Source organism: Salvelinus alpinus, chromosome 7 (genome assembly GCF_045679555.1).
Source record: "Salvelinus alpinus chromosome 7, SLU_Salpinus.1, whole genome shotgun sequence".
NCBI lineage: Eukaryota > Metazoa > Chordata > Actinopteri > Salmoniformes > Salmonidae > Salvelinus > Salvelinus alpinus.
In genome coordinates this window covers 24090158-24330153 of record NC_092092.1, presented here as the reverse complement: position 1 = coordinate 24330153, position 239996 = coordinate 24090158, and the positions used below count along the sequence as shown (strand labels likewise).

General features: G+C 43.4%; 5 protein-coding genes, 2 long non-coding RNA genes and 1 other non-coding gene across 12 annotated transcripts; 3 read left to right on the top strand and 5 right to left on the bottom strand.

The window, feature by feature from the left end:
* The first annotated feature begins 103197 nt into the window (after nucleotides 1-103197).
* Nucleotides 103198-142031, top strand: LOC139580654 (uncharacterized). 2 transcript variants are annotated; one of them, XR_011676081.1, is made up of 5 exons: nucleotides 103257-103328; nucleotides 103697-103838; nucleotides 140101-140217; nucleotides 140406-140530; nucleotides 141933-142031. It is a non-coding gene; the product is annotated as an uncharacterized lncRNA (long non-coding RNA). The 2 variants fall into 2 exon arrangements; XR_011676082.1 differs by lacking the exons at nucleotides 140101-140217; nucleotides 140406-140530; nucleotides 141933-142031 and adding an exon at nucleotides 121128-121234 and having other exon boundaries at nucleotides 103198-103328.
* Nucleotides 130197-151604, bottom strand: fbxw10 (F-box and WD repeat domain containing 10). The gene is made up of 15 exons (XM_071409537.1): nucleotides 150856-151604; nucleotides 149560-149757; nucleotides 148157-148399; nucleotides 144247-144374; nucleotides 142626-142739; nucleotides 142301-142407; nucleotides 141882-142085; nucleotides 141484-141605; nucleotides 140738-140892; nucleotides 140364-140506; nucleotides 140081-140239; nucleotides 133310-133596; nucleotides 132650-132850; nucleotides 131805-132507; nucleotides 130197-131659 (listed from the first exon to the last, which is right to left on the bottom strand). Exons 1-15 carry the CDS (start codon nucleotides 151391-151393, stop codon nucleotides 131431-131433), a joined length of 3531 nt encoding a protein of 1176 aa, XP_071265638.1. The 5' UTR covers nucleotides 151394-151604; the 3' UTR covers nucleotides 130197-131430.
* Nucleotides 151605-152287: 683 nt separating this feature from the next.
* On the bottom strand, nucleotides 152288-152358 carry trnag-ccc (transfer RNA glycine (anticodon CCC)). Its single transcript has one exon. It is a non-coding gene; the product is annotated as a tRNA-Gly (tRNA).
* Nucleotides 152359-152548: 190 nt separating this feature from the next.
* LOC139580648 (histone-lysine N-methyltransferase PRDM9-like) lies at nucleotides 152549-157357 on the top strand. Of its 3 annotated transcripts, none has more exons than XM_071409532.1 (7): nucleotides 152549-152748; nucleotides 153050-153145; nucleotides 153267-153353; nucleotides 153562-153833; nucleotides 154292-154359; nucleotides 154448-154638; nucleotides 154834-157357. In XM_071409532.1, exons 2-7 carry the CDS (start codon nucleotides 153052-153054, stop codon nucleotides 156951-156953), a joined length of 2832 nt encoding a protein of 943 aa, XP_071265633.1. In that variant the 5' UTR covers nucleotides 152549-152748; nucleotides 153050-153051; the 3' UTR covers nucleotides 156954-157357. The 3 variants fall into 3 exon arrangements, with proteins under 3 accessions (XP_071265633.1, XP_071265632.1, XP_071265634.1); XM_071409531.1 differs by having other exon boundaries at nucleotides 153267-153365; XM_071409533.1 differs by lacking the exons at nucleotides 152549-152748; nucleotides 153050-153145; nucleotides 153267-153353 and adding an exon at nucleotides 153994-154047 and having other exon boundaries at nucleotides 153696-153833.
* On the bottom strand, nucleotides 157358-183357 carry LOC139580649 (neurabin-2-like). Its single transcript, XM_071409534.1, has 11 exons — nucleotides 182931-183357; nucleotides 181189-182795; nucleotides 167387-167519; nucleotides 166937-167057; nucleotides 166456-166560; nucleotides 163602-163734; nucleotides 162256-162408; nucleotides 162094-162147; nucleotides 161468-161697; nucleotides 161139-161232; nucleotides 157358-159081 (listed from the first exon to the last, which is right to left on the bottom strand). Exons 2-11 carry the CDS (start codon nucleotides 182656-182658, stop codon nucleotides 159031-159033), a joined length of 2544 nt encoding a protein of 847 aa, XP_071265635.1. The 5' UTR covers nucleotides 182659-182795; nucleotides 182931-183357; the 3' UTR covers nucleotides 157358-159030.
* A 1823-nt stretch (nucleotides 183358-185180) lies between these two features.
* Nucleotides 185181-196951, top strand: sgca (sarcoglycan, alpha). Of its 2 annotated transcripts, none has more exons than XM_071409536.1 (11): nucleotides 185181-185290; nucleotides 185685-185813; nucleotides 187843-187991; nucleotides 190458-190527; nucleotides 193086-193284; nucleotides 194079-194247; nucleotides 194630-194838; nucleotides 195022-195048; nucleotides 195263-195442; nucleotides 196195-196221; nucleotides 196341-196951. In XM_071409536.1, exons 1-11 carry the CDS (start codon nucleotides 185254-185256, stop codon nucleotides 196345-196347), a joined length of 1203 nt encoding a protein of 400 aa, XP_071265637.1. In that variant the 5' UTR covers nucleotides 185181-185253; the 3' UTR covers nucleotides 196348-196951. The 2 variants fall into 2 exon arrangements, with proteins under 2 accessions (XP_071265637.1, XP_071265636.1); XM_071409535.1 differs by having other exon boundaries at nucleotides 187840-187991.
* LOC139580651 (uncharacterized) lies at nucleotides 193972-197395 on the bottom strand. Its single transcript, XR_011676080.1, has 2 exons — nucleotides 197256-197395; nucleotides 193972-194262 (listed from the first exon to the last, which is right to left on the bottom strand). It is a non-coding gene; the product is annotated as an uncharacterized lncRNA (long non-coding RNA).
* Nucleotides 197396-198174: 779 nt separating this feature from the next.
* Nucleotides 198175-220595, bottom strand: col1a1b (collagen, type I, alpha 1b). Its single transcript, XM_071409530.1, has 49 exons — nucleotides 220373-220595; nucleotides 218614-218817; nucleotides 217892-217923; nucleotides 217453-217488; nucleotides 216738-216833; nucleotides 216000-216071; nucleotides 214902-214946; nucleotides 214431-214484; nucleotides 214048-214101; nucleotides 213616-213669; nucleotides 213301-213354; nucleotides 212975-213028; nucleotides 212812-212856; nucleotides 212493-212546; nucleotides 212165-212209; nucleotides 211987-212040; nucleotides 211347-211445; nucleotides 211039-211083; nucleotides 210735-210833; nucleotides 210377-210430; nucleotides 209934-210041; nucleotides 209175-209228; nucleotides 208678-208776; nucleotides 208397-208450; nucleotides 208048-208146; nucleotides 207785-207838; nucleotides 207535-207588; nucleotides 207292-207345; nucleotides 207115-207168; nucleotides 206810-206854; nucleotides 206335-206433; nucleotides 205871-206086; nucleotides 205615-205668; nucleotides 205408-205461; nucleotides 205163-205270; nucleotides 204521-204574; nucleotides 204178-204231; nucleotides 203838-203999; nucleotides 203368-203475; nucleotides 203036-203197; nucleotides 202672-202779; nucleotides 202341-202394; nucleotides 202116-202223; nucleotides 201837-201890; nucleotides 201416-201523; nucleotides 200715-201006; nucleotides 200277-200467; nucleotides 199845-200087; nucleotides 198175-199437 (listed from the first exon to the last, which is right to left on the bottom strand). Exons 1-49 carry the CDS (start codon nucleotides 220452-220454, stop codon nucleotides 199291-199293), a joined length of 4383 nt encoding a protein of 1460 aa, XP_071265631.1. The 5' UTR covers nucleotides 220455-220595; the 3' UTR covers nucleotides 198175-199290.
* Between the last annotated feature and the right edge of the window lie 19401 nt (nucleotides 220596-239996).

Below are 239996 nucleotides of genomic sequence, written 5' to 3'. Positions count from 1 at the left end.
TACCTAAATTAAAAGGAATGTACGCTCACCACGCTGCGCTTTGGTCTACTTCAGTCGACGGCCGTGACATATAGCCTACTGTTTATATTTGAATGCATTCATCTCGGTTTTCATTTGAGTCATCTTTTTTCACTAGTTTGTATCAATTGCAAAGACATTGGCAACTTTATATTTGTAATAAAAAGCATGAGCTGCTGCACACCCAGAGAAAATTATTTTGTGTAGAAAATCAAATCAAATGTTATTTGTCACATACATGTGTTTAGCAGATGTTATTGCGGGTGTAGCGAAATGCTTGTGTTTCTAGCTCCAACAGTGCAGTAATATCTAACAAGTAATATCTAACAATACACACAATCTAAAGTAAAGGAATGGAATTAAGAATATGTAAATATTTGGACGAGCAATGTCAGAACGGCATAGACTAAGATACAGTAGAATAGGATAGAATACAGTATATACATATGAGATGAGTAATGCAAAATATGTAAACATTATTAAAGTGACGAGTGTTCCAATTATTAAAGTAGCCAGGGATTTCAAGTCTATGTATAGGGCAAAGTTACGAAGTTCCAACAATGAACTTAGCCCTAAAATGCTTCTGGGAAACCGGGCTCTGAGCACAAGCATATTTTCCCTATTGTGACAGAAGAGAAGAATAAGAATAGTGGCCTGGTGTGAAAGGCATAAGAAATGTCTCTCTTTCCCTGCCAAAATAACTGTTGGTTTAGCATTTAAAGATGCATTGGTGGTTCTCATGAAACGACCAATTGTTTGAATATGATCAAAAGAGCATTTCACAAATGGTTTGCATGCAATGCCGGGGAAAAAAAGGTTTTTGTTCTTACTTTCATCTGCCACTTCTGTGCCTGTGTAGGCCTAAAAAAAGACAGCACACCAATAAACTGGGCAATTAACATCTTCTGGGGAGAAGGACAATTTCCAAACATATGCGTTTCAACTTTTGCAGTAATTTTCACGCATCCTTCCGAAGCTCTTCTTCAGAAGACGCTTTATCGTTCCTGACACTTGATAAAAGGCGTGTTTATGTTAAACTCACATTTTCCTTCCCTGGGATGAAAACCAAGGCAACAGTAATCTAAACAAGTAGGCCAGAGAAGCCTGGGGGGCAGAGGGGCCCTACTCTGCCAGCTGAAGGCTCTGTCAGGCCCTGCCTCGCCCTGCCACTCTCTCCCCGGAGCCTCTGTGGCCCTGACTGACATGACATCCCACTGGTCCTGGTGACAGCACAGTAAGGGAGTGCTTTTTCCTTTTCTCATTAATTACCTTTGACTAGACAGATTTTAAAATGGTTGAATGTCATTTTATTTGATTGCTTAGGTCCTTTTCCTATGTGTATTTCTATTAGAATGAAATTACAAAACAATACCATAGCTCAGGACAACCATAGACTGAGATTGTATGTTATTTGAATGTACACTGGTCTTGCCTGATATATTGAAAGTATAACAACAGAAAACGACGAGGTGATAGAGATCGTCATAGAGGAGACAACTATAGTTGTATTATTTTTGCTCCAAAAGGAAGCCTTGGTGGTCTGAAACAAACAGCTGTAAATTAATAATCAACACTTTTTCCTATTCAGTGAGCAGTTTCTATTTGCCTTATGAATAAAAGAGGAGACCGCTGTTTACCCCGCTAACACCCCCCCCCCCCCCCCCCCCCATTACAGACTGTGTCCCCCGCGCTCTGAGGTACACAGACACACAGACATTGTTACAGCCAACTGCCCTTAACCTACACACACACCAATTCAACAAACCACTGTGTCTTTTATCCAGTCCTTCTCTCATCCAAACACAAACACTCACTCACACTGTCCTCACATGTACACATACACCCTGACTTACCCACCCACGCACACAAACAGCAACAGACAAACGCACACCTGCAGTGTATTCACCTGTCAAACCACATTTACACATACAACCAGGTGTTTGCGCAAAAGAGTTTGTGCAAGACAGTTATATTGATTCCATGACGCCACAGTCTATTGCAGCCTTACACACCCACACTCCCACTCTGTACACAGCTAGACTCCAAACACACAGAATGTTCACAGAGGCAAAGGAAGTTATCAATATTTAATGCCATTAGAGCGCCAAAGAGCTGCACAATGGGGCAACATGCAAACAAGCCAGAAGAAAAGTCAGGACCTCTATGAGTAATTATTCATTACCTGAGCTGGCTGTAGCGGCCTTGGGGGCAGGAGGGTCGGGGTAATGTCTTAGTTTAGAAGTGGGGGCAGGTGGGTCGGGGTAATGTCTTAGTTTAGAAGTGGGGGCAGGTGGGTCGGGGTAATGTCTTAGTTTAGAAGTGGGGGCAGGTGGGTCGGGGTAATGTCTTAGTTTAGAAGTGGGGGCAGGTGGGTCGGGGTAATGTGTTAGTTTAGAAGTGGGGGCAGGTGGGTCGGGGTAATGTCTTAGTTTAGAAGTGGGGGCAGGTGGGTCAGACGTAATGTGTTAGTTTAGAAGTGGGGGCAGGTGGGTTGAGGTAATGTGTTAGTTTAGAAGTGGGGGCAGGTGGGTTGAGGTAATGTGTTAGTTTAGAAGTGGGGGCAGGTGGGTCGGGGTAATGTCTTAGTTTAGAAGTGGGGGCAGGTGGGTTGAGGTAATGTGTTAGTTTAGAAGTGGGGGCAGGTGGGTCGGGGTAATGTCTTAGTTTAGAAGTGGGGGCAGGTGGGTCGGACGTAATGTGTTAGTTTAGAAGTGGGGGCAGGTGGGTCGGGGTAATGTGTTAGTTTAGAAGTGGGGGCAGGTGGGTCGGGGTAATGTGTTAGTTTAGAAGTGGGGGCAGGTGGGTCGGGGTAATGTGTTAGTTTAGAAGTGGGGGCAGGTGGGTCGGGGTAATGTCTTAGTTTAGAAGTGGGGGCAGGTGGGTCGGGGTAATGTCTTAGTTTAGAAGTGGGGGCAGGTGGGTTGGGGTAATGTCTTAGTTTAGAAGTGGGGGCAGGTGGGTTGAGGTAATGTGTTAGTTTAGAAGTGGGGGCAGGTGGGTTGAGGTAATGTGTTAGTTTAGAAGTGGGGGAAAGTGGGTCAGAGCAACCTGGTCTCAGAGCATTAGTATTATTCTGTATTTAAATCGGAGAACTTCATTTAGTATGAGATGTTACGTTTCGTATGGTATATATTAATTTGTGGATGTCCATCACCCATTTCGTATAATATGTTACGAATTACAATTCATATCATATGTTACGAATTTGCAAAATGTAGACTATGTTATGAATTTGCAAAATGTACTATACATTTTGAATTTGCCAAACATGACATGTTACAAATTCTAGCTAGGTGTCTAGGTGGCTTGGCTAGGGGTTAGGGTTATGGGTTAGGGTTAAGGTTAGGGTTAAGTTTAGGAGTTAGGTTAAAGGGTTAAGGTTAGGGTTAAGTTTAGGAGTTAGGTTAAAGGGTTAAGGTTAGGGTTATGGGAAGGGTTAACATCCTAAGTCCTTCCAAAGTAGCTAAAAAGTAGTAAGTAGTTGAAAGTTGCTAATTAGCTAAAATGCTAAAGTTGTCCGTGATGAGATTCGAACTAGCTAGACGTTCGTGATATACGGCCGACCAACCACCCTACTTTTGTTTTTGCCTTAAGTAACCATCTGTCTCATGCAACCATAACAAACATAGCATATCAGTCTAATTTGTTAGTCTCGGATTTACATTTACTATGTTACGTCTGGTTTGAGACAAGTCTGGACAGAGAAGCATTAATGAGAATATGATGAGGTGTTTACTTCAAGGTGGGCATGACTCCCCACATGTACACCGGACATTGCTGGAGTTGGAACATAAATTAAATGAATCAATTTATTTGATAAACAGAAATACATATAAAACGGCTCCAGATGGAGACAACATTACATAAGCCTACTGTACATACATACGGAATGATGAATGCATAGATCAAAAAGACATATGGATTGATGGCTGTATGGAAGGAGAAAAGCATGAGAAATCTGAACGGAGCCCAATGGGGGGAAAAGCAGGTGTGTTTAAAGCTAGCCATGACTACTATCTTTGTGCTTTATGTAGCGGTGGTGTGTGTGTGTGTGTGTGTGTGTGTGTGTGTGTGTGTGTGTGTGTGTGTGTGTGTGTGTGTGTGTGTGTGTGTGTGTGTGTGTGTGTGTGTGTGTGTGTGTGTGTGTGTGTGTGTGTGTGTGTGTGTGTGTGTGTGTGTGTGTGTGAGCCTGTTTCTCTCTCACCTTGTCAACGTGGTGGGGTTTAACACTGAGCATGTCAGGCAACCAGATACAGCCACAACGTGCAGCTCTCTGTGTGTTTATCCAACGTCTTGTACACACATGCACGTACATGCACACACGCACACACACACACACACACACACACACACACACACACACACACACACACACACACACACACACACACACACACACACACACACACACACACACACACACACACACACACACACACACACACGTATGCACACACCCACCCAGTAATGTATGGCACCATGTTTGTTTATCCAACGTCACTTTCAGATCACCCACTACATGTTGTACTGGGCAGGTTCTCCACTCTTTCATTCTTTCGTTCCCTCACTCCGCTGTTCTATGGTAAGTTATGACTTATCGTTATGACAAATGAGGGTCCCGAGGGGGTCATTGTGAGAAGCATGCATTAGCTGTGACTGTTCTCAACTCAGGCCTCAGACTCATAAATACAACAGGTATGGCAGTTTGTTATTTCTTTCCAAAGGAGTGTGTTTCTTTAGCTCTGAGTATGTAGCCAGTGATGAAAAAGAAAAATCTGAAAATTACTGACATAGTAATCAGTAAAGTTGTATTAAGTTGCTATTCTATACCGTAGGAGTATGTGAATCCAATGGATTTATCGCATTCTTTCCCGTTTACGTTTTTCAAGACACTGCAAGACACTGTACAATGGCTGTTCAGGACATCAGCTTTGTAGTCAGGAGGGGCGGGTGCAGGTGAGTTCAGGTAAGTGATCCAGGTGGATCATAAGGGTTTCTGGTGTCAGAGAACAGGTGGTGAGTGTAGACCCTCCCCCTCCTCCCTCACCCCCCGAGTTCACCCTCCTCCCCCCTGCCCCCAGTCACAGAGCCCCCTGGCTCCATGGCTCCACTCCACCCTCGCCTGTCATCATAGTCATTTGATCTGAGCTGCCACGTAGAAGAGAGCAGCGGCTTGTCCACATGACAATGGAGCTCTTTTAATTAGCGGGCAATGGATGGAGGCCTTTCTCGCTCTAGTGATGATGAGGGAGAGATGGATGAGCGAGAGATGAATGTCCCTGTCACGGGACTTACAGTATAGACATTCAGCCTGTCAGGTACTATGATAACTGATCATGTGACAGAATGGATTATACAATGACCTGGTAGACAAAGATAGTATCTACCAACTACCTCAGGCTAAATCGCCGATGAAATGTGTAGCGTGTAAGAAATCTAGAACCTGGGCCATATAAGCCATGATCGGGCCAATATGAAGGAATGGGAGTTGTAGTTCCTTTTGGAATTCCCCACAGACAATGACCCTCTGGTTCCCTCTCATCGTCTGTGTTTACTTAGGGCTCTATTCAATCACATCCGCTTAAGCCGAAATCCGCCTAGCAGTTGTTTTGGAGGTGTCTCAGTTGGTTGTTTTGGAGGTGTCTCAGTTGGTTGTTTTGGAGGTGTCTCAGTTGGTTGTTTTGGCGGTGGTAGAGGTGGAACTATGTTAGAGCTGTCAAATCCACAAGTGGCTCCTGGTATTATACCTAAGGCGGACATTACCATTGGTTGCACGGAGTTGCATTTAAGAGAAATCCCATGCAGCCTTGTTTACAAGTTAAACAGTGGAATGTGAGATGTAATCTACACCTCCATTATGATGATAGAAACCCACATTATTTAATGATTTTTCAAGTCGAGAGTAATTATGTGTATATTGCCTACACTTTCTCCTTCTGAACTTCTAGCTTGAGTGGGGCGGGTATATCTTCTTGACAATGATCGCAAGAGCAGCTGCTCACCGATTTGACTGCTACACAGCAGTTCCACCTCCAACACCGCCAAGACATCCGCTATGCGGCTGTCTGCTATCGCCAGTTAATGCTTGATCTGATTGAATATAGGCCTTAGTCACTCTATCTGGCCCATTTTACAGGGCCAACTTGTCATAACCAACAACATGCTGAGGTCTCTTTCAACAGCGGAAGTCTGGCTAACCTGGCTGCCTGCTGCATCGCTCTCGCTCCCCCACAGTGAACCACTATACAGCTCACATACTCCCTATTACCAGGCCCCTCACTACAATGACGGATGATGCTGCAGAGCCGAGGCCAAAACAGACTTGCACAATGGGCGTCCCTAAACCAGAAGGAAACAAATGGGGCTCTCCCAGAGGTTTTGACTAAGGTTTAGGTCTAGGTCAACCCTGTGTCATTCTCACACAGTAGCTGGCTGGGGATAGGTAAGTAGCTAGCTGGGGATATGTCTGTAGCTGGCTGGGGATATGTCTGCTCAATGGATTCAGGAGCCTTGAGTGTTGTTATGCAGAGCAGAGTATGGGGCCCTGTGTGTACTTCTTTTGGACTTCCACAAACACCTGGCTGAAAGATGAGGGGCCACACTCTTTGCTTTAGGACTTTACAGTATTTAGGGAACTTGACCATCTGTAATACACACCAATAATGTTTATGGATATCTACATTTTTTTTACATGTTGCATGGATAAATTCAGTCAATCATGAAATAATATTTGGAGGGTTACACTTGACACATATTCCATTCCCTCTATTGGTTCTTCAAGAACCTTCAATCTGGTCTCACACTCCCTAAACCAGGGTGAGAGCTTCAGTAGGGATAATATAGGACAAATTAAAAGAGCTTCATGGCCTGGGTTTTAAAGTGTGGCCTCTCCAGCGCACTAAGGAAATTGAGTTTGCGACGGGAAAAAAAATCACTTTTCCTCTTAACCCCCTGACCAAGCCTTTTACAGACACACCAACTTTCTCTTTGAAGGCTAAACGGGCAGAAACGAGGGAGGATTGGCTCTTCACCAGAGTTATGGAAACCCTGATCCTATTATGCCGCACCCCTGAAAAATGTGTCTGCGGGACTCAGGAGCTTTTAACCTTTCCCCAGTCCGCTCTTTGATTCATGGAGAGGGGTAGAGGAGCTCCCGTGTGAATGTTGCTTTATGTCAATCTGTAGAGGGCTCTGGAGAGTATCAGCCATTTCAGTCTGTGTGTGTGTGTGCAGAGGGAGATAATGATGAATGTGTGTGTGTGTGTGTGTGTGTGTGTGTGTGTGTGTGTGTGTGTGTGTGTGTGTGTGTGTGTGTGTGTGTGTGTGTGTGTGTGTGTGTGTGTGTGTGTGTGTGTGTGTGTGTGTGTGTGTGTGTGTGTGTGTGTGTGTGTGTGTGTGTGTGTGTGTGTGTGTGTGTGTGTGTGTGTGTGCACTCACTCGTTTGACAGCATCACTACAACACTGGAGGGATTCCCTCTACCCAGAAATGTATTTTGGCCGAAATATGTCAACAGTAGGAAATAAGAAGCATGGGGTTGTACTGATGCGTATCGGCAGTTTCAGGGAAAAGAATAGCCTCGTCAAAACAAAGGGAGAGAATGAGACGGCATGAAAGAGTAAATCATTTAGCGCTTTGAGGCACGTCAAACTGACATGTCTGTGGAGAGAAATGCAACATGGGAGGCCTGAGGTGTATTAAAGGTTGCATCTGGTTACAAGATTTGCGGCCACTTTCCCTTGCAAATAAGCATGCATGCAAATCACAGTCAATCATCAGCGTGTGGTGTGTCGACACGTTGGGAGAGAGACAAAGAGAGAGAGAGAGACACACAGAAAGAGAGAAAGAGAGACAGAGAGTGAGAGAAAAACAGAGAGTGAGAGAGAGAAAATTGGAAAACACTAAACAAACAACAACACAAAGAGTTATCTATCCAAAACGGAGATGTATGGTTAAACCACTTCTCCAATCTTTTTGAACCAATAACAAAGAACAAACAGCAAAAAAATATACATTATCAAATACAAATCTTAGAATCAACTATTAAAGACTACCAGAACCCACTGAATTCTCCAATTACATTGAATGAACTACAGGACAAAATACAAACTCTCCAACAAAAAAGGTCTGTGGTGTTGATGGTATCCTCAATGAAATGATAAAATATACAGAGAAATTCCAATAGGCTCTACTTAAACTCTTTAACATCATCCTTAGTTCTGGCATATTTCCCAATATTTGGAACCATGGACTGATCACCCCAATCCACAAAAGTGGAGACAAATTTGACCCCAATAACTACCGTGGGATATGCGTCAACAGAAACCTTGGGGAAATTGTCTGCATTATCATTAACAGCAGACTAGTTAATTTCCTCAGTGAAAACAATGTACTGAGCAAATGCCAAATTGGCTTTTTACCAAATTACCATACGACAGACCACGTATTCACCCTGCACACCATAATTGACAAACAAACAAACCAAAACAAAGGCAAAGTCTTCTCATGGTTTGTTGATTGCAAAAAAGCCTTTGACTCAAATTGGCACGAGGGTCTGCTATACAAATTGATGGAAAGTGGTGTTGGGGGAAAAAGATACAACATTTTACATTCCATGTACACAAACAACAAGTGTGCATTTAAAATTGGCAGAAAACACACACATTTCTTTCCACAGGGCAGTGGGATAAGACAGGGATGCAGCTTAAGCCCCACCCTCTTCAACATATATATCAACAAATTGGCGAGGGCACTAGAACAGTCTGCAGCACCAGGCCTCACCCTACTAGAATCTGAAGTCAAATGTCTACTGTTTGCTGATGATCTGGTGCTTCTGTCACCAACCAAGGAGGGCCTACAGCAGCACCTAGATCTTCTGCACATATTCTGTTAGACCTGGGCCCTGACAGTAAATCTCAGTAAGACAAAAATTATGGTGTTCCAAAAAAGGTCCAGTCGCCAGGGCCACAAATACAAATTCCATCTAGACACCGTTGCCCTAGAGTACACAAAAAACGATACATACCTCGGCCTAAATATCAGCGCCACAGGTAACGTCCACAAAGCTGTGAACAATCTGAGACACAAGGCAAGAAGGGCCTTCTATGCCATCAAAAGGAACATAACATTTGACATACCAATTAGGATCTGGCTAAAAATACTTGAATCAGTTATAGAACCCATTGCCCTTTATGGTTGTGAGGTATGGGGTTCGCTCACCAACCAAGAATTCCCAAAATGGAACAAACACCATTTTTTTTTTTTTTTTTACCTTTATTTAACTTGGCAAGTGAGTTAAGAAAAAATTCTTATTTTCAATGACGACCTAGGAACTGTGGGTTAACTGCCTTGTTCAGGGGCAGAATTATAGATTTTTACCTTGTCAGCTCAGGGATTCGATCTTGCAACCTTTCGGTTACAAGTCCAATGCCCTAACCACTAGGCTACCTGCCGCCCAAATTGAGACTCTGCATGCAGAAGTCTGCAAAAATATCCTCTGTGTACAACGTAAAACATCAAATAATGCATGCAGAGCAGAATTAGGCCGATGCCCCCTAATTATCAAAATCCAGAAAAGAGCTGTAAAATTCTACAACCACCTAAAAGGAAACGATTCCCAAACCTTCCATAACAAAGCCATCACCTATAGAGCGATTAACCTGGAGAAGAGTCCCCTAAGCAAGCTGGTCCTGGGGCTCTGTTCACAAACACAAACAGACCCCACAGAGCCCCAGGACAGCAACACAATTAGACCCAACCAAATCATAAGAAAACTAAAAGATTATTACTTGGAAAAAACTAACAAAAAAACAGAGCAAACTAGAATGCAATTTGGCCCTAAACAGAGAGTACACAGTGGCAGAATACCTGACCACGGTGACTGACCCAAACTTAAGGAAAGCTTTGACTAAGTTAGAGGAAAAATAAAAATAAATGGAGGAACTTATTCAAGAAAGATACAGTGTAATACAGTGGGGCAAAAAAGTATTTAGTCAGCCACCAATTGTGCAAGTTCTCCCACTTAAAAAGATGAGAGAGGCCTGTAATTTTCATCATAGTCCAGAAAATCACATTGTAGGATTTTTTAATGAATTTATTTGCAAATTATGGTGGAAAATAAGTATTTGGTCACCTACAAACAAGCAAGATTTCTGGCTCTCACAGTCCTGTAACTTCTTCTTTAAGAGGCTCCTCTGTCCTCCACTCGTTACCTGTATTAATGGCACCTGTTTGAACTTGTTATCAGTATAAAAGACACCTGTCCACAACCTCAAACAGTCACACTCCAAACTTCACTATGGATTATAAAAAATAAAGCGAACTGGATGGAATATGGGGAAAAATGCACCAAATTATTTTTCAATCTTCAACATAGAAATGCTGCCAAAAATGTTTTATTGAAACTTGTTACAAATGATCGAGTCACGCATGATTCACCGAATGATATTTTGAAAGAGGAAGTAAAGTACTTTCAGAATGTGTTTTTGTTTCAGTCTCCTCCATCTCTACTAACTGAAGGCCAAAATACAGAGGAGGAACTTCTTGATGCAATTAAAGCCTTTAATGCTGGGAAAGCTCCAGGGCTGGATGGCATACCATGGAAAGTATACCAAACCTTTTTTGATACTCAGAGGACCATTATTAGCATGTTTTAACCACTCCTACGTATATAAACAGTAGATTTTCGGACACGCAACAAGAAGGTCTGATTTCATTATTACTGAAACAGGATCCAAGTGGTATATATAAAGATCCAGTCCATTTAAAAAATTGGAGGCCTCTTACACTTCAGTGTTGTGATGCAAAAATTCCAGCTAAATGCTTGGCACATAGAATTAAAAAGGAATTGTCAGATATTGTTCATCCTAATCAGACAGGTTTTTTACATGGACAATACATTGGACATAATATAAGACAAGTACTGGAAACAATAGAATTCTATGAAATATCGGGGAAACCAAGCGTGGTTTTCATAGCTGATTTTGAAAAGGCTTTTGATAAAGTACGACTGCAGTTTATATATAAATGCCTAGAATATTTCGATTTTGGAGAATCTCTTATAAAATGGGTTAAAGTTATGTATTGTAACCCTATGAGTAAAATAGTAAATAATGGCTACATCTCAGAAAGTTTTAAACTGTCAAGAGGAGTAAAACAAGGTTGTCCACTATCGGCATATCTATTTGTTATTGCCATTGAAATGTTAGTTGTTAAAATTAGATCAATCAATAATATTAAGGGATTAGAAATCCGTTGCTTAAAAACAAAAGTGTCATTGTACGCTGATGATTCCCTCCACAGCCTAATAGAGGATCTAGATACTTTTGTTAACCTCTCTGGATTAAAACCAACATACTCGGTATACAAATCCCGAAAGAAAGAAATTATCTCAATCCAATACAGTTTTATAGAAAGTTAGCAAAAATAGATAAGATCTTGCTACCATGGAAAGGAAAATACCTGTCTATTTGTGGAAAAATCACCCTGATTAACTTTTTAGTCATATCACAGTTTACCTATTTGGTTATTGTTTTGCCTACACCTAGTGATCTGCTTTATAAATTATATGAACAAAAAATATTCAATTATATTTGGAATGGCAAGCCAGACAAAATTGAAAGGGCCTATTTATAAAATGATTATGAAATTGGAGGGCAGAAATTATTAAATATTCTCGCTAAAGGCATCAGTCATACAAAAATTATACTTAAATCCGAAATGGTTCTCTAGTAAATTAGTAAGAATGTCTCACCCCATGTTCAAGCATGACCTTTTTTCCTTTATTCAGATTACAACCTCTCACTTTCGGTTATTTGAAGAAAAAAATGACAGCTGTGCCATATAAACTGCAAAATAGTTGAGAAAAGATTTTCGATGTACCCATTCCATGGCACATGGTTTATGAATTGACACGCCAAACAACGCCAGATTCAAAACTTCAGATTTTTCAATTAAAATGAGTATACAAAATTCTTGCAACCAATAGAATGTTATATATGGGGGATACAATCTTTCCAGCTCTGCAGATTTTGCTGCGAGGAGACAGAGTCATTAGATCATTTACTTTGGTACTGTTCATATGTAGCTCATTTTTGGTCACAGGTCCAGGAATGGCTGAAGAATTGCAACATTTACTCAGAACTAACGCGGCAGATAGCAATACTGGGTGATTTGAAAAGTCATAGTCAATCAATCAATAATATAATTATTATTCTAGCAAAAATGTTTATCTTTAATTTAGAATCTGTAGAAGCTATGAGAATAGAAAGGTTCAGTACTTTTGTGAAGCATCACAGCACAGTTGAAAATATATAGGAAATAGAAATCCAAAATGGATGGTGTTAAGAGATAGATGAGAGGGTTGAATGGAGCTGAAGGGTGGGACTAATAACAACCAATGTAAAACATACGGGGTTTGTAAAATGTATATAGGTTCAGAAATGTTGTGAAATAGCCCAGTTACAAATACAAATCAAACTGGATGGACATCAGAAATAGAGGAAGTACTAAAAACAAACAAAATATAACTATCGTAAAATAGATTGTGTCTGTAAAATGTGTTTAATATGTATAAACTGAAGGTAGAAGCCTAAGTATTATTGTTTGCCAAGAAACTGAAAATCTCATACAACGCTGTGTCCTACTACCTTCACAGAACAGTGCAAACTGGCACTAACCAGAATAGAAAGAGGAGTGGGAGGCCCCGGTGCACAACTGACCAAGAGAACAAGTACATTAGAGTGTCTAGTTTGAGAAACAGATGCCTCACAAGTCCTCAACTGGCAGCTTCATTAAATAGTACCCGCAAAACACCAGTCTCAATGTCAACATTGAAGAGGCGACTCCGGGATGATTGCCTTCTAGGCAGAGTTCCTCTGTCCAGTATCTGTATTCTTTTGCCCATCTTAATCTTATATTTTTATTAGCCAGTCTGAGATATGGCTTTTTCTTTGCAACTCTGCCTAGAAGGCTAGCATCCCGGAGTCTCCTCTTCACTGTTCATATGTATGTGTATATGTATAAATGTTTATGTATATATATATGGGTATGTATGTGTACGTATGTATGTATATTGATATATATATTTACCCCAAAAATATATGGGGGGATTGGAAATGATGCAGACAATTACATTGATGGAAGCAACAATCTTTCTGCAATATTAAAGCTGATCCACTGCAACAACAAAAATGTAAAGATAAAAGAAAGGCAAGCAGACCTGGCTCTCAAGAGAAGACAGGCTATGTTCACACTGCCCACAACATGAGATGTAAACTGAGCTGCACTTCCTAACCTCCTGCCAAAAATATGACCATATTAGAGAATCATATTTCCCTCAGATTACACAGATCCACAAAGAATTCGAAAAAACAAACCCAATTTGATAAACTCCCATATCTACTGGATGAAATACCACAATGTGCCATCACAGCAGCAAGATTTGTGACCTGTTGCCACGAGAAAAGGTTAACCAATGAAGAACAAACACCATTGTAAATACTATAAATAAATATAAATATTTATGTGTGTTGATTTTCCCCTTTGAGTGTAATGTACTGTTCATTTTTATTGTTTATTTCACTTTTGTTTATTATCTACTTCACTTTGGCAATATTAACATATTTCCCCCATGCCAATAAAGCCCTTAAAGAGAGAGAGAGAGAGAGAGAGAGAGAGAGAGAGAGAGAGAGAGAGAGAGAGAGAGAGAGAGAGAGAGAGAGAGAGAGAGAGAGAGAGCGAGAGAGAGCGAGAGAGAGATTGAAATGAAATTGAGAGAGAGAGAGAGAGAGAGAGAGAGAAAGAAAGAAAGAAAGAAAGAAAGAAAGAAAGAAAGAAAGAAAGAAAGAAAGAAAGAAAGAAAGAAAGAAAGAAAGAAAGAAAGAAAGAAAGAAAGAATGAATGAATGAATGAAATAAATAAATAAAGAGATCAAGGGCTCTATTAAATCTGTAAAGCTGAAGTGTTAAGGATTCTGCAAAATAAATGTTAAGGTAATTTCAGATTACATACACATGCCATCGTTTACCGTGAATGCAGTCTCCGCTAAAGCGGGAACATTGCCTTTAAATTTACATCACGCTGTAAAGCTGAACTTTCACGATGTGGATTGAATAGTGCCCTAAGACAGACAGAGAGTATCCACTTGCCTGACTATAAGTGTTTACCACAACACCACAGGGTAGGCTGGTATGTGGGACGAGTCTGAAAAATAAAAAACAGGTCCCAGTGCAGAGGCTTTAAATGAGACGGAGCAATGTCTCAGAACGCACACACTCATGCGAGAGTGCACACGCACGCACGCACACACATGCACTCACGCACACACATGCACTCACGCAGACACACACACACACACACACACACACACACACACACACACACACACACACACTAGCACAGACGTACACACAATGTCTCAGAACCAATACACACACATGAGAGCACACACACACACTCATTCTACCCATGTATGTTTTTTTTATGGAATTACTCAACAGTTCATTTCACTCACAACATCATGGGACTTAGAGGATTTGGAAACGTGTTCATAAACAAACTAAGGCGTCTAGCCATGCAGGCAGGGAAAAATAAGGCACACAAATGGGACAATGTTAGAAGATGGCTGGTGATTGTTTATCATCAGGGCCCCTTTGTTCTCCCATTTATTTACTTTCCATCTCATCAGACATGTAAACTGCACCAGCTTTGCTTCTTTGAAAAACACTCTAGATCAGTCCTTGGAAACACATGCGTGTGCTGTGAGTGCTAAGCAACAGATGCCCCTGGAAAAACAGAGGGAACATTTGAAAGACAGATGGAAGAGGAGAGTTAATGAAGTGCATGAAGTCTTCAAACAGGCTCTGACTAATTAACATCTGTCTACTTCTTTAAAGTGTTGTCATGTTAGGTAGTCTAGTCTGGGCTTTAAACATGGGCAGCACGGTGGGTGTAGTATAGTCAAATGCAATGTGTTTGACATTGACAATGTGTTTCACTCATCCAGGCCAAAATCCTTGTTTGAGGTACAGTTTAGTGCAGAACATGCAGGTAATGTAGCTCAAACGTACGTGTGAATTGCTGATTGAGTTCAATTAATTTCAATGGAAGACTTGTTTCACAATAGTTGGAGTTTTGGAGTTTTGCTGTATCTTACCATATGTTTCAGCCCACATACAGTAGTATTGCATTGATTTTATGTAATGTCAATGAAACATCTTGTGTGGCGCTGCATAACTCACCATCCGTCCATCTAACGTGTTGGACATAAACCCCCAGTGAAGAGCTCTGAAAACAGACATCTAAGCAGCCTAAATCCCAAAAGAACCATGTGCTTAGCATGCTCTCTGAAAGGTATCCAGACATTAATGTGAAACCTAAGCACTAGTTGATCAAAGTGCTGTTCTGGAGACGTGGGGGTGAATGAGAGGCCTTGTCAGACTCAATGCTGCTTGAGTATATTCAGGAGTTTTTTTTCATCCTCTACTCAAGCTAAGAGTGTAGGTTTGGGTTTCGTGTCTCAAAAGACGGGAATCTCTCACCAGGGTGAAGGGATTAACACATCAAATCCTCCCGATCAATAAGGGGGTAATGGAGGGTGGAAATACATTGGTCCTCTATCTGTCAGCCTATCGATAGACTGGCTAGCTAGGCCCTACATAGTTTAAATACCTCAGTCCTCTATCTGTGGACGGTGGACTAGGGAGCTCAGAGAGAATTGAATAGGCAAAAGGTAGGCCTCCACTAAATCTATTTTGCATCGCTGCACATTATCCAGATGATGATAAAGATTACTATGGGATTGATGAAGAGGAAGAGGATGAAGTCTAAGAAAGTTCCTGATAGTGGCTGAAGCATGTGCGTGGAGCCTGTGCCTCTGTGTCTGCAGACACCGGACCCTGATCCTTCTTCCTGTAGGTCACGACCTTTCCCTCTGACCCATCAACAGACTCATTTGTCGACACTGACCCCTGATGCCTAAGCCACTTACAGATTTGATTCCCTTCCTCTACTGATTGTTGTTTCCTCACTATTGATTGGTCCTGTATGGTTCAGTTGGTAGATTATGGTGCTTAAATCGCCAGGGTCGTGGATTCGATTCCGTGGCCACCCATTCATAAAAATGATGCACGCAAGACTGCAAGTTGCTTTGGTTAAAAGCGTCTGCTAAATGGCTTATATTATTAGTGCGGGGAGTTATTCCAACCAAGTACCAGTTCAAAACCTTCCTTAGGTAACCTGGAAGGGTCAGTCAAGTATATAAACAAGAAAACCATTCCTATAGTTGAAGAATGATTCATGCTTAGCTATAATATTTTTCTCTTCATAATTCCTGAACATGTTTGATGTGATTTTATGTTGAGGACCTACAGGTACAGATGTTGAGTGAAGTGAAGGATAGGGTGATTTGGATGTTTCCCAATTCAGCACGTTGTTGACACAACTAAATACATTTCCATGTGGCATATGATATTAGTCCTTATGGTCATTGCTGATTGGTTAAGTCTCTCTGAGGTAGATTGTGATGGGTGATTGTTGTGATTGGTGTTGTCCAGAAATGGCCTGTTGAGTGTCAGAATGATCCTCTGGCCTGGATCTAGTTCACTACACTTCACTCAAAGCTTGAGGCCAGCTGTGGAAACATACGCTCCTTTTCCAATGTCTCAAATGTCCGAATTATTAGTCTCTCTTTGATGACTCTGTGACACGCATTATGAGAATATATTGCTATCTTATGGAACTGATGAGCTGCAGCATGGAGTTGTCTTTCTTCTCTCCCTCTCGCTCTACCTCTCTATTTTTCCCCTCCTCTCTCTAACTCTCTCCTTTTCCCTCCCCTCTCTCAATTTCTCCCACCCCCTCTCCCCCATCTCTCTCTCTCTCTCTCTCTCACCTCTAATGGATCGACTGTCAATTCTACCATAAATAAATCAACCATATTGATTTAAATGATTTAAGTATTCCTTCACAGCCACCGTAAACACCGTAAACAACAAGTCCAGTGATGCACAGAGGTGAGAGGTCAATCAGGCATACACTAGCAGGGTCAGTGACATGTAGCACATGTAGGTTAGGAGAGATGACCTGAGGAAGAAGTGCTGATGTTCAACCACTCATTCACTTTATCCATCCATACACACACACACACGGAAACACACACAAGCGCATGCTGGTACACAGACATGCACGCACACAGGCACACACACAGATGGTGCCACCTTGGCACAGGGCAGTCTCCACAGCTTCGCTGTGTTAACGCACTGATGCTCTCTAGGTCTCTGAGGCCTCGTTCCCGTCCTCCTCCATTTTCACAGACTTAGAACAAAGCACCATTTCCAAATTGTCTGAGGGAGCAGAGGTGGGCTTGTGTGAAAGTGTGATAAGACAAAAACACAGCAGATCTCCTGGGAATTGTTGCTTCTGCAATATGGCTACCAGAGCACGGAGTGATGCTATGAGAAGAGATGACGCTATGGATGGTGAACAGAGGATAAATGAATAGTTGAAAGGTGAAAGAGAGCATGGAGGGGTTGAGAGGAGCTTCAGTGAATGCCAGATGACATATAGATAGAGGGTCCAGGTTGGGGTGAATGGTGGATCCATAGTTAGATAGACACACGTGGGCAAGCTACAGAGCAGGGGTGGTGCAGAGCCTTGGCACTGAGATACCAACCATTTGTTCGCTGCACACACACACACACACACACACACACACACATTAATGTAATAGCAGCCCTGCTTCAAGCCAAAACACATAAGGGAACATTTTAATCAAAACATGATTTACCTCTGTGGTCCAGGACAGTGGTCCAGGACAGGGTTCTGCCCAAGCCTGGAGTAGAGGGTGGAGGGACAAGGGAACATGCAGGAGGTAGGGGAAAGCCAGGTCGAGGTTGGTGGGTTAGGGGAACGTGAGCAGGGGGTGTGACTGGAAAAACAACCCCAATCCCCTGTGCGTGGAGCTGTGGACTACGTGTTGGACATGGGGAATGAGGAGCATGTGGACTACGTGTTGGACATGGGGAATGAGGAGCTGTGGACTACGTGTTGGACATGGGGAATGAGGAGCATGTGGACTACGTGTTGGACATGGGGAATGAGGAGCATGTGGACTACGTGTTGGACATGGGGAATGAGGAGCTGTGGATTACATGTTGGACATGGGGAATGAGGAGCATGTGGACTACGTGTTGGACATGGGAAATGAGGAGCATGTGGACTACGTGTTGGACATGGGGAATGAGGAGCATGTGGACTACGTGTTGGACATGGGGAATGAGGAGCATGTGGACTACGTGTTGGACATGGGGAATGAGGAGCATGTGGACTACGTGTTGGACATGGGGAATGAGGAGAATGTGGACTACGTGTTGGACATGGGGAATGAGGAGCATGTGGACTATATGTTGGACATGGGGAATGAGGAGCATGTGGACTACGTGTTGGACATGGGGAATGAGGAGCATGTGGACTACGTGTTGGACATGGGGAATGAGGAGCATGTGGACTACGTGTTGGACATGGGGAATGAGGAGCATGTGGACTACGTGTTGGACATGGGGAATGAGGAGCATGTGGACTACGTGTTGGACATGGGGAATGAGGAGCATGTGGACTACGTGTTGGACATGGGGAATGAGGAGCATGTGGACTACGTGTTGGACATGGGGAATGAGGAGCATGTGGACTACGTGTTGGACATGGGAAATGAGGAGCATGTGGACTACGTGTTGGACATGGGGAATGAGGAGCATGTGGACTACGTGTTGGACATGGGGAATGAGGAGCATGTGGACTACGTGTTGGACATGGGGAATGAGGAGCATGTGGACTACGTATTGGACATGGGGAATGAGGAGCATGTGGACTACGTATTGGACATGGGGAATGAGGAGCATGTGGACTACGTGTTGGACATGGGGAATGAGGAGCATGTGGACTACGTGTTGGACATGGGCAATGAGGAGCATGTGGACTACGTGTTGGACATGGGAAATGAGGAGCATGTGGACTACGTGTTGGACATGGGGAATGAGGAGCATGTGGACTACGTGTTGGACATGGGGAATGAGGAGCATGTGGACTATGTGTTGGACATGGGGAATGAGGAGCATGTGGACTACGTGTTGGACATGGGGAATGAGGAGCATGTGGACTACGTGTTGGACATGGGGAATGAGGAGCATGTGGACTACGTGTTGGACATGGGGAATGAGGAGCATGTGGACTACGTGTTGGACATGGGGAATGAGGAGCATGTGGACTACGTGTTGGACATGGGGAATGAGGAGCATGTGGACTACGTGTTGGACATGGGGAATGAGGAGCATGTGGACTACGTGTTGGACATGGGAAATGAGGAGCATGTGGACTACGTGTTGGACATGGGGAATGAGGAGCATGTGGACTACGTGTTGGACATGGGAAATGAGGAGCATGTGGAGGGCCATCAGAGCTGCGGTGGTGGCAGGCGATCGAGCGTGTGTGTGTGGGGTGGAGGAGTGTGCGTGCTTGTGTGTGAGCATGTGTGGTTGTCGGTGTGTGTGTGTGTGTGTGTGTGTGTGAGAGCGAGCAGGGCCGAGCAGGGCTGAACACGGAGGATGGATTAAGACAGATCCTATTAGTCCTGCCGGGGATAGAGACCAGGAAACCAGCCTCATGACACGGACACTACACACTGAGGTGCACACACTGATCGGCTGTTCTGTGTGGGCGGCCTGCTGCTTTCATCATCTGTGAGTTTCATAATGTATTTTCATGGAAGATGATGTTGTTTTCCAGTTGACACGATACACGTTTTGATCGACAAGATGAAATTAGAATCGAAAAGACTTGTATTTGTTACAATTTGTTCCAAGACTTTTATAAAGAGAAAGCTGAACAACCGTTAACTCGCAATAAGTGGAGAGAGAGAGAGAATGGAGTGGGTGAGCATGTCGCGTGCATCGTGGTGATAGCGGCCCTTCAATGGCTCAGTTGGCTGTAGTGGCTATGATGCTGAACTCACGGGAGGCAGCAGGTAGCCTAGCGGTTAGAGCCTCCAACCTCTCCGGAAGTCCAATGTCTGTTTTTGGATGAGTAAAGTGATCTTTTTTTTAATGAGAAGCAAAAAAGTTGTGGTGGACAGTGGAGACTCAAGCAAGCAGCATCCCCCCCCCCCCCCCCCCCCAAATCACATCAACGTTGCAAAATCTAAGTGATGTGAAAGAAACCTCTGTGGAGGAGTCGATTCCATTACAGTGTCTTCGTCCCAAATGGCACACCTATTCCCTATTCGCTATATAGGGATCCCATTTGGGATGCAGACAGTGTCTTCCCCTCCCACTGGGTCAGAGGAACCAGGTTATTACCGGGTCTTAATTAATTGACCATCAAACCTGCCTGTGACCATCGACCATTGACCCACCACATCTGCGTCATGTTATGCTGTTTGCTGATTCATTCGTTGTCATTCCTGTTTGGAAAGGCCTGTCCAAATAAACCAGGCAAGCTTCGTGGCTGATGACATCACAGAGGTCGGGGAGTAAGTGAAGGGGCTGATGGGACGCCTGGGGCCTCGAATGGAACAGCGGAACAACAGCCTCTTGCAGGTGATCCAGAAGCATCTCCTCTTAAGCATATCTCTGATGGTTTCATTGAATTCAAAGAGATGTCAATATCTGAGACAATCTGTGCTATCCTGTCCCTTAGGCATTTTGCCTTGGCCCAGACATTTTGATTAGCCTACATCCTTTCAAATGTAATTAAGAGGAGCATTTGAAAGACAGCTGCTGTACAATGCTCTCGAAGTTGGGTTCCAAATTTCTCTGATTTTCCAGAAATCCTGGCTGAAGGATTCTTGATTTCCTGGTTATTCTCTCCTGATTCCAGGAATCTTCCAACCATAGATATCGGGAAAATCTGGGAATATTGGGAAAGTTAACAACATTTTGCAACCTTTTCTGTAAGTCAAGATCCCATAGAAAGCCATTTGTTTCCTATCTCCCCCTGCCTCCGATACTTACATTAGAGCTCATCCAGTCAGGTCCCATCAAAGCCTATATGCGGTCAATGGGAACATGTTTTTCTTTGCGTACTTGCTGTTTGGTGAGCGACCACAATGTCTTTCCCACTTTCCCCTCTCTCTCTCCCTCCCTCTCGTCTCATTCATCGATGGCAGACTGTTCCAAGCCTCTGGCTCATGAATAAATGGAAGTCTTTCAGATAAATGGCCGCGATCCTGGTAAAACAGTTTGTGTCTGCCGGCGATGCCGGCGGCCCCATGTCAGGGAGAGGCCATCTATTAAAAAGCCGAGGATGGGGCTTAGGAGGGGACAGCAGAGGAGAGTGGGAGAGAGAAAGGGAGAGAGGGAAAGAGGGGGAGAGAGGGGGGAGGAGGAGGGGGGGGGGAGAGGTGGATAGTCTATATTAGCTTGGTCACTGAAGGATATTCCATCTTAACTTGGAGTTGTGTTTCAAAACATGCCAGAGTGAAATCTTTCAATGGAACCACTAATAAAGGGAAGGGAGAAGGACTAGGGTGAGGAGAGGTAGGAGGGATATTCTGTGATGTGAAATTTAACAAAAAACTCAACTCTTGCAGACCTTGTAGCCACCTTACAGAGCTGGTAGTCATCTGTGGATGGTATTTTGGCAGGGGGGTTTACAGGGTGTGTCATCTTCTCCGCCCTGAAATAAAACAGCACATTTTCTGGGGTCTGAGGGTTTTCTGCTCTGTGATTGACAGGTCTGGTCGTCTTGCATCCTGTGTAAACAGACCTTGCCTGTCTATCCCGTGAATGGGCTGTGGCACACCATCATTACATCACACACTGTGAGGGACAGGGTCTGCATCCCAAATTGCACCCTTTTCTCTTTATAGTGCACTATGTACTTTGACCGTGGCTCTGGTCCAAAGTAGTACACTATATAGGTAATAGGATGCCATTTGGGACACAGCCAGGTAATGTTAAATAACGTTCAAAATCACTATACAAATCCCCTGGTCCTGCTCACAGCGTCAAAAAACAGCTTGTCAATACATTCACAAATGCCATATATTTACAAAGGGCGAGTTTTTATTAAGTTGTATAAAGCAATGGAGAAAGGGGATCGGAAGAGCAGGTGCCAAAGGAAACAAATGTGTTGTGGCTGGAACAAATAGATACATGGATAGTTAGGACAGGGACAGATTGACGTAACATTTTTCTGTAGGCCAAACCATTAGGATGTTACAGACGATATTCTGAGAAGACAAATTTTCGGGATGTCTCATGGTCTGACAAACACAGCTCTAGCTCTGTCACCTGTCACCGCAGGTGTGAAAGTGCAACATCAGCAGATGTGGTGGATTAAGATGCATCCAATGCAACAACAAAAAAAGATATCGCTAGCTTAAACTGACAGATTTTTATGGGGACTTTTTTATTATGCTAACTCCCTCACTTCCCTTTCTTTACCTCCTCCCCTTACTGTCTTTCTTCTCTCCCTCTCGCTCTCTTCAGACCTCCCCCTCGCTCTCTCTCTCTCTCTCTCTCTCTCGCTACCTCTCTCCTTGTATCATAAAATGCATCATAAGGAATAAGGTTTTGAAGTCTGTCCTATATCTAGGAGATATAAGAAGCTCAGGAATGATTTGGTTATTTCTTTATACATATTTAACCCCTTTTTTGGGTGGCACAAAACTACTTCCATTCATTTCTTAAACAGGTACCGGGTTACCTTCAGACGAGTCCTGTGACACTTGTGGGGGTTGTAGAACAAAATGGAGAACCTCCCCTTTCTGTAGTGGGGTCATATTAGTTTGTAGCCAAAACGGTTCGGACGCTACAGACAGAATTGGACACATTGGTGGAACCGACTTCAGATGAATCCCATGGGGCTTGTGAGCAGTTGTGGAGTGGTCGTATTCGTTTTTGTGAGAATAACTATTTTCGGGATGTCTCATGGTCTGAGAAACACCGCTGTAGCTCGGTCACCTTCCACCGCAGATGCGGTAGGCCTGAGACGCAGCCCATGCGAAAAACAGATATCTCTAGCTTAAACTGACTGATTTTGATGGGGATTTTTTTTTAAATGTTACATACAGTACATTGACGCACCGGTACGTCAATGGACTCCAGGGGGATTTAACAGCCGTGTGTTTGACCTGCACTTGTTTTCCAGCCGACTCTTGATAAAAGTCATCACATTTTTGTGTGTGTGTGTTTCATGTGTCACACACACCCACACACACACACAACACACACACACACACACACACACACACACACACACACACACACACACACACACACACACACACACACACACACACACACACACACACACACACACACACACACACACACACACACACACACACACACAGCAGAGAGAGGACATGCTGGAATCTCTTTCACAGACAGATGGGAGCTTTCTGGACCATTAACCTGAGCACGGTCCAGTACGCTTTGTCAAGAACACTGCAAAACCTATTGATTCTTCAGCAAAGAGAAAAAGCCAAATCCTTATGTTTCGTTTACTTTACAATTCTTTGGAGCGTCTTGCGCGGTAAAGAGATATCCGGTTTTGTTTGAGTGTTTCTCGTAGAGGGCTTACCAAGTCTTTTACAGCCCCTACCCTGGCTCTCTTCCTCCCCCTACCCTGGCTCTCCTCCTACCCTGGCTCTCCTCCCCCCTCTACCCTGGCTCTCCTCCTCCCCCTACCCTGGCTCTCCTCCTCCCTCTACCCTGGCTCTCCTCCTCCCTCTACCCTGGCTCTCCTCCTCCCTCTTCCCTGGCTCTCCTCCTCCCCCTACCCTGGCTCTCCTCCTGCCTCTTCCCTGGCTCTCCTCCTCCCCTACCCTGGCTCTCCTCCTCCCTCTACCCTGGCTCTCCTCCTCCCCCTACCCTGGCTCTCCTCCTCCCCCTACCCTGGCTCTCCTCCTGCCTCTTCCCTGGCTCTCCTCCTCCCCTACCCTGGCTCTCCTCCTCCCTCTACCCTGGCTCTCTTCCTCCCCCTACCCTGGCTCTCCTCCTACCCTGGCTCTCCTCCCCCCTCTACCCTGGCTCTCCTCCTCCCCTACCCTGGCTCTCCTCCTCCCTCTACCCTGGCTCTCCTCCTCCCTCTACCCTGGCTCTCCTCCTCCCTCTTCCCTGGCTCTCCTCCTCCCCCTACCCTGGCTCTCCTCCTGCCTCTTCCCTGGCTCTCCTCCTCCCCTACCCTGGCTCTCCTCCTCCCTCTACCCTGGCTCTCCTCCTCCCCCTACCCTGGCTCTCCTCCTCCCCCTACCCTGGCTCTCCTCCTGCCTCTTCCCTGGCTCTCCTCCTCCCCTACCCTGGCTCTCCTCCTCCCTCTACCCTGGCTCTCCTCCTCCCCCTTCCCTGGCTCTCCTCCTCCCTCATCCCTGGCTCTCCTCCTCCCTCTACCCTGGCTCTCCTCCTCCCCCTACCCTGGCTCTCCTCCTCCCCCTACCCTGGCTCTCCTCCTCCCTCTTCCCTGGCTCTCCTCCTCCCTCTTCCCTGGCTCTCCTCCTCCCTTTTCCCTGGCTCTCCTCCTCCCTCTTCCCTGGCTCTCCTCCTCCCCCTTCCCTGGCTCTCCTCCTCCCTCATCCCTGGCACTCCTCCTCCCCCTACCCTGGTTCTCCTCCTCCCCCTACCCTGGCTCTCCTCCTCCCTGGCTCTCCTCCTCCCCCTACCCTGGTTCTCCTCCTCCCCCTACCCTGGCTCTCCTCCTCCCTCTTCCCTGGCTCTCCTCCTCCCTCTTCCCTGGCTCTCCTCCTCCCCCTACCCTGGCTCTCCTCCTCCCTCTTCCCTGGCTCTCCTCCTCCCTCATCCCTGGCTCTCCTCCTCCCCCTACCCTGGCTCTCCTCCTCCCTCTTCCCTGGCTCTCCTCCTCCCTCTTCCCTGGCTCTCCTCCTCCCCCTACCCTGGCTCTCCTCCTCCCCCTAACCTGGCTCTTCTTCTCCTCCTCCTCCTCCTCCTGTTGTCCAGGTTGTGTCCTCCTCCTCTCCTTCTCCTCCTGTTGTCCAGGCTGTATCACATGATGGGATACAGCCTAGGAGCGGAAACAGAAGCGAGAGAAGGAAGGGGGCCTTGAGAAGACGTGATCACTGCATAGCAATGCCGCAGCTATATTGTCCAGGTCTGTCTGTTCACTACACTTTTCTCTATTTATGTATTCATTATTTATCCAGGTAAGTCCCATTGAGAAAGGAATCTTTCTTCAAGAATTCCATTACAATATGCACCCCAAAGACCTTGACTACTACGGCAACCTTAGAGGGACAAAAAAAAACGAATAATCACCAATTGTCTACAGTGAAATAACTGCATTATTGCATTCATGGGCAAACAAACAGGAGACTGCATGGCTAGGCAATGACAAAATCAACAGTGTGCATAATAATCAGGGTCCGGACAGCAGCCTGTTTAAGACTCATATCTCTGGTGCTGTAGCTTGTACATGCTGCTGCTGCCGGGCTTCTGCTGTGAGAGAGATAATAGTCCTGTCTCTCCTCCAGGCTCCCTGGCTGCTTTTGGTAAAGCAGACTGGCTCATTTACAGGAGGGAGGGAGTGAGGGTAGAATGAGAATCTCGCTCTGGGCGCTGAGCGATGTCATGATGTGATGATTCATGTGTTGCACAGTTGGGAGACAGTATTTAATGCCTTGTTTTGTGGTTGGTAGCAGTGGTATGGAGGAGTCTGTGTACTGTGTATAATGTTTCCCTCTCTGGTCTGTCTGTGGAGAGTAGACTATAGGTACTCACTCAGTTAGCTCTGTTTGGTTGCTATGGGAGCTAGCCCAGCGATTACGCCTCATTCCTGTCACTTCACGTCCCACCTCTCATCCTGTCAGTTTCTGGTCTGTCCGGGTATTGTGGTTGGGCTTCAAGTGATGATAGGTTCCATACTGGCTTAAGAGAATATGAAGCACTGACATTCAGCGTGGGAATGGGAACACTGAGGCATTATGTAACTAGTTTTTAGTAACAATGTAACAAATGAATGATAATGTAACAATGTAGAGGTGATTAAAGTGTCCATATAGAGGAGCAGGTACCTGAGCAGCACCACGTTTTATTAGTTGTACGTACAGTGTACACATGGTATACTGCAGGGTTCCCCAATAAGCGGCCCATGGACCAAATTCGGCCGGGGAATGATTTTACTTGTCCCCCAAGTTTTCTGAGCAAAAACTATTTACACTGAGTGTACGAAACATTAAGAACACCTGCTCTTTCCATGACATATACTGACCAGGTGAATCCAGGTGAAAGCTATGATCCCTTATTGATGTCACCTGTTAAATCCAATTCAATCAGTGTAGATGAAGGGGAGGAGACAGGTTAAATAAGGATTTTTAAGCCTTGAGACAAGTGAGACATGGATTGTGTCGGTATTGCCATTCAGAGGGTGAATGGGCAAGACAAAAGATTTAAGTGCCTTTGAACGGGGTATTGTAGTAGGTGCCAGGCACACCAGTTTGTATAATTGCAATTCCGCTGGGTTTTTTATGCTCAAGAGTTTCCCGTGTGTACAAAGAATAATCCACCACCCAACGGACATCCTTCTGTTCAATGCAACAACAATAAGAAAAAGAAAGATAAGAATACGAATACGAATATAAAGTGAATGACTCAGTAGAATAGAATAAACATTAGCATAGGATAGGATAAAGTAATCCTTCTCACCCCCCCCCCCTTAAAAGATTTAGATGCACTATTGTAAAGTGGCTGTTCCACTGGATGTCATAAGGTGAATGCACCAATTTTTAAGTCGCTCTGGATAAGAGCGTCTGCTAAATGACTTAAATGTAAATGTAAATGTAAGCATAGGTGCTGTGGCTAATGGCTTTATCCAGATAGCTATCAAGTTATGCACTCATGCAGTGAAATGTATAGAAATTAACTGATGTAAGAGCAGATCAGGTGTCATCAGTTTGTAACATGCGCAACCTGGGGGGAAAAAAATCTAGACCACCTTTACTCCACACACAGAGATGCATACAAAGCTCTCCCTCGCCCTCCATTTGGCAAATCTGACCATAATTATATCCTCCTGATTCCTGCTTACAAACAAAAACTAAAGCAGGAAGTACCAGTGACTCGCTCAATATGGAAGTGGTCAGATGACGTGGATGCTACACTACAGGACTGTTTTGCTAGCACAGACTGGAACATATTGCTCGATTCACCCAATGGCATTGAGGAGTATACCATCTCAATTATCAGCTTCATCAATAAGTGCATTGACGACGTCGTCCCCACAGTGACCGTACGTACATATTCCAACCAGAAGCCATGAATTACAGGCAACATCTGAGCTAAAGACTAGAACTGCCACTTTCAAGGAGCGGGACACTAATCCGGACGCTTATAAGAAATCCCACTATGCCCTCAGATGAACATTCAAACAAGTAAAGCGTCAATACAGGATTAAGATTGAATCCTACTACACAGGCTCTGACGCTCGACGGATGTGGCAGGGCTTGAAAACTATTACGGACAACAAAGGGAAACCCAGACGCGAGCTGCCCAGTGATGAGAGCCTACAAGACGAGCTAAATGCCTTTTATGCTCACTTCGAGGCAAGCAACACTGAAGCATGCACAAGAGCACCAGCTGTTCTGGACGACTGTGTGACAACGCTCTCGGTAGCCGATGTGAGCAAGACCTTTAAACAGGTCAACATTCACAGATTAATTACCAGGACTTGTACTCAAAGCATGCACAGACTAACTGGCAAGTGTCTTCACTGACATGTCTTCACTGACATTTTCACTGTAATACCTACACGTTTCAAGCAGACCCTGTGCCCAAGGAAGTGAAGGTAACCTGCCTAAATGATTACTGCCCCGTAGCACTCACGTCGGTAGCCATGAAGTGCTTTGAAAGGCTGGTCATGGCTCATATAAACAGCATCCTCCCGGATACCCTAGACCCACTCCAATTCGCATACGGAGCTCATCACTATGTTAAGGACTTGGGACTGAACACCTCCCTTTGCAACTGGATCCTGGAATTCCTGACGGGCCGCCCCCCAGGTGGTAAGGGTAGGCAACAACACATCTGCCACTCTGATCCACAACATGGGGGCTCCTCAGGGGTGTGTACTTAGTCCCCTCCTGTACTCCCTGCTCACCCACGACTGTGTGGCCAAACACGACTCCAACACCATCATTAAGTTTGCTGACGACACAATAGTGTTAGGCCTGATCACTGACAATGATGAAACAGCCTATAGGGAGAAGGTCAGAGAACTGGCAGTGTGGTGCCAGGACAACAACCTCTCCCTCAATGTGAGCAGCACAAAGGAGCTGATCGTGGACTACAGGAAAAGGCAGGCCGAACAGGCCCCCATTAACATCAACGGGACTGTAGTGGAGCGGGTTGAGAGTTCCTTGGTGTCTACATCACCAATGAACTATCATGGTTCAAACACACCAAGACAGTCATGAAGAGAGCACGACGACATCTTTTCCCCCTCAGGAGACTTAAAAGATTTAGCATGGATCCTCAGATCCTCAAAAAGTTCTACAGCTGCACCATCGGGAGCATCTTGACCGGTTGCATCACAGCCTGGTATGGCAACTGCTCGGCATCTGACAGTAAGGCGCTACAGAGTGTAGTACGTAAGGCCCAGTACATCACTGGGGCCAAGCTTCCTGCTATCCAGGACCTATATAATAGACGGGGTCAGAGGAAAGCCCATAAAATTGTCAGAGACTTCAGTCACCCAAGTCATAGACTGTTTTCTCTGCTACCGCACGGCAAGCGGTACCGGAGCACCAAGTCTAGGACCAAAAGGCTCCTTAACAGCTTATACCCCCAAGCCATAAGACTGCTGAACAATTAATCAAATGGCCACCGGACTATCACTTCACCCTTACCTACATGTACAAATTACCTCAACTAACCTATACCCCGCACACTGACTCAGTACCAGTACCCCCTGTATAAAGCCTCGTTATTGTTATGTTATTGTGTTACTTTTATTATTTAAATTGTTTTACTTTAGTTTATTTGCTAAATGTTTTCTTAACACTTCTTGAACTGCACTGTTGGTTACGGGCTTGTAAGAAAGCATTTCACGGTAAGGTCTACACTTGTTGTATTCGGCGCATGTGACAAATACAGTTTGATTTGATTTGATCATTGGATATTCTTGTCTGCATCCCAAATGGCAACCTATTCCCTATATATTGCATTACTTTTGACTAGAGACCTATGGGCCCTGTTCAAAATGTGTATACTATATAGGGAATAGTGTGCTAGTTGAGACGAAGCCCATGTTCCACAGGAGGTTGGTAAACCTTAATTGGGGAGGACGGGCTTGTGGTAATGGCTGGAGCTGAATTGGTGAAATGGTATCAAATACACCAAGCCCATGTGGTGATGCCATTCCATTTGCTCCGTTCCGGCCATTATTATGAGCTGTCCTCCCCTCAGCAGCCTCCACCGCCATGTTCAGTAGAGCTGGTCTAAGTGTGTAATGGGTCGGGGTAGACTGGTCCGCCTACATACCTGTGGTGGTGCTGAAAAATCCAGGGTGGTGCAGCTCTTAAGCAGAGGAGTTAGAGCAGGCCTCAGTCCAAGCTCTGGGCTGGGAGGAGGAATTAACCCAGGCCATAGGTTCCTACAGCATGTGGAAGTGTTTTTGGGCTTGGGGGGGTTGGTTGTGTGTGTGAATGTGCATGCGTGTGTGTGTTGGTTGCGGAAAGAGTCTATTCACAGGACTGAGGAGCTGAGACAAAGCAAATTACTCTTCATTACTCTTCATCTTGCCAGCGACCATACGGTTGAAAAACAACAAGCCACAGAATGATGATAAATGCAGTCAAAGGGGGCGGTGGCTGCATCATGTTATGCGTATGTTTGTCATCAGCAAGGACTAGGGAGTTTTTAGGATAAAAATAAATAGAATTGAGGTAAGCACAAGCAGTATCCTAGAGAAAAACCTGGTTCAGTCTGCTTTCCAACAGACACTGGGAGACATATTCACCTTTCAGCAGCACAATAACCTAAAACACAAAGCCATATACACTGGAGATGCTGTCCAAGACGACATTGAATGTTCCTGAGTGGCCTAGTTACAGTTTTGGCTTGATAATCTATGGCAAGACTTGAAAATGACTATCTAGCAATGATCAAACATCTACTTGACAGAGCTTGAATTTTTTTTAAAGAATAATGTGCAAATACTGTACAATCCAGGTGTGGAAAGTTCTTGGAGACTTACCCAGAAAGACTCACAGCTGTAATCTCTGCCAAAGGTGATTCTAACAAGTATTGACTCAGGGGGTTGAATACTTATTAAATCAATAGATATTAGTGTTTTATTTTGTGTATACAATATATATATATTTTTAAACGTCTGAATTTTTCTTCCACTTTGACATTAGAGTATTTTGTGTAGATCATTGGCAAAAAAAATACAATCAAGTCCATTTGACCCCCACTTTGTGGAAAAACAAAATGTGGAAAAAGTATAGGGGTGTGAATACTTTCTGAAGGCACTACATGTGTGCATGACTGTAAGTTGCTTTGAATTAAGGTCTGTTAAATGGCATATTTTATTATCATTATATAAATCTGCATGACTTCAGTGACACAGCCAACACCCTGAGGGTTTTATGATAGGGTTTCCTTAAAGCTGGCTTTAGCCTAGCACTCAGGGTTATCATTAAATCCATCCTCTGCTCTCAAGGCTAATATCAATGTCTCAGGGGTGTTGGGATGATAACCATCATTTTCTCTCTCTAAACCCCCTTAGTCCCTGGTGGCCCTGGAATGTCTATAATAGAGGTTCATTCAGCTGTCTCTTTATCCTTGTTTTGCTGCGTCATCCTTTACTGTTGTCACAACGTTTTCATTACGTTGCTGGAGAAGCCCTTAAAGACCCCCTTAGAAGACTAAACATGAGGTCAAACAGGGTTTTGTCTGGACAAAGAACTGCTTGACACTTCGCTGTTAGGGCAAATGCCCATGGTAAGTCAGTCGGATGCCAACATTGAACAATTTACGTTAAAGCCCAAATTTCATTTGGTCATATTCAGAACTGGGATCGTTTCACAGGTTCAGGATCAGTTGAAAACGAACCCCCACTGTTTCTTCTACAATAAATAAAAGAAATCTCATGGCAGACCCTTCCCAGTCCCTACTCCCTATAATACCTTGGAGCCGTTCCACTTTACTGCGCTGTAAAACAATGGATATATGAGCACTAAAAAAGGAAGGCCATGAACGCCTGATGGCTCTAGAGGCACTCCAGGTACGTTCCCTGCAAGAACCACTGTCTGCTAGGAGAGAGAGTGTTTTCCCACTAGCACACAGAGCGCTGCCCAAACCCTCCACAGAAACAACAGCCAACCTTAACTATCCAGGAACCAATAGAGAAAGCCTACCTCGGCCTGCCATTCCACACCAACAGACAACAGACTAGGAGTTGAGACATGCAATGAAGAAAGGCAAAGACAAAACAGATTAGTTATGGTGACCAAAATAAAGAGACTATGACCAGCAGGTCAAATCAACCACACCACTTTTCTAGATATCGCTTCAGGCCTGTAGATACAAATGGAAAACAATATGGGTGTATAGAGTAAATCTTCCAGCCAAGTATACTACAGTACTGCCCAAATACATTACACTGTACTACTGCAGCCTGTGGATGCTGTCTCAACCACTCTCACGTACAGTAGGGGGTAGTGGGGTAAGTTGAGCCTAAGGGGTACGTTGAGCCACCCTGGATTCTAGGAAACCAGACACAAAATGTATCATTTGACAAAATAATTCTGAAGAGGTCATCATTTCTTAGAGTCTGTGAAGGAATAAACCACATGGAAAAAGTGGTAAGCAAGTTAGGTATATATTTGCTATGCTTTTACATGAATTTGGATTATTTCTAGGGATACACAAATTTCCTGAAATATATGTAGATATCTTTGTCATATGTCAGATGGTTTTCGGGTCTAGTCTGGGCCCTGGCTGGCTGCTGTAATGTTAGTGTAGCCAGCTCTGTGGTGCTGCTGAGTTCAGCAGGGAGCGTGCAGTAGAGTAGACTCAGGATGAGTCCCAAATTACACACTATCCCCTACATAGTACACTACCTTTGACCAGAGCCCTATGGAAGTACTGCACTATGTAGGGACTCAGACTTGGGCGTGATCCTGTGCGTGTGTTTGTTTGGTTTTCCCCCAGATTCCTAATGTGATGATTGATGGCTGTGAAGCCCCAGCACAGGGCCAGGTCCCAGGCAGCCACAGCCCAGGCTTCTGATTAACTTGTTTGCATACACACAATGAATGAGACTGGGTGTGGAGAGAGAGAGAGAGAGAGAAAGAGAGAGAGAGAGAGAGAGAGAGAGAGAGAGAGAGAGAGAGAGAGAGAGAGAGAGAGAGAGAGAGAGAGAGAGAGAGAGAGAGAGAGAGAGAGAGAGAGAGAGAGAGAGAGAGAGAGGCTGCTCAATAATAACAATACTGTACAGGGGTGGTTGGTTGGTTAATTAGGTAACACCATTCCTCCCTAACACACCCTGCTCAGTTTAATTCTCATTTCCATCCATCCACCCTTCCCTCCCTTCCTTCTTTTCTCTCTCCCTCACTCTGACTGCAACATCATTTCCATAACAAATCTGAAACATAAAGTGGAGAGTGAGGGAATCGTTTGCTGTGGTCCAGTGTATGTAAAATCTCCTGTTCCACAGGCAATATTTAATTTTAGTTGGGAGGTGTTTGCATACCGTCCCTGAAAAAGGAGGAGAGGTTTTCCTCTCCAGTGTTGCATTGTGGTCCAGGAGGTTTGTGCATGTCTGTATGACATTGAACAGAGCCAACCTCATACTCTAAGTCTGTCAATCACATCTTCAATCAATGTCATTTAGTTTTGGTTTATTCTCCTCAATGAGGGTAGCTAGTCTCAGTAGCTAAATCATTTAATGTCTCTGATTGCCTTTCATTTGCAAACCAAACTTGAATGTATGAAAATGAGCACCAATGCCTGTGACAGCAGGGCATTTCTCTTTGTGTTGCAGTGCCACACTACAATGACACTGTGGTGAGCTTAGGTAAACAACTCCTTATGTAACCTAGCTCCCCCTCAACATTATAAACATCAAGGGATCTATTCAATCCGCATGCATTCATGGTAAACGCTGCATATGTTGGCTCAATCAGAAATTAAATGTACATTTCTATCACGGAATCTGTAATGCTCCAGCTTTGCAGATTGAATAGAGCCCCAAGCCTTAGTAGGATCTTTTACTTGGCATCAAAAATAATATTATGTATATCATCTCGTATTGTTCTTTAGCACCATACTGCACCACAGATGTGGATCTAAAACAAGATAATTATATTTGGATTATATACGGAAAATAGTTGAACATTACTAGCTATTCCTTTTATTGTGATACAAATGATCCATGCTTATCTTTATCTGAATGTCCTAAAGCAGTTGTATTATGTAGATCAAATATACTGTTACACTGGCATGAAACTAAAGGTAAGCATTGCCTCAGAGCACCTGTTAGAAATAAGTTCACCTAAGTTATATCCTGGTATTCCTCGTGGTAGCTATATTTCTGCCTATCATACCTGTTAACATAACTCTCCTCCCCCTTCAACATACACACAATTATCAGGCTTATTATGGGAATTATCAGAGAGTCCCTGGTCTGTTAGTCTATTGGAGGAGGAATGAATACACACACAAACACAGAGGCACCAGATGCCGCAATGGACTATTCAGGCAGACAAGTCTGATCCAAGATGATTATAGTATGTAAGTTGATAGCAGGGGGAATAGATACAGTGTGTGTGTGTGTGTGTGTGTGTGTGTGTGTGTGTGTGTGTGTGTGTGTGTGTGTGTGTGTGTGTGTGTGTGTGTGTGTGTGTGTGTGTGTGTGTGTGTGTGTGTGTGTGTGTGTGTGTGTGTGTGTGTGTGTGTGTGTGTGTGTGTGTGTGTGTGTGTGTGTGTGTGTGTGTGTGTGTGTGTGTGTGTGTGTGTGTGTGTGTGTGTGTTACTATTCTTGTGTTGACCAGAAGTTAAAAAAATAAAAAAATAAAAAAGACCAACTGGGGACATTATGTTTGTCCCCGCAAGGTCAAATGCTATTTCTAGTGGGTTTAGGGTTAAGGTTAGCATTAGTGTTAGTGTTAGGGTTAGGTGTTAGGGAAATATAATTTTGAATGGGACTGAATTGTGTGTCCCAACAAGGTTAGCTGTACAAGACTGTGTGTGTGTGTGTGTGTGTGTGTGTGTGTGTGTGTGTGTGTGTGTGTGTGTGTGTGTGTGTGTGTGTGTGTGTGTGTGTGTGTGTGTGTGCGTGTGTGCGTGCGTGCGTGCGTGCGTGCGTGCGTGCGTGCGTGCGTGCGTGCGTGCGTGCGTGCGTGCGTGCGTGCGTGCGTGCGTGTTCACCAGAGTAGCAGCAGGTAGTGGGGTTGATGGGATGAGGGTCTGATGAAGGGCTGTGGTTGGGGGGTAAGAGGAACACCTGAGGTAGGCTACAGATGAGAGACACAGGGTTGGAGATAACAGTGGAGGGGCTAGTCAAATCTAGAAGAAGGGAAACATGTCCAAGCTGAACTCAAAGCCAGCGTGTGTTCTATACGTAGTGGCGAGTGACTTCAGTGACTTGGAGTGTTTGAGACCTTGAGAGGCTGGACACGTGTCACACAGAAAGAGAGAGACAGAGGACAGCAACAAAAATCTAAAAGACATTGGGAGAGAGATAGAATCTGAGAGAGAGAGGGAGGGTGAGAGATGATAGAAAGCCAGAGGAAAGGGAAGAAGAGGAGAGAGAGAGATTTATTTATATATAAATATATATATATTTTGTGTATATATATACATATATATTTTATTTAAATTTTTCGATATGTATACTTTGACAATGTAAGTAATAATAACTTGCCATGTCAATAAAGTCAATTGAATTGAATTGAATTGAATTGAGATAGAAAGAAAGAAAAGAGAGAGAAAGAAAGAAAGACAGAGAGGGAAGGAGAGGAGGCAGGAAGTGAGTGCAGCATCGTGTTGCGGAGGAGGCACCTAATTGTCTACTGCAGCATGTAATGACAAGCTTACTCCACATCAATCTTTCATTATTAAGAGCTATTTCTGTTCCTTAGGCACAGAGACTGACTACTGTAGGAGAAGCGAGACAGGCATACAGTAGACAACAACGTCTGTTTACTTAGACACAGGACGAACAAGGATGAGAAGGATGGAGCACTGTTCTGATTTGTCTGGGTTAGAGAGAGGAGGCGTAGGTTGAACGTTGAGGTTAAGCTGTTGCTGGACTGAAGAGTGTAAGCCAGTCAAAGTCTATCTTAAAAGAAGTAGAATTAACCAAGCACATGAACATCTGAGGTCAATGGTATAGGAGATAGTTTCTCTGCCTATACGGTCATATTCGACAGTCTCATTGATATCATATACCATGTGTCCAAAGCACTGTACTCTATAAGGAAATCCTCCCATCATGCATTTCAACAGAGCCTAAAGGGAAGCCAGTCCACTGATGCAAATTCACCACTATTCTGCCTTTTTGACATACTGATTTTTTTTTTTTTTTAAAGATGCAGAATGGCCTTATTAGCAGACTAAATGTGTTCAGTTCAGCCATGTGCAATATGGGTGCTGTGTAGGTAAGTGGGTGCTGTGTGAGTCGTGATATATCAGAATTTCGTCTGGCACTTTTCACTGTTATTCTTCTCAGCGTACTGCTGCAGGGAAGAAAAAGCCCAAATCTTACACTCATATAAACCAATTTCTACATATGTACACCATAATTAGGACCATAGGACCATATTAAGTAATTTCATGTAATTTACACTGAATCTTAATGTGCATTTTACTAAAGATTCCTTTGAATGTGATGAGAAAAACATGATCCATTTCATTGTGTCTAGTAAAGCAGTGGAACAGTCTTTTCCATTTCCAAGCTTTACCATGTGTGTTTTAAAGTTGCTGATACTCTCTTTAAGTTGCCACCTAACCACACTGTTGTGTTAATGGCATGGGATAAAATGCTCTTCTTGTGCTTCAAGGAATGTTTTAGCCATCTGAAGTTCTGTTCTATCAAAGCCAAGTTTTGGCTGCTATAAGATAGTGCCTTTGAGGACACTGCCCCCTATCTGTCAGATTCATTATGGCATTATCTTTTCACTCAAACAGGATCATGTGTTGTGTACGCAGGGCTCTTTGGTTTGTCTTTATGAAGTTAAAGAGTTAGAACTGCATATCTGTTTGTCCTTGTCCTCGGTCACATTCTTGGTAGTGTTGTTTGTGTCTCTGTTTTGGTTGATGATTGATGTTGAAGAGCGGATGCCAGGTTTCATGAACAAGCAAAGCTTTCAAGACAAACTCAAACACTGAGTTTACAGACTAGAGTGAGTCCCTGATAAGCAACAGACCGCTAAACTAATACTGAAAAAATGAGAGAGAGGAGAAGAGAAAGAGCAGAAGTGTGGAAGGGAGGGAAGTCAAACTTTTAATTACAAATCACATAGCTTTAGCTTGTGATTATTTAAATGAAATATTCATCAGCTAATACACTGAATCTCTCTCTCTCTCTCTCTCTCTCTCTCTCTCTCTCTCTCTCTCTCTCTCTCTCTCTCTCTCTCTCTCTCTCTCTCTCTCTCTCTACTCTCTCTCTCTCTCTCTCTCTACTCTCTCTCTCTCTGTCTCTCTCTCTCTCTCTCTCTCTCTCTACTCTCTCTCTCTCTCTCTCTCTCTCTCTCTACTCTCTCTCTCTCTCTCTCTGTCTCTCTCTCTCTATTTCTCTCTCTCTCTCTCTCTCTCTCTCTCTCTCTCTCTCTCTCTCTCTCTCTCTCTCTCTCTCTCTCTCTCTCTGTCTCTACTCTCTCTCTCTCTCTCTCTCTCTCTCTCTCTCTCTCTCTCTCTCTCTCTCTCTCTCTCTCTCTACTCTCTCTCTCTCTCTGTATCTCTCTCTCTCTCTCTCTCTCTCTCTACTCTCTCTCTCTCTCTCTGTCTTTCTCTCTCTCTCTCTCTCTCTCTCTCTCTCTCTCTCTCTCTCTCTCTCTCTCTCTCTCTCTCTCTCTCTCTCTCTCTCTCTCTCTCTCTCTCTCTCTCTCTCTCTCTCTCTCTCTCTCTCTCTCTCTCTGTGGATGTTTTTTAGTGCTAAGGAGTCCTGAGTAGATGATAACTTTCACTTCAAAGTCATCTTCTGAAGTTTCATGGCTGTAGGCTTCTCAATGGAAGACATTCAGATCACTGACTGAAAAGTACTAGAGGAAGGTATAGTGGTGTTCCCGGGCTGAAGTGGTGGGGATAACCTGATAAATCGACTGAGGTGACATCACCTATATGTTTCTTGATATCTGAGGCTCTTTTTTTGATGATAATGATGGTCAGGACATCAGTGTATGTCCTTTTGTACCCCTCCTGTCCTGCCTTGATTCCCCCAGAGTCTCCCTAGACCCTCTTCAGAGTTCATGTTATTCTTCTCAAGCACACAGACATCCCTACTGTAAAACCACTGTACAGACCAGTCACTGTTCTGTCTGGTCCCTTGCCTCAATGGCCTACCCTGTCTGAGAGATCCCCATTGTGTGCGGTGCGGGGATCGTTGGGCAGAGACTGCTTTCCCAGCTGTCGTAGGCACGCCAGGCATGAGAGAGCGAGGGAGGAGTGACGGATCAGTATCCTGGGGGATTAGCATGCAGAAGACATCCTGGTGTTGAGCACTAGAAGGATTTAAAAGCACTTTACTGATAATAACGCCACTCTGAAGCAGAGCAGGCAGACAGACAGACAGAACAGGACTGAGGAAGCCTAGCAGGACAAGACCTGATGGGGGGAAGAAAAAGAGAGCGGGAGAAAAAATAGAGCGGGAGAAAAAAGAGAGCGGGAGAAAAAAGAGAGCGGGAGAAAAAAGAGAGCCAGAAAAGAAAACAGCCTCATCCTGACAGTCTGAACTCACAGCAGCCACCTGCTCTCCTCTCCTCCTGAAGAACAACTTCTCCTTCCCTTGATTTTTATCGTTTTTCTTTTCCTCCTCACCACTAACATATGCTGCTCTTGTCGAAGGTTGTTTCATCTACAGGCTTCTAAGGGCTCTGGGGATGTTTCTACCCCAAGAGTCACATACTTAAGGGATATGTTTAGAGTCTACTTCAGAGGCTAGGATTTAAGTATTTAAAATATGTAAGAGGTGGGAGGGACAGTTTAGTCATGTTGCTAAGAACTAAAGAGAAGTTTAGACATACTGTATTGTAAGAACTACAGAACTACATTTTATTGATCATCATGACATAGAGATGGAAAACATACTCTGCTTCACAGAAACATGTCTCTCTCGAGATATATCAAATCAAATCAAGTTTATTTTATATAGCCCTTCGTACATCAGCTAATATCTCGAAGTGCTGTACAGAAACCCAGCCTAAAACCCCAAACAGCAAGCAATGCAGGTGTAGAAGCACGGTGGCTAGGAAAAATTCCCTAGAAAGGCCAAAACCTAGGAAGAAACCTAGAGAGGAACCAGGCTATGAGGGGTGGCCAGTCCTCTTCTGGCTGTGCCGGGTGGAGATTATAACAGAACTATGCCAAGATGTTCAAAATATTCATAAGTGACAAGCATGGTCAAATAATAATCATGAATCATTTTCAGTTGGCTTTTCATAGCCGATCATTAAGAGTTGAAAATAGCAGGTCTGGGACAGGTGGCGGTTCCATAACCGCAGGCAGAACAGTTGAAACTGGAATAGCAGCAAGGCCAGGTGGACTGGGGACAGCAAGGAGTCATCATGCCTGGTAGTCCTGACGTATGGTCCTAGGGCTCAGGTCCTCCGAGAGAGAGAAAGAAAGAGAGAATTAGAGAGAGCCAAGATTTTCAAAATGTTCATAAATGACAAGCATGGTCAAATAATAATCAGGAATAAATATCAGTTGGCTTTTCATAGCCGATCATTAAGAGTTGAAAACAGCAGGTCTGGGACAGGTAGGGGTTCCATAACCGCAGGCAGAACAGCTGAAACTGGAATAGCAGCAAGGCCAGGCGGACTGGGGACAGCAAGGAGTCATCATGCCCGGTTTGCCGTGACGTATGGTCCTAGGGCTCAGGTTCTCCGAGAGAGAGAAAGAAAGAGAGAACGAGAGAATTAGAGAGAGCATACTTAAATTCACACAGGACACTGGATAAGATAGGAGAAGTACTCCAGGTATAACCAACTGACCCTAGCCCCCCGACACATAAACTACTGCAGCATAAATACTGGAGGCTGAGACAGGAGGGGTCAGGAGACACTGTGGCCCCATCAGAAGAAACCCCCGGACAGGGCCAAACAGGAAGGATATAACCCCACCCACTTTGCCAAAGCACAGCCCCGACACCACTAGAGGGATATCTTCAACCACCAACTTACAATCCTGAGACAAGGCCGAGTATAGCCCACAAAGATCTCCACCACAGCACAAACCAAGGGGGGGCGCCAACCCATATGTACAGTGGGGAGAACAAGTATTTGATACACTGCCGATATTGCAGGTTTTCCTACTTACAAAGCATGTAGAGGTCTGTAATTTTTTATCATAGGTACACTTCAACTGTGAGAGACGGAATCTAAAACAAAAATCCAGAAAATCACATTGTATGATTTTTAAGTAATTAATTAGCATTTTATTGCATGACATAAGTATTTGATACATCAGAAAAGCAGAACTTAATATTTAGTACAGAAACCTTTGTTTGCAATTACAGAGATCATACGTTTCCTGTAGTTCTTGACCAGGTTTGCACACACTGCAGCAGGGATTTTGGCCCACTCCTCCATACAGACCTTCTCCAGATCCTTCAGGTTTCGGGGCTGTCGCTGGGCAATACGGACTTTCAGCTCCCTCCAAAGATTTTCTATTGGGTTCAGGTCTGGAGACTGGCTAGGCCACTCCGGGACCTTGAGATGCTTCTTACGGAGCCACTCCTTAGTTGCCCTGGCTGTGTGTTGCGGGTCGTTGTCATGCTGGAAGACCCAGCCACGACCCATCTTCAATGCTCTTACTGAGGGAAGGAGGTTGTTGGCCAAGATCTCGCGATACATGGCCCCATCCATCCTCCCCTCAATACGGTGCAGTCGTCCTGTCCCCTTTGCAGAAAAGCATCCCCAAAGAATGATGTTTCCACCTCCATGCTTCACGATTGGGATGGTGTTCTTGGGGTTGTACTCATCCTTCTTCTTCCTCCAAACACGGCGAGTGGAGTTTAGACCAAAAAGCTCTATTTTTGTCTCATCAGACCACATGACCTTCACCCATTCCTCCTCTGGATCATCCAGATGGTCATTGGCAAACTTCAGACGGGCCTGGACATGCGCTGGCTTGAGCAGGGGGACCTTGCGTGCGCTGCAGTATTTTAATCCATGACGGCGTAATGTGTTACTAATGGTTTTCTTTGAGACTGTGGTCCCAGCTCTCTTCAGGTCATTGACCAGGTCCTGCCGTGTAGTTCTGGGCTGATCCCTCACCTTCCTCATGATCATTGATGCCCCACGAGGTGAGATCTTGCATGGAGCCCCAGACCGAGGGTGATTGACCGTCATCTTGAACTTCTTCCATTTTCTAATAATTGCGCCAACAGTTGTTGCCTTCTCACCAAGCTGCTTGCCTATTGTCCTGTAGCCCATCCCAGCCTTGTGCAGGTCTACAATTTTATCCCTGATGTCCTTACACAGCTTTCTGTTCTTGGCCATTGTGGAGAGGTTGGAGTCTGTTTGATTGAGTGTGTGGACAGGTGTCTTTTATACAGGTAATGAGTTCAAACAGGTGCAGTTAATACAGGTAATGAGTGGAGAACAGGAGGGCTTCTTAAAGTAAAACTAACAGGTCTGTGAGAGCCGGAATTCTTACTGGTTGGTAGGTGATCAAATACTTATGTCATGCAATAAAATGCTAATTAATTACTTAAAAATCATACAATGTGATTTTCTGGATTTTTGTTTTAGATTCCGTCTCTCACAGTTGAAGTGTACCTATGATAAAAATGACAGACCTCTACATGCTTTGTAAGTAGGAAAACCTGCAAAATCGGCAGTGTATCAAATACTTGTTCTCCCCACTGTATATGGGTTGTACACTGTATATACATACAGTCTGACTCTGTAAAGCCAGTTGGGTTCTCAGTACATCGCGCCGACAGCAACAAACATCTCTCCGGGAAGCAGAAGGGTGGAGGTATATGTTTTATTATTAACGATTTATGGTGTAACTGTGATAACATAAAGGAACTCAAGTCCTTCTGTTCATCCGACCTAGAATATCTCACAATTAAATGCCGACCGTACTATCTCCCGAGAGCATTCTCGTCAATAATAGCCACAGCGGTCTATATTTCCACGACGGCCCTCAAGGAGCTTCACTGGACTTTATGCAAACTGGAAACCACATATACTGAGGCTGCATTTATTGTAGCTGGGGATTTTAACAATGCAAATTTGAGGAAAAGGCTCCTGAAATTCTATCAACATATTGATTGTTGTACTCGCGCTGCTAAAACCCTTGACCATTGCTATACTACCTTCCAGAATGCATACAAGGCCCTCCCCTGCCCTCCATTTGGCAAATCGGACCATGATTCCATCTTGCTCCTCCCCTTCTATAGCCAGACACTCAAACAAGAAGCACCCGTGGTGAGGGCTATTAAACGTTGCTCTGACCAATCGGAATCCACACTTCAAGATTATTTTGATCACGCGGACTGGGATATGTTCAGAGTAGCTTCAGAAAATAATACGACACATATACCAATCTGGTGAATAAGTTTATTAGGAACTGCATAGGAGATGTTGTACCCACTGTGACTATCAAAACCTACTCCAACCAGAAACCGTGCATAGATGGGAGCATTCGCGCAAAACTGAAAGTGCGAACCACACATTTAACCAGGGCAAGAAGACTGGGAATATGGAAAAACAGAAACAGTGTAGTTATTCACTCCGCAAAGCAATCAAGGTGGCTAAACGTCGGTATAGCGACAAAGTTGAGTCCCAGTTCAACGGGTCAGACACGAGACGTATGTGGCAGGGTCTGCAGACAGTCATGGATTATAAAAGGAAAACCAGCCAAGTCGCGGACACCGACGTCTTGCATCGGGACAGGCTGAACACCTTCTTCACTCACTTTGAGGATAATACAGTGCCACCGACGCGACCCGCTACCAAGGACTGTGGGCTCTCCTTCTCCGTGGCCGACGTGAGTAAGACATTTAAGTGTGTTAACCCTCGTAAGGCTGCCAGCCCAGATGGTATGCTAGGCCGCGTCGTCAGAGCATGCGCAGACCAGCTGGCTGGTGTGTTCACAGATATATTCAATAACTCTGTTGTCCCCAAATGCTTCAAGATGGCCCCCATTGTCCCTGTACCTAAGAAAGCAAAGGTCATTGAACTAAATGACTATCGCTCCGTAGCACTCACCTCTGTCGTCATGAAGTGCTTTGAGAGACTAGTCAAGGATCATATCACCTCCACCTTACCTGCCACCCTAGACCCTCTTCAATTTGCTTACCACCCCAATAGATTCACAGACGATGCAATTGCCACCACACTGCACACCGCCCTGTCCCATCTGGACAAGAGGCGTACCTATGTAAGAATGCTGTTCATTGACTATAGCTCAGCATTCAACACTCATCATCAAGCTCGAGGCCCTGGGTCTGAACCCCGCCCTGTGCAACTGGTTCCTTGACTTCCTGAAGGGTCGCCCCAGGTGGTGAAGGTAGGAGACAACACCTCCTCTTTGCTGATCCTCAAAACTGGGGCCCCACAAGGGTGCGTGCTCAGCACCCTACTGCACTCCATGTTCACCCATGACTGCGTGGCCAAGCACGCCTCCAACTCAATCATCAAGTTTGCAGACAACACAACAATAATAGGCTTGATTACCAACAATGATGAGACTCTGGGAGTGTGGTGCCAGGAAAATAACCTCTCACTCAATGTCAACAAAACAAAGGAGATGATTGTGGACTTCAGGAAACAGTAGAGGGAGCAACCCCCTATCAACATCGATGGGACCGCAGTAGAGAAGGTGGAAAACTTCAAGTTCCTTGGCGTACACATCACTGACAAACTGAAATTGTCCACCCACACAACCAGTGTGGCAAATATGGCGCACCAGCGCCTCTTCAACCTCAGGAGGCTAAAGAAATTTGTCTTAACACCTAAAACCCTCACTTTTACTGATGCACAATTAAGAGCATCATATCTGGCTGTATCACCACCTTGTACGGCAACTGCACTGCTCACAACCACAAAGCTCTCCAGAGGGTGGTGCGGTCTGCGTTGGGCAGTGGCTCGGGGGCCATAGGAATGCCATAGGAAGGCCAAAAAAATCATCAAGGACATCAACCACCCGAACCACTGCCTATTCACCCCGCTTATCATCCAGAAGGCGAGGTCAGTACAGGTGCATCAAAGCTGGGAATGAAAGACTGAAAAACAGCTTCTATCTCAAGGCCATCAGACTGCTAAACAGTCGTCACTAGCACATCAGGGGCAGCTGCCTATACACATAGATTAGGAATCACTGGCCACATTTAGAAATGGATCACTAGACACTAATGTTCCGTATCTAGCATTACTCATCTTATATGTATAAACCACACTCCACACTATTCTACGGTATCTTAGTCACTTTAAATTGTGTTTACATATTGCATCACCCATTTCATATGTACTGTATATACTGTATTGTATTCCATTCTACACCACTGACTGTTAAACAGCCATCTCCAGCACATCAGAGGCTGCTGCCTATAGACATAAACTCAGCAAAAAAAGAAACATCCTCTCACTGTCAACTGCGTTTATTTTCAGCAAACTTAACATGTGTAAATATTTGAATGAACATAACAAGATTCAACAACTGAGACATAAACTGAACAAGTCCCACAGACATTTGACTAACAGAAATTGAATAATGTGTCCCTGAACAAAGGGGGGTCTAAATCAAAAGTAACAGTCAGTATCTGGTGTGGCCACCAGCTGCATTAAGTACTGCAGTGCATCTCCTCCTCATGGACTGCACCATATTTGCAAATTCTTGCTGTGAGATGTTACCCCAGTCTTCCACCAAGGCACCTGAAAGTTCCCAGACATTTCTGGGGGGAATGGCCCTAGCCCTCACCCTACCTTCCAACAGGTCCCAGACGTGCTCAATGGGATTGAGATCCAGGCTCTTCGCTGTCCATGGCAGAACACTGTCTTGCAGGAAATCATGCACAGAACAAGCAGTATGGCTGGTGACATTGTCATGCTGGAGGGTCATGTCAGGATGAGCCTGCAGGAAGGGTACCACATGAGGGAGGAGGATGTCTTCCCTGTCTTCCAGAGTACAGGCCTCGGTGTAATGTTCATTCCTTCGATGATAAACGTGAATCCGACCATCACCCCTGGTGAGACAAAACTGCGACTCGTCAGTGAAGAGCACTATTTGCCAGTCCTGTCTGGTCCAGCAACGGTGGGTTTGTGCCCATAGGGGACGTTGTTGCCGGTGATGTCTGGTGAGGACCTGCCTTACAACAGGCCTACAAGCCTTCAGTCCAGCATCTCTCAGCCTATTGTGGACAGTCTGAGCACTGATGGAGGTATTGTGCGTTCCTGGTGTAACTCGAGCAGTTGTTGTTGCCATCCTGTACCTGCCCAGCAGGTGTGATGTTCGGATGTACCAATCCTGTGCAGGTGTTGTTACACGTGGTCTGCCACTGAGAGGACGATCTGCTGTCCGTACTATCTCCCTGTAGTGCTGTCTTAGGCGTCTCACAGTACGGACATTGCAATTTATTACCCTGGTCACATCTGCAGTCCTCATGCCTCCTTGCAGCATCCCTAAGGCACGTTCACGCAGATGAGCAGGGACCCTGGGCATCTTTCTTTTGGTGTTTTTCAGAGTCAGTAGAAAGGCCTCTTTAGTGTCCTAGGTTTTCATAACTGTGACCTTAATTGCCTATCGTCTGTAAGCTGTTAGTGTCTTAACGACCGTTCCACAGGTGCATGTTCATAAATTGTTTATGGTTCATGGAACAAGCATGGGAAACACTGTTTAAACCCTTTACAATGAAAATCTGTGAAGTTATTTGGACTTTTACACATTTCTTTTTTTGCTGAGTTTAGATTAGGAATCACTGGCCACTTTAAGAAAATTAAACACGAGCCACTTTAATAATGTCTCTGTATCTTGCATTAATCATCTCATATGTGTAAACTGTACTCTATACTATTCTACGGTATCTTAGTCACTTAATGGTTTGTAAATATTGCATCACCCATCTCATATGTATGTACTGTACTCTATACTAAGCCACTGTATCTTAGTCCAATGCTGCTCTGACATATATGTATATATATTCTTAATCCATTTCTTACTTATATTTACGTGTATTTTGGGTAGAAGTTGTGAAATTGTTAGATATTACTTGTTAGATATTACTGCACTGTCGGAGCTAGAAGCACAAGCATTTCGCTACACCCGCAATAACATCTGCTAAACACGTGTATGTGACCAATACAATTTGTTTTGATGTGTTGGTGGGCCATTCTGGTGAGACAGAACAAAGAGGTTATCATTCAAAAAGGGAGCAAAATTTGACTATAGAGTGTTGATGTCCAATTTACAAATTGTAGGCCTAATGCAATTTGCAGGAAGGAAAGAGTAATCACGCTAGCCTCTGGATGTCTTGTAAGTGGCTGAAATTGCAGACAAGAACTCTCACTTGAACACTTGATGTAAACAGAATCATATAATTATCAGCTTGGGTTACCAAACAGATTCTGGTTAAACAGTTGTATCCAGAATTACAGCCTTGCTAAAGCTATGTTAAATTGACATGCGAGTGAGTCACAATTCGAAACTGTGGCATCAAATATGGCATGGCATCACTTAAAACATGGCACTGTGTTACTTACATGTCGCATTATATCACTTGACTAAGGAACCTCTTGAAACTGTGTTTATACAGGCAACCCTATTCTAATATTTTGCCCAATATTTGATATGATTGGTCAATAGACCAATTGGTGAAAGAAATATCAGAATTGGGCTTCCTGGGTAAGCATAGCTTACATGTTATGAGGCAAATTGAGATATTTAGCCTGATCTCACTTTCTGATGTTGTCTCTGTCATTTTACCACAGGGCCCTCAAATCCTGAAAAGGTTGATTGATTGATTCTACAGCTGTACCATTGAGAACATATTGACTGGCTGCATCACTGCTTGGTATGGAAATAGCACCGCCCTCAATCGCATGGCGCTACAGAAGGTTGTGCGGACATCCTAGTACATCACTGGGGCCGAGCTCCCTGCCATCCAGGACCTCTATCAGGCGGTGTGAAAAGAAGGCCCGGAAAATTGTCAGAGACTCCAACCACCCAAGCCATAGACTATTTTCTCTGTTGCCACACGGCAAGCGGTACCAGTGCATCAAATCTGACACCAACAGGCTCTATCAGCTTCTATCCCCAAGCAATACAACTGATAAATAGGCAACAAAATAGCTACACAGACCGAGTTTACCTTGTATCTTTATTGACCTTTTATTTCAATATTTGCACTCTCTATGCACACTCACAGGGCCCTACACACTCACACACACTGTCACTCCAACACACACAAACACTCACTCCATCATTTGCTCACTCACACATAATTTGCACATACATTTACACTGACTCTACACACCCGCACACCAACTCACATGCAAGCTGCTGCTACTCTGTTTATCTTATATCCTGTTGCCTAGTCCCCTTACCCCAATACATATCTATGTACATCAGTCCAGTATCCCTGCATATGTAAAAATGGGATTGGATTTGACTTTTTAAATATTTCCTCTATATAGTATGCTTACTTACTTACTTTATTGTGTATTTCCTATTTCCTATTCTTTTTCTTGTGTTTTTTTCTAGTAATACATTGCTATTGATTATTGCATTGTTGGGTTTTGAGTTTGCAAGAAAGGCATTTCACTGTACTTGTGCATGTGACATTAAAACTTGAAACTGGTTAACTTCATCCAACAGACATAAAAAAACAGGATCTCAGTCAGTCCAATACAATAAAGATGCAGTCTGGGATCTTAAGCACTTACAAATTCGTAACATATTGTATGAATTGGAATTCGTAACATCATACGAATTGCAAAAAAAGTGTATATATTCCGAAATGGATGACGTAGTACACAATTGTATGCAATTTTCGGGAACCTGTTTTGGCTCATGAGCACTACTTTCAAAACTACTGGCTTAAATTATACAAAAGCTCTGGAGCATCATTTTAAGTAACCAAACACTAAAGGAACCCATCTGTGCTTGCAGCCAACAAAACAGTTTTACTTCAGATAGCTCATGCTAGAACACACTTAACACCTTCAAAGTTATCCAACAGACATAATTAAGATGCAGAAACAGGGCCTCAAGTCAGAAACATTAAATTGACCAAAACACTGAAAGGAACCCATCTGTGCTCACAGCCAACAAAACGTCAGACATAGTTCTTCCATTCCGCTGGCATTGTGACCATAATGGGAGTTTAAATCAGTGCTTCACCCTCTGGGTTCATAGTGAGGTGATGGCCTATTGTTCTTGCATGCGACAGAGAATACAACAACAAGTGGCACAGGAGTGTGTGTGTGTGTGTGTGTGTGCGTGTGCGTGTGCGCGTGCGCGTGCGCGTGTGCGTGTGCGTGTGTGTGTGTGTGTGTGTGTGTGTGTGTGTGTGTGTGTGTGTGTGTGTGTGTGTGTGTGTGTGTGTGTGTGTGTGTGTGTGTGTGTGCGCGTGTGTGTGTGTGTGCGTGTGTGTGTGTGTGTGTGTGTGTGTGTGTGTGTGTGTGTGTGTGTGTGTGTGTGTGTGTGTGTGTGTGTGTGTGTGTGTGTGTGTGTGTGTGTGTGTGTGTGTGTGTGTGTGTGTGTGTGTGTGCGCGAGTGAAACAGATGGCTCTGCTAGATGACAATGGTGCCATTTCACGCTGCATCCTCCACCTGTAGCGTGACGGGGAACACTTTTACACCCCTCTGAAGCCTGCAGGGAGGGAGCCAGTAGATGGATATATCTCTCACTGACAGACAGCCACACAGTGGAGTCACATATAGAGGGCTAGACACATACACATACACTTTTAATGATAATCATTTATTGGTTTTATATAGCGTTTATATAGCGCTTTTTGCCAGACGCTGAAAACTCTTTTTTATTGTATGGACTTGGAAAACAAATCTCATCTCGTCCACCAAAAATGTGTCCGTTTTAAAAGTTCAGTCAAACTTAGAGACGGAGAGAGGGTCGACTTAGTTTCAGAGATTAATAAATAGGATAGTGGACTATAGTGTGTACAGATATCATTGCTTTGTTCATTTTGCTTAGTTGTTCCACTCTCAATGTCTTTCATTCTCATCCATTGAGGAGTCCTACCACATATAATAATAAACATAACAAAACATAATAATTATTATATTAATCATGTTGTTTATAACTCTTCCTTTAACGAGATGAACCAATGATTTCAAATGCATGTCACGCTTTGGGGCCCAGAATCAGACTCTTTATAGACCCACAGCCAGAGAACACCACTTCAATACAGAGCTGTTATTATGACTTTCCTCTGCCCAAGCTGCCCTGTGTCTGCAGTCTCCCCATGACGACTGTGTCTGAAAGGGCACAAAATGTCAGGAGCCGTGTCTGACGACAGTAGCTGGTGTCACATGGTCCCTTTGATCTCCCCCACCGCCATCAGGCCAGGTCGCAGGGTTAAGGGCACCATAGCGGCAAAGCATGCTGGGAGACATGGGCTGTGATGTCACTCTCCCACCGGTGCTCCTGACCTTAGTAGGTTCGACGTTGTTAGACGCAACTTGTTGGCTAGGGTACGCTGGCAGCTGTCTTGGGTCGGCGTGGTAACGGCATAGTAACGGGCCCTCTGTGGCATTAGTTCTGGTCCATTCCGTCTAAAACATTAACAATATTGCAATGCTGGTATCGTCACAGCCCTTCTGATAATTTACTATCCCATACCTGTAAAAACATCTGGAGGATGCCATACTTTCCGTGTGATGGACATGGATATGTGGGGGGTTTTCAACCAAAACCCCAGGATTACACATCGTGAGCTTGCCGGCACATCACATAACTCTCAACCTTTAAAATGAACCAATACTTGGATCAAACACAATCTCATGTCTCCTTCTCGGCTCTCAGAGTCAACAGGAAAATGACTGGGGGACTTACTGAATCTACCAGCCAGAGGTGTTGTGTTACACCAAGAGAGTTGAAGTCTGTTTGAAGCAGAATGTCAGCGCACATTTGTCCATAACATTGATGGTTTACAATAAAAAGGTTGATGGGTATATCTAATCTTGACGGCTGGGGGTTTCTGGTTTCTTCCACCCTTCTTGTGATTAACGAGACAGCCTTCCCTCATCTCCCGTTGTGAAATTTGCCACGTCTTCCAGTTGTACACCATGTCCCAAATTACACCCAATTCCCTTGATAGTGCACTACTTTTACTCAAAAGTAGTGCATCACATAGGGAATAGAGTGCCATTGGAGACATAGACCCTGTTAACCTGACAACATTTCATCATTAGGTTTAATAGCTCTGATCTACTCAGAGCTCCATCATAAACCCCCTGACTAGACATGTTAATGCTGAGAGAACTGTCATTAAACTGATCAGACTCATCACATCACAGACAGGCAGCCTGCCAGTCATCTAGAAATGCTGACTGGAGAATAACTTCATCGGATGGCTACGAGAAAAGAGAAAATAAATAATCGTGCTAAAGCTTCAGTAGGGTTGTGTTGTTTTCTCGTTAGATAATGGTAACTATAAAAGCAGCAACAGTGCAAACGGCTGACAGTATATGGCTTACTGTATCTTTACTTGATGATAGCCTTAGCTCATCAGCCAGGAGGAGCCAGCGTGGCCCATGCAGAACCAATATCAAACACATAAACAAAATATTATATTAAGACATGATTTTAACAACCCTATCAATTTGTTTTGAGAGCCTCTGATGCTATTCACAGATGTGAGTCCGGAGAACACAATATTATATAGATATAAATACCCACTCACCCCTGCTCATAAATACCCAGACTACTCATCCCTGCCTGGTGGTTGAGAATGGGCCTCCCTAGGCCGTCAGTGGATTCCCATGAGAGAAAAAAATGAGGCAGGCCCCCCTGTAACCCAATCGCCAGATACTGCCTGCTATAGTGGCGCCGAGAGATGAAATGAAATCACAACAAGGTGATGACAATGATGGCACTTGTGTCTGAATCTGAGACTTAAGGACCTCCATTCCCCACCATCCCTTCCACCCAAGCCCCAAAACCCTCCACTACAATCCCCTTTGGCCACCCCTGACTTGACACTCATCCCAGCCTAACCCTGTCCTCTCTCAGCCTTTTAACAGCCAGTTGCCCATAGCTCGCTCCAGTCAAGTCATTTTATTTTCTGCATCCCCCCTGTAAAAAAAAGCTTGATAAATCCGAGAAATGAAATTGCCAGTGTACGTGCTGGCTGAACCTGTCTCCAGTTCCTCACATGAAAGGAAGAGGGTTGGAGGGGGGTTGGAGGATGGTTGTAGGGGTTGGAGGAGGGGTATGGGATAGCACGCAGCAGGCAGCATGGACTGCCAGCCAGGCCCGTAATCAGTCCTTAGGACAGGCCAAGAGGCTGTCATCTCTGGGGGTCTCATCCGTCCCCTAACGCCGGGATATTTCACACACCTGCCCCTGTCTTTTAGAGACCAGGGTTCAAATACTATTTAACATCCTTCAAAAGACATAATATGTGCTTGATTGAGCTTGCCTGGCTTTAATGGCCAAAAGAAAAGTCCCAATAGTGCAAACCCCGCCCACCTGGCACTTCAGGAAGGCTAGATCAAACGCTCAAAGATTTGGAGTATTTTTTGGACCCAGGAGCTACACGTTACACTGGATCCCAGCTGATGAGATGAGCTATCAGCCCCTGCTGCATCACTCCAATACAACGGCAGGATCGGGTTACAACTCAACAGCACCCTACACATCGACGGCAGAGTCGGGGACGAGGGGCAATCAAAGGCCATTCCTACTGAAGATTGTCTAGAATTTAACCCCCACTACCCTCCTCTCCCCACAACACACCACCACCCCAACGGCTTTGACGGACGGAAAAGATCTGCAAGAATTTAACCCCCACCACCCTCACCACTACCCCCTCAAAAGGTTTTGACTGACTGGAACTCACAGCGCCTCACAGCACCCCAGTGTCTGATTTCACTAGTAGTTTACCCCCTGACCTGTGAGGCCGGATGGGAGTTTAGCTCTGTCTCTTGTTATGAACCCCTGGGATGGGGAGGGATGGGTAGAGGCGCAGGACGACCCAGGCACTAGGGAGCTTCTCCTACTATTCCATTACATGCCCATTACTGTTATTGTCTGGCTTTTGTTCTATTATGACAAGGTCCCCTAATAGGATTGTCCCTGTTAGGGAATTCCATACATACAGTACATACGCACACACGAAGGCACACGCACAGAACCAAAACACAAACACCCTCCTATGCTTACACACACACACAAACACACAAACGTACACTCACACGGCCGCAGGGCCAGACTGATTACCAGGACGTGCACTCCGAGGATGCACTGACCAACTGGCAAGTGTCTTCACTGACTTTTTCAACCTGTCCCTGGCCGAGTCTGTAATACCAACATGTTTCAAGCAGACCACCATAGGCCATGTGACCAAGAACACCACGGTAACCTGCCTAAATGACAAGCAAACCGTAACACTCATGTCTGTAGCCATGAAGTGGTATGAAAGGCTGGTCATGGATCACTTCAACAGTTTGCATATCGCCCTAACAGATCCACAGATGACGCAATCTCTATTGCACTCCACACTGCCCTTTCCCACCTGGACAAAAGGAACACCTATGTGAGAATGCTATTCATTGACTACAGCTCAGCGTTCAAAACCAAATTGCCCTCAAAGCTCATCAATAAGCTAAGGACCCTGGGACTAAACTCCTCCCTCTGCAACTGGATGCTGGACTTCCTGATTGGCCGCCCCAAGGTGGAAAGGGTAGCTAACAACACATCTACCACGCTGATCCTCAACATGGGGCCCCCTCAGGGGTGCGTGCTCAGTCCCTTCCTGTACTCCCTGTCACCCATCATTGTCCATTTGGAAGACCCATTTGCGACCAAGCTTTAACTTCCTGACTGATGTCTTGAGATTTTGCTTCAATATAGCCACATAATTTTCCTGCCTCATGAAGCCATCTATTTTGTGAAGTGCACCAAGCCCTCCTGCAGTAAAGCACCCCCACAACATGATGCGGCCACCACCGTGCTTCACGGTTGGGATGGTGTTCTTCGGCTTGCAAGCCTCCCCCTTTTTCCTCCAAACGTAACGATGGTCATTATGGCACAACAGTTCTATTTTTGTTTCATCAGACCAGTGTACATCCAAAAAGTACGATCTTTGTCCCCATGTGCAGTTGTAAACCGTAGTCTGGCTTTTTTATGGCGGTTTTAGAGCAGTGGCTTCTTCCTTGCTGAGCGGCCTTTCAGGTTATGTCGAAATAGGACTCATTTTACTGTGGATATAGATACTTTTGTACCTGTTTCCTCCAGCATCTTCACAAGGTCCTTTGCTGTTGTTCTGGGATTGATTTGCACTTTTCGCAGCAAAATACGTTAATCTCTAGGAGACCGAACGTGTCTCCTTCCTGAGCGGTATGACGGCTGCATGGTCCCGTGGTGTTTATACTTGCGTACTATTGTTTGTACAGATGAATGTGGTACCTTCAGGCGCTTGTAAATTGCTTCAAAGGATGAATCAGACTTGTGGAGGTCTACAATTTTTTTCGGAGGTCTTGGCTGATTTCTTTTGATTTTCCCATTATGTCAAGCAAAGAGGACCTGAGTTTGAAGGTAGGCCTTGAAATACATTCACAGGTACACCTCCAATTGACTCAAATTATGTCAATTAGCCTATCAGCAGCTTCTAAAGTCATAACATAATTTTCTGGAATTTTCCAAGCTGTTTAAAGGCTCAGTCAACTTAGTGTATGTAAACTTCTGACCCACTGGAATTGTAATACAGTGAATTTTATGTATTTTTAAATGTTTTATTATATATATTTGTTAATTTTCTTAACACGTATTTTTCTTAAAACTGCATTGTTGGTTAAGGGCTTGTAAGTAAGCATTTCACTGTAAGGTCTACTACACCTGTTGTATTCGGCGTATGTGACAAATAAAATTTGAAACCCGACCACATGACTTGTGTTCAGTCCCCCCAGTTCCACAGTCTCTCATTATTTTATCTTTGAGCAGGAACCCCAATTAGCTCGGAGAAAATGTACAGAAACACTAAACCCCAGGAGCAGCATGTTTTGAGACAACATATGTTTTTTATAATGGCAATTAATTTTACTTTGCAGATTTAAATCTGTGGTACATTTAATTAAATTACAATCAGAGTTATTCCACCAGCATTCTTTGGCTTTTCTGTGATGCAGACAGTGCAATTTGTACAACTCAGAAGAAGTCTTTGGTGTTGGTAAAACTCTGTCTGTGGAGACAGAGAAATTATTTAAATGGGTTATTTAATGGGGGAGACCGTCAAGCCCCCCATTATCACGTCCTCTGGCCCGAGCACAGTGCTGTAGTCGATCATCAGCTCTATCTGCTGTCAAAACCTTTCTTTAGCCCATTCTACCTTTGTCTCAGCTAGGCTAACAAGTCCAATATTGTTAAGAATTACATATGCAGCTCTATTTCTCTGTGAAAAACATTACTTTCTGAGTGAATAGTGTTCATATACATTTTTTGCTCTTTCTGCAGAATAGGAGACTAGTGAAGAAACATGTAAAGTGGAGGAACTACAGACAAATGATTTTGGGTTGTCTGTCTGTACGTATGTCTCGGAATCATATTGTCTTTTTCCTCCTCCAAGACGTTTATACCCCGACACCTCAAACCCAAACCCAAGCATCAAAGTGTGACTGATGTCTGATGAGGCCAAACCACCCTGGTTATTGTTCTTGGCCTGTCCGGTCCTCTAAGTCCTGGTAAGTACAATTAGAGGTCCCGCCCCTGGTCGACCACAGACGGCCCGGTGTCCCACCCAGACATGAAACTAAACAGTAGACACTGGTCTTAAATATCTCATGCAGGCACAACGTTAGGGATTCTGAGGCCGCAGTGACAGCCAAAACAAATGTTGTCCCCAACTCTGGTACAGTAGCCTATCATCAGTCCTCCATTGTTGGGGCAACTGAATGTGAACATGGAACAACCTACAGTAAAGGGAGATTTCTACCCCTGCTGGTATTTGGCATAGTTTAGAAGATCGTTTCATGATAAGGGAAAAAATAACATTATCATAAGCAATTTTGAAAATGCTTTTTCTGTTTGCATAATCCTAGCCTTGTGTGCCAGGCTTGTACAACTGTTGAAAGAGACAAGAGTAAGATCAGAAAGATACCTACTCTACCTACTCTATCTTACATGCCTCCTGCATTTCCCAAGTGGAAGAAGTGTGATTAAGATAAATTAATGCTCTCCCTATGCAGTGGCCAATGATTCTGTACAATTAGATTATTCATCTCTCTGCTTTCTAAGTCCCTAATCCTGTTGACTTTGGGTCTATTGACCAAACCACAGTCATACTCAATTTATGTTATTCTACCATTTCCCTCTGCTGAAAGGGGAACGTGTTCACAAATTATGAAAATATTTATTTTCTCTGATTCCTCTGATTTGGCTTCATGCTCCGTTTGGCAGGAGTGTATCTACAAGAGTAGTTGTATGTGTGTGTGTGTGTGTGTGTGTGTGTGTGTGTGTGTGTGTGTGTGTGTGTGTGTGTGTGTGTGTGTGTGTGTGTGTGTGTGTGTGTGTGTGTGTGTGTGTGTGTGTGTGTGTGTGTGTGTGTGTGTGTGTGTGTGTGTGTGTGTGTGTGTGTGTGTGTGTGTGTGTGTGTGTGTGTGTGCACGTGTGTGTGTGTGTGTGTGTGTGTGTGCACGTGTGTGACATGTGTGTTTGACATGCATATTTCTTTAACCTCTGATAACTCTGTCTTTTCACAGTCCTACTTAGACTCATCTACAAGTCCAGTATTAAGAAACTTAGTGGCTTCATCCCAGAACTTTCTCTCTGGGCGGGTGTGGTTGTCTGGCCAAGTGAGAGTGCCACAGGGATAAAAACAGTGGACATAATTCATAACTCATTTACAGCCTGTCTCGTAAGATCAGTGAGGCTTTGGATTTATGACCATGCATTATTCTTACAAGACTTGTGAAATAACACATTACCTCCCGTCAAGCATTCAGAATCTAATGTCAAAATCACTTCATTTAACAAGAGGTGGGGACATAAAAAAGTGTGAGCTACATTCAGGCTATGTCCTAAATTGCAACCTATTCCCTACATGGTACACTACTTTTGACCAGAGCGATAGGGTGAATAAGGAATATGGTGCCATTTGGGATACAAGCCCAATCTGGCCAGTACACTATCAGAAAAAAAGGTGCAATTTAGGGTTCTTCGGCTGGAGAACCCTTTTTGGTTCCTGGGAAAAACCCTTTTGGTTCCAGGTAGAAGCTTTTGGGTTCCACGTAAAACCCTTTCCAAAAGGGTTCAACCTGGAACCAAAAAAGGTTCACCATGGAACCAAAAAGGGTTCTCCTATGGGGACAACCGAAGAATCCTTTTGGAACCCTTTTTTCTAAGAGTGTAGGAGATACGGGGCAAACTGCCCAGTTCTGTCACCGCCATTGTACACAGCTACTGGATGTGAGGTAAGAGGCAACTTAGAGGGCAAACCATCTTCCAGAGGAGTACATGTCCATCCAGAGGAAAACGGTTGTTTGGTTTCGAAGGGAAACGACCGCCGGAGCCCCATAGGCAGAGAATAGACAGCTGATAGTGTGTGTGTGAGAACAGACAGGGGCAACTCATCACTGCACATCAAATTAAAGTCAAGCCCCCCCATCCCCAGAATAATGATGTGACAAAATAAAACAAACACAGCTAACGCCTGGGCACTGGGTTCAGATCCTCTCTCTCTCTCTCGCTCTCTCTCGCTCTCTCTCAATCCTCCATTCAGCCACGCAAGCTTAAGGAAATCCTTCCGTCCCAGAGGGTGCTTGAATCCCACACGGAGAATCTAGGGAGTGCGTTCCAAATGGCACCCTGTTCCCTATATAGTGCACTACTTTTAACCAAAGCCCAATGGGTTGGGACATTTGGGACGCACTCCAGGAGGAGCAAAACAGACCTCACACCCCAGATCTTTCTTTTCATAAGACATGCTTCTCACATGACCAGATAACGTTCCCTCCTGCCATCCCATCCGCCTCGCTCACTGTCAGACAGCTGGAAGCTGGAGTAGAGAAGCCCATCCAGGGCGGGGCCTCTGGAAACAGGTGGGAGCGAGCCCTCCCATTGGCCGAGGCTGAGAGCCAAAAGCCAATGATTATCTGCGGGGCTCCGCACTGTAAAAAGTAACTGCCCTTCTCATTAAATCTGAGTAGTGGCAACTCAAACATCTCCAACGGTCAGTAGAACTCAAATCATAAAAGCGGTACTAACTCATATGTCAATAAAATTTCATATTGTTTAATGTTTTTGAGTATTGTTAACAAATATTAGGTTATTGAGTAAATATAACTTAAGTTATTTACGGTATGTTCTGCTATGTTACAAGTTGTTATGATTTAATATTTATTAAATAGGTTGTTCTTACATTATGTCTTTACTTTAAATAATAAGTAGTAGTCAGACATTAGTGGCACGTGCTGCTGTTATAGAACCAACCTGAGAGAAATGCTTCAGAGCCTTCTGCACTATAGGCCCTGCCTCTGGGTTAGCCTAGAGGACTGACTGGGGAGACTGAAGCGGTGGGAGGGATTGTTGTCCCTGGCATATTATGTTGCTCAAATTCAGACATGTTTTGTAAGCTGTGCAACATTCAGAGGAAGACTCAAGGGGACCCAATGTACAGCGGACCCATTGGACATTGAACATCAGCTTTATGCTATAGGCATTAATTAGCATGTATGGTCTCCTATAGGCCTACAGCTGTCGAAGCTTCCCACCAGCAGAGACAAAAAATTTGATGGAAGTGAGCTACAGTATCGATTGCCTTCAGAGGAATGCTGAAGTCCTATGGGCACTACTGTTGACAACATATTTTTATAGAAGTCCCAAGAGGACAAACATCATTATGTGTTTTTCTCTCACCAGCACAGTCACTTCAGCCCCTAAGAATAACAAATGACACAACAGCTGTTAATCATCTTTTGAGTGTTCATGCAAATTATTACCAAATGTTGATTGTGTTATTCTTGCATTTACATTTCATAGATAACAAAAGTCTATTAAAACCCCCGAAGGTCGATGTACGCGCCCATGCGGAAATATAATTAGCACAATAAAACATCCACATAACAATCTGTTAGTTTAACCTACAGATATATGTTTATATGCATTGATGGCGTCGCAATCCAACGCATTTGCCTATATCGCACTTCCGCATCTGCAGTTAAAGGTGACAGAGCTAGAGCAATGTTTGTCAGACCATGACACATCCCGAGAATCGGTCTTCTCATACAATCGTGTTTCGCGTCCAGTTTGGCCTAAAGAATGATTATGATCTCTATGGACAGATTAGACTCTCACAAACACATTCATGTAGGTTGTTTTGCTGTAGGATGCCAACAAGTGTCTTGTGACTCGTCTGAAATCAGCCAATCTGCCAACTTCTGTCTGTAGCGTCCAAACAGTTTGGGCTACCCACTTATATGAACCCTCTGTTGAAAGGTGAAACCCTCATGCATTTTTACATTTTACATTTTAGTCATTTAGCAGACGCTCTTATCCAGAGCGACTTACAGTAGAGTGCATACATTTTATTACATTTTTTTTTACATACTGAGACAAGGATATCCCTACCGGCCAAGAGCAGACGCTCTTATCCAGAGCGACTTACAGTAGAGTGCATACATTTTATAACATTTTTTTTTACATACTGAGACAAGGATATCCCTACCGGCCAAACCCTCCCTACCGGCCAAACCCTCCCTAACCCGGACGACGCTATGCCAATTGTGCGTCGCCCCACGGATCTCCCGGTTGCGGCCGGCTGCGACAGAGCCTGGGCGCGAACCCAGCCCAGCCTGGGCGCGAACCCAGAGACTCTGGTGGCGCAGCTAGCACTGCGATGCAGTGCCCTAGACCACTGCGCCACCCGGGAGATGAACACATACATGTCAGTTCTTCTGCTCTAGGATGCCCACAGACCTCACAAAACACGTCTGAAGGTCCCTGGGACCAGTAGAAGAAATGAATGGAAGTATACAATATATAAAGACTGTTAAGTTCCAAAAGTAGAAATAAAAATCGAATCAAATCAAATTTGATTTGTCACATGAGCCGAATACAACAAGTGCAGACCTTACCGTGAATTGCTTACTTACAAGCCCTAAAACAACAATGCAGTTCAATAAATAGAGTTAAGAAAATATTTACAAAATAAACTAAAGTTAAAAAAAATATAAGTAACAGATTAAAATGACATAACAATAAGGTGGCTATATACAGGGGGTACCGGTACCGAGTCAATGTGTTGGGGACAGGTTAGTCGAGGCAGTTTGTACATGTAGGTTGGGGTAAAGTGACTATGCATAGATAATAAACAGGTAGTAGCAGCAGTGTAAAATCAAAGGGGGTGGGGGGAGCTTGGCCCAGGTAATGTATTGAGCGTACGCAGTACCCTCTGTAGCGGCTTATGGCCGGATGCCGAGCAGTTGCTCGGCATCTGACCGATGATGTAACCGGTCAGGATGCTCTCGATGGTGCAGCTGTATAACTTTTTGAGGATCTGGGGACCCATGCCAAATCTTTTTCGTCTCCTGAGGGGGAAAAGGTGTTGTTGTGACCTCTTCACGACTGTCTTGGTGTGTTTGGACCATGATAGTTTGTTGGTGATGTTGACACAAAGGAACTTGAAACTCTCGGCATGCTCCACTACAGCCCCGTCGATGTTAATGGGGGCCTGTTCGGCTCTCCTTTTCCTGTAGTCCACGATCATCTCTTTTTTCTTGCTCACATTGAGGGAGAAGTAGTTGTCCTGGCACCACACTGCCAGATCTCTGACCTCCTCCCTATAGGCTGTCTCATCATTGTCGGTGATCTGTTGTGTCGTCAGCAAACGTAATGATGGTGTTGGAGTCATGCTTGGCCACGCAGTCGTGGGTGAACATGGAGTACAGGATGGGACTAAGCACGCACACCTGAGGGGCCCCCGTGTTGAGAATCAGCGTGCAGATGTGTTGTTGCCTACCCTTACCACCAAGAGGGCAGCCCGTCAGGAAGTCCAGGATCCAGTTGCAGAGGGAGGTATTCAGTCCCAGGGTCCTTAGCTTAGTGATGAGCTTTTTGGGCACTATGGTGTTGAACTCTGAGCTGTAGTCAATGAGCAGGTGTTCCTTTTGTCCAGGTGGAAAAGGGCAGTGTGGAGTGTGATTGAGATTGCGTCATCTGTGGATCTGTTCGGGCGGTATGCGAATTGGAGTGGGTCTAGGGTGTCCGGGATGATGGTGTTGAGGTGAGCCATGACCAGCCTTTCAAAGCACCTCATGGCTACCGACATGAGTGCTACGGGCCAGTAGTCATTTAGGCTGCTTGAAACGTGATCATTACAGACTCGGTCAGTGAGAGGTTAAAAATGTCAGTGAAGACACACGCACATGCTTTGAGTATGACCTTTTCAAAAAAATTCCATATAGCTTAGTATATTTTGTTGCGTTACAGCCTTGATTGATTAAATATATTTTTTATCATCAGACTATACACAATACCCAATAATGACAAAGCAAAAACTGTTGTTGAGACAGAAATACCTTATTTACTTAAGTGTTAAGACCCTTTGCTATGAGACTCTAAATTTACCTCAGGTGCATCCTGTTTCCATTGATCATCCTTGAGATGTTTCTACGACTTCATTGGAGTCCATCTAAAGGACTCTTATGGTCTGAGAGCACCTAACGGACTCTCAGACTATGAGAAACAATATTCTCTGGTCTGATGAAACCAAGATTGAACTCTTTGGCCTGAATGCCATATGTCACGTTTGGAGGAAACCTTGCACCATCCCTACGGTGAAGCATGGTGGTGGCAGCATCATGCTGTGGGGATGTTTTTCAGTGGCAGGGACTGGGAGACTAGTCAAGATCGAGGGAAAGATGAACGAAGCAAAGTACAGAGAGATCCAGAGATCCCCTCTGGAGAAACCTGACCATAGCTGTGCAATGCCGCTCCCCATCCAACCTGACAGAGGATCTGCAGAGAAGAATGGGAGAAACTCCCCAAATACAAGTGTGCCACGCTTGTAGCATCATACCCAAGAAGACTCGAGGCTGTAATCGCTGCCAAAGGTGCTTCAACAAAGTACTGAGTAAATGGTCTGAATACTTATGTAAATGTGATGTTTCAGTTTCTATTTCAAATGCATTTGTCAACATTTCTAAATTTTGGGGTATTGTGTGTAGAATGATGAGGGGGAAAACTATTTCATCCATTTTAGAATAAGGCTGTAACCTAATAAAATGTGGGAAAAGTCAAATGGTCTGAATCCTTTCTGAATGTAATGTATTGAGAGATGGAGAAGAGAGAGAGAGAGCCAGAGAGAGACATGCAGAAAGAAAAGCAACCATACACTATGCTGTTGAATTCTATCAATCTGTTCTAGTGTTATGATGCTAGTAAATGCAGACTTCGCACTCCCTGACTCTCCAAGCTTATCAGACGTTATTTAATGAAGGAGCCAAACTTTGATTAATAACCTCCAATTCAAACTTTATCATTCAAAAAAAGACTACGTTTTACTAATCAGTTACCTCTGGGGGCATTCGGGGTAATTGGGTGAGAATTATCAATGAGAGACTGAAACCCACAAAGAGAAAATAAACACAATCCTTGTGGAGTTGTGCACTTGTGAAGGTGGTAAATTACCTTTAATGGCGTCAGACCGAGGCTCTCCATCTGTTCTCGTGCTCCTAGACCTTAGTGCTGCCTTTGATACCATCGATCACCACATTCTTTTGGAGAGATTGGAAACCAAAATTGGTCTACACGGACAAGTTCTGGCCTGGTTTAGATCTTATCTGTCGGAAATATATCAGTTCGTCTCTGTGAATGGTTTGTCCTCTGATAAATCAACTGTAAATTTGGGTGTTCCTCAAGGTTCCGTTTTGGGACCATTATTGTTTTCACTATATATTTTACCTCTTGGGGATGTCATTCGATAACATAATGTTAACTTTCACTGCTATGCGGATGACACACAGCTGTACATTTCAATGAAACATGGTGAAGCACCAAAATTGCCCTCGCTAGAAGCCTGTGTTTCAGACATAAGGAAGTGGATGGCTGCAAACTTTCTACTTTTAAACTCGGACAAAACAGAGATGCTTGTTCTAGGTCCCAAGAAACAGAGAGATCTTCTGTTGAATCTGACAATTCATCTTGATGGTTGTAAAGTCGTCTCAAATAAAACTGTGAAGGACCTCGGCGTTACTGTTGACCCTGATCTCTCTTTTGACGAACATATCAAGACTGTTTCAAGGACAGCTTTTTTCCATCTACGTAACATTGCAAAAATCAGAAACTTTCCGTCCAAAAATGATGCAGAAAAATGTATCCATGCTTTTGTTACTTCTAGGTTAGACTACTGCAATGCTCTACTTTCCGGCTACCCGGATAAAGCACTAAATAAACTTCAGTTAGTGCTAAATACGGCTGCTAGAATCCTGACTAGAACCAAAATATTTGATCATATTACTCCAGTGCTAGCCTCCCTACACTGGCTTCCTGTTAAGGCAAGGGCTGATTTCAAGGTTTTACTGCTAACCTACAAAGCATTACATGGGCTTGCTCCTACCTATCTTTCCGATTTGGTCCTGCCGTACATACCTACACGTACGCTACGGTCACAAGACGCAGGCCTCCTAATTGTCCCTAGAATTTCTAAGCAAACAGCTGGAGGCAGGGCTTTCTCCTATAGAGCTCAATTTTTATGGAATGGTCTACCTACCCATGTGAGAGACGCAGACTCGGTCTCAACCTTTAAGTCTTTACTGAAGACACATCTCTTCAGTGGGTCATATGATTGAGTGTAGTCTGGCCCAGGAGTGTGAAGGTGAACGGAAAGGCTCTGGAGCAACAAACCGCCCTTGCTGTCTCTGCCTGGCCGGTTCCCTTCTCTCCACTGGGATTCTCTGCCTCTAACCCTATTACAGGGGCTGAGTCACTGGCTTACTGGTGCTCTTCCATGCCGTCCCTAGGAGGGGTGCGTCACTTGAGTGGGTTGAGTCACTGACGTGACTGACGTTCCTGTCAGTCACTGACGTTCCTGTCTGGGTTGGCGCTCCCCCTTGGGTTGTGCCGTGGCGGAGATCTTTGTGGGCTATACTCGGCCTTGTCTCAGGATGGTAAGTTGGTGGTTGAAGATATCCCTCTAGTGGTGTGGGGGCTGTGCTTTGGCAAAGTGGGTGGGGTTATATCCTTCCTGTTTGGCCCTGTCCGGGGGTATCATCGGATGGGGCCACAGTGTCTCCTGACCCCTCCTGTCTCAGCCTCCAGTATTTATGCTGCAGTAGTTTATGTGTCGGGGGGCTAGGGTCAGTTTGTTATATCTGGAGTACTTCTCCTGTCTTATCCAGTGTCCTGTGCGAATTTAAGTATGCTCTCTCTAATTCTCTCTTTCTCTCTTTCTTTCTCTCTCTCGGAGGACCTGAGCCCTAGGACCATGCCTCGGGACTACCTGGCATGATGACTCCTTGCTGTCCCCAGTCCACCTGGCCGTGCTACTGCTCCAGTTTCAACTGTTCTGCCTGCGGCTATGGAACCCTGACCTGTTCACCGGACGTGTTACCTGTCCTAGACCTGCTGTTTTCAACTCTCTAGAGACCGCAGGAGCGGTAGAGATGCTCTTAATGATCTGCTATGAAAAGCCAACTGACATTTACTCCTGAGGTGCTGACTTGCTGCACCCTCGACAACTACTGTGATTATTATTATTTGACCATGCTGGTCATTTATGAACATTTGAACATCTTGGCCATGTTCTGTTATAATCTCCACCCGGCACAGCCAGAAGAGGACTGGTCACCCCTCATAGCCTGGTTCCTCTCTAGGTTTCTTCCTAGGTTTTGGCCTTTCTAGGGAGTTTTTCTTAGCCAGCGTGCTTCTACACCTGCATTGCTTGCTGTTTGGGGTTTTAGGCTGGGTTTCTGTACAGCACTTTGAGATATCAGCTGATGTAAGAATGGCTATATAAATAAATCTGATTTGATTTGACTTGATATTGCTGATGTGGAATGTGCATAAAGTCGAATTTACAAAATAGTTGTAGTAAATGGAAAACAGTAGCAGCAACAGCAGTAGCAGAAACAATATCAGCAACAGCAGTGGCAGAAACAATATCAGCAACAGCAGTAGCAGAAACAATATCAGCAACAGCAGTGGCAGAAACAGCAGTGGCAGAAACAGTAGCAGCAACAGTACAGAAACAGAAGTAGCAGAAACAGCAACAGCAGTAGCAGAAACAGTAGCAGCAACAGCAGTAGCAAAAACAGTAGCAGCAACAGCAGTAGCAGAAACAGTAGCAGCAACAGCAGTAGCAGAAACAGTAGCCGCATTAGCAGAAACAGTAGCAGCAACAGCAGTAGCAGAAACAGTAGCAGCAACAGCAGTAGCAGAAACAGTAGCAGCAGTAGCAGAAACAGTAGCAGCAACAGCAGTAGCAGAAACAGTAGCAGCAGTAGCATAAACAGTAGCAGCAGTAGCCACCATTCCGTTTAGGAGAAGTCGGTAGGTCTTCAGTAAGGCAAACAGCAGCAGAGTGGTGAATGAGTCTCAACAGAGCCTCGTTCTCTCTCCCTTTCTCTCTATGGCTATAACTCTGAGGGCAGTGTCTGCCTGCTTTTCAATTACAACATACTTCCTGCTCTTGTTTAATCCTTAAGAGTCTATTGACTCAACCGTGCGACAATCTAAGTAACATAATTTAAAAATCCATCAGTTTAAGCTAGAGATATCCATGTTTTTTTGGGGTAGGCTGCGTCTCAATCTACCATATCCTCTCTCTGTTGGCCTTCCACATCTACGGTGGAAGGTGGCCGAGCCACAGCAGAGACATCCCTAAAATCGGTATTCTCACTAAAACGTCTGTATTACTTATTATTTATTTTCTATGGGCTATAGCAGTAAAGTAGTAAATTTAATATTTTATCAAATAATTATTCAAATAATTCAATATGTTAGCCCCCCCACGGCTTAGACTTTTAGAGATTAACAAAGGTAGACATGACTCATTCTGTGGATAACCATCATCCAATCATCCTCTTCCAATCAATCAGAGGTGAGCTGACTCCATCCGGTTTGAGGCCACTGCTCTGGCAAACTTGCTGTAGGCCTGTTCCAAACGGCACCCTATTCTCTGTATAGTGCACTAATTTTAACCATAGGGCTCTGGTCGAAAATAATGCACTGTACTCTCTTAGGACAAACAAATAGGTATCTAGAACCTTAAACGGTTCTTCGGTTGTCCCCATAAGAGAACACATTGAATAAACCTTTTTGGTTGCATGTGGAACCCTTTTGGTTGCAGGTAGAACAGAAACCTTTTGGTTCTAGGTAGAACCCTCTTGAGTTCCATGTAGACCCCTTTCTATTGAGGATCCTACATACAGAAGGTTCTACATGGAACCCAAAAGGGTTCTCCTATGGAGACAGCCGAAGAAACCTTTTGGAACCCTTTTTCTAAGAGTGTATAGGGAATAGTGTGCCATTTGAGATACACCATGTGTGTCAGGGCCAGTCACTGTCAAAGTCCCCATCAGGTATCAGTGGCTTATAGAGGTCAGGGGTCAACTCAGAATGTGTCCCGGGGGTAAATACACTTATTAGTCCACTGCAGCTCATCTGAGGCCCAAATCATGTCCAGCTGTATAGAGGTTCATGCTGGCCAGGGAGTGTGAGTGCATGTGTGCGTGTACAGTACCAGTCAAAAGATTGGACACACCTACTCATTCAATGGTTTTCTTTATTTGTACTGTTTTCTACATTGTAGAAAAAAATATGAAAAAAAACATATTGAATCATGTAGTAACCAAAAAAGTGTTAAACAAATCAAAACATATTTTAAATTTGAGATTTTTCAAAGTAGCCACCCTTTGCCTTGATGGCAGCTTTGCACACTCTTGGCATTCTCTCAACCAGCTCCACCTGGAATGCTTTTCCAACAGCTTTGAAGGAGTTCCCACATATGCTGAGCACGTGTTGGCTGCTTTTCCTTCACTCTGCGGTCCAACCCATCTCAATTGGGTTGAGATCAGGTGATTGTGGAGGCCAAGTCATCTGATGCAGCATTCCATCACTCTTACACAGTCTGGAGGTGCTGTTCTGTTGAAAAACAAATGATAGTCCCACTAAGTACAAACCAGATGGGAAGGTGTATTGGTGAATTGCTGCAGAATGCTGTGGTAGCCATGCTGGTAAAGTGTGCCTTGAATTCTAAATAAATCACTGACAGTGTCACCAGCAAAGCACACCCACACCATCACATCTCCTCCTCCATGCTTCATGGTGGGAACCACACATCTGTTCACCTACTCTGCCTCTCACAAAGACACAGAGGTTGGAACCAAAAATCTCAAACTTGGACTCAACAGACCAAAGGACAGATTTCCACCGGTCTAATGTCCATTGCTTGTGTTTCTTGGCCCAAGCAAGTCTCTTCTTATTATTGGTGTCCTTTAGTAGAGGTTTCTTTGCAGCAATTCGACCATGGCCTGATTCACGCAGTCTCCTCTGAACAGTTGATGTTGAGATGTGTCTGTTACTTGAACTCTGTGAAGCATTTATTTGGGCTGCAATTTCTGAGGCTCGTAACTCTAATGAACTTATCCTCTGCAGCAAAGGTAACTCTGGGACTTCCTTTCCTGTGGTAGTCCTCATGAGAGCTAGTTTCATCATAGCGCTTGAAGGTTTTTGCGACTGCACTTGAAGAAACTTTCAAAGTTCTTGGAATTTCCGCATTGACTGACCTTCATGTCTTATAGTAATGATGGACTGTCATTTATCTTTTCTTATTTGAGCTGCTCTTGCCATAATATGGACTTTCTCTTTTACCAAATAGGGCTATCTTCTGTATACCACCCCTACCTTGTCACAACACAACTGATTGGCTCAAACGCATTAAGAAGGAAATAAATTCCACAAAGTAACTTTTAACAAGTGACACATGTTAATTGAAATGCATTCCAGGTCACTACCTCATGAAGCTGTTTGAGAGAATGCCAAGAGTGTACAAAGCTGTCATCAAGGCAAAGGGTGGCTACTTTGAAGAATCTCAAATCTCAAATATATTTTGATTTGTTTAACACATTTTAAAAACCCTGGAATGAGTAGGTGTGTCCAAACCTTTGACTGGAACTGTACATGTGTGTGCAGTGCTTGACTTGGGCGGGGTCTGAAGCACTGTACCAGCACCTCCAATGTTTGATGAACTGTTGTCACCTACAATTTTTGGGGGAACTGTGTATAAAACAAAGTGGGATATCACTGGCCTGAGTACACATACATTGGTTGATCAAAGCGAAATGAAGGCGGGATCTGCATTAAATAGCAATGAAGAGTGGGAATTCATATCCTGATTCCGCTTTATTCAAATATATTTGCTGCTAGTCTGTGAACCCGGTGCATGCAAGTAGACTGTGCCAGTAGAACGTTCGAGTTTTAGAATGTGCAGATTGAGATTGCGCCAGCCGGAATGCGCAGGATGCACTGTTCTAAACTGTCAAATTAGGGGTTTTAATGGTCATGAAAATCCTGGAAAAGTATTTAATTGTAATAGAGTGTTTTCCTCTTTAAATAAATGATCAAATCACTTAAACATCTACATATCAACCTTGATCAGAATTAGGCCTACCCTTCAGCGCGTCTCTGTGTGCTGTGCATAATCTGTTTGTGTGCCAGGTTGCAACACTAATGCGAGTTGACCGTTGCCGGAGGAGAGAGAGAGAGGGACATTTCAGCAGCAGGTAGCCTATAAAATAATTATAGACTAAATATGTAGCCAATTCAAAACATAGCTTGTAGAATGGCTGGTTAACTATTTAGCTATAAGCATGAATGTTGTTGACTTGCTGTTGCCTTTCTACCGGCATTGTTGAGAAATAAATCTGACACCTTAATTTGAAAACTGGGATTTCCCTCTATTATACAGTAAACTAGCCATGTAATTCCGACAACGTTAAAAATAATCTATGAATCGACAAATTGAAAAATAACTTCCATGCTGTGCATAGATCTCCCCTGAAACATTATTTGTTTTGCCTGATAAGGTTATAGATAAACATGTCTTAGTTAGCTTCCTTGTTTTGAAGTGACCTACTGTAACTTATCCATTTAATTGAATGCCTAGAAGGCCAGCATCCCAGAGTCGCCTCTTCACTGTTGTCGTTGAGACTGGTGTTTTGCGGGTACTATTTAATGAAACTGCCAGTTGAGGACTTGCCTCAGTTGAGGAAACTGCCTGTTTCTCAAACTAGACACTCTAATGTACTTGTCCTCCTGCTCAGTTATGCACCGGGGCCTCCCACTCCTCTTTCTATTCTGGTTAGAGCCCGTTTGCGCAGTTCTATGAAGAGAGTAGTACACAGCGTTGTACGAGATCTTCAGTTTCTTGGCAATTTCTCACATGGAATAGCCTTAATTTCTCAGAACAACAATAGACTGACAAGTTTCAGAAGAAAGTACTTTGTTTCTAGCCATTTTGAGCCTGTAATCGAACCCACAAATGCTGATGCTCCAGATACTCAACTAGTCTAAAGAAGGCCAGTTTTATTGCTTCTTTAATCAAAACAACACTTTTCAGCTGTGCTAACATAATTGAAAAAGGGTTTTCAAATTATCAATTAGCCTTTTAAAATGATTAACTTGGATTAGCTAACACAACAATTCATTGGAACACAGGAGTGATGGTTGCTGATAATGGGCCTCTGTACGCCTATGTAGATATTACATTAACAATCAGCCGTTTCCAGCAACAATAGTCATTTACAACATTAACAATGTCTACACTGTATTTCTGATCAATTTGATGTTATTTTAATGGACAAAAAATGTGCTTATTTTTCAAAACAAGAACATTTCTAAGTGACCCTAAACTTTTGAACTGTAGTGTATACACACACACACACACACACACACACACACACACACACACACACACACACACACACACACACACACACACACACACACACACACACACACACACACACACACACACACACACACACACACACACACACACACACACACACACACACACACACAGTTGAAGTCGGGAAGTTTACATACACTTAGGTTGGAGTCATTAAAACTAGTTTTTCAACCACACCACACATTTCTTGTTAACAAACTATAGTTTTGGCAAGTCTGTTAGGACATCTACTTTGTGCATGACACAAGTAATTTTTCCAACAATTGTTTACAGATAGATTATTTCACTTATAATTCACTGTATCACAATTCCAGTGTGTCAGAAGTTTACATACACTAAATTGACTGTGCCATTAAACAGCTTGGAAAATTCCAGAAAATGTCATGGCTTTAGAAGCTTCTGATAGGCTAATTGACATAATTTGAGTCAATTGGAGGTGTACCTGTGGATGTATTTCAAGACCTACCTTCAAACTCAGTGCCTCTTTGCTTGACATCATGAGAAAATCAAAAGAAATCAGCCAAGACCTCCACAAGTCTGGTTCATCCTTGGGAGCAATTTCCAAACGCCTGAAGGTGCCACGTTCATCTGTACAAACAATAGTACGCAAGTATAAACACCTTGGGACCACGTAGCCATCATACCGCTCAGGAAGGAGACGCGCTCTGTCTCCTAGAGATGAGTGTACTTTTGTGCAAAAAGTGCAAATCAATCCCAGAACCACAGCAAAGGACCTTGTGAAGATGTTGGAGGAAACAGGTACACAAGTATCTATATCCACAGTAAAATGAGTCCTATATCGACATAACCTGAAAGGCCGCTCAGCAAGGAAGAAGCCACTGCTCCAAAACCACCATAATGTTTACTATGATTAAATGTCAGGACTTGTGAAAACCTGAGTTTAAATGTATTTGGATAAGGTGTATGTAAACCTCTACATTTTGCTGCCTTCTTTTTAAATGGAATAAATCGTTTTTTCCCCATCATCAATGTACACACAATACCCCATAATGATAAAACAAAAAAATTGTTTTTGGAAATGTTTGAAAATGTATTAAAAATAAAAAACTGAAATATCACACGTAAGTATTCAGTCCCCTTCCTCAGTACTTTGTTGAAACACCTTTGGCAGTGCTTACAGCCTCGAGTCTTCTTGGGTATGACGCTACAAGATTGGCACATCTGTATTTGGGGAGTTTCTCCCATTGTTCTCTGCAGATCCTCTCAAGCTCCGTCACATTGAATGGGGAGCGTCGCTGCACAGCTATTTCCAGGTCTCTCCGGAGATGTTCGATCGGGTTCAAGTCCGGGCTCTGGCTGGGCCACTCAAGGACATTCAGAGACTTGTCCTGAACCCACTCCTGCGTTGTCTTGGCTGTGTGCTTAGGGTCGTTGTCCTATTGGAAGATGAACCTTCGCCCCAGTCTGAGGTCCTGAGCGCTCTGGTTTTCATCAAGAATCTCTCTGTACTTAGCTCCGTTTATCTTTCCCTCGATCCTGACTCGTCTCCCAGTCCCTGCCGCTGAAAAACATCCCCGCAGCATGATGCTGCCACCAACATGCTTCACTGTAGAGATGGTATTGGTCAGGTGATGAGCGATGCCTGGTTTCCTCCAGGTGTGACGCTTGGCATTCAGGCCAAAGATAATCTTGTTTCTCATGGTCTGAGAGTCCATTAGGTGCCTTTTGACATACTCCAAGCCGGCTGTCATGTACCTTTTACTGAGGAATGGCTTCTGTCTGGCCACTCTACCATAAAGGCCTGATTGGTGGAGTGCTGCAGAGATGCTTGTCTTTCTGGAAGGTTCTCCCATCTCCACAGAGGAATTCTGGACCTCTGTCAGAGTGACCATCGGGTTCTTCGTCACCTCCCTGACCAAGGCCATTCTCCCCTGATTGCTCAGAAGAGTCTTGGTGGTTCCATTTAAGAATGATGGAAGCCACTGTGTTCTTGGGAACCTTCAATCCTGCAAACATTTTTTGCTACCCTTCCCCAGATCTGTGCCTCGACACAATCCTGTCTCTGAGATCTACGGACAATTCCTTTGACCTCATGGCTTGGTTTTTGCTCTGACATGCACTGTCAACTGTAGGACCTGATATAGACAGGTGTGTGCCTTTCCAAATCATGTCCAATCAATTGAATTTACCACAGGTGGACTCCAATCTCAAGGATGATCAATGGAAACAGGATGTACCTGAGCTCAATTTTGAATCTCATAGCAAATGGTCTGAATTCTTATGTAAATAAGGTATTTCAGTTTCTTTTATGAATTTGCAAACATTTCAAAAAACCTGTTTGTCATTATGGGGTATTGTGTGTAGATTGATGAGGAAAATGTTTTATTTAATCAATTTTAGAATAAGGCTGTAATGGAACAAAAAGTGGAAAAAGTGAAGGGGTCTGAATACTTTCCCGAATGCACTGTATATGTATATTTTATATATATATTTTTGTACTATAATAACCTTGCTTTATACCAACTTTTACACACCTAATATTTAAGACCTAATATTACACCCCTAATATAAAACCACTCTCACAGCAGAGATCCCTTTCAGAAAGGGTTAGGTTTAGTATGCCATTTATATTTAATGTAGTGGGACCAGGGTGTGAAGTGAATGTATGTTCCTCATTCCTTGGCAGTGTCCTGCTGATGACAGGTCCAGACTAAGCATCTTCTGTTTTGATGTGGGGAGGAAGAGCCTGTGATTTGCTGCGTCTGTTAACAGAGCTGGCCGATGTGCAGTGGCGGTGTGTTTGATGCTGAGTCGGGGTGTGGCATGGTTGGACACAGGGTGTGTATGTGTCGTCTGGACTGGAGGATCCTCGTCCCCTAGGTGACCTTGGTTTCCTAACCACGTCCAAAGTAGACCTGGGTTCAAATACTTTTTCAAATACATTAGCTGGAAATGATTGAGCAACCAATAGAGAAGTTGTAGAAGTGCAAAGACGTGTCCACTTGGCACTCTAGGCAGGGTAAAGCAAATGCTCATAGTATTTGAATGATTTCAAATAGCATTTGAACCCAAGAGTGGTCCAAAGTCACTAAATCTACCCCTGGGTCATTCAGTCTATCCCTTCTTCATCCTTTTGCTCTCTCAATCGTGTTTCTCATAAATGGAAATCTGATTGGATGTTATTTTTACCATTTGTCCTAAGGTCCTTGGCATATTGAGAAGAAAAGAGATGAGAAGGAAGAAAGATGAGCCGTCATCAAAACACATTTGTGTCAGTGCCGTGTCCAACGTGTTGCAGTAATCTATGGGAGCACTTATGGCTGAGACGTGGGAGAGACATTCATCACATGCCTGCTACAGTTTATGGCATCAAAAGACCAGGCAGAAGAATTTCAATTCGACAGTCTTGGGCCATACATCATAGTGGACATTCCATCATGGCGTTCCTACGTGGCCAGAGATGTTGCAAATGACATCATATCAAAGTTTATTTGTCACGTGCGCCGAATACAACAGGTTTACAGTGAAATAACCAACAGTGCAATTTTAAGTAAAAAATAGCTATTAGGGTAAACAATAGATAAGTAAAGAAATAAATAAATAAATAAATAAAAACAGTAAAATGACAGTGAAAATAACAGTAGCGAGGCTATATACAGGTGGTACCGGTGCAGAGTCAATGTACGGGGGAACCGGTTAGTTCGGCTAATTGAGGTAATATGTACATGTAGGTATAGTTAAAGTGACAATGCATAGATGATAAACAGAGAGTAGCAGCAGCGTAAAAGAGGGGTTGGGGAGGGGAACACACAATGCACATAGTCCGGGTAGCCATTTGATTACCTGTTCAGGAGTCTTATGGCTTGAGGGTAAAAGCTGTTGAGAAGCTTTTTGGTCTTAGACTTGGTGCTCCTGTACCGCTTGCAGAGAGAACAGTCTATGACTGGGGTGGCTGGGGTGACAATTTTTAGGTCCTGGATGGCAGGCAGCTAAGCCTCAATGATGTACTGGGCCGTACGCACTACCCTCTGTAGTGCCTTGCGGTCGGAGGCTGAGCAGTTGCCGTACCAAGCAGTTATGCAACAGTCAGGATGCTCTTGGTGTTGCAGCTGTAGAACCTTTTGAGGATCTGTGCGAGATCCCATGCCAAATCTTTTCAGTCTCCTGAGGTGGAATAGTTTTTGTTGTGCCCTTTCGTGCCCTTTGGTGTGTTTGGACCATCCTAGTTTGTTGGTGATGTGGACCCCAAGGAACTTGAAGCTCTCAACCTGCTCCACTACAGCCCCATCGATGAGAATGGTCCTCCTATTCCTGTAGTCCACAATCATCTCCTTTGTCTTGATTACGTTGAGGGATAGATTGTTATTCTGGCACCACACTGCCAGGTCTCTGACCTCCTCCCTATAGGCTGTCTCGTCGTTGTCGGTGTTGTGTCATCTGCAAACTTAATGATGGTGTTGGAGTCGTGCCTGGCCATGCAGTCATGGGTGAACAGGGAGTACAGGAGGGGACTGAGCACGCACCCCCAAGGGCCTCCAGTGTTGAGGATCAGCGTTGCAGATGTGTTGTTGCCAACCCTCACCACCTGGGAGGGGCCCGTAAGGAAGTCCAGGATCCAGTTGCAGAGGGAGGTGTGTAGTCCCAGGATCCTTAGCTTAGTGTTGAGCTTTGATGGCACTATGGTGTTGAACGTTGAGCTGTTGTCAATGAATAGCATTCTCACATAGGTGTTCCTTTTGTCCAGGTGGGAAAGGGCAGTGTGGAGTGCAATAGAGATTGCATCATCTGTGGATCTGTTTGGGCTGTATGCAAATTGGAGTGGGTCTAGGGTTTCTGGGATAATGGTGTTGATGTGAGCCATGACCAGCCTTTCAAAGCATTTCATGGCTACAGACATGAGTGCTACGGGTCTGAGGTCATTTAGGCAGGTTACCTTCGTGTTCTTGGGCACAAGGACTATGGTGGTCTCCTTGAAGCATGTTGGTATTACAGACTCAATCAGGGACATATTGAAAATGTCAGTGAAGACACCTGCCAGTTGGTCAGTACATGCCCGAAACACACGTCCTGGTAATCTGTCTGGCCCAGCGGCCTTATGAATGTTGACCTGTTTTAAGGTCTTACTCATGTCAGCTACGGAGAGCGTGATTACACAGTCGTCCGGAACAGCTGATGCTCTCATGCATGCCTCAGTGTTGCTTGCTTTGAAGAGAGCATAGAAGTGATTTAGCTCACCTGGTAGGCTCGTGTCACTGGGCAGCTCGCGGCTGTGCTTCCCTTTGTAGTCTGTAATGGTTTGCAGGCCCTGCCACATCTGACGAGCGTCGGAGCCGGTGTAGTACGATTCAATCTTAGTCCTGTATTCGCCCTTTGCCTGTTTGATGGTTCGTCAGAGAGCATAGCGTGATTTCTTATAAGCTTCCGGGTTAGAGTCCAGCACCTTGAAAGCGGCAGCTCTGCTCTTTAGCTCAGTGCGAATGTTGCCTGAAATCCATGGCTTCTGGTTGGGGTATGTACAGTCACTGTGGGGACGACGTCCTCAATGCACTTATTGATAAAGCCATTGACTGATGTGGTGTACTCCTCAATGCCATCGGAAGAATCCCGGAACATATTCCAGTCTGTGCTAGCAAAACAGTCCTGTAGTTTAGCATCTGCTTCATCTGACCACTTTTTTATAGACCGAGTCACTGGTGCTTCCTGCTTAAATCTTTGCTTGTAAGCAGGAATTAGGAGGATAGAATTATGGTCAGATTTGCCAAATGGCGGGCGAGGGAGAGCTTTGTACGCGTCTCTGTGTGTGGAGTACAGGGGATCTAGAATGTTTTCACTCTGGTTGCGCATTTAACATGGTGATAGAAATTAGGTGTAACTGATTTAAGTTTCCCTGCATTAAAGTCCGCGGCCACTAGGAGCGCCGCCTCTGGGTAAGCGTTTGCTGTTTCCTGTTTGCTTATTACCTTATACAGCAGACTGAGTGCAGTCTTAGTGCCAACATCTGTCTGTGGTGGTAAATAAACAGCCACGAAAAAAATGGATGAAAACTCTCTATGGTAAATAGTGTGGTCTTCAGCTTATCATGAGATACTCTACATCAGGCAAGCAAAATCTAGTCACTTCCTTACATTTTGTGCACCAGCTGTTGTTTGCAAATATACACAAATATATACACATGGCTCTATCTAGCCGGTGCAGCGTATATCCCACCAGCTGAATGTTATCCATGTCGTCGTTCAGCCACGATTTGGTGAAACATAAGATATTACAGTTTTTGAAGTCCCGTTGGTAGAATATTCGTGATCGTACCTCGTCTAATTGATTGTCCAATGATTGTACTTTGGCAAGTGATGTTGATGGTAAAGGCAGATTTCCCTCTTGCCGTAGGCGGATCTTTACGAGGCACCCCGCCCTGTGTCCTCTATACCTGCGTCTCTTTCTCTTGCCAATGATGGGCATTTCGGCCTTGTCGGGTGTCTGAAGTACATCCTCTGAGTCCTGCTTGTTGAAGAAAAAATCTTTGTCTAGTCCGAGGTGAGTGATCGCTGTTCTGCTATCCAGAAGTTATTTTTTGCCGTAAGATACGGTGGCAGAAACATTATGTACAAAATAAGTTACAAATAACGCGAAAAACCCCCACATAATAGCGCAATTGGTTAGGCGCCCATAAAACGGCTGCCATTTCTTCCAACTGAACAGATTCCCCCTTTCGTTACTTCTGAGAATCTTCTGGGTAGAAGACTTCTAAGTGGATCAACACTGCCCTCCCCCTCTCCAGACTTAGATGTTGTGGATGTCTTCAGGTTTAAGAAAATACAAGGAGGCAAGGAGGGATAAGTTCTCCAAAACGATGATGTCCCCACAGATTGACCCCACAAATCGAGAAGGAGTCAAATACTATATGGATCCATGTTCCAATGCACAGCTGTCTAGACAAGTTGACAACACATAATATTAAGGCAGTGGATGTGGCCCAGATAGGCATTAGAGTTAGAACTCCAACAGAACTACACAACCTATTTTCATTCAGCCAGGCAAAGACTGGAAAAGCACTTATCTCTGTAAACGTTACAATATCGTTTTCCACTATCCCCGGGAGATTTTTACTGCAGCGCACTGACTCAATGGTGCTAATTAAAATCAAGTTGTGTCCCTTTAACTTTCTTTTAAAACCCTGGGTCTCTGCTGTTTCTGTCTTTCTGGTGGTGACTATGTTTTCTCCATTAGTCAACATAAAGCTGTCAATAGCTTCTCGCTGACTGAAGGAGCTATGCATCCCAAATGTCACCCAATTCCCTACAAAGTGCACTACTTTCGACCAGAGCCTTATGTGACCTGGTCAAAAGTAGTGCACTATATAGGGAAACGGGTGCTATTTTGGACTCAGACTTAGAAAGCATCAATTGTGGCTGGGTCGCTGGGTTCCTTGTAGGCTCCTCTGTGTTACAGCAGCAGGACGCGTGGTGATATACTGCCCTGGTAGGGGTAATGTTTGTGTAGTCGTGCTGCAAGGTGAGATGGCGTGGAAAGGTGTTGAGGATGGATTCTTGACTGATACCCACCGGGTTCCAATAATGGAAGTATTCATTCTAGAATGAATAACGACAGGCACCAGTGTTCTAGAGTCTGTGAGTTCTATGTTTGAATATGAGGAAATAACTAATAGCAAGTCTTTAATTGGTCTGGAAATCATTAAGGGATAAGACCTATTGAGCTATGTTCAAAAGTAGATCACTATATAGGGAATAGGGTAGCATTTGGGACACACTCCCAGTAATATCTGTTAATAAACCTGTAATGTGTGTCTATTAAACACCAGGCCTTTATGGAGTATCATGTTTACTACAACCTATACAAAGACCATGCTTGTATATCGGAGCAGTATAAGAAGTGCTTGTGTCGGTCTCTTCTAGAGTACAATGATTATTTGTCAAATTCACTCTGATGGTGTGAATCAGTCTGAATGAAAATATATGAATATTATATTTGTTTTACCACAATATATCAAACATACATGTACAGTACCAGTCAAAAGTTTGGACACACCTACTCATTCAAGGGTTTTTCTTTCTACATTGTAAAATAATAGTGAAGACATCAGAACTATGAAATAACACATAGGGAATCATGTAGTAACCAAAAAAGTGTTAAACAAATCAAAATATATTTTTGATTTAAGATTCTTCAAAGTGGCCACCCTTTGCCTTGATGACAGCTTTGCACACTCTTGGTATTCTCTCAACCAGCTTCACCTGAAATGCTTTTCCAATAATCTTGAAGGACTTCCCACATCTGCTGAACACTTAGTTGGCTGCTTTTCCTTCACTCTCGGTCCAACTCATCCCAAACCATCTCAATTTCGTTGAGGTTGGGTGATTGTGGAGGCCAGGTCATCAGCACTACATCACTCTCCTTCTTGGTCAAATAGCCCTTACACAGCCTGTAGGTGTTTGGGGTCATTGTCCTGTTGAAAAACAAATGATATTCCCACTAAGTGCAAACCAGATGGGATGGTGTATCGCTGCATAATGCTGTGGTAGCTATGCTGGTAAAGTGTGCCTTGAATTCAAAATAAATCACTGACAGTGTCACAAGCAAAGCACCCCCACACCATCACACCTCCTCCTCCATGCTTCACGGTGGGAACCACACATACGGAGATCATCCGTTCACCTACTCTGCGTCTCACAAAGACACGGCGGTTGGAACCAAAAATCTCAAATTTGGACTCAGACCAAAGGACAGATTTCCACCAGTCTAATGTCTATTGCTCCTGTTTATTGGCTCAAGCAAGTCTCTTCTTATTATTGGTGTCCTTTAGTAGTGGTTTCTTTGCAGAAATTTGACCATGAAGGCCTGATTCACGCAGTCTCCTCTGAACAGTTGATGTTGAGATGTGTCTGTTACTTGAACTCTGTGAAGCATTTATTTGGGCTACAATTTCAACTAAGAAATGATGTGAAGTATGTTATACACTTTTTAAAATGTAGGCCTTGCAGACGCTCACTGTAAATAAGACAAATAAAACCCAATATTTTACCCCCCTAATGAACTTATCCTCTGCAGCAGATGCAAGTCTGGGTCTTCCTTTCCTGTGGCAGTCCTTATGAGAGCCAGTTTCATCATAGCGCTTGATGGTTTTTGCGACTGCACTGAAATGTTCCGGATTGACTGACCTTTATGTCCCTCACCCTTTTTTTTTTCACCTAAAATGACATACCCAAATCTAACTGCCTGTAGCTCAAGACCTGAAGCAAGGGTATGCACATTCTTGATACCATTTGAAAGGAAACACTTTGAAGTTTGTGGAAATGTGAAATTGATGTAGGAGAATATAATACATTAGATCTAGTAAAAGATAATACAAAAACAATATGTGTTTTTTTGTTCGTTTTTTGTACCATCATCTTTGAAATGCAAGAGAAAGGCCATAATGTATTATTCCAGCCCAGGCGCAATTTAGATTTTGGCCACTAGATGACAGCAGGAATTGTGTACAGATTCTTGCGACAAGGGGCCATGCATTATCATGCTGAAACACGAGGTGATGGCAGCGGATTAATGGCACGACAATGTATTTGATACCATTCCACTCATTTTGCTCCAGCCATTACCACAAGCCCGTTATCCCCAATTAAGGTGCCACCAACCTCCTGTGGGTTGGAAGTACTCCCAAATTCTCTGAAATGACGTTGGAGGCGGCTTATGGTCGAGAAATGAACATTAAATTCTCTGACAACAGCTCTGGTGGACATTGCTGCAGTCAGCATTTCAATTGCGCACTCCCTCAAAACTTGAGACATCTGTGGCTTTGTATTGTGTCACAAAACGGCACATTTTTAGAGTGGCCTTTTATTGTCCCTGTTAAACCAACACTTTACATGTTGCGTTTATATTTTTGTTCAGTGTACATAGGAAGCAATACAAAACAATCAATCAAGTGTATACAAGCACAGGAATGAAAAGTAGCCTAAACAATAATTATTACATCTTTCAGTCCACCCACGTTTTTTTGCGTATCTTTGATGAAGATTGTGATTGGCACCACCTGTGTTTGTTTACAGCACAAAAGCAGTGATGGAGTCAATGAAAACACCCTCCCAGGGGAGGAAGAGTAGTGGAGCATAGCCAATCAGCTTCAAACAGAATACACACACACACTCAAACACGCACGGACTCACAACACACACACCACACATATGCACGTGCAAGCACGCATGTGCGCACAGCCAAACGCACGTCGTACACACTGTCACACACCAGTCTGTTAGATTTGTGAGAAGGATTAAGGAACAATTCTGCTCTGTATCCTACCCATCCAACTTGTTTACTTGTCATTGATATATTGATGTGATGACTGCATGTGTCACAGCAGCCTGACAGCCCTATGTGAGAAACTCGACTAGGCAGTAATTTAGTGTGCTGGGTTAGGTCAATCAAGAAGGAACAGTGTGTGTGTGTGTGTGTGTGTGTGTGTGTGTGTGTGTGTGTGTGTGTGTGTGTGTGTGTGTGTGTGTGTGTGTGTGTGTGTGTGTGTGTGTGTGTGTGTGTGTGTGTGTGTGTGTGTGTGTGTGTGTGTGTGTGTGTGTGTGTGTGTGTGTGTGTGTGTGTTCCTTGGTGTCCACATCCCTAAGGACTTAACATGGTCCACACACATCCGCACAGTCGTGAAGAGGGCACGCCAGGGGCTGAAAAGATTTGGCCTGGGCCCTAGGATCCTCAAAAAGTTCTACAGCTGCACCATCGAGAACAGCTTGACTGGCTGCATCATCGCTTGGTATACACCACCCTCGACTGCAAAGCCTTACAGAGGATGGTGCAAACAGCCCAGTACATCACTGGGGCTGAGCTCCCTGCCATCCAGAACCTCTATATCAGTCGGTGTCAGAAGAAGGCCGGAAAATTGCCAAAGACTCCAGTGACCTAAACCATAAACAGTTCACTCTGCTACCGTCTGGCAAATGGTACCAGAGCATCAGCTCTCGGACCAATAGACTCTGAGACAGCTTCTACCACCAAGCCAAATGACTGCTAGATAGCCATAAGACTGTTAAATAGTTAATTCATGGTTACCCGGACTATCTGCACTGACCCTATCCTGCACTGACTCTATTCACACTCACAAGACTATATTGTATACACTCACACATTACGCTAACACTCACACAAACCTCCACACACACACACACACACACACACACACACACACACACACACAAACACACACACACACACACACGCACACGTACTCACAACACTAACACACACACAACTTTTAATGTAAATCCAATGACATGGTGACATTTGTTGTTGATTTCACATTGAATTCATGTCAGTTGACGACTCAACCAAATATAAATCAGAACTAGACGTTGAACTGATGTCTGTACCCAGTGGGTATTCACTTTATTTACCTCGAATACCTCATACCCCTTCACATTGATCTTGTACTGGTACTCCTGTATATAGCACCATTCTTGAGTATTTTATTATTCTTGTGTTACAGTGTTTTATTTGATTAACAATTGTTTAACTCTGCATCATTGGGAAAGGCTTGTAAGCAAGTATTTCACGGGTTAAGTCTACATCTGTTGTATTCGGCACGTGACAAATACAATTTTATTTGCTTGCGTGTGTGTGTGTGTGTGTGTGTGTGTGTGTGTGTGTGTGTGTGTGTGTGTGTGTGTGTGTGTGTGTGTGTGTGTGTGTGTGTGTGTGTGTGTGTGTGTGTGTGTGTGTGTGTGTGTGTGTGTGTGTGTGTGTGTTGAATATATTATTCATTATAGATGTCTGGATTATTTGCATGATGGCATAATAGGTGTTTGTGTGACTCACAGTGAACTCTTGGCCTGTTATATTAGCTTAGAATACATTTGTTTTGTATCTTTGATCGATCAGAATATAGTGAGATTATTTATTTTGTTTCCACTGCACCTAGGATATGTCTGAAATGATAGAGATTGAAAAGGCTGACAGATATAAAACATCAGTGGGTGGGGTGGTCTTGATGTCTCCACAGTCATATCCAGATACAGACATCATGATTTCAAGCTAGGTGAGCTTGTTTTAAAGTACCCATGCTCAATGAATCTGTTACATTTACAGGATCCACATCAGCAATCCCGAGAGATGATTGTAATGGAAAAATACATAAATGTCTCCTAACCGTTTCCTAGCGCTGGTATGGTGATACACTCTGGTAGTTGAGCTGACATCACAGCCTAGTTTAAAGACAACCCCAAAGACAGGCAAAAATCTACATACTTTTCTTGTCACCCCTACATCAGCTCCCTGTGACGTCCAATCTCCAACACAGAAAGGCATTGTTCCCTAACAATACCACCCTGACTCCCTGACTACCAAATCTGCGGACAACCCAGGGAAATACTCTCTCTCATCCATCATCCCCCTGTCCTCCACTCTAGCTGGGTTGTAGTAGGAGCCACGTAACCCACTCATACCTGAAATTGGTTGGGAGAGAAAGCAGGAAATGCTAGCCATTGCAGGATAGCAGGGCTGCTTTGTACTCTGTGGGGGATCATGGAAGGAATCATAGGACTCGTGCAGAGAGAGAGTGAGACAGGGATATGCCTAGGGCCTTGTTCCACATCACAGGCATCACCACACCAGGCCTCCCGTCCCCACTGTCTGGGCAGGAAGCTCAGCTCAGTTCTGCTCTGCTCCCTCACCATGCATCCCTCCCTCCTGCTCACTGAAACCTTGCATTTCTATAACTTAAAAAAAACATTTTAGTCATTTAGCAGATGCTCTTATCCAGAGTGACTTATAGAAGCAATTAGGGTTAAGTGCCTTACTCAAGGTCACATTGACAGATTTTTCACCTAATCGGCTCGGGGATCCGAACCAGTAACCTAACGCTCTTGACTGAAAAGCTACCTGCCGCCCTATATAATTTCAAACATACAGTGTATTTGTAAAGTATTCATACCCCTTTACTTTTTCTACATTTTGTTACGTTACAGCCTTATTCTAAAATGGATAAAATACCCCATAATGACAATGCGAAAACAGGTTTTAAGAAATGTTTGCAAATTCATTCAAAATAAAAATACCTTATTTACATAAGTATTCAGACCCTTTGCTATGAGACTCTAAATGGAGCTCAGGTGCCTCCTGTTTCCATTGATCATCCTTGTAATGTTTCTACAACTTGATTGGAGTCCACCTGTGGTAAATTCAATTGATTGGATATGATTTTGAAGGGACACACCTGTCTATATAAGGTCCCACAGTTGACAGTGCATGTCAGAGCTAAAAGCAAGCCATGAGGTCAAAGGAATTGTCTGTAGAGCTCCGAGACAGGATGGTGTTGAGGCACAGACCTGGGAATGGTACCATGCAGTTTCTGCAACGTTGAAGGTCCCCAAGAACACAGTGGCCTCCATCATTCTTAAATGGTAGACGTTTGGGACCACCAAGACTTTTCCTGGAGCTGGTCGCCCGGCCAAACTAAGCAATCGGGGGAGAAGGGCCTTGGTCAGAGAGATGACCAAGAACCCAATGGTCACTCTGACAGAGCTCCAGAGTTTCTCTGTGGAGATAGGAGAACCTTCCAGAAGAACAACCATCTCTGCATTATTCCACCAGTCAGGCCTTTATGGTAGAGTGGCCAGACGGAAGCCACTCCTCAGTAAAAGGCACCTGATAGCCTGCTTGGAATTTGCCAAAAGGCACCTAAAGACTCTCAGACCATGAGAAACAAGATTCTTTGGTCTGATGAAACCAAGATTGAACTCTTTAGCCTGAATGCCAAGCATCATGTCTGGAGGAAACCTGGCGTCATCCCTACAGTGAAGCATGGTGGTGGCAACATCATGCTTTGGGGAATGTTTTTCAGTGGCAGGGACTGGAAGACTGGTCAGGATCAATGGAAAGATGAACGGAGAAAAGTACAGAGAGATCCTTGATGAAGTCTTGAGTGCTCTGGAGCAGGTTCTCAGACTGGGGCGAAGGTTCACCTTCCATCAGGACAACGACCCTAGGCACACAGCCAAGACAACGCAAGAGTGGCTTCGGGACAAGTCTCTGAATGTCCTTGAGTGACCCAGCCAGAGCCCAGACTTGAACCCGATTGAACATCTCTGGAGAGACCTGGAAAAGCTGTGCAGCGATGCTCCCCATCCAACCTGATAGAGCTTGAGAGGATCAACAGAGAATGGGAGAAGCTCCCCAAATACAGCTGTGCTTGTAGCGTCATACCCAAGCGTGTAGCGTCATAACCAAGAAGACTCGAGTCTGTAATCGCTGTCAAAATACTGAGTAAAGGGTCTGAATTCTTATGTAAATGTTTATTTCAGTTTTTTTTTTTTTATACATTTGCAAATATTAAAAAAAAAACTGTTTTTGCTTTGTCCTTATGGGGTATTGTGTGTAGATTGATTAGGGGGGAAACTATTTAATCAATTTTAGAATAAAGGCTGTAACGTAACAAAATGTGAAAAAAGTAAAGTGGTCTGAATACTTTCCGAATGCACTGTATATCACTAAGCCTGTTTTGGTGGTTTTAAAACCGTCTTTATAATTGGTGTTCTGACTAATGGAGGACAAGTACAGATAATGATGAGCAAAAATGTTTACTAAGAATAGTAAAGAGCTAATTGTGAATTCTGTTGAACTGCTTTGTATATTAGCACTGCCCTAACAACTCTTCCTGAAGCCCAAAGAAAACATCTCTCTTCTGCCTGACTGACTGAGCAGTCTGTGTGTCTGATGCTTGGCTCGTCTGTCTGAATTTGATGTGTCTCTTTCATAAAGCACCTGCATCTCTCTGCTGGATGACTTGCAAGCGCTGCCAAGGAGAGCCGTCCAGATGTGCTGCCTGGATAATACTCCAGACATCTTCATCACTCTCTTTTCTTATCCTCCTTCCAACTGAAGACCTCTCTCTCTGTCGCTCTCTTTTTCTCTGTCAATGTTTGATGCAGTTGTCTACTGTGTCTCATTACTTGTGTTTATGGGTGGATGAGGGAGTCTGGGTGAGATAGGGAGTGTGAAGTCAGCTAGCATAGTTATTAGACAACAGTTTTTACTGGAACTTGAAGAGGATGTTTACCACATTGTGGGTCTGTATGGAATACGCATGTGTGGTCCATGAAGTCCCATCCTTCCTCTTCATCCTATGTGGTGATGGGGATCCATCCCATGACCCAGATTATTGGATAGAGTATGCTACAACATAATGGCCTTTCATTCAGTAGACTCACCAAAGACAAACAATGAGGACAGACCATCCCTGCCCAGTGCCCACCATTGGCCCTGACCACATTCTGCTTCATCTCTAAACGTGGCACTAGTACACGCTATGGATGGAACACCAAGTTCAGGGATGTAAGCCAACTATGCGGATCACAGCCCCTTCCAGACCCCACATGCACGCACAAGCACACACAAACACATACACACACACACACCTTCCCCTAGCAGGTTTAGCTAATGCAAAGAGGAGATCCACATAAAACCATATGGTTCTGGGCCTGATGTTGGAAAAGCTCTAGAGATTTCGGTCTTCACAACTTTTCTTCACTTTACTCTTTCTTCCTTTCTTTCTCCCTTCATTCCCCTCACTCTCTCTTTCTGTCTGTCCAGGTTAGTTTCTCCCAACACAGGTTGAGTCATCAACATGCTCTCAGGCCTCATAAAACCTACATATGTAGTCCAACCTCCTCCGAGCTAACGCTTGGAACAAAGCTTTTGGCTGGGCCACCACTTTACTTTTTCCCTTCTTTTGGAAACTGTAGAGTTGCTTGCCTGTGTTTGATGATTTATGTCCCAAATGGCACCATATTCCCTGCAGAGTGCACTACTATCCTTATGGGCCCTGGTCAGAAGTAATGCACTACATAGGGAATAGGGGGCCATTTGGGACACAGACATGGTCGGAACCAGATGTGGTAGATGGCAGAGCTCGTCTGTTAGCACTAACCCATAGAGCTCTATAGAAGTTGTGGCCATGATGTGTGATATGTTACATTGATTTTCACAGTCTATTTGTGAACCAGTCGGTAGGTTTAACTCTCTGACTTCACCCTACTAATGGGGTACCATGAAACCAACATGGCCCTCTTGGGACAGTTCCCTGGACATGGGCTTTCTATTACAGTGCTGTAAATTACACAATTACATTCTTCAGATTATAATAAACGTAGGATTACCCTGGAGTGGTATAGGGTTGAATCTTGGAACGTGGAATAGTGGAGGAGCCACTGACACGTATATTAGTTCTAAAGGGCCAATAACAAGAGTGTAACATTCTTGGCTACTTCCTTGGCTTGTCACTTGGCACATATTAAATATTGAACATGGAAGGGTGAAAGAGGGGGGTAGGGGTTGGTTTGGGAAATGGCGGACTACAAAGGAATTATTCATTGACGGATGGAGACAGCAGGGAGGATCAAATCAAATCCAGATTGGACAGGAGAGCCCAGGGATGAGTCCAAAATGGCACCCTATTCCCTATTCAGTGCACTATGGAGCCCTATGGGCACTGGTAAAAAATGATGCAGTATAAAGGGAATAGAGTGCCATTTGAGACACAACCAAGGAGAAGATTAATTAGGGATTGAGATGGAGATGAAAGACCCATTCCATTGTCTCAATTGTCTCCATCAAGAAAGACAAGCCTCTTGGATTGTTCTTCAGACAGTATATACACAACAAATTCTCCAGTGTTAAAAAATAATAATAATTCAAACTGAGAGTGATAAATCAACCCTAAAAGGGTCAGTGGACCCATATAGACTCAGGAACAGTGTTAAATTAACACACTGCTTAGTGTAAAGCCTTCACATATTTCCCAGAGTGCCTTGTCTTTCGAGTAAATTGTAGAGTTACCACCCATGACTCTATTTGTTAGTGACAGAGACATGGTTGTTGCATTCATCCATTTCTGGTCCTATGGAGTTCATCAAGTGAGATCCTATGTGAATATGTTAACGTAAAGAAACAAAATTATTTAAATAAAATACTATACGTATTTCATAAGGCCTTATTTTACCCTGATAAAGGGGCCTGAAACTCATACACGTCACTCATTTTTAGTGCCGCTCGGACTCAGCTCTCTGACTCGTCTGTCTTCTATTCGAGCGTAACAATCAAATCAACACGACTCCTTTGACATCAATGTGGTACTAATTTGGATCATAAGAGGCAGCCGACGAACAGAGAAGGGCTCGTGTACTTGATTTACTGTCGATGCATGACAGGTAATCTGATTTTGTCAAATCCTATTTACCATCCAGTAAGTCTAAAATCGTTCCCTTTTTTCTTGTCCGAAAGAAGTGCTTGACTGACAATAAAAGTTTAGGTTATATCAGGGGCACAACCCCCCCCCCCCCCATCCCAGTTTTATAATTGGAATGTGATACAAAACGAGGCAACGGTGTGCTTCAGGACCATGTGGACGTCTCCGAGCTGTCCGGTAGGTTGTTTGGAGTGTTTATCCGACTAGATAAAAAATGCCCCCCCCACTTCTAAAACCAAAGTTGTGCTGCTGGGTTATATGAACACTTCATGCCAGGCAGATCTTGAACACATTTTCTGTCCAGTTAAAAGGTTGCAAAACAGGGTGTGAATAAAGAGATGATTTATGGAGTGGCTGTATAATAGAATGAGATACAGATGGGGTGTACATGTTGTAAAAGATACTTGTCAGAATCCAAGAAAATCTGACACCGACTGTATGTTTATAGTCTACATTTCTATGTGATTACCCTGTACAGTGTCACTTTCCTGACGTTGGAATGTTCAAACATTGAAGTGGAAGGTCAATTCTCAGGAAATAGATTGATGGAAAAGGGTGGAGAGGGAAAGAGTTCAAGATCAGGGGGACAAACTCTCTTTTTTCCCAATTCCCTATATGTCCTTGGGGGCCACACCCTGTTATGGAGGGGGATGGATGATGAAGACAGCCAGTTGTTGTCTGCATCCCAAATGTCACCCTGTTCCCTATATAATGCACTACTTTTGACCAGAGCCCTATGGTGCACTCTAGTTCACTAAATAGGGAATAGGGTGAGATGTTGTCAATACCTCAGTGCAGAGGGGGTGTACACTGGACATTGATCAGAAGGAGCAGATACAGGTCAAGGTTAATCGATTCAGCCTGACCAAGTTAAGCCAATGTTACATTAGGGGTCTGGAATGAGTACAAAGAAGCAGTGGCATTGGGGATTTTGTATGGTATGGAGTCACTTTTTGAAATAGGGAAATATAGAGAGAGAGAGAAGAGGAGGGGTGTATTTGATTCTAAATCTTTGAGAGTCAAGGATTGGCCAAAGACTGAACCTAAAATCACTCTGTCACACCCTGATCTGTTTCACCTGTCCTTGTGCATGTCTCCACCCCCGTCCAGGTGTCGCCCAACTTCCACATTATCCCCTGTGTATTTATACCTGTGTTTTCTGTTTTTCTGTGTCAGTTCGTCTTGTTTGTCAAGTCAACCAGCGGTTTTATCCTAGTGCCTGTTTTTCTCGTCCTCCTGGTTCTGACCCTTGCCTGTCCTGACTCTGAGCCCGGCTGCCTGACCACTCTGCCTGCCCCTGACCTCGAGCCTGCCTGCCGCCCTGTACCGTTTTGGACTCTGACCTGGTTATGAATTCTTGCCTGTCCCCGACCTGCCTTTTGCCTACTCCTTGGACGATAATAAATATCAGAGCTCAAACCATCTGCCTTCCGTGTCTGCATCTGGGTCTCGCCTTGTGCCGTTATATCTGTCTATCACCATGTTACAGTAAATATGCTCTCCAGGAAAAGCAAAACTGACAATTAAGAAGTCCTGGGGCTTGAATGCAAGACGGCCTGCTCTGGACACTCTTCAGTCAGTCCCACTCGACCTCCTGCTGACGTGAAGGTAGTCAACACAGATTACATACAGGTGGAGACTCCTCAGAGGTGTAAGGGGAGGACCATCCTCCTCTGTGAATTTCATAGAGTTTAAATTGTAAGACATTATAAAAAAGTTATCCTTTTTAGATAAAACAATACTAAATATAATCACGTCACCGAATAACTAATTGAAACATTGACGTCAGGGCTTTGTGATGGCCACTCCAATACCTTGACTTTGTTGTCCTTAAGCCATTTTGCCACAACTTTGGAAGTATGCTTGGGGTCATTGTCCATTTGGAAGACCCATTTGCAACCAAACTTTAACTTCCTGACTGATGTCTTGAGATGTTGCTTCAATATATGCACATAATTTTCCTTCCTCATGAAGCAATCTATTTTGTGAAGTGCACCAGTCCCTCCTGCAGCAAGGCACCCCCACAACATGATGCTGCAACTCCCGTGCTTCACGGTTGGGATGGTGTTCTTCAGCTTGCAAGCCTCCCCCTTTTTCCTCCAAACATAACGATGGTCATTATGGCCAAGCAGTTCTATTTTTGTTTCGTCAGACCAGAGGACATTTCTCCAAAAAGTATGATCTTTGTCCCCCTGTGCAGTTGCAAACCGTAGTCTGGCTTTTTTTATGGCGGTTTTGGAGCAGTGGCTTCTTCCTTGCTGAGCGGCCTTTCAGGTTATGTAGATATAGGACTCGTTTTTACTGTGGATATAGATACTTTTGTACCTGTTTCCTCCAGCGTCTTCACAGGGTATTTTGCTGTTGATCTGGGATTGATTTGCACTTTTCGCACCAAAGTACGTTAATCTCTAGGAGACCGAACGTGTCTCCTTCCTGAGCGGTATGACGGCTGCGTGGTCACAGGATGTTTATACTTGCGTACTATTGTTTGTACAGATGAACGTGTTACCTTCAGGCATTTGGAAATTGCTCCCAATGATGAACCAGACTTGTGGAGGTCTTGGCTGATTTCTTTTGATTTTCCCATGATGTCAAGCAAAGAGGAACTGAGTTTGAAGGTAGGCCTTGAAATACATCCACAGGTACACCTCCAATTGACTCAAATTATGTCAATTAGCCTATCAGAAGCTTCTAAAGCCATGATGTAATTTTCTGGAATTTTCCAAGCTATTTAAAGGCACAGTCAACTTAGTGTATGTAATTGTCATACATTGTGGAATTGTCATACAGTGAATTATACGTGAAATAATCTGTCTGTAAACAATTGTTGGAACAATTACTTGTGTCATGCACAAAGTAGATGTCCTAACCGACTTGCCAACACTATAGTTTTTTAACAAGAAATTTGTGGAGTGGTTGAAAAACGAGTTTTAAATGACTCCAACCTAAGTATATGTAAACTTCCGACTTCAACTGTACTTAGCTAGCAAATGTAGCTAGCTAGTTTAGCCTACTGAGCCTACCGAAACGTCTAGCTGGTTATGACTTTCCAGCACAACACTGGAACTCTTCCAAGTCAAGGTAAGATTTTGGTATTACTAGTATATTTTCACCGGGGCCCGCCGTTGTAACTGCTTACTGACTGTACACTAACGTTACTGTTACTGCGTTGCTGATTGTAGCGTGTTTACTAACACATTAGTTCTATTAGCTATGCTGACTATTACTTTAGCTAATATGGTGACAACAATGTAGGCTGTGTGTAGCGGTTTGGCTTGGAAAGATTTTTTCACCTGGTCACATACAGCTTATGTGTTGTGCATTGAAGTCCAGAAGCAAAGGGAAGAGAAGGAATACAACATGGCTGTTATGAGAGTAAACTCTGTTCTCGCGTGATCAGGGGTGTATTCATTTAGCTGATTCTGTTAAACGTTTCTTAAACGGAAGCAAACAGGACAAAACGGGGATTAACATACCTGAATTTGTCTAGTAGAAACTCTCGTTTGCAACTGTTTGACTAATGATTACACCCTATATCAGCTAGATGCAGGCAAGTTGGTATTGAATGTCACTGTCTGTCACCTTAAATTTGTCTCTCAATCTGTGTGCACCTACATTGTAAACTTTCATTCATAGCCTAGATTGTAGCAACCTCGTGATGGGAAAATAGAGAAAATTTGAGTATCATGTAGTAGCCTAAACCTATTGCTGTTACATTGAACTGGGTGATTGGAATATGAATGCGAGTCATCCAATATGCTGTAATAGAAATAAGGCCAAGCTCATTAAAATAAAATTGTCCTCCCTCATCTTAAACGGCACTGCCTGCCACACACACACACACACACCATGCTCCCTGTATTATCCCTGAGGAGGGTTAAGTTTAGCCTCGTATGATTCATCCTGATCTCGCAATCTCACATTCTGTTTTGCCACACGGATAGTGAAACAGAATGTGAGCTGACGAGATCAGGATGGTTCGTACGAGGCTAGGTTAAGTTACCATGCTTGATAAGTCAACATTTGTTTCCAAGTCCCACTGCTGCAGCTCAATTAGGAATGGCAGAATCAACCGCTAATCGGATTAGTTTAAATTGCTGGCATTTTCTTTCTCTCTAATTACTTTTGTTTGTCTCCTCTTTTCTTTCCTCTACCAGGATTTTAGATGGGTGTCTCTTCTTTCTTGTTATCACAGGCACAGATATTTTATCTCATAAGCCATCTGGAAAAGAGAATGAAAGAGAAACAGCAAGACTGTTTTTGAAATGTCTGCCCTTTGGATGGAGTTTTGAAGCAGTAGACTGGGAAAATCACACTTCATTTATCATCCATGGGTTTTTTCTCTCTCTCGAAATGTAGCAAAGCGATAACAGAGGGTTGAAGTGGTTCAGCAAGATGCTAGTTACTTTAATTCTGTGAAAATTGAGAATATAAAATGGAAATATTTATATCTAAAATCTTCATATAACCATTACAAAAACATTCTTGAGTTATGGAGCACTCCACTTCGGCACAATACTCAGTATATTTACAGCAGACTGAGACCCGGGTCCAAAGAGTAAATCTCATTAGCTGTATATCCAAGTGTCCAAGAGCTGCAATTACTGAATTATGAATGTGAAATTAATCAGAAAAAGGGCTGGGTGTTGGTGAGAGGGGATTCATCTTGTCCTAGTTACACCAGAGGCAAGAGGCATTATTCATGAACCCCCATTTCTCCCTTTCTGTTATACATGCACACGCACGCGCACACACACTCTCTCACAGGGACACACACAGACACGGACATACACACTCGCACAGACAGACAGACAGACACACACACACACACACTGGAATGAGAAATATTACCATGAGCCGAAGAGCCAGCATTTTCTCTCTAACTCTATGGAGCCTGACAAAACACAACTGTAATTATCTAGAATTATCGATATACATATACAAACTGATGAATGACTATTGAATCACGCCTGTGTGTGTGCACCCGTGTGTCTGTGCATGGCGTGCTTGAGGATATATGCATGTTAGCTACGGAGATTGAGTGAATGAGAAATATTTTTAGCAAAAGGTCACCAATGAAGCTATTGTTCTGTATGGTGTGTGTTTGTGTATCTGACATTAATATATTCACTCGTAGCAATACTAGAAGTAACACAAATGTTCCACACCTCACAGCGTCAGCCATGAATTCATCTCGGAACCCAGAACCAAGCCATGAGTATGCTTCCGTGGTTCCAATGGAATGCAGCCTGAATAATACAAAAGGATATTATTTGGCACTGTCAAGAAAGCTGTGTGTCAGTCGCAAATGAATGATAAAATGTTAGTTGGAGGGGTTGGGGGATTTAAAAACTGGTCAAACACATGCACGCACACACACTTAATTGAAACAATACAGAGCTCTCATGAGGAGAAATATGTGCCACACACCGACCGATGTGCTTGGCTGTGAAAAGGAAGAGTTAGGAGAGGAACTGTTAGGAGCCCTTAAAGGGCTACAATCCATTACACAATCTCATAAACGTCCCCCGGAATATAAACATCACTGAAGGATGGTCTCTCTCTCTCTCTCAGCTTTATTGGCATGGGAAATGTGTTTATATTGCCAAAGCAAGTGAAATAAACAAAGAAAGAGAGAAGACACAAAACAACATCAACAAAAAAAGATTCGAAATTAACAGTAAACATTGCCGTCACAAAGGTTTCAAAAGGATAAATACATTTCATCATCTATGTGCAGTGCTTTAGCAATGTGTAAATGGTAGTACGAATAGTAGGGGAAGGTACATAAACAGATAAATATTGGTGGTATTTACAGTGTTGTTTGTGCTCCGCTGGTGCCCTTTTCTCATGGCAACGGGCCACAAATCTTGCTGCTGTGATTGAACGATGCGTTATTTCGCCTAACAGATATTGGAGTTCATCAACGTTGGATTTGTTTTCAAATTCTTTGTGTCTGTGTGATCTATAGGAAATATGTATCTCTAACGTGGTCAAACATTTGGCAGGAGGTTAGAAAGTGCAGCTCAGTTTCTACCTCATTTTATGTGCACAGCCCATCTCTCAAGAGCCAGGTCTGCCTTTGGCGGCCTCTCTCAATAGCAAGGCTATGTTAACTGAGTCTGTACATAGTAACGGATTTTCTCAATTTTGGGTCAGTCACAGTGTTCAGGTATTCTTCCACTGTGTACACTCTGTTAAGGGCCAGATAGCATTCCAATTTGCTCTGTGTTTAGGTTGATTCTTTCCAGTGTGTCAAATAGATATATTTTTGATTTCTCATAATTTGGTTGGGTCTAATGTGCTGCTGTAGGCACTCCTTGGTTGTGGACAGAAGCACCAGATCATCTGCAAACAGTAGACATTTGATTTCCGAGTCCAGTAGGGTGAGGCCGGGGGCTGTTGACTGTTCTAGTGCCCTCGCCAATTCATTGATATACTGTATATGTTGAAGAGGGTGGGGCTCAAGCTGCATCCCTGTTCTCACCCCACGGCCCTGAGGAAAGAAATCTGTGTGTTTATTGCCAATTTTAACTGCACACTTGTTGTTTGTGTACATTGATTTTATAATGTCATATCTTTTTCCCCCAACACTGCTTTCCATTCAGACCCTAATGCCAAATTGAGTCCAAAGCTTTTTTTAAATCAACAAAGCATGAGAAGACTTTTCTTTCGTTTTGCTTTGTTTCTTTGTCAATAAGGGTGTGCAGGGTGTATACGTGGTCTATTGTATGGTATTTTGGTAAGAAGCCTATTTGACATTTGCTCAGGATATTGTTTTCACTGAAGAAATGTTGGAGTCTGCTGTTGATGATAATGCAGAGGATTTTTCAGTGATTGCTATTGATACATATTCCAATGTAATTATTAGGGCCAAATTTGTCTCCACTTTTGCGGATTGGGGTGATTAGACCTTGGTTCTAAATATCGGGGAGATGCCAGAGCTGAGGATAATGTTGAAGAGTTTAAGAATACCCCACTTGAATACCCCATTTAAGTACCCCATTTGTGGTCTGGCATCTTCTGGCAACTTCATTAAATAGTGCCCGCAAAACACCAGTCTCAACAACAACAGTGAGGAGGCGACTCTGGGATGCTGACCTTCTAGGCAGAGTTCCTCTGTCCAGTGTCTGTGTTCTTTTGCCCATCTTAATCTTTTATTTTTATTGGCCAGTCTGGGATATGGTTTTTTCTTTGCAACTCTGCCTAGAAGGCCAGCATCCCGGGGTCGCCTCTTCACTGTTGACGTTGAGACTGGTGTTTTGCGGGTACTATTTAATGAAGCTGCCAGTTGAGGACTTGCGAGGCGTCTATTTCTCAAACTAGACACTCTAATGTACTTGTCCTCTTGCTCAGTTGTGCACCGGGGCCTCTCACTCCTCTTTCTATTCTGGTTAGAGCCAGTTTGCACTGTTCTGTGAAGGGAGTAGTACACAGCATTGTACGAGATCTTCAGTTTCTTGGCAATTTCTCGCATGGAATAGCCTTCATTTCTCAGAACAAGGATAGACTGACGAGTTTCACAAGAACGGACTTTGTTTCTGGCCATTTTGAGACTGTAATCGAACCCACAAATGCTGATGCTCCAGATACTCAACTAGTCTAAAGAAGGTCAGTTGTATTACTTCTTTAATCAGAACAACAGTTTTCAGCTGTGCTAACATATTGCAAAAGGGTTTTCTAATGATCAATTAAGCCTTTTAAAATGATAAACTTGGATTAGCTAACACAACGTGCCATTGGAACACAGGACTAATGGTTGCTGATAATCGGCCTCTGTACGCCTATGTAGATATTCCATTAAAATAAATCTGCCATTTCCAGCTACAATAGTCATTTACAACATCAACAATGTCTACACTGTATTTCTGATCAATTTGATGTTATTTTAATGGAGAATTTTTTTTGCTTTGTTTTCAAAAACAAGGACATTTCTAAGTGACCTCAAACTTTTGAACTGTAGTGTACATACACACACACATCACTGGATGGGCTGAGACTACAGCTTTCTCAGTAAGACATGTCAAAGTTTATGTGGCCATAAGAAGGAAAGGGGCTTTCAGGCTGTGTTTATGAAGGATTGGACATGAGCTGACTCACTGTGAGAACATGTGGTGTCTGCTAATCTTCATGTAGGTTAGTAATGTCATCGTGAATGTCTGATTACATGTGAGTGGATAAGCTGTTCACAAGTCGTGCTTATTGAAGAATAAACCAATTTCTACGTTCACCAACTTTAAAAATGCTTCACATGCATTAAATACAAGGTGACCAGCTTTATTCTCAATGCTTAAATTCACTTCAGAACTCCCCAGAAATCAAACAAAGGTATGATTTCTCTTCTTTGTTCCCAGTATCTTTAAAATGTCAAATTATCTTACCACCAGACTCCCTGGGTTTCCATCTCGGCTCTTTGACTCCACTTACATGCACGTCAATCACAGTGATATATTTCATCTCAAAACAAATTATTCACTCCCTCCCCAGCTAACTGGATGCCTTGTCCGCCGCCCTCCAACTCTCTGATAGGTGGGCTGCTCCCTCATTTGTCTTTGACACCCAGAGCTAGTCAGCCAGCTCCACCATTCATCTCCCGTGTCACAGTTATGGCAGAGTGGGGGAAGTCCCACAGTGAAGAACTGGGTTGTATTAGAGACTACTCAGTGCCAGCTATGTATGTTCTCTGTTAGAAAGCCCTTGTCAGGACATCACAGAACAAGGCCTGTACCATCAGACCTGGATTCAAGTAATATTTGTTTTCTTTGCCTGTCTGAAGTGTCAGATGTTTGGGATTTGCACTTTAGGGACTATTCCATTGCACCATGCAGGCAAGCTAGAGTATTTAAAAATATATATATAATATTATTTGAACCCTAGGTCCAGTTTTGTAAATGGGATGATCAGGGCCTCACACACTGTGAGAGGACAGCGTGCTCTGTCCTCTGTGCCAGAGGCTGCAACCTGCATCAGCCTTAATGAGGCCTCTACTCCCTGCACAACGGGCATCACTGTTTTAGTCATAGGTCATACAATATTGGCCTACTGTATACTGTAGTTATGTGGCAGGTTGGAATAGACATAGGTCATGTGTTAGGCTTGACTAGTCATGTACTGTAGGTGCCTATACTGTCTGTAGTAATGCGTTAGGCTTAACTAGTCATAGAGGGGCCTATACTCTCTGTAGTAATGTGTTAGGCTTGTCTAGTCATAGAGGGGCCTATTGTGTAGCTATATGGAGTTAGCTAAATGCTAGTGAGTGGTCATTCTGGCCTTTCACACTGAAAACCAGTCACCAAAGAAGGATCTGTACACAGTAAGCGTTTGAACCCGTGCCCCACCCCCTCTCTATTGAGCCCAACACGGACGCCCCTAAGCCGCTATGACTTGAAATAATGAAAACAGGCCAAACAAATATCTGACAGAGTGATGAAGAGTGGTTTGCATGATTTTTATATAAGAGGAAGAGAGAGCGAGAGAGAGAGAGAGAGAGAGAAACAGAGAGAGAGAGAGAGAGAGACAGAGAGAGAGAGAGAGAGAGAGAGAGAGAGAGCTACCAAGCGACTCCTCTGGCGCTCATTAAGTTTTCCTAATGAAAAATGTTTTTTTAATGATGACCTTTTGAGAAAGAAAAAAATGAAAATAAGAAAGTGAAACCTCAGCATGTCCTTTGTTCCAGACTTTATCATTCGATCACTCTAACTGTGCTGCTCCCTCTGCTCTGCCAATATCGTGTGTAGGGTATAAGCATGCCAACCCCCTACTTTCTGATGAAGCATCATCCCACAAGAGTACATGGTGCACACACACACACAATAAGAGTGCAGGACCCGGTGCCCTACGAAACGTCATCATGAGATCCATCTGCATCTGACTACGATATGCTGCCTGGTGCTTCATGAGGTGGCATGAGTTCTTATGAAACTGATCCTCTACTTTCAATATAAAATGTATATAAAACAAATAGAAAAAAATTGAATCTCCTCTCTGACGTTCATATGATCGGCTTTGACGTCTGTTACATTCCTTGATTCCTTTAGAGATGTAACGAACGTCGTCGGGAGAAGGAGAAGAGGACCAAGGTGCAGCGTGGTACGTGTCCATATTACTTTTAATAAATACGAACACATGAACAAAACAACAAAGCGACAAACGAACAGTTCTGCAAGGTGCAATACACAAAACAGAAAACAACTACCCACAAACACAGGTGGGAACAGGATACCTAAGTATGGTTCTCAATCAGAGACAACGATTGACAGCTGCCTCTGATTGGGAACCATACCAGGCCAAACACATAGAAAAGGACAACATAGAACAAAACATAGAATGCCCACCCCAACTCACGCCCTGACCAAACCAAAATAGAGACATAAAAAGGATCTCTAAGGTCAGGTCGTGACAAGAGATGCCAACATCCACAGAAGCAAGCTTTGTATTTTTTACTCGCGCTACACATACAGTTTATCTGGACATTGTCCCATGTGGATAAAGATTGAACCATGTCACCTTTTGGTTACAAATCGTACAGTTAGGAAAATATCTACTGTTCCCTGATGGAGGGAACGAGGTATAACATATTATGGGGAGTCAATGACCAATCACATTCAGCTGAAGAAAACTAAACACACGCCCAACAGGCCAATGAATGCAGAGCCTGCCCTTGGATGCCCCGCCTTCCTTGCTATAATACCGGGGCTCGCATTAATTTCCTCAATACAGTACCGCTCTTCAGTGAGCCCACACCCCCTGATGGCGCCTTGGCCAAAATATGTTATACCTCGTTCCAGCCTTCAGGAAACAGTAGCATAACTGTACGTTCCCTTTCAGTCGGTCACTCTGTATAACATACTATGGGGACATACAATCACGCCCCAAGTCTGCTCAGAGGATACCAAACTGAGGCCCACTGCAGCCCAAACACACACAAGTTATACCTGCTCCAAAAAGGGGTTACAGAAACCACCAGTCATTATGTTTTTTATCTGATTGTCAAACAATCACTTCAAAGGGCTCCTTTACAATGCTACCCATGCACATTCAGCCACTCAAAATATTTCCAGCCTCCAAACAGTGGTGAATGGAAAGGGACATCTGCACACAACACCAAAGAAATGTAATGACATTTGGCATTGTCATTAGGTCAGAATTTATGCATTCACTGCGGTCCGCGTGCGTCTCGGTGTCGGCCTCTCATCTCTGCCTTGGCAAAATTTCTGTGTTGTCAAACCACATCACATTTTGGAGCATAGTCTATACCACCAGTTTGCTAGTTTTTCATGCCTCACATGCGGTAATGATAAATGATGGTGAAATAATGCCTACAGTTTTCTTTACATTTTGTTTGAGTTATTGTGGTAGGCTCATGTTTTACCGGTACGACTTACCCCCACTATTTATTTTGACGGGACACCGTGCCGTACCGGACCCTACCGCCTTAATTTCAACCCTGCCTATAGCCCGACTGATGCAGCATAGTGGCTATAAATAATTAGCCAGAAGCATGGGCTTAATTTATTTGTACTAATCATTAGCTTCTCAAACTCTTTCAGTCATGGCCCCCTTTCATCATGGGTGAACATCCTATGCCCATGCCCCCTCACTTACCCCAACGGAATGAACTGCTACTGTCGGTACACAAAAATATGGTATAAGAATACCTTATACTCATGACAAAAACAATTAACACCAGCACCTGGTTTCCCTGCCATACTGAAATCAAGAAGAAGAAATAGTAAAGGAGAAATAAATCAGCTGACTGCTATGCAATCTCTATCAATAAAGACAAAGGGTGGGCCAATTTCTTTAGATTTTCTCAATTGAATTCAAATATAAATGTGGTCCTGGAAGCATTCTTAGGGTGATTGTTAGGTTGCGTAAACATGATGAGGGCTTTCCCCCTACAGTTATGGCCTTCAAATGTGTTTTCTAAACATAAGGATAGATTGCTGCTGCTGGTCAGAGTCTGTGAAACAGTCAGGTTGCCTCTGACTGGGGAGAGAAACAGGCTTGCTTGAGCTTCCTGCCTGAAGTTCAGAGAAACAGCCCTTCTCTAATTCTGTAGCCTTCTAGAAACCAGTTGTTTCAACATTTGTAATAATACCCAGGTTGTCTTTGAACACACAACATTGAGCCCGATATAACCGTTATCAATGACTATTCATGTTGAGAAATAGCACTCACACACGAGATGCACATCTCATCACTATGCAATAGAAACTTTGTTTATTTGAAAAATATAATTTTCAATATCAATCTTATTTGTGCTTATAAATTGACCATGTTAAATCTGTTACAAGTTAGCTCACAGAATGAAGGGTTTGTTAAGAAGATAAAGGAGAGAGAGAAAGAGAGGAGCTATTTCTCTGTTCTCCTTATAAGCCTTGCACAATATTTTTGCCCCAAAACCTCTGAAGACCGGGCCAAACCAAAAGCATAATTGGCAGCAAGGGGGATCCAATCATAAAATGAAGAATTGAGTAATACTGTATAGTGTAAAGCCACAGAAAGCCAGTAGCTACGGTGGGAAAATAATTTCCAATCAATCATGATATATTATTTATGGGGTCAAATTGGCCTGTCTCTAATTTTGGGAGGGGGGGGGGGGGGGGGGGGGTCATGACCCCCTGCCCCTCACTGATTTCCACTGTCCCCTTAGTCACTTTATCCTGGCGCCATGTCTGGGGAAACAATAAAATTGGCCATGCTTTTTTTGACCTACCAGATCCACGATGAGAAGGTTCTAGTTAGTGTATCCCTCTGTCCAGTGACTCTTGTTGAATGTAGTTGTAGATTTTCGCTTTAGCTGCATCTCTACCTGATCAGTCTCACGTCTGAAGATAAACTGTCTGGCGCGAGATACTTGGGAGGGATACTAAAGCAGATGCAGAAGTTTTGACTGAACGGACCGACATTTACTTTGTGCTGTTATAATTTATGCAATGAAATAATTTATGCTATGAAATCCTGCGATTACATTGGCGCAGTTCCCCCTCATAGCAAATAGCTGTCAAAACAATCCAAGCAATGTTCGCACGGCCTACAGTATGTGCCCACGGAGGCGGAGCTGCTGCTGGCAGTCGCTGAGGGGCAGAGTAGTAACTGGACAGCTTGTTTTGAACAATATAGTTTTAAACATGAAAATGTACACATTTACTGTACTTTTATAATCCCTAAAATACCTGGAAAAATATTGTTACTTTTTTAAATGAACCAATCACAAGTTGGGCGCTGCCCCTACCAACCTAATGGGTGGGCCGCTGCTGCCACGCAGTCAGCTCTAAGTCACATTCAGTAAGACAGCTTCATGCTATTAAAAGGCAAGGTTATCTACCCTTCTAGTGTAGCCAAGCCAGACTGGGGCAGAGGCTGGTTTATGTTCACAGCAGCACTCCTTCTGGATTACTGCCAGAGGGACAGTAATTCCCTAGTTTTGACCAGAGCCCTATTAGAGCCAGAGAGAGCCTCAGAGGCTCCACACTCAGACCAGTTCCAGAAAAAAGAACGAAGAGGAAAATTGTGTTGTTTTTGTTATCTGTTTTAAACCAGTTGCAGGCTGGTGGCTTCTTTTAGCACTGTGCTCTCCACACACAAGCACAAGACCGAGATGAATGTTTCCCTTGGTGAGGTAATGGGGAGATGTCCAGGAATGGATGAAAGGGACTGTGTACGTGCGTGTGTGCATGCATGTGTGCATGTCCCTCGGATAAGGCCCTCTGCCACAGCTAACACTGCTGTATTATACGATTTAGAGAGCATTTAAGAGAAGGAGGACTCTGTTACGTGAGCATAAGGACCAGAGACATTAACTCACAAATTCACAGCTGAAAACCAGTTGAATATATCCCATATCTCGTATGGCTGGACCGTTTCAACAGCGATAAGATATCCGCCTTATCCCACAACATAATGGTCTGTTGTCCAGTGATCTCCCAGGTCTTTATGCTATTCATCTGTGGTTGGTGTCATCGCCAAATGTGTATATTGTATTAAGACTGGGTCTGGTGTCTCTGTCCCCCACTGCTGGCCTGCTGATAGCTCAGGAATGATAAGTGGTGGGATCAGTCATTGTGTGGATATATTGATGGAGGGAAAGGAGGACAGACAGCATTATGAGCCCCACAACCACCGCTGAGCATCCAGTTTCATGACTTCAGAGAGAGCGGGTCCATTTCAAACCCCTTTTCTGGCATAATAAAGCCTGTTTCCATCTGTGTTACTCTTCCTAGGCCCAGGTGGCTGTAAGAGACACTCACAACACATATCTGATGTATTTTCACTAAAACAATGGAGGACATAGATGTGATAAAAATAGAACAATGCTCTTTGTCTATCTGTAGAAATGAAGACGTCATCGCCTCTGTCACTCTTGATCATAAAGCTTGGACAAAAACAGATTCCTTGAGATGTCCTAGTCAGCTGTAGGTTGCAGATAAGCCAGTGATATTTCACAGCCGACACATCACATTACACCATATTAAGCCCTGACTCACTTCATGCTCTTCTCTCAGCAGTCATATGTGCAGACAGTTCAAAACCACAACTTCATACTTCTCCAAAAAATCTTAGGTAGCCCCCTCCCCCTAACATTATGAACGAGGTGAGAGAATAGTATGATAGAGGACATTGGTTAAAAGAAGAAGAAAAACCTTTGAAAGACTAAGGTCCTGATGGATCAGTGTGGCTCCAGTAAGTGTGTGTCGTGTGACTGATCTGGGGGTTTAGCTGTTATCTTTGATGTGATGTGGTTGGGTTTGATGTTGTGTACCTGTTGGACCAAAGAGGCTAGATGTGCCAGATCTCTCTCCTCATCACTTACACTACTCCCAGCACTATTCCCAGATGCTCCTGAGCACAGCTGGAAAAAAGGATCTCACACCTCTTTCTCTCTCTTTCTGGCTGATACTCTTCCTCCTCCCTTCTTCACATCCCCCGCTTCGAGTTCGTTTCAAAGTGGTGACTGTACTTCAACCACCTCTCCTCCCCAACCCCTCTCCACTCCTCTCCTCTTCTTCTCACAACAAGGGAGGGAATCAAAGTTTAAAAGGTCAAAGGACCATCTTCTTGTGTCTTTGTTATTATAACGACAAGCACGAGAGAAGGACTTAATTGGTATTTTCTTTCATGCCATCATCCTCCTCCCCCACTGTTTGTTTGTGTGGCTTTGAGGGCCGTGTTGCCATGGCACCTATCTGTATTTTTCAATTGGGGCCTAATATTTTGTAACCGTTTCCCTCTCTGTGTGTCTGGAGATATCATTTCCTTTTTTCCACTCCATTTTATGGTTGGCTCTACTGCTGCCTTCATTATATCACCCTCAGGGCTTTTACTCTTCCAATGTGACGGTGGACGTTATGATGAATGCCAGCTAGCTATCACTAAACCGACAGAACAGACGGTAGAAACACTTAAGAGGACCATTTGTTCATTCCCATATTCTATCTGGTGTCTGTTGTGTCTACTGGCATGCCTGGATCAGTCTCAAAGAAATGTCACAGAAGTGTCATTTTTCACAAAATGTTCTCTTGAATCACTGAGATTAGGATGTCAACGGTGGGTGTAGCTGGTGCATAGAAGTTAGGTGCAGGAGAGCAGAGATGAGTGAACACAAAGTACTTTACTGAGGCAAGTAGTAAGACCAGAACGCAACAGTGTCACCAATACCAAATGCCCAAAACAAGTAAGGCAGCACACAGTACCACAAAACAAAGTACAAAGTACCGGCTGCCACAAAACACAGGTATACATAAAACCTGCCGCTAACCAGCCAGAAGCGTGCCAACCTCGACAATAAACAATACCCCACACAGACATGGAGGGAACAGAGGGCTGTGTGTGCAAGAAAACCAGGTGTGCAGGAAAACAAGACAAAACAAATGGAAAATGAAAGGTGGAGCGGCGATGGCTAGAAGACCGGTGACGTCGTCCACCGAACGCCACCCGAACAAGGAGAGGGACCGACTTCGACGGAAGTCATGACATAGGATCTGTACTTATCTATTTCATAATTATAATTATGTTTTATGATCAGATATTATGCATTTTTCCAACATTTTAGCAAAATTCTCATTACCGTAACAGTTTTTGAATCCCAAAAAAGTTAGAAACAAATCAATATTTTAAACTTTTCTCCCCGAATGAAAAGGCCTGAGTTCAACATGACACACACACAAAAAATTCTAATGAAATTATACAATTATTATAAAATGAAATCTGACTTTTTCTAAATTTGAGCTTTCAGCCGTTTCGGAAATGAGGGGGTGTTTGAGAATAAGAACCTCATTCTGAAGGCATATAAGTGAATAAATTAACTTAACTTGTGCTCATTTTAGGACTACTCCACTAGATGTTTTATTTTATTTATTTAGCCTTTATTTAACTAGGCAAGTCAGTTAAGAATAAATTATTATTTACAATGAGATGATGCATCATGGTTGAGTTTTTACAGGAACTTGAAAAAGTGTTACGGTAATGAAACATGTCCACAGACAATGTGTTTATACGTAATAAACAGCTTAATGTAAACTTCAACTAGTATACACTTTTTATGATTTATTTACAAACTACAGCAACATATTTTTTATTCAAATAAGTTACATTTTTCTAAAGAAAAAAAAAGTATAAAATTACCTGAGAATTTAATCCAGACCTATTTAGGTAATAAGAATTTGGGGTGAAAATGTACAAAATTCAGGCGAAAATGTAAAATGAATTTCAAATAAGACACTTTCCCAAAAACTAGACATAATTTTTGCAGATGCATCATGGTTTTGTAGCTCAATTCGCTAGACATTTTAAAACTGCTTTCATGAAAATCACCCATATAGGTATTTTTATGTCACACAATAGTAGATTATATTAGATTTTGGCTGTAGTTGTTTCCCTTGCAACTCAAATTATATCATTCCTAAAGTCCATAGGTCATATTCATAGGTGTGTAAACCACTGTAAACCCCAATGTGCTGTCATTACTCAAAACTTTTGAGGAAACATGTTGCACTTAATGTCTATCTGGGTATAGTTACTTAAAGTGATTTTGTAGCCAATACTCAATCCAATAGATTCACTCACTCAATCAATTCAATCAACTTTATTTATAAATCCCTTTATACATCAGCAGATGTCACAAAGTGCTTATACAGAACCCAGACGAAAAAAACCCAAAGAGCAAGCAATGCAGATGTAGAAGCACGGTGGCTAGGAAAAACTCTTCTGGCTGTGCCGAGTGGGGTCACTGAGCAAACACATTACGTAACCATGACCAACCCCAACGTAATGGATTGGTAATTATTGGTGATGTCATGACATTACCTTCCCACAACATTGCGGTAACGTAATCTGAAGGTAATATCATAACCACCGCAATTTGGTCATCTTCCTTACCTCCTCAACACCACGTCGCAGCAACGTGATTTCATAACGTTACATATTGGGCCCGATTATAAATCACAGTGTGACTGGTATGGGTTTTTCAAGGCTGCATACACATTTGCATTGCTGTGTTTATTAAATCATTTGGTTTTCCAATTGCTGTATGGCTGACACAATTTGAGCTGTGAGCATGCACGCTCAAATTTGTTTTGAATGCAAAGATATACCGTCTCGATCAATTCAATGTTTAGATTGGTTTTTAAATAACACAAGTTCTCCCTCTGTTTTAAAAAAATCATAGAAAATAAATTCCATATTTTCAGCTGGAGTGACAATATTTAGTGGTACCACTAGAGGGAGATGTTCCGAATGTTGCTACTGCCTGCGTGTGCTGCACTTCACAATGAGAAGAAGCAACAAGAAGCAAGCTAACTCTCCCGTCTCGTTAATTTATCCTGTTTTTACAGGTTTGTAATATGTTTAAGCATATTTTCATGTTTGAAATCTTCAGATAACATGTTCAACATAACTGATGAGTTTTGGTGTCATTTAGACGTGTTGTTCAAGTGTTATGAATGAGTGAAAATAAGAATAGAAATCCATTAAAAGAGAATGAAACCAGGCTAGCTGGATAGTTTTGTGTGCAAGTCTGAGAAAAAATGGCAGCCACAATGATTTTTATTTAAAATATGAATGTTTTTAGCTTCAAATGGTTTTTGTTTGGTCAATACGTTGTTTAAAAACGGAAAAATAACAGAACATTGGTTAAATCGCTTAGTACTACCCATACTTCTCCTCTAACTCCCAGCTAACCCCCCTTCCCCAACTTGGACAGGTCCGTCCCTAATCGCTGGTAACCGGGCTGGTCGTAGGACAGCTCCATTGCATTAAATGAGGATCGCCCTGGCAGTGAAGATGAATGGTCTCATTAGGGAGAGATCGCTCATGCCTGAGCATGACATCCTGTTTCCACTCAGGTAAGCATCCTCCCTAGAGGCCCTTTCACTATTACAACTGCTTGAAAAATGTCACTGGTGTTACTGCTGACTGTTTGTGTCTCTGTCAGTTACCCCTACAGTGAGGACTACACTAAACCAACCCAGTAAATGACCAATCGCTGCCCCTCCTGGTGCGACTGTATCCTCACATCTCACACTGCCCATACGTTTTGTTGATATAATGTAACATGTTTTGTCTTGAAAATGGAACTCGACAATAGTGGTTGATGCTTGGATTTAAGCAAAACATTTGTAGACTTCCTAAATATTCCAAATGCATAGACACAGTAATTATATTAATCTCTTCATGTATCCCCAGGTCGCTCTATTCTCCAATAATAATACACTGAACCAAAATATAAATGCAACATGGAACAATTTAAACGATTTTAATGAGTTACAGTTCATATAAGGAAATCAGTCAATTGAAACAAAGGTCTCGCTTTAAATGACATTCAGCTTATAAAGGCTTCATAAATCCTTCATAATGCCCTCATAAGCACTACATAAATGTGTTACAATGCATATATAACCCTATGTCATGCCTTAAAGGGTTTATAAATGTGTCATATCTGTGTGACATAATCACCAATGTCAAATGTGACATAGCCCACTATGTCAAATATGATATAAATGTGTGCTTTATAAAGGGTGACATGTTTTGCACATGCACAACAGGGTGGCATATGCTCTAAAGTTAAGTCATGTTAGTCACATTACACCTAATCTCGTTTCCAGACACTCCCGCCAAAATGTGCGGAAGGTCTGGTGAACCAACACATCAAACTTGGCCTTCATTAGATAGGGTTAGGTTTAAAATCTAATTTTAAGAAGATAAATTGTGGAAATGGGCAGGGTTTAGCCATAATTATGACTTTGTGGCTATGTTAACTAGTGACGACCAAAGGGAATGATGACAAATACATGGAATTCTAAGGCCAACTTCGAATGGTTGATATCCCAGGCTTATACAGTGCATTCGGAAAGTATTCAGACCCCTTGACTTTTTACACATTTTGTTATGTTACAGCATTGTTCCTAATTGATTAAATCATTTTTTCCCCTCATCAATCTACACACAATACCCCATAATGACAAAGCAAAAAGTTTTTTTTTAAATGTTTGCAAGTGTATAAAAAAAAAACTGGAAATATCACATTTACATAAGTATTCAGACCCTTTACTCAGTACTTTGTTGAAACACCTTTGGCAGCGAATAACACCAACAAGTATTTTTGCGTATGACACTACAAACTTGTTACATCTGTATTTGGGGAGTTTCTCACATTCTTCTCTGCAAATTCTCTCAAACTCTGTCAGGTAAGATGGGGAGCGTCGCTGCACAGCTATTTTCAGGTCTCTCCAGAGATGTTCAATCATGTTCAAGTCCGGGCTCTGCCAGGGCCACTCAAGGACATTCAAAGACTTTCCCCAAAGCCACTCCTGCATTGTCTTGGCTTTGTGCTTAGGGTCGTTGTCCTTTTGGAAGGTGAATCTTCGCCCCAGTGTGAGGTCTTGAGCGCTCTGGAGCAGGTTTTCACCAATGATTTCTCTGTACTTTGACCGTTCATCTTTCCCTCAATCCTGACTATTCTACCAGTCCCTGGCGCTGAAAAACATCCCCACAGCATGAGGCTGCCACCATCATGCTTCACTGTAGGGATGGTGCCAAGTTTCCTCAAGACAGGCCAAAGAGTTCAATCTTGGCTTCATCAGACCAGAGAATCTTGTTTCTTATGGTCTGAGAGTCCTTTAGGTGCCTTTGTGCAAACTCCAAGCGGGCTGTCATGTGCCTTTTACTGAGGAGTGGCTTCTGTCTGGCCACTCTACCATAAAGGCCTGATTGGTGGAGTGCTGCAGAGATGGTTGTCCTTCTGGAAAGTTCTCCCATCTCCATAGAGGAACTCTGGAGCTCTTTCAGAGTGTATATCGCCAGCTCTAGGAAGAGTCTTGGTGGTTCCAAACTTCTTCCATTTAAGAATGATGTGTTCTTGGAGACCTGTGTGTTCTTGGGGACCATCAATATTGCAGAAATATTTTGGTACCCTTCCAAAGATCAGTGCCTCGACACAGTCCTGTCTCGGAGCACTACGGACAATTCCTTCGACCTCATGGGTTGGTTTTTGCTTTGACATGCACTGTCAACTGTGGGACCTTATATAGACAGGTACATGCCTTTCCAAATCATGTCCAATTAATTGAATTTAACACAGGTGGACTCCAATCAAGTTGTAGAAACATCTCAAAGATGATCAATGCTGCACGTTAACAATTATTATATATATTTTTTTTTAACAGATTTTACCAGTCTAATGGACAGATTTTACCAGTCTACTGTCCATTGCTCATGTTTCTTGGCCCAGGCAAGTCTTTTCTTCTTATTGGAGTCCTAGTAGTGGTTTCTTTGAAGCAATTCGGACACGAAGGCCTGATTCACACAGTCTCCTCTGAAACGTTCACATCACACAGATGTAGATCAGAAAACACACACACACACAGTCCTAATGAGAAGTGTGTGGCTGGTTGAAGCTTCAACAAGCATGTCTATTCTGGGCTCAGTTTTTGACAGTGCAGCCCCGAGGTCATGCTCAGCATGGAGTCTGTTTCTTTACTTGTTTTTTAAGTATGCTAGAGTTGTGAACCCTGACTCACATAGGTATGTGGTGCCAAACTGGATCAGAACATCTACTGCTTTCTCGGCCAGGCAGGACATCACTTCTAAGGCAGCCCCCCGCAACTCTCTGATTCAGAGGTTGGGTTAAATGCGGAAGACACATTTCAGTTGAATGCATTCAGTTGTACAATTGACTAGGTATCCCCCTTTCCCTTTCCTTTCCTGCTGTAGATGAGCAACCCCGAACTGTGTGAGTGGGTTTGCCTCAAAAAGCATCTTGCTTCAATAATTTTATTCCAGTTCAGAATAAAAAGTATTATTAGGATTTTAACAGCAACAGTTCCAACCTAGATTTGTTTTCACCAATCATTTCTACAGTAAGATGTACAGTAGGCCTGATCATTTTTCATCTTCATATGTACTGTTGCTAGGGTTGCACTATCAGTAGTTAGCTAGATTTGGCTAACATTAGCTATCTAGCTATTAGCTGTGTACAAGGGAATTGTTTGAAAAAGAAACAGCTACTACTATGAGAGATAGTACGACCTTATTTCTGCTTATCACCACTTATAAAATGACAACAATGTCTTGCTAGCTGACTTACTTTTCCACTGTCGAAGCACTGTTTTCTGAATCATTCTGCCCTGTTCAGAACTCCTTGGGTTTACCGTCATGGTGTGGATGTTTGGTAAGGATATGTAAACTTCTGACCCACTGGAATTGTGATACAGTGAATTATAAGTGAAATAATCTGTCGGTAAACAATTGTTGGAAAAATTACTTGTTTCATGCATGAAGTAGATGACAAGAAATTTGTGGAGTGGTATATGTACAGTTGAAGTCAGAAGTTTACATACACTTAGGTTGGAGTAATTAAAACCACTCCACAAATTTCTTGTTAACAAACTATAGTTTTGGAAAGTCGGTTAGGACATCTACTTTGTGCATGACACAAGTAATTTTTCCAGCAATTGTTTACAGACAGATTATTTCACTGATAATTCACTGTATCACAATTCCAGTGGGGCAGAAGTTTACATACACTAAGTTGACTGTGCCTTTAAACAGCTTGGAAAATTCCAGAAAATGATGTCATGGCTTTAGAAGCTTCTGATAGGCTAATTAACATCATTTGAGTCAATTGGAGGTGTACCTGTGGATGTATTTCAAGGCCTACCTTCAAACTCAGTGCCTCTGCTTGACATCATGGGAAAATCAAAAGAAATCAGCCAAGACCACAGAAAAAAATGGTAGACCTCCACAAGTCTGGTGTATCCTTGGGAGCAATTTCCAAAAGCCTGAAGGTACCACGTTCATCTGTACAAACAATAGTACGCAAGTATAAACACCATGGGACCACACAGCCGTCATACCGCTCAGGAAGGAGACGCGTTCTGTCTCCTAGATAAACAGACTTTGGTGAGTAAATCCCAGGATAACAGCAAAGGACCTTGTGAAGATGATGGAGGAAACCGGTACAAAAGTATCTATATCTACAGTAAAATGAGTACTATATCTACATAACCTGAAAGGCCGCTCAGCAAGGAAGAAACCACTGCTCCAAAACCGCCATAAAAAAGCCAGACTACGGTTTGCAACTGCACAGGGGGACAAAGATCGTACTTTTTGGAGAAATGTCCTCTGGTCTGATGAAACAAAAATAGAAATGTTGGGCCATAATGACCATCGTTACGTTTGGAGGAAAAAGCAGGATGCTTGCAAGCCGAAGAACACCATCCCAACTGTGAAGCATGGGGGTGGCAGCATCATGTTGTGGGGGTGCTTTCCTGCAGGAGGGCTTGGTGCACTTCACAAAATAGATAGCATCATGAGGAATGAAAACTATGTGGATATGTTGAAGCAACATCTCAAGACATCAGTCAGGAAGTTAAAACTTGGTCGCAAATGGGTTTTCCAAATGGACAATGACCCCAAGCATACTTCCAAAATGGCTTATGGACAGCAAAGTCAAGGTATTGGAGTGGCCATCACAAAGCTCTGACCTCATCCTATAGAAAATTTGTGGGCAGTACTGAAAAAGCGTGTGCGAGCAAGGAGGCCTACAAACCTGTCTGTCTGGAGGAATGGGCCAAAATTCACCCAATGTCACGGCCGTTGAAAGAACTGGACCAAGGTGCAGTGTGGTGAGCGTACATGTTCTTTTATTTAAGTGAATACGCCGACAAAACAATAAACACTACAAAACAAACCGTGAAGCTAAAGGCTAAGTGCCATAAACAAAGTCAACTTCCCACAAAGACAGGTGGGAAAAAGGGCTACCTAAGTATGGTTCTCAATCAGAGACAACGATAGACAGCTGTCCCTGATTGAGAACCCTACCCGGCCAAAACATAGAAATACAAATAATAGAACATAGAATACCCACCCCAACTCACACCCTGACCAAACCAAAATAGAGACATAAAAAGGATCTCTAAGGTCAGGGCGTGACACCCAACTTATTGTGGGAAGCTTGTGGAAGGCTACCTGAAACGTTTGACCTAAGTTAAACAATTTAAAGGCAATGTTACCAAATGCTAATTGAGTGTATGTAAACTTCTGACTCACTGGAAATGTGATGAAAGAAATAAAAGCTGAAATAAATCATTCTCCCTACTATTTTTCTGACATTTCACATTCTTAAAATAAAGTGGTGATCCTAACTGACCTAAAACAGGGAAGTTTTACTAGGATTAAATGTCAGGACTTGTGAAAACTGAGTTTAAATGTATTTGGCTAAGGTGTATGTAAACTTCCGACTTCAACTGTATCTACCTCAATTACCTTGTACCCCTGCATATCAACTTGGTACTGGTACCCCGTGTATATAGCCAAGTTATCGTTACTCATTGGGTATTTATTCCTTGTGTTATAATTGTTCTATTATTTATCTTTCTGCATTGTTGGGAAAGGCCCGTAAGTAAGCGTTTCACTGTTAGTCTACACCTGTTGTTTTACGAAGCATGTGACAAATAAAATGTTATCTGATTTATTCAGCATTTGGGTCAGCAGCTTCTACCCCCAACCCAGAAGACTGCCAGAGTAAATCAAATGGCTACCTGGACTGTTTGCATTGACCCCTTTTTATTCTTATTTATTATTTTTTGCACTGACTCGCTTGCACATGCAGGATCAATGTATACTCACTGGACTCACACATACTCCACTGACACACACACACACACACACACACACACACACACACACACACACCTTCACTCTTCACATACGCTGCTGCTACTCTCTGTTCTATGCATAGTCACTTTACCCCTACCTACTGTACATGTACATATTACCCTAATTACCTCAACTAACCCGTACCCCTGCACCTTGCCTCGGTACCAGTACCCCTTGTATATTGCCTCATTATAGTAATTGCGTTATTATTATTTCTTTAGTTTACTTAGCAAATATTTCATACTTTTTTAAAACTCTGCATTGTTGGTTAAGGGCTCGTAAGTAAGCATTTCATGGTGCCTATTGTATTTGCGTATGTGACAAATACAATTTTATTTTAATGTTGTCCCTTTCCAGGTTTAGAAAAAAGTGACTGCTAAATGCTAACTCCCATTCGTATAAGCTGGTAGCATAGCTAGCGTTCAGAAATCGGTGGTGGTTGTCAAAGTCGTTTTTAACTACAGTGCAGTTGATTGATGACAATAACATTAACATGTATTGGGGTTGACATCCACACAAGCATTATCCTCTGATTTCTACCTCAACATAGTGTGAAATACACATAAACAATAGCTTAAATGTAGGCTAATTTTGCTTGGGGGCAATGGGAAGATTTGGGATGGAGAACAATGACAGGCCCACTAAACGCAAAGAAACCAATACCAAAGAACACCAATAAGAAGAAGAGACTTGCTTGGGCCAAGAAACACGAGCAATGGACATTAGACCGGTGGAAATCTGTCCTTTGGTCTGATGTGTCCAAATTTGTGAGTTTTGGTTCCAACTGCCGTGTCTTTGTGAGACGCAGAGTAGGTGAACGGATGATCTCCACATGTGTGGTTCCTACCGTGAAGTATGAAGGAGGTGGTGGTGTGGGGGTGCTTTGCTGGTGACACTGTCAATGACTGATTTATTTAGAATTAAAGGCACACTTAACCAGCATGGCTACCACATCATTCTGCAGCGATAGACCATCCCATCTGGTTTGCGCTTAGCGGGACTATAATTTGTTTTTCAATAGGACAATGACCCAACACACATCCAGGCTGTGTAAGGGCTATATAACCAAGAAGGAGAGTGATGGAGTGCTGCATCAGATGACCTGGCCTCCACAGTCACCCGACCTCAACCCAATTGAGATGGTTTGAGATGAGTTGGACCACAGAGTGATGGAAAAGCAGCCAACAAGTGCTCAGCGTATGTGGGAACTCCTTCAAGACTGTTGGAAAAGTATTCCAGGTGAAGCTGGTTGAGAGAATGCCAAGAGTGTGCATAGCTGTCATCAGGGCAAAGGGTGGCTACTTTGAAGAATCTCAAATATAAAATCTATTTAGATTTGTTTAATACTTTTTTGGTTACTACAATATTCCACATGGGGGCTCCCGAGTGGCACCGTCTAAGGCACTGCATATCAGGTCTTGAAGCGTCACTACAGACACCCTTGTTCGATTCCAGGCTGTATCACAACCGTCTGTGATTGGAAGTCCCATAGGGCAGCACACAATTGGCCCAGCGTCGTCCGGATTTGGCCGGGTGTAGACCTTCAATGTAAATAAGAATTTGTTCTTAACTGACTTGCCTGGTTAAATAAATACATAAAAATTTGTAGCAACGTTTCGGGGAAGGCCCTTTCCTGTTTCAGCATGACAATGCCCCAGTGCACAAAGCGAGATCCATACAGAAATTATTTGTCAAGATCGGTGTGGAAGAATTTGACTGGCCTGCACAGAGCCCTGACCTCAACCCCATCGAACACCTGTGGGATGAATTGGAACTCAGACTGCGAGCCAGGCCTAATTGCCCAACATCAGTGCCCGAGCTCACAAATGCTCTTGTGGCTGAATGCAAGCAAGTTCCCCAGCAATGTTCCAAAATCTAGTGGAAAGCCATCCCAGAAGAGTGGAGGCTGTTATAGCAGCAAAGGGGTAACCAACTCCATATTAATGCCAATGATTTTGGAATGAGATGTTTGACAAGCAGGTGTCCAAATACTTTTGGTCATGTAGATTGATAAAGTCGCCTGTGTCTCTTAGACAAAGGCTCGGTTAGAGAGTCATTACTTGCCACAATCAGACGTCCAAGGGAAACTCCTGGTAATCCTTGTGCGTTTTTGGGAAAACGTACTGTACATAACGGCCGTGGTGGGCCGCTTGTTGATGAGGTAGCCCCACTCGTTGTCAGAAACAGAGAGAAATAAACGTAAAGAGCAAAAAACGTAGTGTGAAAAACAGAGAGCGAAAAACAGAGAGCGAAACAGAGAGAGAGACAAAAGCTGAGAGATAAAGAGAGACATAGAAGCAGAAAGAGACAGAGGGGATAGATAAAGAGAGAGAGAGACAGAGAGAGACAGAAAGAGAGAGAGAAATGAGGGTGTGAGCCAGGTATGCAGCAGAGTTATGTCGCTGTGTTTGACCAAAAATAACAAACCAAGCAGGGAGGAGGTCAATACTACAGTGTATCTGTGTATCTCAAATTCTCAAAAATGTTCAACAGAAAACCTATTGTTCTAGTCTGTGTGTGTGTGTGTGTGTGTGTGTGTGTGTGTGTGTGTGTGTGTGTGTGTGTGTGTGTGTGTGTGTGTGTGTGTGTGTGTGTGTGTGTGTGTGTGTGTGCGCGTCTGCGTGCGTGCATTTTAGAATGTTTGTGTTGTGTGTTCGCATCAGAGTAGCCTAACTGTCAACAGGCCATGTAAGAGCAAAGTAATGTATTTCAGCAATATCATTTCCATAAAAGCCAGACAATAGAATATGAATACGGCACATTGAAAAGACACATAAGCCAATAGTTAAACTGATATTGGGAGCAGTATATCTAAGCCTGGAATCTCCGGTTCGATTGTTTAACACGAGCCAGGAGTTTTAGGAACGTGCTCGCTCTCACATGTGGAAAGGCTTAGTTTTATCTGAAGATTTGGGAATCATTTTCACCCAGCATCTTTGGAGAGCCCCTAGCACCCTGTAACAGGTTCGAAGCCATATGTCACTTGAGACAAAGTCATTTACACATTATTGATTCATATAGAGATTCATACAGACAGGGAAAGAAACAGTCAGGCTGCTCTTTAATGGATGGATATCTGTCTCTGCATCTCTGGAGTGTTTCTCGTGACACAGATCCTAGATGTTGTGTACAGTATAGTCTCTCCCAGCCCAGTCCGATGCACTGGCGTCTGGGGAAGTGTCCCAACTGACACCCTATTCCCTATATAGTGCACTACTTTGACCAGGGTGCACTATATAGGTAATAGGGTGAGATTCAGGATGGAGTCTAGGACACATGCCACTGTTTTAGTCATAGGAACCAAGGTCTGCCCGCCAGTCCATTTTAAGGCAGCTACTGTTTTCATTATGGTCAATGCCAACAGGAAAGCCACTGGTTTATGTTGATTAGCCATGGAGACTATTCCCAATTGGGTTTGAATTGACTCACCCCTTTTTAAAAACATTAGTTTCCACCACGAAGTCCCACTGTAGCAGTCTGAGGTTAGATTTCCCCTAGATTAGAGAAAGGGTGTGTGCATGCGTGTGTCTGGACAGTAGGCCTATGTGGGGAAGGTGGTGCGACTTCAACCCATTGAGGTAAAGGACAGCACAGAGTAGTGATTTAGCGATGAAAACCCAATTAGTATCTTTGGAATGGATGAGAGTCGAGTTTCTCTTTTTAAGGTCTTAATCACACAGAACATTGGGGTTTCTCCGTTCTCGTAGAAAGAGCAGTGGACCCTGTCTCTGCTTTTATTGGACGACCACAGGCTTCCAAAGGCGGCAGTACATTTTTATGCAAACATCTCCTTTTTTCCCAGAATGAAATGGTTCACAAGGTATTCTCTGTCATTCCCTATGTTGGCTCGAATATTTTACAATTTGAATAAATAAACTTTGTTTCAGTAACACATTTTGATTTGGAGATGAAACAAAATTGGGACAAGGGTGATAAAACGTATCCTCCTCAGTGATATTATTACATAGTGTTAGTCATTGTATAAACTCTTGAAGGCACCACAGAACATCATGGTTGATTTGGAGAGGGAGTTACTTCGTCCTGTTATAGATGGCGTGGTTAATTCTACTGACTAGTCAGTCAGAGACAAGTCTTAATAAGAACTGAGACATTATAGTTACAGTACAGTAGTTGGACAGCATCTTATACTTCATCTTATGTGTCACAACAAGAAACACTACAGCAGAGCCACCACTATCTCCTAATAACAATCTGCACTGAGATTCTTCCTATCTAGGCCAATGTTCTGGTAATAAGGCATGCCATGGGAGGTTTTGTGTTGTCATCAAACAGAATGTACGTCTGTATTATTGCATTTTCTTAATCTTAACTTTATCTCCATGTGAGGAAACTTTTGGATAGTTTTAAAGCAATCATCAAGTGTTGCCATAGCTGTGATAGTGGATATCCAATACAACATGACTCAACTGCAACAGAAAGGATTTCAGCAGATTATCTTCAGATAAAAAGAAGACCTAATATAGTCCCAACCCTTTATGCTCCACTTTCGCATTTTAATAATCAGCAAATAAGCATTAAGGAATAAATCTCTCAAAACTTCTTTCCATTTGTGATGTTCTGTTCCCTATTTAGTCCACTACTTTTTACCAGGGCCATTTCGGATGCAGGCTTTGGTCTTTAAAACAGGAAACTTATTCCCTTGGCTTATCCTACTCTTTTCCAGTCCTTTCACTGAATCCTGCTGATGTGAAACATATGAGCTGCCTCAAAGTGGCAAAGCCACTGCTTCAACCTCGCTAAGAAGATCACTTCTGATGTCTCCATGTCAAATATATCAGTGTGCTAACCTAGACAGTTGCAGAATGAGAAGTGGAGGCCAGACGTTTCCAACTTATCAAATCATATCAGGTTACCCTTGTGTACATACGCAGTGGCTCGTCGTTCGGAAAGCTCTTAGTGGAATTGTCATGTATTCAGTGCCCAGGCTTTCACTCTCGCCCTTCACCTCCTCAGCCAGCAGATTGCAACTGATATCTTTCAACCCCTGTCACTTTCATTTTTCCTCTCCTCCAGGTTTACTCCAGCAACAGTCCCCCCTGCAATTTGCATAGCCTATCTGTAAAATGGAGCCGGATAATGAATTGGATGGACAGGCAAGCTTTTCCACTGTAGCTAGTCAGGCCAGAGACAGAGAAAGCAATCAGTGCTTTCTCAACCCTGTACAGTACAGAACTATTAGTCTTTATACAGTCTATTTCTGACCACCAAGGTGCACGTTTTCATCAAGAGGTTGAGGAACAGACTCTATAGAGGGGCAATCAACAAAGTGAAGGAGTCCAGGTGAGTCCAATGAGCGCCGATGCGCGTAATGATGGTGACAGGTGTGCGTAATGATGGGCAGCATGGCGCCAGAGAGGGGGAGCGGGAGCAGGCGTGACACTCTTGAAGGCACAACAGAACATCACAAATGGAAAGAGGTTTTGAGAGATGTATTCCTTAATGCTTATTGGCTGATTAATTAAAATCGGAAAGTGGAGCATAAAGGGTTGGGACTATATTAGGTCTTCTTTTTATCTGAAGATAATCTGCTGAAATCCTTTCTATTGGAGTTGAGTCATGTTGTATTGGATATCCACTATCACAGCTATGGCAACACTTGATGATTGCTTTAAAACTATCCAAAAGTTTTCTCACATGGAGATAAAGTTAAGATTAAGAAAACACAGAACACTGGCCTAGATAGGAAAAATGGTTATTATACCAAATGTTTAAAAACTGAACCAAGGCTTGAAGTGTCATGTTTATTTAATTGTATTGGTGAAACATAACAAAGCACTGACACAGAGCCCCAGAGGTTTTAACTCTTCGCTGGAACTGCAGCTGCATAGGGATCAATTCATATTTTATCTCGCCCAATAGCTTCAGACTCAGTGAACACCATAAATTCTCACAGATTCATGCCGGGCAATGGTGACCATTCATGTATTTTTTCCTCAACATCAACTTGTTTTTTTCCCCGTCTCTCTCTCGCTCTCTCTCTCTCTCTCTCTTTGGCCTTTAATTAGTTTCCTTGCAGCTGTTAACAGATGTTCGGAGAAGAAGAAAGGGCGTGAAATTGGTTTCATTAAAAGTCTAACGAGTGACAAGGGAAGACCCAATAAAACTGAGACTCAAAGTGAGAAAACAGCCAAGACGACAGTGTTGGAAACGTTAACACTGAGAGAGAGAGTGTGTGAGAGTGAGAGAGTGAGAGAGAAAAAATGTCCAGAAAGATTTGTGAGAAATTAGCATGATTTTGCTTGTTAAGTCGTTCTACCAAGACAAATAACGATAAAAAGATGGGAATCCATGAACAAGCCTTTAAAATCATCAAGAACAGAACTTGCACGTTCATACAGTGCATTTGGAAAGTATTCAGACCCCTTGACTTTTTCCACATTTTGTTATGTTACAGCCTTATTCTAAAATGTATTAAATTGCTTTTTCCCCCCTCATCAATCTACACACAATACCCCATAAGGACAAAGCAAAAACACGTTTTTTATACATTTTTGCAAATGTATAAAAAGAAGGGAAATAATACATTTACATAAGGATTCAGACCCTTTACTCAGTACTTTGTTGAAGCACCTTTGACAGCAATTACAGCCTTGAGTCTTCTTGTGTATGAAGCTACAAGCTTGGCAAACCTGTATTTGGGGAATTTCTCCCATTCTTCTCTGCAGATCCTATCAAGCTCTGTCAGGTTGGATGTGGAGTGTCGCTGCACAGCTATTTTCAGGTCTCTCCAGAGATGTTTGATCGGGTTCAAGTCCGGGCTCTGGCTGGGCCACTCAAGGACATTCAGAGACTTGTCCTGAAACCACTGCTGTGTTGTCTTGGCTGTGTGCTTAGGGTCGTTTTAAAGTCCTGTTGGAAGGTGAACCTTCGCCCCAGTCTGAGGTCCAGAGTGCTCTGGAGCAGGTTATCATCAAGGATCTCTCTGTACTTTGCTCCGTTCATCTTTCTCTCAACCCTGACTAGTCTCCCAGTCCCTGCTGCTGAAAACATCCCCACAGCATGATGCTGCCACCACCATGCTTCACAATAAGGATGTTGCCATGTTTCCCCCAGATGTGCCACTTGGCATTCAGGCCAAAGAGGTCAATCTTGGTTTCATTAGACCAGCAAATCTTGTTTCTCATGGTCTGAGCGTCTTTAGGTGCCTTTTGACAAACTTCAAGCGGGCTGTCATGTCCATTTTACTGAGGAGTGGCTTCCGTCTGGCCAGTCTACCATAAAAGCCTGATTGGTTGAGTGCTGCAGAGATGGTTGTCCTTCTAGAAAGTTCTCCCATCTCCACAAATGAACTCTGGAGATCTTTCAGAGTGACCATCGGATTGTTGGTCACCTCCTTAACCAAGGTTCTTCTCTGTCGATTGCTCAGTTTGGCCGGGCAGCCAGCTCTATGAAGTGTCTTGATGGTTCCAAACTTCTTCCATTTAAGAATGATGGAGGTCACTGTGTTCTTGGGTGCCTTCAATGCTGCAGACATTTTTTTGTACCCTTCCCCAGATCTGTGTCTCGAGACAATCCTGTTTGGAGCTCTACAGAGAATTCTTTAGACCTCATGGGTTGGTTTTTTCTCTGACATTCATTGTCAACTGTGGGACCTTATGTAGACAGGTGTGTGCCTTTCCAAATCATGTCCAATCAATTTAATTGACCACAGGTGGACTCCAATCAAGTTGTAGAAACATCTCAAAGATGATCAATGGAAACAGGATTCACCTGAGTTCAATTTCTCATAGCAAAGAGTCTGATTACTTATGTAAATAAGGATATAATGTTGCTCCCGGACAAGACCCAAATTCCCGTCATTCAAATGAAGAAAATAAGGAAATACAGGGGGCACAGATCAGGGTGCCTTGTGAGAATTCAGTCGGTGAGTGGGTAACCCAGCTCCACCATTCATTCTATTTGCCAACGTGCAATCACTGGAGAATAAATTGGATGAGCTCCGTTCGAGACCATCCTACCAACGGGACATTAAAAACTGTAATAGCTTATGTTTCAGTGAGTCGTGGCTGAACGACAACACGGATAATATACAGTTGACTGGGTTTTCCGTGAGTCGGCAGGACAGAACAGCTACATCCGGTAAGACGAGGGGTGGGTGTGTGTGTCTATTTGTCAACAGCTGGTGCGCGATGTCTAATATTAAGGTAGTCTCGAGGTTTTGCTTGCCTGAGGTAGAGTACCTCATGATAAGCTGTAGACCACACTATCTACAAGAGAGTTTTCATCTATTTTATTCGGAGCCATCTATTTACCACCACAAACCGACGCTGGCACTAAGACTGTACTCTACGAGCTGTATAAGGCCATAAGCAAACAAGAAAAAGCTCATCCAGAAGCGTTGTTCCTAATGGCCGGGGACTTTAATGCAGGCAAACTTAAATCGGTGCAACCAGAGGAAAAAAAACTCTTGACCACATTTACTCCACACACAGAGACGTGTACAAAGCTCTTCCTCGCCCTCCATTTGGTAAATCTGATCTTAATTCTATCCTCCTGATTCCTGCTTGCAAGCAAAACTAAAGTAGGAAGTACCAGTGACTCGCTCAATACGGAAGTGGTCAGGTGATGCGGATGCTACACTACAACTCTGTGTTCACCCACAACTGCGTGGCCAAGCACGACTCCAGCACCATCATTAAGTTTGCTAACGATACAACGGGGGTAGGCCTGATCACCGACAACGATGAGACAGCCTGTAGATAGGCGGTCAGAGAACTGGCAGTGTGGTGCCAGGACAACAACCTGTCCATCAACGTGAGCAAGACAAACCAGATTAACATGGACTACAGGAAAAGGAGGGCCGAACACGCCCCCATTCACATCGACATGGCTATAGTAGAGAGGGTTGAGAGTTTCAAGTTCCTTTGTGTCCACATCATCAACAAACTATCATGGTCCAAACACACCAAGACAGTCGTGAAGAGGGCATGACAATGCCTTTTCCCCCTCAGGAGACAGAAAAGATTTGGCATTGGTCCCCAGATCCTCAAAAAGTTCTACAGCTGCACCATCAAGAGCGTGATGACCGGTTGCATCACCGCCTGGTATGGCAACTGCTCGGCATTTGACCGTAAGGCGCTACAAAGGGTAGTGCGTATGACCCAGTACATCACTGGGGCCAAGCTTCCTGCCATCCTGGACCTATATACTAGGCTGTGTCAGAGGAAGGCCCAAAAAATTGCCAAGGGCTCCAGTCCCCTAAGTCATAGACGGTGCTGCGGTACTGCTTGCTGTACGGTAGCAGAGAGAACAAACTCTAGATCAAAAAGGCTTCAAAACAGCTTCTACCCCCAAGCCATAAGATTGCTGAACAATTAATCAAAATAATGGCCACCCAGACTATTTGCATTGACACCCCCCTGTTTGTTTTTACCCTGCTGCGACTCACTGTTTATTATCTAGGCATAGTCACTTTACCCCTACCTACATGTACAAATTACCTCGACTAACCTGTACCCCCGCACATTGACTCGGTACCGGAGCCCCCTGTATATAGCGTTATTATTGTTATTTTATTGTGTTACTTTTTTCCCCTTTAGTTTATGTCGTAAATATGTTCTTATCTCTATTTTCTTAAAACTGTATGGTTGGTTAAGGGCTTGTAAGTAAGCATTTCACGGTAAGGTCTACACCTGTTGTATTCGGCGCATGTGACAAATTTGATTTGATTTGATATAGCCAAAAAGTTGGACCTGTTCCGAAATGGATCCGTGGCTTTCCCACCCGACCCGGTATGCATTTAATTATCAAAAAGCGGATACCCTTTCCGAATGGACCCAAGGACAGTCAGACCCATTCCGAAAAGGACCGTGGGAAACAAACCCAAAGAGACCGATGCTGGTTTGGATCCGAGAGATCCGTTCAAATCCGAGAGTAGAAGAGAGGGAGAAATAAACCTCCAACTGGGCGCTACCAGCGCCATCAACAAACAAGTGGTATTAGCCAAATGATCCAGTTACGTGTCCTTAAAAACTGCCTGTAACAAATTACAAAAAAATATTCATTGTGTTTCGATGTGTAGCGTCTTCAAAACTTTATAGTCTATTGTTTTTTACTTTCCTAAAATAATAATTTTCTACCTCACTGTTCAGCTGATTTGAGCACTAAATGCATCCAGGCATTGCATGCATATAGGCCTAAAATCTTACAAAGGCTTGTAAAGGTGTCCATAAGTTTAGGCCTAGCCCTAGACAGACAGAGAAAGATAGAGATATGCCGGCACCATGTTCCCAACATCGACATGGATTTATACATGTCAGATAGGCTACTACTGCTATACAGATATAGGCATACAGAAGGAGTCTAATTCTTACATTTTCTATCAGAATATGTTTTTATAAAGATAAGCATTATATTGTTAGATTAAAGGAGTAACTAGTAGGCCTAACACTGGTTACTAAAATTCAATTTGGATATATTGGGGTTGACATCCATACAAGCATTTTTACCTCAACATAGTGTCAAATACACATACAAGCAATAGCCTAAATATAGGCTAATTTTGCTGGGGGGAAAACAAGAAGTATGAATGCTCTGACTTCTGCAGAGGCCACATTGCTGTAAATGCTGTACGGCCACGGCAGATGTCAGATTTACCCTAAATCGGCTTTTAGACTGTCCTAATATGGACACCATAACTATAACTATGTTCTCCTTGTCCCCTGTTGGTTAACTGTTACCTCAGCCATCCTCACAATAGCTAAACAGATGCTCCTCAGCATGGGCTCATTACACAATAAGAGGATGTTAAGAAAAAGAAAAAGCATAGAGGAGCCAAATCCATCTAGCCCTAGGCTTTCTGTAAACTCTGTCCAGATAGTTGCCAGTCAGTCATGGTGAAAAGACAACCATGCCCTGTCTCTCTGTCTCCTTCTAGGTGGTGGTATCCATTTCATATCACTGTGTAGAAATTGGAAACACCTGATAATTAGTCAAACTATTCCAAAAAGTAAGCCTACGTGTGCCAAAACGTTAAGATTGTCAGTAGTCAGAAAATACTTGCCATTTACTGCAATAGTTTTTTACATTTTATTCCTGACTCATCCAGTTTGGCACATTAAAATAACCGGCTACACACTGAAACAATTACAGCCATCATTTCTGCTGTTTTAACAGCTGAAGATGGGGGGTGGGGGGGTGGATGAATCAGGGAATGACGAGAGCAACGAGACCTATCATGCTGTATGTGACTGTCTCAGCGGTCTTAGACCACTCACTGATGAGAGAGATCGTGGACTGTTTCTCAGAATCCAAAATGGATCCAGGGGCTCTAAGAGCGGTTATTGTGTCATTGTTGGCTATCATGGATTTTGTTTTAAATATATGCAGCTGTTTTATCCCCAGTGACTGACAGTGCTATAAACCTACAGCAGCTAGGAAACATGGCCATGTATACTGTATGTGGATTTTCTTTCTTTTTTTATAGTAAAATGTATTTACCCTCCATCCAATTTCAGAAACCCTACCAACGATGGTGACCTCAAACATCTGCTGCTGAAATGGGTCATCATTGTTTCCCGACAATACTCCCTATGACAACTACATAAAAACACAACTGGTGTAATGTTTGCTTTGTTTTTTTTATACAACACTTGTGTCAACATGATAGGAATCACAGACAGAGAGATGTGAAATATCTGAGCCTGGCTACCCATTGGCCCTCCAAAAACGGGCTGCATCTCAAACGGCACCATATTCCCTATATAGTACTGAACTACTTTTGACCAAAGACCTTTGGGCTAACTACTGCTGGTCACATCTTAAAACTCCCTATCCACCAGACCTTGTCCCAAACAACAAACCAGGTTGTAGCTGTAGTTTCACTTCTAAATTATCACTAACCTCGAGCCTCAGACATGCCATCCTCTTACACACACTCAGATTGGGACGGGACTAATGGACGTTTTTATCAGCCCACTCCTCAGAGCCTGACTCAGGCACTTAATCCTCGTTTAACAAGCAATTAGCGGTGAGCTCATGTCAACTACAGATGTTTGCTCTCCTGTAGCCCCTGATAACACCAGGGTCTTTCTCTGGCGGGTCGGGGCAGGGGCTGGAGAGGAGCGGCAGAGCCTGATAAGGCAGAGGAGAGCACAGCCTAACCTTGTGTCCTACACACATACACACGTCACACACTAATCTCTACGGTTGTGCCCCAAATGGCACCCTATTCCCTATGCAGTATACTACTTTTAACCCGGGGCCCATTAAAACTAGTACACTACATAGGCAATAGGGTTCCATTTGGGATGTAGACTAAGTTTCTAGAGTGGGCATTCCACAGCAGACTCTGTAATAAATAAAAAAGCACCATTGTTGCTTTTCTAAACATATGGGAGTAAACAGTGTTGCTTCACTCTGTCTTTAGGGTAAGTGGATGAATCCTTGAGTCTGGGTCAGACAGGGCACCAGATGACAGGGAAGCCTTATGTAGATGATTGTCGAAGACTTGGCAAAAAGACTCAGAGATCAAACCCCTCTGAACCCCTTACTTTAAACTGAATGATGATGTGTGTGATTGATGTGGCACCTCCACTTGGCACCCCAGGAGGTTATCTGCTACACACACTGTCTCACAGCGAAGGAATTTTACCTCAATTGTCTCTCTAACCCAATCATCTACCCTTATTTATTCATTCGGACGACAACTGTCTGTCTTGCAGCAGCCTATTCAAAAAAGATCGAAGAGGTGCATAGCATTTGCAGCCTAATGCATAGCAGGGCTTGTGAATGTCTTGACACACCAGTACATAGAATATACAGTGCTAAAAAGGTATGCATAGTTAGCAGACTGATTCAGTTGACTTTCTTCTGCTATCGCCTACATAAACTACATTTTTTCCTGGCAATTACTCACTTCCTCTAATTCGAGTTAGCTACCATGGTGCGATTTTGTTCAACATTGAAAACATTGAACTTCTAATCCTTTGTCAGGTGCCCAGGCTGCAGCTCTGGGCCACTTGGTTAGTTTTGTTCTGCTTCCCTGGTGCATGAAGAACCTCCGTAGTGTTGTGTTACAATTAATGTCTTGTTTCTGTTAGGGGGCAGGAAACCGAGTCAAAGTTTGCTTACCCAAAACCTTTCCTGTGTGAATTGGCCACTTGTTTCAGGTTGCTGGTTGCTTACCCCCCAGCCACTGAATGTCCAACTGGCCCCAAATAGGGAAGTTTTATGCAGGTGACCTTTAACCTTCACCATTGTGTCCCAAATTGCATCCTATTCCCTATATTTAGGGCGCAATAATCCCTATGTAATCCACTGTAAAAGGCAATAGGGTGCCATTTGTGATGTGGACTCCCTATTTACGTCTCGGAAAATAGTGGAATTATGACACTTAACACTGTCTGTCTCCTGCAGATGTCTGGGGTAGTTTGGCTATAACTGGGAGCTATTGAGACCACAGGTCAATCCCTGGGCTGGCAGCCCTTTTCTATGGTTTAATAGTAGTAGTGGCACACATTGGAACACATTCACATTGACATCTCATGAAAATGTAATAACTGGATTTTAAATAGCTTGTAAAACATATGTTACTTAACCATTATCAGCATCTTGACAGCATGAATAATGCTATTGTAATTCCCTTGCATTGCTTTTGTTACTTCATGTTTTGGTTACACTGGGATTGGAAATAATGTTTTTGTTGTTACAGTCTATCGACAGCCCTCAATAGATTACAACTCGGACTAAAGCAGAATATATAGCCTGGTCCCAGATATGTTTGTGCTGTTTGGCATAACAATGACCATAAGAGTTGACTATTCAGCACAAACAGATCTGGGACCAGGCTAAGCAGGGTCCGTAGTGGATGAAGAGTCATGCTGTTCTGTCCTGTTCCTCCATTTCAGTACAAAACTCACAGATAGACAGTAACTCTGATAGTAACTGGACGTACAAGGAGACAGTGGGTTGACACTGAAAACACAGGGTTTTATTTGGAACTAATGACACGGTGCAGTGTAGGGCTGCTCCTGGTAAATCATTTATAACTGGCATGTGCATTATTAAAACTGCTTTCATATAAATTCTACACACATGGTGGTGATATGTGAAGCAAGGGCGACCTCTAGAGACAAACAGTTCAAATGGTCCCCAAATGGCACATAGGGCTGAGAGGGAGATGCGTTAGCTGTGTTTGTTTTATTTTGGAGATGAGAGTCATGCCTTTCATTTGATGTACAGTGATAAGTAAGAGAGTATGAGAGAGAGCTCGGTGGAGAACAACTCTGCCCTATCACCTCTGACTGATGGGAGGCTGAGCCACTCTCGCTACTAATATATACAACCAATCAAATGGAGCCACACTTATACACAACCAATCACCGGCTCCCAGCACCCTTTCTGATCACCCTCCCCCTGATGTGTGGTCATTGGTTTCTCTTTCACCTCCCACTCTTCTAGGCTAAATCAAGAGCCCTGGCCTGGGATGGAAAATAGTTATACCACAAAAACACAATCAGTCCATTTTATTTATTTTACTAGGCAAGTCGGTTAAGAACAAATTCTTAATTCCAATGACTGCTTTGGAACAGTGGGTTAACTGCCTTGTTCAGGGGCAGACCGGCAGATTTTTACCTTGTCAGCTTGTGGATTTGATCTAGCAACCTTTTGGTTATTAGTCCAATGCTCTAACCACTAGGCTACCTGCCACCCCCATCACTGACTGGTTAGCCAATCAATGATCAACCAGCCAATCAGATCTGCCTCTTATCCATTTGGCTTGGCTGGTTCTTAATCCGTTCCGTATCGTGGTGGTGGTGTTACCGTTAATTGCTTCCTCCTCGTTGTAGTCGGATCCCCTTACACCTGTGATCTTTATCTGAGAATGAGGTCAGTAGCCAAGGCAAAGCAGGCCGATCTGATTTCCACACACTGGGCGTACACTGAGCTTTGCACTCACACACAAGCACAAGCACAAGCATGCACAAGCACACTCACACACAAACATACAAACACACTCACTCCTAAGGAATGGGGAAGGATGGAAACATTGCTCTGTTCCAACGAGGCTTGGCTGTTTGGGTTATTCTATTCGGGGATTAGAGTGCTTGACTGATTGGCATAGCCTTATATTGAGCTCAAATGCTCCAAATAGATCCAAATGTAAAGCTCTGATCCCATCCATGTGATGATGTCATTGCTGTTGTCAGTCCCTGGTGGTTTTGATTCTGAATAGATATCTCTGTGTCTCAGAGCCTACCTTTCAAGTTTACTAAGTTTCCTTTATTAGCCATATCCATTACCTTAACGCTAACCTTGGCCAATGGGTCCCTGGGATATGATACACATGCTACTTCTTTAGAACAATCTGTCACTAGTCCATAGCTTGTAATCAATAACGTCATAAAAGGCCCAAACCGCAGACATTTCTTTTACCTACTTTGCAGCAGTGTTTAATCAATGGCTATTCTTGTCAGAAGTTTGATATGGTTGTCAATTCAATTTTTTGTTAGTATCAGTGGTAGTATGTGTGATGTCTGTCTGCACAGCCTCGGGGCAGGTTAGCCTACAGTCTGAGTGTCATGCAAATAGCCTACAACTTCAGATCTTGATCGTGTCAACCATGTCCTGAACCATGACAGACAGGCACTCGCTAAGTGCCCTTAGTCCTAGAGTTCAAGTCTGCCACCGAAACAGCATGAAAAATAAGAAAATTGATTTGACAAATTAACTATAGGGAATGCAAATATCTGCCTATATCGCTGAGTCTATGCAGATGCAAAACCATGCAGATTATGTCATGGGGTCAACAAGGTCCTATTCCAAAAAGTCTCTTTGTATCCTCTGGCCCAACCTCCACCCCCATAACCTCCAATAGATCTATGGGTAACTGTCCTTTCTTTAAAGCTTTTACCCCCCTGTCCTCCTCTACCCCAACCTCCAACATCCCCTCCCCCTTACGTCACCCCACCCCTAGGCCAACTCTAGGGAGCAGAAGGTCTCTGGGCATTCCACCATCCATGAAGACTTTCTCTTTTCTACCTTTACTTTGATTTCACGCTCGTTATTTCCCCGTGGCTCTGGTGACCCCAGACAAGGGCTTCCATACCTGGGGGAACAATGGAGGTTTGAACTGCCTGATCGGGCTAAGCTGGAGAGGGGAACAGGGGGTGTTTTGTCCTCTTGCTACCTCACACAGCCGGTGCCCGGGGAGAAAAGGGAAAGGGGGAAGACGCATTGCCGTAAAACCCCAATTTTCTGCAGATTAAATCAAATTAGCAGCAGGGCTGCCTCTGAATGAGGATCATCTCTGAAGGGGGTGTCTTCTCTTCTCCTGCCGCTATCCTCTCTACCTCTTTCTCCTCTCCTCGCTATAGTTTCCAGCTGTTCTGCTGCTGTAGTCAAAGGAAGAGTCCAACCTTCCCTCCCCAAATCTCCTCCTCCTCTACCCTTTAATGATGCCCCAAAGGCACCGGGGCCAGAGGGCAGGTGGCAGATTGAATGGCTTTGGTTTGTTGGAAAGGACAATTCAACCAACTGGTCTCGTTCTAATGACCTCATAGCTCCTCACTCAGGCATCAGAAAGAGAGGGCCGTGATTGAACTTTGAGAGCAGTGAAGTGCACAGTAAACTTGTACCAGGTATCTGCTTACAATCTCTGGAGGCAGAATTTTCTTAGACAATAAAGGGGTTTTGAAGAGGGGGATTTCTGTAGGCTACTAACATAATGCTAAAGTCATAGCTTAATACCCGAACAGTGGGTTTTGTCCAGAGGGGGGCGCCTCCTCTTGACAACTCTTCACTCCAACGTTTCGCTTGAAATTTGCATCAAGTAGAGTAGAGCTCAACCTTTTCTACCGCTACGCTATCAGAGGTTTGCGCTGCTCACTTTCCCAAATAAGCTTGTTGACCAATCAGGACCTGAATATGACTGCACGTCACATAATAATTTAACGCGTTCATAATTTTTTTACGTAGTTATTACACATTGATTAGCTAGCTAACTATATAGCTAGGTGTTATCTTCTAAAATAACCCTCATTTATAAGACAGTTCTTATTTGATTAATGGTGTTCGGACCCATCAATGTGAAGCTAGCCACAATAAGGATTAGCCACAATAGTGGACTTTGCGGTTAGCCTTTAATATAAAAGTATGTCATTGACAGTGACGCAAATTAATACAAATAGTAAAATTATGCCATAATTGAATAGATCATGCTAAACGAGGTTGGAATGTTGTTATATAAAATCAACAAAAGACAATAATTTGTCAATTTGACAAAAATCTGTTGAAATCACATTGTATGTATTATACTTTAATATTGCATTGGAGGCATACTTATTTCACTGTACAGCCTTACCTATGGATTGTGGATCAATGACATGGGGTATCAGTCTACTCAGTGACACCCAGAGAACATTAGCACCGTAGCTCTAATTGCGGGACTCTGAAACAGCTGTGAATTGAGCCACATTTATTGTCAACCTATGTGTATTGAACACTATTCCTGATGGAAAACAATACTGCGTGGATGTTTTGGAGTCTGATAACTCTGAGGAAGACTTTGGGAAAAAATATCTTGGGTATTGAGTAGACTGATACCCCATTTCATTGATCCCCAATCCTTAGGTAAAGCTGTGCAGTGCAATGTGAATGCCAATACACACATTAGACTGGGGGGGGGGGGGGGAATGATTTCACACAGTCACAGTCCCGCAATAAGAGCTACAATGCTAATATTAGCGTAAACTCTTCACAGTTGTGTTCTGTGGGTGTCACCGAGAGAGTGATACCCCATTTCAGTGCTTCACATTCCAACCTTGTTTAACATTATCTAGTCTAAATATAGCATGATTCCACCATTTGTAACCTTCTGCATCACTTTCAAATAGGTACCTACATTTTGAAGGCAAACCGCAAATTCCACTATTGTGCCTAATCCTTATTGTGGCTAGCTTCACAACACATAACCGGTCAGGTCGAGCCTCCCTAGCTACAGGAAGCTAGCTGGCTGCTTATAACATTAGCTTTGGGCAACAGGGTTATATAGCTGGCTAGCTATTTATTTTCATGAACTAAGGTTCAATTTCAATAGGCGAACAACAAGTGAATACCTAGCTAATAGTTACTCACGGGGATTCCTAAATCATTGCTAAGAATAATGAAAATGACTGCAGTTTCTACTGGTCAATGTTTTCAGGCGGGTTGTCTCGGTGCTAGCTAGGTACCAACCTAAAGCTAGCTAGCTACCCCAGAAGTTGCGGTCGAACAAATAATGCTTTATTACCAAAGCGGTATTGTAAACACATCGTTCGTGGCCAGTGTTTGCTTGTTTGCATACTTTTTTGTACAGCTTTGACAGTGCTACTGGTAGTGGTGGCGCTTGCTTGCGCGTGAAAATTCAGAACACACAACATTATATAATAGAACTGTGTTATTTGACTTGTCAAATTAAAAGCTTATTTAACGAGTCAAATAGTGTTATTTGACGTGTATCTTTTTTGACACGCAAAAACCCAAACGGCATTCCATAGTGTGTCGTGAAGCTAATAGCAGTGATGCTATTACTGTGTAACTCTAGTAGGGCAACATCTGAAAAATAGTGCACTTGGTAGTGTGTACCGGTGCTCGATCACTCGCGAAAGCCAACAACACCCACGACAGAGAACGGTTGATTGCCAAGGGCAATGAATGTCATTATCTTGGCGTTAATGGATTTCACATTTGAGTTGTCTTGCCCCCCTCCAGCCAAGGTCCATGAATTAATTAAATCTCTTCGAGAGACAAATTCTTAGTTTTTATAGTGTAATTGTTTCTTGCCTAACGTTAGAACCATTAGCTGCCTTCTTATTCTGTTTTTTAAATGGCTATTGGCAACCTACTGATGCATTACCGCCACCAACTAAACAGTCATGAAATTCAATGGCAGTCGGTGCCGTTTAAGATTAGGGAGGATTAATATTTTTTTAATGAGCATGGCCTTATTTCTATTACACCATTTTGTATACTTCTGGCCCTTTGGACACTGTGTTAAGTGTTAGCTTCAATGCCATACAACACTCCTTCCGTGGCCTCCAACTGCTCTTAAACGCTAGTCAAACTAAATGCATGCTCTTCAACCGATCGCTGCCCGCACCCGCCCGCCCGACTAGCATCACTACTCTGGACAGTTCTGACTACAAATACCTAGATGTCTGGCTAGACTGTAAACTCCTTCCAGACTCATATTAAGCATCTCCAATCCAAAATTAAATCTAGAATCGGCTTCCTATTTCGCAACAAAGCCTCCTTCACTCACGCTGCCGAACATACCCTCGTAAAACTGACTATCCTACCGATCCTCGACTTCGGCGATGTCATTTACAAAATAGCCTCCAACACTACTCAGCAAACTGGATGCAGTCTATCACAGTGCTATCCGTTTCGTAACCAAAGCCACATATACCACCCACCACTGCGACCTGTATGCTCTCGTCGGCTGGCCCTCGCTACATACTCGTCGCCAAACCCACTGGCTCCAGGTCATCTATAAGTCTTTGCTAGGTAAAGCTCCAGCAGGTATATCTCACTGGTCATCCCCAAAGCTAACACCCACTTTGGCTGCCTTTCCTTCCAGTTCTTTGCTGCCAATGACTGGAACAAATTGCAAAAATCGCTGAAGTTGGAGACTTATATCTCCCTCACTAACTTTAAGCATCAGCTATCTGAGCAGCTTACCGATCGCTGCAGCTGTACATAGCCCACCCAACTACCTACCTCATCCCCATATTGTTTTTATTTACTTTTTTCTCATTTGCACACCAGTATTTCTACTTGCACATCATCATCTGCACATCTATCACTTGTGTTAATTTGATCAATTGTAATTACTTCGCTACTATGGCCTATTTATTGCCTTACCTCCTTACTCCATTTGCACACACTGTATATATATTTTTCTATTGTGTTATTGACTGTACTTTTGTTTATCCTATGTGTAACTCTGTGTTGTTTTTTGTCGCACTGCTTTGCTTTATCTTGGCCAGGTCGCAGTTGTAAATGAGAACTTGTTCTCAACTGGCCTACCTGGTTAAATAAAGGTAAAATAAAAAAATTGGATGACTCATTCATATTCCATTCAATGTAACATTGATAGGTTTAGGCTACTACATGATACTCAAATGTTCCCTATGTCCATCATGAGGTTGATATAACCTAGCCTATGAATAAAAGTTTATAACAGGTCGAGAGACAAATTGTAGTAATCAAGGTAACAGACAGTGACACATTCAATACCAGCCTTGCACACTGATCTAGGGTGTAACCATTAGTCCAAACAGTTTCTATTTGACAAATTCAGGTAGGTTTAACCCCGTTTCGTTCCATTTGCTTCTGTTTAAGAAACGTTGGTAACACTTGACACCCAGTGTCACAACACGTTATATCATAATATGTCATAACAGCTGACATAACCTGTCATAATATGGTCATAACCCATATATTTACACCTGTTGTGACATATTGGGTTATTTAATGGGTGGTTATGACACCTACATTAGTGTCAAAACCCACAGTTATTAAATTATTTATTTCCCTGGCAAGAAGTTTCCTTTCGTTTGAAAGTTTGTTTCTTAATTCCTTTGTTGTTGTTGTAATGAATTCTTAACAGTTATATTTTTTGGAACATGCATTATGACCATCCTGTGTCATTTTACTTGGACTAAGAAAATGCACTTTATAACACCATCATAATCATATAAGCCAGATAGGCCTATCACTTACATGCCCTTATGTCAGTCATCAGTCAAAAAGAGGGTGTCTTGTCCTGCTCCTGAAATCTGCTCATGCGTGCATCCCAGTAATCAGCAACAGAGTATTGTGGTAGGTGCATGTATGACATCAATATGTGCGCAGTTACAATGATAATTTAATATGTTACATTTCTGAAAATACTGTTGCATACTGTTACATACAATACACACTGTTGACAAGTAGGCTATGGTGTAATGTTATGTTTTGCCTTGTGTGGTAGGTTGCGTGTTATGACATTATGTCAGCTGTTATGACATATTATGACATGGTCATGTCATAACGTGTTATGACGCTGGGTGTCAAGTAAAGTGTTGCCAGCATTTTTTCAACAGAATCAACGATATGAGTACACCCCTGATCACCCGCACAGTTCACTTTCATTGCAGCCACATACAAACAGCATCATCACTTTGCTCGTTGTATAATTCCTTCTCTCATCTAAGTGCTCTCCTCCTCTCACCTTTTCCCATCGCTTGTGGACTTCAGTGGGGAGTAGTGATTGAGTGCCTAGTTCTGGAGGAAGGAGAGATTATTGGGATGGAAACCCCTATGACCTCTCTGAGCTGACTGACCAACACAGATGGTATTATACTGACCCCTACTGGACACTGGGGCAATATTCAGGTTGAGTTTGGAACATATCAACATATGCTCACTTTGAAAAAATTAAAATTTCTGACACAAAACAGGTGAGGTAAAAATCATTCATTAGACCAGATAAAGAAAATAATCTGCTATCTCCTCATCAGATTACAAAAATAATATATGGATTGGTGGGAGTAGAGAAATGCATCTATATATTTACATGATACACAAGTAGTGGGGCACATAGTCTCTTTAAAAATAACTCTTGCATAGAAAGTTCAGGATCAGCAAACCAAGAGACAAGCCACCAGGGGGGAGAATCATACATGCAAAAGCCCTGGGCTCTATTCTTGCCCTGGCATGGTCACACAGTTCAAAAAGCTCCATGTGTGTATTGGGTTTAGCCAGCCAAACACCTGTCCAGCTGAGTCTCAGACAATCTCAGATGTAGATCTCATGGCCCAGCTCAGGGGCATACACCTGGTCCTGCTTGGGGAAGTCTAAGGCAGGGACACCTTTGACCTTCATCTTCCAGACCCCCTTCCTCTGTCTGTCCTGGTCATCCCTGGTCCTATAGCATCCCTCCCCCTGCTGATTCAGTTGGTGGTTCTGGACCCTGAAGTACTCCTCCAACTGGGTGTCTGTGTGGAGCCTGAAGGCCCCACGCTCCCTGAGTGAATTAATGAATAAATTAATTAATAGATGGATAGGAAGAAATCAAGAAATACTTAAAATTAGTTTGGCAACATAAAGGCATACCATCATAGAGATCTTATAATGTATTTGTTCTCTGTGTAATTCTATGCATATCATACCTGAATGGGTCTAGAGGGTTGTACTGGCTAATGGTCTTATTGGGCATCTCAAAGTCCACGTGGCGTCCTGGCCGCTTGCTGCTCACCTTCATGAACATGCGCTGCGGGGCCTGGACATTCGACTGGGCAGTGGTAGTGAATGCCCCCACCTTACGCACCGCCAGACCCGCTATACCACAGGAGGTCTGGGGCCTCTTCTTCTCTGGCTCGGGGCATGGCGTGCGCTGGGTGGAAGCTGCGTGGCTGGTGTGAGGCCGCATCACAGCTGGGGAGGGACTGCTGGAACAGACTTCACGGCTGTCGAGGGATTGCCTCAGTTTGAGATCCAGAGTGCGGGTCATAAGGGGGACGTAGGTCTTGGTCATGCCATGTTGCAAGACCTGGTGGCTGGGTCCTGCTGGGGCCTTCTGTGACTGACTCTGGGGGCTCTGTTTTGGGGTTGTAGGTGGGAATGGTGAGGCGTGGGGCTCTGGATCCACCCCCTGGACAGGTGGAGGGGAGCCCCAGGCATCTCGTACCTGGGCGTTGAGTTTCATGTTGGCCCCGGCTTGGTCGCTTCTCTGCGGCTGGTGGGTGGAGTTGACCTTGAGGAGGACATGCTGAGGTGTGACGGGCCGATGGGGCCCCCTCTTCTTCACTCGGTCTTTCACTGCTTTCTCGCTGCGCGTCAGCACCCACTTAGTCATCACAGACAGCTCCCTGGCTGTGAGAGGGTGCATATACGGTTGATTACAAGGAACAATAGTAAACACGCACTTTGTTATACAGCCATAAGGACTATAGTCTGTCTCGATTCTGTCTCTCTCAATTACGTTCAACTTCTATTGCATTCCATTCTATCTCACCTGAGCCAGTGGTTTCGCTCCTGAGCGTGTGACTGGCCCTGCTTTGGGAGTCCTGGCTGTGTCCGCTGACTGGTCTTCCAGGAGAGATGGCCGAGGGGGGCTTGGTGATGAACTCTGGCTGCAGGTCAATGTAGGCCCGGCTCCTACGGTGGCCCTGAAGCTCACTCCACGTGGCCGGCCTCATAGACTCCTGCTGCGCAGCTTTGGAGAGCAGAGAGACCACAGAAATATAATTAGTAGAACGAGGAAAAAGGGTCTCAGATCATGGCAATTTGACTGCATCCTCATGGAAATTATATTTCTATGTCAGAGACCTTGATAAAGTATAGTCACAGCAGGATGATATTAGCCTATCCTGGTGGTTCAGTCTGTTTGTGCTTTATCCCATGTTCTATGTTCTGTAGACCACTATTATATGGTTGTTATGCCATACATACATGTAACAATCAATGAATACAGAGGTGTCTGCAAACTGAAATAACACACTATTTCAGAGCAATATTCAGGGTTTTGTCTGGACATAGATGAGAGACAGGAGATAAATCATGAGGGTAGAGGAAGGTGTCTGGAAAGACATGGGGTTAATAAAAGCGAGCGATATTCAGGTTGAATTTAAGGCTAGCAGTAGGCTAATCGGCTACCAGACCCAAAGACACTTACCCTGTGCTCGGCGCATGCTGGGGGCTGACAGAGAGCGTGCGTGGTGGGACAGCTCGGGCCTCTCCGGCTTCTTGCCCTCACGGTCGTAGATCTTACGATTGGACGAGCCCACCTGTGTCATGCGCTCAGCCCGCACGTTGGAGTAGGGGTACTTGTCTTTATTGAGCATGCTTTTAAGAGTACCCCTGAACTCGTTAAAGAACTCCCTCTCGGCCAGCACGGAGTAGTCCCAGCGCACCCTGGTGAACTGGTAGATCAGAACACTGGTCCCCGTGTTCACCACCATACTGGGAGGGAGAGACGGAGGGTGGAAAAGAAAGAGAGGAAGAATAACAAAGTTATGACTATAACTACTGTTCCCTGAAGGAGGGAAATGAGAGGTACAACATACTATGGGGAGTTGCACTCCCGCGACTTCGGTTGAAGGATCTCAAATCACGCCTGACAAGGCCAATGTAATCCGCGCCTCGCTGGAAGCCCCACCTTCCAAAGGTGATAAGTGTGAAACTCGGATTCATTCCTTCAATTTAACACCGCTTTTCACCGAGCCCAGGAACGGGTGGCGTGTTTCCAAACAGATTTTGGACCTCATTTCCCTCCTTCAGGGAACAGTAGTTATAGTCATAACGTTCCCTTTCAGTCAGTCAACTTCGGTACAACACACTGTGGGGAAATAGAACCACGCCCCATGACGACTCCAACAGATACTAAATGAAACGGCCCATGGCAGACCACTCAGACATGCCCCCACAAGATGTGGCACACTGTGAGCAGTGACATCCAAGCGATAAAACCTCACAAAAGTCTGTGGTGATGCCCAACTCGCCGCAGCACAAATATCTCCTATAGTCAACCCTTTAAACAACAGCCAAAACGCTGGCAGGGCCCTGGTGGAGTGCGCACGTACACCGCTAGGTAACCCTTGCTGCTATTTGCAAGGGAGCCTCCACAATCCAGCTGGATAAAGAGTGCCTTGCCACGAACTGGATTAGCAAAACAGACAAAAAGCTGGTCACATAACCGAACATTCCTGGTCCGTAAAATGTATGTGCATAACGCTAGCACAGCACATAGAGCATGTAACCTCTGTTGCTCTTCAGAACCAAAAGGAGGAGGCAAAAAGGAAAATGTCTCAAAAGCTAAGGACCTATAGGACATAGCCATGAGGTTCAGGGCAAAGGCCTCATTTGGACGCAACGTCACCTTAAGAGTCGTCTTGGGCGAACTGAGTACAGAAACGATGTACGAATAACGCGTGAAGGAACCTTTAGCTGAGGCCAAAGCCTCGGGCAAGGTTTTACAGGAGAGGATCTTCAGATCCACAGACTCCAGTGGTTCAAAAGGAGGCCACACACAGAGCATCCCAACCCAAATCCCAAGTCGGCGGAATAGGTTGAGAAACCGGCCTGAGATGGCGCCCATCCTTTAAGAACCCTCCAGGACACAAGCCCTGCTGTGGCGCCATTCATTTCCACATGACACGCTCAAATAGACGCCATGTACACTTTCAAAGTGGAGAATGAATGACTCTGCTCTGAAAAGGAACACTTCCTTTATTTTGGGACCAAAGTAGAGGTCTGTGCAGGACAGATTTCTTCCTCCCGCATCTTTTCATACTGCACCCGCTGGCTTTCTGTCTGACTACCACGCACACATACAGCCCTCCCGTGGAAAAAAGGAGCCCTTGCGGACGAATAGTAGCATGTTCGGTGGTAAACCTCTAGCCGCGAGATTGGACATCTGAGGGGCCAAGTCCACAGACCCCATATTTCTGTCCGAGGGTGCCAAACCTGCCTGTGCGCCTGGAATAGTTGATCCCTGCACAGCGAGAGTTGCCACGGGACCCTGCCCAATAGGCGGCCGATCTCCGCGAACCATGGTTGCTTGGACTACGAGTAGCACAAAATTAAACTACAAGCCCTCCAGGAGCACCCTCCCCAACGCTCGGCTTCCTCATCGAGAAAAACTGACGACAATGCGCGTTTCGTAAATATCTACGTCGGCCCTGCCGAAAACCTCCATTCCTGAGAGAGGGTGATATCTGGATAAAAGATCTGGACCCAAGCTAGAGGCAATCGAGGACATGCATCCCCAAAGGGAGAGTATGTGTGCACTGCTCCCCAGCAATAGGGAGCGATCCAAAGTTAGGAGGGAGAGAGACAGAGTCTCTTCGGGATCGTTGATGCACTGACATATTGCACCAACATATTGTCGGCTCTGACCAGCACAAGCTGGCCCGACAAAAGCAGGGAGAAGCGCCAGATAGACTGTTAGGACTTCCAGGTAATTGATATGCAGTGCACTCAGCACCAGGGTCCATACCCCCCGAATAGAGTTGCCTTCGTACAGCTTACCCCACACTCAGCCCATGGGAGACCCCTGACAATAGCAGAGGGTCCCAGCACTGGGCCATGGCCCATGGGCATGACAGGGACACCTGAAGCAACCGGCTTAGGCTGCAAGATGCATCCAGGTGAGTGGCTAGCACACAGCGCTGGAAGGGCCCCATCAACAACAGCCCCACGGGAACAACTTCCATCACAGAAGCCATCATCCCCAGTAGGCGTAGGCACTGGCAAAAACGCACTGTGTGCCTCAGATGAAATATGGCTAAGCAGAGTTGGAATCTGGACACCCTCCGTGGGGATAGAAAAGTGCAATAAGCTAATTAGTCTAGCTCGAGACCCAAAAACGGAATGTGCTGAGATGGGGTCAGACAGCTCTTTTTCAGGTTTCTTATGAAGCCTAGAGACTGAATACAGGAAAGTAGCATGGATGTGTATAACACTGCTTGCCCCCTCGACTCCGCTGCCACCAGCCAATTGACTATAATAGCCAGCAGCTCATGAGCATTCAGAGTTTGTAGACTCTGAGGTGCTTTTTGAGGGCACGTACTGTAGGTCTAAAATGGGAGGTAAAGTCCCATTCCTTTTCCGAACCAGGAAGTACTGGCTGTACCAGCCAACCTGGATCTTCGACATAGGAACCACTCAGATTGCCTGCTTCTAGAGACGGGAGGATATCTCCTCCCTCAAAACGGGCGTTGAGGCCTCGGTAACAGTTGACGTGATGCCACTGCAGAAGCGTGGGGGACGCACAACAAATTGTAGCCAGTACCCTGACGTCACTTTTCGCTTGATCCAGGGCAACACTGCGCATGCACGCCATTGGTCGGAGCAGACAGTGAGCCTCCTGTGAAGTGCCATCTGAAGGGGCGGAACACCACATTGTGGACTGGGAGAGATTGATTATTTTTCCATTTCCATCACTCTTGACAACCGTGTGTCTGAACGTGGAGAAGGGACACTTTCCATCAAACTCTCATGTGCGAGAAACAAAACATTTGATATGCATGAACACTGTGAAACTTGGGGTTGAAAAAACTGTGTGTATGTGCCAAGGTTTGCCTAAAGCCCGGTCCACCCTGGGTACAAGGGGTCGTGTCCAACCCTGCTTGTTCCCTCGACTCTGCTACCAACCACCAATCGCCTACAGGGCCCATAACCTGCATCACTAGACACCTCATAGGGACTAATGAGCTACAGGCAGGAATCAGCAATGTTCCCGGGGCCACCCATATGTGACCCGGGAGCACGCATGACAGTAAGTCGCTTTGGATAAAAGCGTCTGCTAAATGACATACAGTGCATTCGGAAAGTATTCAGAGACCTTTACTTTCCCCACATTTTATTACTTTAAGGCCTTACTCTGAAATTGATTAAATTGTTGTTTTACCCATCAGTCTACACACCATACCCCATAATGACAAAGCAAAAACAGGCATTAGAATTTTTTGCAAATTTATAAAAAATGTATAAACTGAAATATCACATTTACATAAGTATTCCGACACTTTACTCAGTACTTTGTTGAAGCACCTTTGGCAGCGATTACAGCCTTGAGTCTTCTTGGGTATGACACTACAAGCTTGGCACACCTGTATTTGGGGAGTTTCTCCCATTCTTCTCTGCAGATCCTCTCAAACTGTCAGGTTGGATGGGGAGCGTCGCTGCACAGTTATTTTCAGGTCTCCAGAGATTTTTGATTGGGTTCAAGTCCGGGTTCTGGCTGGGCCACTCAAGGACATTCAGAAACCACTCCTGCGTTGTCTTGGCTGTGTGCTTAGGGTCGTTGTCCTGTTGGAAGGTAAACCTTTCGCCCCAGTCTGAAATCCTAAGTGCTCTGGAGCAGGTTTTCATCAAGGATCTCGCTGTACTTTGTTCCGTTTATTTTTTCCTCAATTCTGACTAGTCTCCCAGTCCCTGCCGCTGAAAAACATCCCCACAGCATGATGCTGCCACCACCATCCTTCACCTTAGGGATGGTGCCAGGTTTCCTCCAGAGGTGACGCTTGGCATTCAGCCAAATAGTTCAATCTTGGGTTCATCAGACCAGAGAATCTTGTTTCTCATGGTCTGAGAGTCCTTTAGCTGCCTTTTGGCAAACTCCAAGTGGGCTGTCATGTGCCGTTTACTGAGGACTGGCTTCCGTCTGGCAACTCTACCATAAAGGCCTGATTGGTGGAGTGCTGCAGAGATGATTGTCCTTCCTCCACAGAGGAACTCTGGAGCTCTGTCAGAGTGACCATCGGGTTCTTGGTCACCTCCCTGACCAAGGCCCTTCTCCCCTGATTTTTCAGTTTGGCCGTGCAGCCAGCTCTAGGAAGAGTCTTGGTGGTTCCAAACTTCTTCCATTAAGAATGATGGAGGCCATTGTGTTCTTGGGGACCTTCAATGCTGCAGAAATGTTTTGGTACCCTTCCCCAGATCTGTGCCTCGACACAATCCTGTTTCGGAGCTCTACGTACAATTCCTTCTACCTCATGGCTTGGTTTTTGCTCTGACATGCACTGTCAACTGTGAAACCTAATATACACAAGTGTGTGCCTTTCCAAATCAATTTACCACAGGTGGACTCCAATCAAGTTGTAGAAACATCTAAAGGATTATCAATGGAAACAGAATGCACCTGAGCTCAATTTTGAGTCGCATAGCAAAGGGTCTGAATCCTTATGTAAATAAGGTATCTGTTTTTAAATGTTCATACATTTTAAAAATATTCTACAAATCAGTTTTTGCTTGTCCTTATGGGTTATTGTGTGTAGATTGATGAGGAAAATAAATAATTTAATACATTTTCGAATAAGGCTGTAACGTAACAAAATGTGGAAAAAAGGAAGGGGTCTGAATACTTTCCGATTGCACTGTATATTATTATATTATATATTATGAGCCACCTATGGGGAGGAGTGCCCCTTGTGGACAGAAAGGTAATTGCCCAACTTATTTCTCCCATCCTGGTAAGATTGATATGCCCCCTGAACACCATGAACAGAATGGAATGTGGGGTACCAATGGGGCATTAAACATGTACAAGCTTCCAATACATGAGACTGAATAGCCTGCATTAAGCCCGGACCCTTATGGGCACAGAGGGCTCTGGAAATGGCTGATGTAGCACCCCGTTTACCATAACAAAACGTGGGGGCACTGCCATCACAGTAATGTTTTTGCAGAGTGGCGCACTGGTTGCTCAGACCTGTGCTAAGGCCCCTCATTCCAGGGTTACCCGAGCCAGTGATTTGGGGGCTGCTTCCTAATTGGAGGAGCACGCAAGCCCCGCTTTCTCCGGCCTAATGCCGGGGGAACACTAGTAAGCTTCATTCACTGGAAGTGAAAAAAAATTGTAACCAATGTTAGCCAGGATGTTCTTTAGTCTAAGCTAGGCTAGCTAGCATCTTTGACCGCAGCACCATCCATTTTGAATAACCAAACGACTTAACGCTACGTATACTAAACAACAGAGCTACCCAAGCAACTCCATCGGATGCAGGAATAGCTAGTATTAGCTAGCTCTCCTCGATGAGTTAGCTAACCTGGCTAGCACGCTATGCAGCGCTTTAGCTAGCATGGTCTCAAAAGTCTATGTAGGACTGGATTACCGAGGTGGGACCGGACCCTTCATTGACAAGTCTGGGAAGAAAGGGCAAGCAGTGCTTGACCGAGGCAGACACAGGCGGTGGCGGGGTACCCACCGAAACTGGCCACCCTCTCTCTTCGAGTAGCCTCCCATAACTGGTGACAGAGCATACTGGAGTCAGGTTGAGAGCGGGCAGCAAACGACACACACCCAGGCAGACAAAACATTTGCTCTGACCAAAGAGCCAATCCATCTCCGCATCCCAAAACTCGGACAGCCGAGGTACGGGCACTCGGAAGAGGAAGTCACTATCAGAAACACCAAGCCCCCTTAAGAATGCTACACAATTGTTAAGAGTACCTGCTCGTGGACTAGTAGGGGAACAGTGCCAGCTATCCCCTAGTCCTTCACACAAACTGATTTGAGCAAGGGCATGCCAGAGCATGCACCGAGCCGAGACATACAAGACAACAATCGTGAGTATCTATTTATTTATTTGGGCATGGTCGCGAACACTAACCCGGCTTAGCCTTCGTCGTCTAGGTTGCATTTTTTGCCATCTTATTAATTGGTATAGCCAGGCCAAGCAATCCGTCAGGCGTGATTTTACATCCTTCAACCGAAGTCTCAAGAGTGTGACTCCCCATAGTATGTTGTACCGAAGTTGACTGATTTAAATGGAACCAGGAGGGGCAGAGAAGAGAGGGAGATGTCTTAAAGACATACGCTTCTGGGTAAAATCATGGTTGTCAAAGTAAAAATTTAATGAATGATTACTCACTTGTTGATTTAAGTGAAATTAATGATCACTAACTTGTTGTTGTGTGGGTGCAGGGACAGTACAGTACTTACTTGTTGTTGTGTGTGTGCAGGGACCGGATAGGGCTGTGTTGACCCCCAGCCTTGATGACTCTCAGGCAGTCCCCTGTCAGGAAGTTGAAGATGCGGATCTTCCCGTCTCCACAGCCGGTAATGACACGCAGGAAAAGGTAGATCAGCGCCAGGACCTCCCTAGAGGATGACAAACATATACACACACTCACAGCATTTAACGAACCTCAAGATAAACCAGTCAAAAACAATACCAAAAACAAAAGTACTTGTTCTTTTTTGTATGACATTTTTTTATGCTCACTTTGGATGGCGATAGGTCATCAGGTTCTTCTTTATGTCACAGTTGGTGCTCCAGGCCATGACCTGTCCATCAGAACCACCTGACAGGATGTGCCACTGGTCGAAGAACAGACACTTTACAGAGCTCTGGTGGGCATCGATTACCTGGAAGACAAGACAGGGACTTTGGTGAGGACAGTGTCAATTTCACTCAAAAAACATTTAAATCGAAACCTATTGAAATGGGAGACCCAATTCCATGTGCCCTTGTTTGAGTTTACTGTACATCTTTTCTTCTGACCACTAGATAAGACTCCTGAAAATAAAAGATATGGATGCCTTTTGTGTAAAAAGGTCAATGAAGACATAGACCTGACAGAGTACAGACCATCTTACCTTGAGGAGTGAGGCGGTCTCCATACCCCACATTTTGACCAGCCCTTTGTCACAGCTGCTCATCACTAGAGCCTTGTCTATCTTCACACACAGGATGGGGTTGTGGTGCCTAAACTTCAGCTTCTCATAGCAATGCCCTGTCTGCAGGTTCCACACTGCCGTGGAGGTGAAAGCACACAAAGTTACTAACACACAAAACAAGGTTGATACATTTTCAATCAAACTGCCTGACATGCTGACTACACCAGCCACCAACTATATTAATTAGGGGTCGAAACACACATCAAATATTCATAGACATTTAGCTAGCTAGCTGTTGCTTGTAGTTTGTCATGGGACATGAACATTGGGTTGTTATTTTACCTGACATACATATAGTCTTCTTTTTATCTGGTTCTTTGTAGAATTTTGACACGGAGTCATACAAAATCGTGTGTTTTTCTACTCCAACGATTAATCCACAGATAAAAAGGGAAACCTAGCTAGTTTTTAGTTAGTTATTCCTTATCATTCCTCGTTTGTCTTTCAAGCATCCACGTGGGTTTGTATCTTCCTGATATCCAATAAGGAGGGAACTTGCAGCATGTGGAGCGCCTCACATAGAACCAACTTCTATTTTAGTGCCTGGCTATGCAGATGCTCGTTCACACATATTGAATGGTGTGGGTGAAATTATTAAATAACATGTATGTGTAAACGCTCACACGCAACGTGGCCGGTGAGGTTTACGTGTGACACTTACTTACCTTTGACTTTGCAATCATTGGCCCCTGAGACTAGACAATTCCCATGCAGGTCCAGGCAGTTGATGGTACCCAAGTGGCCACGGAAGAGCATAAGGCATACGCCTGTTTTCAGATTCCAACACCTATAGTGAATGTACAGTATATATCAAACCAGTCATTCATAAAGACTCAATAAGTATCAACACCTAAATTAGCAAGGTCAACTACAATTGACAGTAAATCACAAGTTTAGCATTAAAAACACAGTCATTCTTCATCACAGTCATTGCTATGTTTTCAAACCAAATTCAAAAACCCATAGAATTGAGTAAAACGGGTCCAAACTACCCATGATGGTCTCATTGACTAGAGATGCCCATTCTAGTAATTATATTTCTATTTCTTTACCCTCCTCCTACCTGATGCTGAGGTCGTAGCTGGCGCTAATGACCAGTCCTCTCTCCTCACAGAGCAGCAGGGCCCTGATGGAGCCGGCGTGGCCCTGGATCACCGGGTACACCTCCTTCAGTGTCAGCACGTCCAGCAGACGCACCACGCGGTCCTTGGACCCCACGGCCACCAGCTGACCTCCACTGTAGTGCACCACCCTGGAGGGGTCTTCCCTGTTGACCACAACAAAGATACATCAGTTACGTCTCAAATGGCCCCAATGCACTACTTTTTCATACGGCTCTGGTCAAAAGTAGTTCACTATATAGGGAATAGGGTGTCATTTCAGACGCACTCCCAGACTTTGAAATATAGGCCTTGTTACTGTATTATTTGCATGCAGCAGGTGCTATAATGTTACAAAGACACTGTGGTTACCGTTACCGACCTGTCCAGCAGCACCAGAACGTTGTACACTCCACAGTAGACATTCCGCTCTTCCATCTGTATGGCTCGGGTTCTAACGCCAGCATAGATGGCCTCAAAGCCCTTCTCCTGTAGGACAGACAACCACAGATAGCCAGTACAAACGTCAGAGGATCATATCCTAGTCATCAGAATATAGAATAGAATCGTCATCTGCTTTTCACAAGCCCCAAGAGACACACACACACACATACGATGAAAGCAGCATCCCCTAGAGCAGTTTTGTCATTTGGGATAAGTGGTGACGTTGATTGATATGATAATAAGGTAGATAGTGATGTGTTTACCTGTCTGATTTTGGAGAAGATTTCTCCGTGGTGCATGTGCTTCTCATCCTCCCTGATGGGCACTAGGACCTTGCGGACTTTGGCATATGTAGAGCTGACACCTGTAGTGTTGCTCTGAGAGAGGGAGAAAAGTCACACAGGTTTATATTAACATGTACTTAGCATGCCATGATGATAATGGACAACCTGTCATCTGTGTGATCTCTAGATTATCTTGAGCTACTTTTAAAATCAATCAATCAATATATTTGCTAAGTGGCATAAAAAATCTAAATCCAAGCACTTGTGTGGGTTTGCAAGCTAAAAAGCCTTTAAAGAGCAATGAATCCCTTTGAAATTGGCCTATGTGGCATCGATATGAGTCAGAAACAGTTATTCTAGTGTCAAAATTTACTACAAAGTGTGAATAGGATAATCTTGGTCATAAAGTCAGTCTGGTCTAAAACGGCGTTTGGAACATCCGTGTGTCACAACGGGTAAATGTAGGTTGGGTTTTAATTTGATGATGTCCATTTACCTACTAAAATGGGGTGAACAGCTACAGTGATTGCTCTCTATCCAATATCATAGACAGTGAGGCAGACCTGCCCAGCACAAAACAACACGTTGCGCATTTAAAAAAAAAAAATATATATATATACATACACTGCACTAAATACCTTAGATGTAATATTACACAACTTAAACATCCTTGCCAAAAATGTCAAAATTAATTTAATATTTATTCAGTTATCTTCGATTTTTTATGAAATAGGCTTATGCATGGCATCTACAGTGTGTGACGGGGACAAACATTAACCAAATGTAGAATTGGTCAGAAAACACACCTCCAAGACTGAAATCTTTGTTTCCTAATGAGAAACAGAAAAACACAAGTGCCAATTGGCATGTTCAGTCACTCTTTAATGTATGGGCTAGATCATTATTGAAATACACCAACACGTTTCATCAAGGTGAAGCCGTTAGCTGAAACGTGTTGGTGTATTTTAATAATGAACTAGCCCACCCATGAAAAGCTTTTTAACTTGCAAACCCACACAAGTGCCTTGACTTTGATTTTTTTATGCCACTTGGCAAAGATATTGAGTGTTTGATTGATTTTAAAAGTGGCTCAAGATACTCTGGGGATTATAACGACGCACACATTAAATCTAAATCAGGTGGTTACAAAATTTGGCACTATGTAGGGAATAGAGTGCCATTTGGGATTTATTGAGATGACTGCATAGTGGTCACTAGTTAGCACAGCCATAAAGTCCTAAAATCTGATTGGAAACCTAATCATAACCTTAATCACACTGCTAACCTTACTAAACCTTACCTTAAATGCAGACCAAAAAGCACCCAAAAAACACACTTTTTTTTTTACAATATAGACAATTTTGACTTTGCAGCTGTCCCATCTAGCGGAAACCGATCAGTTCTGCCTTAAGAGCAAGACTCACTTAGCACTTATTTGTAGTTATTCTTTTTCCATTCGCTTTTTTAGTACTATTCCCCTTCAAGAGCAGCTCCCGCTACTTATTTTTCTTCAATAATCAATATCTTTATTGTCCTGAAAAAAATCTATGTGTCATTGGTGGATTTAGAGTGTGGTATTTTAATAGTTACCATACAGTACCTGCATCAACATAGCTTGTTTCTCCACCATCTTCTTGGCATTAAGGTCCTCCTGAGTGTCTTCCGTCAGGTATCGCCAGTGTTGGGAGACATCCCTGCAGCTGTTCAGAGAGGTCTTGTCTAGAAGACCTGAAACAAACAGCTTCTGCACTTAAATATTTGAGGGTATGGTGACAGGCAGCCATCCCTCAAAGGTTACAGCAATCCATACTGTAGATCTAATCGATATGTGGTCCATTGAAGGACGACTACTTGTGATAATTCATAACAGAATGAGAGAATTCAGATTGAAATACTATTCCGTCTGCACCAAGGAAACCTAGGTGATGTCACAAGGCGTTTTGTGTTTAAAAGCATGGAATGAGAAAATTATTCAGAGATAGTGACTCAAATATTGAACAGTTGTTGAAAAGGTAAATGTCTTTTGTTTAAAAAATAGAAAACTATTATGGTATTTTAAATTATTCCTTTTTTTTTTTATATAAGAATTGGACCATCATTATGCAAACACAGATATCTTTCAAATGTAAATGAAGGCTTCATAACAACATTTTAACAACACCTCCAAGAGAATTGTTGTACCGATTGCTAAGCAAAGGTTTGTTGTTCTTCCGTCTCATCAATATCCAGGGAGAACAGCTCAAGGTATGAAGCAGGAGAGGCATAGAGCTTTAAAAGGGTAGCCTTGCTGTCACGTTCCTGACCTTATTTCCTTTGTTCAGTATTGTTTAGTTGGTCAGGACGTGAGCTGGGTGGGCATTCTATGTTATGTGTTTCTATGTTGGGTTCATTGTCAACTAGCCTGATATGGTTCTCAATCAGGGGCAGGTGTTTTACGTTTCCTCTGATTGAGAACCATATTAAGGTAGGCTGTTCTCACTGTTTGTTTGTGGGTGATTGTTGCCGTGTCTGTGTTTGTTCGCCACACGGTACTGTTTCGTTCAGTCGTTTGTTCCTGTTCATGTTTTATGTTCTCAAGTTCAGGTCTGTTCACGTCATTTTGTATTTTGTCAGTGTTCTGTTTAGTTGGATAAATCATTCAAATTCAACATCATGAACATTCACCACGCTGCGCCTTGGTCCTCCTCTCTTCCACATATCGACGAGCGTTACACTTGCAAAACAAAGTCATCACCATGGCATAGCTATTTAGCCCTGATATGTTTCTCTATGGGGCTGATTCAAGGAAATGTCAACAGGTACTTCAATCTAGACAAAAGAAGACAGTGCAGAGTATACCGCTGTCCCTGAACAGAGCCAGATAAACACTGTGCATATCAGGTGGCATATCAGGTGGCCCATCTGCACACACTGAATCTGCAATATGATCGACCATATAAACTAGCAGCTAGGGAAGGTATGGAGTAATATTAAGATAGTCTCAAGGTATTGCTCACCTGAGGTAGAGTACCTCATGATAAGCTGTAGACCACACTATCTACCAAGAGAGTTTTCATCTACATTTTTCGGAGCCGTCTATTTACCACCACAAACCGACGCTGGCACTAAGACCGCACTCTACAAGCTGTATAAGGCCATAAGCAAACAAGAAAATGCTCATCCAGAAGTGGCGCACCTAGTGGCCGGGGACTTTAATGCAGGCAAACTTAAATCTGTTTTACCTCATGTCACATGTGCAACCAGAGGAAAAAAACTCTAGACCACCTTTACTCCATACACAGAAAAAAGCTCTCCCTCGCCCTCCATTTGGCAAGTCTGACCATAATTCTATCTTCCTGATTCCTGCTTACAAGCAAAAACTAAAATAGGAATTACCTATGACTCGCTCAATACGGAAGTGGTACGATGACGCGGATGCTACACTACAGGACTGTTTTGCTAGCACAGACTGGAAAATGTTCCGGTTATTCATCCAATGGCATTGAGGAGTATACCACCTCAGTCACCGGCTTCATCAATAAGTGCATCGACGACGTCCCCCCCACAGTGACTGTACGTACATATTCCAACCAGAAGCCATGGATTACAGGCAACATCCGCACCGAGCTAAAGGCTAGAGCTACCACTTTCAAGGAGCAGGACACTAATCCGGACGCTTAGAAATCCCGCTATGCCCTCAGACAAACCATCAAACAGGCAAAGCGTCAATATTGAGATTGAAACCTACAACACCGGCTCTGACACTTGTTGGATGTTGTTTTATTATATTATTTATTTAACCTTTATTTAACTAGGCAAGGCTTACAAACTATTACGGACTACAAAGGGAAACACAGCCGCGAGCTGTCCAGTGACACAAGCCTACCAGATGAGCTAAATGCCTTTTATGCTCGCTTCGAGGCAAGCAACACTGAAGCATGCATGAAGCTGTTCCGGACGACTGTGTGATCATGCTTTCCGTAGCCAATGTGAGCAAGACCTTTAAACAGGTCAACATTCACAAGGCCGCGGGGCAAGACGGATTACCAGGTCGTGTACTCAGAGCATGTGCGTACCAACTGGCAAGTGTCTTCACTGACATTTTCAACCTCTCCCCGACCGAGTCTGTAATACCTACATGTTTCAAGCAGACCACCATATTCCCTTTGCTCAAGAAAGCTACGGTAACGAGCCTAAATGACTAACGCCCCGTAGCACTCATCTTGGTAGCCATGAAGTGCTTTGAAAGGCTGGTCATGGCTCACATCAACACCATCATCCCAGAAACCCTAGACCAACGCCAATACGCATGCCGCCCCAACAGATGACGCAATCTCAATCGCATTCCACACTGCCCTTTCCCACCTGGACAAAAGTAACACCTATGTGAGAATGCTGTTCATTGACTACAACTCAGCGTTCAACACCATAGTGCCCACAAAGTTCATAACTAAACACCATCATTAAGTTTTCTGACGACACAACGGTGGTAGGCCTGATCACCAACAACGATGAGACAGCCTATAGGGAGGAGGTCAGAGACCTGGCAGTGCGGTGCCAGGACAACAACCTTGCCCTCAATGTGAGCAAGACAAAGGAGCTGATTGTGCTACACGGGAAAAGGAGGGCTGAACACATACCCATTCACATCGATGGGGCTGTAGTGGAGCGGGTTGAGAGTTTCAAGTTCCTTGGTGTCCACATCACCAACAAACTATCATGGTCCAAACACACCAAGACAGTCGTGAAGAGGGCACGACAATGCCTTTTCCCCTTCAGGAGACTGAAAAGATTTGGCATGGGTCTCCAGATCCTCAAAAAGTTCTACAGCTGCACCATCGAGAGCATCCTGAGCGGTTACATTCCCACCTGGTATGGTAACTGCTTGGCATCCGACCGTAAGGTACTACAGAGGGTAATGCGTATGACCCAGTACATCACTGGGGCCAAGCTTCCTGCCATCCAGGACCTATATACTAGGCGTGTCAGAAGAAAATTGCCAAAGACTCCAGTCACCCAAGTCATAGACTGTTCTCTCCGCTCCCGCACGGCAAGCGGTACCAGAGCGCAAAGTCTAGGTCCAAAAGGCTCCTTGACAGCTTCTACCCCCAAGCCATAAGACTGCTGTGCAATTAATAAAATGGCCACCCGGACTATTTGAACCCACCCCCCTTTGTTTTTACAATACTGCTACTACCTGTTTATTATATATGCACAGTCACATGTGACAAATACAATTTGATTTGATTCGATAATAGCTGCTGAGACCAGTATTCTTCATGTAGAATACTGGAGAGGGGGATATGCAGTGATGTAGTAGTAAAATAAACAGGTGGGTTAACTGATCACCGGTCACGGTGAAAAAAGTTATGCTCCCTATACTTTCAATGCATTTTTTTTTCAATGCATGTTTAGTTGCATTTACCCTCCACTACACATCTGAGGATAGATATTCTCATGTAACACCACAGAGTCCTTTGAATGATAGCTTAGACATGTTTTGGAGGGGTGGGGGGTGCATGGTGGCTCACCTAAAATCCTCTTGGCAAGATGAACAGGGAGACCCCGGATGAAGTTTCTGTATCGGCAGACCCCAGACAGAGAGGTGGAGGACCGAGGGACCACCATCAGAGCAGGGTCGTCTGAACAGGTGGAGTCTGTGTCACTATCCTCCTTCACCCCCATACACACACTGCCAAAGCCCTGCAGGCCTTCAGAGGTAGGGCTGGCACCCACCACCGCCCATGGAGCTACATGGAGTTGGCAGCTCTTGGCTGAAAATAAAGAAACACAGTGAGGTAGAAATTCATATTGGACTGGAAATGGGGAACTTTGAAGAGTGCACAAACATTTGACCAACCAAAATGTCAATGATCATTGTAGTCTACTTTGATTAAAATAATAATAATGTATTGGGTGCTTATATTTGTCCTATTAATCAAACATGACATTTTTATCATAACCATTCAGTAACACAGGTACCCCCACTGCAGGAGCGGACTGGGACAAGAATTTGGCCCTGGCATTTTATCCACACCAGCCCCCATCACTGCGCACACCGCCAGCTCACCATTTTGTTTGCCTCCCAGTCTCAGCATATTTTCTGCTGTCACTCTGTGCTTCTTCTTGTTCTCTGTCTGTCTGCTTATTAACCCTTATACGTTCTACACCTACCCTAAGTGTTAATTACTATTACAGGGCTCCTAACCTCATCCCCAGGCTATTGCACACTGAGCATATACAGTAAGTCTGGGATATCAATGATTCAAAGTAGGCCTTAGTGGGAGTGAATTCTATGGGAGTGACCTACGGACTAATGTATTTGTCATCATTTCATTTTAGTGAATCACATGACTGCATGTGATTCACTAACATCACAACATTTCCCCTTGGTGTCACTGGGTAAATTCAATCAATTCAATCAATTGAATTTACCACAGGTGGACTCCAATCAAGTTGTGGAAACATCTCAAGGATGATCAATGGAAACAGGATGCACCTGAGCTCAATTTCGAGTCTCATGGGAAAAGGGTCTGAATAAGGTATTTCTGTTTTTTATTTTTAATACATTTGCAAAACTTTCTAAAAACCTTTGATTCCCTTTGTCATTATAGGGTATTGTGTGTAGATTAATGAGGGATAAAAATAATGTAATACATTTTAAAATCAGGCTGTAATTTAACAAAATGTGGAAAAAGGGAAGGGGTCTGAATACTTTCCGAATGCACTGTATATATAAAAAAGTGTGTACATTTCAACCAGCCCACCCAACTAAAAAATGGTCCAGCCCATCTGGCATATGCCAGAATTGCCAAATGGCCAATCCAACCCTGCCCCACTGCCCTTACAGGTTGACCATTGATAAGCCTACAGTTACTGACATTCATTCCTGATGGCAACAAAACACAAAAACATTTCTAACAGCAACACTCACAGAGCTCTGGATCATGGCATGTCTCCTGGCCTCCATCGATGGTGTCGATGTCAGTTTCATGGTGCATGTTGACAGGGTCATAGAAAGAGCTGGCACAGATGAGGAGGTCCAGGTCTGGATGACCCTCCTGAGAGTTGAAAGAGTAGGTGGATTCTGGGATAGAGGAGGTGTCATCCTCATGATCCTCATCCTCCAGCACTGAAAAGAGAAGTTAGATTATTATGGGTTAAAAATACATCCAGTTTTTCAAATTAGCCTACAATTCATAAAGATAACTTTCACACTTCTGCATGGAATATCATTTCACGTGTGGTCATTACATAGGCAACAAAGGTGCTCAAATGAAAATGTACTTAGTGGAGGACGTCAGTAAGTTGTCATAAAACTAATTCAAATCAAATGTTATTTGTCACATGCGCCGAATACAACGGTATAGACTTTACCATGAAACGCTTGCTTACGGCCCTTCCCAACGATGCTGAGTTTAAAAACAATATATATCATAAAAAGAAAGATAGTAAGACAAGAAATAAAAGTTATTATATTATATTCCAGGGGTTAGTAGTATAAAGAAAAAATCCATCCAAAACCACTCATTCCTATAATTTACAGTGTTGCATAACACTAATATGTGACAAGGTTGGTAGCAACATGTGACTATCGTTGTGGAAATTTGTTGCAGCTCAAGTTTACTACAACACCCACAATGCAATTCTCTCTATGGACTGGCTACCTGCATAGTACCTACTAGCAAGCGTAGCTACATACACAATAATACCAAAGTTAATATCGGCATGTGAAGTTGCTAGTTAGTGTAGTGCGATTTTACAGCTATCAATTTAGGAGTCTACAATATCCCCATGTTCAACCTGCAGATCTGTGCGTCAGAGAGGAGTATGATATTCGCAATGGCACCATGAAATGCACCCTGGACTGAAGAGGCAGACAAACTGGAGAAACGTTAGACCCTCTGTTAAATTACACATTTCTCGAGGTAGCAATATCGCAAAAAATGGCTCATTCGAGAGAAGTCAACCTCGCATTATGACATCGGCCATTATTGAAATCTGACATGTATGAAATAAGTTTTTGCGATCTAAAAGTCGTATTCCTATTAACTTCCAGTGTAGTGGGTGGTTTTATCGCATTGCTACGTCATACCGGCCGAATTTCTGCATACTTGAACGACAATAGCTCACATACACATGAAAACATGAAATTACCCAGGGAATTGATAGAACATCGGTCAGAGATGCACAAACGCATTCAACATGGGTGAATCTTTACTTTAAGTACCTGCACCGTTAAGTTGGAGGAAGGCCCGTTTTGCTCTAACTATAAGAACACTTGTCAAGTTTCCAAGCATGTGAAGAAGCCCTGTATCGCAGAGGGAAAGAATTCCTAAAAGATAGTTGGATTTTGTCCAGTGGTGGCTGCGACTGAACCAGTCCCAAGTGTCAACCATCTCCATCCCAAGAAGTTTGGTGTCAAGCGCTCGGTCCTGGCTCCAAGTGGTCATATCTTCTGAAACACTTGACTTCTGTCGTGACCTGGTATAGGTGAAATCTTTCCCAAATGTCACTTGCAGTACTCTTTGGATGGTTTCGAGAATCTCGACACTTTGGCACCGCACGAGAATGCCAGTAAGGAATCTCCTTTTGGACGAGTCCCCTGCGCGCGACATCCACTGGGTCGAATCGCGGAGCTTGGAAGTGAAGATGCAAGATTGGCAATTTCCACAGATGTTGAAATCTGCATCTTCCTTCTTGCAACAAAGCCTGTCCACTGTGTCGACTCTATATCCACACTGTTCTTTTGATCCAAAGCGTTTCATTGCGTTGGTTTATTAAGCTTAGTTTAATTCCAAATCTTAAAAAAAAAAGTATGTTTCCGACTGGCTGCACTGCAACCTGGTTGGAAATTCTTATCGCTGTTGCTTGGTGGTTGCCATGCGACTAGCCCAAGGGTTGCTTGTCAACTTTTTTTTGGTTGCCTGGAAACCCGAGGTTGAATTGTATTGAATTCTACGTCGGGCAGAAATGAGCGTTTGAAACAGGAAAGTTTCCTATCACAACCTTTACAAGCCAGAATGTTGAATAAATTTATATTTTAACGTACAATACCGGTTGTCTGTGCGGTTGGTTCTTTTGGCGGTAGGAATGTGAGACAATATAGGAAAGTATAATCACATCAACCTTTCAAAACACTGGTAGTGCTTTCAGATTTCGATCATTAAAGCATGATCAGAACCATGTAAACTGCACAAGCTCGCCAAGTATGCATGTGTTTTGTGCATGTATTATTATTTGTATCTTGTGCTCATGCTTCAGGTGATGGAAATTGACATAATTATAGTTTCCTGTGGATATATTGTCTCATATTCCTACCGCCAAATTGACCAACCGCATGGACAACCGGTAAAGTACGTTAAAATGTAATTTTATTCAACATTCTGGCTTGTAGGGGTCATGAGAAGAAACTTTCCAGATTCAAAATGCAATTCCTGCCCGATGTAGAATTCAATGCAATTCAGCGTCTGTTTTCCAGGCAAGCCCAAGGGCTTGTGTATACATTTGTGACAAGTGTATATATATATTTTTAAATGCAGACAATTTTTCTGATGATGACTAACCAAGTAAACTCATCGCAGTTGTTACTTTGTGTAATCGTGCATTTAATGCACCATAGAACACAGCTCTGCAATTTAGTGTCAAGATAGCAAAATCAGTGCGCCGCCCGGGAATCGAACCCGGGTCGAAAGAATGGGAATCTTCCATGATACCACTACACCAGCGGCGCTGCTGAATATTGTTGTAGTCTGCGATTATATGAAGATCTCCTTCATCATGTAAAGTAGTTTATGAGATTATGTTACTGTATAGAAACACTAAAGCGTATGAATAATACTCTGGTCATCAAAGCATAATCAATAATTGCAAAAAGTCACATTTTAGAGGCAAGCCATCAGTGTGAAAGGTTTGCACTTCCGGGTCATGTAAAGGGAACAGCGCTACAAGCTACCCATGAATGGTTGCGGTCCGCCATCAAAACAACTTGAAGAAGGAGAAGCTACTCATGAATTTTCTCCTCAGAAGTCAAATCAGTTTTCCAAAATTGACATACACTAGTACCTAAATGATAACGAAGATTATTAGTAATTACAGGTTTCAAGAAGATCAGGTTGTCCAGGTGTGTCAATATTATTTTGAACATTAGCTAGCTATCTTGCAAGATAATGCTAATTCCACATTGCTAGCTAGCATTTTTGTATGTAGCTTGCTAGCTAACAACAATGTGCATTATGACATTTAGATGTTGTATTTTCTTTAGTAGCTAAGGCACTGTTAAATTAATTCGTGAAATTGGTATAATATCAGGACAAATGGCTTTTGCCATAGTTTATCACACAGGGTGAAGGTGTTGTCCTGATACATGGCTGTTGTGTTGTGCTTGCTAACACTGTCATTGCTACACTACTAACCGAATACAGTGATGTCTGAAGAAGTGATCGTCGTGGAGTGGGCAGAGCCTGGTGTGTCAGAGGAGGGATGCCAAGTCCAAATCATTACAGACAACCCCTCTGCAGGTGTGGTACTCAGGCTACAGTAGCCAAATTCAATCAGTTTCAGATTGTGATTGTCATGTACTCCTGTGTCAGGAACATTTGTCATATACTCAATTTTCTCACTGGATCTGTGTTGTCACAGTGTTCTCTGACAGCCTCGTCCAGAATATATTGGTGAACACTGTGGTACAAGGCCAAGAGGAGGATCATCAACTACTAGATGACAACGGTAATGACCTCTGTGAGTGAGAATGAATTCTGTGTACTCTGACTATCTTGAATTCCAAGGCCATCACTGGTCTTTGCATGCATCTTTCAAATCATAGTTGATTAGATCTACAGTTGGTAAGTAGAAAGCCATGTTATATCCAATTTAGCTTACCACATGATTGTACCAGCTTACTTAGGCCTATCACTTTGTATTTTTATTTTTACAGATTGTGAGGAGTGTCATACCTCCAACAAAGACCAGTGTGATGTCCAAGGTGGTCTGTCCTTCATGCTGGACTCACCCACTCCAATGGGTATACCTCAGAGGGCCCTCCTCACCCTACCCCATGGGCTGGTGGTAGGCAGGTCCAGTATCCCAGGGGCAGGCCTGGGGGTCCTAAACCAAGGGCCAACTGTGGCCCCAGGAATGCACTTTGGCCCCTGTGAGGGGGAGGTGACTACCAGGGAAAGAGCAGTAGCAAGTGACTATTCCTGGGAGGTGAGTGAGTGCTGATATACTGGGCAATTGTGATATGTAGGGAAATTCAGATGGCTGATTTAGGACCCTTTTTACTGAATAGTGTGTTTGTTTCCTATGATGTGTTTTGTATCTGTTTTGATTTTCGTAGTGATATATGTGTATATTTTTCTATTTGCAGGGCTCATCTGTAAAAGAGACCTTGGTCTCAGCTTGACTCCCTGTCAAAATAAAGGTTAAATATTGTACAAAATACTGTACTATAGTTTGTGTAAAACTAACTGTGTCCCAAACGGCACCCTATTCCCTACTTTTGACCACAGCCCTGGGTGATATTTGGGTGCACCTACAGTGCAGGATCTGTCATTGCTATTCCATGGAAATCTTAAGCATGGTCTATACTCTATTTATGACTGTTGTGCCGAGTCAGCTGAGATTATTTGTCATGTTTTTCTATAAAAGCATAGCTTTTTTTTCAGGTCTGGAACAGTAAGAGTGAATCTGAGTACATCGATGCTGCACGAGACACTCATTCCAACTGGATGAGGTAACTTGTAGAACGTACCCTCACTTATTCTACACTCTGTCTGTCTAAGTCACACTGCGCTCACTCTCTCTCTGTCGCTCTCTCTCAGGTATGTTAACTGTGCTCGCAATGAAGAGGAAGGTAATCTCATAGCACTCCAGTACAGGGGGATTGTTTTCTTCCACTGCTGCCGCTCCATCCTCCCAGGAGATGAGTTCCTGTTTTGGCCTGGGGGCAGATTCATCGAAAGGTTTAGGGACCCCTCTGACCAAATCTGGCTCCGAAAGTGCACCCCTTCAGGTACTTATCGTTCTGGGTCTCCTTATACGACCTTGCTCAGGCACTGGGCGTCTAGAAGGCTTATGTGAGGGTGTATAAAGAATAATAATAGGGAATATTACATTTCTCAATCTCAAAAAGGTTGAAAGAATGCCAGTCACTTTAGTAATGTTTAGTAAGACCTAACTTTTGCGTCTTCTTTTCTCTCTGTTTCAGAGTTTAGAACAGATTTGTCGTCACAGGTTTTCCTCTGCTGTCAGTGCCAGCTTACTTTCACCACCAAGTCCTACCTTCAAAAACATACAGAGAAATCACACTCTCTGGACCTATCACCTGCGTCTGCACTGAGTGAGCTTGACAATCACCTTTCTAACGGCAATGTGAAGCCAGACCCTATGTCGTCGTCCTCTGTAGGGGAGTTGGCCTACCGGTGCCCTCAGTGTCCTAAGAGCTTTAAGCAGAAGGGCCACGTCCAGAGACACATGCGAAATGTCCACTCCAAGGTGAAACCGTACTGCTGCATCCATTGTAGGAGGTGTTTCGCTCAGCTGTCTTGTCTGGCCAGGCACCAGATACGAGTTCATGGCAAGAAGAAGAAGCAGGGAATAGAAGAGTTTATGTCTGAAGAGGTCAGAGGGAAGAGTCAGCCATCCCCTAACAGGACCCAGGAAACTGAGTCCTCCACCTCCGATGCTCCACCTACAGGGGCCTCTGTCTTATTCCCGTGTCCTCACTGCCCATTCTCTTCTACTGTGGAGAGCAGCCTTTGTCAGCACATGAAGAGCCATGACCAAAGGGAAAAGGTCATCAAAATGCAGGCTTTTGTAGAGGTCAGAGGGGAGAGCACCCATAAACCCGAATCCCCAGAACTCCCCTCTGATGCTCTACATACAGAGCCCCAGAGAGATGAGCCGGCACAAACAGGTGAGGAGGCCAACAGCTGCTCTCAGTGTGGGAAGAGCTTTAAACAGAAGGGCCACTTCCAAAGACACATGCGAGCTGTCCACTCCAACGTCAGACCCTACTGCTGCCCCCAGTGCAGGAAGTGTTTCGCTCAGGGGTATGACCTGGCGAGGCACCAGCTACGAGTTCACGGAACGAAGAAGAAGCGTCGAGTAGTAGAGGTCAGAGGGGAGAATCTGCCCCGGCCGCCCTCTGACAGCGCCTGGGAACCGGAGCCCCCCTCCACCAATGATTCACCTACAGAGACCCAGACTGGAAGAGCTCCCTCTCAGAGACTAAGGAACCTCAGAGTAAAGTCCACCAGGACCTCTAAAGCCAAAACTAAGGCAAACGCACCAAAACAAAGACAAATCAGTACCAAGAAGAGATCCCATTCAGATGCTCTGGACATGGAGAAGGAGATGGAGGGAGATGCTGTTGGAGAGGAGGCCCAGTACAGCTGCACTGAGTGTCAGGGAACCTACGACAACCCAGAGTCTCTCAGATCCCATCAGTGCATCCAGGTTGTGGTGGGGCCGCCGCCGTACTCTTGCTCTACATGTGGGGTTACCTTCAAACGGTACACCACCCTGAAGAAGCACAAGCTCAACAAGCACCCGAAGGAAAATATGCGTTATTGCTGCACCCGCTGTGGAAGGTTCTTCAGTCAGGCTGCCGGTCTACAGCGCCACCTGGAGGCAGAAGTATGTAAGAACATCCAGCTGAGCTCTGAAGCGGTCCCCTGCTCCTACTGCCAATTCTCCTTCACCGAGGAGAGGTACCTCCGGAAGCACGTTAAGAGACACCACCCTGAGGAGTATGTCTCTCAGGCCTCAGGCCTGGGCTCAGGCCTCATTCCGCCAGAGCCGAAGGCCGTAGAGGGAGGAGAGGTCCACCTCTGCTTTCAGTGTGGGAAGAGCTACAAGTATGTTAAATGCTTCAAATCGCACAGGTGTTTCCAGTCAGTCACAGCCAAACGGTACTTGTGCAATGACTGTGGGAAAGGTTTCTCTTGTTTCTACAGCCTTAAGCAGCATCAGCGGATTCACACGGGAGAGAAGCCATACCGCTGTTCTTATTGCGAGAAGTGTTTTAGCCACTCTGGACAGCTGAATGTGCATGTGAGGATACACACAGGGGAGAAGCCTTTCCTGTGTACAGAGTGTGGAGAGACCTTCCGTCAGTCTGGGGATCTGAAGCGCCATGAGAGAAAACACACTGGGGTGAAACCATGTACCTGTCCTGAATGTGGGAAAAGCTTCAGTCGACCTCAGAGTCTGAAAGCTCACCAGCTGCTGCACAACGGAGAGAAACTGTACAAGTGTGATCAGTGTGTCAAAAGGTTTTCACGAAATTATCACCTGACGAGACACCATGAAAAGATGCACTCATAATTTGGCTGCACCACACACACACTATTTACTATTGGGTTCATTTGAAAACACTTGGTTAAGTTGATATTTCTGTAGCAGAGCAACATTCACAGATCAGAATACCATTCTATTTACAACACAAGTAAAAGCATGTGATTTGTGTTTTATTATTGCTCAACCTCACTAACGCTCGTGTTTGAGTGGAAGCAAGTCCCTGCAGCAATGTTCCAACATCTAGTGGAAAGCCTTCCAAGAAGAGTGGAGGCTGTTATAGCAGCAAAGGGGGGACCAACTCCATCCATATTCATGCCCATGATTTTGGAATGAGATGTTCGATGAGCAGGTGTCCATACTTTTGGTTATGTAGTGTATCTTTGTACCTGAAGATAAGGGAAATGGAAAATGAATAAAAAAAGACTTCAGTATCACGGTTCACCATTTATTCCACAAAACATATAATGCAAAGCATGTGCCCTGTACACGCCTAAAATCTTATGAAAATACATAACATGCTCATGAGATATTTCTTCATTTCATAAAATTATCTAACACTCTTTGTGAAATCACCTAGGTCTTGCCTCTGAAATTCAACAAATATCCATTCTAAACCGTTTTTCCTTTCCATCATCACTCGTTTCTTTGCATTGCTTATCTTACCAGCTTTAATACAACACCTCACATATGGCGTTTACCATATAAACAACTCAAATATTTCAGTCATCTTAACTATACAAACACACTGGTATGGGAGTTGACACAAATAGGCTTTTTACAGTAAGTTTCCCTCCAAACTGTGAAGAAGCAGGTGAATACTACCTGGCAGTGAGTCCATGTGCTACAGTCAGGGGAATGGGGAGTGCACAATAGCTGCTGGTGATGTTTCATCACCATCGAAGTCCATGGTTGTGTTCATTAGGGTACACAACAGACAAGTCCAGATAGGCCTAGTCCTTCCCTGTTTCAGTCCATTTTATTCTGTTTGGTTCCTAATGAACATGCACCAGTTGTGTTTCCCAACACTTTCCATCACCAGTGTCTGCCATTCAGTCAGTGTTGAACACATCTTTGATAACATCCACAATAAAATTAAAAACGATCAGATTTCAAATCTTGTCCATGTCCCTTTGTAGCACAGCAGATTTGGAAACTCTCTTCTGGTCCTTTTTACAATGAGTTATTTTATGTAAGTTCAGTTACTTAAGAAAGGGGTTGTTACTGAAGGTTTACTATGCTCTTACTGAATCGCATCAGTAGCCATTACTGGCTAGCGGAGTTGACTGGCTAACAATACACACTACGGTTGTTAACTCTGAAAGGTAGGCAGCAGTCGACTGAAGTTGAGTGACAAACCCCTGCAAAGGTTGGATTGCTGATCTAATTGTAGAAGGAGATGGATAGCTGACAGTATCTCTTATTTTCCCTTACATTCCAGTGAAGCACCAACACAATCATTCTATATCTTCTCCAGTGTCAACATTTTACAATTACATGTCTTCCTCAGTCACATAAGTTATCATATGCACCAACTCTTGACTCCATTAGTGCATACATGTTAAATGTTTTACATGTATTAATAAAAAATATATACAAACCAAACTTTGTTTGAAAACCACAGTATTACAGCTGTAAAATGACAATTCCAGAAAATAAAACATCACAAAACAAAGAAAAGGAATTTGTTTTTGCAATTGAAATCAAAAGCCTGGTTTTCTAATTCACCCAAACACTATTTTCTATCAAATGGCCAAATACTGAACACTGGAAAAAAATGAGGAACAGCAACGGTTAGAGCTCCACAGAAGTTCTTGCCAGTATTTTTTTTTATGTTAAGAAAATGGTTGATTAAACTATCAGACAAACCAGTAGCCATTGGCAATATTACCAGATCGGAAATATTCACAAAACAAACAACAAAAACAGGATTAAAAGGATTGTTAGATAAAGAGATTATATGCAGCAATACAAAGCCTGAGGGTACATGTATGCAACCGCAAACCAAGCTAAAGTTTGAGGCAAGAAATACCCTGGGTCCACTGCAAATACAATAACATCCTGGTATCCACTTAATGTTCTTGAAGAGACATAGGAAACAAGGCTTTTATAAAGGTTCAGATTTCAGCTCTTCAACCCTGCATTCCAGATCTGCTACCTGCAACCAAAGTAACACAGAAAGTTATGGTTACGTATTATGATAGACTACTAGAAACTTTACCAATGCTCTGCTTCACCAATGGTCTCCCCAATGGCTGTGTGACAGTATAACTTTACGTCCGTCCCCTCGCCCCGGCGCGAACCAGGGACCCTCTGCACACATCAACAACAGTCACCCAAGAAGCATCATTACCCATCGCTCCACAAAAGCCGCGGCCCTTGCAGAGCAAGGGGAACCACCACTTCAAGTCTCAGAGCAAGTGACGTCACCGACTGAAAGGCTGCTAGCGCGCACCACCGCTACCTAGCTAGCCATTTCACATCGGTTACAGCTGCACACAATGAAATATATAATATACACTGCTCAAAAAAATAAAGTGAACACTTAAACAACACAATGTAACTCCAAGTCAATCACACTTTTGTGAAATCAAACTGTCCACTTAGGAAGCAACACTGATTGACAATAAATTTCACATGCTGTTGTGCAAATGGAATAGACAAAAGGTGGAAATTATAGGCAATTAGCAAGACACACCCAATAAAGGAGTGATTCTGCAGGTGGTGACCACAGACCACTTCTCAGTTCCTATGCTTCCTGGCTGATGTTTTGGTCACTTTTGAATGCTGGCGGTGCTCTCACTCTAGTGGTAGCATGAGACGGAGTCTACAACCCACACAAGTGGCTCAGGTAGTGCAGCTCATCCAGGATGGCACATCAATGCGAGCTGTGGCAAGAAGGTTTGCTGTGTCTGTCAGCGTAGTGTCCAGAGCATGGAGGCGCTACCAGGAGACAGGCCAGTACATCAGGAGACGTGGAGGAGGCCGTAGGAGGGCAACAACCCAGCAGCAGGACCGCTACCTCCGCCTTTGAGCAGGAGGAGCACTGCCAGAGCCCTGCAAAATGACCTCCAGCAGGCCACAAATGTGCATGTGTCTGCTCAAACGGTCAGAAACAGACTCCATGAGGGTGGTATGAGGGCCCGACGTCCACAGGTGGGGGTTGTGCTTACAGCCCAACACCGTGCAGGACGTTTGGCATTTGCCAGAGAACACCAAGATTGGCAAATTCGCCACTGGCGCCCTGTGCTCTTCACAGATGAAAGCAGGTTCACACTGAGCACATGAGCACATGTGACAGACGTGACAGAGTCTGGAGACGCCGTGGAGAACGTTCTGCTGCCTGCAACATCCTCCAGCATGACCGGTTTGGCGGTGGGTCAGTCATGGTGTGGGGTGGCATTTCTTTGTGGGGCCGCACAGCCCTCCATGTGCTCGCCAGAGGTAGCCTGACTGCCATTAGGTACCGAGATGAGATCCTCAGACCCCTTGTGAGACCATATGCTGACACATGCACATTTGTGGCCTGCTGGAGGTCATTTTGCAGGGCTCTGGCAGTGCTCCTCCTGCTCAAAGGCGGAGGTAGCGGTCCTGCTGCTAGGTTGTTGCCCTCCTACGTCTCCTGATGTACTGGCCTGTCTCCTGGTAGCGCCTCCATGCTCTGGACACTACGCTGACAGACACAGCAAACCTTCTTGCCACAGCTTGCATTGATGTGCCATCCTGGATGAGCTGCACTACCTGAGCCACTTGTGTGGGTTGTAGACTCCGTCTCATGCTACCACTAGAGTGAGAGCACCGCCAGCATTCAAAAGTGACCAAAACATCAGCCAGGAAGCATAGGAACTGAGAAGTGGTCTGTGGTCACCACCTGCAGAATCACTCCTTTATTGGGGGTGTCTTGCTAATTGCCTATAATTTCCACCTTTTGTCTATTCCATTTGCACAACAGCATGTGAAATTTATTGTCAATCAGTGTTGCTTCCTAAGTGGCCAGTTTGATTTCACAGAAGTGTGATTGACTTGGAGTTACATTGTGTTGTTTAAGTGTTCCCTTTATTTTTTTGAGCAGTGTATATCATTTAACAGACACTTATCTAAAGCAACTGACAGTCATGTGTGCATACATTTCTCGTATTGGTGGCCCCAGCAGGAATCGAACACACAAACCTTGGTGTTTGAGCCACACATACAGCCATCAGTCTCCACTATTACCTGTTCATGGAGCTGTCCTGACTCCTCCTTCAGTGATGCCTCGGCCCCGTCCTGTACACAGCGCTGAGTCTCCTTCTTCAGGTACTCAATCTCCCTACAGATGAGACGTCACAGAGAGACACTAATCACACTCAGTGTTTCCCCTATTTTAATTTAGCAACGGTGGCCCAAATTGTTGTCACTGCAAAAATATTTTTCTGCAGAGACGCGCTTTTAAATGGATAGTCAATGGCTCCGTGACTGGAAGTCTATGGGAACAGCTACCATGTCATTGCGCTAACGCTAGTAGCAATGCAACCTGTGTGTGTGTGTGTATGGCCCGGCCTTACTTCTGCTGGTACTCCTTGATGAGGCGCTTGGCCTTGCTGTACTTGCGCTCCAGAGCCTGGTACTGGGCCTGCGTCTCCTTCAGGTGCTCGTCCACAGCCTGACACAGACTCTGGGCCTCCATCCAGTAGCCCTCCAGCTTCTCCATGCGCTCCTTGTTCTCCTGCAGGGTCTGCTCCAGCTGGTTCTTGTCCATACGCCAGCGCTGCTTGTCCTGCTCTGCATGGTTCAGCTGGGAGTGTGGAGAAGTACACACACACAGATGCGCGTAAGTACACACACACAGGTAGACAAACGGACTGGCCGTAAATGCAACTGAATATTAATTAAGTAGTAGATGTGTACAATTAAACATTGGGACATAACATTTAATAACAATCACAATATATATATTTTCTGTTATTTAACCTGGATATAACTGGGCAAGTCCATTAAGAACAAATTCTTATTTACAATGACGGCCTACCAAAAGGCCCCCTGCGGGGACGGGGGCTGGAATTAAAAATACTAAATAAAAATATAGGACAAACCACACATCACGAAAAAGAGAGACACCACAACACTACATAAAGAGAGTGACCTAAGACAACAACATAGCATAGTAGCAACATAATACAACTTAACCTACCTTTCTTTTCAGCTGTTGGATCTCTGCCTGTGTTACAGCATGCTTTATTTGAAGCTGAGGAGAGAGGGAGTTAAGGAAGTTGTTGCAAAATCTGTCCAAAAAGTAGTGCAGTATATAAGGAATAGGGTGACACCGCCCTTTATCTTTAATGGTTTCTCTCACCTCCCGGTACTTATGGGCCAGCTTCTCAGGGTCCGCCTCCAGGGGAGAGATGTCCTCGTTCTCAGCCAGGTCAAACACCTCGATGGCAGACGGCTCCGTGGGGCTGACCTCCTCCTCGTCATCCTCCTCCTCATCAGTACCATATTCACCATCCTGGGGAAAGAGAGGACCGGTGAGCCCGAAGTAACAATTCGGTTTGGGGTTTAATTGATCTCCAGCTCTTAATTGACAGGGCCAAAGTGTCTGCATATTTGAATAGGTTTAATATGCTTCCATCAATCCCATTTCACATTTTTTATAAATGCCTGTGACTGCTGCTACTATAACAACATCATGGTTATAAGAATTTATTCTTAACCGACTTGCCTAGTTAAATAAAGGTCAAATAAAATAATAAAATGGTTGGTTGGTACTGAGACTGGCCACTAGATGGCGTATAACACCATTGAAGAGCATCCCTAGATTGGGGGAGAGAACACAGAACAAACCCTCAACCATTATGCCATCATTCTGCATGTCAACGTAATAAGATGGAGAACATAAGAATGCCCTGCATCCTCATAGGATTTTGATTGGACAGAGGTTTAAAAAAAAAAATCGTCCTTTTGGGTTGTAAGTACTCTAAAATCTCTAACCCAACAACCCAGAGATGAAGAGGCCAAAACATCAGAAACACTGATTCATTTTGAAAAAGAAGTCCTAGGGAGAGAATTTAATTTATCCTACTTGGCCTATGCTCTCTAAACTGACCTGTTGGTATGCATCACAAATGGCACCCTATTGCCTATATAGTGCACTACTTTTGACCAGAGCCCATAGGAAGAATAGGGTGTCATTTGGGAAGCAGACTTGTGTTTATACTGTCTGGAGGCTATACTGAACAGTAACAGCGTAGCTAAGGGCACACGCCCATACAGCGCACTCGATACAGCCACCGGCTTTGGGTCAATTCTGACAAAGATGTGATTGGCACACATACAGTATCTTAATCCTAAAAGGGTTAAAGAGAACACACAGAGGGAAAAATTTACCTAAAAACACGTATTATTAATTTTAAAAAATTAAAATAGTGACCATGTTTCAGTTTCTCTCTAAACTAGCCGTGTTCAGGGTCATGTTCTTTAAGGCACAGAGTAGCAAAACATTTAGCAACATAAAGAAAATATCTGTGTTCTTATTGGACACGTTCTGGTAGTAACTCCCCTGCTGTCAGGTGGTCTGTCTGTCCATCTGTACTGTACTTCTTGGTTGTCCATGTACTGGCTGTAGACTGGCTGTAGACCAGTTGTAGACCTACCTTCTGGCCATCCATGTACTGGTTGGTTACAGACTGGTTGTAGACCTACCTCTTGGTCGTCCATGTACTGGCTGTAGCGTTGTTCCATCATCTCTCTCTGCCAGCGCTCCTGTTCCAGGGTCTGTTGGATCAGCTGGGCCACCTCACTTTGCTCGCCCGGCTTCTCCCGACCAATCAGAAACCTGCATAAAATTACACAGATTTTGAAAATGGCTTTCTATGTGGACTGCAACAAGAGGAACCGCTATGATATGGTCCCTTAGCAAGAAGTTAAATAATCTGAATTATATAACCTCTCAACCTTGACCCAATATGCTCCGAGAGAGACGTGTTTTTCAGTGTAATACTCTCCTCAGCTATGTAAGAGGAATCGGAGTAGTTCAGAATGAGTACCCATAGTCAGTCAGTTATCAAGATCACCACAACAGCCTTAGAATCCCCCCGTTAACTATCAGGTAATTAAATGCTAAACACAGTTCCCATCCTCATTCACCCATCCATTCCCATGGCTGACATTTTTATGAATAGGTCCAACTGACCGCCTGCCTGCCTCAACCCTTCCTTCCCTGTCTACTGATCTATAATGCATGAGCTCTCTCTAAAGTCACACAACACTAACAATTACACACACACACAGGAACACAGGCACACCACACACTAACAATTACCCCCATAGCTCTACTGATCACTAGTTCCAGAATTATGAATGAATGAGCCTGTATACGACAAAGCAGTGTTGGGGATTGAGGAACAGGCAGGCGACTCTGGTGCCCCATTCAGTCAGCCACAAATAGACCCCTCTGGCATTTAAGAATGATAATTGTGTTGATGCCTGCTGTGAGCATGATGGTGATGTTTTTATGCTCTTCCATGGTTCAAATGTGAGTTTCAGCTTTGTCTGTGGTTCTGTTGCTGTATCTCCGAAGGGAAGTTTTCACTTTTCATCATGGCCCCATTTGACCTCTGATGACTGACTACTCTGCATGCCCTGGTCTACACAGTATGTATGTGGGAGGATGTGGTCATTTAGACAGTCTTCTCTAAAGTCTAAAGCCGATGCAAAACTAAGAAGAAAATGTGTACAGAAAACCTGAACGGAGTCTGGCGTCACGCAGTACTACAAAGAAAATAGAGTAGGGATTAGAGTTGATGGGCCCAACTTTATACAGGGCCAAGTCATTTAACCTATCTGTATTCAAGTGTTTGAGAGAGACATCCATCAAGGCAACTCTATTCCCTCTCAGTAGCTAATTGTTCTCAAAGCAGTAGTAAACTCAGCAAAAAAATAAAATGTCCTCTCACTGTCAACTGCGTTTATTTTCAGCAAACTTAACATGTGTAAATATTTGTATGACCATAACAAGATTCAACAACTGAAACATAAACTGAACAAGTTCCACAGACATGTGACTAACAGAAATGGGAGGAACAAAATCAAAAGTAACAGTCAGTATCTGGTGTGGCCACCAGCTGCATTAAGTACTGCAGTGCATCGCCTCCTCATGGACTGCACCAGATTGGCCAGTTCTTACTGTGAAATGTTAACCCACTCTTCCACCAAGGCACCTGCAAGTTCCCAGACATTTCTGGGGGGAATGGCCCTAGCCCTCACCCTCTGATCCAACAGGTCCCAGACGTGCTCAATGGGATTGAGATCCGGGCTCTTCGCTGGCCATGGCAGAACACTGACATTCCTGTCTTGCAGGAAATCACGCACAGAACGAGCAGTATGGCTGGTGGCATTGTCATGCTGGAGGGTCATGTCAGGATGAGCCTGCAGGAAGGGTACCACATGAGGGAGGAGGATGTCTTCCTTGTAACGCACAGCGTTGAGATTGCCTGCAATGACAACAAGCTCAGTCCGATGATGCTGTGACACACCGCCCCAGACCATGACGGACCCTCCACCTCCAAATCGATCCCGCTCCAGAGTACAGGCCTCGGTGTAACGCTCATTCCTTCGACGATAAACGCGAATCCGACCATCACCCCTGGTGAGACAAAACCGCGACTAGTCAGTGAAGAGCACTTTTTGCCAGTCCTGTCTGGTCCAGCGACGGTGGGTTTGTGCCCATAGGCAAAGTTGTTGCCGGTGATGTCTGGTGAGGACCTGCCTTACAACATGCCTACAAGCCTTCAGTCCAGCCTCTCTGCGGACAGTCTGAGCACTGATGGAGGGATTGTGCGTTCCTGGTGTAACTAGGGCAGTTGTTGTTGCCATCCTGTACCTGTCCCGCAGGTGTGATGTTCGGATGTACCGATCCTGTGCAGGTGTTGTTACACGTGGTCTGCCACTGCGAGGACGATCATCTGTCCGTCCTGTCTCCCTGTAGCACTGTCTTAGGCATCTCACAGTATGGACGTTGCAATTTATTGCATGCAGTCCTCATGTCTCCTTGCAGCATGCCTAAGGCACGTTCACGCAGATGAGCAGGGACCCTGGGCATCTTTCTTTTGGTGTTTTTCAGAGTCAGTAGAAAGGCCTCTTTAGTGTCCTAAGTTTTCATAACTGTGACCTTAATTGCCTACCGTCTGTAAGCTGTTAGTGTCTTAACGTCCGTTCCACAGGTGGATGTTCATTAATTGTTTATGGTTCATTGAACAAGCATGGGAAACAGTGTTTAAACCCTTTACAATGAAGATCTGTGAAGCTATTAGAAATTATCTTTGAAAGACAGGGTCCTGAAAAAGGTTTATTTTTTTGCTGAGTTTAGTTGGTGAGGAAAAGAAACCTGCTAAAAAGGGAAAAAAGTGTTAACTAGAAGCCTCTGTAACATCAGAGTGTTGCATCGAAGTGTGCATCCCAAATAGCACCTTATTCCTTATATTGTGCACTATTTTTCACCAGAGCCCTATGGACCCTAGTCAAAAGTAGCGTACTATTGCCAAAAACATATCCTCACTTGACGGTGCCTGTGGTGTTCCTGAGGACGGAGGCAGCGAAGGTCTGGGTGACCCCCACCAGACTGGTCCCATCCACCTCCACTATCAGGTCATTCACCTGGATCCTGGGTGGAGAAACACAAAGCAGCACAACAACCTCAGCACCAGTCTTATAATATGCTTACTTTTTCATTCAAACTTTCATACAGGTTTGTCTCGGAGATAGAAATCTGTTTTGCTAGCGAGACCTGCTCCCGCAAGAAACTGTAATGTGACCGAATTGACTCCCTTTATTATTCCAAACCTATTTGTGGATATAACATATCAAAATCAGCAAGCTAGACAGAGATGTGAATACTACTACTAGACATACAAGTTTGGCTCATCTCACATGCTTGATTGCTTCTTAGATGTATTAAATCATGCAGAACCTGTTCAGGTAAGTCTGTCAGGAGTATAGATGGAAAAGCCGTAGATGAAGGCCACCATTTTGTAACGTACCTGCCATCCCGGTGCGCCGCTCCTCCATCGGTGACCGTCTTGACAAAGATGCCCAGTTTCTCCAGGCCCATGTCTGCCCCCGCCCCCATCCCAATGATACTGATACCCAGCCCATCCCCATCTGAGGACAGTGAGACAGTGAGAAAACAATAAAATCATCGTAATCCATGATGAAAATGAATTGCTCTTTTGTTTCATAATAGCTTTTTAAATCAGAATTCCCTCTTGGGAGAAGGGATAACTGGAAGGCCGATGTAGGGATGATAGATGCGTGCTGATTGAGTGAGGGGATTGATCTTGGATTGTCTCAAGAGAATGGCGATTACAACTCCACTTTACAGTACTGTGAAGGGGAGTTTTCTTAAGTGGGCAATCTGGAATGTTCTTTGTTGTTTTTGCGAATCGCAGATTGCCACATTAAGGTTATGGGGTAACTGAGCTGAGGTGTACCTTTCTCCAGCTCGACAGGGAACAGATGGAGCCTCTCCACCCTCTTCTCCAGCTCGTACTCTGCAGATGCAGCCATGGGGTCCACGTCCTCATTCCGACGGTCATAGTCCTCGTTGGGGTAGGTGGCAAACACCTGACAGATGAAGAGAACACAAAGTAGCTTATTACAAAACTGTTTAAACATACTTTTTACTTAGGCTGGACATGTGTAAAGCACTTTGTGACAACTGCTGATGTAAACAGGGCTTTATAAAAAAATGTTTTTGTTGTTGATAGATTTACTGATTGAGCAGTAGTTGCGGGTTTATCATTGAGTATGAGGATGTTTCTATCCGTGTTAGAAGAGGGCCTTAGTTCCATTATGTTCTGATAGGGTGGATGGAGTTGGGACACAGTGAAAAGGGTGACCACATAGTGTAATATACTGTCACGTCATTCACCTAAAAAAATGGACACAAACCATTTCCATCACCAAATTTGCCTCAGTTAAAGCTTGTTTCAACTACCAAAATGCTATTATATTCAGGTAAGACCTCAAATCAACCCCGGTATAAAACCCAAGCACCTCTCATAGAATAGATAGTGACCCATTTCAGAGCAGAGCTTCCACTTTAGCCCAGCTCCAACAGCATTCTTGCATCCCAAATGGCACCATATTCCCTACATAGTGCACTACTTTTGACCAGAGCCCTATGGGTAGTGCACTATATAGGGAGCTATTTGGGAATTAGCCCATAACAGTATACATAAGCACCTTCAGCATTCTAATGCAGTCCTGGCCACTGCAGCTGCCCCACACACACACACGTGTCCTCTCTTTCTCGGCCACTGTTCTCTCTGGTCTTCCAGGGAGACTCAGGTCACATGTGCACCTCACATAACCACTCTCCTACTAAGCTACACAGGACCTGCTCTGTGCTTTACCCTCTCTTCTCTTTCCATCTCACTCTACACCCTCCCATTCGTATCCCTCATTCCTCTCCTCTTTTTCTCTCCGTCCCTCCTCTCTCCATCCCCAATAACCTCTTCTCTTTTCTCACTCCTCATTCCCTGTTTTGTTTTTTATCTCCCTCTTTTGCTTCTTCTCCTCACTCCCTCAGTTCCCAATATAACCTCTCATCTTTTAATCGTTTCCCTCCAATGAATAACCCTCCTCCTCTCTGTTACAACGGTCTTCATGTTTGCTCCCTTTTGTCATCTGTTTGTGCCTGTCTCAGAGTAGTCAGTACACACACACACCTCTTTGCTTGTACAGTGTCATCTAAATCACATGGTTTCTGTCTCCGTAGCAACCACACAGTGAAGTGCTTGTCAGATTTGACATTGCCCTTATGATTTAATCAACCTGACTAAATTGACTATTTTCTGTTTTCATACATCATTGAATACTAGGAAGGTTGAGGTGAGGCACATGTCTTTGGCTGGGTTAAACTGTATCTAGGTCTGTGCAGTTGAACACCCGGAAGAGCTCTTACATCAAAGCAGCCATTGTACAGTACATACACTGTTGACGACGCATCCTATGACCACGTAAATGCCAGCTCAGAGCTACACATTTAGGCACACACACACGCACGTTAATGACTACCTAAACCAGTAAACCTCTGACTGGTGTAGACCAATGGCGTGGGTTTGGCATATGGTCTAAATAGGTTGTGTGATTTAGGTTACCTTTGTATCTAGGCAGATTATGATCATTTGGATTATAAGCAGACAGAAAATATGTTTAGCCTTCGTGTGAATAGATGTAGCCTGGCACTAGCACAGGGGTATTCAAATCTTACCCTACAAGGTCCGGACTACTGCTGGTATTCTGTTCTACCTGATAATTAACTACACCCCACCTGGTGTCCCAGGTTAGAGGGGAAGAATGAAAGAAAGCAGTGGAACTGGCATGGAGGTCCAGATTTGAGTTTGAGGGCATTAGCACATCAACAGTTAAAACAACTGAAAGTGGTCCCCCAAAGCTCTCTAACTATGTGCATCCGAAATAACACCCTATTCCCTATATAGGGCACTACTTTTGACCAGAGCCCTATTCTTGTCTATTTATTGTATCTGTGCCTTTGTTCTGTGTCTGAAGCAACACCATAGAGCTAATAGAATTGCCCTTAAGGGGACAAATCAAGTTATCTGAATTTAATTGAAAAGTAGTTCACTACATAGGGAGTAGAGTGTAATTTGGGATTTAGCCACTGTCTCAAATGGCAGTTCGCTCCTTGAGTTTAATGACCACAGCTGGTGGCCCTTCCTGACCCCATTTCAAGGCCTTGTGACCAGAGACCAACTACAGTTCAGGCAGTATAGAGTATTAAAACATGTGTCAAAGGAAACAAGTCCCCTACATCCAGATGTGTCTGTACTCTCTACCACCTGCCTGTGTTGGGCTGGGCTGCATCATCTGCCTGACAAGGCAAAGACACACGCACACACTGACATGGCGCACACACACACACTGACATGGCACACACACACTGACATGGCACACACACACACACACAGACATGGCGCACACACACACACACTGACATGGCACACACACACACACACACACTGACATGGCACACACACACACACACACACTGACATGGCACACACACACACACATTGACATGGCACACACACTGACATGGCACACACACACACACACTGACATGGCGCACACACACACAGAAAGCTAACACTTTCTCCTTCCAAAGTCAAGAGATTTACTTCTTCCTTATATGGGAGAATCCCACTAAAGGACAGACACTGATCATCTTACATGATGCTCTCATATCCTCCCTGTTTCCCTCCCTCCCTTCTGTACTGTATGCACGCACGCACACACACAGTCGATGAACCCTGGCTGAGCTGGGCGGGGCAGATAAGGTGGCATTGTGGCAGTCAATGAGCGACATGAGCCTGCCTGCCAGCCTTTCCCCCTTTCAGGAGACAAACATTGGGATTAAGGTGGGGGGCTGGGCAGGGGGAGGCTGGGGCAGGGCAGGGGGAGGGCTGGGGCAGGATACATGCTGCTGCTGCTCCAGTTGTGACAGATAATAGGTCACAGTGGCTAACAGATGGCCAGGAACAACCCTCCCTCCAACCCTCTCTGCCACCAACCGCCCTACAAAAGCTGTGTGTGCAGCCAGTAGCTAAACTAAGCTAACCCCTTCTGTTTGTGTCAGAACAAGGAAACCAAACAGGGAAACCGCTTGGAATGTATCACATATTAAAAACCCCAGCAACAAACAAATGACTAGGTTGGTACTATGGGAGGTATATAGAGGCATGCCCTTATGCTAGTATATATTTTTTCAACAATTACCACAATGGCTCCTAGGTTGCACCCTAAATGGCACCCTAGTCCCTATGGCCTTGGTCAAATGAAGCTTTGTTTCCCCTTCACTACCTGAAGCATTGAGCATTTCCTGCCAATTGTGTCAAAACTAGGTTAATTACTCGAGGATTTGATCAACACAGTGTACATTGCCTAAATTCAACATACCTGGTCTTCCAGGTCAGTTAAATCCAAAACACGAAGTGCCTGCGGCACTCCAGGCCCTGGGTTGCCTACCCCTGAACTAGAGAATAGGATGCCACTTGGTACACAGCCCTTGGCTGGGAGGGATGTGGTTGGGTAACATTGTGGTCAACTGGTTACATCCTCCTAGTACCAGGTTTCCCAAACTCTGTACTCAGGACCCCTAAAGGGTGCACGTTTTTGTTTTTGCCCTAACACTAGACAGCTGATTCAAATGATCATTATTTATTTGAATCAGCTGTGTAGTGCTAGGGCAAAAACTAAAATGTGCACCCCTTGGATTCCCGAGGACCGGGTTTGGGAAACGCGGTCCTAGTAGAAAGCAGTTTACCCTGTTCCTCCTCTTGTTGCTTTCCCCAAAAACAAATCCAAATCTGGTCTAAACCCAAGAGGCTGTGTGGATGTGGTGTTGACGGGTGAGTTTAGTTGGTTTCTCACAACAGAAATAGCATGTTCCTCTCCACACAGTCTCTCCACAAGCTCAGCTGCTAACCTATTAACATTACCACTGGGGCGTTCCACACGTTTTTTTATAACACTCTTAGTCGCTCTTCCTATTACATTTTCTTTTTTACAAGATGTTAGTTTTCACTGTAAACTATTTGCTCTCCATGCATGGTAGAATCTCAATTGCATTTTCTTGATTCCTTTGCATCCTCTGTCCTGGCCTCCTCAAAACCCATTGGATGCAAAGGTCAGAGATCCCTCCCCTCTGACATTCTCATCCAATGGGTTTTGAGAAGGAGATGAGGAGAGTGGACGTGAGGAATCAAGGCAATGCAATCGAGATTCTCCCCATGTCCCATTGAAATGGCACTTTAGTCAGAGCTTTCTTCAACTACCAAAGTAGAATTATGGGATGGAAAGTGATGAGATTGGTTGTCTCATGTGTCCTATTAACATCTTCATTCATAGTTCAGAACAGGCAGTCTATCTGCTACTTGCAGTCTCAGAGCATTTCATTTCAATGTACCGGATATCTGTTGCAATTAACCCTCTAGATGTGTGATAAATTGGTTTCCGAGAGCTGGCTTGTAGCTTAATCAAACCACAGCAGCAACAAGCTCAGCACAGACTTAACGTCCCTCCGAGAATCACTCAGGTGGGCCTACCGCCAACAAACACTCAATCTCCCACTTACTGTCCTGAAGACAATCAAACCTTAATCAAACCGCACAAACAATCTTAGCACGTATAACAGACTTAACGTCTCTCCGAGAATTAAGCAGACGTAACTACAACAAACACCTAATCCCACTAAGTCTCCTGATGACAATTGAACCTTAATTAAACTGCATAAACAAGCTAAATATAAGGAAGGGATACCTCAAACAAACAATCACAGTCAGTTCCAATGTGTTTGTCACCCCTTCCCCCTAATTCGTCAATGTTTGCAGATCTGAATGGTCTGGAAATGTATAAGCTTCCGCATATACAGTACCAGTGAAAAGTTTAGACACACCTACTCATTCCAGGGTTTTTCTTTATTTTTACTATTTTCTACATTTTAGAATAATAGTGAAGACATGAAAACTAATAAATAATACATATGGAATCATGTAGTAACCCCCAAAAAATGAACAAATCAAAATATATTTGATATTGAGATTCTTCACAGTAGCCACCCTTTGCCTTGATGACAGCTTCGTACAAACTTGCCATTCTCTCAACCAGCTTCATGAGGTAGTCACCTGGAATGCATTTAAATTAACAGGTGTGTCTTGTTAAAAGTGCATTTCTTTCCCTCTTAATGCATTTGAGCCAATCAGTTGTGTTGTGACAAGGTAGGTGTGGTATACAGGACATTGCCCTATTTGGTAAAAGACCAAGTCCATATTATGGCAAGAACAGCTCAAATAAACAAAGAGAAATGACAGTCCATCATTACTTTAAGACATGAAGGTCAGTCAATGTGGAAAATGTCAAGAACTTTGAAAGTGCAGTTGTAAAAACCATCAGGCGCTACGATGAATCTAGCTCTCATGAGGACCGCCACAGGAAAGGAAGACCCGGAGTTACCTCTGCTGCAGAGGATAAGTTCATTAGAGTTAACTGCACCTCAGATTGCAGCCCAAATAAATGCTTCACAAAGTTCAAGTAACAGATGCATCTCAACATCAACTGTTCAGAGGAGACTGTGTGAATCAGGCCTTCATGGTTGAATTGCTGCAAAGAAACCACTACTAAAGGGCACCAATAAGAAGAAGAGACTTGCTTGGGCCAAGAAACGCGAGCAATGGACATGAGACTGGTGGAAATCTGTCCTTTGGTCTGATGAGTCCAAATTTGATATTTGATATATCCCATCTGGTTTGCGCTTAGTCAGACTATCATTTGTTTTTCAACAGAACAATGACCCAACACCTCCAGACTGTGTAAGGGCTATTTGACCAAGAAGGAGAGTAATGGAGTGCTGAATGATATATTAATCACTTGTGAATGATGCCCAGCTTGTGTGCAGTAAGGCAAGAAATGTCACATGCCTCTTTTTTTCAAATTTTTCCAATCATAGTCCCCCACCTCATGTAGCCTAGCCAGTAGGCCTATATGTTTTGATAAGGTTTGAATCGCAACTAAAATGGCCAAATAACTTCTTAATTAAGCACATTAATCCGCTTTGCAACTGGTGTTGAGCCTGAACTGGCATACAGTTTGGGGAAGATAATTTTCACCATAAAAATGCACCTTTATAATAAAGCATTACATGAAAATGGTGTTTTCCCGCTAATTGATTGCATTTTGGAACATTCGCACTTATAGCCTACTGCCGTCTGCGGATTATTGCGCTTATAATGTGAAGAAATAGCCTAATAGTTTATCAACATTTTAACCTAAACGTTTTGATCGGTTGCATGAGCATCATTGCTTTTGAAAGTTTTTTTGATATGAGTAGTGTATTCATTTGGGATCTATCACATCCCACAACGGTCCCAGACTATGTTTGGAATATTATTTCTCGTAGGCTAGTGCTTTTGCTGTTCGTTAGGCCTACTCATCTTGTTGGCTGACGAAAAGTAAAGGTGGACAGTCCTTCTAACATCTTCAATATGCACCTCGGAATTCGATAAGAAGGACGTGCGCAGTTGCGGCCCCGATGTGTCTGTCCTCACTTGTAGCTACTTCGGAGCTGAGATAGATGCCTGTGAGAAGACCTCAATCAAGTGACGGGTATTGGCTAATAAGAATTGAGATATCTGAGAGAACCATGTGAGTGAGAGGTGCTTCGGAACACGCAGCTGAAAGAAGGCAATTATAATTGTTATATTCAGCCCAAGGGCACAGCGTCCACTGGGCGCAAAAGGCATGGATTTGTTTAGGGGGCGTTATGGTCACACTAGGGGGATGCCGCCGGGAAATTCTAGGCATTATCAAGAGCTTGTCAAATTCTGAATGAGAGATTGATGAAGTGTGTGCAGGCTGTGAAAGAAACAAAGCAGAGCGCATGCCTTTCATGCAACTTTTCTCAAATCATCATTAGTCGCATCATGCAGCCTTAGAACATATTAAAAATCAAAACATATAGCCCAATGTTTGAATCACAACTAAAGTTGCATGAATCTCTAAATTAAGAATAGAGGAGAACCCATTTCTTTGTTAACCTCTCTGGGGTAGGAGGCAGTATTTTGACATCCGGATGAAAAGCGTGCCCAAAGTAAACTGCCTGTTACTCAGGCCCAGAAGCTAGGATATGCATATAGATTTGGATAGAAAACACTCTAACGTTTCTAAAACTGTTAAAATAATGTATGTGAGTATAACAGAACTGATATGGCAGGCGAAACCCCGAGGACAAACCATCCCCCCCAAAAAAATTCAGCTTACCACTATTTTCAATGGCTAGTATTTTAATAATAAGGCCAAGACTCCCAGATTGCAGTTCCTAGGGCTTCCACTAGATGTCAACAGTCTTTAGAAAGAGTTAAGCTGTTGTTTTTTTTAAATGACCCAGAAATTGTAGTTTTTCTAGGTGGCTCCCATTTTGGCAGTAGTGTTTCCAGGCGCGTGGAGGAAAGCATGTTCTTTCATATTTATCTCCGGTAATGAACATACTATTATCCGTCTTAAATTGTATCGTTTATTTGCGTATTAGGATAACTAAGGTTTGATTATAAACGTTGTTTGAATTGTTTGGAAAAGTTTATTAGTAACGTTTGGGATTCATTTTGTATGCATTTTGATGGAGGGAAACTGAGTGGATTATTGACTGAAGCGCGCCAGCTAAACTGAGTTTTTATGGATATAAAGAAGGACATTATCGAACAAAAGGACCATTTGTGATGTAACTGGGACCTTTTGGAGTGCCAACAGAATAAGATCATAAAAAGGTAAGGCATTTTTTATATCGCTATTTCTGACTTTTGTGTCGCACCTGCCTGGTTGAAATATGATTTATGTTTTTGTATGCGGGGCGCTGTCCTCAGATAATCGTATGGTTTGCTTTCGCCGTAAAGCCTTTTTGAAATCTGACACAGCGGCTGGATTAACAAGAAGTTAAGCTTTATTTTGATGTATAACACATATTTTCAAGAATGTTAAATATTTGAAATGAGTATTTTTGGATTTCGCGCTCTGCAATTTCACTGGATGTTGGTCAGGAGGGACGTTACCGTCCCACGTACCCTAGTTAACCGCTCAACACAGAATAGCTGCATGTGCGCACTCCCTCTGATTTCATTTGGAGAAAACATCCTTTCTATTTTATGTTCAATTGTATTCTTCATACTATAAATAATATCAAATAATGCCACGGAATTCTAAGCTAATCTTGTCTGCTAAATGAACTAGTGTAGCCCACAGCCATATGGCATAGCCAGATCTGGACCTAACATAAGGACAACTCAGAGTATGCAATTCTGTTCTTCTGAAATATATTACATTTTCTTCATATCATGTTTCTTTAGACTTGTCTAAAATAAATACATGGATTTATTGTGATGGTGTAGGCTATATTAACATTGATTTATTATACTTTTTAAAATGTAGATGTTCCAAAAGTCTGCATCAGTGGCTTGTAGGCTATGCGTGGAAGCCATGAGATGCTAAATGTTAACGGTCAATTACCATGAGACCGGCAGTTATTTGCTTGACAATCACCTGCTAACAAAATGTCATGACCTCCACAGCCCTAGCTTCACATACAGAAACCGCACAGAGGCTGCATGCAGCAGGACTGTGGTGTGCATTGAGTTGGGTGGTGCAGCCCATAGACTGTATAATACGGTGCAGCCCATAGACTGTATAATATGGTCCAGCCCAGCCAAAAAAAGTGGGACAGAATGACCTTGCTGATAATCTGTCTGGTCCCCCATCCCCCTCTCATGGGCAATGTGTGACTGGCCAATAGATTCACTTGGTAGACAGTGTGTGAGATGACTGGCCAATTGTCCTTTACCAGTGAACCTGTTTTATCATACCTGGCCACAATGTGATGCATTACATCTCTCTGGCTTCCCTTGTGGTCCAAGTAAAAAGCCTCAATTTTACTAACGCTTGCAAACATACCTGCTAAATAAGTTTTCAACCCATTTCAATATCTAGTCAACAAAGTCTACTGGGCTATAATCACATCAAAGACTATTTTTGTATTCTTTATTTATTTGAATTGCAGACAGTGTAAAAAAAACTATCAAATGTGTATTCATGACTGGAGCTAGCTCCGACTATTATGGGATGCCACTGTGTAGGCTGTAAATATTCATCAGAGAGGGGATTGGTGAAGAATGGACAGAGGTGGAAAGATAGTTGAAGAGGGACAAACGGGAATTCTGTTCCTGGTTGAAAGAGTGTATGTTGCAGATAGTTTTTTCTACACACATGGTACAAATTCAAAGGAGATTATAAAAAAATGATATATATATAATATACATACACACACACACATTAAAATCGCTCCAATCAACATTAGGATCAATAATTCAAAGCATCTTGTACCAGGAGAATAGGAGAGAACAGTTATGAAATACAGTGATGTAAAACAGGAAATATAGAGTAAGGACAACAAATCAAATAAGAAGTGAGGAACCGGAGAGCAGGTTCCTGTGTTTACAACAAGCAGACAGCCCCAAAGGAGAGGCCTGTCTGTGGTAATTACAATGCTGCTATTTTTATCAACTTATCATAAAACAAGAGGAGAATGGTGACAGATGGAGAGAAAAAAAAGAGAGGGAGTGAGAGAAAGGAGGGTGTTAGAGTGAACAAAGCCAGTAGTGTGAACTGAACTTTACCCCAGCGATGCTGTTTGTGCCAGTTTAAGAAGAGAAAAAAAGAAATACATTTGACACAGACCCCAGTGGCTGTCACCACAACAACTCCTATGTGTGGGCGTCTGGGTGAGAGAGAGAGAGCGCAGATACGATGAGGGGGAAATAGTCACCAAAAAAATGGCCAAGCACGGGCACTTCCTGTACCACCGAGGGAGAGAAAGACAGCGAGACAGAGAAAGACACACAGAGATAGAGAGACAGTGAGATCGCAATAGAAACAGTGAAAGAAAGAAGAAAAATACACACACAGAGACAGAGACATTCAGCAACAACAAAAAAGCTAGTGACAATACTGTTTGACCAAAGTCCTGGCAGTCATTAAACCATGACATTTTAGCCACCAAATAAAGGGCCTTCAATTTGTCCTCCCTCTGACTCCCATGCATTCCCACTGTACCCATATCAATCTAAATAACAAAAGAGACTCTGATACAGAGTGAAGGACTGTGTCAGTGTGATGGGAGGGTTTGTTTCAGAGGACAGCCACTGTTGGGTACAGTAGTACTAGACTGAACATATCAAAAAGACTGTGACGGTCAGCCACAAAGCGCTTTGAGATTTCTTGAACATAGAGCTTGGCGATATGGACAAAAATCCATATTGAGATAAAATTGCTTGAATTGATGAGATAACAATAAATAGAATGACAAGTTCTAACCTTCATCTGCACCACAGTTTAACTTTCACCCAAATTAGCAAACAAATTTTGTTTCAAACTTCACATTTCTGTAATATATTGTAACGAACGATATCAGCAAAATGCCTGCGATAAGTTGATTGGTGTCTATAATTTTCGGTTTACTTTCCGAGCTCTACTTGAACATATCAAAAAGACAGGGAGACAGTCAGCCACAAAGCGCTTTGAGTGTTATTTCTGTTATAAAAAGCGCTACAGAAATGCAATAGATTATTGTTATTGCTGTTGGGTACAAGCCCACAGCACAGACCGACCCACTCTGCTCTCTGTTAGGTCTAATGAGCTGTTGCTGCATTGTCACACCACGCAGATGGTGAGCCAATGTAAAACATTACAGGAAGTCACAGTTTTCTCTTTTTGATACTCTCATAGGGTCACAACTTCTTCTACTGAAGTGATCTGGAATGATGGGTTATCATAACTGGTTGAAATATAACATATCTTATGAAATAGCCTACCCACTGGGCACAGATATCAATTCAACGTATATTCCACTTTGGTTCAACGTCATTTCAGTGAAATGACATGGAAACAACATTGATTCAATTGCTTCATTGGTCAAACACAATTTGACGATGCATGACTCTGTTCGAGAGAGAGAGAGAGAGAGAGAGAACTTCAATACGGATGGTCATGATAACTGCAAGAGCTGTTTCAGTAGCTGCTTGAGCTGGCGCTGCATGTGTGAGTGTGGGACTTAATAGTATCAACGCACACTTGACTTGGCAGAGCTAGGGCTTCTCTCTCTCTCCATGTTAATGCTGGAGAACTCAGGGCAGTGAGACTGAACTGGGGTAGCAGAGAACAGGGCTACATACCAAATGGCACCCTATTCTCTACATTAAAAAAAAAAATAATAATAATATTTCACCTTTATTTAACCAGGTAGGCAAGTTGAGAACAAGTTCTCATTTACAATTGCGACCTGGCCAAGATAAAGCAAAGCAGTTCGACACATACAACAACACAGAGTTACACATGGAGTAAAACAAACATACAGTCAATAATATAGTAGAAAAATAAGTCTGTATACAATGTGAGTAAATGAGGTGAGATTAGGGAGGTAAAGGCAGAAAAAGGCCATGGTGGCGAAGTAAATACAATATAGCAAGTAAAACACTGGACAGGTAGATTTGCAGTGGAAGAATGTGCAAAGTAAAAATAGAAATAATGGGGTGCAAAGGAGCAAAATAAATAAATAAATACAGTAGGGGAAGAGGGTAGTTGTTTGGGCTAAATTATAGATGGGCTATGTACAGGTGCAGTAATCTGTGAGCTGCTCTGACAGCTGGTGCGTAAAGCTAGTGAGGGAGATACATACATTGTGGACTACTTTTGACCAACGACCATTCCCTACATCTCCCATACTCAACTGGCGGACCACAGTCTGGATCCGGACCCAGAACTGGGTCAATACGGACCGCGGGTCCCGACTAATATTATTTGGGGGGGGTGTGGCTCAGTCGGGCTTTGGCCCCTGGTATCATATAAACACAAATAAGGCATGGAAAAATGCGTAGAATTGCAGGAACTCAGCTTTAAAACAGCAACATTTTCTCTCCGCCAACAAGAGGAGTGTTAACAGTTTGGGGTCACATGGGTTGCAAGGTGGGGTTTGTTACTATGCTGATAAATGACAATATCCATCTGGACCTTTACCACCTAGGACATTTTACTGACCGGACCTTCTCAAATATTACTTGAGTACTCCTGCACTGCATGAGGCACTACTTTTGACCAGAGCTCATTCCCTACAGTGGGCCCCGGTCAAAAGTAGTGTGCTATATAGGGAATAGGTTACCATTTGGGACACAGCTCATGACAGAGCAGTGAGACTGAGCTGGGGGAGCAGAGAATCGTACACTGCTTCTTGGATCATTACACTTCCCAGTCAGTAGAGACACTGAATCAACTTCTCCCCTCCTAGCCCTGACATGGATGTAGCCTCCAGCTTATTACAGTGTCTACAATAACATACGTCTATGTCTAGAATCATTTGTGATGGGCAACGATACGGAAAATCAATATCAGTTTCATTTTTTATTCAATATCAATATCGGTTTGTAGAAAATACATTGCAAATGTGTGAATGTTCACTTCTCTGTGAAATCCAGACAACTGTTGTGGATTGCCCATTGGGATAGGTGTTCTGGTAGCATAAACCTACCTAACGAGTTTGAATAAAATGGGAAGCCATCTCCAGTATATGGCCCATAAGCAGGCAAGTAAATATGCTAAGTCTGGAAAAAGGAGGCTACAGCCATATCAGGATTACCATGCTGGGAGAAATCATCAATATTACTTCTTCCTCATGTAGCAAAGTACTGTAACTTACTAACGCACATGGGAATGAACCAACCACCAACATAACTCAACCGTTCTTCTTCTTTGGATTTTAATGGCAGTGTACTCTTTTTAGGTGCATTACCGCCATCCATATATAACCAACCACTGCACTGCTGTTGACCTTTTACAAGTATAGCCAGTCAGACTATCCCAACACACAATAAGAAAGCAGCTACGCTAATTATTCTGACTCTTTGTTCCTCCCTAACAATTATTTACAGACACAGAGAGAGAGAGACCTACTGAGAGACAGAAAGCATTTTAGAGAGGGAGCTACAGAGAGAGCTACAGAGAAGAGAGTGAGAGCTACAGAGAGAGAGAGAGAGAGCAACAGAGAGAGCGCTACAGAGAGAGCTACAGAGATCTACAGAGAGAGAGCAACAGAGAGATAGAGCGCTACAGAGAGAAAGAGAGAGCTACAGAGAGAAAGCTACAGTGAGCTACAGAGAGTGAGCTACAGAGAGAGAGAGAGCTACAGAGAGAGCTACAGAGATCTACAGAGAGAGAGCTACAGAGAGAGAGCTACAGAGAGAGAGAGAGAGAGAGAGCTACAGAGAGAGAGAGAGAGAGCTACAGAGAGAGAGCCACAGAGAGAGAGCCACAGAGAGAGAGCCACAGAGACAGAGAGGGAGCTACCGCTAGCTCCCACTGCATTTCAGATAAGGATCTACAGACTGGTTCTTTCAGGGCCATGTCAGCTGCACAGTGGGAATGCAGGCAGGCAGTGGCAACTGGCTGGGAACAAGGCTACTGGCACAGAGGAAGGGGGCAAGGGGGAGAGGAGGCAAGGGGGGAAATGACTAAGCATATAGTCATGTATGGCGTGAAGGAAATCCGTGGTAGTGTCCAAGTCAAACACTACTACAAAAGGACTGGTTGTAAATATGGAAGCCTGTGACATGTTAAATATAACTGAATGCAGTGCAATGGTGTGTACGTGACCATGTATATTCTATTAGAGTGAGCTCACCTTGATAGGCCCCGTGCTGAAGCAGATCTTCCGGCTGGGTGGAGGGTCCTCCTCTTCAGGCAGCCCAGGTTTCTCATGACAGCTGGACTCAGGCTCATACGGCTCATCTTCATCCTCCTCTTCCTCATCCCGCTGGCTCCCTCCAGAGTCCTCGCCCACTGCGCTGTATGTTCTGATATCCACCTGTTCTCCCCCTGACTGATCCTTTACAGGTCTCTCTTCCCCCTCCTCCGCTGTACCCCCCTGGCCCATCACTCCATCTCCACCCTGCCTCCCTCTCTCACTGCTAGTGCCCTTGGGAGAGGTCTCCCTCACCTGGGCCTCGCTCTCTGTACTGTTCTCCCCATTCTCCAGAGAGATGTGGTGGATGTCAGCTTTCACTAATGTGCTGCTGGGCTCCTGGTCACTAGAGTGATCCTCAGACTGGCCTTCAGCTTTGGCCTGGGTTCCAGTCTTATCCCGGCCCTCTTTGGGCTCGGGGAGTGTCGGGCCACTGTGGCCTCCATTCTGCCCTCCGTTCAGGCCATCGGAGGTAGAGGAGGATGAGGGGGCAGCCTTAGCCCTGAGGCTTCTGGGAGGCCCATCCAGGTCCCTCTGGCTGCGCCCCCCACCACCCTCCTCCTCCTGGCTGGCAGTTGGGAGGGCAGAAGCACGGTTCGCCCTCTTGGAGATGATTTTGGAGTTGAGCTGCACCCCCACCTTGGTGCTGACCCCCCGGGAGGGCAGTGGAGGGGTGGAGGAGAGGCGGTGCAGGTTGTTGCGGAGCTCAGAGGCCCGTTCAAAGACAGCACTGAGCTGGGAGACAGTGGGGGACACGGCCTCGGTGGTGTCCAGGCTGTCCAGGGATTCTGTGCTGCCGTTGAACCGGGCCACCACGTCCAGCCTGCCATCATGGAAGCCCAGGCCAGAGGTGCGCTCTGTCTTCAGCAGGACCCGGTTGGTGGCAGCGGCCTGCTTCTCCCGCTCCAGCTGCTTGGCCGCCTGCTGTTGTTCAAAGATCTTCCGTGTCTCCTGCAGCTTGGAGTAGCTGGGTGATGAGGCTAGGGGAGCCTGCCCGTTCTCTTCTTTGGCATTGGGGTTGAACCGGTTAACCCGCTCTGAGACAGTGGATCCCAGCTTCAGCAAGGCGCTGTGGTCCACATTCTCATTCAGGCTACCGGCTCTGGGGAGGGAGAGACGCACTCTCTCAGTAGTCTTCTCCAGGTCCTCCCCTCCCTCCCCCTCCCCGCCGGGAGATGTGCTCCCTGGGCCTTGCATCTGCTGAAACATGTTCTTGATACGGTGCACGTTGGAGCCGTAGCTCCGGCGGCCGCGGGGGCCTTCCTGCATATAATCGCCATTTGCAGCATTGTCCTTCACAGGCTTCAGCGCCTGTATCCCCGCCTCGTATGCGTTCCGGTGCGGGGATGGGCTCCTCAGCGTCGAACCAGAGCCGGTGCTCTTGGAAGATGAGGTATCGGTCTTCATCATGATCAGTCAAGCTTCACAACGGCTGCTCAGCAACGGCATCTCTCCCTTTCTCTTCCTCGGTTGTCAGCACAAATCGGTCCGTTCTCACCAACAGTCAATTCAGTTGGGGAGACGGTGAACCTACGTGCCGACTAGAACTGAATAGCAGGAGAATAAAAAACTAAGGTTATTGTTTTAGGCCGCGTGCATCCAGTATCACAATCCTATGGAATGGAGGAAAGTGAAAAACGATGCATTCATTAGTCAAACTCGCTAGTAATTAAAACACCAACCTGACGAAAAACCTGGAGAAAATGCCCTGGTTACAAAAACATCACTGCAGAAAACTAGAACAGTAACCCAATGAACGCTGGATTTTCCACTGACGACAGATTTATTAAATTTAATCCCTTTTCAAGAGCAGCAGCATCATCATCATTTTGATCTCTTGATTTTCTGAACTGCTGATTTCTGTCTCTGGGTCCTACTCGCTCGCGTAAAAGCAGACTGCTACTGAGGATGGGACGAAACTGGGTCATAGCACCGTTCGCGTTCACTCTACGTTTTTAGTCCTTGAATATTAGCCTAGTGATAATCAATATATGTGAAGGTCTACCCCATACACGAGTTCTATATAAATACAATTATGATATCAAGTAGACGAGTCAAATAAACAGAAATCTTCTTTACACTGAATATTTTGGGCACTTTAGGACCCTGAAGAAATCAAAACCAGCACGCATCAGATTACTGTGTCCAATGATGATGTATCCTTTTTATATCGTCGCTTCCTGCATTCACTAGTGCCTGTCTAGCCTACACGTTTGATGATAATATGTTATACAATGTTTTAGCAGTAGTCGGTGATAGCCTACATTCTTGTGAGGGCGTAGAGTAGACTATGCCTCTTAGTCTGCATCTAGATAATGCGCTCCATACTGTGCCAGTCCAATGCGTTTTCCCTAGCTACGAATAGACTGTAAATGAGCTATCTCAGAATATATAGGCAGATAACGGTTAACATAACGACCATTAATGTATTTTTATTCGAATTTACAACAGATGGAACCAAGAAGCAGAACTCCCATTGAGACAGGCCATGTTGTGCACACACCCTGACGCATACAGTACATAGTTGCATTTTCAATGCAGCATAAGGCTAACCTAGTCTACTTTTTTTAATGATCCGTGATATAGTTTAAGATTACATAGCCTAAGGTGTAGGCTAGATATAGTAGCATAGCTACATATTTTATTTAATTCACGAAAGCCACTGGAAAGTCAGTGATATCAGTGTGAATAATATAGAATGGCCCATCAACCAGCAGTTACATTTTTAGAGAACATAGAAGATACATTTTAAGGGGTGTTTCAGTAGTAGAAATTAAACAGTAGAGTGACAGTAATAGCTTTTATTTGTTTTATTTTTTGTTAACTTTCTCCCCACATATATTTTGTGGAATCACAATTGGCAGATAATTAGGAGGATTGATTGAATATGATGAATGGCAATCTTCACTGAACAAAAATATAAACGCAACATGTAAAGTGTTGGTCCGATGTTTCATGAACTGAAAAAAAAGATCCCAGACATTTTCCATATGCACAAAAAGCTTATTTCTCTCAACTTTTGTGCACAAATTTGTTTACATCCCTGGTAGTGAGCATTTTTCCTTTTCCAAGATAATCCATCCACCTGACAGGTGCAGCATATCAAGAAGCTGATTAAACAGCATGATCATTACACACGTGCACCTTGTGCTGGGGACAATAAAAGGTGCAGTTTTGTCACACAACACAATGCCACAGATGTCTCAAGTTGTGAGGGAGTGTGCAATTGGCATGTTGACTGCAAGACTTTCCACCAGAGCTGTTGCCAGAGAATTTAATGATACTTTCTCAACCATAAGCCGCCTCCAACTTCGTTTTAGAGAATTTGACAGTACGTCCAACCAGCCTCACAACCGCAAACCGCGTGTATTGTGTCGTGTGGGCAAGCGGTTTGCTGATGTCAATTGTGTTCAACAATGAACACAATTATATTTTATTGATGGCAATTTGAATGCACAGAGATACCGTGACGAGTTCCTGAGGCCCATTGTGAGGCCTATTTTTTGTGTGTCTGACCAACAGTCATGTGAAATCCATAGATTAGGGGCTAATGCATTTTTTTTTTTAATTGGTTGTTTTTTTCTTATGAACTTGAACTCAGTAAAATCAATCAAATTGTTGTATGTTGCGTTTATATTTTTGTTCAGTATAGTTTTTTCTACCATTGTATAGGAGGGGTGGAAGACTAGGGGAAGGTGTCAACGTGACACAGTTAGACAAGGAAGGCAGACTACACAGCTAGTGTTTTTATTATACCTCAAACCTACAGACATGCAGACACACACACACACACACACACACACACACACACACACACACACACACACACACACACACACACACACATTCTGACAGACAAACACACACACATGTACTCACACGCACACTTTAGGAAGTTATTACTGTATAGTGTGTGGGTCAGAAATAGCCCTGAAGTGCCTGGCTGACTGGGAGTGACTTAGCCCTCCTCTCCTCTTGGCCCTGTCAATCACAGCTCAAAACAAGATGGCAGACTGGACAGGCTGGAGATTTATTTTAATAGGCAAGGTTAAGTATTTGTTACTTTATAATAGTGAATATGACAACATTGACAAGCGGTTTTATTATTCACCAAGATCACTTCTTCTATAGCTAATATAATTTGTGTTTTATGACGGATATTTTAGAGAACTTACCAGTGATTAAATATAGTAGGTGTCTGACAAGAGGAGTCATATTGTGCTGCCAGTATATATACAATTTTGAAGTTATATGACATCATGTGAAATGACAGAAAATATAGTTTTAACAGCTATGCTGCGTAGTGGTGTGGACATGGTGTTTAAGTGCAAATCAGTTCAGTGTCCAAGTTTCATGTTATTTGTAACCTCATGTAACTTTGCCATATCCAATAGTGATATCCTTTGGTACTTGTGCTCCTATCTACATGTACGCAGTGTGTGTGACCAGTGTACTGGTGGTCAAGGCAGACATCAAGGCTTATACCCCTGTGGGACAGCTGTTTGTGTTCGAGCTGCAGAGAGAGACCTTCCAGAATGAATTTGAACCCTTCCTGAAACACTATGGTAAGGCTGAGATTTCAGTAAGTCACCTCTTAGTGTACAGTTTAACTTTCCACTGGGCACACCACGTCATTTCAACGTGGGTAATATTTGGTAGATACATGTACATTAATCAATGAGATTCCAACCTATTTTCACCCACTCAAAAAGACTGCCAAAAGTTTGTTGAATTCCAATTTGTTATTATGTTTTCAACCATCTAAAAGCACAACCAAATTCCAATGAAAGAAAATGTCATATTCTTGGTTAATTGTCACCTAATTGTGTTATCATTGTGCTTTCAACCATTTAAAAGCACACTAAAGTTCAAATGGGAATACAATGTCAGGTATTTAGTTTATTTAATACAACAAGCTTAATGTGTTTTCACTGTGCTTGATCTAATAGCACAATCAAATTACTTGGATTACAGTTAGTTGAGATTACTTTAAAGTATGGTACAAGTGATCAATTCTGTTTGAGATTCTGTGCAGATTAATAGAGCAATTGTGAAGATTTCCACAGACCTGTGACCCTGAACATAAGAAGACATTTACTGTTACTGTATCCTCAAAATGTGTCCATGGCTGTGTTACTTATTTTAAGGTTGGATATATACTGTTACATTAGTTTGTAAGATAGCCTTAACATTTGGGTATTTACTGTCTTCCATAGGTAATATTGAATTGTGTTTGGTTGACAACATAACCAAACATCAACATTTAAAGGAGATGTATCTACTGCTTGGATAGTTCCATCTGGGCCACTGGCTTAATCCTATTCTTTAACTTTTATTTTTGGATGAGATGGAGACCTGAATCCAGAAAATAATTTGTTAACTTGTCGAGAAGTTAAAAGACTATTTACTGTATTGCAAAAGTTATATTGAATTGTGTTTGGTTGTCAACACAAACAAATATCAAGTTTTAAAGGAGATGTATCTTCTACTTGGACAGCTCCATCTGTGCCACTGAGACTGGTTTTAATTCCAGTTTGTCTACAAATGAAAGAATAGGACTAAATCAAATCAAACTTTACATATACTTTAAATACAACTTGATTTGATCTAATCCTATTATTTCACTTTTATTTTTGGTTGAGATGGAGACTTGAATCGAACGTATTTATTATTAACATGTAGATTCTATTTGAAATCAACCAACGCTTGAAACCCTAGGCCTATATGTATTGTCTATTTTTAGTTGAATCCTGGGCTGAATTTAAATAACAGCTGTTGATGACTTCCCAAATGATATAGGCCTAAATAGCATCTTTGATGATATACGACTGATAAGGTTTGGTTTCATTTCATTTGCTCTGTTGAACCTACACTTTGGAATGAATTCGATAGCAACAGTGAATCTATTAAGTGGATATTTTTCAACAATTGTTCCCATGATAGCACATTGGTGACAGTCATTGAAAAAGATCAAAGCTAAGCAGGGCTGGGCGTTGTTAAAACCCTGGATGTGAGACTGGAGGGATAACTGTAGATAGATCAACTCTCCAGTAGGAGGTGCTGTCCAGCCTATTGTATTCTTATAGTGGATATTAAGTTGAAGATCTGACATGGTTTCAAAGGTACAAATTCAACATATTTTGTACAAGGTTTGTCTATTTAGAAAAATGATTACCATGATGACATAATCCTGTGGTTGAAATTTGAAACTCAAAACAACAGTTGATAACTTTAAAAAAAATCGAATGTATTTTCCACTTAAATTGACACGTCACAATATTTTGACAAATTAAGTTGAAACAACATTGATTTAACCAGTTCGTGCCCAGTGGGTTGAAGCTTGTGGTTACTAATAGCAATAATCTAACAATGTAAAGCCTTCCCAATGAATAGATATAAATGTTGGTTGGTTATTGTAATTTCTTCATATTTTTACACTTAAAGCTTCAATACATGTATTGTTATGTCCCAACTGACATTCATACAACAAACCAGCGGGTATCATCAGGTAGGTGTCGGTAAGGTTGAAATGATATACAACCAACAACCATAATGCGTCTCTCTTCTCTCCCACTCTCCCATTCTGAAAAGCAGGGCGGGTCTACAATGATCCCATGCTGTTTAAGTGCAATATGCAGTCCTTCCCGGACCTACCTGGCTGGCTTCGATTTACCCAGAGGCACCACTATGATAACGGCTTCCTCTACGGCACCCCACTGGCCCAGGGAAAGAGTATGATAGAGGTACACAGAGCAGACTCATCAAATAGGGGTGCTCTGAGATACACACAGATTGCGTCCCAAATAGCACCCTACTCCCTACATAGTGCACTACTTTTGACCAGAACCAGGTTGGGGATAAGAGTACCATTTGGGATACAGTCACACTGTCATGAGGATCTAGTTTATAACTTCTCTCGGTTGAAATATGTATGATTTTGCATTGAAAAATGTTAAACATATTTGAAGCATGAATGTGAAGGATATTTCTGGGCACAGTATGTAGCTTGTAATGGTCTAAGGATAAGATATTTTTTATTTCCCCTTTATTTAACCAGGTAGGCTAGTTGAGGACAAGTTCTCATTTACAACTGCAACCTGGCCAAGATAAAGCAAAGCAGTGCGACACAAACAACAACACAGAGTTACACATGGAATAAGAAAACATACAGTCAATGTGGCGAATAATTACAATTTAGCAACTTAAACACTGGAGTGATAGATGTGCAGAAGATGAATGTGCAAGTAGAGATACTGGGTTGCAAAGTAGGGTATGTTTTTGCGAGGGTATGTTTGGCAGCATGAGTGAATGATGCTTTGTTGCGAAATAGGAAGCCGATTCTAGATTTGATTTTGGATTGGAGATGCTTAATGTGAGTCTGGAAGGAGTGTTTACAGTCTAACCAGACACCTAGGTATTTGTATTCTAAGTCAGAACCGTCCAGAGTAGTGATGCTGGACGGGCGGGTAGGTGCGTGCATCGATCAGTTGAAGAGCATGCATTTAGTTGCATTTTACTTGCATTTAAGAGCAGTTGGAGGCCATGGAAGGAGATTTGTATGGCATTTAAGCTCATCTGGAGGTTAGTTAACACAGTGTCCAAAGAAGGGCCAGAAGTACACAGAATGGTGTTGTCTGCGTAGAGGTGAATCAGAGAATCACCAGCAGCAAGAGCGACATCATTGATGTATACAGAGAAAAGAGTCGGCCCAAGAATTGAACCCTGTGGCACCCCCATAGAGGCTGCCAGAGGTCCGGACAACAGGCCCTCCAATTTGATCTACTGAACTCTATCAGAGAAGTAGTTGGTGAACCAGGCGAGGCAGTCATTTGAGAAACCAAGGCTGTTGAGTCTGCCGATAAGAATGTGGTGATTGACAGAGTCGAAAGCCTTGGCCAGGTCGATGAATACAGCTGCACAGTATTGTCTCTTATCGATGGCGGTTATGATATTGTTTAGGACCTTGAGCGTGGCTGAGGTGCACCCATGACCAGCTTGGAAACCAGATTGCATCGCGGAGAAGGTGATCTGTTCGTTAACTTGGCTTTCGACAGAAAGGCAGGGTAGGATAGATATAGGTCTGTAGCAGTTTGGTCTAGAGTGTCTCCCCCTTTGAAGAGGGGGATGACCGCGGCAGCTTTCCAATCTTTGAGGATCTCAGACGATACGAAAGAGAGGTTGAACAGGCTAGTAATGGGGGTTGCAACAATTTCGGCAGATCATTTTAGAAAGAGAGGGTCCAGATTGTCTAGCCCTACTGATTTGTAGGGGTCCAGATTTTGCAGCTCTTTCAGAACAGCAGCTATCTGGATTTGGGTGAAGGAGAAATGGGGAAGGTTTGGGCGAGTTGCTGTGGGGAGCGCAGGGCTGTTCACCAGGGTAGGGGTGGCCAGATGGAAAGCATGGCCAGCCGTAGAAAAATGCTTATTGAAATGATCAATTATTGTGGATTTATCGGTGGTGACAGTGTTTCCTATCCTCAGTGCAGTGGGCAGCTTGGAGGAGGTGCTCTTATTCTCCATGGACTTTACAGTGTCCCAGAACATTTTGGAGTTTGTGCTGCAGGATGCAAATTTCTGTTTGAAAAAGCTAGCCTTTGCTTTCCTAACTGCCTGTGTATATTGGTTCCTAACTTGCTTGAAAAGTTGCATATCGCGGGGGCAATTCGATGCTAATGCCGTACGTCACAGGATGTTTTTGTGCTGGTCAAGGGCAGTCAGGTCTGGAGTGAACAACAGGCTATATCTGTTCCTGGTTCTAAATTTTTTGATTGGGGCATGCTTATTTAAGATTGTGAGGAAAGCACTTTTAAAGAATAAATAGGCATCTTCTACTGAGTGAGTGAGATCAATATCCTTCCAGGATACCCGGGCCAAGTCAATTAGAAAGGCCTGCTCGCTGAAGTGTTTTAGGGAGCGTTTGACAGTGATGAAGGGTGGTCGTTTGACCGCAGACCCATTACGGACGCAAGCAATGAGGCAGTGATCGCTGAGATCCTGGTTGAAGACAGCAGAGGTGTATTTGGAGGGCAGGTTGGTTAGGATGATATCTATGAGGGTGCCTGTGTTTACGGATTTGAGGTTGTACCTGGTAGATTCATTGATCATTTGTGTAAGATTGAGGGCATCAAGCTTAGATTGTAGGAGGGCCAGGGTGTTAAGACATCCCGGCCATCCTTTAACATCTCACTGTTTCTCTTTCCATTTCAGATCATAGTGACTAACAAACGGAGCTATGACACATTCAGAGACAGACTGATCATAACGATTGACCCTCCAGGTGTGTATTCTGTGATGGGAGAACAGTTCTGGGAAATAATATATTACAACATACTATCGAGTCTAAACATCCAAAATGGCACTACTTTTTTACCAAGGCTCAAAATGGCACCCTATTCCCTATATGAGTGATTCTACAGAAGTGGTGTGAATTGCTGTCCCACCCCAAAAAAGTATCCAAACTTCGGCAATAACAAACATATTGTTCAACTGATATAGTATAAATTCATTGTTTATACACCTATATCTATTGAGAGGTGGCTGTCCCAAACCCTGACTCCTAAACGTCATGTTTGAAAATTAAGCAATTCATGATTATTATTTTTTAACATTATTATTTCAATAGAACATATTGAGTTGTTCTATTATTACATCGAAAGATACTGATCTAATAATTATTTTTGTTTATTTCACATGAAGTTGGTGGCACCTTAATTGGGGAGAGTGGGCTTGTGTTAATGACTGGAGCGGATAAGGTGGAAGGGTATCAAACACATGGTTTCCAGGTGTTTGATGCCATTAAATTTGCTCAGTTCTGGCCATTATTATGAGGAGTTCTCTCCTCAGCAGGCTCCTGTGGTTTAGTTTTTAAAAATCTTTCTCTGAAAAATGCTGTCCCCACTTTTGATGTCACTACAGAAACACACTTTAAAAGATTTTAGAATGAATGTCCCTTAAAACCCTACACATATCAGGTGATGGGATTGCACCCCTCTCCACTATGGCCACAGTAGTCTGACTGCAAGCATTTTGGAGAGAATTTGTGAGCAAGTTGGAAATATGTAAAGTATGGTTTTGGGACTAAAGTATATGTTTGCTGGGATGTACATCTGTCCAAATGAAAGATATGTTAGCTATGGGACCTCTTTAAAGTCCAAAATCAGTCAAAAATGATCCAAACCGAAACGATCACAACCGAAACAATTGACACCATGGAGATATATATCTTTGTATCTGTGCCATTATGGAGTCTATGACAGCACGGGCAGCACCATTAAGGCTATCTCCAATTTAAAGTTGTATGCACTATACTCTACCAACTGAGCTACAGAGGACCACCATGTGGACAAGTGCACACTTCAGGAAAAAGTGTAGAGTATTGAGATGCATAGCCAGCACTGGGCTCCAACCATCCAAAAGCCCAAACATTGACATATATTTGGCAAAACACAGACGTCTATAATGCTCTACTGTACTGAGCTCTACTGTACTATGCTTCACTGTATGCTACTGTGCTCTACTGTACTCTACTGTACTGCACTCTACTGGGCTCTCATGTACTCTACTGTATTGTACTCTACTGGACTGTACTCTACTGTATTGTACTGTACTATACTGTACACTATCATACTGTTCTCTACTATACTGTACTCTACCTGACTGTGTTCTGCTGTACTGTACCGTACTGTACTGTACTGTACTGTATTGTACTGTAACCTACTCTACTGTACTCTACTGTACTATACTGCACTGTGCTCTACTATATTGTACTGTACTGTAATCTACTGTACTGCAACCTACTCCACTGTACCCTACTTTCCTATGCTCTACTGTACTGTGCTGTACTGTGCTGTACTGTGCTGTACTCAATTTTACTCTACTTGAGTTTATTACAATTGAAGAAGGGCCCATGGACTCTTGATCTATTCGGTCTTTAAGTTGTCATGGTCTCAACTCACTGGGTCTGGATCTTGGGACCAATGTCTTGGTATAAATATTGGTCTTGGCTCCTGGATAGTCTTTGCTTTACAAACCATAAGCAATTTGAAGAAGACAATGCACTCTGATCATAAGCTGATCCCTCCCAACCCATAGGAATCCCCACCCAGTTGACTAGTTTTAAATGGTGGAAGCAATCTATGGCAATGCCTATACCAAAACGAGTTAGTCCCATCTAGAGCCCTGTATTTATCTTTATGATTGGCATTTGACACCAAAACGCCTGTTATTTTGCCAAAATAAAGATAGGTAAACTTAAACATTTTAAAACATAATTAATTAGATGCATAAGTAATTCAATCAATTAACAAGTTTTAGATTCATACAATCAACAATGAACATTTTACAGAGAACAATAGAGATTATATTTCTCTAAATTAAATTTTAAGGTTTTGAAAACCAACTTAAAAATAATATTTTTACTATTTTGTTAATTTGGTATGCAAATAAGATTTCTAAAATGAATCTGTAATAGAAGGTTAATCAAAATGATCACTAATGAGCGTGGTGCTCCCTTTACTGCAACTTTTACACTATGCTAGTAGTGACACATTTAGTGGGGTGGTAAGGAATTCAGGTAAATATTTCAAATATTCAATACAAACAGTGTGTAGATATGTTTATCTGTCATATGTTAGAAGACATATGTGCTTAAAGTTTGTGAGAAATAGGATACAAATGTGATTTTTTTTTTCAACCCCCGATTTACACCACTTCTGTAGAATGACCGATATAGTGCACACTACCTTTGAGCAGAGCCCTATGAGGCCTGATCAAAAGTAATGAATTGGGTGCAGTGAATACTGGTTTATTTGTTTCTCCCATTGGCCTTTCTTTCAGCAAAGAGAATGCCCTACCAGGCTGAGTTCTTCATCCCACTGAGGGAGATTGAGAAGGTGCTGCCCTCTACAGTTCAGGAAGAGATCAGGCAGGATATGATGAGGATGTGGAAGACAGACAGGCTGGACTTTGTCAATATCACGTCTGCGTTGGACCGAGGTGGCCGTGTCCCACTGCCTCTGGCTGGACACTACGAAGGGTAAAGAAGTGTCAGATTTCAACTGTCGATAACTGTCACTTATACTAACTCTCAACAGAGAGCATCCCAGACCAGAAGGAGAAGTACACTATGAATTCACACTATTCATTCCCCAACTAGGCCTTGTAGTGTACATGTACACTACCATTGAAAAGTTTGGGGTCACTTAGAAATGTTCTTTCTAAGTGACCCCAAACGTGCCATTGGAACACAGGAGTGATGGTTGCTGATAATGGGCCTCTGTAAGCCTTTGTAAGCCACACAACGTGCCATTGGAACACAGGAGTGATGGTTGCTGATAATGGGCCTCTGTAAGCCTTTGTAAGCCACACAACGTGCCATTGGAACACAGGAGTGATGGTTGCTGATAATGGGCCTCTGTAAGCCTTTGTAGATATTCCATAAAAAATCTGCCGTTTCCAGCTACAATAGTCAATTTCAACATTAACAATGTCTACACTGTATTTCTGATCAATTTTATGTTTTTTAATGGGGGAAAAAAAATTGCTTTTCTTTAAAAAACAAGAATATTTATAAGTGACCCCAAACTTTTGAAAGGTAGTGTATCTGAACAAAAATCGTTAAATCATGCAACGTGAAGATTTAATTTCAATGATCAGAAAACATTCAGCATTTTCAGTATAATTTTTTTGGGGGGGGATGAAAGAGGTCAAACTCAAACTGAAATTTAAATCAAGTGAATATTTTATTGACGTTTTCAGCACATTTCAGAATATACAGTAGGTACAGTACAGTCATTGTTAACTAAGCCAGTGTCATGCATTGGGTCCCAGGGTGTATGTGAAGGTGGGTTCAGACCAGTACTTCTCTGAGTGCTTGTTGAGGCTCCAGACTGCTGAACATAGGAGACAGTGTGAGGCCGGGGGCAGGGCCAAGATCCCTGGGGACTGCAAGGTCTGCTCCTACCCAGGCAACTGTGTCACCTGGTGCAAGTCCACCCTGGTGAGTCCACAAGCACTGGTATATCCAAAACAGAATTTTTTGTCATTAGATTACTTTGGGGGGAAACATAACATTACTAACAGTGACATTTATCTGAATGAATAATGAAATGAATCACCTGCAGGTATTATGTCAAATTCTTGTAGAGTGAGCTAATCTACACACATCCAAAGCCAGAGCTGCATTTAATGGTAAATCTGCCTCACACACAAGCCTTGCCAACATGTTTTTTGCAATTCATTCTCAAGGAGTAGATTGGAGGGAACAAGCATTTTAATAATTTAAATAACATTAAATAGCATATCAACACGGTCATCACCTTATATTCCCTCCCTCCTAAATATGTATCCTCCTCTGCCATCCCTGTGTCTACTGTACATAGATTGATCTGTCCAGACCAGTGATCCCCCCTCCTGCCCCCACCATGGGCCCAGGTATCCTGGATGCTGGAGGGGTCTATGACCCTCCTGAGTCCCCCCCTCCCAGAGACTTCCTGCCAGACTACATTGTGACTGTGATCGTCCCCCTGGCTCTGGCCATCATCCTGTGTCTCCTATTGGCATACATCATGTGCTGCAGACGAGAGGGAGTGTATGTTATTTTTGTACTCCACTGAGATTGGCATTAGTCCTCTAATGTTGTTAAGTAATAACAACCAGCTACAACTTATCACTGAAAACCTAGCAACCTTCACTTATGAAATATCTTTACATTTGGCAACTTTGTATTACTATTCATAGTTGTTACATAACATGTTTTGTTTTTTATTTGCAGTGAGAGAAGAGATGGAAAGACACCAGAGTACGTAGCCTTCCATTCCACATATCAAAACCCACTACACTATTTACATTTACTGAAGATGTATTACATCACACCATCAAGAAGATTAAGGAAGATGGACAAAGACATCATGTCTAATATTTTATACTATGATAATTGCCAAGGATAAGCTTAGTGTCACCCCCACACTTGACTAATGTATATAAATCTTCCTCCCCTCTGTCTGTTCCTTTAGTATCCAGCTCTACCACCACCACACCATCCATGGTAACACCAGTGAGCTGCGGAGCATGGCTGGGTGTCGTGGGGTCCCTCCTCCCCTCTCCACCCTTTCCATGTTCAACGCTCGCACCAGGGAGACGGCCCCACCGTTCCAGACTGACAGCCCCAGCATCCCCCTCATCCTGGCCCAGCAGTGAGTAGTCTACTGTCACTACTATTAGTAGAGTGTTCACTGCAGTAGCTCAACCTGGTGGCCCAGCAGTGAGTAGTCTACTGTTACTACTACTACTCAACCCTAGCCTGGTGGTCTAGTTGGTTTGTGCTTTAGCCAACTTGTTTTTTGTCATAGATATTGAGAGAGAGAGAGAGAGAGAGAGAGAGAGAGAGAGAGAGAGAGAGAGAGAGAGAGAGAGAGAGAGAGAGAGAGAGAGAGAGAGAGAGAGAGAGAGAGAGAGAGAGAGAGAGAGAGAGAGAGAGAGAGAGAGAGAGAGAGAGAGAGAGAGAGAGAGAGAGAGAGAGAGAGAGAGAGAGAGAGAGAGAGAATCCCCGATCTGGCAAGGTAAAAATCTGTCGTTCTGCCCCTGAACAAGGCAGTTAACCCACTGTTCCTAGGCTGTCATTGTAAATATGAATTTGTTCTTAACTTACTTGCCTAGTTAAATAAAAATGTATTCCACTTGGATTATGATATTTGGTGTAACCTATGGTGTAACCAACTTCAAAGTGAACCAGTAAATTTCAAATCAGGCATAAAGGTGGTTAATATTGGGGTTGATGGTTAATATTGCCATACAATTTACTTTTTATTTTATTCAACACATGTATGTTATAAACACATTATTACTTTAATTAAACTAGCAATAAGCAGTTTAGTAAACAAAACAAAAGCAAAATCATTGCTATTAAATTCAACCATAATGTTCAATTCTTCATTTGTTTTCGCAGGGAAATCAACACTGACACACTACCCAGGTAACACAGTCAAATAAATGTGTCTGAATAAATAAGTAAAACTGTACAACAAGAAGAAAAGAACGATTATGAAATACATACATGGATAATTTTTTACAATTTTGTTTTTGTTCCAACAGGAAATGAAGCCATCCAAACAGGACACACTGTACTTCCACTGCATGTATTATGGGTTTGCTGCTGGTTTGCTGTAGGATTTGAGATGTTTTCTCTTCACATTATAATTTCTTTATCCTCTTTCTTGATCACATTATACTTTGATTACAAATATTTTGGAGTGACTCCCCTTATAGAATAACCACATGAATTTCACATGTGAATGTTTTCATGTGATCAAATGTAATCTTATGTGAAGTTAATGTGATAACATATGACAACATGTAAAGTAACATGTGATAACGTGAAGTTAAACATGGAACACGTCTTCACATGAAGTTAAACATGTGAAGACGTGATCACGTGAAGTGTTCCAAAAATACAGTTTTCATATGATTTCACATGTGAAATTTATAGTGAAATCATGTGAGTTTTCTGTAAGAGTGAGTGTTGAGTGACTGTAACCTCTGAACTTGTGTTAAACATTTTTATGCATTGGTGGATTTAATTAATTCTGCCATAGGTTTGGACTAATGGAGTGCAATATGTATTTTTGAAAACCAAATCCTTGGCCTACATGTAGAGGTAGAATTAATATATTGAATGTTTTTCCTTAATAAAACCCCTAACCAACTGTATTATTGTTTTAATGGTCAGCGCCATCATCAAATAGTCTGTGTAATAATTATGTAATTTCCATTTAACAACATTGGTCCATTGATTGCTTAATCAGAGGAGTGCTGCCAAGACATGCCCAGTACTTACCATAATACTATCAAAGAGAAGCAAATTAGGAACACAATAAAAACAGCAAAATAGGCTACAACAAATACACAATTCAAAGTGAACCACACATAGGAGCATGCAGCATCGACTATTCCATTTGATCCAAATCATCTTTAGGAAGACAAATTCTCTTTTAAAAATATATATATTACCATAATCAAAACTCCACTTGTCATCTGGGCTTCATATTCAAAACAAAAATGCAGATGATCCATAAAAAGGCATTGTAGTAGAATAGCATCCACAGAATCCACACGTTTCAGCATGTCTCCGTTTTGCGACTGGACTTGTGAACGTGTGAACGTGTCTTGCCACGCGGCACTCTGGTTTGGAGGATTATGTTAAAACGGCTTTCCATAGTAGACCTGCAGTAGGTAGACGGACAGTAACACACACGGTAGCCTGCCCCACTCTGTCGTAATTCTAGAACTGTTCCATGGAATTCCACCAGGGGTCAGTACAAGGCTACATTGCTAATTCTAGGATCCAACAAAACGGTGATAAGGCTCAGAAGCTTCAATCAAAATGTGTGGCTGACTATGCAGATGGTCATGTATATTATTGGTCAACTAATATTTATTATTGCGTAATTCTTGTGTAGCTGCAAATTTGGAGCACTAGAAATTTAAAAAATGGTGAGTTTATTTCAACCAAAACAACTATGCCTAATAGCACGTCACTTTTTATCCAAATTGCTCCTTACCATCCTGCATCTGTCCCGCAAGTCACACTCAGGGTTCGATGAGGAGGAATGGATAGCCCATCAAGTCAGTTGTGACAACTAGGGCTACAGTTAATTCCTTAATATTATGTTTCCCAAGAAAGGGGTCAACATGGGCTTTTTTGGAATGATGTTTTTTGACTATATGCCTAGAATATCACATTTCAGGATTTTAAGGGAAGTTACACCTTAAGTTATTTGCGAGATTATTTTACCAACAGCCAAAAATAAACTATATAAAATATTACATTTGTATAATCAATCAGCCACTGTCACTGGATTGTCGGTTGCTTGTTTGATTTAGGTATGATGTGAAATGAATGGAGGAAACCAAGGGGACATGTCAAACATTGAGTAGACAACTTCACATGCTTTATTCAGTATCCAAATAATTAAAAACATCTTGATTTATTATACATGTACAACATCAGTACAGATTCTCTTTTTTCAAAACCATGGAAGTGTGTCTGCTTCTCAGATTTTTTTAACTCTTTTCTTTTTTTAGAAACTCTATTTTTTCAACAAACAAAACACAAACGAAAGGATGGGGGGGTTGAGTGGTGCAGTGATAGGGACAATCGGAAGGGTAAGGCACACATAAAGGGTTGACACTTAAACATCAGGTGGGGGCAGGGGAAATGAAATATAACTAAAAACAAAACCACTTGCTTAAATCTGCACCAGACACCATAGCATGAATTATATCCACAGTAAATCATATTCCGGAACTGTTAATTAACCAACACTTGACAAAGAAAACAATTGAACTACATTGACAACAAGGAAGACATTGTGTTGATTTGTTAGCACCAAAGATCCGATGGTTGTTAGCTAATTATGACAGGAAAGGAATTCTCTATCAAATACCAATAACTGGACCTCATGAGTTGATATTATAGCACCTTTGACAGTTGTTTTCTTTCTAATAATACTCCTGTAGCGTAAAATCTGCCCTAGGGTTCATGAAACATTTTGGGTAACATGGACTTCTTCTCTGAGGTAGCCATTAGGGTATTTAAAGTGAAGGTGAACTTTCAGATGTTTTTTTGTCATGAATTTAGAACAAGAAGACACTCAGTTTTTAAGATGTATTTAATACCAGAAAATGGTACATAGCATTTGTTGGTTTCATTGTCCTTCCGCAGTGGTAAAAAAGTCACCTGTATCTCATTGTGTTTCTCCAGGGGAGATTTTACACTTTACAACTTAAAATAATTTTCTTGTGTCCAGTGGAAACAAAATATTCTTTTTTAAGTGTCCTTGCTTGTTGTAGGTTTCGGTTGAAGTAGCAGTCCCCTCAAACAAATTATTCAGAATCAAAAACACGCAACGACGTCTTCAGCAGAGTAGTTTCAAACTCGTGGAACTGTTTGGCAGCCAAATGAGTTTGTAGGTAATGCATAGAAAATAGAATTAGAGATGACGGCTAGGAAAAAAAACAATTTCATGTCCACATTTCTTTTTTTTTATACGAAGCAGACGGGGCCAACTTCGACGCCAAACTCCTGATCAGGTGCACCAACGTCCATAGGAGCGATGTCAATGATGGGCAGGCGAGATGTTTTTGATGTCTTGTAGTCGATGACTGTCTTGCCCCATGTGCCAGTATGTGACTGTGGAATGGAGAGAGAGATAGAGGAGAGAGCATGGGTCAGAATCAAAAACCAGTCTTGGTAAAAGGGATGATAACACACTAACCTCTATATAACCTCTCTTTTATTTAGTCACTTCATCTATCTTGAGCTCCTTAATATGCATTTCACACCGTCTTATCTTAAAATGAAGCCAATGCACCACCACCTCATGTGATAGCAGATGAACAAAACAAAAAAGAGAGACGAGATATAAAGACAACAGAGTAGAAGAGAGAAGAGGAAAGTAGAAGACAGTAGAAGACAGTTAAATATGAGAGTAAAGAGAGAAGAGAATAGCAGCGAGTGGAAGAGCGCAGAAGGGAGTTGAAAGATAATAGAAGAGAGTGGAGGACAGTAAAAGTAGACAGTAGTAGTAGGCGTCTCACCGTGCAGCCGTCCTCGCTGACGCTGTATGTGAAGCGGCTGTTGCCCTCAGCTCTGATCTCGATCTCGTTGGCTCCCTGGAGCAGCAGGGCCTTCTTCAGGTTGCCTGTGGCCTCGTCCATGTAGGCAATGCTGTTCTTGCAGTGGTACGTGACGTTCTGGGACGCTTCGTTGGACATCAGGCGCATGAAGGTCAGCTGGATGTTGACGTCTTCTGGGTTGGATCCCTCGCTACCATACTGGAACTGGAGAAGGAGAGAGGAGGAGGGGGTTAGTATCATGAAGGTAGTGTTGTAGTGAAGGCAGGACACTAAACCTCAAGTCCAAGTCAAGTCCCATGTCCCTAGCAATCCAGGTTTGAGTGTAAGACGAGTCATTTCTACCCGAGCTCTGATTGGAGTTCTTGTCAGCTGGTTACGCTGAATGGTCCATACCTGGAAGCCATTGTCCATAGACTCTGAGAACCAGACGTGCTTCTTCTCCCTGATGTTCTTGCTGGTGTACCAGTTCTTCATGGGGACGGTATCTTGGGATGGATAGACACAGGTCTGTCCGGTTTCCATGTTGCAGTAGACCTGGACAGCATCCAGAGGAGAGCCCTGGTTGGGGTCCACCCAGTACTGGCCTGTGGGTTAAAGAAAGAACAGAAGATAAGCCATCAAGGTGCTTAAGGTGAAAATGAAAGTAAAATAAAGTAGGCTGCTAGCTCTTTGATGTTTTTGGCTGTGTTTTGAGTATCTTATAAATTCAACCAACCAACCAACCAACCAACCAACCAACCAACCAACCAACCAATCTATCACTGATCACAGCATGCCTAGTCCGTGACCAGTGTTGGTCTGGAGGTGGGCTGGACTGAGCCTGGAACTTACCGCTCTTCCACTCGGGGTGGCACATCCTGATGTCACGGCACATGCGGGCGGGGTTCTTCTGGGATCCCTCGGGGCTGCGGATGTTCTCCACCTTCTGGCTGAGGCTCTTCAGGGTGGTGTCCACCTCCATGTCACGGTCGTTCATCATGTCAGGCTCGTCAGCGCGGTAGTGGTATCCTCCTCCTCCTCGCATGGGGTCAGGTCCCTTCTCCTGGTTGTAGATCGGTGCGACATGGAAGCCGCCGCCAGCAGGACCTGGAGGTCCGGGCAGACCAGGAGAACCAGGAGCACCCTGAGAAGGAAAGAAGAGGATAGAAAGGGGTCAAATCTGGCCTCAAAGGCTGTGTGCTGTGTGTGCTATGTGCTGTGTGCTGTGTGTGCTGTGTGCTGTGTGTGCTATGTGCTGTGTGCTGTGTGCTGTGTGTGCTGTGTGCTGTGTGCTGTGTGCTGTGTGCTGTGTGCTGTGTGCTGTGTGTGCTATGTGCTGTGTGCTGTGTGCTGTGTGTGCTATGTGCTGTGTGCTGTGTGCTGTGTGCTGTGTGCTGTGTGCTGTGTGCTGTGTGTTGTGTGTTGTGTGTGCTGTGTGCTATGTGCTGTGTGCTGTGTGTGCTATGTGTGCTGTGTGCTGTGTGTTGTGTGTGCTGTGTGTTATGTGCTGTGTGTGCTTGTGGAGGAAAGGAAGAGGTTAGTGTGAGACTTACAGCTGCTCCCATCTCTCCGTTGCGACCACGGGGTCCGGGGGGTCCGATGGGTCCAGGCAGACCGTTCATGCCATCTTTGCCGGTGGAGCCAGAAGAACCGTGGGGTCCCTGTAGGACAGAGACAAAACAACAACTCCTTTAGAAGTCATATCCCTTGAAAAGGAAAAGGCACAACACTCGCTCACCATTATTTATTTAAACAACTATTAACAACTTGACATTTCAGCTTTCATCAGAGGTCCTATTCCTTCCATTCCACCGGCAACATCACTTTAATGAAGGAATAGATAGGAAATCCCTGCATAATCTGATGTGTGTAATCGTGTTGTTATGGTAAAGATCACAACATGACATATGTATATTATATTATCAGCCTTGATTCATGTTCTATTGGTGGGCTAGAAGTGTGTGTCACACTCACTCGGGGTCCAGAAGGTCCGTTAAGTCCAGCAGGCCCAGACTCGCCAGAGGAACCCTAGAACCAGATACATCAATCACACATTAGATCAGCCATGGTAAAGCATAGAGAACAACAGATCTTCAACCCAGAAACAATGTGCATGCTTCCGTAATGCCTCAAATCAAATAAAAACTACCTTTAAAATGGCAGAACATAAGCATAAAGAGTAGCACCTTACTTAACATATGATGCATTAGATTAGTCAGGAGTTGTATAATATAATAAGCCTGGTATACTCACAGAGGGTCCAGGAAGACCGGGCATGCCGTTTAAACCTCTGTGTCCCTTGTGGCCTCTCTCTCCACCCTCTCCAGCCTCTCCCTTGTCTCCACGAGCACCAGCAGGTCCCTGTAGAGATAGGCCAAGGGGTCAAACAGGTATTCAACACTGCCAATAAATATCGGACAGCCTTACAATGCATTAGGTTAAGGTGTATGGATGCCAAAATGCTGACAGAAAACTTACAAGACCACCACGACCACCAGCAGGACCGTTAGGGCCAGCGGGACCAGCAGGACCCTGAGAGAGAGAGAGAGGGAGAGTGAGAGTGAGAGAGAGATAAAGAGAGAGAATCAAGGATAATGATAAGTGTGTAAAGAATAACTGCATATAATAAAAATTATAAATAATACCTGAATGAATGGTGATTCACTAATCTGCTCATATACAGCACATTGATGTATCACAGGGTATGTATCCCAGGGTATGTCAGGGTAACATTGCGAGACAATTTTTTTTTCCTAAGGCCTGAAAGTTACTATAGTCAACCCCTAAATTGACGAGAAGAGGTACTTACAGACTCTCCACGGCTACCGGACTTGCCAGAAGCACCAGAGGGACCGGGGGCACCGGGAGGTCCGGGAGCACCAGGGGAACCAGCATTACCATTCTCACCACGGTCACCCTGCAATGAACACACACACACACAGACAAAGAGCCATCAGGGTAATGTCACCAGTGATGGGGACAAGTGTTGGTGGATGAGGTGAGTTTCCTCCCTTACATTGTAAAGCTCTTTGAGCGTCTTGAAAAGCTCTACTTAAAAATACAGTAAGTGTATACATTATAAGACAAGTAGTCTGTTTATATTTATTATCCAGCAGCAATGTTGTTTATAACAGAAGTTCCGTGTAGCAGGTGGTTTGATAGTGGAAGCTTACCTTGGAGCCGGGGGGTCCATCGCGGCCGGAAACACCATCGTGACCAGTGGAACCCTCACGACCAGCTTCACCGGGCGCACCAGACAGGCCAGGGGGTCCCATGGGGCCAGGGGAGCCACGCTCACCGACTGGGCCGCCAGGTCCCTGCTTACCGGGCTCTCCCTGAGAGAGGACAAGGGACAAGTCAAGGGTTAAGTGTCAAGTGTGAAGGCTTTAGGAGTAGAGACAAAGCTAAGACAAAAGTGCTTTTTTTGTGAGTTAATACTTTTGATAGAGGTTAAGAGTAATATGGTCAGTGTTTTGGGGGGGGTGTTGTTGATGGGAACACTCACAGCTGTTCCTGGTGTTCCTGCAGTACCGCTGGGTCCCCTTCCTCCGGGGCCCCCCACAATACCACGCTGTCCAGCAATACCTCCGGGTCCAGGGGTTCCTGGGGCTCCCTGGAGAAAAAGATGACAGATTATTCACTGCAGCAGGGAGAACCAGAAGAAGTCTTTATTAACCATCAACATGGTTTAAACTTGACTACATACATATGTTACAAATAAAGTAGCATTACAGATTTTGATTTATATTTTTTTCTGTTTTATAGTTGTTGTTTTTTAAACATTCCATCTGGTACATTACATCGTTTTAATTTTGTTTTGTAATGCTTGAAAATAGCTGGGAAATAAAAATATATAATAATTGTTGTTTTTGCCCAATCTCCCTTCATCCCTTTAGTATTTGATGTGTTGTTCTGTTTACTACTTTGTTTATTGCTGCTGTTGTTGTTTATATATGTTTACTTTACTTTACTTACCATTGTACCATCGTTACCCTTAGCTCCAGAGGGTCCTGAGGGACCTGGGGGTCCGGCAGCTCCAGCCTCACCGGGGCGACCAGCATTACCAGTTTCACCACGTCCACCCCTCTGTCCCTCTTTACCGGCGGGGCCGGGGGGGCCTGCGGATCCGGGGGCTCCCTGAAAACATTTAGGAGATGAGGCGAGTTTGTTCAGAGCAAAAAAAAATTAAATATAAAAGTATGTGAGTTAAAGATGTTTAACTCAAAAAGCCAAACTTGATATGTTTCAGTGTGCATGAATGGGACTGTTTGATAGGTTGTTGAGAAGATGGAGGACCTTGGTTAGGTGAACTTACACTTCCACCAGGAGGACCAACTCTTCCACCAGGACCAGGCATACCGGAAGCACCCTACGGACACGCACAAACACACACACACACACACACACACACACACACACACACACACACACACACACACACACACACACACACACACACACACACACACACACACACACACACACACACACACACACACACACACACACACACACACACACACACACGAGATAACAGATTAGCTTTCACAAAAAAAACACAGACTTTACAACTCTTTGTTTTGTATACATTTTTGTTCAGTTTAAAGCAATTAAAAGTGTTGCTATGAATGATTTGAGGATAAGTTTGAGGTTCTTACAGGGGGTCCAGGTGCACCACGAGTTCCTTTAGTACCAGAATTACCAGAGGGACCCTGAGGACACAAACAGCAGGGAATTAGGCCATAAGAACAATTAATAGGACATAGTATAATAAATATATGCACTGAACATTACTATATTATTTAGGACAGTGTTGTTGTATGTGTCGAACTGCTTTGCTTTATCTTGGCCAGGTCGCAGTTGTAAATGAGAACTTGTTCTCAACTAGCTCACCTGGTTAAATAAAGGTGAAATGAAATAAAATAAAAAGAAACACAGGACAAACTAACAGTCACATCACCTATTCAGTCCTCAGCACCTTCTCCTAATGGTGAGAAACTATTTCAATCGGTCACTGTATTACAGTACGTTTCAGGATATATATGTTGTACACGTTATATGTTGTACAATACATTAGCTAAAAGTAACTTGTCCTGTATATTTGCAAACTGTTCCTGAATTGGTTGATTCAGGAACAAACAGCAACATGAAAAATTTATTTTTCTATCTATCTTGGACATTTGAATGTATACAAATGATAAGTATGCATCAGTTGGACACATTATAAAATGTTCTAGTTGAGGGGGAGGGTCTGGGGGGTCAGGAGTTAAAGCTGATTGGACAGCCTCAGACAGCCATACCTGAGGTCCGGGACCACCAACAGGTCCACCGGGCCCGGGAGCACCAGCCTCACCCTTGGGGCCGTTGTTACCGTTCTCTCCCTTGTTGCCAGGCTGACCATCAGCACCCTGAAGTGGGAAGAGAGAAGTGGAAAGGACTGGTCAGGACTGGTCATTACTGGGTTATGGGATTCCACTGGAAACAGAACTGTGACCAGCTTCAGAGTGTTCTGGACTGGACCAGATAGGGTGATGATGCTACTCACAGGGGGTCCAGCGAATCCAGCAGGTCCAGGGGCACCATGCTCACCACGCTCACCCTAGAGGATTATGGGTAGAAAACACACAGGGTCAGAGGTTGGGAATGAAAAGCGTATACAGTGTGATAAAGAGAAATGGCGGGCCATCATTCGGCGTACTACACCACCGTCATAAGCAGGTGAAGATGTAGTATGTCATTGGAAGATACTCACAGGGGAACCGCGACCTCCAGTGGGGCCAGGGGGGCCACCGAGACCACCCTCACCCTAAACAGAGACAGAAAGAGAGGGAGAGTGGCGATCAGATGAGAATAAAACTATCTCATATTTGTCTCAATTGAATACTTAATACTTTAAAAAAGAATGTTATACATGAAGGCTGTAGCTACACAATAGTTTTTCAACAAATGATATTGCACTGTTTACTGAGTAATCAAACCGTTTCATCCAAACAGCATTTTGCTCTTACCTTCTCTCCATGAGCACCAGTGGGTCCAGGGGGTCCGATGGGTCCAGTCATACCACGCATGCCGTCTTTTCCAGGGCCACCGTCGGCTCCCTTGGGGCCACCATCACCTCGTTCTCCCTTGGCACCGGAGTTGCCACCTGAGCCGCGCTCTCCGGGCATTCCCTGCAGACCTGGAGCTCCCATACCGCCAGGGGTACCAGCAGCACCACTCTCACCCTGAACAAATATGGTAGACAGAGACATATACATTAAAACTCCTTTCACATTATGGCCAAATAATATATCAACAAAAATGTTACATCCAGAAAAAGATTTGTTGCGGTGCAAAAATAAATAAGAAAACGACTAATGATATGGTTGTATGGGGCCTAATGTAATTCTCAGTCCTTGGATCAACATAAGGACCGAGTTATTTATTTAATCAATGACGTCATCTGTATATGTGCTCTCCAGTGTTCTCTTACCCTAGCACCATCGTTACCAGGAGAACCATTGGCTCCACGGGGTCCAGCGGGGCCAGCAGATCCGATGCCACCACGCTCGCCTGGGAAACCTCTGTCACCCTGAGGATGTGGAGGAGAGGGGAGGAGAAGACGGGGGAGAAGAGGTGGAAAAGAGGGGAGGAGAGGAGAAGACGGGAGGAGAAGAGGAGGAGAAGATGGGAGGAGAGGAGAAGACGGGGGGAGAAGAGGAGGAGAAGATGGGAGGAGAGGAGAAGACGGGGGGAGAAGAGGAGGAGTAGATGGGAGGAGAGGAGAAGACGGGGGGAGAAGAGGAGGAGTAGATGGGAGGAGAGGAGAAGACGGGGGGAGAAGAGGAGGAGTAGAGGGGAGCATCATGTTTAGTAATGGAACAGCTACTGAAGAAGGCAGCTTAGACAGATGGCAGCTTCTGGGGGTCCAGATCCTATCCAGAGCTGCAGTAAGGTACTGTACTTACTCTGGATCCACTGGGGCCGGGACCTCCAACCTCACCGGGCCCACCCTGTGGAGCGACAGAGGGGAGGGCATCAGTCAATCAACCAATCAATCAATCAATCAAATGTATTTATAGCCCTTTTTATAGCAACATTTGGCACATAATGACATTTATTGCTAGATAGCGGCTGATTAGACCTCAACAACTGTATTTGGGTAAAAAACTTGCTTTGCAGCAGTATATAAGGTATACTTTTTCCATCAATTCAATGTCATGGAATTACATCAAGAACCTATAGGATCTCTGTGATGGAGGGTATTACTTACCTGCTCACCAGCCTTGCCAGGCTCACCAGTAGCTCCCTGAGTTCCAGGCAGACCCTATAAGGAAGATATGAGAGGTGTGGTTGAGATTTCAGGTCCACATGTAACATTATTGGTTGAAAATGTGAATATGGATACAAGTAATGATTGTGGAGGTTAGGTTTGTGATTGGTAACCTACTTGGAATCCATTAGGCCCGGCGGGGCCGCCCTCTCCTTTCTCTCCTTGAGAACCCTGGAACACAAGGGGGGAACTATATCAGCGCGCAGTTTAAGTATGGTGTCTGGGTGGCTCATGAATGAATTCATACAAAGGTGTCTCAATGTGTTAAGAGACAATCCAATATTGAAGGAGACAATGTACTGGAGATGTGTGTGGCTAAATGTACCATTAATTCTAAGAAAGATATTTGTGAATACTTACAGCAGGCCCTTGGGGTCCAGGAGCACCAGAGTCACCATCTTTACCAGGAGCACCCTACACAGAAACAAGATGGCGTCTATTACAAACCCAAGAAAACACGCAAATGCCCTATAGACAAAGGGCCCTATTCTGACTTGATATAAGTTGACTTAACATGGACTTCAGTCCAAAATTGGGCCCATATCGCATAAATGATACAGTATGAATGATTGATCCTATCTGTTTCAGCTATAAGTATAGCTTTACTTACAAGACCACCAACGGCTCCAGCTTCACCTCTCTCACCGGGCTTGCCATTGTCACCCTATACGGAAGAGACAGACAACATGTACTATACATTTATATTTGATACAGTGTGTCAGAAAACACACTGAACACACGACTCCTAACATTCATTTAGATTTGTTCAGTATATGAAATAGTATGGTGAAAATAATTAGTTATTAACAACTATTTAGGAGGGAAATTAATATTAATTTGTTTGTATGTTTGTTAGCTTGTTTGTTTACTCACAGCAGGTCCTTTGGGTCCGGGGAATCCCATGACTCCAGGTTGACCTCTGGCTCCTGAGGAGCCTGGGGGTCCGGAGCGACCGTCGTTTCCAGTAATACCCTACAGTACATCAGGAGAAGAGAAGGATCACACAGGTTATGAAAGGGTTTGGTGCCTTCCAGATTGAACAAATGAAATGACTACCACATTATCTACTATCGTTGCATCATGACTAAGGGACGTGGAGGATAAAACGTGTTAAATCCTCTCGATAATGTCCTCTTGCCAATATAGTATATTATATATCATAGTAATAATATAGTAATTAAGTATGCATTGAGTTTGCAGTGAATAGGTCAGTAGTACTTACAGCAGAGCCAACTTTCCCATCGGGTCCGGGGCTGCCAGGGCTACCAGTCATACCCTACAGCAGGCAGGGAGAGAAGAAAACACATTAGATGACATTCCACCTGAGAATACAGGTTACAATACTCAAAGACTACAAGTGTGCACAACATCTATGTGAATGATATATCATGTACTAAACTGTGCATGCTCTTACAGTAAAGTTAAAGGTCACATGGTGAATTGATTGTCGTTTTTTAAAATTTAAATGAGAAATAGAGAGAGATGTGGACAGGTACCACTCACCTTGGATCCGGGCATGCCAGGCTCGCCAGGACGTCCAGCCTCACCAGAGGCACCTTGGGCTCCCATTGGTCCATTGGCTCCACGCTCACCAGGGCCACCCTATCACATAGGAAGGTCAATTGGTGATGTCTGCGCCAAGTTTTGATAGGTAAGCATTAGAGTAAGCTCCAGGGCCAGAGATGAAATAGTGCTATATGAGGGTAACCATAAGGACACATACAGACAGCATATTTAAGGATCATGTGCTGAATAAAATGTGTTTCTAGGTTCAATACAATGTTCTGCTACGATGATTACAGTGCTCCTTCATTTCATGTATGACCAAACATGGCGCTTAACTCTACACACCAGGTGTCATGTTTCTTAGACTATGGCTTTATAGTTGACAGTTTATTAACTATTAAAATCAAATCAAAGTCAATTGGTCGTATACACACTGTACACATATTATTATAGGATTATATCATTATTATTATTATATCTGACTATTGACTTACCTTGCCACCGGCAGCTCCATCAGAGCCGGGGAAACCACGCATACCAGCCATACCCTGTTGGAAGAAACAGGAGCAACATTACATATGGGACCACAGCACACCATGTCACAAAGCCAGGGCTTGACTGACAAACAGTGACCCCTGGGAATTCAACGTATTCTACAGTATGCAGATGGTTGTGCCCCTAAGTAGTATAGACTGGTGGCTGAGGCTCTAAGTGGTATAGACTGGTGGCGGAGGCTCTAAGTGGTATAGACTGGTGGCTGAGGCTCTAAGTAGTATAGACTGGTGGCTGAGGCTCTAAGTGTTATAGACTGGTGGCTGAGGCTCTAAGTAGTATAGACTGGTGGCCGAGGCTCTAAGTGGTATAGACTGGTGGCTGAGGCTCTAAGTGGTATAGACTGGTGGCTGAGGCTCTAAGTAGTATAGACTGGTGCCTGAGGCTCTAAGTAGTATAGACTGGTGGCTGAGGCTCTAAGTGGTATAGACTGGTGGCTGAGGCTCTAAGTGGTATAGACTGGTGGCTGAGGCTCTAAGTGGTATAGACTGGTGCCTGAGGCTCTGATGGTTGGTTGATGGTTTTTCATATTCTAAAATAAATAAACATATTTACTGTAATCATATGGAGAAAACAAAACACAAACACTTTAAAATGAATCTGTCTGTGTAGAGACACATTTGTTATGAGTAGAGGCACTTCAGGGAAGGGTTATCTGACATGGGAGAAGGGGGCTGAGGAGTCAGAGGTGGGGAACGTACACGCTCTCCAGGGGGTCCAACACCACCAGCTCCACCGGGCTCGCCACGGGCACCTCTCTTTCCCTCCTCACCAGAGGGTCCAGGGGGTCCGCCGGGACCAGCGGAACCCTGGTTGGAGAAAGAGGTAGAAAGGACAGAGGGGTCAGACATGAGACCAGACCCACAGTACAGTAAACTCACCAGTCTAACAACACCTTCAGAAGAAACAGGTTATACACCTGGGTTAGACACCTATGGCCCAGACACAGATTGATCATAGTCCTGAACAAAAAGCTACATTCATTGGGATTTTCCAGTGAAGATGCTTGTTGGTCCAGAACTGGGTTTGCTTAATCTGTGTCCCGGATACAGACTCTAAATGTTTTGAGACATGGTAAGCTGCTTGCAGTGTGAAAGATTGTGTTTCCATAGGTGATATATCATAGAGTTCATTGAAAACTTACAGGCTCTCCCTTTACACCGGGCTCTCCCTTGGTGCCTTGGGCTCCGTGCTCACCCTGTAAGGGAAAACAAACAAACAAATCACATCAGGTAACACACCACTACTTCCTGGTCAATATTACACATCACAAAATGGAGTGAAGTGCTACAAAAGTTTAATTGCTTTTTACCCCATAGAGATGCATTAAATTACTGTGTTCTATTGAATTTTGTGTTGTACCAATTTACAAAACAATACTCGCCATGACTGCTTGTTCAAAATAGCACAAGCACATCACAAAATAATGCAGTACAGCGAGCGTATACATTAAATGCTATTTGACCAATTTACTAAATAGTGATCGTAACAGTGGTACTCACATGGTTACCCTTGGGGCCGGGTCCACCACCAGATCCAGGGGGTCCAGCGGGGCCACGAGTTCCTGGGAAACCAGGAGCACCAGAGATACCAGCAGCACCCTTTGGGACAGACAAGAGGAGACAAACGTTAGTGTGCCAGTACCAGTATGGACATAATATACTGTTAGTCGTTGTGCATAAAAGCGTCTGCTAAATGGCATATATTATAATTTCTATATGAAGTATTACCAGTATTAATTTGAACATAATCTATCATAGATCATCTGAACAATCAGTTTGATGTATCCACATGGCTCATACTTACAGTGGAACCCTTGCCTCCTGCTTGGCCATCACCTCCAGGGGCACCCTGTTTGGTTAGAGGAGAAGAGAGGAAAAGAAAGGAAGAGAGAGGGGAAGAGGGGGGGGAAATTATATTACAGTAAACTTCAGGGGTCAGAGGTTAGACACTATGAGGGCAACCATAAGAATATACACACATACATACATATATATATATATAAGGATAAGGATATACAGTATGTAAGATAAGGACATATAAGCATTAGCAACCAGGACAAATAATCATATAAGCATATCAGGGCAAGCATATGCATGCACAACAGTACTCACAGAGGGTCCAGCAGCACCAGCGGGTCCGGGGTTACCGGGCTCTCCACGAGATCCTTGGGGTCCGTCTGAGCCACGTCCTCCTTGAGGACCAGTCTCTCCCTAAGGGGGGCAGCAGAGAGGGAATTAGGAGGGCGTATGGATACTGGATATTTAGTCTTTGTGACTGACGTTACCGTTGTGTGTGTGTAGGGGGACGGAGACGGAGATGACGAGGGGGGGGGGTTGTGTGTGTGTGTATGTGTGGGTGTGTGCACAGAAATGTAGGAAGATCATTAATAATTTGTTGTTTTTATGTCATTCATAATCGGTACGACTTCATCTTCTCACTCCTCTCATTGTTTCCTCTCTGTACTGTAGTCTACAGTAAGGGGACAGGAGGGAGGTGTACCACGAGGTGTACATATGCCATCTGGTGGCCACTGCCTATATCAGATCAGGTTCTCAATCTGGGTTCCAATTCTCTACCACTTTAAATCATGGATTTGAGAGGAAAAGGCTGGTGTAAGAAATATGGGTGAAACTGCCTCTATCCAGTGCTTTCAAAATGCATGGTGAGGATTGTACAAGGGCACATTTTGGGAGATTTGGGACGCAACAAGAGGATTAGGGTTAGCGGGTTGGGGTGGGGGGTATGACATACTTTAGCTCCAGCACCTCCGGGGAATCCAGGGGCACCAGATGGGCCAGTGGGTCCCTGGAAAGATCAAATAAACACTTGTTAAATTCACATAGTCAGGACCAACACATGACACTGAATGGTGTACTCTGAATTGCTTTGACAGGTTGACAGGTTAGTCACCAGTAATACAGATACTTACATTGGATCCAGCAGAACCAGAGTTACCATCGTTACCACGAGCACCCTAGAGGAAGAAGTGGGGGAAATTATTATCAATTCTATTTCTTTCTGGTTCTGAGAAGAACAATTTATGAAAGCATATTGGCCAGGTGAACAAGTGTAAGCATACTGCACATTAAAGACAGGAGTTTATATTTAGGGCTATTGCAGCAATACATCAACATGACATCAAGTCTCAGACTTTTCTGTGTCATTGGAGATAGTGTCTAAGGTTTTTCTGCGATTCATGTTGTGATCAATCAATCTATCAATCAAATGAAGTGAAGGCAATGCAGTGTGGTACTTACAGAAGAGCCAGCGGGTCCAGGGCGGCCTCTCTCACCAGGAAGACCACGTGCACCCTGGGGAGACGGGAGGGGTGAAGCAGAGGGAGTTCAGTAACGCTAGATAGTACAGTAATGACTAAACAATGTCAGCGGCTGGCTACTTTCACTGGGCCATAATGTTTTGTTTAAAAAACGGACATTATTTCGTCTTTGCTTCTCCTGGAAAGCAGGTTGATATCTTTAAGTTCCTGAGAGATAATGGGCTCTGATGTGTTTATTGAGACAAGAGCTTTACTTAAATTAAATCAAAGTGTATTTGTCATATGAACGGGATACTCACCATAGCACCGGAGTTGCCACTGGATCCAGGGGAACCACCCTCTCCCTGTGGTCAGAGGGATAGAGAGAAAAATAGGAAGAAAACAACGGGGAACAGATGAGTTCTCCACAACAGGTAATGATAGACTCACATGGTGATAGATATCATTAGATAGACTTCTAACCTTAGGGCCAGCTGGTCCACCGTCTCCCTTGGCACCATCCATACCGTTGAATCCCTGAGGAGGAAATCAAAGAGCATTTGTTAGGTCAGGTGTTATTCTGTATGATTAGGAGTGTAATGTAGGAAAGTTGTAGTGTCATGGCCATCATATCATCATGGGAGTAGAGTGAAGTTGCCCCTAGTAGCTGTTCTTGGGTCAGTTATTAATTTCCCCTACTAATGGTTAGGGAAAGGATTTGGGGAGGGAAAGCTGATCCTAGATCTGTACATAGGGTAAACTTCACCCTGGAGAATCCTCATGTCCCTCCTCCTCCTTATATTACTCACTCTGTGTCCCTTGATGCCGGGGAGGCCAGGAGTTCCGGGGGTTCCACGACCACCCTGTAGGATAGGAGAAGAAGAAATGTTGTGGACTCGTCTTCATAAGAGACATAAAGAAAATAGTGTTGCCTTTTCAGTGTTGAAACGGAAATGTCTTAGTATTAGTGGTTATTTACTTTTACGGTAGTCTATTAGAATGGTTCTCATCAAACACACATTGGTCAAAGGAAAGCTGCCCTGTAGGTCCTTTACTGATATGAACCAAGTCTGTTTTGACAGGAGCATCTGACCCTTGACCTATTGGGTTAGAGGGCTGCTCACCTGAGGGCCAGCGGAGCCACGCTCACCGGGGCGACCAGACCTGCCAGGCTCACCCTGTAGAGTAGAGAGGAGGGATGGAGACAGAGGTTAATGGAGAGACACAGACAAAGAGGTCCTCTCACTGTGCATAATTCTGCCGCTAATACAAACAGTGATAATAATGTGGCATAAAAAACTGTATAAAAAATGGATGATACAATTACTATGATTATATTATATATATTATTAAAATGTTTGTAATGATAACATGTCAATACAATATACATTGGGGGAAAATATTGTGGTGTAAGTTGCAAAGGGGGAAAACTAGACAAGTCTATGTTGAGTTCTGTGTTGACTGTGTTAACAAATGAACATGGTTTTCGAGCTACAGATCTGACAAATGGAATGAAATAGAATGAAAATTGAGATCATGCAAAACATATAACGTACATTATCTCCGTTCTTGCCATGGGGGCCCATTGTACCACGTTCACCCATGGGACCCTACAAGGAACAAACAAAGATTAGTGGATGTGTGTGTGTGTCCTTTCAAAATGAATGATTTTGTGTGTCGATGTTGGTTCGCAAAGGTTGCTAGCGCATGAGTATAGTTACTATGGCTGCTGTACATCAGAAATGTCATGGCTCAGTGAAATATAAAGTAAACACAATTGGATGAACTGTGTGTGTGTGTGTGTTTGTGGGGGGGGCTTTTTTGGGGGTATGGGGGGGTTGCTACTACAACTGTTGGTCATGGTCAGGAAGTGGTGCTTTCAGAATGTGTGTCGGATGATTTTTAAATCAACAGGAAGTTCTCATTTTTGTATACTCACAGAACCACCAGGCTCACCGGGCTCGCCAGGGGGACCATGGTGACCGGGGGGACCCTGGTGGAGGACAGGAACACAGATCCGACCATGTGACACGGGTTATATACACTATTGTTATAAGAAATACAGCCCGGTTTTCCTGGCCTAAAAAACATGCTCAATGAAGAATCTCCATTGAAATATAGTTTTAGTTCAGGATCAAGGTTAATCTGTCTGGGAAACCGGCCCTATAATAAGTATTGCTATAAGATATATATTACTTAAGACAAATATAAATATACTACACTGTAAACTGTATAAATGTATGTACAACAAATGTTAGAACTGGAATGATTTTCACGCCTATATATCACACCTGGTATAATAAAAAGAGATTCAAATAAATGTTTCATTATGTGTCTTATAAAACATGAGATGAGTGAGGTTGTTGTTGTTGAAAATGAAAATGAAAATAAATAATGAAAGGATACTTACAGTGTTGCCTGGTGGGCCAGCGAGACCACGAGGCCCCATAGGGCCCTGATGGAAAACACAACAACCAATTAGTCAATTAATAAATGACACCATTGGTAGCAGTACTTTACCTCCCTTGATTGAGATAAAGTGAATATGTGAGGTATTGTAATCTAAAGCATAAAATACATAGCTGATCATTGTGAGCAATCACTACCAGAGGTCTACTGCAAACCTGAAAGCGTTGTACTGTACTGTACAATGTACAGTGTAGTGTAAACTACACTGCATAGGCAAATCATCACCTAACCATGACAGGATCCATGATCTTCAAAACAGCAATACCATGCAGCTAGAGTTGATGTGTGCGCCCCCGCGGAAATCTATTCTGTATAATAAAGAAATCGAAAGGTGAGACTCTCACGAAAACGTACATGTTGGTTGTTTATCTCCACGACACCCACAAGCTTCACGGCACTTCGGTACAGCTGATGTGTCAACTTCTGTCTGTAGCACCCGAACGGTTTTGCATATAGTTCAACTAGTAATTAAACTACATTTGTAGTCGCTTGGTGGTTGTTGAATTCAACTCAAATCTTGGTAGTGTTCAGACCTGTCTAATTCTCACTTGAAACAACCTTTTTTGTGTCTACTAGGCTAAATTACACATTCTATTAACATCTGACTCCAGAGTGATATGTTCTTGCAATTTGTAGTCTATGACATTTCAGATTTAGATATTATATTTTTTCACAAAGTAGTTTGGATGTAGTGAACTACTTTTTCAAAGTAACTATAGAACTAAATCTTTTATAAGGGTATCTATAGTGTAGCGTAACTTCTTCCATTGTGAAGTAATTGGTAGCTTAAACTATATAGCTTAAACACTGCTCTGAAGACTGCTTTTGTAGAGGCTTGGTATAGACCACATACATAATGGTTGTGCATTTCTGAATCCAGGCAACAGAAATGTTGTCATCTAGTATGCGTTGCATACAGTTCACAATGGTGCTTGATACTGCCTGAGACCAGACCTCTTAGCTCAATTTAGCCTGGAAATGTGGCTCCACTTTGATCACTAAAACGGCACAGAGGAAGACAAGATGAGGACCTTCATACCATCGGTCCCATTTGGGCCTGGCCACCGCCGGATTTCTGGTCATAACCATGGTGCATCTGAGGAGAGAAGCTCTGTGGGAAAGGAAATAAATAATCAATTGTTTTCCTTTTTTCCCCCGTTTTGGATGTTTCTTAAGCATACAGCATAGAGGTGACAAAACGGCTGGTTACAACTGTTCATAACTGGTTACAACTGTTTATAAAATTGTCTGTAACTCAGTCATAGGCTGAGTCCCAGATGGCACACTATTCCCTATATTGTGCACTACTTTTGACCAACGCCCTATTGACCCTGGTCAAATGTAGTGCATTATATAGGGAATAGGGTTCCATTTGGGATGCAACCTTAGTCAGAGGGGGAAATAACAGCTTGATACATCATACAATGTGGCTAGTCACTACTATCATCACCATCAAGAAGGAGGAATAGTCTCCCTCTACTACCAACTGTCTCAACAATCATAACAGTTTATTGTGTGCCTCTGTATTCTGTCTCTAGTCTAACTCCTCTCCTCCACAAACCAGATTTAGAGACTAGGGAGCTGTCCACACACCGCTGGTGCTGAAAGGAGCAGGGAGATACACTCACTACTCTCTAACTTAGATATCTATTAATATTTCCTCTCAGGCATACCAAAAACCATGGATACGGATAACTCTGGTACTAGACTGGTAGTGACTGGTAAATATCCACAGGAAATAGCGTTTGGATATTATTTTGTCATGGCGGTAACTTACTCCGCCGCCAAGGCCAGGAGGTCCAGGGGGGCCTGGGGGGCCGGGCAGGCCAGGCTGGCCATCCACGCCATCGTTACCTGGAACTCCCTCAGGACCCTGGAGAGATGGACAGACAGAGAGATACACATGTTCTTAGTAACAAAGACAGAGAGATGGATAAGCATGCCATGAATAGCAGTTCTGGCTCTGCTGTTTTCCCCACAAAAAAAAACTCAAATTATTGAATCTGGGGCTCCATGTGCTAGAAAGCTACATATGGATTTTACCACCCACAGGAGCACTTGACCTGTGATGCAAAGGTCAAAGTTCCACCAAAGGTTGATAGGTCAATAGGTCAAATCCTTGAAAAATACATACCAGTCTCTAGAAACTAATGTCAATCATTACTTTGAAAGATTGGTTGAAGTTAAGTAGTTAAAATGACATAGTATTAACTATACTGCAAAATAGCTTTTCTGTGCTGAGGTACTTAAATCTGTACTGAACAGAAACAGCCGATAAGTCAAAGCCTTTGCCTAAACCCCAGCTCCTCCCCTTCCGAAATACCCACCTGTGTTTACAATCTTTTACAATTCAAATCTCAACCTCAACCTTAAGCACCACTTCCACAAAGCCATGCTTCGTCAAAAGAATCAGTGACACTAATGCACCGTGATTTTTCCCCCTATGTCTTTCATGGAAAAACTGTACTGAAAATAAACAGTTTAAAACTTACATCATCACCCTTGGGGCCATCACCTCCCTGTGGTCCCTGTGGATGTACAACAAGAGGAAGAGAATCAGGTGTGCTGCAGTGCTTGTTTCACTGCACTGCACTTCAATGAGAGTGGTGTAGGCCTACTGAGCTATGAACTACTAGAGTCATTACACATGTAGAGTAGGCCTAGCATAAAATAAGGCATTGAACCTTTGGTGGAGGGTTAAATGGTAGGCCTACAGCACAGTTGAAAGGTATCACAGTTTGAACAAATATGAACCATAATGAACATATGGGCTTATTTATGATTAACATTATTCAATAATGTTAATACATTGATCATATAATTTTTCACTGACATAATAACACAATAATACATGTGTTATAACACATATAAAACATGACATAATAACATAATTAACACAATCAATACTAGTTGTAAATGGTGCATAAATACCTCTGTCTCAGGCCCTGCTGGTCCCTGGGGATCTATGAAATCAATTAAGAGGAAGAGATCATATTATTATTAACCCTTTTAAACTCATATCACACATGAACTTGGTAGTAAAAACCGTATCCTGTAAAACAATGATTCTCAATGTACAATAATACTGTGTTGACAATTAATGTATGGCTGGATCCCATATAGCAGGGTGTGAAGGCATTACAGGCCTAATGCTGATTAGGCCTATATACCTGCCTTGGGGCGGCAGGTAGCCTAGTGGTAAGAGCGTTGGGCCAGTAACTGAAAGGTTGCTGGATCGAATCCTGGAGCAAAATCTGTCGTTCTGCCCCTGAACAAGGCAGTTAACCCACTGTTACCCGGTAGGCTGTCAATGTAAATAAGAATTTGTTCTTAACTGACTTGCCTAGTGAAGATGTGAGTGTAAAATGAATATGCACATGTCCAGCATTGAACAGGGTTAATCCATTCATAAAGAAGGTGTGGGGGAAAGAAAAGCAATAGTAATATCCAATGTGATTTTTTTGCTGCTTATCCTCAATGAGGATACAGTCCATTCTAAGTAATGGCCAGCATGTAAGGCTGTGTAAGGCCCGCCCGGTTCCCTTTGTCCCCCTCTGTCTATAACTGGAAACGTTGCAGCCTACTGATGCCACTGGGGGCGCCAGAACGCTACCAAAAGGCACAGGTGTAAGTGGTCATCAAAGGTAGGCTACCCTCGCTCTCGGAGTCATCGGGGCAGATAGGACAGCATTCGCCGTCGGGGATGATAGGGTCGGCGCAGTCGGTTGTGTCCTCGCAAATCACTTCGTCGCACATAACGGTTCCGCTGTCGCAGACGCAGATCTGGCAGGGTTCTGGTTTCCATACATCCTTATCGTTGTACTGTTGGCCGTCCAACGAGCAGCTGCCGAATCCACCTGCGAAGATGGAGAGTTTTGGGAACGTAAGGTAAGTCACATGACAATTGAATAGACCTATCAGAAGTGAGCATTTCAAAAGCAAACTATTGCTGCAATTATACTGTCTTATGTCATACTGTTATATTATACTGCACGAAAAATTCGAAAATAGCAAACCAGTCATGGCTGTGAAACTCGAGTCCTGCCACAGGTAGTCATAATGTAGGATCCTAGGAGACCACTCTCAATGAATGACATTGGCATAAGATTAGCCAGGCCTATACCTACCAACATCCCAGGCTCATGGCCCGACTAGAGAATATTTAAGATATTTCATAGATTTAGAGAATTCTTAAGAGAAAGTAGCCTACAGAGACAGGGTTCTCTCTTCATTGTTTTCCAAACTATAGACATCAATTATCTGAATGTCCTATTGTGTTGCACTGGTCGTTGCCTTTGCAGCAGACCAGCATTGGCCAAATGATGTGTAATGACATTTACCCAGGCCTATGTTTGAACTTTGAACTACAAGCAAAATAATATGAAGTAGGCCTAGGCCTATAGCCAATGTCAGACAGGCTTGTATATCCTATATGTAGCCAAGCAAGGCACACTGGCATGGGTTCGTGTGGTGATTTGGGCAGTCGGCCCAGGCTTGTGTTGTCATTCTGGTGATGAGGCCAACATTTCCAATATCTGCCACAGAGCTGCGCTCCAAGCCTGTACAATGACGTTATAATCCACCGAGCCACACCCCCCTAGCTATACCCACCCAATCTGATAAATTGATGTCTAGACAATTCCTGAAGACGTCATAGTACAACTATTTTCACTTAATTAGCCTCCCTGGTTTAAAGTTATTATAAATCAAGCAATGGAAGTTCTTATTGCAGATGCCATGAAGTGTATTAAATAGGCTACACATTTCCATGTATACTAGTAGGCTAATGGGGAATAGGGCTTTCCTATCGCCTAATCTTTCATGGGCTTGTTCCAGTCCAGGCACAATTCGTTGTTGCCATTGTACATACTATAATTCCTAGATTTGGGTGATAGGCGTCAATGCCAATAATATTTTATTCTGAGCTTTTTTTCTGAAAAACATTTCCCTATTTCTTATTTGTATTTAACATAAGTAATATAATTGTTTCAAGTGGTTTATGGATTTGTATTTTATTCCAATTCCATTTTAACATAATCTCATCATTGCGCATCCAAGCTTTTGCAACAGCTAGAATTTCCCTTGCCGGAGGACATGAAATAGCGCGTGAAAAGCGAGCGCAGGGGCTCACTGAACATGCTCACTGAACATGTGTCTGCACGCCAGAGAACCAGCAGCCATGGAAGCAAAAAAATATACAATCCTTGTTCAATGCATTGAGCTTCGGAGCTCCAAAAGCAATGATATAACCCCTTTGATGATGTTTGCTGACAATTTAACGTCAGGTGTCCCACAGGGTAGGTAAGCGACATTTACATCATCCCAAACATAATAGAAAGGTCCCTTTACGCGCTATCCATTGTTCTTGCGAGAGTCCCTGTGTCCCATAATCTCATATAAAGTGATACTTACTATCGTCCTCTCCTTGACCTCTTGCCAATAGCACTGCTGCGCTTAGCAACAGCGCTAACCGAATATCCACAAAGCTGAACATGTCTAAATATTAGACATGTAGACTCTTTGAGGCAAGGGGAATCCTGTTTTAACTCCTCAGACTCCAACCATAAAAAGTAGGGTCCGGCACTTTGTTACTCCAATCCAGACCCTGACAGAACCTCCCTACTGCCTAAACAAATGAGTGAACTGGGTTTTTATATGCCAAACTTTTGGGGAGGTCCTGGGCGCAGAAGATAACTTGTACAAGTGAAAGGAGTCCCTCCTTCACAAGGGGGGAGGAGGGTGTCAAACAAGTTCACATTTTGGTTAAAACGTGGACATTCAAACACCGGTGGGCTTTTTTCCCTTTTTCATCTTCAAACGGTTACCCGACCCGTGGATGTTCTTTGCATGAACCACTTTTGTTCAACTTGAGGCAAGGTGTGGAGAACACTCCATCTTTTTGATCAACACTTTGATATATGTTTTCTCTTAGCCAAAACAGAAGGCTATATTCCCTGCTGTATATCTGCAGTGTTGCGGAAGTTACTCTGCAAATATACTTTACCAAGCTAACAATTACTTCACACTGGAAGACGTTCAACTAACCTAAAGCTAACCTTAATTAATAAAATATAGTTTACTTAACTAAAGTTAGTTTGGAAAAGTAGTTCACTACATCTAAACTACTTTGTGATATATCTATATCTGAAATGTCATAGACTACCAAATTGCAAGAACATATCACTCTGGAGTCAGATGTTAACAGAATGTGTAATTTAGCCTAGTAGACACAAAAACTATGTTTCAAGTGAGAATTAGGCAGGTCTGATGTTGAAAATGAAATGACATTATTGTCTTATTCATCCATATTTTATTTTGCAAAAAAAAGTAGTGTGTAGTTCCAGTTGTTAGCTACTGAAAACATTACCTAGATTTGAATTGAGTTCAACTACCACCAAGCTACTGCAAAATGTAGTTAAATTACCAGTTGAACTACATGTACTTCACTACTCCCCAACACTGTGTATCTGATAGATGCAATTAAGTGTTTGATTGTTTCAATTGTGTTGTAGCCTAAGGACTTTTTTTATGTGGTATAACAGCTGGGTTTGTGTTGTGAATCTTGAGATGTAGTTGGATGGGGATGTTTTTCAGGACTCTGTCATGAAATGCAAGATCAGAATAATTATCTGATTGCACAGAAGGTCACCAGTGTTTCCAGATTTCTATGAAATATGACCTACAATTAATTACAATTTTAGTTAAATAGTTTAACTTCTAAAATAGTATGTTAAAAATAAGCTTTTCTGTGTTGGAGTGGTGTGGGTGTATACAAGTCATAAAAAAATATTCATGCAAGTAGAAGGCTGATTGGCCAGCTCATCCTTCTTAGGAGGATGACATCATCCTCTATGAGGAAATAGCAAGCATTTAAAAAAAAAAATCTGTTTGAGATACAAGTATGAGGTGGGTTTTTGAAGTGTTTGTTTATTTCCTCCAATTTATGCATTGGCCACAAACATGAGTATAGGACATTATTTGGGTATGAGTTATTATATATTAACTTTTAAATGTGAGATTTTCACTGGACAGTTACTTTAAGCGGTGATTGACTTATATGCACAGACTTTTACACACAGAGATGTTAATTGTTTATGCAAGGCTGGCTAGGGAACCCTTCATCTCTCATGGGTTAGGGGCCTCATGTCATTTTATTGATTGATAGCACTGATGTTAACATTATTGAATCGTATGTTATTAGGATGAGATTAGACATAGACTATATGGCATGTGAGTGGCCTAGTTATAGATTACTTACAGAAATGCTCTGAGGGAAGCTTGAGATACTGATATTTTGAACGATATGTGCTATGAGTTTATAAAGTTGTTGAGATGATTTAGAAATGAATAGATTACTTGTATACACTCTCACTCAAGTGTTTACTATTAAAGAAAACTTATATTAAATTAAATCCCTAAAATGTGCATCCAACATTCTGTTTTTATTCTCAGGAGTTAGAAGACTCGTTCATTTTGTGATTTTGTTTCACTCATCACATGCAGCGTATGGTTGACACAAATTTGACAAAGACGGTTGAATGGCATACAATCAAGCACAACAATCACTGCTGGCATTGAATGCACTGTAATTGCATGACATGCATAATGCAGCTTATCCAAATCTGGGTTGCCCCTCCCATGTGTACGATGATGCTAGAGAAGAAGAAGAGAAGAAAATATGGCAGTATTACAAAGCCCTCTCATTGCACTCTCAGTGAGAGGACACGTTGCAGCTTCTATAAACGTGGCCACATCTGACCTCATTCCTTCTCCCATTAGTTTTTTTCTACTGTATGTCACTAAGGGCATTCAACCTAGAAACATGTCTGACTTTCTTATTACAATGAAAAAACATAATATCAGAGGGAAAAATTAAATGTTTTTCAGCATTATTATTAAAACTTTATTGAGCTACTCTTGTAAAACAAAAGATAGACTCTATGGGCTGGTATCCTGGACACAGGTTAAGCCTTGCAGAAAATATAAATTATATTTCAGAAATTATTCAACATGTATCCATACAGTTACAGTACTTTGTGTTTTTTCTGTCCTTCCTGCACCTGCTGTTGTCTACGGGTGGTTTTCCCATTATTTTCATATGCAGGGCCATGTTCACAGCCTTCTGCAGGTACCTTTTTGTAGCTCTAAACAGTTTTTCTCTACTGTCTGTTATGTTAAAAACCAAATCAAAGTTGAGGAGAAGGACTGTCTGTTCAAACAATTGATTAGGAGACATCTGTCAATAACCTAATTCTCAATTCCATTAACACTTTTGAACATATAGTACCAGTCAAAAGTTTGGACACACCTACTCATTCAATGGTTTTTCATTAGTTTTACTATTTTCTACATTGTAGAAAAATAGTGAAGAAATCAAAACTATTAAATAACACATATGGAATTATGTAGTAACCAAGAAAGTGTTAAACAAATAAAAATATATTTTATAAGATTCTTCAAAGTAGCCACCCTTTTCCTTGATGACAGCTTTGCACACTCTTGGCATTCTCTCAACTATCTTCATGAGGAATGCTTTTCCAACAGTCTTGAAGGAATTCCCACATATGCTGAGCACTTGTTGGCTGCTTTTCCTTCACTCTGCTGTCCAACTTATTCCAAACCATCTCATTGGGTTGAGGTCTGGTGATTGTGGAGGCCAGGTCATCTGATGCAGCACTCCATCACTCTCCTTCTTTGTTAAATAGCCCTTACACAGTCTGGAGGTGTGTTGGGTCATTGTCCTGTTGAAAAACAAATGATAGTTTCACTAAGTGCATACCAGATGGGATGGTGTATTGCTGCAGAATGCTGTGGTTGCCATGCTGGTTAAGTGTGCCTTGAATTCTAAATAAATCACAGACAGTGTCACCAGCAAAGCACCCCCACACATCACACCTCCTCCTCCGTGCTTCATGGTGGGAACCACACATGTGGAGATCATCCGTTCACCTACTCTGCCTCTCACAAAGACATGGCGGTTGGAACCAAAAATCTCAAATTTGGACTCATCAGACCAAAGGACATATTTCCATTGGTCTAATGTCCATTGCGCGTGTTTATTGGCCCAAGCAAGTCTCTTATTATTATTATTTGTGTCCTTTAGTAGTGGTTTCTTTGCAGCAATTCTACCATGAAGGCCTGATTCACGCAGCCTTCTCTAACAGTTGATGTTGCGATGTGTCTTGTACTTGAACTCTTTGAAGCATTTATTTGGGCTGCTATCTGAGGTGCAGTTAATTCTAATTAACGTATCCTCTGCAGCAGAGGTAACTCTGGGTCTTCCTTTCCTGTGGCGGTCCTCATGAGAGACAGTTTCATTATAGCGCTTGATGGTTTTTGTGACTGCACTTGAGGAAACTTTAAAAGTTCTTGAAATGTTCCGTATTGACTGACATTCATGTCATAAAGTAATGATGGACTGTCGTTTCTCTTTGCTTATTTGAGCTGTTCGTTGTCTTTTACCAAATAGGGCTATATTCTGTATACCACTCCTACCTTGTCACAACACAACTGATTGGGTCAAACACATTAAGAAGGAAGGAAATTTCAAAAATTAACTTTTAACAAGGCACACCTGTTACTTGAAATGTATTCCAGGTGACTACCTCATGAAGCTGGTTGAGAGAATGCCAAGAGTGTGCAAAGCTGTCATCAAGGCAAAGAGTGGCTACTTTGAAGAATCTCAAATATCAAATATTTGTTTAACACTTTTTTGGTTACGACATGATTCCATATGTGTTATTTCATAGTTTTTATGTCTTCACTATTATTCTACAGTGTAGAACATGGTAAAAATAAAGAAAAACCCTTGAATGAGTAGGTGTGTCCAAACTTTTGACTGGTACTATATGTTGAGCTGTACTATTACTTGAATTCTATCACGTATTTCATCAAATCGTATGTCACCTATTTAAGATCAATTGTGCTGACTGTCATTGTGGCTCTGTGGTTAAGAAAGTACTTGTATTTTACAATGTCCTGATAATATTGTGAATACTCTTCATAAGCAGTCTATTACACATTTATAATTTCATTTCTAACGTGCTTCACAATTTACTGCAACAGGCCTACTGTATAAAACCATTGTTTACAAAGGACACATAATAACCCATGAAGATGGTTCATGGTGCTCTGAGGCAGAAGGTTCAAGCCACAACACAAGCAAACTCACTTCCTGATTCTCCTTTGATAAGAGAGAGAATGTTAGGGATAATGATAGTGTGTGTGTGTGTGTGTGTGTGTGTGTGTGTGTGTGTGTGTGTGTGTGTGTGTGTGTGTGTGTGTGTGTGTGTGTGTGTGTGTGTGTGTGTGTGTGTGTGTGTGTGTGTGTGTGTGTGTGTGTGTATTTTTAACTACAATTAAAAATGCAGACACACAATCTTGCCCTCTTTCTTTCCAGCCGTCCCACAGTGTTTGCGTCTGCCCTTCAGACCTCTGTAATCATGAATGTGTCCTGTCAAAATAGGGATATCTGGTTATTGCAGTCCCATTGTCACTGTCTTTGAGTAGAAATCAGGCTTGTTCAGACTACTCAATGTCTGGCTCAACTAACAAATTCAATTTGAGGAGAAATGTGTACTAGTTATACAGTGATATCAAGCAGCTGTTGTTAGTTTATATCACTCACTAAGTTTATAATTTTAGGACCAGAGCAATGGGAAAGGTCTTGCTTTCAGTTGGAACGGAAGTTCATGGAGTCAGAACAGTGAGTTTAAAACACTTAATCAGAATGTCAATGTTTTATTTAAGTGCGTTGGACATCAAAGCTATACTACAGTAAATGGAAAGACAACTGAAATGCATGATGAGTTTGTGATGGTTTATCTCTGCTGGTTTAGTTTATTCTGTAACATTCATAGTCGTTCAAGATGCTAAGACACTGCCGTTCCAGTGAAACGAGGAGGAAGCCTGCAGGAAGGAGTTATAAGCAGAACTTGTGTTTTGGTGTTTTTGTTGGACTGAATTGATAGTAATCTATATTTCTGCGGTCACAGTGTCAAGGTTCAGGCTGGTGGTCAGTATGGAAACCGACTGGATGAGAGTGTGGCGTTTCAGCAGTCTGTATGGTCTCCAGGGACAACCTTTTTCTCACAAGTACTGCTAAAATAACTGCCTCACAAACTGCCAGAAGGATTTTAGATAAATGTCTACAGTATTTGGTAGGAGGATGCCTTCACATATTTAAAAAGGAGAAACGAGATACCCTTACTTTTGAATTATATTAAAATAAAAGTCTGACAATAGGATTTGGGAGAAGGACGTCTTTATGACTGTCTTACAATAATGTTATCAACAATGGAGACGTATAGCCTCCACATCTTAATGAAAGGAGGAACAGGAAACCCCCTCGTTTGAATTAGATGCCCAGAATCCTTACAACTCTAAGAAGAAAGAGGAAATCTCAATATTTTCATTGGCCCATCGAAGTCATAACCGAAGAGTAACTGTGTGAGAGAGAAGGCGTTATGCCACAGTGGCAACTGCTACAGTCTACTCTGACATGACTTACTGTTTTCCACAATGAAACCCAATACTCATCCCTTACAGTGAATAGGCTAGGTTGAGAATGGTGCCCAAGACACTATTGTCAAAACACATCTCACTCTTGACATAAGACAACAGAAAGTTAGCCAGGACCTGAATGCAATAAATTTGTGTTCTCAAAAAAGCACCTTTGAAGGCTTTTAATACTGTAATATGAACCTAATATCTGAACTAAAGCCTAAAGCCTATTAGGCTTTGGAGCACTGTAGCAGGCATAGTTTTAAAGGTAATATAAAAGGCAGAAAACAGAGCATTCCTCTCCAAGCCTCTGAGCTATACACTGTAGCAAGCAGCAACACAGCATCTGGCTTTGTCCACGTGTTTCTACTTGAAACGGATGTAGCTTATGCGAGATTTGCTCCAAATACTTGTGATGCCAAAATCTGGTTGATACTATCAATCATTGTGAAGACAAAGTTGTATTTAGAACCCTGAGAGGTTAATCTATAGCTAGAGGCACGGAACAGTCCCCAGATGTATCAGTTGAATAAGAAATGATTCATAATGCATAATGATTACTATGTAATGGCCAGCTCATTACGATTTAGGATTTTTGGAGCCCAAGTTTTGGGTAAACCTGGCTCCAGGCAGACATGTTATGTCCTCTAAAATGAAGGCAGTCATCTTTTGTGATCCCAACCATTCCAGACAAATTGTAGGTTAGGAATGGGCCAATTGTATTTGGGATATGGTTGCCTGAAATGTTTACTTTTAAATGTTAATGTCTGTTATTATGTAAAATAAAACATATTGTTGCCATAATAGATCTGAAGTAGCTCAGATCTTTATTCTTTCTGAAGTCAGAAGCGATACAAGTGTTATCCTGATAACACTCCAACTTTTTCTTTAGATACCGTGCAACTTGCCACAAACCGACATATTCCATAATCTCTGCAGTTATTTTTCCAAGCCACCCTACAAGCAGATATGTTCTGTGTAAACATAGATGATTAATACAACACCCTCAGGAGTAAGAATCAGTAGAGAAGTGCATCGAAGTGTTCTGGGTGCACTGGTATGTAGGCTCTGACGAAAGTCACTCTTTCCTCAAGTTTGCACCAATAACTCTGAAATGTCCATCTACCCCAAGTAGGCACAGGCCTTCTTCTTCGCTTTCAACTCATATCTTCCTATACCTTATCAGCCTTGTGGAGTGTGTGGTAGATTTATTCAGGCCTATATCATGTTAAAATGAGTCATGGAATGTAATAAGGAAACCCTAAGAGACCTTGAGCAGTGCTGTCCTGCACTCTCAAGCCAGCCAGACAGCTGTAGCTCATTTCTGCTCCGAGTCCAGTTCTCTCTCTCTCTCTCTCTCTCTCTCTCTCTCTCTCTCTCTCTCTCTCTCTCTCTCTCTCTCTCTCTCTCTCTCTCTCTCTCTCTCTCTCTCTCTCTCTCTCTCTCTCTCTCTCTCTCTCTCTCTCTCTCAATTCAATTCAATTAAATTTAAGGGCTTTATTGGCATGGGAAACACATGTTAACATTGCCAAAGCAAGTGAAGTAGATAATAAACACAAGTGAAATAAACGATACAAATTAACACTCACAAAGTTCCAAAATGATGAAGACATTTCAAATGTCATATTATGTGGAAATAGTTAAAGTATAAAGGGAAAATAAATAAACATAAAAATGGGTTGTATTTACAATGGTGTTTGTTCTTCACTGGTTGCCCTTTTCTTGTGGCAACAGGTCACAAATCTCGCTTCTGTGATGGCACACTGGTATTTTACCCAATAGATATGGGAGTTTATCAAAATTGGGTTTGTTTTCTTTGTGGATCTGTGTAATCTGAGGGAAATATGTGTCTCTAATATGGTCATACATTTGGCAGGAGGTTAGGAAGTGCAGCTCAGTTTCCACCTCATTTTGTGGACAGTGTGCACATAGCCTGTCTTCTCTTGAGAGCCAGTTCTGCCTACGGTGGCCTTTCTCAATAGCAAGGCTAAGCTCGCTGAGTCTGTATATAGTCAAAGCTTTCCTTAAGTTTGGGTCAGTCACAGTGGTCAGGTATTCTGCCACTGTGTACTCTCTGTTTAGGGCTAAATAGCATTCTAGTTTGCTCTGTTTGTTTGTTAATTCTTTCCAATGTGTCAAGTAAGTATCTTTTAGTTTTTTCATGATTTGGTTGGGTCTCATGATCCTGGGGCTCTGTGGGGTCTGTTTGTGTTTGTGAACAGAGCCCCAGGACCAGCTTGCTTAGGGGACTCTTCTCCAGGTTCATCTATCTGTAGGTGATGGCTTTGTTATGGAAGGTTTGGGAATCGCTTCCTTTTAGGTGTTTGTAGAATTTAACAGCTCTTTTCTGGATTTTGATCATAAGCGGGTATCGGCCTAATTCTGCTCTGCATGCATTATTTGGTGTTACGTTTCACAGAGGATATTTTTGCAAAATTCTGCATGCAGAGTCTCAATTTGGTGTTTGTCCCATTTTGTGAATTCTTGGTTGATGAGCGGACCCAAGACCTCACAACCATAAAGGGCAATGGCTTCTACAACTGGTCATCAAAAAAAAAGGAGGACCAAGACACTCTTCATATAATTAATTAAAATGCCTTTATTTGTATGGCAAGTTCAATGGAAACAATGGAACAGACTTTTACAATCAGCCCTGATTTGAAGAGGGAGTGGTTACATAATTCATTGGACAACACCTAGTAAGCAATACTATACACATTAAAAAGGTTCTGTAACTGATTCAGGTATTTTTTAAATTAGTATTTCTCTCTCTCTCCATTTCTCTCTCTTCATCTCTCTCTCTCTAAGAGTGAGAGAGAGAGAGAGTGACAGGGTCAAATATATGGTGTTTTAGTAGTCCTGGAGTGTACAATGCTTCTGTGAAAATAAACCATCAAGCTCTGTACTAGACCTTCAGTTTGTTCGAAGTGAGAGTCTAATATTAGCAGGAGGGTACTTCTATCTGCAGCATATGGGAAAAGCTCAATTACATTTATTACAGGGTGGATGCTCCTCACCTAACCCAATCCACCTCACTTAACCTGGGGCTGGCTGTGTTGCCAGTGGTGTCGTAATGGACTGTAATCATGTAAATCCCATGGGTTTGGCTTCAGGGGACCACAAGAGTGGTGCTAGTGGAGCACCACTCTTGTCGTCTCCATACTAGTCATTTTCATCCAGGGTGGTAGTTTTCTGCTTAAGCTGGAGATGGAATGTTGGAAGAGGACTGTATCATATTGTATGAGTATATCTCTGGACAGACTCACAAATACCAGTGGTGGGGCTTCTATTGTATTTTGGGATAACCGTATTGCCATGAAGTTCACCTCATGGTGGTGGATCCATGTAGTTAGTGGGGGTTGGAATAACTTATCTCTTAGCTCTTTATTTCATGAGAGCTTTCTCCATTGACAGATAATTGAATCACAGATTTACCACCAATGAATGCATAAAAATGGAAACAAATGGAAAGAACACTAACTTGAAGAGTTTATGCTGTTATTTAAATAATAGCCTATAAAGAAAGAGGTACCCTATTCCCCTTTGAATGAATCTCCTCCCCCTGTGGTGCTTCCTCCCCAACAGGCCATGGGAAGAGTAGTGAGGACTCCAAACCTTAATCCTCTGTGGTCTTCATCCTTAATAAGCCATCAAGACAACACTCAGACACAAACCTAATTTCATTTGAATATTTGGTTAAGTTGCCTCTAAACCTAGAGAGCCGATTTTGTCAGGTTTGATGGAGAATGTTCAGGTGTTTAGGAAGACATTACACATACTGGTAAAAACCTGAACACAACTTGTAGCGAAGGTCTTTTTACTCTGTCTTGGTCCAGTTTTCTTCTCCTTCTCTGGAACCTGCCATTGCCGGAGACCGCCCTCTCTCCCTCCATCCCTCTCTCCCTCCCTCTGTGTTCTCCACTCATCCCACTCCCGCTCCACCACCACTCAGACATTCAGAGTCAGACACACTGAGTACATGGAAAATATGACTGAATTCTTCCCTAACTTCAGATAATGTGGAAGGCTGGTGCTGCTGCTTCTGGTGCTCTGCTGGCAGGCACCACAACTATACACAGGGGTAAAGAAAGCATACCAGACAGTGAGCAGTATCTCTGGGGTTGTGGTGCTGGTCTGGACGCAGTGTGACACATTCATCAATTGAAACCTTCTTCACAGCTGAGCAATGGTGGAACTTGTTCATACTTAATGTCAATGGCAGAGCTAAGAGTTGTTCCAACTTGTTCATCATTTTTATTGCTGTACATGCAGCTGATTATTCTTGATCTAAAAAAGGTTCTGGGGGAGTTAAGGACTTTTTGTATGAAAAGGTGAGATATTGTATCCAATGCCTCCACTCCACTGCTATAAGGGAACCAACTGATGGTTCAACTAGTTAATTTGTCATAGAGAGAAGTTGGAGCCCAAGCATGAAGACAGCCGTTATGGAGAAATTTCCATTGTAGACACGTCAACAGGTATGAGTGATGACCTATGACCCCCCCCCCCCCCCATGAGTGAATAAACATTTTCATAGATCAGATTCTACAGAGCAGTAATTCAGAGAGCTGTATTTCACAACACCTCTAAACAACCTACTCTTCTGACAGTATTTATGTTCATTGAGTGCATGTTAGCACAACGACAGAAGCCACAAGACAAGGTCCTGACACTCACCTGGGAAGTATAATTCCCACCCACAAAACCCCAAACAGAGGGAGAGACTATTGTGTCGGAGAATAGGGGGAGTCTGGCTTTGGGTGGGGTTGAGCATTTGAGGAGAGAAAAAGGAATGCATTTTTTGCATGTGAGGTGTTTAAATTGAAATCTTATGCTGAGTGGTTTTCCGATTTAACCGCCCCAAAACCGTTATATCAAGCTTTTCTGTGTGGCATTCCGAGTCTGGCGTTCAGACTGTCCTGAAGAGTGCTGACGCTATCATGTATCTTTTACATTTGATCAAATGGATTATGCAGTCATTGTTATCCATGGCAGAGGGTTTCAGGGTTTGGAAATATGCAGAGGAACTCAGAAACTCTCAGCCTGTTCAACATAAGCCATAATTTCCATTCGCCCTGGCAGGCTGTCCATCTCCATCTTGGTTCCATGCCAGAGAAACATCTGGGGAAAAGGGGGTTTCATGGCTTTTCACAGTTTATTTCGAACTCCTTTTATCTTTTGTTATTCCCTTTAAGTCCTTCAAATCATCTTTATTGAGGCCGTCTTGCTGTTTATATGTCCAGCTAGCTTTAATGATCATGAAAAAATCCTGCATGAGGTCAGTGTTTTGAAAACTTATATGAAATCTATAAAGATCTCGCCTTGAAATTCCCTGTTTCTTTTTTTTTACAAACTTGAAAAATAGTTTAAATTAAGTCTGGATTCCTAAACTGAATTCAGATTGTCCTCAACTGCAATCCCTAACTTATAGTACAGTGTACAGGCTGGGGGGAAAACGTCTCAGACGAGGTACATTACGCCAAGGCCAAACATTACACCGAGGCCCATGTCAACAGGTGAGTATGTGAAAATGATTAGGGGAAATGAGCTCATAGAAAGACTGGTCTGGAAATCTCTTCAGTTACCCCGGTTACCTGACGCTCCAGGGTAAAGCAAGCACTCATAAATCCTGAGGCGGCTCTGGAGAGATGTTCATAGTCTGAGAGAAGGGGAAAGAAGAGGTAAGGGCAGAAGGCAATAATAAGAAAGGGAGAGAAAGAGGAACTGAGAGACAGAGAGAAAGGGAGATAGAAAAGGGAGTGAGAGAGAACGAGAAAAAGAAAGAAAAAGGAGCGAGAGAGAGAGAAAGAAAGAGGGATGGGGAAACCTCACCCTTGACTCAGCCAGGATGGGAAGTGGAGAAGATTGGAACCCTGGGAGGAAAATGTGCACATCTTACGGATGACTCACGCTCTCCCCTCATGCTAAAACTAAACTCACCACAACCTTTTAAGACCTCATTTTGTGCAGGGATGCTTTAATAGTCTGTGAGACACGCTATTCATATGAAGGGTTTTGTTTCCATTCTTTGTGTTAGCGCGGCACAAAAGCATGTGGAATTTGAATTTACCATGGGGAAAGTTCAATTAACCGACTGCTACCATGTTGATATACTATATAAAAAAATGAAATACCTCTACCTCAGCAGAGGCATGTGGTTTAGTCTGATTCACAGCAGGCTACTGAGAAGAAGGCCCCAAAACAAGCATGTGATCATCTCACATGGCAGCCACAGTTAGCATACTTTATCCTCCCTATCATCTGATTTTCCCATATTTCTCTTCACTTCCAAACAGAAACAGCATGTTATGATACTGTAGCACATGGCAGCCATAGTTAGCATACTATTATTTCTCTCCCCTCTCTGCTTTCCCGTATTCCCTCTTCATATTCTGCTCCCTATTCTCTGCTTCTCTACAGAACAGCAGGTAAATCCATCGGTCCAGCTGCATGACGGTTCCTCAGACACATCTGTCCCGGTATCTAAGCCAACGCACTTTGGAGGGGGACTCTTTTCCCATTGAGATTGGCTCAACTAAAGAGTGTTCCTTGTAATGTAAAAGAACTGCACATCCACAGCAAAAACATGTTCCAGATCTATCATATCACATTGATGCTTAACATCATTGATGCATTTATAAGAAACATAAACTACCAATGAACAAGTAAATTAATTCCTGAATCAAAAATATTTTTCTGTCTTTGTTATAGCAACCTTAGTTTAACAGGTCTATTTTCCTGTTGTGAAAATATGGTTTGTATTTACTCTGATCTGTCTTGTAAACCCTAGATGGCTTTCAATAGCAATCAGAGTGAACTTATAAAAACCTAAATAGCATTCACTCACAAGTAAACATCCTCACAATAAATACGTATTAGAAATCAAAACAAGTATTGAAAGAACTCTAGAGTACTTTTTGCAATTACATAACTTCACATGGTGGTATTCAGCACAAACAATGAGAAAAGTTCACCAGCATAATAAGAGCCGTCTATACTGTTTATACTGGTATGTACTGTATAAGATGGAATCACAGGAGGTTAGTGGTACCTTAATTGGGGAGGACGTGCTCAAAGTATTGGCTGGAGCAGAATGAGTGGAATGGTAACACATACATCAAACACGTGGTTTCCATGTGTTTAATGCCATTCCATTTGCTCCATCCTGCCATTATTATGAGCCGTCCTCCCCTCAGCAGCCTCCTGTGGATGGAATATCACCCATCTAAATAATGTTGTGCATCACCAGTTTTGCACTATACCTCTCTGCCTCGATGGTTAAAGTCCAAAGGTTAAAGTTCAAAGGTTAGTCTCTATTCACTCCCAACTTATTTTTACAGAGCCCATAACGGCCATAAAGATTTACATGACATCAGCGAGAGGCTGTTAATGAATGATGAGAAAAGGCCTGCCCCTTGACTGTGTGTTGTGTTGGTGGTATTCCCTCTTAAGCAGGAAGTGTGGGAAATGAACTACTTGTCATGTACAGCAAATTGGCCGGTGACGATTTTTCAGTGCAGCATTTCTAGTGTAGATTCAGGAGCTACCCATTTCCTGCAGTAAAATGACCAAATCACCCTTTAGTGGACTCATGGGTTGAATGTTATTCATATTTTTTTTAATAATTTCATAATTAATAAACAATACTTCTGTGTTTCTATGTCAAACGGTTTTGTTATATTTCAGTCTTCTTTGATGTGCAGTGCATTCGGAACCTATTTAGACCCCTTGACTTAATTTATTTTTTGCTACATTACAGCCTTATTCTTAAATCTAAAATCGGCCCTCGTCAATCTACACACAATACCCCATCATTCTCTGCAGATCCTCTCAAGCTCTGTCAGGTTGGATGGGGAGCGTCACCGCACAGCTTTTTTCAGGTCTCTCCAGAGATGTTCGATCGGGTTCAAGTCTGGGCTTTGGCTGGGACACTCAAGGACATTCAGAGACTTGTCCTGAAGCCACTCCTGCATTGTCTTGGTTGTGTGCTTAGAGTTGTTGTCCTGTTGGAAGGTGAACCTTCGCCCTAGTCTGAGGTCCTGAGTGCTCTGGTGCAGGTTTTCATCAAGGATCTCTCTGTACTCTGTATAGAGAGTACAGAGAGTACCGTTCATCTTTCCCTCGATCCTGACTAGTCTCCCAGTCCCTGACACTAAAAAACATCCTCACAGCAGGATGCTGCCACCACCATGCTTCACCGTAGGGATGGTTCCAGGTTTCCTCCAGGCGTGACACTTGGCATTCATGCCAAAGAGTTCAATCTTGTTTTCATCAGACCAGAGAATCTTGTTTCTGATGGTCTGAGAGTCCTTTTGGTGCCATTTGGCAAACTCCAAGCGTGCTGTCATGTGCCTTTTACTGAGGAATGGCTTCCGTTTGGCCACTCTACCTTAAAGGCCTGATTGGTGGAGTGCTGCAGAGATGGTAGTCCTTCTGTAAGGTTATCCCATATCCACAGAGGAACTCTGGAGCTCTGTCAGAGTGACCATCGGGTTCTTGGTCACCTCCTTGACCAAGGCCCTTCTCCCCCGATTGCTTAGTTTGGCTGGGCGGCCAGCTCTAGGAAGAGTCTTGATGGGTCCAAATATCTTCCATTTGAGAATGATGGAGGCCACTCTGTTCTTGGGGACCTTCAATGCTGCAGAATTTTTTTGGTACCCTTCCCCAGATATGTGCCTCGACACAATCCTGTCTCGGAGCTCTATGGACAATTCCTTTGACTTCATGGCTTGGTTTTTGCTCTAACATGTACTGTCAACTGTGGGATTGTATAAAGACAGGTGTGTGCCTTTCCAAATAATGTCCAATCAATTGAATTTACCACAGGTGGACTCCAATCAAGTTGTAGAAACAGCTCAAGGATGATCAATGGAAACAGGATGCACCTGAGCTCAATTTGGAGTCTCAAAGCAAAGTGTCTGAAAACTTACGTAAATAAGGTATTTCTGTTTTTTATTTGGAATAAATATGCAAACATTTCTAAAACTTGTTTTTGCTTCGTCATTATTGGGTATTGTGTGTAGATTGATGTTTTATTTAATTCATTTTAGAATAAGGCTGTAACTGAACAAAATGTGGAAAAAGTCAAGGGGTCTAAATACTTTCCAAATGCACTGTATATAAAGGGTAATATTGGGATGCAAACTCAAAATTGAATACTGACATGGTACAAGTGTCTTCGTTTTTAAGCCCATAACCATGTGTGTGAGGTGTATACTTTTGTTTCAAAGTAGATTTGTTTAAGACCAAGAATCACTCTGTGTGACCCTGATTTAGCCCACTGCGGTAAAATGTTTAATTCACACTGTAAGAGTGAAATTAACACTCAGTGGTGTAAAACAGCCCCCAGTGTTGGTGTTAATAACCAGAGTTATAGTTTAACATTGTGTAGAGTAAAACGGTCTCATTAAAACCACACACATTATTATCATATTTCCCAGCATGCTCTACTGCAAGAAGATTTTGGGGGATTGTTTTTAATATCTGTGTTTTTGCATGTACGTTTCTGGATTGATACATCTTATGCTACACAAAGATAAATAACATTAGTTGTTGTAAACTAATCCAATCAGTTAGTTTGATTTATTGCACCAGTTACTAAATTTGATGTTCCGGTTGAAATGGTTTAGGTAGTGTTTAAAAAAATTACGTTTCCTAATCCTGAAAGGCATTCTGAATGCAGAATGAAAACAAAAATCGAACTGTTGGCTATCCTAACACTGGCTATCCTAACACTGGCTATCCTAACACTGACTATCCTAACACTGGCTATCCTAACACTGGCTGGATTCCAACAGGAATTACAAGTCACTTCGCAATGTGACTTGCAGGCCTGATGTGGCCTGTAAACCAGGACTTTCCTAACACCATTATGTTAGTGTAAAACTAGGCCAATATTAAGGCCTTATGATACTAGTAATTTATTGTCTCAGTTTAATGATAACATTTGCCCAAGAACTCACATGGTGAAAGCTACTGTCCTTTAATTAGTTCAACATTTACATTTTAGCAGACGGTCTTATCCAGAGCAACTTACAGAAGCAATTCGGGTTAAGTGCCTTGCTCAAGGGTACAGCGACAGATCTTTTCACATAGTCGGCTCAGGGATTCAAACCAGCACCATTTTGGTTACTGGCCCAACACTCTTAACCACTAGGCTATCTGCAGCCCCGACAACCAGTCTCTGTCACTAACACATACAGTCATGGGTGTTAACGCTACAATTTACTTAAAAAGAAAAGGCACCATGGGGAATATGCTAATTAGGTGTTACACCATACAGTGTTAAAACAACACCCAGGCCTCCCGGGTGGCGCAGTGGTCTAGAGCACTGCATCTCAGTGCTAGCTGCGCCACCAGAGTCTCTGGGTTCGCGCCCAGGCTCTGTCGCAGCCGGCCGCGACCGGGAGGTTCGTGGGGCGACGCACAATTGGCATAGCGTCGTCCAGGTTAGGGAGGGTTAGGCCGGTAGGGATATCCTTGTCTCATCGCGCTCCAGCGACTCCTGTGGCGGGCCGGGCGCAGTGCGCGCTAACTGAGGGGGGCGGGTGCACGGTGTTTCCTCCGACACATTGGTGCGGCTGGCTTCCGGGTTGGAGGCGCGCTGTGTTAAGAAGCAGTGCGGCTTGGTTGGGTTGTGCTTCGGAGGACGCATGGCTTTCGACCTTCGTCTCTCCCGAGCCCGTACGGGAGTTGTAGCGATGAGACAAGATAGTAATTACTAGCGATTGGATACCACGAAAATTGGGGAGAAAAGGGGCTAAAATTTAAAAAATATATAATAATAATAAAAATAATAAAAAAACACCCAAAAATGATTTACTGTAAAACTACAGGTGTTCATTTCTTACACTGAGAAAGTGTAACAGAGTCATCACTAAGCAAAGTGAGTCCAGTTGACTCTAAATCAAGTGTTATGTTTTACACTGTAGGTGTTGCGTATTACTCTATAGTAGAGCTGTGCAAACACCACAATTGAGTTAATTTGAACACTTTAAGAGTAAAATGGGGAACTCTGCAACAAAGTTAAAGCTTTAACAGTTTCAAAAGTATTATTTTAACACCAGTACAGTGGGACTCATCTGTTCACTGACAATAGTGTAATTTTTACACTTTAAGAGTTAAATGTACACCATTGATTTTGCTGTGTGCTGAGAGTGAGTTTGTGTGAGTTTGTGTGTCTATTTGTGTGCACCACAAGCTCATACATGTGCAAACCGTATGTGTGAGCAAGAAATATAGCATGTCATTTTTTATCACTGTAACTCACTAGAATGCCAAATGTGAATGTGATGTTGCCAGCTGGCAATACGGAATTGTCATGGACCAATATCAGTATTTGACATATACCGTAGTACCTGAATAGTGCCTATGTATTGGTTGAGTTGCTAATTCAACCAGTGAGAACATGTAACGATAATCAGCAAGGGGTTATGCATTGTCTGGAAAAGAATAATGACGTGGAAGGTGTTCCACAACGCGCTAGCGGAGTGAACTAACCTTCCACTGAGTTGCATTATTTTCCAGAGAATGCAAAGCCCCTCGATGATTATCCCTTTCATACCAAGGCTATAATTTAACACATTTACTGCTAGAAATGTGTTCATTTGCAGGTAGAAACGTGTCCAACATCCACTAAATAGCTAGACAGTTTTCTAGATAGCAACAGTAGTTGCCTTGGTAACCTAACAGACTTGCTAGTTTAGCTAACCAAACCATCAGTCCTAGCTTGCTATTATGACATTCAAATTCAACATTACCAATAATGTTTTCAATTCAACGTTTGCTTTCAAAAGCAGCACAAACATAGAACATGTAAGAACTATAGCCATTGAATTCTACCGTGCAAATATACTGTGCATAATTGGGAAATAATGCACGGTCTATAATGCCCTTCAAGCCAATCAGAAATGTGTATTCAACAATGCCATGGTATAATTTGACATAGTCCATGTTGAAGCTAGTATATACAGTACAGGAATGTACTGTAAACCAATGAGACCTATATGAAGGGGTATACTGTGAAAAGTCAGATTCTCTGCGTGGGCAAAGGCTGTTGTGGGTCATGGGGAGAGCACCATCAGACCAAAACTCTTCTGAGCATGTGCAGACAGAGGCCCAGCACCCCAACTCTGTGCTGAAACAGCTTGCAGAGGGACCAGACCAGCAGCTCTTTCTGCTCGCTGAGTAGATCAGAATGGTAGAGAGAGAGAAGCAGCAGCAGTGACCTCAATGGAAAAGAATTCAGCGCCGCGGTTGATTCTCCCTCCCCTAACATCCAACTCAATACGTGTTCTTCCCTGAACCCACTGTTTAGCGGAGGGAGAGAATAAGCCTTTTCCTATTTTAAAATGGCCACAACCGTTCTCTTTCCTCCCCCTTCCTCCTCCATCCACTGGATCGGTGTAACATTGGTTGCCACGTTAGACTATTTCTCCTCCCTGCTGCTGTTGTTCTCACTGGGAATAGAGATCAAAATGAAGTTATTGCTGGCACATGTTTGCATCCACTGAATTATCTCTTTATTTTGCTAAATCCTCTCTTCAGTAGAGAATGACATCCATTTGGACTGTCTCATTTTACTGGTTTGACTTTGTGGAAACGCTGAAAGTTTGCAAAAGCACAACACAACATCCACAATTGTGGTCCTCTTCAACCTAGTCATAACATAGCCTCTAGTGAGTGGTATAGCCTCCACCGGAGATTTGGTTCTGGGTGCCGGGATTAACCTGGGCTGTGTCCTAAATGGCACCCTATTCCCTATGTAGGGTACTAGTTGGACTCTGACCTGAACATTATACTGTCGTTGACCTGTGATCCCATGTCCTCTTTATTAGTCTATTCTCCTTGTTTTGGGGAGGATTCTGTCATGGAGGCCTGTGAGGGGGATATTTCATGTGGTGCGCTTTGAGGCTCGCCTGGTGCCAGCCACATGTTCTTTTGTGACGCAGGGGCAGACGAGAACCAAGATTTATGCCGGCTTCCTATTTCACCCAGGAAATGTGTTGCTAAAAGCGTTCAGATGTTGCTTGGGGGATGGGAATTGGAGTTGGGTCATTGGTGGGCAGAACTACAGTATGATGCCAAGGCTGGAGGCAGCAGACCCTCTTTACGGTTTATTAGTTACCAAATGTTATTGGACTGTGTCCCAAATGGCACCCATTCCCTACTTGTGCATGACATAGGAAATGGGGTGTGATTTGGGACTTAACCTTACTTTGAGTTACATAGTGAGAGACACACTGACTCAATTAGCTTGGATGGAACTTTCCCATCATGTAAATACATATAGTGTTGTGACTATGATTTGTCATGTGGCTCATCACATGTGGAGGCTCATATGCAATTCATTTGACGTTAGGGCCCTGGTCAAAAGTAGTTGCTAATATGTATTTGTGGACGTCTTTTTTTGGTCCTCTGACGTAGATTCTTCTGAACCAATCATAGAAGTCCTCAGACTTATGGTCTGGACCAGCCCATATTTGGCCCAAACATAGACCTTCAGATCAGGTCCGGTCCGGAGCAGCCTTGATTT

Excerpts from the sequence above, each read along its gene's own strand:
- fbxw10 (XM_071409537.1), bottom strand. The coding sequence starts at position 151,393 with ATGAAACGCTTTGGATCAAAAGAACAGTGTGGATATAGAGTCGACACA. Across the intron at positions 142,086-142,300 it reads GTTCTGGTGCTGCTGGACAG|GGAAGACCCCTCCAGGGTGG; the intron begins GTCGGTAACGGT and ends TGTGGTCAACAG. Across the intron at positions 140,240-140,363 it reads ATGACCTATCGCCATCCAAA|GGAGGTCCTGGCGCTGATCT; the intron begins GTGAGCATAAAA and ends GTCATCCTCTAG.
- LOC139580648 (XM_071409531.1), top strand. The coding sequence starts at position 153,052 with ATGTCTGAAGAAGTGATCGTCGTGGAGTGGGCAGAGCCTGGTGTGTCA. Across the intron at positions 153,834-154,291 it reads CAAGTGACTATTCCTGGGAG|GTCTGGAACAGTAAGAGTGA; the intron begins GTGAGTGAGTGC and ends CTTTTTTTTCAG. Across the intron at positions 154,360-154,447 it reads ACTCATTCCAACTGGATGAG|GTATGTTAACTGTGCTCGCA; the intron begins GTAACTTGTAGA and ends GCTCTCTCTCAG.
- LOC139580649 (XM_071409534.1), bottom strand. The coding sequence starts at position 182,658 with ATGATGAAGACCGATACCTCATCTTCCAAGAGCACCGGCTCTGGTTCG. Across the intron at positions 167,520-181,188 it reads TCAGCACGGGGCCTATCAAG|GTGTTTGCCACCTACCCCAA; the intron begins GTGAGCTCACTC and ends TTCATCTGTCAG. Across the intron at positions 161,698-162,093 it reads TCCAACAGCTGAAAAGAAAG|CTGAACCATGCAGAGCAGGA; the intron begins GTAGGTTAAGTT and ends CCACACTCCCAG.
- sgca (XM_071409535.1), top strand. The coding sequence starts at position 185,254 with ATGGCAGACTGGACAGGCTGGAGATTTATTTTAATAG. Across the intron at positions 195,049-195,262 it reads AGAGATGGAAAGACACCAGA|TATCCAGCTCTACCACCACC; the intron begins GTACGTAGCCTT and ends CTGTTCCTTTAG. Across the intron at positions 195,443-196,194 it reads CCCCTCATCCTGGCCCAGCA|GGAAATCAACACTGACACAC; the intron begins GTGAGTAGTCTA and ends TTGTTTTCGCAG.
- col1a1b (XM_071409530.1), bottom strand. The coding sequence starts at position 220,454 with ATGTTCAGCTTTGTGGATATTCGGTTAGCGCTGTTGCTAAGCGCAGCA. Across the intron at positions 217,924-218,613 it reads CGATGACTCCGAGAGCGAGG|ATCCCCAGGGACCAGCAGGG; the intron begins GTAGCCTACCTT and ends TTGATTTCATAG. Across the intron at positions 203,198-203,367 it reads CAGGAACACCAGGAACAGCT|GGAGAGCCCGGTAAGCAGGG; the intron begins GTGAGTGTTCCC and ends GTCCTCTCTCAG.